The 288,358-nt window shown below is 44.8% G+C and overlaps 2 protein-coding genes, 2 long non-coding RNA genes and 1 pseudogene across 5 annotated transcripts; 3 read left to right on the forward strand and 2 right to left on the reverse strand.

Annotated features, from left to right (window-relative positions):
• The first annotated feature begins 1,591 nt into the window (after positions 1-1,591).
• LOC143818214 (uncharacterized) lies at positions 1,592-2,798 on the forward strand. Its single transcript, XR_013224385.1, has 3 exons — positions 1,592-2,041; positions 2,328-2,447; positions 2,532-2,798. It is a non-coding gene; the product is annotated as an uncharacterized LOC143818214 (long non-coding RNA).
• A 43,544-nt stretch (positions 2,799-46,342) lies between these two features.
• On the reverse strand, positions 46,343-48,484 carry LOC143818215 (uncharacterized). Its single transcript, XM_077299597.1, has 6 exons — positions 48,420-48,484; positions 48,290-48,348; positions 48,133-48,207; positions 47,923-48,009; positions 47,409-47,837; positions 46,343-47,285 (listed from the first exon to the last, which is right to left on the reverse strand). Exons 1-5 carry the CDS (start codon positions 48,480-48,482, stop codon positions 47,591-47,593), a joined length of 531 nt encoding a protein of 176 aa, XP_077155712.1. The 5' UTR covers positions 48,483-48,484; the 3' UTR covers positions 46,343-47,285; positions 47,409-47,590.
• Positions 48,485-54,225: 5,741 nt separating this feature from the next.
• LOC143815968 (uncharacterized) lies at positions 54,226-57,355 on the forward strand. The gene is made up of 3 exons (XR_013223856.1): positions 54,226-54,310; positions 54,704-54,809; positions 57,226-57,355. It is a non-coding gene; the product is annotated as an uncharacterized LOC143815968 (long non-coding RNA).
• Positions 57,356-58,575: 1,220 nt separating this feature from the next.
• CLSPN (claspin) lies at positions 58,576-186,551 on the reverse strand. 2 transcript variants are annotated; one of them, XM_077295813.1, is made up of 25 exons: positions 186,209-186,551; positions 154,186-154,318; positions 142,150-142,538; positions 140,872-141,027; positions 138,976-139,047; positions 138,586-138,658; positions 138,389-138,497; positions 137,585-138,117; positions 132,457-132,648; positions 132,147-132,352; positions 130,887-131,044; positions 128,299-128,357; positions 127,983-128,176; positions 127,680-127,840; positions 98,987-99,219; positions 89,495-89,603; positions 88,687-88,762; positions 85,705-85,826; positions 85,409-85,573; positions 85,211-85,332; positions 84,748-84,884; positions 84,550-84,649; positions 83,638-83,717; positions 83,381-83,542; positions 58,576-59,291 (listed from the first exon to the last, which is right to left on the reverse strand). In XM_077295813.1, the coding sequence occupies exons 1-25, from the start codon at positions 186,230-186,232 to the stop codon at positions 59,181-59,183; spliced, it is 3,876 nt and encodes a 1,291-aa protein (XP_077151928.1). In that variant the 5' UTR covers positions 186,233-186,551; the 3' UTR covers positions 58,576-59,180. The 2 variants fall into 2 exon arrangements, with proteins under 2 accessions (XP_077151928.1, XP_077151927.1); XM_077295812.1 differs by having other exon boundaries at positions 128,299-128,360.
• LOC143815967 (protein YIPF5 pseudogene) lies at positions 135,064-135,817 on the forward strand (annotated as a pseudogene).
• Positions 186,552-288,358: the final 101,807 nt, after the last annotated feature.

Below are 288,358 nucleotides of genomic sequence, written 5' to 3' on the forward strand. Positions count from 1 at the left end.
CGGTGGCCGGAACACCGAGGGAGTAATTGTCTCTACGCTTTACTTCAGAGACCGGCAGGACAGTCAATTCCAAGTTGGCTGCCCGACCTTAATACCTAAGAAGACACAGTGGCAACTTGTGGGGGTCGGGGCGTCTCTAGGGTCCCTATAAACAAGCCTCAGGCCATCAGTCATATGGGTTTGTCCTATCCATACCATATGGGGGACAGAGAGGAAGAAATAACATCTAGAACATCTACAAGAGTTGTGAGGACCTTACCGGGAAGCTCAGCAGGGAGGTACTACAACACACAGGCGCTAGTAGGAAGGCTACTGATTTCCACCTGGATAAGGGGACTCTGGATTTGCCTTCAGACTGGCTGGACTCTGCCTACCCTGTACCCTATACCACAGATGGCGTCACGAACACTTCCCCTTTAAAGACCTTTCCCATATATAAACTCTTTTACTGGACACCCCTGAGGGCCACGGACCGGGTCAGCCACCGTGACATCCCCCAAACCGAAGGACCCGGTACCGAGTACCCCATTGCCCTACCCAGGGGTGCGATCCACTTACATGGTGTTATATATTTACTCATGAACAATTTCCACACCTAAACATGCCACATGTTTTTCTCTAAGCCAAGTTCCCTCATGTTTTGGTCTTTTATAATGGCTATGTACGAGCCGGTCCTTTAGGGAGCGTCATTTACGTAAAGTAATCTGAGGTTTATTGGGGATGATATCCGTGAGTACCCCATCTGCTTGTAGAATGCTCCAATGTTTTTAAGGATCTTAAAGACCTGATCCACCTGATTATCGTATGCACCAATAATCCTTGAGATGTCAGTACCATCCTCTTTCTTTTTAGGTTGCAGGAGAACCTGTTTATCCCTACCCAGGGCGTTCCTGAATGCTGGATCCAGAACCTCATCCGGGTAACCCCGTTCTCTAAATCTTTCCCTCAGATCATATGCCTGTGTCCTAAAGGTCCCCTGGTCAGAGCATTTTCTCCTTACCCTAAGATATTGAACTCGAGGAATGCCCCTCTTCAGAGGGATAGGATGATGACTCTCCGACCGAAGAAGGGCATTTGTGGCTGTAGGCTTACGAAATAGCCTGGTGTCTAACATACCATTGGGGTTTATAGTTATCTTAACATCTAGAGAGGCTAGTTTACACATGTCACGTTCTGATGTAAACCTCAAACCAATGGTATTCACATTAAGTTCCTGCACGAAACTGCGGAATTCAATTTCTGTCCCACTCCAAATGACGAAGACATCGTCTATATACCGGTACCAAGCCGATATATCATTAGACCACCATTCATCTGCTCCAGAAAAGACGATTGTTTCCTTCCACCAACCCAAGAGGAGATTTGCATATGATGGCGCACAAGAGCAGCCCATCGCGGTCCCCCTGAGCTGGTGGAAGTACTTAGAAAATAGTTATGACTTATGAGTCAGGATGAACTCCATCAACTCCACCACCAATTTATTATGCTTCTCAAAATATACAGCAATCATTCTCAAATAATATTCCAATGCCTTAAGACCCATTGTATGCGAGATGCTGCCATATAGGGCCTCAACATCAATTGAACCCAGAATGGTCCCTTTCTCCACCAGAACCCTATCGATTTTTCGAAAGCAAGTCTGATGTGTCTCGTACATAGTTTGTAGCTTCTACATTCCCCGTTTTTATTTATGTCACTAGACTTTAATTAACAGTAATTTACACCTATGGTACCGCAGTTATCTGGTTAATGTAACCCACATAACCGCTATTATGTAAAGAAAACCTATCAAAAACAGCATTTAACGCTCTGTTTCATGCTGCGCATGCCCCTGTCTTTTCTATTATGTAGCTATGACATGGAGGAGGACGCTGGCAGGTCATGTGATCGCGATTACACGATCCGACCGAGTGACAGGAAGTCTCTGGCTCCTGCACTATGTAAAGCGGCATAATATGCCTCACACACAGCGCAACTTACCACGCGACTCCTGTCACTCTCCATGTGCGCGAATACTCTCAGGATTCCTCTTCGCATCCAGGTAATCGCTCCAGCAGCACAAGCTGCATAATACCTAGCATCCGTCAGTGTTTTCCCTCCAGCTGAGGGCTCCCCTCACATGACAGTACATAGATGTTAGCAACTACGTAGGCAATTATATGCATAGTTACAATAACCCTTTACTACCCTCCCTGATAGGTGTTTAACAGTAACTATATATGTTGTTAATGGCAAAATATACAGTTCTCTTCCTCCCAACAGTCCCATAGTGGGTTACTCAGCTTCTAAACCAAAACTTTAATTGTTTTATTCCTCCAATTCCCCAGGCTTTTTGAAAACTCTGTTGGAACCAGTTTTTGACAGGATATACGTATTTCCCAGTGTACCAGGTCTCTTTGGATATCTTCCTTATCTCACAGGCACCTACAGTATATGATGCAATACCAGTATCCTTTTTACACCTATGCACTTATCTCTTTTTGTCGCGGGTATATTTTAATTATTACTTTCAGTCCTTAACCTAAATTCAGGTCTAGCCTTCAGAGCACTATGAACTTTTTGTTCTCCGTTACCTTTGGGAACTATTTTCAGGACTATCGTCACCCATCATTTCTCGCATGACGTACCATTTTCATTTGTTAATATAATACAACTAGATGTTTCCAGCCAGCTAACGCTCGGCACACTCATTGCTGTCTAATTAACGCTGCTGGTGATTAAACTAAAGTAAATAATGACAACATTCCATAGCGCTTACGCAGGTGGTAAATTAACTTAAAATGAAGTTAATAACAATAGTGTGGTGATGTGTTGGGGGCGGGATTATGTGTGGTGATGTGTTGGGGGCGGGATTATGTGTGGTGATGTGGTGGAGGGGCGGGATTATGTGTGGTAATGGGGTGGGGGGTGGGATTATGTGTGGTAATGGGGTGGGGGGGCGGGATTATGTGTGATGTGTTGGGGGGCGGGATTATGTGTGGTGATGTGGTGGCGATTATGTGTGGTAATGGAGTGGGGGGGCGCGATTATGTGTGGTGATGTAGTGGGGGGCGGGATTATGTGTGGTGATGTGGTGGGGGCGGGATTATGTGTGGTAATGTGGTGGGTCGGGATTATGTGTGATAATGTGGTGGAGGTGGGATTATCTGTGGTAATGTGGTGGGGGTGGGATTATGTGCGGTAATGTGGTGGGGGCGGGATTATGTGTGGTATTGTGGTGGGGGCGGGATTATGTGTAGTCATGTGTTGGGGGTGCGGGATTATGTGTGGTGATATGTTGGGGGCGTGGGATTATGTGTGGTGATATTGTGGGGGCGGGATTATGTGTGGTAATGTGGGGGGGCGGGATTATGTGTGGTAACGTGGTGGGAGGCGGGATTATGTGTGGTAATGTGGTGGGGGGCGGGATTATGTGTGGTAATGTGGTGGGGGGGCGGGATTATGTGTGGTAACGTGGTGGGAGGCGGGATTATGTGTGGTGATGTGGTGGGGGGCGGGATTATGTGTGGTGATGTGGGGATGGGATTATCTGTGGTAATGTGGTGGGGGGCGGGATTATGTGTGGTGTGGTGGGGGGCGGGATTATGTGTGGTAATGTGGTGGGGGGAGGGATTATGTGTGGTAATGTGGTGGGGGTGGGATTATCTGTGGTAATGTGGTGGGGGGTGGGATTATGTGTGGTAATGGGGTGGGGGCCGGGACTATGTATGGTGATGTGGTGGGGGGCGGAATTATGTGTGGTGATGTGGTGGGGGGGCGGGATTATGTGTGGTGATGTGTTGGGGGGCGGGATTATGTGTGGTGATGTGGTGGGGGATTATGTGTGGTAATGGGGTGGGGGAGCGGGATTATGTGTGGTGATGTAGTGGGGTGCGGGATTATGTGTGGTTATGTGGTGGGGGCGGGATTATGTGTGGTAATGTGGTGGGGGCGGGATTGTGTGTGGTAATGTGGTGGGGGGCGGGATTATGTGTGGTGATGTGGTGGGGGGCGGGATTATGTGTGGTGATGTGGTGGGGGAGGGATTATGTGTGGTAATGTGGTGGGGGCGAGATTATCTGTGGTAATGTGGTGGGGGGTGGGATTATGTGTGGTAGTGGGGTGGGGGGCGGGACTATGTATGGTGATGTGGTGGGGGACGGAATTATGTGTGATGATGTGGTGGGGGGGCGGGATTATGTGTGGTGATGTGTTGGGGGGCGGGATTATGTGTGGTGATGTGGTGGGGGGATTATGTGTGGTAATGGGGTGGGGGGGCGGGATTATGTGTGGTGATATAGTGGGGGTGGGATTATGTGTGGTGATGTAGTGGGGGTGGGATTATGTGTGGTGATATAGTGGGGGGCGGGATTATGTGTGGTGATGTGGTGGGGGCGGGATTATGTGTTGTAATGTGGTGGGGGCGGGATTATGTGTGGTAATGTGGTGGGGGGGATTATGTGTGGTGATGTGGTGGGGGGGCGGGATTATGTGTGGTGATGTGGTGGGGGCGGGATTATGTGTGGTAATGGGGTGGGGGGCCAGATTATGTGTGGTAATGGGGTGGGATTATGTGTGGTGATGTGGTGGGGGGGGCGGGGTTGTGTGTGGTAATGTGGTGGGGGGTGAGATTATGTGTGGTAATGTGATGGGGGTGGGATTATGTGTGGTAATGTGGTGGGGGGGCGGGATTATGTGTGGTAATGTGGTGGGTGTCAGGATTATGTGTGGTAATGTGGTGGGGGCGGGATTATGTGTGGTAATGTGGTGGGGGGTGGGATTATGTGTGGTGATGTGGTGGGGGCGGGATTATGTGTGGCAATGTGGTGGGGGGTGGGATTATGTGTGGTAATGTGGTGGTCGGGATTATGTGTGGTAATGTTGTGAGGGTGGGATTATCTGTGGTAATGTAGTGGTGGTCGGGATTATGTGTGGTAATGTTGTGAGGGTGGGATTATCTGTGGTAATGTAGTGGGGGGCGGGATTATGTGTGGTAATATGGTGGGGGCGGGATTATGTGTGGTAATATGGTGGGGGCGGGATTATGTGTCGTGATGTTGTGGGGGGGTGGGATTATGTGTGGTAATGTGGTGGGGGCAGTATTATGTGTGGTGATGTGTTGGGGGTGCGGGCTTATGTGTGGTGATGTGGTGGGGGCGGGATTATGTGTCGTGATGTTGTGGGGGGGTGGGATTATGTGTGGTAATGTGGTGGGGGCAGTATTATGTGTGGTGATGTGGTGGGGGGCGGGATTGTGTGTGGTAATGTGTTGGGGGCGCGGGATTATGTGTGGTAATGGGGTGGGGGCGCGGGATTATGTGTGTTGATGTTTTGGGGGCGGGATTATGTGTGGTAATGTGGTGGGGGGCAGGATTATGTGTGGTGATGTGGTGGGGGGCGGGATTGTGTGTGGTGATGTGGTGCGGGGGCGGGATTATGTGTGGTGTGGTGGGGGGCGGGATTATGTGTGGTAATGTGGTGGGGGGAGGGATTATGTGTGGTAATGTGGTGGGGGTGGGATTATCTGTGGTAATGTGGTGGGGGGTGGGATTATGTGTGGTAATGGGGTGGGGGCCGGGACTATGTATGGTGATGTGGTGGGGGGCGGAATTATGTGTGGTGATGTGGTGGGGGGGCGGGATTATGTGTGGTGATGTGTTGGGGGGCGGGATTATGTGTGGTGATGTGGTGGGGGATTATGTGTGGTAATGGGGTGGGGGAGCGGGATTATGTGTGGTGATGTAGTGGGGTGCGGGATTATGTGTGGTTATGTGGTGGGGGCGGGATTATGTGTGGTAATGTGGTGGGGGCGGGATTGTGTGTGGTAATGTGGTGGGGGGCGGGATTATGTGTGGTGATGTGGTGGGGGGCGGGATTATGTGTGGTGATGTGGTGGGGGAGGGATTATGTGTGGTAATGTGGTGGGGGCGAGATTATCTGTGGTAATGTGGTGGGGGGTGGGATTATGTGTGGTAGTGGGGTGGGGGGCGGGACTATGTATGGTGATGTGGTGGGGGACGGAATTATGTGTGATGATGTGGTGGGGGGGCGGGATTATGTGTGGTGATGTGTTGGGGGGCGGGATTATGTGTGGTGATGTGGTGGGGGGATTATGTGTGGTAATGGGGTGGGGGGGCGGGATTATGTGTGGTGATATAGTGGGGGTGGGATTATGTGTGGTGATGTAGTGGGGGTGGGATTATGTGTGGTGATATAGTGGGGGGCGGGATTATGTGTGGTGATGTGGTGGGGGCGGGATTATGTGTTGTAATGTGGTGGGGGCGGGATTATGTGTGGTAATGTGGTGGGGGGGATTATGTGTGGTGATGTGGTGGGGGGGCGGGATTATGTGTGGTGATGTGGTGGGGGCGGGATTATGTGTGGTAATGGGGTGGGGGGCCAGATTATGTGTGGTAATGGGGTGGGATTATGTGTGGTGATGTGGTGGGGGGGCGGGGTTGTGTGTGGTAATGTGGTGGGGGGTGAGATTATGTGTGGTAATGTGATGGGGGTGGGATTATGTGTGGTAATGTGGTGGGGGGGCGGGATTATGTGTGGTAATGTGGTGGGTGTCAGGATTATGTGTGGTAATGTGGTGGGGGCGGGATTATGTGTGGTAATGTGGTGGGGGGTGGGATTATGTGTGGTGATGTGGTGGGGGCGGGATTATGTGTGGCAATGTGGTGGGGGGTGGGATTATGTGTGGTAATGTGGTGGTCGGGATTATGTGTGGTAATGTTGTGAGGGTGGGATTATCTGTGGTAATGTAGTGGTGGTCGGGATTATGTGTGGTAATGTTGTGAGGGTGGGATTATCTGTGGTAATGTAGTGGGGGGCGGGATTATGTGTGGTAATATGGTGGGGGCGGGATTATGTGTGGTAATATGGTGGGGGCGGGATTATGTGTCGTGATGTTGTGGGGGGGTGGGATTATGTGTGGTAATGTGGTGGGGGCAGTATTATGTGTGGTGATGTGTTGGGGGTGCGGGCTTATGTGTGGTGATGTGGTGGGGGCGGGATTATGTGTCGTGATGTTGTGGGGGGGTGGGATTATGTGTGGTAATGTGGTGGGGGCAGTATTATGTGTGGTGATGTGGTGGGGGGCGGGATTGTGTGTGGTAATGTGTTGGGGGCGCGGGATTATGTGTGGTAATGGGGTGGGGGCGCGGGATTATGTGTGTTGATGTTTTGGGGGCGGGATTATGTGTGGTAATGTGGTGGGGGGCAGGATTATGTGTGGTGATGTGGTGGGGGGCGGGATTGTGTGTGGTGATGTGGTGCGGGGGCGGGATTATGTGTGGTGTGGTGGGGGGCGGGATTATGTGTGGTAATGTGGTGGGGGGAGGGATTATGTGTGGTAATGTGGTGGGGGTGGGATTATCTGTGGTAATGTGGTGGGGGGTGGGATTATGTGTGGTAATGGGGTGGGGGCCGGGACTATGTATGGTGATGTGGTGGGGGGCGGAATTATGTGTGGTGATGTGGTGGGGGGGCGGGATTATGTGTGGTGATGTGTTGGGGGGCGGGATTATGTGTGGTGATGTGGTGGGGGATTATGTGTGGTAATGGGGTGGGGGAGCGGGATTATGTGTGGTGATGTAGTGGGGTGCGGGATTATGTGTGGTTATGTGGTGGGGGCGGGATTATGTGTGGTAATGTGGTGGGGGCGGGATTGTGTGTGGTAATGTGGTGGGGGGCGGGATTATGTGTGGTGATGTGGTGGGGGGCGGGATTATGTGTGGTGATGTGGTGGGGGAGGGATTATGTGTGGTAATGTGGTGGGGGCGAGATTATCTGTGGTAATGTGGTGGGGGGTGGGATTATGTGTGGTAGTGGGGTGGGGGGCGGGACTATGTATGGTGATGTGGTGGGGGACGGAATTATGTGTGATGATGTGGTGGGGGGGCGGGATTATGTGTGGTGATGTGTTGGGGGGCGGGATTATGTGTGGTGATGTGGTGGGGGGATTATGTGTGGTAATGGGGTGGGGGGGCGGGATTATGTGTGGTGATATAGTGTGGGGTGGGATTATGTGTGGTGATGTAGTGGGGGTGGGATTATGTGTGGTGATATAGTGGGGGGCGGGATTATGTGTGGTGATGTGGTGGGGGCGGGATTATGTGTTGTAATGTGGTGGGGGCGGGATTATGTGTGGTAATGTGGTGGGGGGGATTATGTGTGGTGATGTGGTGGGGGGGCGGGATTATGTGTGGTGATGTGGTGGGGGCGGGATTATGTGTGGTAATGGGGTGGGGGGCCAGATTATGTGTGGTAATGGGGTGGGATTATGTGTGGTGATGTGGTGGGGGGGCGGGGTTGTGTGTGGTAATGTGGTGGGGGGTGAGATTATGTGTGGTAATGTGATGGGGGTGGGATTATGTGTGGTAATGTGGTGGGGGGGCGGGATTATGTGTGGTAATGTGGTGGGTGTCAGGATTATGTGTGGTAATGTGGTGGGGGCGGGATTATGTGTGGTAATGTGGTGGGGGGTGGGATTATGTGTGGTGATGTGGTGGGGGCGGGATTATGTGTGGCAATGTGGTGGGGGGTGGGATTATGTGTGGTAATGTGGTGGTCGGGATTATGTGTGGTAATGTTGTGAGGGTGGGATTATCTGTGGTAATGTAGTGGGGGGCGGGATTATGTGTGGTAATATGGTGGGGGCGGGATTATGTGTGGTAATATGGTGGGGGCGGGATTATGTGTCGTGATGTTGTGGGGGGGTGGGATTATGTGTGGTAATGTGGTGGGGGCAGTATTATGTGTGGTGATGTGTTGGGGGTGCGGGCTTATGTGTGGTGATGTGGTGGGGGCGGGATTATGTGTCGTGATGTTGTGGGGGGGTGGGATTATGTGTGGTAATGTGGTGGGGGCAGTATTATGTGTGGTGATGTGGTGGGGGGCGGGATTGTGTGTGGTAATGTGTTGGGGGCGCGGGATTATGTGTGGTAATGGGGTGGGGGCGCGGGATTATGTGTGTTGATGTTTTGGGGGCGGGATTATGTGTGGTAATGTGGTGGGGGGCAGGATTATGTGTGGTGATGTGGTGGGGGGCGGGATTGTGTGTGGTGATGTGGGGGGCGGAGCTACCGTGCAGGGGGCGGGATTAGCGAGTAATCACGATGCCTCTTATATATATAGATATGTGTCATGATAATGTCAATTTTCTTTTTCTTTTTATGGTTTTCTCTTTGAATATGTTTATTCTCATATATACACTCACCGGCCACTTTATTAGGTACACCATGCTAGTAACGGGTTGGACCCCCTTTTGCCTTCAGAACTGCCTCAATTCTTCGTGGCATAGATTCAACAAGGTGCTGGAAGCATTCCTCAGAGATTTTGGTCCATATTGACATGATGGCATCACACAGTTGCCGCAAATTTGTCGGCTGCACATCCCAAAGATGCTCCATACAAGGCAGGATGGATCCATGCTTTCATGTTGTTTACGAAAAATTCTGACCCTACCATCCGAATGTCGCAGCAGAAATCGAGACTCATCAGACCAAGCAACGTTTTTCCAATCTTCTACTGTCCAATTTCGATGAGCTTGTGCAAATTGTAGCCTCAGTTTCCTGTTCTTAGCTGAAAGGAGTGGTACCCGGTGTGGTCTTCTGCTGCTGTAGCCCATCTGCCTCAAAGTTCGACGCACTGTGCGTTCAGAGATGCTCTTAGGCCTACCTTGGTTGTAACGGGTGGCGATTTGAGTCACTGTTGCCTTTCTATCAGCTCGAACCAGTCTGCCCATTCTCCTCTGACCTCTGGCATCAACAAGGCATTTCCGCCCACAGAACTGCCGCTCACTGGATTTTTTTTCTTTTTCGGACCATTCTCTGTAAACCCTAGAGATGGTTGTGCGTGAAAATCCCAGTAGATCAGCAGTTTCTGAAATACTCAGACCAGCCCTTCTGGCACCAACAACCATGCCACGTTCAAAGGCACTCAAATCACCTTTCTTCCCCATACTGATGCTCGGTTTGAACTGCAGGAGATTGTCTTGACCATGTCTACATGCCTAAATGCACTGAGTTGCCGCCATGTGATTGGCTGATTAGAAATTAAGTGTTAACAAGAAGTTGGACAGGTGTACCTAATAAAGTGGCCATTGAGTGTATATCTTATCACTTTTTTGTTTTATTAGTGTAATTGTTCTGATTAAGGTCCGGATGTGGACCGAAAATGTTCATCTTTTGTGTCTATGGATGCACATTGAATAAATATCTATCCACGCCAAAGTTCTTTTTGAGTGCCAAGTTTCTCTGTCGTACATAGGAGGGCAAAGACGTTACAAATGGACGCAACACATTATCAATATATATACCCACGTTCTGACTTAAAGAGCACACCCCTGACACTATAGGATGCCCCCTAAGAGGGGAAAGCCCCTTATGAACCTTAGGGAGGGCATAGAATGTGGGGATCATAGGGAAATGGGGGGACAGAAATTTATACTCATTTGCAGAAATAAGTCTCTCGTTCGGGCCTGTATCTAAGGTTTCCAGTAGAGACACAGACACAGTATATTCACCAGTAGGATCATTCTCAAATCTACCATATGTATCCTTATCTTCAAGGATCAGTTTGAACATTCCCACATATTTCTGGTGGTCGAGGATGACCAAATTGCCTCCTTTATTTGATGGTTTTAACCCCTTTACCCCCAAGGGTGGTTTGCACGTTAATGACCGGGCCAATTTTTACAATTCTGACCACTGTCCCTTTATGAGGTTATAACTCTGGAACGCTTCAATGGATCCTGATGACATTGTTTTCCCATGACATATTGTACTTCATGATAGTGGTAAAATTTCTTTGATATTACCTGCGTTTAATTGTGAAAAAAACGGAAATTTGGCGAAAATTTTGAAAATTTCGCAATTTTCCAACTTTGAATTTGTATGCCCTTAAAGGGAACCTGTCACCACGTTTTTGGAAGATGGGATAAAAATAGCGTTAAATAGGGGCAGAGGTGGGCGTTACATTAGTGTGTTTGTTATGCGTTTATTACCCACCTAAGTTGCCGAAATACCTTTGCAAAGTCTCCGTTTTCGCCTGTCAATCAGGCTGGTCTGGTCAAAAGGGCGTGTTGTCTTCCCCCAGATTTTGCGTAGTTTTCCGTTGGTGGCGTAGTGGTGTGCGCATGCCCAAGGTCCCGAATCCTCTGCCAGGGGATTTAAAAGAGCGCGCTGTTCGCTATTTCATTGGTGATCGGTGGGCGCGGCCAAAGGAAGATGAAGAAGCGGCGCTCTGCTGGCCGCGGCTTCAGGAAAATGGCCGCGGGATGCCGCGCGTGCGCAGATGGATATCGCGGCGGCCATTTTCCTGAAGCCGCGGCCAGCAGAGCGCCGCTTCTGCGCACGCGCGGCCAAAGGAAGATGGCCGCGCCCACCGATCACCAATGAAATAACGAACAGCGCGCTCTTTTAAATCCCCTGGCAGAGGATTCGGGACCTTGGGCATGCGCACACCACTACGCCACCAACGGAAAACTACGCAAAATCTGGGGGAAGACAACACGCCCTTTTGACCAGACCAGCCTGATTGACAGGCGAAAACGACTACTTTGGTAACGTATTTCGGCAGCATAGGTGGGGAATCGGGGTACACAAACTACACTATTGTAATGCTCAGCTCAGGCCCTATTTAACAGTATTTTTATCTCATACCGAAAAAACGGGGTGACGGGTTCCCTTTAAATCACAGAGATATGTCACACAAAATACTTAATAAGTAACATTTCCCACATGTCTGCTTTACATCAGCACAACTTTGGAACCAATATTTTTTTTTGTTAGGGAGTTATAAGGGTTAAAAGTTGACCAGCAATTTCTCATTTTTACAACACCATTTTTTTTAGGGACCACATCACATTTGAAGTCACTTTGAGGAGTCTATATGATAGAAAATACCCAAGTGTGACACCATTCTAAAAACTGCACATCTCACGGTACTCAAAACAACATTCAAGAAGTTTATTAACCCTTCAAGTGTTTCACAGGAATTTTTGGAATGTTTAAAAAAAAATGAACATTTCACTTTTTTTCACAAAAAATTTATTTCAGCTCCAATTTGTTTTATTTTACCAAGGGTAACAGGAAAAATTGGACCGCACAAGTTGTTGTCCAATTTGTCCTGAGTACGCTGATACCCTAAATGTGGGGGTAAACCACTGTTTGGGCGCATGGCAGAGCTCGGAAGGTAAGGAGTGCCATTTGACTTTTCAATGCAAAATTGACCGGAATTGAGATGGGATGCCATGTCGCGTTTGGAGAGCCCCTGATGTGCCTAAACATTGAAACCCCCCACAATTGGCACCATTTTGGAAAGTAGACCCCTGAAGGAACTTATCTAGATGTGTGGTGAGCACTTTGACCCACCAAGTGCTTCACAGAAGTTTATATTGTAGAGCAGTAAAAATAAAAAATCAAATTTTTTCACAAAGATTATATTTTCACCCCCATTTTTTTATTTTCCCAAGGGTAACAAAAGAAACTGGACCCCAAAAGTTGTTGTGCAATTTGTCCTGAGTACGCTGATACCCCATATGTGGGGGTAGACCACTGTTTAGCTCGGAAGGGAAGGAGCGCCATTTGACTTTTCAATGCAAAATTGACTGGAATTGAGATGGGACGCCATGTCGCGTTTGGAGAGCCCCTGCTGTGCCTAAACATTGAAACCCAGTACAACTGTCTAACCAGTAAAAGTAGGGGAGTATAAAGCAAAAACCCAACAACTAAGAAAGCAATCCTACCCCTTAAAACCATTAGTCTTTATTAATAATCCAGTATAAAAATACAATAATTTAGCAATTTCCGATACACAACATCCCAATTAGGGGGCCACACTATCCTGGGAATGAGGGACTCCGCTTATCTATATCTCATTTACAGACAAAAAATAACACAATAGAAAAAATGAACAAAACGTGAAAAATAACAATAAAAAACCAGAAAAATGAAAAAAACATAAAAAATGAAAAAATTGATATAGTATGCCTATATTGACCCTAATGAGCCCTAAGGTCTGATATCCTTCCTTGCAGCGGAGGTTGGCACCCTACATAGTCGACATGGCGCCCCCGCTCAACGGCGGCTGTCCCTTATTTCCCTAGGTGACCCCTAACAAATCTATTACCCATAAATATCAAAACCCCACACAGATATGGATCAGAAAAGATCCATAGTAACACACATTTAAAAATACTGATGCACCCGATATCTGACCTGTAGTTAATCTATATGGTAGATATGCAATAATCCATTTAGGCATGAGACTGCCCCTAGCTTTTGTATATATGTGCTAACAATAGTTGACCACCATACTTTTAGTAACCCAGAATATACAAATAAATTCTCAATCAATCCTCATATATGTGTTTAGAGGAAAAGGCATAGTCATATAGCTGTCATCTGTCACAAAAATCTGTTATAGTTGCTAGCTAGAGTTCTGATAAAAAACGCTCAAAGGACTGGTTATCACCATATGTTATATTAAATATAAGTAATTCACATAAATACTCGCAGTTCACTCTTTTGCAAATAACGGGCAATATATAAGTATTTTATGCTTCCCTCTTTTGGCCAGGTCAAGTGTTCAGTATACCAGCAATTGCATCATAATATCAAGATTAATGCAGTTATCCACTTAGCTCCTTATTCCTCAGATATTCCCTCATGGCCGCTCTACAGATCCATCGGCTCATGTACACGCTGTCCCGACGCGTTTCTCCCCCGTTCTATTCATTCCGGGGGTTCATCAGGGGACCTTGAATTAGTGGACCATAATAGGTTCTAGAGCCACTCGCAGGAATCACGATATTAGGTTCCACAGTCTGTGCTAACTAATGTCTAATCCAATCCTTTATATAACATAATAGTAGACGCTCCACCCACCCATTCATGGCAGCGGCGTCCTCCTATGCCCGGCACCATCATCCACGTGTTTCGTTACAACCGGAAGTGAAATCCCGACCAGCCTTTCGTTGCAGCGCTCATGTGCTGCTACTAATGACGTCTTTGGACCGCATATGCGCATACTGATGACGGATCTACTATGCTCTGAAACGCACAGCCATGCCTAGATCCATTGCGCAACCGCACAGGACCTCATTTCTCACGGCGCTATAATGACACCGCATTAAACTTCTGTATTCAATTTCATATCCAGCTATTTAAAAGATAATCGCAGCTGCAAACATAACTCCTGTTCGCTGGTCCCCATCATATTCTAAACAAATAATATGTCCTATAAATCATATATTACTTGATCGGCCACATCACTAGTGTGCCAGTATATCCACGCATTCAAATTAATCACACTATCACATAAGATGGTTATTAAATTCTTCTATTAGCCAGGTCTTGTCATATTTTATCGAAAGGATCACCTGTGTAGGTTAACTGACATGATATTGAAGTATCTATGATTACCTATAAGTATTTATTTTCCACATACAAGCCTAATACTTATCGTTATCGGATGTTTAAGCCAGGGGAATTACCCACCTGGTTCATTAACCCACTAACAGTGTATCTAAATAGGCTATATTGTTTCTTGTCATAGGAAATCTATCAACCATTATGTCTTAGATAAAGCTCGAGAAGGTCAACTGTTCATTCAGACCATTCGGATGGACTGTATCCATCCAGAAGATCCATCTCGTTTCTCTTTGTAGGATCTTCTTGTCCCAGTCTCCTTGACGGACAGAAGATTCAACCACCTCTATCACCCTAAACGCAATAGACCCTAGGTCCCCCTCATGATGCATGTTTACGTGTCGCGCCAAAGGTGTATCTCTCTTGTTACGTATGTCACCAAGATGCTCCCCGATCCGAATTTTAAATTGTCTCTTCGTTTTTCCAATATAATTTAACGGACAGGAGCACGTACACAGGTAAACAACACCCACTGTTTTACAGTTTGCAAACTGTCTGTTGTTATATGTTCTCTTTTTTTTTTTTTTCCCTCTAGTTCTGAGTGTGCTCTTAATTGAATCACTTGCTAGTCTGCCTATACTGCAGCCTTCCTCTCTTCCTCTCCTTCTAATCCTTGAATGGCTCTGTGTTCACCTGTTTCAAATGGATCTTCAGAGTGTAGCTACAGGTTTGAATAATCTCGCCACAAAGGTACAAAATTTGCAAGATTTTGTTGTTCATGCACCTATTTCTGAGCCTAGAATTCCTTTGCCTGAATTCTTCTCGGGGAATAGATCTCACTTTCAAAATTTTAAAAATAATTGCAAATTGTTTTTGTCCCTGAAGTCTCGCTCTGCCGGAGACCCTGCACAGCAGGTCAGGATTGTAATTTCCTTGCTCCGGGGCGACCCTCAAGACTGGGCTTTTGCATTGGCACCAGGGGATCCTGCGTTGCTCAATGTGGATGCGTTTTTTCTGGCCTTGGGGTTGCTTTATGAGGAACCTCATTTAGAGCTTCAGGCGGAAAAGGCCTTGATGTCCTTGTCTCAGGGGCAAGATGAAGCTGAAATATACTGCCAAAAATTCCGCAAATGGTCTGTGCTTACTCAGTGGAATGAGTACGCCCTGGCGGCGATTTTCAGAGAAGGTCTCTCTGATGCCATTAAGGATGTTATGGTGGGGTTCCCTGTGCCTGCGAGTCTGAATGAGTCCATGACGATGGCTATTCAGATCGATAGGCGTCTGCGGGAGCGCAAACCTGTGCACCATTTGGCGGTGTCTACTGAGAAAACGCCAGAAAATATGCAATGTGATAGAATTCTGTCCAGAAGCGAGCGGCAGAATTTTAGACGAAAAAATGGGTTGTGCTTCTATTGTGGTGATTCAACTCATGTTATATCAGCATGCTTTAAGCGTACTAAGAAGCCTGACAAGTCTGTTTCAATTAGCACTTTACAGTCTAAGTTTATTCTATCTGTGACCCTGATTTGTTCTTTGTCATCTATTACCGCGAACGCCTATGTCGACTCTGGCGCTGCTTTGAGTCTTATGGATTGGTCCTTTGCCAAACGCTGTGGGTATGATTTGGAGCCATTGGAGGCTCCGATACCTCTGAAAGGGATTGACTCCACCCCATTGGCTAGTAATAAACCACAATACTGGACACAAGTGACTATGCGTGTTAATCCGGATCACCAGGAGGTTATTCGCTTTCTGGTGCTGTATAATCTACATGATGTTTTGGTGCTGGGATTGCCATGGCTGCAATCTCATAACCCAGTCCTCGACTGGAGAGCTATGTCTGTGTTAAGCTGGGGATGTAAAGGAACTCATGGGGACGTACCTTTGGTTTCCATTTCATCATCTATTCCCTCTGAGATTCCTGAATTCTTGTCTGACTTTCGTGACGTTTTTGAAGAACCCAAGGTTGGTTCACTACCTCCGCACCGGGAGTGCGATTGTGCCATAGACTTGATCCCGGGTAGTAAATACCCTAAGGGTCGTTTATTTAATCTGTCTGTGCCTGAACACGCTGCTATGCGAGAATATATAAAGGAGTCCTTGGAAAAGGGACATATTCGTCCTTCGTCATCTCCCTTAGGAGCCGGTTTTTTCTTTGTGTCTAAGAAAGACGGCTCTTTGAGGCCGTGTATTGATTATCGACTTTTGAATAAAATCACGGTTAAATATCAATATCCGTTACCACTGCTTACTGATTTGTTTGCTCGTATAAAGGGGGCCAAGTGGTTCTCTAAGATTGATCTCCGTGGGGCGTATAATTTGGTGCGAATCAAGCAGGGGGATGAGTGGAAAACCGCATTTAATACGCCCGAGGGCCATTTTGAGTATTTGGTGATGCCTTTTGGTCTTTCAAATGCCCCTTCAGTCTTCCAGTCCTTTATGCATGACATTTTCCGCGATTATTTGGATAAATTTATGATTGTGTATCTGGATGATATTCTGATTTTTTCGGATGACTGGGACTCTCATGTCCAGCAGGTCAGGAGGGTTTTTCAGGTTTTGCGGTCTAATTCCTTGTGTGTGAAGGGTTCTAAGTGTGTTTTTGGGGTTCAGAAGATTTCCTTCTTGGGATACATTTTTTCCCCCTCTTCCATCGAGATGGATCCTGTCAAGGTTCAGGCTATTGGTGATTGGACGCAACCCTCTTCTCTTAAGAGTCTTCAGAAATTTTTGGGCTTTGCTAACTTTTATCGTCGATTTATTGCTGGTTTTTCTGATGTTGTAAAACCATTGACTGATTTGACTAAGAAGGGTGCTGATGTTGCTGATTGGTCCCCTGATGCTGTGGAGGCCTTTCGGGAGCTCAAGCGCCGCTTTTCTTCCGCCCCAGTGTTGCGTCAGCCTGATGTTGCTCTTCCTTTTCAGGTTGAGGTCGACGCTTCTGAAATCGGAGCTGGGGCGGTGTTGTCGCAGAGAAGTTCCGACTGCTCCGTGATGAGACCTTGTGCTTTTTTTTCCCGTAAATTTTCGCCCGCCGAGCGGAATTATGATATTGGGAATCGGGAGCTTTTGGCCATGAAGTGGGCTTTTGAGGAGTGGCGTCACTGGCTTGAGGGGGCCAGACATCAGGTGGTGGTATTGACTGACCACAAAAATTTAATTTACCTTGAGTCTGCCAGGCGCCTGAATCCTAGACAAGCGCGCTGGTCGTTGTTTTTCTCTCGGTTTAATTTTGTGGTGTCTTACCTACCGGGTTCTAAGAATGTTAAGGCGGATGCCCTTTCTAGGAGTTTTGAGCCTGACTCCCCTGGTAATTCTGAGCCCACAGGTATCCTTAAAGATGGAGTGATATTGTCTGCCGTTTCTCCAGACCTGCGGCGGGCCTTGCAGGAGTTTCAGGCGGATAGACCTGATCGTTGCCCACCTGGTAGACTGTTTGTTCCTGATGATTGGACCAGTAGAGTCATCTCTGAGGTTCATTCTTCTGCATTGGCAGGTCATCCTGGAATCTTTGGTACCAGGGATTTGGTGGCAAGGTCCTTCTGGTGGCCTTCCCTGTCACGAGATGTGCGAGGCTTTGTGCAGTCTTGTGACGTTTGTGCTCGGGCCAAGCCTTGTTGTTCTCGGGCTAGTGGATTGTTGTTACCCTTGCCTATCCCGAAGAGGCCTTGGACGCACATTTCGATGGATTTTATTTCGGATCTGCCTGTTTCTCAGAAGATGTCTGTCATCTGGGTGGTGTGTGACCGTTTCTCTAAGATGGTCCATCTGGTTCCCTTGCCTAAGTTGCCTTCTTCTTCCGAGTTGGTTCCTCTGTTTTTTCAAAATGTTGTTCGTTTGCATGGTATTCCGGAGAATATCGTTTCTGACAGAGGGACCCAATTCGTGTCTAGATTTTGGCGGGCATTCTGTGCTAGGATGGGCATAGATTTGTCTTTTTCGTCTGCTTTCCATCCTCAGACTAATGGCCAGACCGAGCGGACTAATCAGACCTTGGAGACATATTTGAGGTGTTTTGTGTCTGCGGATCAGGATGATTGGGTTGCTTTTTTGCCTTTGGCGGAGTTCGCCCTCAATAATCGGGCCAGCTCTGCCACCTTGGTGTCCCCGTTTTTCTGTAATTCGGGGTTTCATCCTCGATTTTCCTCCGGTCAAGTGGAATCTTCGGATTGTCCTGGAGTGGATGCTGTGGTGGAGAGGTTGCATCAGATTTGGGGGCAGGTGGTGGACAATTTGAAGTTGTCCCAGGAGAAGACTCAGCTTTTTGCCAACCGCCGTCGTCGTGTTGGTCCTCGGCTTTGTGTTGGGGACTTGGTGTGGTTGTCTTCTCGTTTTGTCCCTATGAGGGTTTCTTCTCCTAAGTTTAAGCCTCGGTTCATCGGCCCGTACAAGATATTGGAGATTCTTAACCCTGTGTCCTTCCGTTTGGACCTCCCTGCATCCTTTTCGTTTCATAATGTTTTTCATCGGTCATTGTTGCGCAGGTATGAGGTACCAGCTGTGCCTTCCGTTGAGCCTCCTGCTCCGGTGTTGGTTGAGGGTGAGTTGGAGTACGTTGTGGAAAAGATCTTGGACTCTCGTGTTTCCAGACGGAAACTCCAGTATCTGGTCAAATGGAAGGGATACGGTCAGGAGGATAATTCTTGGGTCACTGCCTCTGATGTTCATGCCTCCGATCTTGTCCGTGCCTTTCATAGGGCTCATCCTGATCGCCCTGGTGGTTCTGGTGAGGGTTCGGTGCCCCCTCCTTGAGGGGGGGGTACTGTTGTGAAATTGGATTCTGGGCTCCCCCGGTGGCCACTTGTGGAATTTTACTTGTGTGCATCATCCCCTCTGTTCACCTGCTCCTATCAGGATGTGGGAGTCGCTATATAACCTTGCTCCTCTGTCAGTTTCATGCCGGTCAACAATGTAATCAGTAGCCTTTCTGTGCATGTTCCTGCTACTAGACAACTCCCAGCTAAGTTGGACTTTTGTCCTTGTGTGTTTTTGCATTTTGTTCCTGTTCACAGCTGCTGTTTCGTTACTGTGTCTGGAAAGCTCTTGTGAGCGGAAATTGCCACTCTGGTGTTATGAGTTAATGCTAGAGTCTTAAAGTAATTTCTGGATGGTGTTTTGATAGGGTTTTCTGCTGACCATGAAAGTGCCCTTTCTGTCTTCATGCTATCTAGTAAGCGGACCTCGATTTTGCTAAACCTATTTTCATACTACGTTTGTCATTTCATCTTAAATCACCGCCAATATATGTGGGGGCCTCTGTCTGCCTTTTGGGAAAATTTCTCTAGAGGTGAGCCAGGACTGTCTTTTCCTCTGCTAGGATTAGGTAGTTCTCCGGCTGGCGCTGGGCATCTAGGGATAAAAAAACGTAGGCATGCTACCCGGCCACTTCTAGTTGTGCGGCAGGTTTAGTTCATGGTCAGTATAGTTTCCATCTTCCAAGAGCTAGTTCTCATATATGCTGGGCTATGTTCTCTCGCCATTGAGAATCATGACACAGAGGGTCTTGGTGTGATCCATTTGGCAATATCCGCATCAGTCCTCAGCACATCCCAGTGTTTTCTGAGGATCTGCATAACTTTAGGATTTTGATCATCATACGTGCCTATCAGTCTCGTAAGTGTCTCTGGGTCTTGCTCCTTCTTGATAGTCAGGAGAGATGCCCTGTCCGTCCTAAGTGCATTGTCATATGCTCTCCTTATCACCGGCCCTGGGTAACCTCGGTCTCTAAACCTTTTTGTGAGGTCACGTGCTTTATTGCAAAAGTCTGCTGTCCCCGAGCAGTTTCTTCTAAGACGAAGAAACTGACCCTTTGGGATGCCCTGTTTTTGAGGGACAGGGTGATGACTTTCCCACCTCAATAGGCTGTTTGTAGCTGTTGGCTTCCTAAAGATCGAGGTTCTTAAAGAGCCATCTGATTGTATATTGATTGCCACATCCAGGAAAGCAATCTTATTGCCTCCAACCTCAAAGGTAAATTTGAGGCCCAAATCATTGCTATTAAGCTGTTGGACAAAGGTGGCAAATTCTTGCACAGTACCTGTCCAAAGGACGAGGATGTCGTCTATATATCGGCCCCAGAATTGAATCTTGGGGCTCCAGACGACATCCCCGTCCCGGAACACCACAGTATCTTCCCACCAGCCCAGGAGCAAGTTGGCATACGTGGGGGCACAAGGGCTCCCCATCGCAGTGCCCCTGAGCTGGTGGTAATACTTCCCCCCAAAGAGGAAGAAGTTATGTCTGAGTACAAATTGTAGTAAAGTCAATATAAACTCATTATGTGCTGTTAAATCTCTCCCTCTCGTACTCAAAAAATACCTCACTGCCATCATGCCCTGTTCATGAGGTATACTTGAATACAGTGACTCCACATCAATTGATGCTAGGATGGTACCTGATTCAACACTGATACCATCCAGTTTGTTTAGAAGATCCGTGGTGTCCCTTAGGTATGATGGCAATGCCGTCACAAAGCTCCTCAGGACTTTATCCAGGTACACACTACTATTCTGACATAATGCATCAATTCCGGACACTATGGGTCTCCCTTTGAGGGGGGGGTACCCTTTATGTATCTTTGGGTTTGCGTAGAATGTCGCAATTAATGGGTATTTTGGCAAAAGAAAATCCATTTCGCTTGGAGAAATAAGGCAGTTCTGTTTGGCTTGAGATATTATCTCTTTCAGGGCTTTATGATAGTCTGGACTGGGATCGCGCAGCAGAATCTCATACGCTGTCCTATCAGCCAACAATTCTAAACACATCTCTTGGTATTGTTCACTATTCATCAGCACTTAACATTGAAACCCCCCACAAGTGACACCATTTTGGAAAGAAGACCCCCTAAGGAACTTATCTAGATGTGTTGTGAAAACTTTGAACCTCCAAGTGTTTCACTACAGTTTATAACGCAGAGCCGTGAAAATAAAAATTCTTTTTTTTCCCACAAAAATAATTTTTTAGCCCCCAGTTTTGTATTTTCCCAAGGGTAACAGGAGAAATTGGACCCCAAAAGTTGTCCAATTCGTCCTGAGTACGTTGATACCCCATATGTGGGTTAAACCACCATTTGGTCACATGGCAGAGCTCGGAAGGGAAGGCGCGCCGTTTGGAATGCAGACTTAGATTGATTGGTCTGCAGGCGTCACGTTGCATTTGCAGAGCCCCTGATGTACCTAAACAGTAGAAACTCTGCACAAGTTACCCTGTATTGGAAACTAGACCCCCCAAGGAACTTATCTAGATGTGTTGTGAGAACTTTGAACCCCCAAGTGTTTCACTACAGTTTATAACACAGAGCCGTGAAAAAAAAAAATCTTTTTTTTTCCACAAAAAATTATTTTTTAGCCCCCAGTTTTGTATTTTCCCAAGGGTAACAGGAGAAATTGGACCCCAAAAGTTGTTGTCCAATATGTCCAGAGTACGCTGACACCCCATATGTTGGGTAAACCCCTGTTTGGGCTCACGGAAGAGCTCAGAAGGGAAGGAGCACTGTTTTACTTTTTTAACACAGAATTGGCTGGAATTGAGATCGGACGCCATGTCGCATTTGGAGAGCCTCTGATGTGCCTAAACAGTGGAAACCCCCCAATTCTAACTGAAACCCTAACCCAAACACAACCCTAACCCTAATCCCAATCATAACCCTAAGCACACCCCTAACCCTAATCCCAACCGTAAATGTAGCCCCAACCCTAACCCTAACTTTACCCCCGACTATAACCCTAAATTTAGCCCCAACCCTAACCCTAACTTTAGCCCCAACCCTAACTTTAGCCTCAACCCTAACACTAACCCTAACTTTAGCTTCAACCCTAACCCTAACTCTAGCCCCAACCCTAACCCTAACTTTAGCCCCAACCCTAACCCTAATGGGAAAATGGAAATACATTTTTTAACATTTTATTATTTTTCCCTAACTAAGGGGGTGATGAAGGGGGGTTTGATTTACTTTTAGAGCATTTTTTTGGAGGATTTTTATGATCGGCAACCGTCACACACTAAAAGACGCTTTTTATTGCAAAAAATAGTTTTTGCGTCTCCACATTTTGAGAGCTATAATTTTTCTATATTTTGGTTCACAGAGTCATGTGAGGTCTTGGTTTTTGCGGGACGAGTTGATGTTTTTATTGGTACCATTTTCGGGCACGTGACATTTTTTGATCGCTTTTTATTCCGATTTTTGTGAGGTAGAATGAACAAAAACCAGCTATTCACGAATTTCTTTTGGGGGGGCGCTTATACCGTTCCACGTTTTGTAAAATTGATCAAGCAGTTTTGTTCTTTGGGTCAGTACGATTACAGTAATACCTCATTTGTATTTTTTTTATGTTTTGGCGCTTTTATACGATATAAACTATTTTATATATAAAATAATTATTTTTGCATCGCTTTATTCTGAGGACTATAACTTTTTTATTTTTTCATTGATGACACTGTATGGCAGCTCGTTTTTTACAGGACAAGATGACGTTTTCAGCGGTACCATGGTTATTTATATCCGTCTTTTTGATCGTGTGTTATTCCACTTTTTGTTTGGCGGTATGATAATAAAGCGTCGTTTTTTGCCTCGGGTTTTTTTTTTTTACTGTGATCACTGAAGGGGTTAACTAGGGGGACAGTTTTATAGGTCGGGTCGTTACGGATGCGGTGATACTAAATATATGTATTTTTATTGTTTTTTTTATTTAGATAAAGAAATGTATTTATTGGAACAATATATCTTTTTTTCTTTATTTAGGATTTTTTTTTTTTTGCTTACACATGTAAATATTTTTTTTTTCTTTTTTTACTTTGTCCCAGGGGGGGACATGACTATATAGGGTCAGATCGCTGATCTGACACTTTGCTGTGCACTGTGTCAGATCAGCGATCTGACAGGCACAGCAGGGAGGCTTCCCGGGGCCTGCTCTGAGCAGGCGCTTGGAAGCCACCTCCCTGCAGGACCCGGAAGGCCCCCCCGCGGCCATTTTAGATCCAGGCCTGCAGGGAGGAGGAGGTAAGAAACCCTCGGAGCAACGCGATCGCGTGGCTCCGAGGGTCTCAGGGAAGCACGCAGGGAGCTCCCTCCCTGCGCGATGCTTCCCTGTACCACCGGAACGCTGCAATCATGTTTGATCGCAGTGTGTCGGGGGTTAATGTGCCAGGAGCAGTCACGGACCGGATGTCAGCTGCGATAGTCAGCTGACACCCGACCCTGATCGGCCACGCTCTCCCCGTGAGCGCGGCTGATCGGTGATGACGTACTATCCCGTCGGTGGTCATACGGGCCCATACCACCTCGACGGGATAGTACGTCCGATGTCAGAAAGGGGTTAATATGATGTCATTATTTATCTCTAACTTTTCAAGGGCCTTCCACTCCCCTCTACTCAAAATCGGTAGTAGGTTAGGGTTATTGCAACCAATCTGTTGTGAATTCTGCTCTTGGGCTCCCTCCGGTGGTTGTAAGTGGTAGCGCTGCTGTCTCTGAATCGCAGCATTTGTCAGGTGTGTTCACTTTTTGCAATTTTGACTGGGCTATTTAGTCTTGCTTCATCCTTTAGTCAGTGCCAGTTGTCCATTGTTCCTGGAGGATTCACATCCCTGCTTGGTCTCTTCTGCTTTGCAGTTCATTTCAACAAGATAAGTTCTGGCCTTGATTTTGCTGTCCACATGCTGTGGCCTTATTGTTCAGTTCTTTTCTATGTTTTGTCTTGTCCAGCTTGGTCTGTATAAGGATTTGTTTAGCCAAGCTGGTATCTCTGGAGATGCAGATATACCCTCCATATCTTTAGTTAGCTGTGGAGATTTTGTATTTTCTGTGGTGGATATTTTCTAGTGTTTTAATACTGACCGCATAGTACTCTGTCCTATCCTTTCTATTTAGCTAGAAGTGGCCTCCTTGCTTAATTCTCATTTCAGTCTGTGTATGTTTTTTCCCTCTCCTCTCACAGTCAATATTTATGGGGGGCTGTCTATCCTTTGGGAATTTTCTCTGAGGCAAGATAGTTTTCCCTTTTCTATCTCTAGGGGTAATTAGTCCTCCGGCTGTGTCGAGATGTCTAGGGAGCGCTAGGTACATTCCACGGCTACTTCTAGTTGCGGTGTTAAGTTCAGGGTTTGCGGTCAGTACAGGTACCACCTTCTCCAGAGTATGTCTCATGCTGCTCTTAGGCCACCAGATCATAACACCAATCCTTTGTAGGTCATCCTCGACCACTTTAAGAAAGATATCAATATTTGCATAGTCTCCCGGGCGGGGGCATCTTATTACTCTTTAATTTAAGGTCTGTATGTGGACCTTGCCCCCTATTTCTCTCATTATCTTCCATCAAATCCACTAGGGCATTTACCCTTTCAAAGTCATCTTCTGAAATCCCAACTTCAAGGCATTTTTCTTTATTATTTTGGGCAAAGAATTTTTTCCACCTAATTTACGACAAAAAAGGTTTATGTCTTTAACCCATGAAAAAGTATTAAACTGTGTCGTTGGAACAAAAGATAGTCCTTTTTTCAAAACACCAATTTCTCCAGGTGACAGGATGTGCTCACTTAGATTTATGATCTGATTGTCATCACATACAGTTCCTAAGTCCGTTTTCTCAGGTCATACCCCATAGGGGCCCTCTGATCTAAAAAAAAGAGGACGATGAGGCAGATGAACAGGCCAGGGCAGATGAGCCAGTGGTCTGGTCTCCCGTTGTATGACTTGGGAAACCGTGATCTTGTCCTCTGCCTCCTTGATATCTTCCCGTATTCCCCCTCTGATTTCACCTTCTGCCTCTATATGAAGGGGTACCACCTCTCCTTCTCTGTCTTCAAGGGCCCCCTCCCACTGTTCTCTCTGTATCAGAACCTTCTGCCTCAGAAGACGACAACTCTGACCCTATTTCTGTTGATCATGTAAAATTATAAGCTATGTTGGTTTTAAACTCATTCGAGTCTCTCATAAACTGCGTGTGTTTATGATTTTTTGGTCAGTTTGAAAATGGTCTTTATCTAAAACACAGACCTAAAAGATGGTTTGTGGTATGCACATTAAATTAACCCCTGTTTATATGTAGGAGTCTTACTGTTGAATATTAACTAGATCATCGTAACTAAACATATGGTTTTGAGAGTGGGGTGTGATCACCATCACTTGTATGTATATGAGTAGCTATTACTGACAAAGGGGTATATACGCAATTATTACTGATAAAGTGGAATAGCCATGAACATGTGGGTGTAATTCCTAAGGAATGCATCACTTTGAGTATGGAATCTTAATAATTGTGATAGTATCAAGGAATAGAGAGACACAAGTAAATAATACTCTAATTTGTCATATACCTGTTTTGCATGATGAATTTGTCAGTTTGCCAATAAGGGCATAATGTACAAGTGAGCGAATGTAGATCCATGGCTGAGAATACATGGGCATTATTGCTTGCTGGTCGTACCTTTGTAGATATGATGTCATTAGTCCTGTCACCATCAACCTGGGGGAATATGTGGAACACTAAGGTGTGTATCCGAGAATATGATGGGGTAGGTGTTATGATATGACACCCATGGTGTGCAGGCGCCGCAGTTTTGGCGTTTGGTTATGCCTGCGTAGTTACACCACTGTTGAGCCCCGCAGGGTTTGATGGGCTAGGTGCTAGAATACGGGTTTGTGTACAGACGCTGACGTCTTTGACTGCACCTGCACTGCTTTGCCGCTGTTGAATCCAGGTGAGTTTTGATTATGAACCTGGGTGCATGACGCATGCTCTGTGTGGCATTGCTTGTAATGTCATGAGTAGTGTTGAGCATTCCGATACCGCAAGTATCGGGTATCGACCGATATTTGCTGTATCGGAATTCCGATACCGAGATCCGATACTTTTGTTATATCCGAATATCCGATATATGCCGGTTACATCGGTAAGGTCCAGGCTGCGTCGGAGAGGTGAGTATATCAATATTTTTTATTTTTATTCTTTATTTTACACATTAATATGGATCCCAGGGCCTGAAGGAGAGTTTCTTCTCCTTCAGACCCTGGGAACCATACAGGATACCTTCCGATACTTGGTGTCCCATTGACTTGTATTGGTATCGGGTATCGGTATCGGCGATATCCGATACTTTTCGGGTATCGGCCGATACTATCCGATACCGATACTTTCAAGTATCAGACGGTATCGCTCAACACTAGTCATGAGTGGGGGCAAACTGCGGGCGCATGCACTGTTGAGGATCTAAAGGAACCTCTACTGTCTAGAATATGGACATACGCAGTGTGGGAACGCCATACCGCAGGCGCACGCTTCCTTGATGAATAATAAAGAGGATCTCTTGTGTTTAGCACGTGGACATGCGCAGTTTGAGAATGGGGACAAATTGATAGTGAGTAACCCTATGATTCTTCTTGTGTGAGTTTCCCCTGGAGTCAAATGATCGGCTGCTTAGATAATTAAAGACACCTCGGCCATGGAGGTATCTACACCTGCAACCAGGCGCTGCATTTATCTCTGATGTTATAGATATACACAGATTATGCCGTATGCCTCCTGAGGAACTGTATCATGGGAGGGAAATGTGTTGAGGCAAAGTGAGGTTGATGCTATCAAGATATAAGTACAGATAAGTCTGTCAGTATTGAATAGGTTTTATTATTATATTTGTTGACCTACTTTTGGGCATAGTGCAAAAGAGTTTATGGATTTAGGATATTTTCTCTGTCAAGGGCATGTTGTAATACTTATTCATCTTGGATGTGCTTCAATAAGGTTGCAATTGTATAGGCATGCTGTTAAACCTTAATTGATTATATTCTGTTTTTGGAGCTCACAACTGGAGACCTCTCTGAGATAATCACATTTTGTCTGAATGTGTTGCACTATGATTTAATAAATTTTCTAATCGCCCGTGTTTCATAGTCCCCTAATTGCTGGTATTTTTCTGAGTATCTATTGTTTGTGGCTGAGTTGTTAAGGGATTTTTAGGGCTAGCCGCTGAGGAGCGGGGGCACCATATTATTTCTCTTGGGATTTATGAGGGTGTGCAAATGCTATCAAAATATGATTGCCCCATTAACCCTTTAGGAGCGCCAATCTATAAAGATTTATTATTTGCACCTGGCAGTGATTTTTGGTGGTGGCGGATACTGATAACAATTGGCCAATCGTCCAAGTTTATAGTCCCATAATTGTTGAACGGCTCCTTAGACTGGTTTACATATACTTGCTGAGTAGAGTTGATTTCTGTAGAGGTATTGGTTTGAGATTGAGTTCAATAACTATGAATAAGTAAGGGATTCTGGGGCCATCAGGATGAGCCGCCGAGGAGCGGGGGCGCCATATATACTGATAACCCACAGTGTCCTGGAATGAAACAAGTCCTTGAAACATATACAGCAAATCTGCAGAGTTCTTAAGGCAGAGTCCTCAGCAAGGTGAGCAAAAGGTGAGTGTGACAGGTGACGTCAGGGCCGGACTGGGACTAAAATTCAGCCCTGGCATTTGAAGTTACACAGGCCCACTTGTCACATGGTGACTGTATAATATCTTTGTACACTTGTAGGCAGGGCCGGTTTTAGGCAAAGTGGGGCCCTAGGTAAAGTTTAAAATGGGGCCCCAAATGCTAACATATTGCACATCACACAAAAGCATTTCTGTTGTTGAGTTCAGGCCGCTAAATGAGTTTGATCGACAATACGGAAGTTGTTCAACGCTTGTTTCCCGGCCTCTTTCCACCAACTGAGGAATAATGATGGGACAGAACGATCACTAATAGATCACTAACAGATCAAAATACAGTATCATGTTATCAGCAGCACATCTACAGTTTACGCTGGCGATGTGCTGCTGAGAACAATGATTTTTGTTCCAGCAAGAACAATCTGAATATGCAGCATTTTACTTGTTTAGTAAAATACACCCCATAGTCCTCCATATATTACAATGTGCCCCACAGTCCTCCATATAGTATAATACACTCCCTATAGTCCTCCATATTAAAATACACTGCTCAGTCCTCCACATAGTATAATACCTCCTCACAGTGCTCCATATAGTATAATGCACCGCCATAGTCATCCATGTACTACAATTCACTTCCCATAGTATAATGCACCCCATAGTTCTTCATATAGTATAACGTATTTCCCATAGTCCTCGATACAGTATAATGCAGCCCACATATAGTATAATGCAGCCACCCCACAGAGTATAATGTAAAGCCCCATAGAATATAATACAGCCCACCTCCCCATAACATATAATGTAGCCCCCCATAGAATATAATGCAGCCCCCCATAGTATATAACACAGCCTCCCCCATAGTATATAACACAGCCTCCCCCATAGTATATCATATACCCCCACAATAGTATATAACACAGCCTCATAGTACATAACATGGCCTCCCCCATAGAATATAATATACTCCCCATAGTATATAGCAAAGCCCGCATAGTATATAGCACAAACCGTATAGTATATAGCACAGCCTGCATAATATAGCACAGCGTGTGTAGTATATAACACAGCCCACGCAGTAGTATACAGCACAGCCCAAACAATAGTATACAGCACAGCCCAGAGTACTATATACAGCACAGCCCACAGAGTACTATATACAGCACAGCCCACAGAGCACTATATACAGCACAGCCCACAGAGCACTATATACAGCACAGCCCACAGAGCACTATATACAGCACAGCCCACAGAGCACTATATACAGCACAGCCCACAGAGCACTATATACAGCACAGCCCACAGAGCACTATATACAGCACAGCCCACAGAGCACTATATACAGCACAGCCCACAGAGCACTATATACAGCACAGCCCACAGAGCACTATATACAGCACAGCCCACAGAGCACTATATACAGCACAGCCCACAGAGCACTATATACAGCACAGCCCACAGAGCACTATATACAGCACAGCCCACAGAGCACTATATACAGCACAGCCCACAGAGCACTATATACAGCACAGCCCACAGAGCACTATATACAGCACAGCCCACAGAGCACTATATACAGCACAGCCCACAGAGCACTATATACAGCACAGCCCACAGAGCACTATATACAGCACAGCCCACAGAGCACTATATACAGCACAGCCCACAGAGCACTATATACAGCACAGCCCACAGAGTACTATATACAGCACAGCCCACAGAGCACTATATACAGCACAGCCCACAGAGCACTATATACAGCACAGCCCACAGAGTAATATATACAGCACAGCCCACAGAGCAATATATACAGCACAGCCCACAGAGCAATATATACAGCACAGCCCACAGAGTACTATATACAGCACAGCCCACAGAGTACTATATATAGCACAGCCCAGAGTACTATATACAGCACAGCCCAGAGTACTATATACAGCACAGCCCACAGAGTACTATATACAGCACAGCCCACAGAGTAATATATACAGCACAGCCCACAGAGCACTATATACAGCACAGCCCACAGAGCACTATATACAGCACAGCCCACAGAGTAATATATACAGCACAGCCCACAGAGTAATATATACAGCACAGCCCACAGAGTAATATATACAGCACAGCCCACAGAGTAATATATACAGCACAGCCCACAGAGCACTATATACAGCACAGCCCACAGAGCACTATATACAGCACAGCCCACAGAGCACTATATACAGCACAGCCCACAGAGTAATATATACAGCACAGCCCACAGAGCAATATATAGCACAGCCCACAGAGCACTATACAGCACAGCCCACAGAGTAATATATATAGCACAGCCCACAGAGTACTATATACAGCACAGCCCACAGAGCACTATATACAGCACAGCCCACAGAGTAATATATACAGCACAGCCCACAGAGCAATATATACAGCACAGCCCACAGAGTACTATATACAGCACAGCCCACAGAGTACTATATATAGCACAGCCCACAGAGCAATATATACAGCACAGCCCACAGAGCACTATATACAGTACAGCCCACAGAGCACTATATACAGCACAGCCCACAGAGCACTATATACAGCACGGCCCACAGAGCACTATATACAGCACAGCCCACAGAGCACTATATACAGCACAGCCCACAGAGCACTATATACAGCACAGCCCACAGAGCACTATATACAGCACAGCCCACAGAGCAATATATACAGCACAGCCCACAGAGCAATATATACAGCACAGCCCACAGAGTAATATTTATAGCACAGCCCACAGAGTACTATATATAGCACAGGCCACACAGGAGTATACAGCACAGAGCACAGCCCGCATCTCTTCTCTTCCCCCACCCCCCCGAGAATGGTCCCACACAGTCCAGTAAAAAAAAAAAAAAAAAACTCTCCTCACCTCTCCTCGTGCCCCGCGTTGCTTCCTGGTTCCTGCTCCTGTCTCAGCAGCTGCAGTCTGCCCGGGGGACACAGCAGGTGCGCGATGATATGACGTCATCGCGCACCCGCAGTGTCAGAGGAAGAGCGAGGAATGATCGAGAGGGAGCGACAGCGGACGCTCTCTCCTCCATCATTGCGTTCAACTGTACCGGCGTCTATACGCCGGTATAGTTGAATGCGACGGCAGGGGTGGGGGGAGGTGGATCGAGCAGCCCACTACTGGCACCGGCCCTTCTGGCATTTGCCAGAAGTGCCCGATGGCCAGTCCGGCCCTGGGTGATGTGGTGCAGATCCAAACACTGTCGGTGCAGAAAGAGTCAAATCCAGGTATGAAGTAAACACAGGGAAGTCCAGAACAAGTCCACAAGTTCATCCCAGGTGTGGCATGAACACGGGTAAGTCCAGAAACTACTTCACAAGTTGATCCCAGATTTGGCATAAACACAGGTAAGTTCAGAAACAGGTTCACATAAGTATTTTACTGGTGTTGTTTCCAACAGCTCCCACCGGGGGGAGTAAATGAAGGATTACGTAGCAACTCACAGTCTAGAAACAAGTCCATAAACAAAGTTCCAAATACACAGTTCTTACCAGAAGGAATGAACCAAGAGTTAAGTTCCAAGTCAGCAGACTAATGATAACATAGAGAGTGTAGCTTACATATGCAGGGAATGTCCAGAGCCAGAGGTAGATTCAACTAGCGGCGGATACCGCGTTGAGGCATACCAGCGACACACCACATACGGGCAGCCGGTTTTTTAATCCTAGCGCGCCTCTCACCAGACTACTTTGTACTACAAATAGTAGATACCTACAATTTAACCTAATCTTCTGGCACCTGAGGCCACAATTCATGGTTCTCAGCTCTCTATTATGCTGGTTATTATCAACATTTTCTATGATACCACAGTGGATTTAAAACCATATACGGAGCTTACAACAAGCTACCTATATTTGTTGCAGTGTTTTTTCTATACCTGGATCACCAGGCCCATATACTATCCACCTCTCTGGTATCTTATTCGGGCTGTTACCATACCCAGACAGGTCCACACGAAACCATAATCTGGGACCCACTCCACGTTTAGAGACATCCTCCATTCCTGTTACATAAGCAGTTGGTTTACTGAAGAAGGTCTAATGTTTGACCGAAACGTTTATTTTGGACTGCCATCTGAATAAAAAATCATCACCATTCTCCAAAGTTGAGTGCCAAGTTACTTATTTATTATTTATCTACCAGAGCCAGAGGTAGAGACACACTCAGAACCAGCAGCTGAGCTGAAGGAGAACAGAATCAGAATACTCCAGCAAAGAGGCTGACACATGACCCGGGTTTTAAACAAACGAACAGGAAGTAGGGCAGACAAAAACAGCAAACTCCATCTTAACAAAGGGCAAAAACATTAACAAGGTGACTTAGAAAACCCAGAATACTGACATTACTCCCCCCCCTAGAAACGGCCTCAGGACGAACCTGGACCAGGCTTGTCTGGGTATCTATGATGAAATTAAGCGTTTTCAGGAGAGTAACCCTGCCATCTAACTAGATACTGAGGCCGGTTCCTATGAAGTCTTGAATCGATAATGTCCTGTACCACAAATTGTTCTTCGCCATCAACCAACACTGGTGGAGGAGGAGGTACGATACGTCCCTGAAATGTGTTAAGAGAGACCGGTTTTAATAAGGAAACATGAAATACTGGGTGTACCTTTAGAGTTCGTGGTAGCTTCAGTCGACAAGCAACAGAGCTCACAATCCCGGTGATCTTGAATGGACCGATGAACTTCTGCCCAAGTTTCTGCGAAGGAACACCCAATCTTAGATTCTTGGTGGACAACCAAACCGAGTCTCCTACCTTATACATGAGTGCTGGTTTCCAGAATCTATCGGCCGACTTCTTGTAACGCTCCTGTGCTGCGGTCAGGTAATCTTTCAAAACTTCAAGATTACATTGCAACACCGCCACTCTGTCTTGAACTGCCGGTACCGAAGTAGCAACCGGAGACCTAGGCAAAATATTTGGATGATATCCCAGATTGGAGAAAAAAGGCGTTACCTTCGTGGAACTGCTCTGTGAGTTGTTATACGAAAATTCCGCTAGTGGAAGTAGCTTCAGCCAATCATCCTGCAAATGACTGACGTAACAGCGTAGATATTGCTCCAAGGTTTGATTGGTCCGTTCAGTCTGCCCGTTGGTCTGAGGGTGGTATGCAGAAGACAAGCAAACATTAATGTGGAGCGCAGAACAAAATCCTTTCCAAAACCTAGAGGTAAATTGTATTCCCCGGTCAGAGATGATCTCATCTGGTACCCCATGCAGCTGGAAAACGTTGTGATTAACCAGATCCACTGTCTCTGTAGCTGAGGGAAGACCGGTGCAAGGAATGAAATGAGCAGCCTTCGTTAAACGATCCACTACCACCAAAATAGTATTTTTACCGCCAGAGGTGGGTAACTCCACAATAAAGTCCATCGAAATAGACCCCCAAGGGTGAGATGGTACGGGTAGTGGCTTAAGAAGGCCAGTAGGTAAAACACGAGGAACTTTTTACTGGGCACAAACCTCACAAGAGCAGACATAGTCATTCACATCCTTCAAGCAGGTAGGCCACCAGAAAAAACGACTTAAAAATTCCTGCGTCTTCTGTACCCCCCGATGACCAGCCAATACGGAGTCATGGACCAATTTGAGAATTCAAAGTCTCACAGCCTCAGGGACATAAATACAGTGATCTCTAAGCCATACACCATTCTGAAAGACAAGATTCACATTGTCAGGTGGGGCAGCAAGAAATACATCACCATCATAGGCCAGCTTGATCTCCTCCCACAAGTCCCGGTCCTGGAGCACTCCTATGAAATTGGCATCAGACAAGATGGTCTTAGACGGGGTCCCAGGCACGGAGTCCATCGTGTGGATTCGGGAAAGTGCATCGGCTTTCCCATTACGTGAACCTGGGCGGTACGAGATGATAAAATCAAACTGGTTCAAGAACAAACTCCACCTAGCTTGTCGAGGAGAAAGACATCTGGTGGACTTAAGGAATTCCAAATTACGGTGATCTGTGAGCACTACTACCTGTTGAGTTGCTCCCTGCAAATGGTGTCTCCATTCCTTAAAGGGCCACTGTCACCCCCTCCAGCCGTTATAAACTAAAAGAGCCACCTTGTGCAGCAGTAATGCTGCATTCTAACAAGGTGGCTCTTTTAGTTTTTGCTTCTGTTATTCCCTCAATAAAGCGTTTTATAATTTTCCCTAAATACCTGTCTTTGTACCTGGAGGCAGGTCTGAAGCCTCCTCTGTGAAGCGCCCAACTGCCATCATTCATCTCTTCTGGGGCGATGGTCGCGGGGCTGGGATTCCTGGGCATGCGCACTGTGCTTGTCAGACGCTCCCCCAGGTTCCCCACCTTCCAGCGTTGGTCTGTGCAGGAACCTGCCCAGGAATCCCAGCCCGCACTGTGCATAATGCATAACACAGTGCGGGGTGGGGATTCAGTAACAGGGTGGCCGCACTGCCCGCACAGGCGCAGTCAGGCACCCGGCATCTGAGCTATGACGGCCAATGAACACTGCGCCTGCCCCAGGCAGGCACGCACAGCGCAGGCGCCGGATTTAAGAAGAACAGCGCACAGGGGGCGGCGACCATCGCCCCAGAAGAGATGAGTGACGGCAGTTGGGCGCTTCACAGAGGAGGCTTCAGACCTGCCTCCAGGTACAAAGACAGGTATTTAGGGAAAATTATAAAACGCTTTATTGAGCGAATAACAGAAGCAAAAACTAAGAGAGCCACCTTGTTAGAATGCATCATTACTGCTGCAAAAGGTGGCTCTTTTAGTTTATAACAGCTGGAGGGGGTGACAGTGGCCCTTTAAAGGTGGAAATGATTGCCAAAAGTTCCTTATCTGCAATATCATAGTTCAGTTCAGCAGATGATAACCTGCGAGAAAAGAAGGCACACGGGTGCAGCAAACCTTTGTCTCCAGTTCGTTGTGAGAGGATTGCTCCCAGTGCACAGTCAGAAGCATCCACCTCCACGACAAAAGGCAGTGCAGGATCCGGGTGCGTCAATATCAGAGCCGTGGTAAAATAAACCTTGAGGCGATCAAGGGCTTCCTGGGCTTGCGAAGACCATACAAACTTCTTCCCCTTCTTAGTGAGGAGAGTGATGGGACGGACAATTTCTGAAAAATTCCGGATAAAACCTCTATAAAAGTTAGCAAAACCAATGAATCGTTGTACCTCTTTGATGTTTCCTGGTACCGGCCAATCTATGATCGCCTGGATCTTGCTGGACTCCATATTCAATCCCTGGGGAGAAATAACATAGCCTAAAAATTGAATCTTGGAGCAATGAAATTCACACTTTTTGAGTTTGATGTACAAATGATTATGTCTCAAACGTCTGAGCACGGTCTTGACATGTTCCTGATGTTCCTGTAATGAATCAGAGAAAATCAAGATGCCATCCAGGTACATTACTACATAATGATCCAGTAAATCATTGAAGATATCGTTGGCTAAGTGTTGGAAAGCAGCATTACAGAGTCCGAATGGCATCACCAAATATTCAAAATGTCCATACCGACATCTGAAAGCTGTCTTCCATTCGTCTCCGGGACGTATACGGAGTAAATTATATGCCCCGCGAAGATCTAATTTGGTAAATATTTTAGCTTGGTGAACTCTCTCCAACAATTCAGGAATTAATGGCAAAGGGTACCTGTTACAAATGGTTACCTTGTTTAGCTCCCGGTAGTCAATACAAGGTCTTAGAGTGTCTTCTTTACAAAGAATATGGGGGCTCCCGCTGGTGAAGAGGATGGTCGGATAAACCCCTTGGCTAAATTCTCATCTATGTATTCTCGCAATGTCTTTAATTCTGGAGCTGACAATGGGTAAACATGGCCGAAAGGAATCGCTGCCCCAGGAAGCAGCTCTATGGGGCAGTCATAAGGTCTATGTGGAGGGAGTGGGTCTGCCTTCCTTTTGTGACAAATGTCTGAGAATTCCTGGTAAACCAGAGGGAGAGTAGATACCTGTTTTGTTTCCTCCAAATTCTGGGTAACTGCAGCCATTACCGGTGGACTGATGGTAGGGCTACACTTCGGAAGGAAGGATATCTCCTTGGTTTCCCAATTGATGCTTGGATTCTGTGACCGTAACCAGGGAATTCCTAAAATTACAGGAAAATGAGAAGATATTAACATAAAGGAAAGTGTTTCCTGATGGTCTGGTTCCATCTTACACTTCAGAAGCACCATCTCCCGGTCTACTGGTCCGGAAAATAATGGAGAACTATCCACCGTTTCCATGGTGACTGGTAAAGCTCTTAGTTGTGTCTTAATACCATGTTCCCTGGCAAAAGAAGAATCCATGAAATTTCCACCTGCTCCAGAGTCTATCGTAGCAGAACTTGGTATCCATTGTCCCTCCCACAGAATCTGAATAGGAAGAGAACAATGTGAGTATTTCTCCCCTTGATCTTTAGGGGAAGTTGGCATCACTGTTAGGGGAACCACAGCATCTATATGTAAACTGGTCTCCGAAACTTCTGACTCAGTGTCCGCATTGTCATAATCCCCTACTGCCGCCAACACTTTGTTAGATCGCCTGGGACATTTAGGACAATTAATGAGGAAATGATCTGATTGACCGCAGTAAAAACATAAGCGCTTATGAAACCGATATTCACGGCGTTCGTTACTCTCATGTTTTTGTAGTGAGTCCACTTGCATAGGCACCTCCTCATATTCCCGCGGGTTCTTGCTGGTAGTTTCCCTAGACGGAAGAGTAAAATTAGAGATGCGATTTAAAGCCGCCCATTTCTCTTGTCTGCTTTCAGTTAGGCGGTTATCAATACGCACAGTGTTGTAAAAATACCTCAAACTCCTGTCTAGACTCTGAGCGAGCTAGCTCATCCTTGATTGTACTTTACAACCCTTTCCTAAAAATTGGCAATAAAGCATTGTTATCCCAGTTGGTATCCACTACTAACCTCTTAAATTCAGTAATATATTCTATGACTGAACGTTTCCCCTGGCGTAAGGAAAGCAAGGATTTTTCAGCGGAGGCATGGCGGTTGGGATCATCAAACATTTGTGCCATAGCTGCCAGAAAATCATCCAAATTATTTAGACGCACATCACGACTTTCAACCATAGGATTTGCCCAAGCCAGTGCCCGTGATTTCAACAACATAATAATACATAGTACCTTAGTTCTATCAGACTGAATCAGAATACTCCAGCAAAGAGGCTGACACCTGACCCGGGTTTTAAACAAACGAACAGGAAGTAGGGCAGACAAAAACAGCAAACTCCATCTTAACAAAGGGCAAAATCATTCACAAGGTGACTTAGAAAACCCAGAATACTGACACTAAGGTCAAAAAACAGCCCAGAACTACACGAGAGGACCTGGTCAATGACCTGAAGAGAACTGGGACCACAGTCTCAAATTTTACTGTAACACACTATGCGGTCATGGATTAAAAACCTGTGGGGCAGGCAAGGCTGACTGCTCACGCCAGCACATGGCCATGCTCATTTGATGTTTGCCAATATCCATCTGGATGATCCAGAGGAGGCATGGGAGAAGGTCATGTGTTCAGTTGAGACCCAAAATAGAACCTTTTTGGCATTAACTCCACTCATCGTGTTTGTAGGAAGAAAAAGGATGAGTACAATCCCAAGAACATCATCAAAACCGTCAAGCATGGTGAGGGAAACATCATACTTTGGGGGTGCTTTTCTGCAAAGAGGACAGAATGACTGCATCGTAATGAAGGGAGGATGGATGAGGTCATCTATGGAGAGATTTTGGCCAACAACCTCCTTTCATCAGTAAGACCATTGAAGATGGAACATGGCTGGCTCTTCCAGCATGATAATGACCTGAAACACACAGCCAGGACAAATAAGGAGTGGCTCCTTAAGAAGCATTTCAAGGTCTTGGAGTGGACTAACAAGTCTTCTGACCAGAACATAATAGAAAATCTTTGGAGGGAGCTGAAAAATCAATGTTGCCCTGAAAGATCTGCAGTGTGTGCAAACTTCAAGAACTTGGTCAAAAACTACAGGAAACGTCTGACTTCTGTACTTGCAAACAAATGTTTCTGTACCAAATATTAAGTTCTGTTTTCCTAGTGCCTCAAATACTCATTTCATGCAATAAAATGCAAATTAATTATGTAAGAATCATACAATGTGATTTTCAGAATTTTTTTAAAGATTCTGTCTCTCGCAGTTGAAGTGAACTTACGATAAAAATTACATACTTTGCCTCTCAATTCATTGTAAGTGGAAAAACTTGTAGAATTGACAGTCTATCAAATACTTATTGTATATACCATATTTTTCGCTTTATAAGATGCTCCAGATTATAAGACAAACCCCAAATTTTGAGGAGAAAAATAAGATTTTTTTTTTAAAAATAAAATGGTGGTGCTTCTTATAAGCCATGCGTCTTATTGCTTACCGGGGGTAGTGGCTGCGGTGAAGCGGGGACCCAGGGTCGCTGCTGGAGGAGGCAGGAGTAGGGTGATGCTGCAGGCCACAGCCTGGGATGAATGGGTGTCAGGCAGTGCTGCTGGTGTCTGGCGCTGCTGCCCAGTGCTCTGTGCGGGTCTCCAGTGCCCGGCAGCACTGTGGGGGTGTCCGGCGGTCCTTCTGCAGGTGTCCGCTGCTGCTGCCTGGTGCTCTGCTGGTGTTTCCGGTGCTGCAGGTGCCCGGACGGCGCTGCCTGGTGCTTCTGCGGCAGTCTCCGGTGCCGCCAGGGCTCTGCCGACATTTTGTGAGAGGCCAGAGCCCCAGCAGTCCCATGATTTCCAGTGCGGTGGACTCTGGCAATATGGCCGCCGGGGGGGCGGCGCATGCGCAGATGGAGATCTCGACACCAAGATTTCGGGAGATGATATTTCAGCGCTGAAATCTCATCTCCCGAGATCTCACTGCCGAGATCTCCATCTGCCCTTGCACCGCCCCGCCCATCAGCCATTTTCCAGGAGTCCACTGCACAGGAAACCATGGGACTGCTGGGGTGGGCACCAGCAGGACCGGGGACTGCCGCAGCAGCGCCACCGTGCACCCGCAGCATTGGAGACACCAGCAGAGCACTGGGCAGCAGTGCCGGACACCCGCAGTAGCACCACTGGACACCCCTGCAGCACCGCCGGGCACCGGAGACACCCGCAGAGAACTGGGTAGCAGCGCTGGACACCCGCAGCACCGCAGGAGACACCCCTTCATCCCAGCCTGCATCCTGCAGCAACGGTACCGGTAAGGTACATTTGCATTATAAGATGCACCCCCATTTTCCCTTCAACTTTGGGGGGAAGAAGTGCATCTTATAATACAAAAAAAATGGTATATATAGTAAGGTGACTACCGGACACAAAGTTGATGGGAGATATATATCACAGAGGTGGTTGTCATCTGTGATGTAAACCTGGAGTATTTGTCTAGTCCACATAGTACTAAGTGGCTTGTTTGGTGCATCTAGGCCAGGTTTTATGGGTAGCCTGAGAGATGGGTGGGTCTGGCAGCCCACAGCCCAAATACCCCACCTCTGGGTTTTGCTCAGATGTTAAAATGGAGTCTGGAGATTGACACATGGTCTGTGTGTGTGGAGGCAGAAGGTCTCCTGTGTGTTATATCCAGCGTGAGCCAGTATATTGGATGCCATCCAGCCTGTGTGATCTGGACTGGCTCCAAATGGACTGTTTATTTTGCCTTTGCTAGTGGCTGGTTTATGAAGTACTAATAAACCAGCATGGACCTTTAAATGGAAATGCTTCCTGTGCTGCCTCATGACGCGCCTAAGTGAGTGGCAATCCCACAATATACAGGTGATTCTCACAAAATTAGGATATCATCAAAAAGTTAATTTATTTCAGTTTTTCAATACAAAAAGTGAATCTCGTATATTATATAGTCATTAAAAACAGAGTGATCTATTCCAAGTGTTTATTTCTGTTAATGTTGATGATTATGGCTTATAGCCAATGAAAACCCCCAAAAAGTCATTATCTCAGTAAGTTAGAATGCGTTATAAAACCAGCTTGAAAAATGATTTCAAAATCCGAAATGTTGGCCTACTGAAATGGATGTTCAGTAAATGCACTCAATACTTGGTCGGGGCTCCTTTTGCATCAATTACTGCATCAATGTGGTGCGGCATGGAGGTGATCAGCCTGTGACACTGCTGAGCTGTTATGGAAGCCGAGGTTGCTTTGACAGTAGCCTTCAGCTCGTCTGCATTGTGGGTTCTGGTGTCTTTCATTTTCCTCTTGACAATACTCCATAGATTCTCTATGGGGTTAAGGTCAAGCGAGTTTGCTGGCCAATCAAGGACTGATACTGTTGTTTTTAAACCAAGTATTGGTACTTTTGGCAGTGTGAACAGGTGCCAAGTCCTGCTGGAGAATGAACTTTCCACCTTCAAAAAGCTTGTCTGCAGAGAGAAGCATGAAGTGCTCTAAAATTTCCTGGTAGACGGCTGTGCTGACTTTGGTCTTGATAAAACACATTGGACCTACAACAGCAGATGACTTGGCTCCCCAACCCATCACCGATTGTGGAAACTTCACACTAGACCTCAAGCACCTTGGATTGTGTGCCTCTCCACTCTTCCTCCAGAGTCTGTGACAGTCCAGTTCTTTTTCTCCTTGGCCCAGGTCAGACGCTTCTGGCATTGTCTATTGGTTATGAGTGGCATGACACAAGGAATGCGACACTTGTAGCCCATGTCCTGGATACGTTTGTGTGTGGTGGCTCTTGAAGCAATGACTCCAGCAGCAGTCCACTCCTTATGAATCTCCCCCAAATTTTTTAATGGCCTCTTCCTAACAATTTTTTCAAGGCTGCGGTTATTCCGGTTGCTTGTGCACCTTTTTTTACCACACTTTTTCCTTCCACTTAACTTTCCATTAATATGCTTGGATACAGCAGTTTGTGAACAGCCAGATTCTTTAGCAATGACCTTTTGTGGCGAAGTCATCACTGGAACTATCTGCACATCTGCATCAGGTTACCAGAGTGAAGTCAAGGCCCAAAGTCCTTCCTGATGGTCCTCTACCATCTTCCTTCTCTCGGCATACCACTGCTCAACACTTCTGAGGAATTCACAGCAGCTTATTTGGGTTGAAAATTGGGCACAATGTAATAGTTGCAGGCTTGCGTCCGGCCTTACTTGACGGAATGCAGTTGAGGCTTGCATTACTTGTGCAGTGGGCTCCGCCTCTTCTTGCTAATTTGGAGTACCAGTGGTGTACATTGAGTATCTGCCTTCAGGCTGAACCACATTAACTGGTGATGGTGGCATCTCCGTAACTTCTTGATCATGGCAATCGGGCCCCCAGGGTGGGCAAAAGACTCCAAATCCCTGCCAGTACTCATACACTGCATACTGGCGTGTGCACACAGCCTTAGGCCAGTCTCACACGTCCAGATAATTCCGGCACCGGAAAAAATCGGTACCGGAGTTATCCGTGTCCGTGAGCTCACGTAGGCCATCCGTGTGGCACACGTGCGGCAGCCGTGTGCCGCCTGGGTACCACACGGACCGTGCAGGAGAGACAGAGCTAAAGTTTAGCGCTGTCCCCTGCATCGTGCTGAAGCCGCGATTCATATCTTCTGTGCAGCAGCGTTTGCTGTAAAGAAGATATGAATAATTCATTTTTTTTTGTGGTATTTCGTGTTCAAAATAAAGCTTTATGTCCCCACCCCCTGTGCGCCCCCCCCGCTGTTCTGAAAATACTCACCCGCCTCCCTCGCAGTGTCTTGTCCTGGCCGCAGCTTCTCCTGTATGCGGTCACGTGGGGCCACTCATTTACAGTAATGAATATGCGGCTCCACCCCTATGGGAGGTGGAGCCGCATATTCATTACTAATCGGCGGCCCCACGTGACCGCATACAGTAGAAGGTGCGGCCAGGACAGGAAGCAGCGACAGCCAACGAGGGAGCCGGGTGAGTATTTTCAGAACAGCGGGGGGGCGCACAGGGGGAGGGGACATGGAGCTTTATTTAAAACACGAAATACCACTAAAAAAATGGATTATTCATATCTTCTCTACAGCAAACGCTGCTGCACAGAAGATATGAATCGCGGCTTCAGCACCATGTGGGAGGGTCAGCGCTTACTGGAGTGCTGTCTCCTGCACGGCACACGGAGAACGTCCGTGTGTGGTACGTGTTTTACACGGACCAATTGACTTTAATGGGTCCGTGTAATACGTGCGCTCCCACGAACACTGACATGTCTCCGTGTTTGGCACACGGAGACACGGTCCGCAAAAAATCAATGACATCTGCACAGATGCATTGATTTTAATGTGTCTACGTGTGTCAGTGGCTCCGGTACGTGAGGAAACTGTCACCTCACGTACCGGAGCCACTGACGTGTGAAACCGGCCTTAAGGTTGAACAATTAGTTAGGACAAGTATCAATGATACGGATAAACCATAGAGATAGAATAAGCTGGCAACATATTGATACAAAGTACACAGACATCTAAAAGTACACCAGAATAAGCAAACACTACACGGTGTGGACACCTTCACATGGCTGAAACTCTGCCCGACATGAGGACCTGTGCTGGCACTTATTGGACTGCCCACCACAATAGCGATAGACTGCACAATTGTGAAATAAAATCGTGTACCCATTAGCCACTGTAGGTGGACAATATTCGACCATAGACATAGCGTAGTACCTGAAGAACCTTGAGCCCATCAGAGAAAATAATTATTGGGGCCCTCTATGTTGCTACATATACCACCAATACCATTGACCCAATGCCAAGTAGACAAAAAAAATCATATTTATCACATAAGAATTGTAAAAAAAAAAAAAGTAAAAAATGAGTCAGGAAACGGTGAGGCTGATGGTGCGAACACCTACAGTACATTTCTTCCATCCATTGGCCATTACTTTTTCTTTTCCTGCCAGCACCACACATCTTTACCCTACATGTATGCACATAATGTTTTTTATGTACAGTACAGACCAAAAGTTTGGACACACCTTCTCATTTAAAGATTTTTCTGTATTTTCATGACTATGAAAATTGTACATTCACACTGAAGGCATCAAAACTATGAATTAACACATGGCATTCTCTTGATGAGCTTCAAGAGGTAGTCACAGGGAATGATTTTCACTTCACAGGTGTGCACTAACAGGTTTAATAAGTGGGATTTCTTGCCTTATAAATGGGGTTGGGACCATCAGTTGTGTTGTGCAGAAGTCTGGTGGATACACAGCTGATAGTCCTACTGAATAGACTTAGAATTTGTATTATGGCAAGAAAAAAGCAGCTAAGTAAAGAAAAACGAGTGGCCATCATTACTTTAAGAAATGAAGGTCAGTCAGTCCGAAAAATTGGGCAGACTTTGAAAGTGTCCCCAAGCGCAGTGGCAAAAACCATCAAGCGCTACAAAGAAACTGGCTCACATGAGGACCGCACCAGGAAAGGAAGACCAAGAGTCACCTCTGCTTCTGAGGATAAGTTTATCCGAGTCAACAGCCTCAGAAATCGCAGGTTAACAGCAGCTCAGATTAGAGACCAGGTCAATGCCACACAGAGTTTAAGCAGCAGACACATCTCTACAACAACTGTTAAGAGGAGACTTTGTGCAGCAGGCCTTCATGGTAAAATAGTTGCTAGGAAACCACTGCTAAGGACAGGCAACAAGCAGAAGAGACATGTTTGGGCTAAAGAACACAAGGAATGGACATTAGACCAGTGGAAATCTGTGCTTTGGTCTGATGAGTCCAAATTTGATATCTTTGGTTCCAACCACGAGTCTTTGTGCGACGCAGAAAAGGTGAACGGATGGACTCTACATGGCTGGTTCCCACCGTGAAGCATGGAGGTGGTGTGATGGTGTGGGGGTGCTTTGCTGGTGACACTGTTCGGGATTTATTAAAAATTGAATGCATACTGAAACAGCATGGCTACCACAGCATCTTGCAGCAGCATGCTATTCCATCCAGTTTGCGTTTAGTTGGACCATCATTTATTTTTCAACAGGACAATGACCCCAAACACACCTCCAGGCTGTGTAAGGGCTCTTTGACCAAGGAGAGTGATGGGGTGCTACGCCAGATGACCTGGCCTCCAAAGACCAGACCTGAATCCAATCGAGATGGTTTGGGGTGAGCTGGACCACAGAGTGAAGGCAAAAGGGCCAACAAGTGCTAAGCATCTCTGGGAACTCCTTCAAGATTGTTGGAAGACCAATCCCGGTGACCTCTTGAAGCTCATCAAGAGAATGCCAAGAGTGTGCAAAGCAGTCATCAAAGCAAAAGGTGGTTACTTTGAAGAACCTAGAATATAAGACATAATTTCAGTTGTTTCACTTTTTTGTTAAGTATAATATTCCACATGTGTTAATTCATAGTTTTGATGCGTTCAATATGAATGTTCAATTTTCATAGTCATGAAAATACAGAAAAATCTTTAAATGAGGTGTGTCCAAACTTTTGGTCTGTACTGTACATATTTTGCAAAGGGGCAGTGTGTGTGTATACATAATTTGCAGAGGGGCAGTCTGTATATACACTGCTCAAAAAAAATAAAGGGAACACAAACAACAGAATATAACTCCAAGTAAATCAAACTTCTGTGAAATCAAACCGTCCACTTAGGCCTCTCACACTTCCGTCTTCTGGGGTCAGTCATAATCCGTCGAGACAGAGCGACAGATCCACCAAAAATAGTGGAAAACGGATGCAACTAATCCAGTTTTTTGACGGATCCGTCGGAAAACAGGATCCGCTGCATCCGTTTTTTCCATCCGTTTCTTTGGCGGATCCGTTTTTCATACCTCCAAATGGGAGGCTCCTAAATGTGATTAGCTACCGGAAAAAAATGGAAACCTATATATTGAGTGTTTTAACACCCCATCTTTGAGAGGTTTTAGAGCAAGTGGCAGAAATGGAAGGAGTTCAAGCAAATATTGTGAGCATCTATGTGGATTTTGCTTTTGAGGCCAATAGGTTGGCAGTGATTGTTCGGGAAAATGAAACAAGACAGCGCATCCTTCGTCAGCAACGTCGCCGACACCTTTGGATCCATCTGATCACTGCACAGCGATTGACCCGTGGTGTCTATTCAACACTGTACATGGAATTGAGGCAAAACCCGAAGAAGTTCTTCAATTATGTATGCATGAGACCTGAAAACTTTGATGTTTTGATGGAACAGGTTGGAGAACTAATCCGGAGAAAGGACACCTATTTGCACTTTTCAATATAACCGGCGGAGCGTCTGATGGTGACACTTCGGTAAGCCTTTATTTATTTTTTTATGGTTTCTCATTCATCGGACTAACTGTAATGTTGTTGCAGGTAGTTTGTAATAATCATTTTCTGTGTTTTGTTTGTTTGTTTTTTATACAGATTCCTTGCAACTGGTGAATCCCTTTCCTCCCTCCATTATCAATTTTGGCTTGGGATTTTGACAAAATCAGGGATAGTAAAACAGACCTGCCGGGCATTGTGGGATTGTTTACAGGAGGAGTACATCCCGAATCCAACAACGGAGAGGTGGCTGGAGATGGCCGCAAATTTTGAACAGATTTGCAATTTTCCAAATTGCTTGGGTGCCGTCGATGGCAAGCACATAAGGATTGTTAAACCTGCAGGATCGGGCTCAGAATATTTCAATTATAAAAAATATTTTTCTATTGTGTTGATGGCCATTGCAGACACCGAATGCAAATTCATAGCGGTGGATATTGGTGCCTATGGCCGCTCCAATGATTCGCAGGTTTTTGAAATGTCTGCAATGGAGCGTTGTTTATATGGAGACACATCATTTTCCACCTCCAAGACCACTCCCTGGAACTTCTGGCCCACCAATGCCATTTGTGTGTTGGTGATGAAGCCTTCCAGCTTTCACCACACCTGCTCAAACCATATGCAAGTAGTGGATTAGTAGTAGTGGATTAGTAGTGGATTAACACAAAGGAAAATAGTATTTATCGGTTAACACGAGCGAGACGAGTGGTGGAGTATGCCTTCAGGATTTTAACTGCAAAATCGCGAGTTCTATTGCCACTATCAAACTGAAAACTGAGACTGTGGATGAGGTGGTGAAGGCTTGTGTGGTGCTGCACAATTTTGTCCTATCCAAGGAACCGGTCGCCATGGAGGAAAATGAGTCTGAAACCACCTTGTGTGACTATCAAAATATAACATTTCGGAGTGCTGTTGCAGTTTCCAGAATGAGGGACAAATTTGCCGATTACTTTATGTCACCTCAAGGCAGAGTTGAATGGCTGGATAACATGGTTTTATATGTTTTGTGTTTTTATATAATGTATATTTGGATTAGCAAACTTATTGCTGAAGTCACACTTCTGATTTTATACCTGCTGAAATTACACTTGTGATTAGACCAAGTTTTATACCTTTCAGTAAAGTCGTGCATGTTTTTTTGTAAAACAACCTTTTTTTTACCTTTACAACTAGTGTTTTATGTATTGTACCTTTTATACCCAATCTTATATAAATACAATTGACAATAAATGCTTTTTGAAGCCAAAAATTGTTTTTATTAACAAATATTTACAAATTTGTAAACTGTTGGGTGAAGATAGTATCGGAGGGGCTGGCAGGGTGGGCCACGTCGATAGTGGGGGAAAGGCGACCGGGTTGGGGTTGATCAGAAGTGGAAGGGGGGGAGAAAACATGAGGTTGAGCAGGGAGGACAGGTTGGGCGGGGGGGGGGTTAGGTTGTTGTAGGTGGGAAATTATAAGGTACAGGAAGCTGGGCCGGGGAAGGAATATGTAAAGGGGAAGGAAACTGTGGGGAAGGCATTTGGAACAGGGACGGATTTTGGAACTGGGACGGATTTTGGAAACAGCAAGGGTTTGTGTACTGGGAAGGATTTTGGTACTGGAAAGGATCGGTTGGAGAGGCAGTGGCTGGTGGGGGAGATGTGGGAGCAACTACTGGGGAATGTGGAGGGGTTTGGGAGGTGGCCTGCGCTAGAGCAGCATGGCAGCCTTGCACTACATGCATCTGCTGGTCAAGAGTTAGATTTTCCATGCGCGCGAGTACTGACTGAAAAAAAACATTATTAGGTGACCTACTTGCATCCGAATGCATCCTATCCAGACGACTGCTGAATTCAAGGATGCTTTTATTCAACATGTTGAACCCAGCAGTTATTTGCTTGGCCAAAAGCTTAATAGAGCTCTGTAAGGCTGCATTCAGGTGCAAGAACTCGGGCTCATAGATCCTTTCCTGACCCCTCTGGCACTGCCGTCCAGAACCTAAAGGTGTTCTAGAGGTGGCAGCATCAGAGGGGTGGGGTAAAGGGAAAGCTAACTCGTCACCAGCAGCTTCATGTGATGAAGTCTGAGATGATGCTCCAGTGCAGGTGGATGGGGCCGAGGGACCAGAAGTGAGGGAAGGGTCAGACGAAGGGTCAGAGGGGTGGGGTCTATCGACGTGGTTCCTGGTGGCGGACTCCTGTGGGATCGCTCCAGAGGGGTCCAAGGCAGCAGCAGGCTCCCGAGTGCTGCAGATGGTGCTGTGAAAGAAAATAAAAAATTAAATTATTATATATTGATATTACATAGCCCTGGCTGAAACAAAAAAATAAGGTTAGACAGGTAAACATTGTGACTTCATAAATGGGCAGTGGAATATTTACCTTCTACTAACCATCGTCGACCGGAGGAACGACAGGGTCCTGCAGTACTTGTATTGGCTCCTGCGTCCTCCCGATCCACTCAGGGCTTGCATCTCCTTGTTGAACTCCCTCTTGAAGCGATCTCTGAGTAACCGCCACCGCTTCATTACCCTTTTACCTATAAAGTGAAAAAAACCTTTTGTTTACAACACATTCCGTCCTGCAACTGAAATTACTGAAATGTGGATACTTATGCGCTTGAGTCTGCTGCCTAGGTTTGAGGTTCTCCCAGTTGTCCACAACGATGAAGCATACTTGTTCCCAGAGCCGACGGGAGATAAATTGGTCAGCCATGTTCCACAGCGGCTCCCTCTCGCGTACCTCTTCGATGAGGCGGTCCACATCAATACCACCCTCCTCACCATCCGAGTCAGGAGCACGCTGTGAAGACTGTTAAAAAATAAACCAAAAAAAATAATTAAACTGAAATCCACATCTAATATAAATTTTTTTTTTTTTTTAAATGTGTACTTACTGGAGGCTGACCGCTGCGGCGATCACGACGCCGACCTTGGGAGCTGCTGGGAGGACCTTGATGGCGTTGGCCAGAACGTGCAGCAGACTAGAAAAAAAAATGATGTTGGATGTAGGCATATGTTTTGTGTGTACTGTGATGTATGATGATCTGTTTTTTATGTGTTGGGTGCACTGTGATGTCTGTTGGAACTGTTTCTGCGCAACTTACACTCTGCGCAGCCGCTGCGGGCATTTCTTCACCCACCCGTTCTCCTTCTGGGAGGCCCTCTGCTGCTTCAGCTTCCTGTGAAAACATAATTAATGCATATAGTGTTAACCCAAAATTTTAACAAGAACAAAAAGAAAAAAATTAATTTTTAAATTACCTCAATACGCCGACGCTGTGAAGGAGGGCTCCCAGAAGAAGACATGCTTTCTTTTGGATCTGCAAGTATAAAGACACTTGTTAGCTACTATACAAATTATATGCAAAGCTTTGTGTTCTTTAATACTTACATCAGTAAATCGGCTTGCTGGCCTGGTTGGTCCCTGCTGGATTGTTGGTCCCTTATTTTTCATATGGCCTGGTACTGTAAGTATAAATACAATTGTTAGATACTACACAAATTATATGCAAAGCTTTGTGTTCTTTAATACTTACATCAGGAAATCGGTTTGTTGGCCTGGTTGGTCCCTGCTGGCTTGTTGGTCCCTTATTTTTCGTATGGCCTGGTACTGCAAGTATAAAGACAATTATAAAATTATGTGTAGGCAGCTGAATTAGAACATAAAAAAAGTTGCTAAACAGCTTGTAGGATTTAAAAACCTCCCCCCTAAAATAGTCCCCATAGGACCCACAACCCAAAAAAATGCTACGTAATTTAATAGGTTTATAAACCACCCTGCTCAAATTTTATATCTGAGCAATGCGCAAGCAGGCAAAAAAATTACCGTTCTATAACCCCAAAAAATATACCAAAGGCACACAAGTCTGAGCTTCATATTCTCCTTCCATAATATGCGCAAGCTGGCAAACCCTTACCCCCCCCCCCAAAAAAAAAAAAAAAAAAACCATAAACCTTGCAAAAAATACCCTCCTTCAAAGTTTAAATGCCTAAACCACAGTTGAAAATCTATAGAGCACATATGCTATTTTTAAAAAAACATTTAAAAAATTTAAAAAAATCAAATTCTGCTATCCACATTTTCATGCACCTTTTATTTAAACAAATATACCCTCAACCTACTCTGTATTGCATGTTGTGTGTTCCAGTTTTACATAAACCACTGTAAAATTTAACATCACAAGTAGGAGCTACAATGCTCTTTATTTTAAATACAAGTACATTAAAAGCAAACTTTGTAACCAAAAAAAGGAACACACTACGCGCACACGCACCACACACACCGCAGAATTTTGCTTAAAATACATGTAAATTTGTAAAAAAAATTAAAAATTAAAAAAAGCATGGACAGACGCAGCACACACACACACCGCCATTACACACACACGGCACACACACGCCGCATTTTACACACACATGCCACACACGCCGCACTCACACGCCACGCCACACTTCTTTGGAAATACAGTACAGACCAAAAGTTTGGACACACCTTCTCATTTAAAGATTTTTCTGTATTTTCATGACTATGAAAATTGTACATTCACACTGAAGGCATCAAAACTATGAATTAACACATGTAGAATTATATACTTAACAAAAAAGTGTGAAACAACTGAAATTATGTCTTATATTCTAGGTTCTTCAAAGTAGCCACTTTTTAATTTGATGACTGCATTGCACACTCTTGGCATTCTCTTGATGAGCTTCAAGAGGTAGTCACCAGGAATGGTTTTCAATTCACAGGTGTGCCCTGTCAGGTTTAATATAAGTGGGATTTCTTGCCTTATAAATGGGGTTGGAACCATCAGTTGTGTTGTGCAGAAGTTTGGTGGATACACAGCTGATAGTCCTACTGAATAGACTGTTAGAATTTGTATTATGGCAAGAAAAAAGCAGATAAGTAAAGAAAAACGAGTGGCCATCATTACTTTAAGAAATGAAGGTCAGTCCGAAAAATTGGGCAAACTTTGAAAGTGTTCCCAAGTGCAGTGGCAAAAACCATCAAGTGCTACAAAGAAACTGGCTCACATGAGGACCACCCCAAGAAAGGAAGACCAAGAGTCACCTCTGCTTCTGAGGATAAGTTTATCCGAGTCACCAGCCTCAGAAATCGCAGGTTAACAGCAGCTCAGATTAGAGACCAGGTCAATGCCACACAGAGTTCTAGCAGCAGACACATCTCTACAACAACTGTTAAGAGGAGACTTTGTGCAGCAGGCCTTCATGGTAAAATAGCTGCTAGGAAACCACTGTTAAAGACAGGCAACAAGCAGAAGAGACATGATTGGGCTAAAGAACACAAGGAATGGACATTAGACCAGTGGAAATCTGTGCTTTGGTCTGATGAGTCCAAATTTGAGATCTTTGGTTCCAACCACCGTGCCTTTGTGCGACGCAGAAAAGGTGAACGGATGGACTCTACATGCCTTGTTCCCACCGTGAAGCATGGAGGTGTGATGGTGTGGGGGTGCTTTGCTGGTGACACTGTTGGGGATTTATTCAAAATTGAAGGCATACTGAACCAGCATGGCTACCACAGCATCTTGCAGCGGCATGCTATTCCATCCAGTTTGCGTTTAGTTGGACCATCATTTATTTTTCAACAGGACAATGACCCCAAACACACCTCCAGGCTGTGTAAGGGCTATTTGACCAAGAAGGAGAGTGATGGGGTGCTACGCCAGATGACCTGGCCTCGTCACCAGACCTGAACCCAATCGAGATGGTTTGGGGTGAGCTGGACCGCAGAGTGAAGGCAAAAGAGCCAACAAGTGTTAAGCATCTCTGGGAACTCCTTCAAGATTGTTGGAAGACCATTCCCGGTGACTACCTCTTGAAGCTCATCAAGAGAATGCCAAGAGTGTGCAAAGCAGTCTTCAAAGCAAAAGGTGGCTACTTTGAAGAACCTAGAATATAAGACATAATTTCAGTTGTTTCACACTTTTTTAAGTATATAATTCCACATGTGTTGATTCATAGTTTTGATGCCTTCAGTGTTAATGTATAATTTTCATAGTCATGAAAATACATTAAAATCTTTAAATGAGGTGTGTCCAAACTTTTGGTCTGTACTGTATATATACTCAAAAAAATAGTGAACACTAAAATACCACATCCTAGATGTATCTGAATTAAATATTCCAGTTGCAAATTTTTATTCATTGCATAGTGGAATGTGTTCAGAACAATAAAACATAACAATTATCAATGTAAATCAAAATGAATTGAAGTCTGGACTTGGAATGATATTCAAAATGGAAAATCAAATTACATGCTGATCCAACTTAAGTGGAAATGCCTCATGACAAGGAAAAGATGCTCAGTAATGTATGTGGCCTCCACATGCCTGCATGACCTCCCTACTATACAACGCCTGGGCATGCTCCTGATGAGGCGGCGGATGGTCTTCTCAGGGATCTCCTCCCAGACCCGGACTAAAGCATCCGCCAACTCCTGGACATTCTGTGGTGCAACGTGACGGTGGATGGAGTGATACATGATGTCCCAGATGTGCTCAATCGGATTCAGGTCTGGGGAATGGGCGGGCCAGTCCATAGCTCCAATGCCTTCATCTTGCAGGAACTGGTGACAATCCAGCCACATGAGGTCTGGCATTGTCCTGCATTAGGAGGAACCCAGGGCCAACCGCACCAGCATATGGTCTTACAAGGGGTCTGAGGATCTCATCTCGGTACCTAATGGCAGTCAGGCTACCTCTGGCGAGCACATGGAGGGCTGAGATAACTGTCCTGCTGCTGGGTTGTTGCCCTCCTATGGCCCCCTCCACGTCTCCTGGTAGTGCCTCCAGCCTATGGACACTATGCTGACAGACACAGCAAACCTTCTTGCCAAAGCTCGCATTGATGACATAGCCATCACCAAATCACAGGCCGGTAAGTAATGTCGGTGCCGATGTGGTGGTGCACCATCTTGGGTGTCAGGTCTAAGCATTCCTACATGAACAGTTTCCTGGAAAATGGATTGGTCGTCGTGGGTCAGTTGAATGGCCACCCGAGCAGACCCCCTTAGACTTTTATCTTTGGGGTCATCTGAAGGCAATTGTCTACGCTGTGAAAATACAAGATGTGCAGAATCTGAAACAACGGATACTAGAAGCCAGTGCTATCATTTCTTCTGTGGTGTTACTATCAGTGTGTCAAGAGTGGGAGAAGAGGGTTGCATTGACAATCCAACACAATGGGCAGCACTTTGAACACATTTTATAAGTGGTCATAAACTTGTAAATAACTCATGAAAAAATAGTTACATTAAAACCAAGCACACCATTGTTTTTCTTGTGAAATTCTCAATAAGTTTGATGTGCCACATGACCCTCTTCCCATTGAAAAAACTGAAGTTGGATCCAAAATGGCCACCATGGCCACCACCCATCTGGAAAAGTTTTCCCCCTCCCATATACTAAATGTGCCACAAACAGGAAGTTGATATCACCAACCATTCCCATTTTATTTAGGTGTATCCATATAAATGGCCCACCCTGTAGATTGATAGAGTGATAGATTGCAAGCTTGCGAGCAGGGCCCTCATTCCTCTTGGTATCTGTTTTGATCTGTGTGTTCATTGTTATGCTGCAATGTCTATTTTCTGTACAAGTCCCCTCTAAAATGTAAAGTGCTACGGAATATGTTGGCGCCATAGAAATAAAATTATTATTATTTTGATAGTCTGTGCTAGATGAAGACAAAAAGCAAAGATGAGGGACTTCAACTAGAAACGTCACTGGTGAGTCAGTCCTGTACACTAACACTATACGTTGCATACTATATACAGAGCTCCTGTGTATAATGTCACTGGTGATCACTGTATTACCTGTACATTGACACTATATACAGAGCTTCTGTGTATGTCACTGGTGATCACTATTACCTGTACACGGACATTATACACTGTATATTTGGAAAGAAAAAGTAGAAATTAGCTCACCACGCTGTTGGAATTGTAGGTCTCGGTTGGCGATATCTGGAGCATATGCCGATACTGCTGGTGATTAAAGCCAAACAAAGGATTGGAGGGGGGAATGAGTGAAATCCAGGACTGCGTTCCAGATGATTCAAAGTTCAGCTTATTGAAATTTTAATTTAGAAAGACCCCATTAAGTAGATCACTCTGTGTGTAATGACACTATGAGTTTCACTTTTTGTATTGAAGAACTGAAATTAACTTTTTGATATTCTAACTTAGTGATAAGCACTTATATATCACATCATAGTGCCCAAATAACACCACATAAAAGAGAGAAATACTGCCACACCATGACCAGATCACATATTACCACCAACAAAAATACTACAATACTGATCATTAATAATAAAAAACAAAAACAAAACAATACTAATAGTACCATAAGTACCATTATACACAGGAGCGCTGTACATGGTATACAGTGTATATAGGATTGGAGGGAGGAAGGAGTGAAGTCCAGCACTGCTGTCTAGATGATTAAAAGTTCAGTTTATTGAAAATTTCCTTTAAAAAGACCATGTTAAATGTTTGTTTGTTTTATTTTTTTTTTATTATATTGATTGTAATATCACAGCAATTGTTCTGCGTAATATTGATCATGTTACTATTATGTTTCGTTTCCTTTCCTTGTTGCATCATTGAAGTCAATGGTAAAAAATGGCTCTGAAACCACACAGCTTTTCTCTGCGTAATGCAATCAAGTTTGATCAACAGTGATTGGTTTCTTCCATGTATATAATGAGCTCTTTACTTTTGTAATACATCCTATGACTAAAGGTACCTTCACACTAAACGACTTTGCAACGAGAACGACAGCGATCCGTGACGTTGCAGCGTCCTGGATAGCGATATCGTTGTGTTTGACACGCAGCAGCGATCTGGATCCTGCTGTGATATCGCTGGTCGTTGCTGAAAGTCCAGAACTTTATTTGGTCGTCAGATCGGCGTATATCGTCGTATATCGTCGTGTTTGACAGCAAAAGCAACGATGCCAGCAATGTTTTACAATGGTAACCAGGGTAAATATCGGGTTACTAAGCGCAGGGCCGCTCTTAGTAACCCGATATTTACCCTGGTTACCATTGTAAAAGTAAAAAAAAAAAAACACTACATACTCACCCGCTGATGTCTGTCACGTCCCCCGGCGTCCGCGCTGCTGCTCAGAGCTTCCTGCACTGAATGTGTCAGTGCCGGCCGTAAAGCAAAGCACAGCGGTGACATCATCGCTGTGCTTTAGGGCCGGCGCTTACACAGTGCAGGGAAGCTGAAGGCGAGGGACGCGACAGACACGGCAATGTAAGTATGTAGTGTTTTTTTTTTTTACATTTACACTGGTAACCAGGGTAAACATCGGGTTACTAAGCGCGGCCCTGCGCTTAGTAACCCGATGTTTACCCTGGTTACCCGGGGACTTCGGCATCGTTGGTCGCTGGAGAGCTGTCTGTGTGACAGCTCTCCAGCGACCACACAGCGACGCTGCAGCGATCGGCATCGTTGTCGATATCGCTGCAGCGTCGCTAAATGTGACGGTACCTTAATGGCACCGCTTGTGCCTGAAACTCGTCAGGTGATTGTTTTAAACATGTCTTTATGGTAATTTTCCTGATGAAGGGGTCAGATAGACCTTGAAACGCGTTGAATATACCACGAGAATTCTTCAATATATCTGAATTTGTATCATTGTGGCAGCGTGGATTTAATCCACAAATTATCCTTTACAAACGTCTCGGAGGTCACGCTGGCGGCCCGTGGATCTGCAGCAGCCGATACACATGCTTTTGCCTTATGCCATCAGGTGAGCAGCTCCTTGTTAAAAACTACAATTAATCCGAAGGATAACACCCTATTTGTGCTTTTTTATCTCCTTAATTTACTTGCTCAGTTAATTAGACTACTTTATAACACCAGCTTGAAAAGTGATTTTAACCCCTTCCTGACGTCGGACGGGACAGTACGTCGGACGTCAGGTCCCCTGCTTTGATGCAGGGCTCCGCGGTGAGCCCGCATCAAAGCCGGGACATGTCAGCTGTTTTGAACAGCTGACATGTGCCCGCAATAGCGGCGGGTGAAATCGCGATTCACCCGCCGCTATTAACTAGTTAAATGCCGCTGTCAAACGCAGACAGCGGCATTTAACCACCGCATCCGGCCGGGCGGCCGGAAACGACGTCATCGCCGACCCCCGTCACATGATCGGGGGTCGGCGATGCTTCAGTATTGTAACCATAGAGGTCCTTGAGACCTCTATGGTTACTGATCGCCGGTAGCTGTGAGCGCCACCCTGTGGTCGGCGCTCACAGCACACCTGATTTTCTGCTGCATAGCAGCGATCTGATGATCGCTGTTATGTAGCAGAGGCGATCGAGTTGTGCCTGCTTCTAGCTTCCCATGGAGGCTATTGAAGCATGGCAAAAGTAAAAAAAAAAAGTAAAAAAAAATGTGAAAAAAAATAAAAAAAACCATAAGTTTAAATCACCCCCCTTTCGCCCCAATCAAAATAAATCAATAAAAAAAATCAAACCTACACATATTTGGTATCGCCGCGTTCAGAATCGCCCGATCAATAAAAAAAAAGCATTAACCTGATCGCTAAACGGTGTAATGAGAAAAAAAATTCGAAACGCCAGAATTACGTTTTTTTGGTCGCCGTGACATTGCATTAAAATGCAATAACGGGCGATCAAAAGAACGTATCTGCACCAAAATGGTATCATTAAAAACGCCAGCTCGGCACGCAAAAAATAAGACCTCAACCGACCCCAGATCATGAAAAATGGAGACGCTACGAGTATCGGAAAATGGCGCTATTTTTTTTTTTTTTTAGCAAAGTTTGGAATTTTTTTTCACCACTTAGGTAAAAAATAACCTAGTCATGTTAGGTGTCTATGAACTCGTAATGACCTGGAGAATCATAATGGCAGGTCAGTTTTAGTGAACCTAGCAAAAAAGCCAAGCAAAAAACAAGTGTGGGATTGCACTTTTTTGCAATTTCACCGCACTTGGAATTTTTTTCCCGTTTTCTAGTACACGACATGGTAAAACCAATGATGTTGTTCAAAAGTACAACTCGTCCCGCAAAAAATAAGCCCTCACATGGCCAAATTGACGGAAAAATAAAAAAGTTATGGCTCTGGGAAGGAGGGGAGTGAAAAGCGAATACGAAAAAACGGAAAATCCCACGGTCATGAAGGGGTTAAAATCCGAAATGTTGGCCTACTGAAACGTATGTTCAGTAAATGCAGTCAATACTTGGTCGGGGCTCCTTTTGCATCAATTACTGCATCAATGCGGTGTGGCATGGAGGTGATCAGCCTGTGGCACTGCGGAGCTGTTATTATTGCATCACATAGTTTGGATGGGTATAGTATTGTGCAGTTTGTGTAGAGTTGGGAAAAAAATAGACTGAAATGTTGAAATATCCTCCAAAAGTATTGTGGTAGATTGGCTCACTCAAGTGTGCACGGAGTTAAACGCGGGAACACTGTCTCTAAGATCATCACTGGTTTATTATATATTCAACATAAACCATGGTGAATTAAAAGTAAACACAGCCCTTTGGGCTAAAACAGGAAAACAAAACCAAGTGGTAACACAAAGCACAGTCCTTGTGGTAGCAGGGATCCGCCCGCTCAGGTTTAGCAAAAACATACGGTTCAGGTTTGCACAAGACGAACACTTGTCTGAAGTTAGCCACTCCAGAAACTCTGAACAACTCAGGAGGCTGACTATTTAAACGCCAGACCATAAACTGGGGTGGAGATAAGGTGGACAACCTCCCACCCGCTGAATGGTTGTCCACAAAAACGCAGCCATTAAAATTGTTGATTAACCCCTCAACACAGTGTGCTGGAGAAACCTTCTGGGTTTCAAATCACTGAACCCAATAGTCTCAGAGATACATATCTCCCCTCCAGCACTTTGCCAGTGACTGTTACATAACCCCCACCTCTGCCCAAACTGAGGGTTTTGGCACCTTTACTCACTAAGCAGGGAAGTCTGGCCTATGCTCCACATGGAAGATGTAGTCCTGGAGCGCCAGAAACCACCTTGTCACTCGGGCATTCTTCCCGTTCCTTTTCCTCATCCATCTCAGAGGCACATGGTTTGATACTAATCTGAACTTTTGGCCTAACAGGTAGTATCTCAGCATGTCAACTGCTCATTTGATGGCTAAGCACTCTTTTTCCATGATGGCGTTGTTTTTCTCACAGGCAGTGAATTTTCTGTTTAAGTACAGAGTGGAATGTTCCTCAACCGTCTACTTTCTGGGACAACACAACCCCCCAACCTCACCTCTGAGGAGTCCGTCTGAACAAGGAAATCCCTACTGATTGAGGATAAAAACTGAGTGAGTGCTTCTTTTATGTACACATTAACATGTATATAATCATGTAGTTTACTTACCACTCTGTTACATTTGAGCCAAACCTAACCTTTCTTTGTAATTACTTCTTAAAATATATATATATATATATATATATATATATATATATATATATATATATATACACACATATATATATATATATATATATATACACATATACATACACACACATACTCAAAAAAAGAGGCAGCACTCCATTTCTTCTGTGAAAATGTGGAACATTTAATCAACCCACTTCTCTGGGCGACGTTTCGGCTCCATCTGAGCCTCTCTCAAGCAGTGGGTATCTCTACTTAGTGCTTATTTATACGTGTCTCAACAATCAATAATTAGTCCCAATTACAATTTACATTCAATAAAGTGCGTTTGAAAAATAGTGCATTATACAGTACTCAGTTCTAGCAGCCTAGAGTGCTCATATATAAAGTGCTCAGTGCTTATATATATTAAAAATCTCATCTCCTTGCCTCTCAGATCTTATAAACTTATTACTTCATGCGATCGCTGTATTAACAATTTATTTACATTAATTATATTGATCATATTTCCACTTACCACTTGGAGACATGTGGGCTCATGGAGCCTGGAGGACACCATGTACACTCAACGGCGTTCATTGCGTTCCACTGCGCATGACACAAACGCATCATGGAATGCAAACCTAACCAATAGGAAACTTTGTGTGGCAATTTAAGATCTGAGAGGCAAGGAGATGATATATTTTTAATATATATAAGCACTGAATATATGAGCACCCTAGGCTGCTATAACTGAGTACACGTATAAATAAGCACCAAGTAGAGATACTCACTGCTTGAGAAAGGCTCAGATGGAGCCGAAACGTCGCCCAGAGAAGTGGGTTGATTAAATCTTCCACATTTTCACAGAAGAAATGCTGCCTCTTATTTTGAGCTTTTATAAACTTGGTGCAATCGTTGGACTGGTTGCCTGGGGCCTTGCACCCGAAGATAAATATAAATAGAAGTGTTGTGCTGAGTGTTGTGCTGTTCCCTTTTTTTGCTATATATCTATCTCTATCTATCTATCTATCTATCTATCTATCTATCTCTCTATCTATCTATCTATCTATCTATCTATATGTATATGTATGTATCAGCAATTTAAGTCCACTGACCTGCCTAGAGCTCCCAGAAGAACTGGAATCAGGTCTTGCTCAACTTAGAAAGACAATTTTATTTATAAAAACACAGCTCTTTGTGGCAAAAAAAATGTACATTTATAACAATTTACATAAATATTTTACAAAGCAAACAAGTACATACAAACAATATACATTATTAAAACTGATACACGTATATTATAAAATGCTCAGAGAAGCACATTTTATTCCTAATAACTCTGATAGTGTTCTGTATTTTCAATATATGCAGGAAGACTATAGCCTGTTATGCATTTCAAGTACCGTAAATAATGTGCAGCAGATAAGACACTTGAAAACTGGCACTCCTTCTCAAATATGTAGACAAGGCTCTAATAAATTGACTAAAACTTATGACCACATTTAAAATCTGTGTCTGTATCTCGAGGTATCTCATTTCTAATGAATATCTCTCACCAGAACATTATTGAGTGAATTTATTAAGCATAAAACAAAGAAACATTTTACACAAGAAAAATCTTTACATTGCAAAAAGTGATTTTTCAGACAACAGTTCTAATATGGAAGCAAGTAACACAACCAGGTAACATTTAGTGCATGTGTCCACGCATCCAAAAGCTTGCTCTTAGTTCACAGATTTACTGAACATGTAACAAGGCTTAGTTTTCAAGGAAAGGGAAGATACTCCGATTTTTGCTGCTAGTAGTCCTAAAACAGTCTGTCTTAAAACGTTTGGGTGAAGGGGTTGCAACATTGATGCTTCTTCTGACCTGCACACAGGAAGAAGTAAAAACATTTTAGGCTAGAAAAAATAAACTTTCATAGGATATACAGTAATTGATCCCATTACTCAAGGAATTTTTTTTTTGCAGTTACATTCTCTTAAAACTATACCCCATTTGTCCTGCAAGTCTGCGAACAACCATCTGAAAAGCCAATTTCAAAGAACTTCTGGACATCTCATAGATCACATCAGTGGGGACCCATGAACTGTGATCTTTGCAGTCATAGGACAAAAATAATGCCTCATGCAATGCACCATGCCTCTTGAGCTTGGAGACAGGACAGAAGTGGAGGCAGTGCTTCTCTAATAAACATGTAAGAGGGTGAGATGCTGTTAAGGGAGATATTTTCCTATTTGGACACTTTCCCAGATATTCCAACAATAATAAGTAAATTATCAGAGGCTTATACATAAATGAGATGAGTGAAAGAAAATACAAATCAAGGGAACTAATACAAAAATTGCAAGAGGAGGTTATCCACTCTGAGGACACAATTCATTGCAGACCCCTCCATTTATAAAGCCAGGGAGCTGGAGAAGGCTCAAACAATGTTGAAAGATCACCTATTTGACTTGGGTACACAAAAAGAATTTTTATTAAACAGGCATTCTTTGCGGAGGGAGAAAGTGCCGGACATATTGTGAAAATCCAAAGTGGACCATCATATATACCTAGACTAACCTCTGTGTCAGGGATACAATATTAGGACTTTCTTAATCCCACAAATCCCGGATATCACAGGCCGGGAAGGTCACGAGTACCACCCGCTGTGATCTTTGGAGCGAACCGCTCTCTGCTGCCCCCTATCGTAAGGACAATTACACGATTGGCCGACGGTCAACGGAGAAGGCCACACGGAAAATTAACGGTGAGGGTACGGCATATACACCTCCGGATTCCAACACATGGAATATGTGCACACACCCTGGTACGGTCACAACCAACTCTCAGATAACCCCAGACTACTCGCCGCCACCACTAATCTGTTTCGGTCGATTAGACACGTAACAGTAGCTATCACTTTGAGGCGTAGTTTACAGAAGGAACGGAACTATTAAATTTTATATTTAATCCCAAGGGAGGCAGCGTTTATGAAAAAATATAAACATATATAAAATATACAAAAGATTTTACAAGGGGGACAAAACAATCCAGCATAAAGTTACATATGCCGAATGCCCGAATCGACTTCTTAGCCTCACAAATGCAACAGTTTCACGGTTGGGAACAACCAAGCACTATGGAATATCGGGTCAATTACTTAGAGAAGGAACTAAATGGAAACTGCCAATGTCAGTATTAGACATGAGTGCTCCTCGAGAGTGTGTCCCAAACTGCCAAACATTAAACCTGATGTATAAAGTGTGGGATAGAGGCAACAATATGCGGGGAATTGGTAAATTCACAAACTACACTCCTCTATTATAACTACAACATGCCAGAGATATACAAGCTGGAAGGCTTCAACAATTGGATAAAAAGGGTCATTTTTCTTTTGTCACAACTCCTAAATAAGGGAATATTTAAAAACTTTAAACAAGTAAGAGCAGGATACGATCTTGCTCACAAAATGTTTTATCAATTTTTGCAAATACGTCATTGATACAATTGCTTCTGCAATAGGCACAGAGTTTAATTTCCTATCTATCTATATAATTGGCTAAGGGTCACTTCGGTCTGTTTGTCTAACTTCCGTAACGGAAATCCCGCGTCGCTGATCAGAGACAGGCTTAGTCCGGCCGCGAATTGGCCCCTCCCTACTCTCCTCCAGTCAGTGCCAGTGTGTCGCCCCATCCCGGACCAACTTTTTACTATTGATGCTGCCTATGCAGCATCAATAGTAAAAAGATATAATGTTAAAAATAATAATTAAAAAAAAAACGTGCTATTCTCACCTTCCGACGTCCACCGATGCGCGCGATGTGGCCGCCAGCTTCCGTTCCCAGTGATGCATTGCGAAATTACCCGGGGACCGCTAAGTCATCTGCGTAATTTTGCAATGCATCTCTGGGAATGGAAGATGGCGGCCGCATCGCGCGTGTCGGGACAGCTTCGGTGGACGACGGAGGGTGAGTATATAGCTTTTTTTATTTTAATTCATTTTTTTTTTTTTTTTTTTTTAACAGGGATATGGTGTCCACACTGCTATATACTACATGGGCAGTGCTGTATACTACGTGGGCAGTGCTATATACTACGTGGGCTGTGCTGTATACTACGTGGGCTGTGCTGTATACTACGTGGGCTGTGCTGTATACTACGTGGGCTGTGCTATATACTACGTGGGCTGTGCTATATACTACGTGGGCTGTGCTATATACTACGTGGGCTGTGCTATATACTACGTGGGCTGTGCTATATACTACGTGGGCTGTGCTATATACTACGTGGCTGTGCTATATACTACGTGGCTGTGCTATATACTACGTGGCTGTGCTATATACTACGTGGCTGTGCTATATACTACGTGGCTGTGCTATATACTACGTGGCTGTGCTATATACTACGTGGCTGTGCTATATATATATATATATATACACACACACACATACACACAGCATATACACACACCTATATATCTATATATATGTGTATATATTATACACTGCTCAAAAAATAAAGGGAACACAAATACCACATCCTAGATATCTCTGAATGAAATATTCCAGTTGCATTTTTATTCAGTGCATAGTGGAATGTGTTCAGAACAATGAAGCATAACAATAATCAATGTAAATCAAAATGAATATCCCATGGAGGTCTGGATTTACATAGTAACAGTTATTAAGGTTGAAGGAAGACTTTAAGGCCATCTAGTTCAACCCATAGCCTAACGTAACATGCCCTAACATGTTGATCCAGAGGAAGGCAAAAAAAAAACCCATGTGGCAAAGAGTAAGCTCCACATTGGGGAAAAAAATTCCTTCCCAACTCCACATACGGCATTCAGACTAGTTCCCTGGATCAACGCCCTATCAAGGAATCTAGTACGGTATATATAACCTGTAACATTATACTTTTCAAGAAAGGCATCCAGTCCCCTCTTAAATTTTAGTAATGAATCACTCATTACAACATCATACGGCAGAGAGTTCCATAGTCTCACTGCTCTTACAGTAAAGAATCTGCGTATGTTATTATGCTTAAACCTTCTTTCCTCCAGACGTAGAGGATGCCCCCTTGTCCCTGTCTCAGGTCTATGAGTAAAAAGATCATTAGAAAGGTCTTTGTACTGTCCCCATATATTTATACATTAAAATAAGATCACCCCTTAGCCTTTGTTATACCAAACTAAATAGCCCCAAGTGTAATAACCTATCTTGGTATTGCAGACCCCCCAGTCCTCTAATAACCTTGGTCGCTCTTCTCTGCACCGCTCTAGTTCAGCTATGTCTTTCTTATACACCGGAGACCAGAACTGTGCACAGTATTCTAAGTGTGGTCGAACTAGTGACTTGTATAGAGGTAAAATTATGTTCTCCTCATGAGCATCTGTACGTCTTAATGCATCCCATTATTTTATTTGCCTTTGTAGCATCTGCCTGACACTGGCCACTAAATGTGAGTTTGTTACCCACCCATACACCCAGGTATTTTTCATTGACAGTTTTGCCCAGAGTTTTAGAATTAAGCACATAGTTATACATCTTATTACTTCTACCCAAGTGCATGACCTTACATTTACTCCTATTAAAGCTCATTTGCCATTTATCAGCCCAAGCTTCTAGTTTACATAAATCATCCTGTAATATAAAATTGTCCTCCTCTGTATTGATTACCCTGCAGAGTTTAGTGTAATCTGCAAATATTGAAATTCTGCTCTGTATGACCCCTACAAGGTCATTAATATGTTAAAAAGAGGGCCCAATACTGACCCCTGTGGTACCCCACTGCTAACCGCGACCCAGTCCGAGTGTGCTCCATTAATAACCACCCTTTGTTTCCTATCCCTGAGCCAGCTCTTAACCCACTTACACATATTTTCCCCTGTCCCAATTATTCTCATTTTATGTATCAACCTTTTGTGTGGCACCGTATCCTTGGTCCAGTCCGGAACTTACCTCTTCATAGAAAATGATCAGATTAGTCTGACAGGAACGGCCCCTAGTAAACCTATACTGATATTGGGTCATGAGGTTATTCCTCTTCAGATACTCCAGTATAGCATCTCTTAGAAAACCCCCCCAGGATTTTACCCACAGTAGAGGTTAAGCTTACTGGCCTATAATTTCCGAGTTCAGTTTTTGTCCCCTTTTTGAATATTGGCACCACATTTGCTATATGCCAGTCCTGTGGTACAGACCCTGTTATTATGGAGTCTTTAAAGATTAAACATAATGGTCTATCAATGACTGTACTTAATTCCTGTAGTACTGGGGGGTGTATCCCATCCGGGTCTGGGAATTTGTCAATTTTAGTGATTTTTAGACGCCGCCGTACTTCCTGCTGGGTTAAGCAGGTGACATTTAATGGGGATTTTTTGTTATCACTGATCATATTGTCTGCCATGGAATTTTCTTGTGTAAATACTGATGAAAAAAAAAGTAATTTAGCATCTTGGCTTTTTCCTCATCCACCATTTCACCCAGACTATTTTTAACCCCTTTCTGACATTAGACATACTATCCCGTCGAGGTGGTATGGGCCCGTATGACCACCGACGGGATAGTACGTCTAACGCAATCAGCCGCGCTCACGGGGGGGGATCGGGGGGGGGAGCGTGGCCAAGTGTCAGATGACTATCACAGCTTACATCCGGCACTATGTGCCAGGAGTGGTCACAGACCGCTCCTGCCACATTAACCCCCGAAACACTGCGATCAAACATGATTGCAGCGTTCCGGCGGCATAGGGAATCATCGCGCAGGGAGGGGGCTCCCTGCAGGCCCCGGATCCAAGATTGCAGCGGGGCTCCTTCCGGGTCCTGAAGGTAGGAGGCTTGCAAGCGCCTGCTCAGAGCAGCCTGCAGCACTGCCTGTCAGATCGCTGATCTGACACAGTGCATTGCAAAGTGTCAGATAAGCGATCTGACACTTTACCATGATGTCCCACACTGAGACAAAGTAAAAAAAAATAAAAAAAAAAGTTAAAAAAAAACCCATTTACTTGTATAAAAAAAAAAAAAAAGTCCTAAATAAAAAAAATTATTCCAAAATCCTAAATAAAACAATAAAAGTACACATATTTAGTATCGCCGCGTCCGTAACGACCCGACCTATAAAACTGTCCCACTAGTTAACCCCTTCAGTGTACACCGTAAAAAAATAAAAATAAAATAAACTAGGCAAAAAACAATGCTTTATCATCAATACCGCCGAACAAAAAGTGGAATAACACGCGATCAAGAAGACGGATATAAATAAACATTGTACCGCCGAAAACTTCATCTTGACCATATAGTGTCATCAGCGAAAAAATAAAAAAGTTATAGCTCTCAGAATAAAGCGATGCAAAAATAATTATTTTTTCAATAAAATAGTTTTTATTGTATAAAAGCGCCAAAACATTAAAAAATATGATAAAAATGAGGTATCGCTGTAATCGTACTGACCCGAAGAATAAAACTGCTTTTTCAATTTTACCAAACGCGGAACTCATCCAGGAGATCACGTCTATTCCAAATCCTTAGATGTCTAACCCCAAGAAGGGTTATATATTATTGAAACTAAGGAATACACCATCCGGCAGGTAATATCTCCTGCCATTACCAACGTCGGGCTTCTCATTAGAAGCGCTGAAAGAGAAACGTGGATCATCACTCCTGTTTTACTTGATGTTAGACACAGGGTGTCCGGGCTCTGAATCAATGAAGGTGGTGGTGGTGGTGGTAGTGCTAGTCAAAATCTTCCGACACTTGAAATTATTTGGAACTGCATTTATACGAGTCATTAGTCCAGACATTATAAGTATGTCAACTTATTTGTCCATATATGCATATTACGCACATACATATCCCAAGAGGCAATCTTCTCAGGAATCTTTATACACCCAGACTGCCATTGTGGGAGTAACCATACTCCATGGCCAGAGAAAAAGTAGGTTTCTTCCTCATTACGGATGGAGATTATCTACTGTGAGGCAGTGAGACTATGGGGTCTTAACAGTAAGAGCCCTGGATAGTTTCATTTATCTTAGGAGCCGTGACTGCTGTAAGAGCCGCGAGTATGGGATCCTCTGCCACACGACACAGTGCTGCTGCTTCACCACAAGGTACAAGGCAGTGCTGCTGTCCCTGGAAAACAAACCGCAACAGACTTAGGGCACCGTCTCACAGTGGCACTTTTGTCGCTACGACGGTACGATCCGTGACGTTCCAGCGATATCCATATGATATCGCTGTGTCTGACACGCAGCAGCGATCAGGGACCCTGCTGAGAATCGTACGTCGTAGCAGATCGTTTGGAACTTTCTTTCGTCGCTGGATCTCCCGCTGTCATCGCTGGATCGTTGTGTGTGACAGCGATCCAGCGATGTGTTCGCTTGTAACCAGGGTAAACATCGGGTTACTAAGCGCAGGGCCACGCTTAGTAACCCGATGTTTACGGTGGTTACCAGCGTAAAAGTAAAAAAAAAAAAAAACAGTACATACTTACATTCCGGTGTCTGTCCCCCGGCGTTCTGCTTCTCTGCACTGTGAGCGCCGGCCGGCCGGAAAGCGAGCACAGCGGTGACGTCACCGCTGTGCTTTCCGGTTGGCACAGACACAGTGGAGAGAAGCAGAACGCCGGGGGACAGACACCGGAATGTAAGTATGTACTGTTTGTTTTTTTTAACTTTTACGCTGGTAACCACGGTAAACATCGGGTTACTAAGCGCGGCCCTGCGCTTAGTAACCCGATGTTTACCCTGGTTACCCGGGGACTTCGGCATCGTTGGTCGCTGGAGAGCTGACTGTGTGACAGCTCCCCAGCGACCACACAACCACTTACCAACGATCACGGCCAGGTCGTATCGCTGGTCGTGATCGTTGGTAAATCGTTATGTGAGACGGTACCCTTATGGGACAAGAAACTGTCTGTCTATCTGATTGCCGAATGTGGTGTTTGGGAAGGATTAATAACAACAATAATAATAAACTTCCATCCATATAGTGTCCACATATTCCGCAGCGCTTTACAGTTTGACAGTCTCAAACACAACAGTCATAAGTAACAACCATATAATAATTAAAGCAAAATAAACCCACCTTGCTCCTGAGAGCTTACACTCTACAATGAGGCAGGGAAGATACAAAGTACAGGTGTGTATCAACAATGTTTTATTTACAATGATTGCAAAGCCATCTTCAGGGGGTGGGGATAGATGGAGATAGTGAATGGGCTACACACACACACACAAACATAAAATGACTGATTAGGGAACGTGATAGGCCGCTCTGAACAAATGTGCCCTGAGGGTGCCCCCAAAACTATGCAAATTGTAGATAGTCCTAATATCTTTAAGGCAAAGCATTCCAAGGCTGAAGGAGTCCCTTCTTTCAACTCGTGGGATTTTCTGCTCCCAGGACAGTAGTATGTCCTTTTATAGGATGTACCAAAATGACGTATGTCATCTTTTAAAGCTAATTATGTAATAGACTTGCCTTTAGCACTCAAAGTAGAAGCTACCTGAGAGATCTGTTCCAAACAAAAGAAATGCAGATTTTACTAAGCCAATTCAAGCCTGTTTGCTTGACTAAGCCCTGTTGTACAGAATGAAGTAGCAGAAGCTGGATCTGGGTCCAAAACACAAGGACTCCATATCCGATGATACAATGTGCAGCCACACGACAAGGCACCAGACCGAAGGTCTGATCCAGTGGCAAAAAAGGCACCAAGCCCGACTCACTAATAATACCCCCTGAGGCAAAGGGCACCGAAACCCTATGATGCAATATGATGCATATAGGAACTATGAAGCAATATAATGCAATATGATGTCCAAAGGCACTATTAGTCTGATTCAATATGATGCAATATGATGCACATAGGAATAATAAAGCAGTATGATGCAATATGATGCATGAAGTAACTATGAAGCGCTATGGTGCATATAGGAACAATGAAGCACTCTGATGCATATAGGAGCTATGAAGCAATATGCTGTAATATAATGCACAAAGGCAATATGAAGCACTATTATGCATATATGAACCTTGAAGCAATATGATGCATAAAGGCAATATGAGCACTATGATGCATATAGGAACCATGAAGCAATATGATGTAATATGATACATGAAGTCACTATGAAGCGCTATGATGCATATAGGAACCATGAAGCATTCTGATGCAATAAGATGCAGAAAGGCCATATGAAGCACTCGATGTATAAAGGAACCATGATGCAATATGATGCACAAAGGCAATATGAAGCACTGATGCATATAGGAATAATGAAGCACTATGATGCATATAGGAACGATGAAGCAATACAATGCAATATGATACATGAAGCAACTTATGAAGCGCTATGATGCATATAGGAACTATGAAGCAATCTGATGCACAAAGGCAATATGAAACAGTATGATGCCAGAGGCACTCAATATGATGCATAGAGGTACAATGATGCAGTATCATGCACAGAGGCACTCAATATGATGCATGAAGGTACTATGATGCAGTATGATGCACAGAGGCACGCAATATAATGTATAGAGGCACTTATCGTCCCAGTTAATTGCACCAATATCATCTCTCATCCGTTGGAAATTTGCCCTCCTGAAGTTTAGTGTCCTTGCAACCCCTCTACTACACATCTTATTAAAGGATACATGAAAACTTATTATTTTGTGATCACTATTACCCAAGTGACCCCCAACCCTTATATTTGCTATGCGGTCTGGCCTGTTGGTTAATATTAGCTCTAGCAGTGCCCCCCTTCTTGTTGGGTCCTGAATTAGTTGTGAGAGGTAATTGTCTCTCATAGTTGTCAAAAAACGATTACCTTTGCTGGAACAGCAGGTTTCTGTTCCCCAATCTATTTCAGGGTAGTTGAAGTCTCCCATAATAATGACTTCTCCTTGAGTGGCAGCTTCATCTATTTGCTTTACGAGGATATTCTCCGTTGCTTCCATTATTTTTGGAGACTTATAACTAACCCCTATCAGTAATTTATTATTTTTCTCCACCCACAGGGACTCTACATTTTCATTAAATTCACCTATATCACGCAGGATGGGTTTTAAGGATGATTTTACATATAGACACACACCTCCCCCTCGCTTATCCTATCGGTCATTTCTGTACAGACTATAGCCCTACAAGTTAACAGCCCAGTCATGGCTCTGATCCGTCAGATATCCCCACCATGTCATAATTATGTTCCAACAACATTAATTCTAATACCTCCATTTTGTTGGCGAGGCTACTGGCATTAGTATACATGCAATTTATGTATCTTTCTGTACCTCTCTTCTTTCTTAACCCCTTCATGACCCAGCCTATTTTGACCTTAATGACCTGGCCGTTTCTTGCAATTCTTATGTGTGTCCCTTTATGAGGTAATAACTCTGAGATTGTTTTTTCGTGACATTTTTTTGCTAGGAAGTTATAAGGGTTAAAATTTGACCAGCGATTTCTCATTTTTACAACGACATTTACAAAACCATTTTTTTTAGGGACCACCTCACATTTGAAGTCAGTTTGAGGGGTCTACATGATTGAAAATACCCAAAAGTGACACCATTCTAAAAACTGCACCCCTCAAGGTGCTCAAAACCACATTCAAGAAGCTTATTAACCCTTCAGGTGCTTCACAGCAGCAGAAACAACATGGAAGGAAAAAATGAACATTTAACTTTTTACTCACAAAAATGATCTTTTAGCAACAATTTTTTTATTTTCCCAAGGGTAAAAAGAGAAACTGGACCCCAAAAGTTATTGTACAATTTGTCCTGAGTACACCGATACCCCATATGGGGGGCGGGAGCCACTGGGCGCACAACAGGGCTTGGAAGGAGCGCCATTTGACTTTTTCTATGAAAAATTGGCTCCAATCTTTAGCGGACACCATGTCGTGTTTAGAGAGCCCCTGTGTGCCTAAACATTGGAGCTCCCCCACAAGTGACCCCATTTTGGAAACTAGACCCCCCCAAGGAGCTTATCTAGATGCATAGTGAGCACTTTGAACCCCGAGGTGCTTCACAAATTGATCCGTAAAAATGAAAAAGTACTTTTTTTTCACAAAAAATTTCTTTTAGCCTCAATTTTTTCATTTTCACATGGGCAACAGGATAATCTGGATCCTAAAATGTGTTGGGCAATTTCTCCAGAGTACACTGATATCTCACATGTGGGGATAAACCACTGTTTGGGCACACGGCAGGGCTCGGAAGGGAAGGAGCGCCATTTGACTTTTTGAATGAAAAATTAGCTCCAATCGTTGGCGGACACCATGTCGCATTTGGAGAGCCCCTGTGTGCCTAAACATTGGAGCTCCCCCACATGTGACCCCATTTTGGAAACTAGACCTCCCATGGAACTAATTTAGAAGTGCGGTGACCACTTTAAACCCCCAAGTGCTTCACAGAAGTTTAGAACGCAGAGTCGTGAAAATAAAAAAAATCATTTTTCTTTCCTCAAAAATTATGTTTTAGCAAGCAATTTTTTATTTTCCCAAGGGTAAGTCGAGAAATTGGACCCCAATAGTTGTTGCCCAGTTTGTCCTGAGTATACTGGTACCCCATATGTGGGGATAAACCACTGTTTGGGCGCACGTTAGGGCTCGGAAGGGAGGGAGCTCCATTTGACTTTTTGAACGCAAGATTGGCTAGAATCAATGGTGGCGCCATGTTGCTTTTGGAGACCCCTGATGTGCCTAAACAGTGGAAACCCCTCAATTCTAACTCCAACACTAACCCCAACACACCCCTAACCCTAATCCCAACTCTAGCCAAAACCCTAACCACAACCCTAACCCCGACACACCCCTAACCCTAACCCTATTTCCAACCCTAGCCCTAATTCCAACCCTAACCCTAAGACTATGTGCCCACGTTGCGGATTTGTGCGAGATTTTTCAGCACCATTTTAAAAAAATCTGCAGGTAAAAGGCACTGTGTTTTACCTGCGGATTTACCGCGGATTCCTATTGAGGAACAGGTGTAAAACGCTGCAGAATCCGCACAAAGAATTTACATGCTGCGGAAAATACAATGCAGCGTTTCCGCGCTGTATTTTCTGCACCATGGGCACAGCGGATTTGGTTTTCCATAGGTTTACAAGGTACTGTAAACGTGATGGAAAACTGCTACGAATCCGCAGCGGCCAATCCGCTGCGGATCCGAAACCAAATCCGCACCGTGTGCACATAGCCTAACCCTAGCCCTAACCCTAATTCTAACCCTAACCCTAGTGGAAAAATAAAATAAATATATTTTCTTTATTTTATTATTGTCCCTACCTATGGGGGTGATAAAGGGGGGGGTTCATTTACTATTTTTTATTTTATTTTGATCACTGTGATAAAACCTACCCGGAACGAATCTGCAGACCGGCTGATTCGGCGGGTGCACTACGCATGCGCCCGCTATTTTGGAAGATGGTGGCGTGCATGGAGCAGGCGGATGGACACAGGGAGGCCCGGTATGTATGAGGGGGGGATCGGAGCACGGGGGGGGGGGGATCGGAGCACGGGGGTGGGATCGGAGCACGGGGGGAGCAGACAGGAGGACGGGGGGGACGAGTACGGGACAGAACGGAGGACTGGGGAGGAGATCAGTGGCGGGGGGAAGATCAGGGTTTCCAGCCATGGCCGATGATATTGCAGCATCGGCCATGGCTGGATTGTAATATTTCACCAGTTTTCGTAGGTGAAATATTACAAATCGCTGATTGGCTGTTGAAAGTGAAACAGCCAATCAGAGCGATAGTAGCCATAGGGGGGTGAAGCCACCCCCCCCCCCCCCGGGCTGAAGTACCACTCCCCCTGTCCCTGCAGATCGGGTGAAATTGGGAGTTAACCCTTTCACCCGATCTGCAGGGACGCGATCCCTCCATGACGCATACGCTGCATCACAGGTAGGATTGGCACTGACTTTCATGACGCAGCGTATGCGTCATAGGTCAGGAAGGGATTAAAGGGAACCTGTCACCCCCAAAATCGACGATGAGCTAAGCCCCACCGGCATCATGGGCTTATCTACAACATTCTGGAATGCTGTAGATAAGCCCCCGATGTATCCTGTAAGATGAGAACAAGAGGTTAGATTATACTCACCCAGTCGCAGTACCGCTGCGGTCCGGTCCGATAGGCGTCACGGTCCGGTCCGGGGCCTCCCATCTTCTTAAGATGACGTCCTCTTCTTGTCTTCACGCTGCGGCTCTGGCGCAGGCGTACTTTGCTTGCCCTGTTGAGGGCAGAGCAAAGTACTGCAGTGCATAGGCGCCGGGAAAGGTCAGAGAGGCCAGACGCCTGCGCACTGCAGTACTTTGCTTTGCCCTCAACAGGGCAGACAAAGTAAGCCTGCGCCGGAGCTGCAGCGTGAAGACAAGAAGAGGACGTCATCGTAAGAAGATGGGAGGCCCCGGACCGGACGCCCATCGGACCGGACCGCGACGCCCATCGGACCGGACCGCAGCGGGAACGCCCCTGGGTAAGTATAATCTAACCTCTTTTTCTCATCTTTCAGGATACATCGGGGGCTTATTTACAGCATTACAGAATGCTATAGATAAGCCCCTGATGCTGGTGGGCTTAGCTCATCGTCGATTTTGGGGGGACAGGTTCCCTTTAAATTATTATGCTATAACCCCACCCCCATTTCTTTATTTGTGCCCAGGTCACTATCTTACCCTCCTATAAAATGAATACCCTCCCCCTCCAATCCCTAGTTTAAACACTCCTCCAACCTTCTAGCCATTTTCTCCCCCAGCACAGCTGCACCTTCCCCATTGAGGTGCAGCCCGTCCCTAGCGTAGAACCTGTAGCCAACTGAGAAGTCGGCCCAGTTCTCCAGGAACCCAAACCCCTCCTTCCTACACCAATTCTTGAGCCACTTATTAACCTCCCTAATCTCCCGTTGCCTCTCTGGCGTGGCACAGGCAGTATTTCGGAAAATACCACCTTGGAGGACCTTGCTTTCAGCTTGCAGCCTAATTCCTTGAAATCATCTTAAAGGACCTTCCACCTACCTCTAACTTTGTCATTTGTGCCAATGTGCACCATGACTACTGGGTCCTCACCAGCCCCTCCCAGTAATCTGTCAACCCGATCAGCGATGTGTCGGACTCCAGCGCCAGGTAGGCAAGCACACCGTTCGACGATCCCTGCCTTTGTGACAGATTGCTCTATCTGTTCCCCTAATAATTGAATCCTCCACTACCAGCACCTGTCTGGCCTGCCCTGCTCTCCTATTTCCCCCCTTACTGGAGCAGACACTCCTCCGTCTTTCAGAGGACATGCCTTGCTGCAGCAGTGCTACCCCCGTACTGGCACCTCCCTCATCTGCCAACTAAGCAAACTTATTGGGGTGGGCCAGATCAGGAATAGCCTCCCTGGCACTCTTCCCTCTACCTGCAGCTCCATCCGACCACCCCTCGTCATCTATCCCATTGTGCGTCTGCTCAGAGAGCAGAAGACTCCTTTCCACATTGTCAATGGATCTCAGTGTTGCCAGCTGCACATTTAGATCCAGTATCTGCGCTTCCAAATGCACAACGTGCTCACATCTCGCACAGCAGTATGCACCCTCGACCGGCTGCTCAAAGTTTGCATACATGTGGCAAGATGTACACTGGATGGCATTAACAATAGTGAAGCACATTTCCTAATGGGGATTGCACCAGACAGAAAAGTTAAATAAAAATAAATACAAAGTATTAATAAAATACAGACACCAATTCAATAATTCCTCCCTTGGAAACTCCCTGAATCCAAAGTCACTGAATCACAAGTCACACACTTACCGCCGTTCACACTTACGCTCAGGTCACACACAGCTAGTTCACACTCGCTAAGCTGAAGATTTAAAGAATTTTTTTCCCCCCTCAGCAGCAATCCACCCTGCTGTTCAGTGCACTTCCAAAAGGACTTGAGCCCCAACCAGCTGCCCCTTATAAACCCTTAATTATGAGCCCCCACCCTAAATTAACCCCTTGTGAATATAGCTATTCCCAATTCAGCAACTCACACCAATTCACACAGGTATTTGTTAAAGGTTTTCCAAATACCTCTTCACTGAATCACAAGTCACACACTTACCGCCGTTCGCACTTACGCTCAGGTCACACACAGCTTGTTCACACTCGCTAAGCTGAAGATTTAAAGACATTTTTTTTCCCCTCAGCAGTAATCCACCTTGCTGTTCAATGCACTTCCAAAGGGAATGATACTCAAAATCAAAGTGGAAACTCAAATTACAGGCTGATCCAACTTCAGGGGAAATGCTTCATGACAAGGAAAAGATGCTCAGTATTGTGTGTGGCCTCCATGTGCCCGTATGACCTCCCTACTGTACAACGCCTGGGCATGCTCCTGATGAGGTGGCGGATGGTCTCCTGAGGGATCTCCTCCCAGACCTGAACTAAAGCATCCGCCAACTCCTGGACAGTCTGTGGTGCAACGTGACATTGGTGGATGGAGCGAGACATGATGTCCCAGATGTGCTCAATCGGATTCAGGTCTGGGGAACGGGCGAACCAGTCCATAGCTTCAATGTCTTCATCTTGCAGGACCTGCTGACACACTCCAGCCGCATGAGGTCTGGCATTGTACTGCATTAGGAGGAACCCAGGACCAACCGCACCAGCATATGGTCTCATTAGGTGTCTGAGGATCACATCTCGGTACTTAATGGCACTCAGGCTACCTCTGGTGAGCACATGGAGGGCTGTGCGGCCCTCCAACGAAATGCCACCCCAAACCATTACTGACACACTGCCAAACCGGCCATGCTGAAAGATGTTGCAGGCAGATCACTCCCCACGGCATCTCTAGACTCTGTCACGTCTGGCACATGTGCTCAGTGTGAACCTGCTTTCATCTGTGAAGAGCACAGGGCGCCAGTGGTGAATTTGCCAATCATGGTGTTCTGCGAGAAATGCCAAGCGTCCTGCACGGTGTTGGGCTGTGAGCACAACCCCTATCTGTGGACGTCGGGCACTCAGACCAAACCATCCTCATGGAGTCAGTTTCTAACCATTTGTGTAGACACATGCACATTTGTGGCCTGCTGGAGGTCATTTTGCAGGCTCTGGCAGTGCTCCTCTTGTTACTCCTTGCACAAGGGCTGAGGTAGCGGTCCTGCTGCTGGGTTGTTGACCTCTTTGAATCACAAAGACGGTCCCAAATTTTTCTTATTCATAGAATATATAAGACCCTGAGTATCCTATTTAAAATTGGTATAAGAGTGGACAACATGTGTCCAAGATGCTGGAAAAACTATGCTCACCTAATTCACATGATGTGGGAGTGTGTGAACATTGGGAACTATTGGGAGGGGATAGTTGACTTGATAAACTCTGTTTTTGGAATCCATATATCGTTGGAACACAGATCTGCTTACTTAACCATTTGGGGGAGGTGGGGGGGAGACTGGATTCGGATTTCCCTATAGCTATCCCCCCAACAATGGTAGAATTGAAATCCAAACTAAATAATGTCTCATGTATGTAAAGGGCAACACAATAAAAGAAACTCCCTCAAAAAGATTATAAAGACCTGGGAACAGTGGTTAGCTACTCCTGGGATTGCATCGGAAAGCCTTCCCAGAAACACAATGATAGACCATCTGTACATTTCCTTGTCATAAACCTGTAAAATCTCCAAGATCACATACCCAAAGTTGGATTTTGTTTCTATGAAACAAAGGGGTCCTAGATAACTATATGTAAATGCTATAATTCTCCGTATTTTGTTGCAATACACGAGCAGTCAGATGGTATTCATTTATATTTGTATTCATGTATGTAAATAGTAGTAAGTAAATGATAATACCTACAATAAACGCTAATATGTACCAGTTTTTATTTGTTTTGTAATTACGTATTTGTTTATTTGTGTGTTTGTTCTATTTAGTTTTGTTTCTAAAGGTACCTTCACACTAAACGATATCGCTAGCGATCCGTGACGTTGCAGCGTCCTCGCTAGCGATATTGTTAAGTTTGACACGCAGCAGCGATCAGGATCCTGCTGTGATGTCGCTGGTCGCTGAACAAAGTTCAGAACTTTATTTGGTCGTCAGACCAGCGTGTATCGTCGTGTTTGACACCAAAAGCAACGATACCAGCGATGTTTTACACTGGTAACCAGGGTAAACATTGGGTTACTAAGCGCAGGGCCGCGCTTAGTAACTTGATGTTTACCCTGGTTACCAGTGTAAAATGTAAAAAAAACAAACAGTACATACTCACCTTCACGTCCCCCGGCGTCCGCTTCCCACACTGACTGAGCGCCGTAAAGTGAAAGTGAAAGTACAGCACAGCGGTGACGTCACCGCTCTGCTGTTAGGGCCGGCGCTCAGTCAGTGCAGGAAGCGGACGCCGGGGGACGCGAATGTAAGTATGTACTGTTTGTTTTTTTAACATTTTACGCTGGTAACCAGGGTAAACATCGGGTTACTAAGCGCGGCCCTGCGCTTAGTAACCCGATGTTTACTCTGGTTACCCGGGGACCTCGGCATCGTTGGTCGCTGGAGAGCAGTCTGTGTGACAGCTCTCCAGCGACCAAACAGCGACGCTGCAGCGATCGGCATCGTTATCGCTATCGCTGCAGCGTCGCTTAATGTGAAGGTACCTTAAAAGCAAAATCAAAATGTGAATATCTTGATATTTTTCCACAACAAAAAATGATCTGAATGAAAACAAAAAACGAACAAGATGCACTGCAGGTTCACTTTTTTTTTTTTTTACACAATATTTGATCATGCAAATAAAGTCTGAAAAACTGAGCTCATGTCAGATTATATCTGAATCAAATACACATTTTATAGAAATAGGGTTTTTGTGTACTCACCGTAAAATCCTTTTCTCCGAGCCACTCACTGGGGGACAAAGGACCATGGGGTGTATGCTGTTACCACGAGGAGGCTGACACGAAGTTAATACAAAGAAAGTTAGCTCCTCCCCTGCAGTATGCTCCCTCCTGCTTGCTCCCAGAGGACCAGTTCAGGGCAAAAGCAGTAGAACATTAACAATACATAAGAGTACAACATGTCTATCTAAAGAACAAGCACAAGCCATTAGGCTAACAGGGTGGGTGCTGTGTCCCCCAATGAGTGGCTTGGAGAAAAGGATTTTACGGTGAGTACACAAAAATTACTATTTCTCCTTCGCCTCATTGGGGGACACAGAACCATGGAACGTCCCAAAGCAGTCCCTGGGTGGGAAAAACAACCGAAAACATCAGGCTTCACGCAACAACTGCCTAGATGTGTGCCACCGCAGCCTGCAGAATTTTTCTGCCTAGCCCAGCATCAGCCGAAGCTTGAGTATGAACATTATAGTGCTTCAGAAAGTATGTAGGCTGGACCAAGTCGCGGCTTTACAGACCTGCTCGGCAGATGCCGAAAGGCCCAGGAAGCACCCACTGACCCGCTGGGATAGGCTTACCTCTGATGCAGTAGGACTCCGAAATGGTGGGACGAATATAGCTAGCAATTGTGGCCTTTGAAGCGGCTAGACCCTTGATGTGACCCTCAGTAAGCATGAACAAAGAAACCGACCTTCGGAAGAACGCCGTCCTCGAGACGTACCTTCTCAGAGCTCTGACTGCATTTAGAGTATGGAGAGCCCTTTCCACCCTGGAAACTGGAGGACAAAATGAAGGAAGAACAATGTCCTCGTTAAAGGTGAAAAGATGAGACAGCCTGGGGCAAAAAGGATGTGGACGGCCTAAGGACAACCTTGTCCTGGTGGAAAATAAGGAAAGGCGCCCGACAGGACAGAGCAGCCAGCTCTGAAACCCGCTTAATTGATGTGATTGCAACGAGAAAGTCAACTTTCCAGGGCAGAAAGGTAAGCGAAATGTCCTGAAGCGGTTCAAAGGGAGCTTCAAGTAAGACTCCCAGGACCAAGTTAAGGTCCCAAGGGTCTAAAGGCATGTGATGGGGGGGGGGAGCACACGTGTAACCCCCTGAATGAACATCTTCACCTGAGGTTTTGTCGCAATCCTACGTTGGAATAAGAACGATAAGGCAGATATCTGGCCCTTGAGCTAGCTGGGCACAAGGCCTGAGTCCAGGCCGGTCTGTAGGAACTCTAGAATGGTGGGACTAGAGAAGACAAGGTGAAGACGTCCACGATCCTTGCACCAAGCAAACCAGACCCGTTGTGAAAAACCAGCCTGGGTCAGAATCCCAGATTCAACGGCCAAGCCTTTAAACAGAGGGCCGCTGAGTTCTGTTGGTAAATTGGTCCCTGGGAGAGCAGATCTGGAAATCGCCAGGGTGCGTCGGCGACAAGGCGCACCAACTCTGCGAACCATGCCATGGCCAATCCGGAGGGACCAGGATCACTGGAACCCCTTCCACCTTGATCTTCCTGATGACTCTCGGAAGAAGCGGCAACGGGGGGAAAATGTACGGAAGACGGAACTGGTGCCACAGAAGAACCAGGGCATCCACTCCTATGGCTCTTGGATCTCGAGACAGAGTTATGAATCTGGAGACTTTGGCATTCAGTCTGGACACCATCAGATCCACATCTGGGGTCCCCCAACAAAGACAGATCTGTTGGAAAACTTCCGGATGAAGTTCCCACTCCCCCGAGGCGAGACCCTGACAGCCGAGGATGTCTGCCGCCCAGTTTTCCATGCCTGGTATGTGCACTGCTGAGATTACTGAGTGGTTCCTCTCTGCCCATCGAAGAATGCGAGTTACCTCGCACATGGCCGCCCTGCCCCGGGTACCCCTTGATGGTTGTGCATCTGTGTGAAAGGAACCGCTTCCATTGCTGCCACCATTTTCCCCAGTACCTTCATCGCAAAGCGGATAGAATGAATGAAGGGATGACTGAGAAAGTGTGCGGGCTCCTTGCTGAACGGCTAGAACCTTGTCTCGAGGGACAATCACCAACCCTCCAGAGGTGTCCAGGGTCATGCCTAAAAAGGATCTGTGCTGGGCTGGAACGGGGGAAGACTTGGCTAAGTTTATCAGCCAACCCAGACGAGAAAGTATCGCAAGTGATACGAACAGACTCCGCGCAGTCGTGGAAAGACGAACTCTTGACTAGGAGGTCATCCAGGTAGGACAGGACGACCACGCCCCGAGAGTGCAAAATGGACATGATGGCCGCCATGACCTTTGTGAACACCCTGGGAGCGGTAGCGAGACCGAAGGGCAAGGCCGTGAATTGAAAATGATGGTTGCGAATGGCGAAACGCAGGAATCTTTGGTGGTGGTGGTGGGGGGGTCGGGATGTGCAGGTAAACATCTTGAATATCGATGGATGCTAGAAACTCCCCCTTCTCCATTGAGCTAATGAACGAACGCAGAGACTGACCGAACGCAGAGACGTACCGAAGTGACGGACTTTGACAAACCTGTTTAAAGTTTGAGGTCTAGTATGGGTCTCACTTTTCTGTCCTTTTTTTGGACAACAAATAGGTTGGAGTAGAAATCCTCGAACCTTTCGTTTTCTGGAACCGGGACAATGACGCCATCGCGGCTCAAATAAACTATGGCTCAGGAAAGAGCTTTTGCCCTTGTCCTTGACGCTGGAAGCCGGGAAGGAGAGAAATGAGCTGGAGGACGCGATGAAAAATCGATTTTGTGTCTGGAAGACAGCAGGTCTCTGACCCATTCGTCGTGAACAACTGAGAGCCAGACCTGGTGAAAAAGAAGCAGGCGACTGCCTACCCTGCTGGTGTTGACCGGATAACCCCATGAGTCATTAGGTGGAAAATCTCTGGGACCTAGATCCTTTAGATCCAGACTGTTTGGGCCAACCCTTCCATTACTGACTGGACCTATAGGATGTCTGGGTACCTCTGTTCCTGCATTGAGAACGTCCTGATCCTAAAGAGGCAGTGGACCAAACCGAATTGGTGCGAAAGGATCGAAAAAGGATTTGTTGTTGACACCGAAAAGGATGCCTAAGCCTCTGCTGAGGAAGAAATTTGCTCTTTCCTCCCGTAGCATCTGAGATAAGCTGATCCAGCTTCTCTCCAAATAAACACCCACTCTGGTAAGGAAGAGATGTCAGACTTTTTTGACGCCGAATCGCCTTCAATTCTCTGAGCCATTAAGATCTTCTGATCGTGATGGCATTTGCCGCTGACAGAGCAGCACAGTTAGCCACATCCAAAGAAGCGTGTACCAGGTAATCTCCTGCCTGAGACATTTGGCTAGCCAGCTGTGCTGCCACTGGAGGAAGATTACTGCTCTAAATGGAATTATCCAAGGTCTCAGAGTAGGTAACCATTGCTTTAGCTACCCATGCTGCAGCGAAGTAAGGATATAGAGCCACACCTGATGCCTCGAAGACAGATCAAGCCAAATTTTCTATCTGGCGGTTTGTGGGATTTTTAATAGATAATCCATCCGGCAGGGATAGAAGGGTTTTGGATGCCAGGCGAGACACTGGCGGGTCTACTACATGGGACTCGGCCCAATCTTTTCTCAGATTGGCCGAGAAAGGTTACATCGCCTCAAGCGGTTTTTGTCCTGTAAAGCGCTTATCTGGTCATTCCCTGTGCCGATTAACTATATCCCAAAACTCTGGATCAATGGCTAATGTACTATGATGACGCTTAGCTTTTTTTTTTTAAGCACACAGAGTGATCCGGTAAAGAGCCGGAGCCTTCATCAACCTTCAGAGTTTGGTTGACGGCCTCAATCAGAGAATCGACTGGATTTAAGGGGATATCCAATTCATACTCAGAATAGAGTTCGCTATCAACGACTGGAGAGGAAGAGCGAGAGGCAGGGCTCAAGGACGCCAGGGCACGTGACTGTACAGGAGAAGTACTACGTATTCGTTTCATGGACGCTTGTACGTTTCTAGATTGTGTGCGGCCCCTGCTAGCCGACTGTTCCCATGTAGGGGAGGGTCCATCTGCGTCAGACGTGCGAACACTACGATCCCCAGAAGAAACACTGAGGGATTCAAGCGCTTTGGCCAGAGAAGTCACAGATTGCAACAGAGACGAGACCCACTCAGGGGGACTAAGGACACTGGGTTCAGTGTCACCGGGGGGCTCCTGAGCGCATTTGGCGTCACAGGCTTTGCAGAGCGGCAAACTCAGCTTTTGGAAACGCAGACTGGCAGGAGTTACATGAAGTGAAAAAGACTAAGAGTCTTATGGGGCTTTTTAGGTGCCGGAGGCTGGGACATGATGTACTCCTATGTGCTCCCTTAATCAGGGTTCCCACAGAGGAAAGGATACTGAAAGGGGGAGAGCCACTGCAGCGTTCCTTACCCAGGTCCTGTGCCCCAGCCAGGAGAATCACACTCTGCGTCGCTATCCGGGCAAGCAGGAGGCTTCCTGAGCATCCGGAGGCCCTGAGCCCCCCCCCCCCCCCTTCTCGGCGCTTACCCGGAGAGGCAGATGTCCTTCGGACGATGCAGCAGGTACCTTCGCTGTAGTGCAGGTACCTCTGTTGTGCTGCTGTTCCTGGTGATCTTCTTGGACGGTGCAGGGATAAGGTTAAAAACCCTCAATCCACTCTCCCTTTCATAGGAAGATGGAGAGGAACCTTAAGCCTCCTTGCTTTATCCGCTAGACAGTACAGTGTTGGAGCAGTGGGGGCTGCAAAACGGTGGGTGCCTCTGTGCATCATAGGGGTTTAATCCTGGTGGACAGGGCTGGTTGTCCGCCATTAGGCCTGGCTGCAGAAGAGGGTACATAGAGGTGACACTCCATGTGCTCGTCTGTTGATGGTGCGGGGAGATTGGTGCCCTTTAAGAGACCAGTCGCCCCTTAAAATCAGCCCAGGCATGGCATACCACGTCTCAGGAGAGGATACGTGGAGGCGACACTCAACGTGCTCGCCTGTTGTTGGTTCGGGGAGAGCGAAGCCTTGAAAGAATCCGTCGCCTTTTCATCCAGGCAAAAAAATCTTAATTAAAAATTGAAAATTAAAAGTTACAATATACACTGTGTTCCAAATTATTATGCAAATTGGATTTAAGTGTGATAAAGATTTAATGGTTTTGTTTTTCAAATAAACTCATGGATGGTATTGTGTCTCAGGGCTCAATGGATCACTGAAATCAATCTTAAACACATGGGATAATTAGTTTTCCAGGTGATTCTAATTAAACGAAAACTACTTAAAAATGATGTTCCACATTATTAAGCAGGTCACAGTTTTCAAGTAACATGGGAAAGAAAAAGGATCTCTCTACTGCTGAAAAGCATCAAATAGTGCAATGCCTTGGTGAAGGGATGAAAACATTAGAAATTTCCCGAAAACTTAAGTGTGATCATCGTACTGTTAAGAGATTTGTGGCTGTATCTGAGCACAGATGTGTTTGTGCTGATAAAGGCATGAGGAAGATTTCTGCCAGGCAAGTTCATTGGATTAAGAGAGCAGCTGCTAAAAAGCCATTACAAAGCAGCAAACAGATATTTGAAGCTGCTGGTGCCTCTGGAGTCCCTCGAACCTCAAGGTGTAGGCTCCTTCAAAGGCTTGCTGTGGTGCATAAACCTACTATTCGGCCACCCTTAAACAGTGTTCACAAGCAGAAATGGTTGCATTGGGCCCACACATACATGAAGACTAATTTCAAAACATTCTTGTTTACTGATAAGTGTTGAGCAACCCTGGATGGTCCAAATGGATGGAGTAGTGGATGGTTGGTGTATGGCCACCATGTCCCAACAAGGCTGCAACAACAGCAAGGAGGTGGAGGAGTCATGTTTTGGGCCGGAATCATGGAGAAACAGCTGGTAGGGCCCTTTAAGGTTCCTGAAGGTGTGAAAATGACCTCTGCAAAGTATATAGAGTTTCTGACTGACAACTTTCCTTCATGGTATGAAAAGCAGAAATGTGCCTTCAGGAGCAAAATCATCTTCATGCATGACAATGCACCATCTCATGCTGCAAAGAAAACCTTTGAGTCATTGGCTGCTATGGGCATAAAAGGAGATAAACTCATGGTGTGGCCACCATCTTCCCCTGACCTCAACCCTATAGAAAACCTTTGGAGTATCATCAAGCAAAAGATCTATGAGGGTGGGAGGCCGTTCACATCAAAACAGCAGCTCTGGGAGGCTATTCTGACTTCATGCAAAGAAATACAAGCAGAAACTCAATGGATGCAGGAATTGTGAAGGTGATATCAAAGAAGGGTTCCTATGGTAACATGTAACTTGGCCTGTTAGGATGTTTTGGAGTTAAATAGCTTTTTGGTCAGTGAATGTGACCTCCTAATGCTGCAAATTCCACAAATGAGCATTTTCAGTTCTTTAAAACATATCAAATGTTTTGAAATTCTACTGTGCCTAATAATTTGGAACAGTGCATTTTGAGTTTTTATTCATTTTGGAGATTATACTGTTATCATTGGGAGGTTTCTTCAATAAAATTCGATGTATACTCTAATGGGTGATTACTTTTATTAGACTGACTGTCATTTGCACCAACCATTTAGGAAAATCCGATAAAAATGTCATTTGCATAATAATTTGGAACATCGTGTAAATGAGTTTTTGGTCTGAATAGCAGACCCATGTGCCTCCTACGGACACTAAGCAAGAACAGGTTCTCTGGAAGCCAGCAGGAGGGTGTATACGGCAGGAGAGGAGCTAACTTTCTTTGTATTAACTTAGTGTTAGCCTCCTAGTGGCAACAGCATACACCCCATGGTCCTGTGTCCCCCAGTGAGGCTAAGGAGAAAAACATTGACTACTTTACCACAAAACTAACTTATACAACAAAAAGAACCATCCAGACGATATTTTGTGTTTAGAAAATTAGCAGCATAAAGAAAGTATAGTAATACTACTAGGTGAAAATAAGCAAGGATTCTGACAGTAGAAACTACTGACCCAAGGGAGTGCCATAAAGCGAGCACATAAATAGGACAGAGCAGGAATACTCCTCCCCACACCCTGACACAAAGCTCCTGGAAATGTACGCATGAAGCACCCAAGAATTGTAACTGCACTGCACTCCTATAGTATTGTTTGCTGCAACTAGAGCATATTACCTTTGGTTTTGATTTATCTGCAGATTCTTCTTTCTTTTGGGGTGACAGAGTGTGAAAGACAAATTTCCGTGTGTTTCTTGGAGCTTTGGGGTTTAGGTCGGACATTGCAGCCAGTTTCTGAAGAACTTCTTTTGGCTTGTTTAATAAGGAGCCTGTTTTCATCTGATGCAGAGTAAATTGTAATATGTAAGAAAGTTGAACCATATTTTTTTTTTTAGAACAGATCATATACATTTTTTATTTTTAGGAAAACTTACCTTTGGGAGACTAAAGGGTAGGTGCATTTCAAATGAATTTTTAATAACTTGCTTTTTGGGCTCCGTAGTTTCTATGGTTGCTGTAAAAAAGTTAAAAGCTGGATTAAAGAATGTATGCTCACACACGCATTACCTATCAGTGGCATGCCTATTAATCTCTTAACTTTAAAGGGTTTATCCAGGATTAAATTATTTTTTTAGTATTAGCCAAAAACTAACAAGCAGGTAGTTGCTAACTAATTAGCAATTTACCTGCCTGTTCAATTCGGAGACCACTCCTGTTGGTGATTTAGATGCTCCAAGTCAACAGAGCAGCTCTTTTCTTGGCTGCTCTGTTGTCATGGCGTGACTGCCAATATGATACTGATTGCCTAACTCTAGGAAGATGGCTGTTAATCAGGATATTAGCAATCACACCACCTCCACAGAGCAGAGTGGAAGAGGAGCCACAGAATCGCAGGCAGGACCATTCTATGTTGGCAGAGATCTACGCTGGGCAGAACAGGCAGTTAGGTAGCAACTACCTGCCGGTTAGTTCTTAGGGCCACAGTAAATAAAAAAATATAGTCCTTATTTTCATATTTTACTACCTCTGTGTCATCGCTCTTTATTTCAATGTTGCCACATGTGAGCTTAATTTTTGCAGGACAATTTTTTTTTATGGAACCATTTAGCAGTACATACATTATGGATTAACTTATTTTTGTTGTTCAGGATGCAGTAAAGAACAAAAATTCAGTAGTTATAGTGTGCGTTTATTTTTTTAAGGATCTTCACCATGGGGATTAAATGACAAGTTAACTTCAATATTCAGATAGTTATAATTGTCAATGTCATTTGTGTTTTGTTGTTTAAGCTATTTTATTTAGTCTGATCACTTTCAAAGTGTTTGACTTAAAATCGATTCATCACCTCTCCTCTGTAAAACTTTTTCTGTAACTTTTTTCGCAAGCTTCATAAACTGACTGTTTTCTCCAATCTCCTCCTCTTCTTCCTTCTTGCCATTTTCAGACTAAAGTATAGAAGTTCAGGTTTTGCATTGGTCAATATACAAGCAATGAACTATGACATTTAGTAGTAGTCATACAAAACAAACAACTATCCTTTTACCTGTTCACGTAACCACTGCTCTCGCTCAAATCGTTCCTTCCTTCTTTTAGCTTCTGCTTCATCCAAATCCTCATTCTCTGCCTCATGATCTTCCAGTTCCGAATATCTGTGGAACATGTCCATCTGAGAGGCATCATCTAAAGACACCCAAGAAATAAATTGTTACACAAATCAGTAAAAGTGAAATACCCAGTATTTTCTCTGTAGCAGTGTCAAAAGAACCTAGAAATTTAGTACTGCGTGTGGATGAGTTTGGACATGCACCATTTAAATGAATGGGATGCTTCTTGGTATTAACATTTGTTGTCAAATCAAAATGATGGTGAAAGGGGTCTTAAAAACTGATGGTAGTGATAATTACCCAAAAGTAGTATAAAAAGTTTCACATTACAAAAGTGTCACTTCTAATTGTTCAAACAATCAAGGATTAACTTCTGGGCTGGTGTTACATTACCAAACATACCAATGTTCTTCCATCTGAATTTTCTCATTCTTCCTGGACCATCACTGTGAAGGTCACCATCAGCCAAGTAGCGCTCCTGGTATAATCGCAAGCGTCGTTTGTCTTCATCCATAGTTACTTTCCTATAAATAAAAAGCCAAGTCAAAGTGACTGCATGCCTTAACGATTGACTTTTGAACTTCAGGAACAGATACATACATATGGATTTTGTTGACTTGGTCCTGAAGCTCTTCATCTGAAGGCAGCTCTTCGTCAATGGCATCATCTTCATAGTCATCCTCCTCCTCTCCTTCATCCTCATCCCCACTCCCAATATCACTCCCAGAAAGTTCTGCCTCATCTTCCATGAAATCCTGGAGCTTGCTGCAATTTATAAACCAATTTCAATGTTCATTTCAGTTATTTGATAAGCAGATGACATGGTTCAGTAACTGCTAACACCAGATTTTTATCTACTTGTTGTAGTTTCTTTTTATAATGTGAAAACGACTTACAGCTTTCTTTTTCTCCCTTTTTTTCTCAAAATCTCCTCTTCAACATCAAAAAAGTCTTCATTTTCTTTTTCGTCATCATCATCGTTCTCCTCTCCTTCACTTTCTTCTTCCTCCTCTCCATCCTAGATTAGAAGAAATTACTCATGAAAACATTTTTAGTTGAGACTCTCTCTTGGCTATCCAAAACTACTAGTATGTGTCACAGTTGTATTGCATTATTGTTTTAATCAACCAAACAAAAGGTAGTACATAAACTCTTAATACTCATAATTATAAGGGAGAAACTCTACAACGAATAAATAAATATAAAAATAAATATATGGAGTAACAAACCCACAAATGTATAAATAAAAATAGGAGTCAATCTTATTATATAGCAAATAGATCCAAAATGCATAAAAAAGTTTAATACAATGATTAAAAGATGAGGTCAAAGGTGAAGGATCAAACAAAAAGGAGACAGTATCAAAAATACATGGGCAGCAGTTCATACCATCAAGTAAAATCAGATTAGCGCAGAGGTGAGTGATATCTGTAGTCAGGCGCAGAGAATGCCCATAGATCACATAAAAGAGCAAAGCCAAAAAGTAGAACTACGTATAAAGTCATTATTGTGACAAACTGGTCTTGCTAAGCAATGAACGTCATAGAGGCATAAACCTGTTAAGACCCGAAAAGTACAAAACCACTAGTAAATTCAAAAGCTGCTAATGGGTACCAATGATCTGAAGTGCCCCTATACATGCCCTCAATCTCAATGCGCATTTCTCTCCATCATGCGAAATGAACATTGGGGTTGAGGGCACACATAGGGGCACTTCAGATCATGGTTAAGCATTAGTACATTTGAAATTACTAGTATTTTGGTACTTTCGGGTGCTTGAGAAATTATGCGTTTATGACGCTTATTACTTAACCGGACCAGTTTGACACAGAAATTTTACATTTATATATGTGACCTATGGGCATTCTCTTTGGACTACAGATAAAACTCACATCCGTACTAAAATTATTTTACTTGATGCCATGACCTGCTACCCATTTTTGCTCCTGTGTGTCCTTTTTGTTTTGAGCCTTCACCTTGGGCCTAATATAAAAATAAGTCTGCAGTCACTCTGTGTGACTGCAGCCTTTTGATTCTCCCCAAAGCATGCACAGTGTACTACAGGGATTCGCTGGTTTCTGAGCCGGGAACAGCAGTGATGAACGCGATATGCCAGCTCAGAAACCGGCAAATCGTAGCAGAGAACAGTGTGTGCGTTGGGTAGAGTCTAAAGGCTTTTGATGTTTTTGACACTTCATTTTAGACTAGACAATCCATATAAACATTCCAATTTTGCATTAAAATTTTAGGCATTTTGGACCTATTTGATATTTATTAAAAGAAAAAAAAAAAAAATTATATATATATATATATATATATATATATATATATATATATATATATATATATACACATACACACACATATACACACACATACATATATATATATACATACACACACACACTATAGATGGTAGCCCGATTCTAACGCGTCGGGCATTCTAGAATATGTATCTAGTTTATTTATGAAGATTTTAGAATAATGCAATTTATACACAGGATTCAGCCGGCCGCGACCAATTAGCGAAGCGTGGTTCAAATCAAGCGCCAATTCGCGGTCGGACTGCGCCTGTCACTGATTGTTCGCGGCCGGCCACGTAGTAAATAGCACAGCCCACGGAGTGTATAACAGCCCACGTAGCATATAACACAGCTCACGTAGTATATAACAGCCCACGCACGCAGTATATAACACTGCCCACGTAGCACATCGCACAGCCCACGTAGCACATCGCACAGCCCACGTAGCACATCGCACAGCCCACGTAGCACATCGCACAGCCCACGTAGCACATCGCACAGCCCACGTAGCACATCGCACAGCCCACGTAGCACATCGCACAGCCCACGTAGCACATCGCACAGCCCACGTAGCACAGCCCATGTAGCACATCGCACAGCCCACGTAGCACATCGCACAGCCCACGTAGCACATCGCACAGCCCACGTAGCACATCGCACAGCCCACGTAGCACAGCCCACGTAGCACATTGCACAGCCCACGTAGCACATTGCACAGCCCACGTAGCACATCGCACAGCGCGCGTAGTATACAGCAATGTGGGCATCATATCCCTGTAAAAAAAAAAAAAGAATTAAAATAAAAAAATAGTTATATACTCACCTTCCGTTGGCCCCCGGATCCAGGCGAAGCGTTTAGCGATGCTCCTCGCGCTCTCCGGTCCCAAGAGTGCATTGCGGTCTCATGAGATGACGTAGCGGTCTCGCGAGACCACTACGTCATTATCTCACGAGATCGCAGTGCATGGAGCGGTCACCGGAGCGTCGCGAGGAGCGGGAAAGGCCTGTTCTGGATCCGAGGGGCAGACAGACGGTGAGTATATAACTATTTTTAATTTTTTTTTAATTATTTTTAACATTAGATCTTTTTACTATTGATGCTGCATAGGCAGCATCAATAGTAAAAGGTTGGTCACACAGGGTTAATAGCAGCGTTAACGGAGTGCGTTACACCGCGGCATAACGCGGTCCGTTAACGCTGCCATTAACCCTGTGTGAGTGCTGACTGGAGGGGAGTATGGAGCGGGCACTGACTGCGGGGAGTAAGGAGCGGCCATTTTGCCGCCGGACTGTGCCCATCGCTGATTGGTCGTGCCTGTTTTGCCGCGACCAATCAGCGACTTGGGATTTCCGTTACAGACAGACAGGCGGAAGTGACCCTTAGACAATTATATAGTAGACATATTTGTGGGTTCATGACTTAAAATAAATTTATAGGATCTTGGAATTTCATTATTTTCATCCAGAGTAAACCACATTTCTCTGTAGCTGTGCCTTCCTGTGCACATTTTTACAGCACTGTACTGTAAAGTCATTAATAAAACAGCACATTTAAAAATAAAGCATTTCACCAACCTTTTCACTGCTTGATTCACAACATGGAAGCAGCTGAAAATCGCCAAACTCTTCTTCCTCTTCATCATTATTCTCCCTGTAAATATTTGCAATGAATACCAACATAACAATGCCAGAGTAAATAAGTGATTAGAATACAGCAATGCTTCAAGTTCACACCCTCAAATTTCAAACTTCACTGCCAACTTAGGGTACTGTCACACAGTGGCACTTTGGTCGCTACGACGGCACGATCCATGACGTTGCAGCGTCGTTTGATTATCGCTCCAGCGTCGTAGACTGCGGTCACACTTTGCAATGCACGACGCTGGAGCGATAATTTCATGACGTATTTGCGATGTAGAAGCCATTGGTTATTATGCGCACATCGTATACAATATCGTGCACACCTTTGTCACACGATGCAATCATGCCGCCACAGCGGGACACTAGACGACGAAAGAAAGTTTCAAACGATCTGCTACGACGTACGATTCTCAGCGGGGTCCCTGATCGCAGTAGCGTGTCAGACACAGCGATATCGTATGGATATCGCTGGAACGTCACGGATCGTGCCGTCGTAGCGACCAAAGTGCCACTGTGTGACAGTACCCTTACACTGTCATAGAATTTGGAGTAAGGTAAAGAAAAGAGAAAAATACCTGTGTTATAATAAGATAGTACAAATCTTAGAGGGTAAAAAAGAAAAGCACATAAAGCATGTCAACAAACTGAGCTAAACTATGCAGAAAATAATATTATGTTCTGATACAACCTGCTTGAATAAATTGCTTCCTAGATTTAGTTAAATGTTCTCTTAGTTAATTACCGTTCTACGGGGAAGGAAGCCATGTCTGCTTCTTCAGACAACTGGTCCTCTTTTTTTGCCTGGGAGTCCACTTTGACCAAACCTGATGACTTCTGTGTTAAGGAAGCAGCTGAACAAAAGAAGACCGGACACAGTTATGTGTGTGTAAAGTCTGGGATTGGTAATATCACATAAAAGAGCTATTAAAAAAAAAAAAGAGTCTCTGCAGCAGGTAATTTTACTTGTAATCCCTTCAGGTCATGGCTATTTCTAGTTTGTCCTCCCCTTTATCCAGAACTTTTTTATTATTATTTTCCATCAATATAGCTGTATGAGGGCTTGTTTTTTGCAGGACAAGTTGCACTTTTGAATGACACTATTCATACTACCACATATTGTACGGGAAAACAAATTTCAAGTCCGCTGAAATCGCAAAAATAACTGTTTATTTACCATGTTCTCCAGGTCCGTACAAGTATGCAGATACCAAACATGTATACATATCTTTTTTTTTATTTAAGTGGTAAACAATGTTGGGAAAATTTGTAAGAAAAAAAAAATAATTCGCTTATGTCATCTTACAAAACCTGTAACGTTTTAATTTTGGGGGGCTGTGTGAGAGATTATTTTTTGCACCCTGCGCTGACGTTATTTCTGATACTATTTTGAGGAAGATGAGATGTTTTTATTGCCTCTTATTGCATTTTATTGCAATGTTGTGGCAGCCTAAAAAATTTAATTCTTGCATTTTCTTTTCTTTTCCATTACGCCATTTATTGATTGGATTTAATTGATTTTATATTTTGATAGATTTTACTTTTCTGAATGCAGCAATAGCAAATGTGTATCTTTATTTTTTATTGTTTTATTTTTAATGCGGCAAAAGGGGGTGATTTGAATGTTTTTTTAAAAACCTTTTTTTCCTTAACTTTTGGCTGGATTTAAATAGTCTCCTTAGATGAATTGACTGATTGTCTGATAGCTTGTGCCATACATAGCAGTGCAATAGTACTAATATGTATAGCGAAAATCAACATCTCCTATGAACAGAGTCCACGAGCTCACCTTCACATGAGTATCGCAGTAACAGGGACGGGGGTCTGTCAGGACAACCCATTGGCACCCCACACATCACGTCACATGGGGTTCCGATGGGAGCGTGTAACAATGTGTGCCTATGCTGGCATGTGTTGAATGCTGCTGTCAGAGACTGACAGTAGGATTATATAGGTTAACAGCCACAAGCGGAGCTACGATCCACCAGCGGCTGTTTAAGGCTGATTTAATCAGCTGTTGTGCAGGGAAAGATGCGGTCTCGGCATGTGAGCCATCATCAAAGGCACGGACACGACATGTGGCATAAGTTTATGTCTTATGTTGTGAAGGAGTTAATATTAATCAGTCAGTAGTTAAACAATGGTTTTACGTGACCTTAGTCCCCAGGCTCATGTAGTCACTAACTGGGTTTCCTACTAATACAATTTTCAGCAGAAGTTAATCATATTAGATTGTACTAGACCATCATTGAAGAACTTCATATCAGGTCAGTATCAAAACATTCTTGCACAGCTTTAATTGGGTGAAACCCTCACAAGATCTGATCACTAGTGATGAGAGTATACTCGTTTCTCGGGTTTCTCCAAGCATTCTCATGTGGTCTTCGAGTATTTTGACGTGCTCGGAGATTTATTTTGTCGTCGCAGCTGCATGATTTGCGACTGCTGGACAACTTGAACATATGCAGAGACTGCCTGTTTGTTAGGGAATTCCCACATGTATTCAGGCTGTCTAGCAGCCGCAAATCATGCAGCTGCGGCGACAGACAATCTCCGAGCGCGTCAAAATACTCGAAGACCACATGAGAATGCTTGGAGAAACCCGAGAAACGAGTATACTCGCTCATCACTACTGATCTCCCAGAGTTTGTGCAGTAGAGTTGGATACAGACTGCACTATTAATTAGAATCAAACCGGTGCACAAGCTTGGCCAGATATCGTACATTTGTGTTGGAAACCATAGCACCCAGAGTGTCTGCCCATGCCCAATGTCAGATCAAGGAGGAGAAAACGCTGAAGGTACACTTTAAAGGAGGTGTTCGAACATCAAAAATTCAATACAGCGCTAAAAAGTCAATGATTGGCATTGGTGGTCATGTTGGTAGACAGCATGTGGCAGGTGCAAAGAAGTAAAAAGACCTGAGAGAAGCACCCAGAGACAGCACTGAAGAAACAGGGTATGCATCAAGTAATGATTTTGTTTATTATATAAAATTTACTGCCTTTAGCCTAATTTTTGTTGTTCTCAAAAAAAAAAGGTTTTCATCTGTTTGATGTCAGAGGGTCAACGAGTGTTCTCATTAGGTGTAAGGAAAGGATTGTGTTAAATTATAAAAAGACTTCCCAAAATGTAACAGAGTATGAGAAGATTAAAGTGGTATGCCCATCTCTAAGATCCTGTCCCAATATGTAGTAGGTGTAGTAATAATAATATTAGCAAATACCTCCAATAAGAAATATTGTTTAGTTCTTCTGATAAGCTGTGTCACTTATCCCATATGCAGAGCATTGCAATAGCTTAGGTATCCATGGTTATGACCAATAACAACTGTCACAATACAATAAATGGTCATAAGCATGGATACGAAGGCCTCTCTCACACTTCCGTCTTTAAGCTCCCGTCATAATCCGTCAATTTTTGAAAAAACATTGAATTTTTCTGCAGGATCCTGTTTTTTTTCCCATAGACTTGTATTAGCGACAGATTGTGACGGATGGCCATCCGTTGTGCACTGGATCCGTCGGAAAATTATTATTATTTATTTATATAGCACCATTAATTCCATGGTGCTGTACATGAGAAGGGGGTTACATACAGGGTTATAGATATCGTTAACAGTAAACAAATTTACAATGACAGACTGGTACAGAGGGGAGAGGACCCTGTCCTTGCGGACTTACATTCTTCAGGATAGGGAAGGTAGGGAAGAGACAGGAGGTTGGTGTGCTGCAGCACTGGTGGTGGTGAGGCGGCAGCTCGGTTAGTCGTGGCGGCAGCTATGGTGGTCGGTGACGTGGCGGCAACTCGGGTGGTCAGTGACATGGCGGCAGCTCGGGTGGTCAGTGACGTGGCGGGTGGTCGGTGACGTGGCGGCAGCTCGGGTGGTCGGAAAATAACTGTCCGTCGGGCAGAGAAAACGTTCAGAGGAACGTTTTTTCTGCACGTTGGAAAATTGCTCATTGACGGGTCCTGCGCTGCCCGTCGGCGACTATAATGGAAGCCTATGGACGCAGGATCCGTTGCTGACGACCAAAAACAGGAATCCAGTGACGTATCCCGTTTTTCTCTTCAGAGCATGCCTGAAAAGGATTTTTTAGTCAGGTCTCTCTCTCATATTACACATTGGGATAGGATATAGAAGATGAGAATACTCCTTTAAAAATATCTGCTTGATGTACATACATTTGGCTGACTAGTGTTTATGGCAACCTCTACAATGTAAACAAACCTTTAACCCCTTAATCCCATATGACGTACTATCCCGTCGAGGTGACCTGGGACTCAATTCCCAATGACGGGATAGTAAGTCATATGCAATCGGCCGCGCTCACGGGGGGGAGCGCGGCCGGGTGTCAGCTGACTGTCGCAGCTGACATCCGGCACTATGTGCCAGGAGCGGTCAACTTTTGCACACAGACTTTCCTCTGCTCCTAGCATTCACATGGTATGTTCATGCACCCAGCTCTCCTGCCTTGTCTGTCTATGAAGTGCACATAGTACATCACCCAACTTTTGCACACTGACTTTTCTCTGCTCCTAGCATTCACATGGTATGCCTTTCACCTAACCCCAGCTAACCCCAGTGTTATTTATGACGTTGTTTACTCTGGCTTGATTGTATGCATCTGGTCCACCCTTAATTCTCTGACCAAGATGAGCAGAGACCACTCCTCTCTGCTTCACACCTGAATGCACTTAGTTGTATATATATTGACTAGCACAAGTCTGCAATGACTTTAGTCTGCTGTGTGATTCCTATAAGTGTGTCCTAGAAGTGTGAAGATTAATTTTAGAATTAAAACCAGAATTGAACCAGAAGTGAACTGAAAGTAACTGGCCAGTCACTGTAAACAATGTTTCTGTTTGTTTTCACTTTCACCCCTATAATCCTTCACTTTCTGCTAATTCCCCTAATCCCCACACCAAGTAAGGAACTGTTCATCTCTTCTTCAATCCTCCCCATTCATCTCACCTCCTCCTCAGAACTGTTCCTCAACATACAATCCTCTGTCGCCAAGCACAGACAGCCGCCTCATGCCCTCTCCTGCTCCCACCTTCTAACACTTTCTCTGCTCCTTCTCACTGCTGGTGATATCTCTCCAAATTCTGGTCCTCCTCACCACATCCCCAGTGTCAGTTCTACCTCCCATCCACGCTCTATCACAAATTTCCGTAACCTCTCTAACCTTATACCCATTCGCCCGGCCCCCGCTTCCCCAGTCCCACTAACAGGAACTCTGTGGAACGCTCGCTCTGACTGCAACAAGCTTTCTTACATCCATGATCTTTTTATTACTCACAAACTTTCCTTCCTCGCCATCACCGAGACCTGGCTCACCCCTTCTGACACAGCCTCTCATGCTGCACTCTCGTATGGTGGCTTCCACCTTTCTCACACACCCCGCCCCAGCAGCAAGCATGGCAGAGGAGTTGGTTTTCTCCTGTCTGATAACTGCTCCTTCCCCCTAATCCCACTGCCACCCTCTGTTACCCTCCCTTCCTTTGAGGTGCACTCTGTGCGCATCTACTCCCCCTCCAACTGACTGTCATTTACTGCCCCCCAGGGCCAGCCACCACCTTCTTTGACCACTTCACCACCTGGCTACTTCATTTCCTTTCTGCGGACATCCCCACTATCATTATGGGCGACTTCAACATCCCCATTGACACTTCCCTCTCAGCTGCCACTAAACTTTATCTCTCACTTCCTCCTTCGGCCTCACTCAATGTTCTTCTGCAGCCACCCACAAAGATGGCTACACATTGGACCTCATCTTCACCCACCTTTTCTCCCTGTCTAACCTAACTCACCTCTTCCTCTTTCTGACCACAATCTACTCACATTCTCTCCCCTCCTTGTCTACAATCCCCACCCCAGAAACTTGCACACCCTTGCAGAAATCTTAAAACACCTCGATCTACACTCACCCTCTGAATCCCTCCTCCCTCTCACAGACATAAGTTCCCTACACAATGCGGATGACGCTGCCGCTCTATATAACACCACAATAGCTGCAGCTTTGGAATCTCTTGCCCCTCTCACACATACCAAAACTCACGAAATCAACAGACAGCCCTGGCACACCAGCCTGACCAAAGAACTGAGGCGAGCTTCCAGGGCTGCTGAGCGGAGATGGAAAAGATCCCACTCCAAAGAGCACTTCATCGCATTCAAACAGTCCCTCACTACTTTCAAGACCACACTCGCCACAGCAAAACAAACCTACTTCTCATCTCTCATATCCTCCCTGTCTCAAAACCCTAAACAGTTATTCAACACCTTCAACTCTCTCCTCCGTCCCCCAGCACCTCCTCCCTCCCCACTCATCTCAGCTGAAGACTTTGCCTCATTTTTCAAGCAGAAGATTGAGAACATCAGAGACAGTTTTAGTCAACAACCCCCAGAGCCCTTCCTCCCAACTATCCAGCCCTCCACCTCCAAAACCAACTTCTCCATTACAGCAGATCGACTCTACACTCTACTCTCAAGATCGCATCTCACCACCTGTGCACTTGACCCGATCCCTTCCCACTTCATCCCAACTCTAACCCATCTCTTCAACCTATCACTAACAACTGGTGTTTTCCCCTCAAGCTTTAATCATGCCTCAATCACACCGATCCTCAAAAAGCCCTCTTTTGACCGATCCTCTGTATCTAGCTATCGCCCTATATCACTTCTCCCCTATGCCTCAAAACTACTGGAACAACACGTCTACCTTGAACTGTCCTCCCATCTATCTTCCTGCATCCTCTTCAACTGCTTACAATCAGGCTTCCGGTCACACCACTCCATTGAATCTGCCCTAACTAAGGTCACCAATGACCTATTAACCACCAAGAGCAAGCAACACTACTCTATCCTCCTCCTCCTGGACCTGTCCGCTGCCTTGGACACAGTGGACCATTCCCTATTACTACAGACCCTCTCATCCCTTGGCATCACAGACTTGGCCCTATCCTGGATCTCATCATACCTAACTGACCGAACATTCAGCGTCTCCCATTCACACACCACCTCCTCACCTCGCCCCCTATCTGTCGGAGTCCCACAAGGTTCAGTTCTAGGGCCCCTGCTCTTCTCCATTTACCCTTTTGGCCTGGGACAGCTCATAGAATTTCACGGTTTTCAGTATCATCTCTATGCTGATGACACACAGATCTACATCTCTGGACCAGATATCACCTCCCTACTAACCAGAATCCCTCAATGTCTATCTGCTATTTTATCCTTCTTCTCCGCTAGATTTCTAAAACTTAACATGGACAAAACAGAATTCATTGTCTTTCCCCCCCATCTCATGCAACCCCCCCAACGAACCTATCCATTACAGTAAACGGCTGCCCACTCTCCCCAGTCCCACAAGCTCGCTGCCTCGGGGTAATCCTTGACACTGATCTCTCCTTCAAACCGCATATCCAAGCCCTTTCCATTTCCTGCCGCCTTCAACTCAAAAATATTTCACGGATCCGTACATTCCTAAATCAAGAATCTGCAAAAACCCTAGTCCATGCCCTCATCATCTCCCGCCTCGACTACTGTAACCTCCTGCTCTGTGGCCTCCCCTCTAACACTCTCGCACCCCTCCAATCTATTCTAAACTCAGCTGCCCGACTAATCCACCTGTCCCCCGCTACTCCCCGGCCTCTCCACTCTGTCAATCCCTTCACTGGCTCCCCATTGCCCAGAGACTCCAGTACAAAAGCCTAACCATGACATACAAGGCCATCCACAATCTGTCTCCTCCATACATCTGTGACCTCGTCTCCTGGTACTTTCCTGCACGCAACCTCCGATCCTCACAAGATCTCCTTCTCTACTCCCCCTCTTATCTCCTCTTCCCACAATCGCATACACGATTTCTCTCGTGCATCACCCCTACTCTGTAACGCTCAACCACAACATATCAGACGTTTACCTACCATCGAAACCTTCAAAAAGAACCAGAAGACCTCCCTCTTCTGGCAAGCCTACAACCGGCAGTAACCACCAATCAACCAAACCACTGCACGACCAGCTCTTTCCTCACCCATCCCTTGTAGATTGTGAGCCCTCGCGGGCAGGGTCCTCTCTCATTCTGTACCAGCTGTGACTTGTGGTGTTCAAGATTATTGTACTTGTTTTTATTATGCATACCCCTCCTCACATGTAAAGCGCCATGGAATAAATGGCGCTATAATAATAATAAATAATAATAATAATAATAATTAACCCCCGAAACACTGCTTTCAAACATGCCGGGGGCATAGGGAAGCATCGCGCAGGGAGGGGGTTCCCTGCGTGCTTTCCTGAGACCCTCGGTACAAGACGATGTGCTCACCTTGTACCGAGCGTCTCCTCCCTGCAGGCCCCGGATCCAAAATGGCTGCTCAGAGCAGGCTCTGGTAAGCCTGCAGTGCTGCTTGTCAGATCGCTGATCTGACACAGTGCTCTGCAAAGTGTCGGTTCAGCGATCTGACCCTATAGTGTGATGCCTGGCTAAAGTTAGGGTTGGGGCTAAAGTTAGGGTTGGGGCTAAAGTTAGGGTTGGGGCTAAAGTTAGGGTTGGGGCTAAAGTTAGGGTTGGGGCTAAAGTTAGGGTTGGGGCTAAAGTTAGGGTTGGGGCTAAAGTTAGGGTTGGGGCTAAAGTTAGGGTTTGGATTACATTTACAGTTGGGATTAGGGTTAGGGGTGTGTCAGGGTTATGGTTGGGATTAGGGTTAAAGGTGTGTTGGAGGTAGGGGTGTGGTTAGGGTTGGGATTAGGGGTGTGCTGGGGTTAAGGGTGCGGTTAGGGTCAGGGGTGTGGTTGGGGTTAGGGTTTCAGTTAGAATTGGGGGTTTCCACTGTTTAAGCACATCAGGGCTCTCCAAACATGACATGGCGTCTGATATCAATTCAAGCCAATTCCGCGTGTGCCCAAACAGGGGTTTACCCCAACATATGGGGTATCAGCGTACTCAGGACAAATTGGACAACAACTTTTTGGGTACAATTCCTCCTGTTACCCTTTGGAAAATACAAAGCTGGGGGCTAAAAATTAATTTTTGTGGAAAAAAAATGATTTTTTTATTTTTACGGCTCTGCATTATAAACTTTTGTGAAGCACTTGGTGGGTCAACGTGCTCACCACACATCTAGATAATTTCCTTAGGGGGTCTACTTTCCAAAATGGTGTCACTTGTGGGGTTTCAATGTTTAGGCACATCAGTGGCTCTCCAAACGCAACATGGCGTCCCATCTCAATTCCAGTCAATTTTGCATTGAAGAGTCAAATGACGCTCCTTCCCTTCCGAGCTCTGCCATGCGCCCAAATAGTGGTTTACCCCCACATATGGGGTATCAGTGTACTCAGGACAAATTGTACGACAACTTTTGGGGTCCATTTTCTCCTGTTAGCCTTGGTAAAATAAAACAAATTGGAGCTGAAGTAAATTTTTGGTGAAAAAAAGTGTTAAATGTTCATTTTGGTTTTTTTAAACATTCCCAAAATTCCTGTGAATCGCCTGAAGGGTTAATAAACTTCTTGAATGCGGCTTTGAGCAGTTTTTAGAATGGTGTCACACTTATTTCCTATCATATAGACCCCTCAAAATGACTTCAAATGTGATGTGGTCCTTAAAAAAAAAATGGTGTTGTAAAAATGAGAAATTTCTGGTCAACTTTTAACCCTTATAACTCCTAACAAAAAAAAATTTTGGTTCCAAAATTGGGCTGATGTAAAGTAGACATGTGGCAAATTGGGAAATGTTACCTATTAAGTATTTTGTGTGACATATCTCTATGATTTAAGGGCATAAAAATTCAAAGTTGGAAAATTGCGAAATTTTTTTCACAAATAAACGCAGGTAATATGGAAGAAATTTTACCACTATCATGAAGTACAATATGTCACGAGAAAACAATGTCAGAATCATCAGGATCCGTTGACGTGTTCCAGAGTTATAACCTCATAAAGGAACAGTGGTCAGAATTGTAAAAATTGGCCTGGTCATTAACGTGCAAACCACCCTTTGGGGCTTAAGGGGATAAGGTAACCTCTTGAAAGTTAACATGCAACCCATCCCTCTTCTTCTGGGCTCTCATCCCCCACATATGATATGGTGGGGCAATATATTTACCATTTATGTTTAAGTGACAATCTAAACAAAATAATCTAGCAATTCGACCAAAATACGAGACCTAACCTAAATGATAGATTTAAACATAAGCATTTAATACAATAGATGCCGTATATTTGTAGCAGCTTGCCTTACCTTGTGACACAAATTTTCCAGAGCATAACCCCAGCAGCTCATCCATGGCATCTTTCTTGGACACTTCGTCATCACGCTGACTGGAGTCGGAGAGGGAGCCCCTGAAGTTCCCGGAGCACAGGTCCAGCAACTCTCCCATGTTAGCATCCATAGCATTCTCATCCATTGTATCCAATACTAGCCTTTGCTTAGCAGAGCTGTATTTAGTCCTGTTGTGCCCTACGTTTAGAAACCTTTAAAAAGCAAAAATAGACATTAAATACACCACCACAGTAAAATGATTCTTATAGAAGCCATTTTTGTTTCTGGAGCTTTGGGGGTTTTTTTAATATCCTTTTTCAAGGAGTGAATTTATTTTTCAGTTGATATCGACACTTGCTCGCTTGTAGTTTTAGTATAGTAATTAATGTTACTATTTATTTTACCATTATAAAAATACTAGTAAACAGGATAAAAAAAATCAATTATGCCAGGTTTTGTTTTTATGGTGTTTATTACGCAGGGGGGAAAAACTAATTGGCAAAATGATTCTCTCCATTTCAGTAATATTATGGTCATGCCAATTATATTTTTTTTTCAAAGGGATATTCTTAAATTGTGTCTCTTTAGCAGCACAAAACTCTGTAGTGTCGTTAGTTTCCTTTCTTCCTGGTTTTTAGCACAGTGGTCTCTCCTCCTTGAGTGACAGCTCTGGTAAGTAGTAGAGCACAAGTTCTGCCATAAACACATTCAGCTATCAGTGGTTTGTTCTGAGTGTGCACTGTTCTCACTGAATTTACAGAGATAATAGGGGATTTGAACAAGCACACAGCTTCAGATAGGAGCCCAGAGCCGTAATTAGGAGACGTGCGGTGAAATATGCGGGGCTGGCGATTTATAACATCACCTCTTCAGAAGATGAGATGAGAGCGAGGAGAGCTAACTGCTGTACAAAAATCAATGGGGAAAGAGCTGACTGGGATGTTATGAGCTACATTCCAGGAGAGAGACTAACTACTATATATATGCAATGCTGCCTTTTTAAAAAAAAACAACAAAAAAAACTACTTTGGTCTATGGCCAAGGACTACCGTCCCCACTGTTGCAAGCAGATGATAGGCATATGAGAACAGCTCTTGAGCCCGTTCCATATAGAGGATTCAACGTAAAGTGTACAATTAAGTTTTAAGTCTGGAAGGGGAATGGGATAAAAATTTTAAGATAGAAAAACAACAGACTTTTTCAGACCACAGTCAGGGTATACAAATGTATACCAACTGGTATGTTAAGAAGCCCAGAAAAAAAGTCGGAGGCTGTCACCTATAGTTCTGTGCAAAAGTTTTAGGCAGGTGTGGAAAAAAAAGTGATGCAAAGTAAGAATGCTATAAAGTTTTAAGTGTTAATAGTTTATTTTTTATTAACTAACAAAACGCAAAGTGAATGAACAAGAGAGAAAATCCAATGTAGGCTGGTGCAAATTATTCTGTCTTCTCAGGTTATCCCTGACAGACATGATGATGTTGAAATCAAGGCTTTTGTAGAGGGTATATCACTTGTGCTTCTTACGCAGACGATCGTTCTTAATGAATGGCGGTATAATTGAGGTAATTGTCCTACTGCAGAATAAGTTTGGAGCCAGTCAGATGCTTCCCTGATGATATTGTATGATGGTTAAGTATCTTGCTATATTTCTCAGCATTGAAACCCCCATTATCCTGACCAAACCACCAACTCAACTTGCTGAAATGCAGTACCAAACTTGCAAGGAATCTCCACCATGATTCACTGTTGTCTACAGACACACCCTATTGTACTGCTCTTCAGCCTGTCTGTGAAATACACCAAGGTTACTTACCGGTAGCCGTTTTTTCCGGGACCCATGACGGCACACCTGAGAGAGGGGATCCGCCCAGTCAGGACAGGAAACCCTACTGAAAATAAAAGGGCAGTACCTCTCTGTCGCTTCAGTTGGTTTTCAGAGCATGAGAGGCCCCCCTGGTTAGTATACATGGCAAATCCATCACCACATCATATGAACTAAAAACACCCAAAACTATAGTGCACACCCAAAAGGTGATAAAGGGGGGGAATATACAGGTGCCGTCATGGGTTCCAGAAAAACCGCCTACCGGTAGTAACCTTGGTTTTTTCCCATCCCCCATGACGGCACACCTGAGAGACTTTTGTAGAACGAAACCTTAGGGAGAGACCACTGCTTGCAGTATCCTTCTACCAAAGGTTAGGTCAGCAGAGGAAGAAAGATCCAGCCAGTAGTGTTTGAAAAAAGTTGAGGGTGAGGACCAGGTAGCGGCCTTGCAAATTTGGTCAATCGATACCTCAGCTTTCTCTGCCCAGGAGGTTGCCACGGCTCTGGTTGAGTGAGCCTTGATGCCATCAGGAACCGGAGTGCCACTCGCAGAATAGGATAGACTAATGGCCTCCCTGATCCATCTAGCAATGGTACTTTTAGCTACCCCACACCCTTTTTTACTACCCTGAAAGGCTACAAATAGGGTTTGGTCTTTCCTCCACTGACTAGTCATGGTCATGTATTGTAACATAGATCTTCTTACATCTAACATATGGAACTTTTGTTCCCCAGGATTTTTAGGATTATTACAAAGCGATGGTAATCTCCTGACTCCTATGGAATTTTAGGACCACCTTGAGGAGATACGCCGGGTCTGGTCTTAGAATTATCCTGTCGTCAAAAACCTGAGTATAAGGAGGGCATATCGACAGAGCTTGTAAATCACCTACCCTACGGGCCGATGTTAGGGCTACCAGTAGGACTGTTTTCAGGGTGACTAATTTAGGTGACAACTCCTGCAAAGGCTCAAAAGGGTCTTTTGTTAAAGTTTCTAAGACTAAATTTAGATCCCAAGGAGGGATTTTTGGGATAATAACTGGCCTAGACCTGCCACAGGATTTTATGAATCGTGAAACCCATCTGTTTGATGCTAGGTTGCAGTTGTATAGGGCCCCCAAGGCTGAAACTTGAACCTTAAGGGTGCTAGTTGCTAATCCGAGTTGCAACCCTGCCTGCAGGAACTCTAGGATGGGTCCCACTAGAGCTACATCCCCCAACGGTTCACCCAGGAAGTCAAGAAACTTTCCACATCCTACCGTAGATTCTAGATGTTATAGGCTTTCTGCTTTTCAAAAGGGTGGAGACTAACCCTGGTGAGAATCCTTGGCGACTCAGTAACGCCCTCTCAAATTCCAGGCTGCCAGATTAAAGCCCACCTGAGAGTGGGTCACTGGTCCCTGGGTTAACAGGTCCGGAACTTCTGGCAGAATCCATGGGTCTGTGAATGACATCTGCCTTAGAAGGGAGAACCATGGCCTTCTTGGCCAGAATGGAGCTATGAGTTATTTTTGCTCGGTCTTTTCTGATCTTCCGGACTACTGTTGGAATCATCACTATCGGGAGGAATGTGTAGGCCAGAGGTTCTCCATGGTATTACCAAAGGCATCTACTGCAAAAGGATGTTCTCTTGGGTTTAGGGAGCAACATTTTTTGACTTTTTTGCTGTGTGAGATGGCAAATAAGTCTATTTCTGGTGTACCCCAGGCTTGTATTATTTGTTGGAACACCTCGGGGTTCAAGGACCATTCCCCCCGTCTCAGACCTCTGCGACTCAGGAAGTCTGCCTGTGTGTTTTCTACACCCCTTATGTGTAGTGCTGTGAGGGATGACAGGTGTTGTTCTGCCAACTGGAAAAGTAGATTTGACACCTCCATGAGGCCCCGGGACCTCGTCCCCCCTTGGCGATTGATATAAGCCACCACTGCTCGATTGTCAGTCATGATTCGAGTATGGCGGCCCTGGAGCAAAAGGAGAAAATGTTTCAAGGCCTTTTCCACTGCCCATAGTTCTTTTTCGTTTGAGCCATGATTCCTTTCTTTGAAGGACCAGGTTCCTTGTACTGAATGAGACCTCAGATGAGCCCCCCCAACCTATACCGCTTGCGTTGGTCGTGATGTCTTCAACCGGTTTCTGCCACTGGACCCCCATTGTGAGATGTTCCCTCACAGTCCACCAAATTAGGGAATCTCTTACGCCCCGAGAAATTCAGATTTCCTTCCAAATGCCCTCTTAACAGTTTCGGAGCTGACAGAACTTCCCACTGCAGTTGTCTCAGGTGAAATTGTGCCCATCCTACAGCCGGAATGCAAGACATTAATGAGCCTAGTAGGGACATTGCTTATCTTAGGGTCATCGCTGGCTGAAGAATTGCTGTACTGGTCAAGTTGATTATTTTGGCTACTTTGTTCTCCGGAAGGAGGCAGAGCTGACGCTTGGAGTTCAGTATTAATCCTAGGAAGGACTGCACTTTTACTGGAACTAACTTTGATTTGGGAATTTTTATTATCCATCCCAGCTCTATTAGAGTTGATGTTACAACTAACTTGATGAAAGCAATGGGTCTCCGTCCTCCCTACCACAAGGAAGTCGTCCAGGTATGGGACAATCACTACATCCCGGGATCGGAGGTATGACATCACCTCTACCATCACCTTGGTGAATACCCTGGGAGCTGTAGACAGGCCGAATGGAATGGCTGTATATTGGTAATGCTTCACTTGGTTTTGTATGTAGAGAGCTACTCAAGTATTACCGATATTCCTGATGTATTGGGATATGATAATATGCATCTTTTAAGTGTATTATTGCCATGAAGCAGTGAGTGAACAGAAGTTTTGTGGTTGTGTTGATGGACTCCATCTTGAAGGAGTAGTTCTCTACTGATTGAGCTTTCTTAGATTGACTATTGTTCTTCAGGAGTCATCTGGTTTTTGTATCAGAAAGAGGGGGGAGTAAAACCCCCCTTCCTTCCTCCCGAGCCGGGACTTCCTGCAAGACATTTTTGTGAACAAGTCCGAGGACTTCTGTTTCCAGAGCAGATTGCTCCTGCTGGGACTTCCTCCGGGGAGTTATTACAAAATTGTGTCTAGGTGGACGGATGAATTTTATTTTTAGGCCGTCTTTGATAATGTTTAACCCCTTCATGCCGCGGCCCTTTTTTGTTTTTGTGTTTTCGTTTTTCGCTCCCCTCCTTCCCAGAGCCATAACTTTTTTATTTTTCTGTCAATATGGCCATGTGAGGGCTTGTTTTTTGCAGGACGAGTTGTACTTTTGAATGTCATCATTGGTTTTAACATGTCTTGTACTAGAAAATGGGAAAAAAATTCCAAGTGTGGTGAAATTGCAAAAAAAGTGCAATCCCACACTTGTTTTTTGTTTGGCTTTTTTGCTAAGTTCACTAAATGCTAAAACTGACCTGATATTATGATTCTCCAGGTCATTATGAGTTCATAGACACCAAACATGTCTAGGATATTTTTTATCTAAGTGGTGAAAAAAAATTCCAAACTTTGCTTAAAAAAAAAAGAAGCGCCATTTTCTGATACCCGTAGCGTCTCCATTTTTCGTGATCTGGGGTCGATTGAGGGCTTATTTTTTGCGTGCCGAACTGAAGTTTTTAATGATACCACTTTTGTGCAGATACGTTCTTTTGATCGCCCGTTATTGTATTTTAATGCAATGTCGCGGCGACAAAAAAAACGTAATTTTGGCGTTTCAAATTTTTTTCTTGCTACGCTGTTTAGCGAACAGGTTAATGCTTTTTTTTATTGATAGATCGGGCGATTCTGAACGCGGCGATACCAAATATGCGTAGATTTGTTATTTTTTTATTTTATTTTGGATGGGGCGAAAGGGGGGTGATTTAAACTTTCATATTTTTTTTATTTTTTTCATATTTTTAAAAACTTTTTTTTTTTTTTACTTTTGCCATGCTTCAATAGCCTCCATAGTTGGCTAGGAGCTGGCACAACACGATCGGCTCTGCTACATAGCAGCGATCTGATGTTCGCTGCTATGTAGCAGAAATGCAGGTGTGCTGTGAGCGCCGACCACAGGGGGGCGCTCACAGCAGGCCGGCATTAGTAACCATAGAGGTCTCAAGGACCTCTATGGTTACCATCCTGATGCATCGCTGACCCCTCTGATCATACGACGGGGGTCGGCGATGAGGTCAATTCCGGCCGCCCGGCCGGAAGCGCCGGTTAAATGCCGCTGTCTGCGTTTGACAGTGGCATATAACGGGTTAATAGCGGCGGGTGAATCGCGAATTCATCCGGCGCTATTGCGCGCACATGTCAGCTGTACAAAACAGCTGACATGTCGCGACTTTGATGTGGGCTCACCGCCGGAGCCCGCATCAAAGGGGAGACACGACATGCGCAGTAATAGTACGGCGCATGTCGTGAAGGGGTTAAAACCCAGGTGCTCGGGGAGATGTTTATCCAGGCCGGAAAGAAGAGGGAGAGCCTTCGTCCATCCTCTAATGTAATGTCATTGGGGGGGGATTTTTTTGCTGATGTAGAGGGCCCATTGAACATATAGCCCGATCCCCTTTTATCTTTAAAGTTCCAATTTCTCCTATCTCCTGGGGGACGACCTCTGTTAAGCATTTATGGCACAATAAAGAAGATTTTTTCACCTTGACTGGATGCTGTCCTTCACTTCAACCTATGGTATGTACTCTTCCACTTGGGTCCAGTGGATATAGGACGGGCATCCGCCTTTTTCTGCTCTTTTTGTCAGATGTGCTGTCAGCCAGCAATCTTTGTTCTTGGACCTCTGTTAAATCTTCTCCTCCGAAAGAAAGGTTTTTTGGGATCTCTAGTGAAACTTGGAAAGGCTTTCTTTTTATCTCCTGCATGTTCCAAGATCTCTTCTAGCTTTTTTTCCCAAAAAAGAGGAATTAACCGTTGCATGGGATGGAGCACAGTTTATGTTTAGACGGCAAATCCCCAGGACAAACTTTAAGCCATAGGGCTCTCCTTGCCGCATTGGACAAGCCCGCTGCTCTAGCTGTTAATCTTGCAGAATCCGCAGAGGAATCTGCCAAAAAAGCTGCTGCTCCTTGCACCAAAAATATATTCGCAAGGATATCACTTCTAGGAACTTTATCCTTTAGCTGATCTTCTATCTGCTGTAGCCAGACCATGAGAGCACGAGCCGTACGTGTCCCAGCTATTGCTGGTTTCAAGCCCCCAGCCGAAGCTTCCCAGATGTGTCTCAAAAAAACTATCAGCTTTTTTGTCAAGCAGGTCTTTTATGACACCTGAATCTTCTGACGGAAGGGACGTCAATTTTACGAATTTTCTCCCAGGATTCGGAGTCTTTTTCCTCAAAAGATGAAGAAGGCAAGGTACCCATTTTCTCGGGTTTTTTCCATTCTTTTTCGATCAATGCTTTGATTTTTGCATTGACCGAAAACGTACGTTTCCTTTTTTCTTCTAACGCGCCAAACATGGCATCCTCAAGAGACCTAGGTGCCTTTTCCTCTTTAAGACCCATTGCAGACCTGACAGCTATGACTAGTTTTTCTACATCCTCAGTTGGAAAACATGGTCGACCCCCTGTATCACTGTCTGAGGAGGAATCTGAGGACTGGATAGAAGCGGAGGAGGTAGAGGGAGACTGGGATGATTTATGACTGATTCTGAGAGGCATCCAAATACGAAGACTCCTTGCGGCTTTTCCTCCCTGTTTTTTTAAGGGCCAGTTTTAACCCCTTCATGACCCAGCCTATTTTGGCCTTAATGACCTGGCCGTTTTTTGCAATTCTGACCAGTGTCCCTTTATGAGGTAACTCAGGAACGCTTCAACGGATCCTAGCGATTCTGAGATTGTTTTTTCGTGACATATTGGGCTTCATGTTAGAGGTAAATTTAGGTCGATAATTTCTGAGTTTATTTGTGAAAAAAAACGGAAATTTGGCGAAAATTTCGCAATTTTCACATTTTGAATTTTTATTCTGTTAAACCAGAGAGTTATGTGACACAAAATATTTAATAAATAACATTTCCCACATGTCTACTTTACATCAGCACAATTTTGGAAACAAATTTTTTTTTTTTGCTAGGAAGTTATAAGGGTTAAAATTTGACCAGTGATTTCTCATTTTTACAACAAAATTTACAAAACCATTTTTTTTAGGGACCACCTCACATTTGAAGTCAGTTTGAGGGTTCTATATGGCTGAAAATACCCAAAAGTGACACCATTCTAAAAACTGCACCCCTCAAGGTGCTCAAAACCACATTCAAGAAGTTTATTAACCCTTCAGGTGTTTCACAGCAGCAGAAGCAACATGGAAGTAAAAAATGAACATTTAACTTTTTAGTCACAAAAATGATCTTTTAGCAACAATTTTTTTTATTTTCCCAAGGGTAAAAGGAGAAACTGGACCACGAACGTTGTTGCCCAATTTGTCCTGAGTACGCTGATACCTCATATGTGGAGGTAAACCACTGTTTGGGCGCACGGCAGGGCTCGGAAGGGAAGGAGCGCCATTTGACTTTTTGAATGAAAAATTGGCTCCAATCTTTAGCGGACACCATGTCGCGTTTGGAGAGCCCCCGTGTGCCTAAACATTGGAGCTCCCCCACAAGTGACCCCATTTTGGAAACTAGACCCCCCAAGGAACTTATCTAGATGCATAGTGAGCACTTTAAACCCCCAGGTGCTTCACAAATTGATCCGTAAAAATGAAAGTACTTTTTTTTCCCCAAAAAATTATTTTAGCCTCAATTTTTTCATTTTCACATGGGCAACAGGATAAAATGGATCCTAAAATTTGTTGGACAATTTCTCCTGAGTATACCGATACCTCACATGTGGGGGTAAACCACTGTTTGGGCACATGGTAAAGCTCGGAAGGGAAGGATCGCCATTTGACTTTTTGAATGAAAAATTATCTCCATCGCTAGCGGACACCATGTCACGTTTGGAGAGCCCCTGTGTGCCTAAACATTGGAGCTCCCCCACAAGTGACCCCATTTTGGAAACTAGACCCCCCAAGGAACTTATCTAGAAGCATAGTGAGCACTTTAAACCCTCAGTTGCTTCACAAATTGATCCATAAAAATGAAAAAGTACTTTTTTTTCACACAAAATTTCCTTTAGCCTCAATTTTTTCATTTTCACATGGGCAACAGGATAAAATGGATCCTAAAATTTGTTGGGCAATTTCTCCTGAGTACGCCGATACCTCATATGTGGGGGTAAACCACTGTTTGGGTGCACGGCAAGGCTCGGAAGGGGAGGCGCGCCATTTGACTTTTTGAATGGAAAATTAGCTCCAATCGTTAGCGGACACCATGACGCGTTTGGAGAGCCCCTGTGTGCCTAAACATTGGAGCTCCCCTACAAGTGACCCCATTTTGGAAACTAGACCCCCAAGGGAACTTATCTAGATGCATAGTGAGCACTTAAAACCCCCAGGTGCTTCACAGAAGTTTACAACGCAGAGCCGTGAAAATAAAAAATAATTTTTCTTTCCTCAAAAATGATTTTTGGCCCGGAATTTTTTATTTTCCCAAGGGTAATAGGAGAAATTGGACCCCAAATGTTGTTGTCCAGTTTGTCCTGAGTACGATGATACCCCTTATGTGGGGGTAAACCACTGTTTGGGCGCACGGCAGGGCTCGGAAGGGAAGGCACGCCATTTGGCTTTTTGAATGGAAAATTAGCTCCAATCATTAGCGGACACCATGTCGCGTTTGGAGAGCCCCTGTGTGCCTAAACATTGGAGCTCCCCCACAAGTGACCCCCATTTTGGAAACTAGACCCCCAAGGGAACTTATCTAGATGTGTGGTGAGCACTTTGAACCCCCAAGTGCTTCACAGAAGTTTATAACGCAGAGCCGTGAAAATAATAAATGTGTTTCCTTTCCTCAAAAATATTTTTTTAGCCCAGAATTTTTTAATTTTCCCAAGGGTAACAGGAGAAATTTGACCCCAAAAGTTGTTGACCAGTTTCTCCTGAGTATGCTGATACCCCATTTGTGGGCTCGGAAGGGAAGTAGTGACGTTTTGGAATGCAGACTTTGATGGATTGGTCTGCAGGCATCATGTTACGTTTGCAGAGCCCCTGATGTGCCTAAACAGAAGAAACCCCCCACAAGTGACCCCATTTTGGAAACTAGCCCCCCAAGGAACTTATCTAGATGTGTGGTGAGCACGTTCAACCCCCAAGTGCTTCACAGAAGTTTACAACGCAGAGCCGTGAAAATAAAAAATCATTTTTCTTTCCTCAAAAAAGATGTTTTAGCAAGCAATTTTTTATTTTCACAAGAATAACAGGAGAAATTGGACCCCAATATTTGTTGCCCAGTTTGTTGTGAGTATGCTGGTACCCCATATGTGGGGGTAAACCACTGTTTGGGAGCACGTCAGGGCTCAGAAGGGAAGTAGTGACATTTGAAATGCAGACTTTGATGGAATGGTCTGCGGGCATCACGTTGCATTTGCAGAGCCCCTGATGTGCCTAAACAGTAGAAACACCCCACAAGTGACCCCATTTTGGAAACTAGACCCCCCCAAGGAACTTATCTAGATGTGTGGTGAGCACTTTGAACCCCCAAGTGCTTCACAGAAGTTTATAACGCAGAGCCGTGAAAATAAAAAATAATTGTTCTTTCCTCCAAAAATTATGTTTTAGCAAGTAATTTTTTATTTTTGCAAGGGTAACAGGGGAAATTGGACCCCAATAGTTGTTGCCCAGTTTGTCCTGAGTACGCTGGTACCCCATATGTGGGGGTAAACCACTGTTTGGGCGCACGTTGGGGCTTGGAAGGGAGGGAGCACCATTTGACTTTTTGAACGCAAGATTGGCTGGAATCAATGGTGGTGCCATGTTGCGTTTGGAGACCCCTGATGTGCCCAAACAGTGGAAACCCCTCAATTCTAACTTCAACACTAACCCCAACACACCCCTAACCCTAATCCCAACTGTAGCCATAACCCTAATCACAACCCTAACCCCAACACACCCCTAACCACAACCCTAACCCCAACACACCCGTAACCCTAATCCCAACCCTAACCCTAATCCCAACCCTAACCCTAATCCCAACCCTAACCACAACTGTAACCCCAACACACTCCTAACCCTATCCGTAACCCTAACCACAAGCCTAATCTTAACCCTATTTCCCACCCTAGCCCTAATTCCAACCCTAACCCTAAGGCTATGTGCCCACGTTGCGGATTCGTGTGAGATTTTGCCGCACGATTTTTGAAAAATCTGCAGGTAAAAGGCACTGCGTTTTACCTGCAGATTTACAGCGGATTTCCAGTGTTTTTTTGAGCGGATTTCACCTGCAGATTCCTATTGAGGAACAGGTGTAAAACGCTGCGGAATCCGCACAAAGAATTGACATACTGCGGAAAATACAACGCAGCATTTCCGCACGGAATTTTCCGCACCATGGGCACAGCGGATTTGGTTTTCCATAGGTGTGCATGGTACTGTAAACCGGATGGAAAACTGCTACGAATTCGCAGCGGCCAATCCGCTGCGGATCCACGGCCAATCCGGCCAATCCGCTGCGGATCCGTGGCCAATCCGCACTGTGTGCACATGCCCCAACCCTAACCCTACCCCTAGTTCTAACCCTAACCCTAGTGGAAAAAGAAAAAAAAATATTTTCTTTTTTTTATTATTGTCCCTACCTATGGGGGTGATAGAGGGGGGGTCATTTACTTTTTTTTTTTATTTTGATCACTGTGATAGGTTTTATCACAGTGACCAAATTATATCTGGAACGAATCTGCCGGCTGGCAGATCCGGCGGGCGCACTGCGCATGCGCCCGCCATTTTGGAAGATGGCGGCGCCCATGGAGAAGACGGATGGACACCAGGAGCCTCGGTAAGTATAAGGGGGTGGAGATCGGGGCCTGGGGGGGCGTCGGAGAACGGGGGGTGGCATAGGAGCACGGGGGGAGCGGATAGGAGGACGGGTGAGCGGAGCACAATACGGAGGGGAGCGGAGCACAATACGGAGGGGAGCGGACCACAGATCGGTGGCTTGGGGGAGCGGACCACAGATCGGTGGCTTGGGGGGGCGATCGGTGGCGTGGGGTGGGGGTCACATCAGTGTTTCCAGCCATGGCCGATGATATTGCAGCATCGGCCATGGCTGGATTGTAATATTTCACCAGTTTTTTAGGTGAAATATTACAAATCGCTCTGATTGGCAGTTTCACTTTCAACAGCCAGTCAGAGCGATCGTAGCCACGGGGGGGGGTGAAGCCACCCCCCCCCCTGGGCTGAAGTACCACTCCCCCTGTCCCTGCAGGTCGGGTGAAATGGGAGTTAATCCTTTCACCCGATCAGCAGGGACGCGATCATTCCATGACGCCACATAGGCGTCATGGGTCGGATTGGCACGGGTTTTCATGACGCCTACGTGGCGTCAAAGGTCGGGAAGGGGTTAAGGAGTCTTTTATCTCTGCCTAGATTATGGCTTTAAGGCTAGTGGCGAAATTAGGGGTCTCATCCTGTATAGTTTTATTAATGAAGTCAGCGGAGAGGTCCTTCTGCCACTGAACTGCAAGCGGAACTTTACAAAGGGCACATTCTCGGTTCTTTGTTTTGCCGCTAGATTTCCTCGACCCCTAGTGATCAAACAGAAAAAATGGACCCTGTTACCATAAGGGTGACATTCACGTAGATCACTCACCACCGCTGACAGTCAACGGTACCGGTTTCGGAGGCTGGACAGATGCACGTGCAGCGTCCCTTCTGGACGCAGACGAGTCTTGCTGGACAGGACGACTCCTGCTCCTACCATTTGAGCGGCTGCTCCTGGTATGCTGGAGCAAGGCATCTGGCGATAGCTCCTGATGCGGCTGCTGCTGCTCCTGTTGCCCCACTTCCATGATGAAGCTTTTGGGCATGAGCACGTCTTCTGTGGTCATCCCCCCTCCTGGGATGTATACTGCAGAGATCACCGAATGCTAGATCTCGGCCCATCAGAGAATGTGAGGTACCTCAGCCATGGCGCATGACCGTGGTACCTGCTAGATGATTGACATATGGCACAGCTGTGACCGTATCCGATTGAATTCGGATGTGGTGACTCGCCAGAAGGCAGTGGACCTGCTGAAGGACTAGCCGTACCGTTCGGATCCCCAGAACAATGATCAGGAGAAAAAGACTGGCATTGGTAGTCCCTAATAACCATTGAACCGGTAGAAAGGATCTCCCCTGGATGGGAGAAGAGCTCAGAGACTACCCTCTGAAAGCCTGTTTGACCTGCAGAAATCAAGCGGAGCGAAGGAAACTGCTTCCATTGCAGTCACCATTCTTCCTCAAAACCCTCCTAGCAAATCAAATGGAATGAGGGGATGAGTGATCAAGTGCGCGAGCTCCCTGTTGAAGGGCCACAGCCTTGTCTCAAGGGAGAATTACCAACCTTCTGGAAGTGTCCAGGATCATCCTCAAGAAGGATATATGCTGGGCTGGAAATGAGGAAAACTTGCCTAAGTTTAGCTGCCAGCCCAGGTGAGAGAGGGTATCGTAAGTGACATAGATGACTCAGCAGTCCTGGAATAGCGGCTAGACAGTCGACCAAACAGGGCAGGACGACCACGCCTCTAGGGTGCAAGAGGAACATGACAGCCGCCATGACCCTTGCGAACACACTGAGTGCGTTAGCAAGGCCGAAGGGCAAGGTCGTGACTTAAAAATACCGTTTGCGAATAGAAAGGCGAAGGAATTTTTGAAGAGGGTAAAAATAGGAATGTGAAGGTAAGCATGCCGAATGTCGATGGATGCCAGAAACTCCAGCTTTTTCCGTTGAAGTAGTGGCTGAGCGGAGGAACTCCATACGAAGGAGGACCTTGTCAAGCTTGTTGCACAGGATCGGTCTTACATTTCGGTCCCCTTTTTGGAACCAAGATCCCTTAGATCTAGACTGTCCTGGACAACGCTTCCACTGCTGGATGGGTCTATAAGAAACATGTGATCCTTTGTTCCTGCGTGGGAAACGCTTCCAACTTCTCACTGAGTAACCGACCACTCTGTTAAGGGAGTGATATCAGAGGCTTTTTGAACGCAGAGTACGCTTCCATTCTCTGAGCTATAATGCCCTTCTGAGTGTAATGGCATTTGCTGCTGCCCGCGCCGTGCAACTAGCCGCATCCAAGAGGCGTGAACCACAGTCTCCCGCTCAAGAGATTTGATTGGCCAGCTGTACTGTCTATGGGAAAAGGTTACTGTTGTGAATCAAAGTAGTTAAGGTGTAAATGGATGCCTCATAACTGTCTCCCTAACTCTGAAAGTCACCTGGTTTGTTCTGCTGGTGCTAAATGTCCGTTGGGTCTTCTGGAATCAGAAAAAATAAACGCTCCCCGCTTGTTACCCATGCTCCGATTGGCGCGATCAACTTGGAGACAAATTAAAAAAGTTATTGGGTTTGGGGATATTATTGCCGAAATGCCTTTATGGGATAATGGTTATTTCCCGATGTTGGTGGATCACCCATCTGCAGGTTTTTGGGTTTCCTACGGGGTTCTCTTGGTGGGAGATTTAAATGATCAGGGGGTCTTTATGTCTTTTGAACAGCTGCAAGCTAGATATGCTTTTCCAAGATCTCAATTTTTTCGTTACCTGCAACTCAGATCAGCCATTCAGTCATATATTAGAAATGTGGGAGCAAACCGCAACATTTCATCTTTGCCCCCGATAGGTATTCTTAAATCACAGGGACCTCAGGGTCTTATTTCATCTCTGTACACATCTGTGGGAGGGACTTATCCCTGATACGTAAAAGGAAGAATGGGAAGAAATTCTAGACTCCCCCCTTAAAGTATCCCTGTCAATTAATAATAAGATGACCCAGTTGTACATAATTCATCAGTCATATTTGACTCCAATGAGACTTTTTCGGATGGGTCGATATTCGACATCGGAATGTTTGCGTTGCCATTCGTTAGACGCCGATTTCATACATATGATATGGCAGTGCCCCATTATTTTTCAATATTGGAGGGAGGTAACGTCGTTATTGACTTCTCTGCTGTCAATCCCGGTTCCTCTTGAACCCTTGGTTTGTCTGTTCGGAATGAGGGACGAGGAGGCTTGGGAACATTATGTTGGGATTTTTCTACGAGAAACGCTATTTCTAGCACGGAAGATGTTGCCGTTGCGGTGGATGGGAAACTCACCCCCCTCCCTTGGGTCCTGGATCGAGTTGGTGAATACGATTGTCCCATATAAGCGTACACTTTATCAGAATAGGGGTTGCACGGGCAAATTTAATAAAATCTGGGCTAGATGGAATACCTCCCATCTCACTCTGTGACTTAACCAATTGATAAAGATATAGTTTATTTGATCTCTTGTTCTGCAGACACTGCGCAATGGAAAGCATAATGTTACTGTTAAATGGCGGCGTAGTACTAGTTCTAGAGGCTTAGTTTAGTTGTAGTGGCTTAGTTTAGTTGTAGTTTAGGAACTTTACGTACTGACAGTTCCATAATTTCACATATATGTTTTTTTATATGTAAATGATTAGTGTATGTATGCTCTGTCTTTTTTGTTTCTTGCAAATGTAACCATGCAAGCCAATAACAAAGACTAATATGTATACTGTATTTTATTTGTGATTAATAAATTAATGAATTTAAAAAAAAAGTAGTTAAGGTCTCCGACCAGGAGACCATTGCTCTAGCAACCCATGCGGCGGTGGCTAAGGAAGGGTAGAGCGCTGAACCCGAGGCCGCAAGACGGAACAAACCAGATTTGCTGACAGTCAGTGGTATTTTTAATTGATGACCCATCGGGCAGGGATACTGGTAGGTATACCACAGGAGATTCTACCCGGTTAATCTGCCACATGGCAAGGAAAAAGCCGTCTCTTGCTATCGCCGCTCTCTTTTGATGGTGCAGAGTTAAAATGATCAACCCTCGATCCACCATCCTCTTAACAGGGAAGTGAAGAGGGATGTCCGCCTTCTTGCATCATCTGCTAAATAGTGGTGATGCAGAGGGGGGGGGGGGGGGGTGTGTGCTCAGATGCCCAAAAAGGGTGCCTCTGTACATCCAGAGTTCAGATCCCCGGGTGGATAGGGCTGGTTATCCGGCATTAGGCCTGGCTGCAGAAGAGGATACTTGGTGGGAACACTCCATGTGCTCGTCAGTTGATGGTGTGGGGAGATCGGTGCCCTTTAAAGGACCCGTCGCCCCTAAAAATCAGACCAGGTATGGCATCCCTCGTTGTAGGGGGCTATACGTGGAGGGGACACCCCACGTGTTTGCATATTGGCTGAAAAAGGATACCGTGCTTGAAGAGGCTTCTGTCCAGTGGATCGCTTATCTGGACGCTCCCTGTCCGGGTGAAAGGCAAATGCTCTACGCGGGAGTTTAGTCTCCTTATGAGGGACACTGCGTGATCTAGAGCAGAACCGGAGTCCTCGTCAATCTACAGAGATTGGTTGACGATATAAATAGGCAAATCCATCCTTTTCTGAAGCTCTGGCCGAGACCAGATCCAAGGCAATATCCGATCCATACTCAGTCTTGTTCTCAGCAAATCATTGGTGAGGGAGATCAGGAAATGAAGCTTCCGTTTTCTAGACACCCGTACGTTCCTAGAATATTTGCAGCCCCTGCTAGTCGACGGCTCCCATGTAGGAGAGGGACCATCTATATTGGTCCTGCGAGCACTCCGAGCCACAGAGGGTTCACAGAGGGAATCAATCTCTTGGTCCAAGAAGCCATGGATTGCGGTCTCTGGGATAAGCTGGTATCAGCAGCGGAGGCTCCTGAATACTGGTCATGTGCCTCCGAGTATTTATGACTGCTCGGAGATTTAGTTTTCATTGCGGCAGCTGAATGATTTAGAGCTACTAGCCAGGCTGAGTACATGTGGGGGGGTTGCCTGGTTGCTAGGGAATCCCCACATGTAATCAAGCAGGTTAGTAGCTGTAAATCATTCAGCTGCTGCAATGAAAACTAAATCTCCGAGCAGTCATAAATACTCGGGAGGTCACCCGAGCGTGCTCGGGAAAACCCGAGCAATGAGTATACTCGCTCATCACTAGTCATGCGTCTTTAAGACCAGGGGGGGTCATGTGCCTTTAAGTACAGGTGAAAAATGCAGGGGGAGAGAGCAGTACTTCCTTACCCGGGTATCTGATACTGCAGTCGTTGTACTCCTTTAATGCAAAACCGTTGCCCCTGTGTGAGCCGACCGGGTGGACCAAGATGGCCACCGGGAGTTGCAGAGGTGGTAAAGTCTAGCAGAGAGCGAGAGGAGCCAATTCGGGGAGGGGGCGGAGCCACAGACGCGATGTGGACGGAGCTTCGTGACTTCCATGAATAGGCCCAAGCCAGGGCCTAAATTTCTGCAGCCGACGGGTAGAAGCGAGGGGCGTTGGAGTGGCCGAGAAAAGCAAGCGCTCCCATGCCAAGCAAGGAGCGCCAGAAGAGTGGGCGGAGCCGCCTTAGCGCGCCATAGTGTGGGCGCGGCTTCCGGGATACGGCCTACACATCGGCCCAAGCCAGGGGCTTAATTTTTGCAGCTGGCTGGAGCGTTACCTCAGGGAGGTGGGCCACAGGGAAGCCATGGCTGAAGCTGCCTGACAGCATGAGAATATCCCACTGCTGAGGCCACTGCCGACTGGATCCACTCACCATCGGTGTGTGTCCCGGCATGGAGCCGCCGCGGATGACTGGGTTTAAGCGCCGAGGAAAGAGCGCGCACTCTACTGTTCTGCTGCAGGTCAGGAATTGCAGCGTGGACAGTGCTGGGATAAACCTCAATCCACCATCCCTTTGTTAGGGAGGTGGAGATTCTAACGCCCGATTCTAACGCATCGGGTATCCTAGAATATGTATGTAGTTTATTTATGAAGATTTCAGAATAATGCAATAAACACAGGATTCGGCTGCCCGGGCGCGACCAATTAGCGAAGCATGGTTCAAATCCCGCGCCAATTCACGGTCGGACTGCGTCTGTCGCTGATTGGTCGCACCCGGCCGGCCGCGAACAATCAGTGAAGCCAGGGCAAGCTCCACGTTTTTGAGGGGCCCGGGCGAAAGAGTCTCACAGCCCACGTAGCATATAGCACAGCCCACGTAGCATATAGCACAGCCCACGCAGCATATATAACACAGCCCACGCAGCATATATAACACAGCCCACGCAGCATATATAACACAGCCCACGCAGCATATATAACACAGCCCACGCAGCATATATAACACAGCCCACGCAGCATATATAACACAGCCCACGCAGCATACATAACACAGCCCACGCAGCATATATAACACAGCCCACGCAGCATATATAACACAGCCCACGCAGCATATATAACACAGCCCACGCAGCATATATAACACAGCCCACGCAGCATATATAACACAGCCCACGCAGTATATATAACACAGCCCACGCAGTATATATAACACAGCCCACGCAGTATATATAACAGCCCACGCAGCATATATAACAGCATATATAACACAGCCCACGCAGCATATATAACACAGCCCACGCAGCATATATAACACAGCCCACGCAGCATATATAACACAGCCCACGCAGCATATATAACACAGCCCACGCAGCATATATAACACAGCCCACGCAGCATATATAACACAGCCCACGCAGCATATATAACACAGCCCACGCAGCATATATAACACAGCCCACGCAGCATATATAACACAGCCCACGCAGCATATATAACACAGCCCACGCAGCATATATAACACAGCCCACGCAGTATATATAACAGCCCACGCAGCATATATAACACAGCCCACGCAGCATATATAACACAGCCCACGCAGCATATATAACACAGCCCACGCAGCATATATAACACAGCCCACGCAGCATATATAACACAGCATATATAACACAGCCCACGCAGCATATATAACACAGCCCACGCAGCATATATAACACAGCCCACGCAGCATATATAACACAGCCCACGCAGCATATATAACACAGCCCACGCAGCATATATAACACAGCCCACGCAGCATATATAACACAGCCCACGCAGCATATATAACACAGCCCACGCAGCATATATAACACAGCCCACGCAGCATATATAACACAGCCCACACAGTATATAAACACAGCCAACGTAGTATATAGCAATGTGGGCACCATATCCCTGTTAAAAAAGGAATTAAAATAAAAATAGTTGTATACTCACCTTCCGGCAGCCCCCGGATCCAGCCCAGGCCTTCAGCGATGCTCCTCGCGACGCTCCGTTCCCAGTAATGCCTTGCGGCAATAACCCGTGATGATGTAGCAGTCTCGCGAGACCGCTACGTCATCCGAGGTCATTGCCGCGATGCATTCTTGGGACCGGAGCGTGGCGAGGAGCAGGAAAGGCTGCCTCCGGAAGGTGAGAATATAATGATTTTTTTTATTATTATTATTTTTAACATTATAGGTTTTTACTATTAATGCTGCATAGGCAGCATCAATAGTAAAAAGTTTGTCACACTTAAAGGGTTAATGGCAGCGTTAACGGACTGCGTTACACAGCGTTATCCCACGGTGTAATGCAGTCTGTTTAACGGACTGCTAAAACGCTATGTGGGAGCTGACTGGAGGGGAGTAAGGAGGGGGCACTGACTGGAGGGGAGTAGGTAGGGGCCAATTCGCAGCAGGACTATGCCTGTCGCTGATTGGTCGCGCCCTGCCGGCCGCGACCAATCAGCGACGCAGAATTTCCGTGACAGAGACAAAAAGACGGAAGTAGACGTTAGACAGTTATATCTAATATATAATTGCCTAGAATACTACTTCCTGCAATTTGTGCCAACTTCCGTGGCTTTGTCCGGAGCTATTGTCCGGAGCTATTGTCCGGAGCTATTGTCCGGAGATAAGTGACGTCACCAGTGTCCTACACCCAGGCAGAGCACAGTGGCCCCAGGCAGAGCACAGTGGCCCCAGGCAGAGCACAGGGGCCCCAGGCAGAGCACAGGGGCCCCAGGCAGAGCACAGGGGCCCCAGGCAGAGCACAGGGGCCCCAGGCAGAGCACAGGGGCCCCAGGCAGCATATGGGGCCCCAGGCAGAGCACAGGGGCCCCAGGCAGAGCACAGGGGCCCCAGGCAGAGCACAGGGGCCCCAGGCAGAGCACAGGGGCCCCAGGCAGAGCACAGGGGCCCCAGGCAGCATATGGGGCCCCAGGCAGCATATGGGGCCCCAGGCAGAGCACAGTGGCCCCAGGCAGAGCACACACCAAATCGAAGGCCGAGGAGCCCCGCCCACCAAATCGAAGGCCGAGCGGCCCCGCCCACCAAAGCGGAGGCCGAGGGGCCCGGCCCCGACCACCAAAGCGGAGGCCGAGGGTCCCCGCCCACCAAATCGGAGGCCGAGGGTCCCCGCCCACCAAATCGGAGGCCGAGGGTCCCCGCCCACCAAATCGGAGGCCGAGGGTCCCCGCCCACCAAATCGGAGGCCGAGGGTCCCCGCCCACCAAATCGGAGGCCGAGGGTCCCCGCCCACCAAAATCGGAGGCCGAGGGTCCCCGCCCACCAAATCGGAGGCCGAGGGTCCCCGCCCACCAAATCGGAGGCCGAGGGTCCCCGCCCACCAAATCGGAGGCCGAGGGTCCCCGCCCACCAAATCGGAGGCCGAGGAGCCCCGCCCACCACATCGGAGGCCGAGGAGCCCCGCCCACCACATCGGAGGCCGAGGGTCCCCGCCCACCAAATCGGAGGCCGAGGGTCCCCGCCCACCAAATCGGAGGCCGAGGGTCCCCGCCCACCAAATCGGAGGCCGAGGGTCCCCGCCCACCAAATCGGAGGCCGAGGGTCCCCGCCCACCAAATCGGAGGCCGAGGGTCCCCGCCCACCAAATCGGAGGCCTAGGGTCCCCGCCCACCAAATCGGAGGCCGAGGGGCCCCGCCCACCAAATCGGAGGCCGAGGGTCCCTGCCCACCAAATCGGAGGCTGAGGGGCCCCGCCCACCAAATCGGAGGCCGGTCCCCGCCCACCAAATCGGAGGCCGAGGGTCCCCACCCACCAAATCGGAGGACGAGGGGCCCCACCAACCAAATCGGAGGCCGAGGAGCCCCGCCCACCAAAAGTAAGTGCGGCCCCAAAAGTAAGTGCGCCCCCGGGTGCAAAAGTAAGTGCGCCCCCGGGTGCAAAAGTAAGTGCGCCCCCGGGTGCAAAAGTAAGTGCGCCCCCGGGTGCAAAAGTAAGTGCGCCTCCGGGTGCAAAAGTAAGTGCGCCCCCGGGTGCAAAAGTAAGCGCGCCCCCGGCCCCGGGTGCAAAAGTAAGCGCGCCCCCCCAGTCCCGTGTGTGAAAAGTGCTGCTGTAAAGCTGGTAGCGCTGTTCAAGCACCATGTATTTCCTTCAGGAAATGCCCATCTAATATATAATTGCCTAGAATACTACTTCCTGCAATTTGTGCCAACTTCCGTGGCTTTGTCCGGAGCTAATGTCCGGAGCTAATGTCCGGAGCTAATGTCCGGAGCTAATGTCCGGAGCTAATGTCCGGAGCTAATGTCCGGAGATAAGTGACGTCACCAGTGTCCTACACCCAGGCAGAGCACAGGGGCCCCAGGCAGCATATGGGGCCCCAGGCAGAGCACAGTGGCCCCAGGCAGAGCACAGGGGCCCCAGGCAGCATATGGGGCCCCAGGCAGAGCACAGTGGTCCCAGGCAGAGCACAGGGGCCCCAGGCAGAGCACAGTGGCCCCAGGCAGAGCACAGGGGCCCCAGGCAGAGCACAGGGGCCCCAGGCAGAGCACAGGGGCCCCAGGCAGAGCACAGGGGCCCCAGGCAGAGCACAGTGGTCCCAGGTAGAGCACAGGGGCCTCAGGCAGCCTATGGGGCCCCAGGCAGAGCACAGGGGCCCCAGGCAGCATATGGGGCCCCAGGCAGCATATGGAACCCCAGGCAGAGCACAGTGGCCCCAGGCAGAGCACAGTGGCCCCAGGCAGAGCACAGGGGCCCCAGGCAGAACACAGGGGCCCCAGGCAGAGCACAGGGGCCCCAGGCAGAGCACAGGGGCCCCAGGCAGAGCACAGGGGCCCCAGGCAGAGCACAGGGGCCCCAGGCAGCATATGGGGCCCCAGGCAGAGCACAGGGGCCCCAGGCAGCATATGGGGCCCCAGGCAGAGCACAGCGATATTTTGGACCACTGTGCGGTGTTTCAGACCCCCTGTGTGATGTCTGGGGCCCTGTTCTTAAGTATATTAAAGATTAAAGTAACGTATATTAAAGTATATTATAGATCAAATTTGACACGTTTATGAGCACCATTGAGTGATATACTCAAGAATGACATAATCTTTCAACATTTTATGGTTTCAAACTGTAAACACTCAGAGTTTTTTTTACTTCAACCAGAAAAAGGAGATTTTTGTGTACTCACCGTAAAATCTTTTTCTCCGAGTCATCATTGGGGGACACAGGACGAATGGGTGTTATGCTGCTGCCACCAGGAGGACACTAAGTTAAACACACACAAAAGATTAACTCCTCCCCTGCAGTATACACCCACAGACTGGACAATCCAGAGCCAGTTCGGTAACAAAGCAGTAGGAGTAAACCAGTTATCAAACAGAAAACATGTCAAAGTCAACAAACACAGACTGAAAAAAACAATTGAGCCAACTAGGCTAACAGGGAGGGTGCTGTGTCCCCCAATGATGACTCGGAGAAAAAGATTTTACGGTGAGTACACAAAAATCTCCTTTTCTCCTACGTATCATTGGGGGACACAGGACGAATGGGACGTCCTAAAGCAGTCCCTGGGCGGGTCACCAGAAGTTATGAGTGCTGTGCGAGCCTACAAACTACATATGAGACACAGCCGCTTGTAGAATTCGCCTACCGACGGAAGCATCTGCCGAGGCCTGAAAGTGCACATGGTAGTGTTTCGTGAATGTATGGAGACTGGACCATGTAGCAGCCTTGCAGACCTGTGCTGCCGATGCCTGGTGCCGGATGGCCCAGGACGCGCCGACTGACCGGGTAGAATGAGCCTTGATCCCCGGAGGTGCAGCGTGACCCTTGACACGGTAGGACTCTTGGATGGCGGAGCGAATCCACTTGGCAATGGAGGCCTTGGAAGCGGGTAGTCCCTTCCGTGGCCCCTCCGGAAGAACAAACAAGGCATCTGATCTACGGAAAGACGCAGTCCTGGAGACATAACGTCTGAGACCCCTCACTAAGTCCAGAGTGTGGAGCGCCCTTTCCGTGGGGTGGGAAGGCGCAGGGCACAGTGAGGGAAGAACAATTTCCTCATTAAGATGGAAGGAGGAAACGACCTTCGGAAGAAAAGTCGGACAGGTCCGCAGAACTACCTTATCCTGGTGGAACACGAGGAAAGGAGGTCGGCACGACAGAGCTGCCAGCTCAGAGACACGTCGAATAGACGTGACAGCCACGAGGAAGACAATCTTCCAAGACAAGAACAGCAAAGACACCTCGTGCAAGGGCTCAAAAGGTGGCTCTTGAAGAGCACAGAGAACTAAGTTCAGGTCCCATGGTTCCAAAGGCATCTTGTAAGGCGGAACCATATGAGAAACCCCCTGGATAAAGGTCCTGACCTGCAATCTGTTTGCGATCCTTCTCTGAAAAAGGACCGAGAGAGCAGAAATTTGGCCCTTAAGAGAGCTGAGTGCAAGACCCAAGTCTACGCCTGTTTGGAGGAATTCCAAAATGTGAGGAATAGAAAAACGGAGGGGGGAACGCCTCCGATCCCTGCACCAGGCGAAGTATGCCTTCCAAGCGCGGTGGTAGATGCGCATAGAAGAAGACTTGCGTGCACGGAGCATGGTAGATATCACCGTCTGAGACAACCCCTTCTGCCTCAGAACCCAGGACTCAACGGCCACGCCGTTAAACACAGGGCCTCTGAGTTCGGGTGGTAAATGGGCCCTTGAGACAGGAGGTCTGCGCGATTCGGCAGCCTCCAAGGTACGTCTGAGACCAGTTGAACCATCTCGGCATACCATGTCCTGCGTGGCCAATCCGGAGCGATGAGGATTACTGGAATCCGTTCTGCCTTGATCTTCCTGATAACCTTCCCCAGAAGGGGAATTGGGGGAAAGATGTATGGGAGACTGAAGCCCTGCCATGAGAGGACGAGAGCGTCGGCTCCGAAGGCTGAGGGGTCGTGAGACCTGGCCATGAAGACGGGAACCTGACAATTGAGGCGGGATGCCATTAGATCCACGTCCGGGGTCCCCCAACGAGAGCAGATCTGGTGAAAGACTGCGGGATGAAGAGACCACTCTCCGGGATCGAGGCTGTGGCGACTTAGAAAGTCCGCTTCCCAGTTTTCCACGCCTGGTATGAAAACTGCTGAGAGTATGGAATGATGTGCCTCGGCCCAACGGAGAATTAGCGTCACCTCGACCATGGCCGCCTTGCTGCGAGTGCCCCCTTGGCGGTTGACGTAGGCTACTGCAGTAGCGTTGTCGGACTGGACTCTTACCGCACGTCCGGAGAGGAACTGCTGAAAATGATGGAGGGCTAGTCTGATTGCCCGAATCTCTAAGATATTGATGGGTAGCTGGGACTCCTGCGGCGACCAGCGACCCTGGGTCGAGTGGCGCTGGAACACTGCACCCCAGCCGAAGAGACTGGCGTCCGTTGTGACAACCAGCCAGTGCACCGGAAGGAAAGACTTCCCCCGAGTCAGGGAGGACCTCTCGGTCCACCACCTGAGGGATTGTCTGATTTGGCGAGAGAGAAGGAGACGGCGGTCGAGCGAGGCGGGATTCCTGTCCCATACTGCCAGAATGGCGTGTTGTAAGGGCCGGAGGTGAAAAACCGCAAAGGGCACTGCCTCCATTGCCGCCACCATCCTGCCGAGTACCCTCATGGAGAAGCGTAGGGAGTGAGAGCGAGGTTGAGCAAGCTTCCGGACTTCTCTCTGTAGAGTAGATACCTTTTCCGGAGGCAAGAGTACTAGACCCTGAGAGGAGTCTAAGATCATGCCCAGGTAGGGTATGGTTTGGGCCGGGACTGGGGAAGATTTTTTGAAATTGAGTTTCCAGCCCAGGCGTGAAAGAGTATTTATAGTGACATCTACCGCCTCTGAACAGGACCGGAAAGAGGGTCCCTTTATAAGAATGTCGTCCAGGTAGGGCAACACCACTATGCCTCGAGCATGGAGAATGGCCACGGCAGCCGCCATGACCTTGGTGAACACCCGAGGAGCGGTGGCCAGCCCGAACGGTAGGGCGACAAACTGAAAATGGTGGCCCTGGACCGCGAAGCGGAGAAAACGCTGATGAGACGGCAGAATGGGAATGTGCAGGTAAGCGTCTTGAACATCTAGAGATGCAAGAAACTCGCCCTCTTCCAGAGAGGCAATTACCGAGCGGAGGGACTCCATTCGGAATTGACGTACACGGACGTACCTGTTGAGGAGTTTGAGGTCCAATATCGGACGTACGGAGCCGTCCTTCTTTGGTACAATGAAAAGATTGGAATAAAAACCTTGGTACCTTTCGTCCTGAGGTACCGGGATGATGACCCCGTCGTCCCATAGCGATTTTATGGCCTGGAAATACTGACGGACCCTTGCTCTGGGAGGAGGGGACTGAAAGAAACGAGATGGGGGAAGAGAGACAAACTATCTTGTAACCGACGGATACCAGATCGCGGACCCATCGGTCGGGAACTACCGAGAGCCACGCGTCCCGAAAGAAGAGTAGGCGGCCGCCAACTCTGTCGGTGTCCTTTGGCGTCTGCCAAGAGTCATTGAGGAGGAGACCTGTTAGATCTGGACCCCCTGGACCCCTGTTGTCTGGGTCTGCCTCTCCAAGAGGGAGAAGGTTTGTAAGATGGCTGGGAGGTTCTGTCCTTGCGCTGACCTCTCCCGACGCCAGGTGGCGCGGAGGAAGGATTGGACCAGTTGGAACCGAAACGGAAATATCGGCCTCGGCCCTGTTGGTTGCGAAAGGGACGAAAGGTCCGTTGCTGGGGAAGGAATTTGCTCTTTCCCCCTGTGGAGTCTGCGATCATTTTATCTAGTTTGTCCCCAAACAGACGTTCACCCTGGTATGGAAGGGACGTGAGAGATTTTTTGGATCCTGAGTCCGCTTTCCAGTCCCTGAGCCAAAGGGATCTGCGGACCGTGACAGCATTGGCCGCTGCCTGTGAGGCACAGTTGGCCGCGTCTAAGGATGCGGAAACTACAAAGTCCCCCGCTCTGGCAATCTGAGTGGCCAGGTGAGAAACCTCAGGGGGTAAGTCGGCATGAAGTGCAGTAGAGGCTAAAGACTCGGCCCAATGAGTCATGGCTTTTGCAACCCATGTGGCGGCAAAAGAAGGAAAGAGAGAAGCCGAGGAAGCTTCAAAAGCCGAGCGAGCCATCTGATCAATTTGTCTATCCGTGGGATGCTTGATGGACGCGCCCTCGGAGGAAGATAGAACCGCCTTTGTGGCTAGCCGCAACACTGGCGGGTCCACGGAGGGTGACTGAGACCACTCCTTAGCAAGGTCCTGAGCAAACGGATACTTCAATTGCATGGCCTTCTGACCTGAGAAGCGTTTATCCGGACGGACTCTATGGAGATCGACAATGTCCTTGAATTGAGGATGCGTGGGAAAAAACCTATGAGCCTTTGTAGTCCGCCCAAATGACACGGGATGAGCCGCCTTAGACGGGGCTTCCTCCTCTAACTGTAGAGTCTGACTTACAGAGTCTATGAGAGAATCAAGGGTCTCTTGGTCATGACGGTACTCTGGGGAACAGGACACGCTGGAAGCGTCGTCCAGAAAAGATTCCCTGCTATGATCTGGGGATGAGTGACGAGAGACTTCGCTCTCTGAACCAGAAGGCTCATCACGGACCGGAGATATTACCCTGGACTTCTTTCTATATGAGTGAGGGCTTCTGGAAACGGTACGACCTCTGGGCCGTGAGGGGTTCTTAGACCGCGTTACATCATCCTTGGAAGTACCCTGGGTAAGGGACGGCTCACGGAGGGACTGTATCGTCCTTTCCAAGGATGCCACAGATCGAGCAAGGGAGGACGCCCATGCGGGGGTACTAGGCTCACTACATTCCGGGTCAGAGGCCGGATTATCCTGTGCCGCGGGCATTTCACAGGCAGAGCACAGCGGGGTGGTGTGACCTCGGGGCAGAGAAATCTTGCAGGAGGTGCACACAGCAAAAATAACAGAGTGGGTCTTTCCAGTCCGTTTTTGCCTAGACTGTGACATATTTGCTGTGGAGTGAGCGTACTGGCAGGGGGGGGAGGCAATCCTATTGGGTGCGTCTCACCTAGGATCCGCGGTGGCTTGGCAGGGAGATCCTGAAGCTTTCCTCCTGTCCTGAGCGCTGCGGTGCTGCAGAGCCGCCAGCGCACTTCCTGGTCCAAGATGGCCGCCGAGAAGTGAGAAGGGCGCTTCTCGGGAGCGAGAAGCGCCCAGGGAGGGGGCGTGTCGTGGGCGGGCGGCGGCATGCTTGTAGGCGGGCGCTGTAGTCCGACCCAGGCCTGGGAGCCGCCGAGCCCTCTCAGAGAGTAAACGCTGCCCAGCGGCTATAGAGCCGCACGCTGCCCCGCGGCTGCAGAGCCACCCGCTGCCCCGCGGCTGCAGAACCGCACGTTGCCCCGCGGCTGCAGAGCCGCACGCTGCCCCGCGGCTGCAGAGCCGCACATTGTCCCGCGGCTGCAGGGCCGCATTTAGAAGAGAGTAAGGGGGGCCCCCTGCTGCCAGCTGGTCGGTCCCCGCACTTACCTTGTGCGATGGGACCGATGCTCCATCCACCTTCACCATGATAGGGAGAGGGTGGAGAGCTACTGCCGCCATGTATCAGCCACTATATTCAGTGGTGGTGCAGTGGGCGGCTGCGCGGACGCCCTGTCAATTTGTCCGGCTGTGCCCTGGCTCCAGGAGACTTAGGTGGATGATTAGTCCCCATGGTCGCCTGAGAAGGATGGAAGGAGATCGGGACGCTAGGGAACCGTCGCCACACTGAAAGGTGAGCCAGGGCTGGCATCCATCGTTGCGGGAAAGGATACAGGAGGAACGCTCCGTGTACTTGCCCGTTGTTGGTGCGGGAGAGATCAGAGCTAAAAAATTTGCCTGTCGCTCCCTTCTTTCCGTTAAATCAAAAAAATTGGTGGGGTCCTGAGGACCCAAGTGCCTCCTGAGACACTAAGTAAGAACTGGCTCTGGATTGTCCAGTCTGTGGGTGTATACTGCAGGGGAGGAGTTAATCTTTTGTGTGTGTTTAACTTAGTGTCCTCCTGGTGGCAGCAGCATAACACCCATTCGTCCTGTGTCCCCCAATGATACGTAGGAGAAACCTTAACGGTTCATAAAAAACTTGACTGTTCAGGATATGATAAAAGTCATAGTATTCTGAATCTTTAACTTAGAAAGATACCTTTACATGGGGTGATTATTGGTTCCAGAGAGGCTTTCGGCCGATAATCGTACACATGGCTGGTGACAGGACAATACAATATAAACGTTCAAAGGTAAACACTGATAACATTAAAATCTAATATATAATTGCCTAGAATACTACTTCCAGCAATTTGTGCCAACTTCCGTGGCTTTGTCCGGAGATAATGTCCGGAGATAAGTGACGTCACCAGCGTCCTACACCCGCTCAGGGTGGACAAAGATATATGCCTTCGTGGTGCGCGGCACTTTTCTGATTGGTTGCCGCCTGCCGCGAGCGACCAATCAGAAATGTGCCGTACTGTCAAGAATTGTCAAGAGCTGGTGAGTGCAGCCATTTTTTGTTCTTTCTTACTATTATTTATTAATTGTATTATTCTTACATTTGAATAAATAAAGTATATATGGATTCTAGACTCCCGATTCTTTAGAATCGGGCTGCCATCTAGTATATATATATATAGATATGGTAGTTCTTACCCATCAGCATCCAGTAACTGGCTTTGCGTGTCATCCAAAGAAAACTGGAATTGAGAGTCAACACCAGCACAGGCAAAAGACTCTTTAGGCTCCGGTGAGGCATTGTACAGATCCTGGGAATCTTCCACAGGAAGCGATGGTTCTGACATCTTCCCTGAACTCTATATTCATAAATAAAATCCATTAAGTCACTATTAAAGTCTTATAAGTATGTAAAAGCAAGAACAGAATCCACTAACACATCAATTAAAAAAAAAAAAAAAAAAATGAAATTCAGAAGTCATGCAGCAACAAGTAAATTACCTTTGATGCAGAGCTGAGGAAGTTTGCTTTGAAGGTAACAGGGGACGGTGATCGGAATCCCCCTATGCCAGGAAGAAAAGAGCTTCGCCCGTTCTTATTAACAGGCTGGTATGAAGGAATCATCGACCCAATAAGTTCAAAACTGCTGTTGTGGCTGCTGTCTTTTGTCGTGGGTAAAAGGAAATCATCGTCCTCTGAACAAATTTTATGAGAGATGTGAAGGCAAAAATTAGAATGAATGATAGAAGCCACTAGTTTCAGTGAAATGCTTTCTCTTTAGTGATTTTTTTTTTTAAAAAAAGGTACTTGTAATTACCGAGTTTATCGTCATTGCCTTTACACTCGTCATGCTCCATTTTATCAGGTATGGAATCACTACTTGAAAAAAGACAAATCCATATTAACATATGCCTCTGTAGCTGCGATAATACAACAATCCAAAGGGTTATTATTCTCTATATATATATATATATATATATATATATATATATATATAATTGTTATTCAGTAGTGCATAATACGCATTCATTCAAAGAGAACCTGTCAGCATGATTTTTAAAGTTAAAGTCAAATGCTGATTGAAGAACAAAGCAAAATCAACTTAAATCAGCATAAGGGTATGTTCCCACAATCAGGAAATAGCAGCACTTTGGATGTAGCGTATTTCAGCTGCGTCCAAAACGCGGCGTTCAATCACGTAGTTAAATCCGCATGTGTTGATTGAACAATGTGGATTTGCCGCATCCAATACATATCTAATGTGAAAATTTCTGTTGATGCAACAAACATCTCAGCAACAGAAATTGACATGTTGCATCTCGTAAGCCCGCTTCATGGGTGAGTTTACCATGTGTCAAACAGAAGCACAATGGGCATGTGATTTCTATACATCCCATCCACTGTGCTTGTATCGCAGAATACAGTGTTTTGGACGCAGCGCACATGAGCAGCGTCCAAAGCGCTGCTTTTCCTAACTGTGGGCACGTATCCCAACAGCTCTAACACGGACATGTTTTTACATTAACTTGCAAAATCGTGTTAATAGGTTCTCTAACATGCAAGAAAATGTTAAATATTAATGATAATACAATCAGAGACGTTAATAGAGAGTTGGGCCCCCCTTCAGCAATTGCAGCAGCCTGCACTCTTCTGAGAAGCATTTTTAGCAAGATTTTGCAGTGCTTTTAAGAATATTTTGTTCATCGCTTGTTCCCACTTGCAGGAGGACACTAAGGGACTCGTACCTAAAAATGTTTACCCCACAAAACTGGGACCATACACTTTTGAATAGCTGCAAAGTTTTTGCGCAATTCAAGAGTTGCAGTAGGAGAAGCAGAGAAACCTCAATGGCCACCACAAGCTGTAATCAACAGAAAATCTGAGATCTAATGGGAACAACTCTACTCTAAAGGAAAATCAAGACAGCACCTTACAGCTAAAAGAAAAAAACTAAATGGATGTTAGCCCCCTCAAACTTGAGAACGAGAAATGGATTTAATGTTATGGAACGGAAAAAAAAAAAAAAAAATCAAACATTTCTCATTTGTGGACACAAACCATGGAACGCTCAAAAGCAGTCTCTTGAGATAGGAAGGGAATGAAAACTTAATGATCACAGCGCTGTCACCGACCCATGCAATCTGGAAATACATAACAGAACGTGCATCTATGCACCCTATGGAACTGTGAAGTGTACTGGATAACATTTGTACAGGAAAAGCTCCATTTAAGTTGATTAGAAAAATAACTTGTACTACACTGGAGCAGGCCATTCTGAACAGGAACCAGTCTACACTGCAAAATAAGCCTATAATGCCATATGCCACTGTGGAGGGAACAAGCCTGACCGAAGGAAAGAAGATCGTTGTCCCAATTACACAGAAGGCTAAAAACCTACTTATGGAGTAGGGAAACAAGGTTAGAATCACCTTGTCCTGGTGATCACCTCCAAAAATAATAATGAATCAAAGATCAGATTAACCTTTTCCTCTTCAATGATGTATCTCACTCACATGTTATGGCAAGAATGTCAACTCAGTAGCTGCTAATATGCCATATTTCAATCAGCTGAGACCAGCAACGCTGCTGTAGTTGTGACCCAGGTCAAGTTATCTGGGGTTAAATTGAGAACTGCAGGTGTGTGGCAATTAGCACTCCTGAGTCTCCCTGAGGCCGGAGACACACTGGTGCGAGATACGGCCGAGTCTCGCTGGTTAAAAGCAAGCTGTGGCACCGGCACTCCGGAGCGGAGCGTGCAGCTGCATATCAATACATGGAGCTGCACGCTCCGCTCCGGAGTGCCGGTGCCACAGCTTGCTTTTAACCAGCGAGACTCGGCCGTATCTCGCATTAGTGTGTCTCCGGCCTAACCCATGATATTGCGGGCATAACTTCAACTACAACTGTGATTCTGCCCTCATTTTAATGCTGACAATTATTAAAAATGAGCTCTGAACACTTGCGGCACTCACTCATACACACATAGTGAAATATTTCAAGTGCAACTTTCTCAGCGCAATATTTTTAGCACAAAAATAATTTCACATTGAGGAGCTGCTTTAAAACTGTTCTGTGCTACTCTACGAGAGAAGACGAGCTGCAAGTAAGCGACATCATGAAGAACGTTTCCAAGAAGTAGGTCTTATGCATCTCAGACACTACTTGCATAAAAGCAGCTATGCCTGCAAGTGCTGGCTGGCATCTACACACTGCAACATCTACTTTCAGAAAGAATATGGATACATGGGCTATAATACGATTTCATTTTAGAACTTAGTTAATTGTGTGTCAAAGGATAAAAAATGTCCAGCCAGAAAAGACATTAGTACAACACAAATCAACTAGAAAGACAACTAGAGAAAATAAGGACAGATGCTACAACCAACTACAAACCCTTACACTTACCCAAGTTTAGTTGAACTGTCTTTAAACAGCATCAAAGTCGATTCTGTTCGAACAGGCCTTGGAACGGAGATTGTCACTTTACTTATACCACTTTCCTCCAGACCTTCATCTTTAGACTCCTCTTCTGTGCCATCTTCTCCAAGGAGATACTCTAAAGTCTTTGGAGGCAGAATTGAAACAGGGAACATTTGATTATATTAGGTATATATTTATTCATTGCATCAACTAATTTTAGAAGAGAAAAAAATATATTTGTGTCTACAGTTTTACAACTTCAGTCTTACATTGATGGAGCTGGGTAAGGGCTTTTTTTTGTGCTGTACGCTGCCATTTTTATTGATAACCATTTTGGGGTATATGTCATTGCGATAGATTTTTATTGCATTTTTTTTTAATTTTTTTTAGAAGTGCTGTGACCAAAAAATGGTACTTCTGGAGTTCGGATTTTTGGTTTCAGTATCCAACATATGGTTAAATTATTTTTAGAGTGCACACGTTGTGGATTAGCCTTCGGAATTTCTGGTGTGGATTCTGCCTCTCCTTGCAGAAAACGCAGCTGCGGATTTTGTGCGGATCCGCAGGGTTTTTTGTGCGTTTTTTTTTTGCGGATTTGCTGCGTTTTTTACCCCTGCGGATTTCTATAATGGAATGGGTACAAAAACGCTGCAGATTCGCAAAAAAGAAGTGACATGCTACTTCTTTTAAACCGCAGCGTCTCCGCAGTGGATTGTCCGCAAAGTGTGCACAGCGTTTTTTTTTCTCATTGATTTACATTGTACTGTAAATCAATTGCGGATCTGCAGCTTTTCTGCACCGCAAAAAAACGCTGCGGATCCGCAGAGTATCCGCAACATGTGCACATAGCCTTACATATACCCAAAATTTTGGGGGTACACAAAACCATTTTTTTTTAATGAAAATATATATTACTTTTAAACATTTTTATGTTATTTTTAGTTTTTCTTGAACCTTTGAACTTGTAATGGCTGAAAATCACAGGAGGAATAAGATAGCAGTTGCAGGGGGGCCTCATCAGGTCCCTGACTGATATAGTACACATCTGTTTCCCACAAATTCAAATGGTTAAACTGCAGTGATCAGAACAAGCTAGTGATTTCTGCATTTGCAGGCAGATATCGACCACTTTAATACAGCCAGATCTGACCGCTTCATACTTACATTTTTTTTATAGGTCATAAAGCAAAGTCATAGATCATTAAGGAGCAACCTAGGATACAACCCTTTTAAATTAACAATTACCTCTGCATTGCCCTCTTCTTCATAACCTTGTTCCTCCTCTACATCAGACTCATCTGTCATTTCTTCCTCCTCCTCCTCCTCCTCTTCATCTTCATATCCATTTTCATTGTCAAGATTAAACAGCGCTATTCGTTTCTGACGCTCTTCAAATCGTCTTTGTTTCATTGCCACCTGAAGCTTTGCCTTAAGAGTTTGAAGTTTCTCACCTGGTCAAAAAAAAAAACAAATAAAAAATCACATTGTAATAATAATAAATTACAATACAATATGACAATTTATGTAGAAAAAAAAGTTGTAAAATAAACACTACCTGGCTTGCCATGTACTTTGTCTTCAGGTTTTTCACCATCTATACTGACAGGCACAACATCTGCTTTTAGCTCTTCTTTACCATCAGCAGTTGTCTCTTTTCGAACAATATTCAGAATAACTTTCTTCTCAGCCATAGCCTTTACTTTGCGCAAGCTGTGTTTCAGAAATCGCTCCTTTAATGCTTCAAGATCTAAGAAAGCATAGGAAAGGGATTATGGAGAAAAAATAGTTACAGAATGAAATATCGAAAAAACATCTATTCAAATAAAATTTGAATAGACGTTAAAAAAAAAAAAAAAAGTTATAGGTCGGCAGACACAGGAACATTTTTACATGTTTCAGGTGTAAAACATGCTGTAACTGTCCAGGCCATGGAAGCACAATCATATGTAGTACAAGGGCCACAATAAAACAAATGAATGTCGTATCGAGACTATTATTGGATACCAAAAATACATGTCAAATGTTTGATGGTGGGTGTCCTTGAAATGAAACCAACACATTTAGTACTTTAGAGATGAGAAAACTACAAATGCATGTAGTTTTTTTTTTTTTTTTTTTTTACAGATTAGGCCGGGGTCACACTTGCAAGTGTGACGCGAGTCTCTCGCATCAATACCTGGCACTTGGACCAGAGAATGCAGCTGCATGTATTTCTATGCAGCCGCCCACTCCGGTTTTGAGTGTCGGCGGCCGTGCTGGGTATTGATGCGCGAGTTTCTCGCATAACACTCGCAAGTGTAACCCCGGCCTTATGGAGCAGATTCAAAGTTTTTAAGTCACTGAGCTTTCTCAACACTTTGGCAAAATGGGCGTAGCCGGAGGAGCCAGAACAGGGTGTTTTTACACCTGAAATGCTACTGGACTAGCATTTCTGACAGAGCATATTGCGTTGGATGCCACAAACTAGAGGTGCCCAAATGAATTTTGCGTCATGTACTGTGTCAAGCCTGGGGTAGCACAAGCTTGTGCTAAGTTAGTCTTGATGACTCGAGCCCTATGGGTGCCTGGCATTTCACAACTCCCATAAACTACAATGGAGAAAAAAGCGCACATGTGCAGCCACCACTCTCAGTAATATCTGTTTGTATGCACAGCAGTGTCATTGTTCGATTGTTGTCCCTACACATTTCTCCCTCCGCCACGTTTTAATAGCTGTGAATAAAGGATTGCATCAGAAACGGTGAATGCTGCCCATTCTTTTTTTCGTGTAATGTAATAAACACAAACCGTATTTACCGGCGTATAAGATGACTTTTTAACCCCTGAAAATCATCTCTAAAGTCGGGGGTCGTCTTATACGCCGGGTACGACGTGTGCAGGGAGCGGCGTGTGCACTCTCCTCCAGACACTGGGAACCATCCGGACCGCACATGCCGTATAAGATGACCCCCGTCTTATACGGCAAGTATATCCCAAACTCCATATTTTATATGGCATTCTGAATGCATTACAGCATTCTGTAATGCTTTAGATAAGCCCCCCGATGTAACCTGAAAGATAAGAAAAACAAGATTAGACTAGATTATACTCACCCAGGGGCGGTCCCGGTTCGGTCAGGTCCGATGAAGTCACGGTCCGGGGCCTCCCATCTTCATGTGATAACGTCCTCTTCTTTGCTTGTCGCGGCTCTGGCGCAGGCGTACTTTATCTGCCCTGTTGAGGACAGAGCACAGTACTGCAGTGCACAGGCGCCGGGAAAGGTCAGAGAGGCCCTGCGCACTGCAGTACTTTTCTTTGTCCTTAACAAGGCAAATCTTTCAGGCTACATCATTGGGTTATCTACAGCATTACAGAATGCTGTAGATAAGCCCCTAATGGCGATGGCCGCAGCTTATATGCGAAAAATGAGCTGACAGGTTCCCTTTAAAGAAACTTACAGGGGTTTTCCAGTTTTTGAAACCCGTGACCCCTGCTGCATTTTGATTTTTAAAAAACTAAAATAAAACACTGCTTTATCTATCCTTCTTGGGTCCAGAGTCCGGTGTGTATTTATTGTCTGCATAGTCATGTGGACAACACTACAGCTTATCAGCGAGCTCATTGCATCTGACTGAGTAGATGGCATGAACCGCTAAGCTCAGTTACTGGCTGCAGTGCTGTCGACGTGACATGAGCATTGCAAACAAGACTGCGGGAGCAGTGGCAAGACTGGACTCTGGGAGGGAGAGTACAGCCATTTGTTTTGCTTGTTTGTTTTTTTTTTTAAATACTTACACCACAAGCTGCAGCCGGGAGACAGGAGTTTTCTGAAACCAGAAAACCTTTTAAAACCAAGTACCTTCAAAACTATTTTTCATTGCACTCTTTAGCAACAGTTCTCAGCACAGAGCATAATGTGCCATAATGTTATTACTAAAAATGAATGCATAAATCATATATACAATAAGCATAAAAAGCAAACATGACAAACTCAAGTCAGAATTTTCTTGTGCTCAAAAAGGCACTGATCGTTAGCAGTGTGGTGGATATTTATCCGTTTAGAACAATGGTTTCTCAAGATCCTCCTCAGTCACTAACAAGTGAAACACGGAAAATATGTGAATGGCATCCATGTAGCAAACAGGACCAAGCTTAGGAAACTGCTCCAATGGTCAAAGTAGTAACGGGAGTGTGCTGCGGCAAAAGCAGCCGGGGAGAGCTGCTGCCATGTCAAACTTTGTTAACTTCAATCAAGACTTCTATCAAACAAGCTATAGTATTGATGATCACTCTCAGGGTTACAACTACAATGGACAAAGTGGAGCACAGTATGACAAACAATACCAATATGACTATAGCCAACAAGGTGGCTTTATTCCTTCAGACATGATGGCTCAACAGCAGCCTTACACAGGACAGATCTACCAACCAACGCACACATACACTCCGACTTCGCCAGATTCTGTGTATGGAAGCAGTTTTGATGATGAGCCACCTTTTAGAAGAGCTTGGAATCAATTTTGACCACATTTGGCAGAAGACGTTAACTGTGCTATACCCTCTGAAGACAGCCGATGGCAGCATCATTAACGAAACAGATCTGACTAGACCAATGATTTTCTGTCTTGCATTTGGTGCCACGTTGTTGCTGGCTGGGAAAAATCAGTTTGGATATGTCTATGGGATCAGTGCAATCGGCTGTCTAGGAATGTTCTGCCTTCTTAATTTGATGAGTATGACCGGAGTTTCATTTGGCTGCGTCTCCAATGGTCAAAGGCAAAAAAAAAAAGGGACGCAAGAGGGGTCACAGACTAATATGTGTTCCTGTGTTATCCGTTTAAAAAAAAAAAATCCTTAGCTCACATATAACAAAATCAAATGTAAATGAGGCCAGAGTTGAGGGTCATTCACGCAATACAAACTATTCCATACACTACTCAATACCTGCTACCATTAAGTGTGTAAACTATGCTGTATGTCACAATGCAGTTCTTATCTATTGCTTCGGTCCAGAATACTTTTAAACAGGACCAGTCAGCAGATCCAAAGTGTCCAGCCTTTGCTCTTGTTTTACTACTACTGCTCAGGAATATTCCATTTTGTTTTGTTGAATCTGACATAAGGTTCCAGAGATCTGTTTTTGTTTTGTTTTTTTTAATCTAGTGCTAATTTTATGACTGTTACAATGGGCCATACTGTCAGGGTAATACTGCAAAGCAGCCAAAATATACACCCCTTTGGTAAATTTTGGTAAAGACCATAAAAATTAGCATTCAAAAAGATCCATAACTAGGACTGTATGGTGTTTGTTTGTTTTTTTAAAGAACTTGTATAATCAGGGAACAGTGGAAATAAATTAAGAGACACTATTTAATGGTCAACAAATGTTGTCAATCACACCAAAATTAATCCACCCGCCAGGCACAGTACATCAAGTTGTGCCTTCTACGTGTAGTACAATATTGAAACCCACCCGCTGCACAATGCTGTCTCCAGCACCAGTGTAATACATAATAAATGCCACCTTCCACACATGTTATTGGGGGTTCGCTTTCCAAGAATACTTAAGGTCATTCTCATTAAAATCAATGCATGGAAACAGTCTCATTTAGCCCCCCATTCACATGTATGGTTTCCATGTTTTTCACGGGTTGAACAAGTACCTGTTCTAGTCTGCGCAAATGTTTACATGTTTGGGGATTTTTACACACCAATTGTTCCAGTGAAAAAAAAAAACAAAACTGTTTTTATTTGACTTACAAATGAAACTAGCTCATTGATAAGAATGGGTCTGTAAAACAAAATAAATAATGGTCAACACTGTTGCCATTTGTGTCTTATCCAAGTACCGTCCATTTTTTACTAATCAATGTGTAGAAACCTGTAAATTAATATTCTATTGAACAGTCAACACAGATCTAGAAAATATTTTAAGGGTATGTGCACACGTTCAGGTTTTTTCTCGTTTTTTTTCACGTTTTTTCGCGATACAAACGCTATAAAAACTCATTAGAAACGCATACATTATGCATCCTATCATTTAGAATGCATTCTGCATGTTTTGTGCACATGTTGCGTTTTTTTCTGCGAAAAAACATTGCGGTAAAAAAAGCAGCAAGTTCATTAATTTTGCGGATTTTCCGTGTTTTTCCCGCAATTCTATGCATTTGGGAAAAAACGCACAAAAAACACACGCATAAAAAACGTGGTAAAAACGCATGCGGATTTCTGGCAGAAATGTCCGGTTTTTGTCAGGAATATTTCAGCCAGAAATCCTGACGTGTGCATATAGCCTAATAGTTTCATAGTTGTTAAAAGGATAGGTCATCAATAGGAGATTGGTCTGACACGGTTTTCAGGTCCAGCTGGATACAAATAGTGAATTGAGTTGACCATCACAGCTCCATATAATGTGTAGTAGCCATGCCCATGTATTGCAGGTCCACTCTTATCTGCTTCAAGAGCTATTGCAGCCACCATACACAATGGCAGAATTGCCACCATACACAAAAAAGGACCTGTGCTGTTTGATTCAAAGCAACTACAGTACTCCACATGTTGGATAGACATTTGCACTGGGATTTTTTTTCTTAATCTAATTTAAAAAATAAACAAATAATGTAAGATGATTAGAAGAGGGCAAGGACCGCTCCGAGCTCATTTACACCTTCCTGATAACCCTCATTCTTAAAGCAATTAAGTACCTTTGTTCGGTTTTGGCTCATCCAAGTTTACAAAAGACCCATCATCTGGACAGAGGCGAGGTTTTATTGACAGGTCGATTCCAAGGGCACGTAGTTTTTCCAGTTTTGAAATCTTGGGCTTCTCTTGAGCCACAGTAACATTTGAGCAGCTGTTCTCTGTTTCATCACCATGGTCATGTGTTGTACTCTTGAGTTCTGGCTCGGAAACATCCTGTAACACTTCAGTGGTCTTTTCTTCACTGCAACATTTACTTTCCTGATTATTAAATGCATCAACAGTAGCAGAAAATAAAGTTGATTTTTCTGAATTGTCAACATCGACTGCTTTGCCTTCCAAGTTGCCCACAGACTGACATTCACCATGTGAAGCAGTATCTGTCACAGCTTCTTCTAGAACAGCTGCTTGTGAATTCTGGAGAGGCAATTCAGAGTTTACATCATGTTCTGGTGCAGGTTCAAAGCTAGCATGCACTGCAAGCTTTGGGTCAGTCTCCATTTTATCTTCAGCAGTTAATAGATGGTAGGTTGAGGACCTACAAGATACAAAGTGTTACAATAAGTGACAAGTACAAAATACAGTAGTTCTCCACAGGGATTTATCAGAAGAACTTCCCTTTAAGTACAGGTTATTAAAAAAAAAAAAAAAAAAAAGTTTCTGCACTGGATCCCTCCCAGATGCAATCTCAGTATATTTTGCACACTGGTGCTCTACTTTCACACCCATGAGAGGGAATGAACAGGTCAGGCACTATATAATAACCTGTAACAAAAGCAATTCTCGTTCTTTCATAGATATGTTCTTACTTGATTAGTTGCATTGCATTTCCTTGACAAAGAGGTCTTGATCGACGCTTGAAAAAGTCATGAATGCTTTTAGGTTGAGGTAGGTGATATGGAAGAGACACTGCAGACTCTAAGAATAACAGTTGTACAGTTTTATTTTGGGGCTAGTCCTAGACTAGACAGTGCAACCATCCACACAAACAATAGCAAAACCTTACCTCTAAGGATTCGTTGTGTCTCACTGTGCAACTGCTTTATGGCTTCCTTACTTACTCGGGCAGCTTTTCTCTCCTAAATATGAAACACTTTAGTTAGATGATCAACTGTATTTAGTGGAAAGAAGATTAGAATTATGTGACCCATGGTTGTAATTATTTGAAAAATGTATAATAAAAAGAATCTGATTTAAAAAAAAAGAAACAATTGTGACCATTTGTACATTTCTATCATTACCATAGAAAAGCTGTATGCCAACCAGGCAAAAAGAAAGCCGCAAAAGGGTTATACTTATAACAGATTTGAGGATGGATGCCCACTGGTCATACATCAGTGAAGCCCAATTGTGTGAAATCTTGGAAGACGCTTGTAAATAGAGTAAAAGACCTAACCTTCCTTTTTGCAGAGTCTGTTACTTTTTCCTTAAACACATCTTCCTCCTCTGCTCCATCAGATAAATGAGACTGTGAAGCATAAAAATGATCAACTTGTTAATAAGTAATGGAGTTATAGAATTCTTAAAGCACCCTCAACCCTTGGGGTGAAATGTGACTAATGCTATACATTTCTCATATACAGTCATTACATGTATTCCCTGGTGCCCTCCATTTACCTCCTGCTGCCTCCTCTGCTCAGACAGTTGGTCCGCTCCGCTTTTTACAAGATGGCAATCGCAGTGTTAAGAAATCACACCTTTCCTACCTTTCCAGTGCTGCGGGATAGGAAGTCACGGGACGTGTGGTTTAGAGTTACCACTGCATCTGCCATCTTGAAAGCAAGAGTTATAGAAGGCCGAACTCAGAAGACAGTGGGAAGCAAATAGAGGGCCCCAGGTAGGGTAACTTTAGAGGAGAACCACCACTTCGTTGGTCTTCATGCAAGCCACATACCGTACATAAAAATCTGCCTGTAGTGTATGAGCAGCTTGCCCACTGACTGGCAATGAAGAGATGTTTGTGTGTAAACAGCATGCAGCTCCTCTCTGTACCCACTTTCTTCATAGAAAATGACCAAAAATTTAAGAAAATGAAAATGTCACATTCAGATAATGCTGTGGATTTTCAGCACAAATTGCTGCAAATTAAATCTGCTGTGTGATGCAGTCTTGAAACTCCATGTAGATCATTATTTGTGCAGAAAAATTACACAAATGTCAGACCCCTAAGTAACCTGTGGGATGTAAGGGTACTGTCACACAGTGGCATTTTCATCGCTACGACGGTACGATTCGTGACGTTCTAGCGATATCGTTACGATATCGCAGTGTCTGACACGCAGCAGCGATCAGGGATCCTGCTGAGAATCGTACGTCGTAGCAGATCGTTTGGAACTTTCTTTCGTCGCTGGATCTCCCTCTGTCATCGCTGGATCGTTGTGTGTGACAGCGATCCAGCGATGCGTTCGCTGGTAACCAGGGTAAACATCGGGTAACTAAGCGCAGGGCCGCGCTTAGTAACCCGATGTTTACCGTGGTTACCAGCGTAAAAGTAAAAAAAAAAAAAACCGTACATGCTCACCATCTGATGTCCGTCAGGTCCCTTGCAGTCTGCTTCCCGCTCTGACTGTGAGCGCCGGCCGGAAAGTGAGAGCAGATCACAGCGGTGACGTCACCGCTGCGCTCTGCTCTCACTGTACGGCTGCACTCAGTCAGAGAGGGAAGCAGACTGCAAGGGACCCTGACGGACATCAGATGGTGAGCATGTACGGTTTGTTTTTTTTTACTTTTACGCTGGTAACCACGGTAAACATCGGGTTACTAAGCGCGGCCCTGCGCTTAGTAACCCGATGTTTACCCTGGTTACCAGCGAACCTCGGCATCGCTCCAGCGCCGTGATTGCAAAGTGTGACCGCAGTCTACGACGCTGGAGCGATACTCATACGACGCTGCGACGTCACGGATCGTGCCGTCGTAGCGACGAAAATTGCACGGTGTGACAGTACCCTAAATTAAAAGAGTTTGTAATCATAAAAGACACGCAGATTTAACATTGCAGTAAAACCAATCACAAAGTGATTTCTCCCCTGCATTGTGCAAATCGGCTTTGATAGAATGCCATTCACTATAGAGTAACATTTGGGTTGCTGCATAAAGCAGAGGCTCAAAGGTCCAGAGTATGGGTAAGTACCCATAGAACCCAATATGTGCATTAAGCCTAGGTCTCAGTTTTAATGAGGCATAAAAAACATCATACACCATTTATCAGACCAAACTATCCTGAATTAATTGCTTCAAAGGTGGCAACAGGTCTCAGAAACTTTCCATCATTTGACTCTTCAGTAATACTTACAGAACGACTCTTTAGCCTGCCTTTTACACTGGCTCGTATAGCATCTAGCGATTCCTCTTCAGGATTATCACTTTCCTCATCTTTATCGAAAAGATCACTATCGGCTAAAAGACAGCCGCTGTCATTTAAAGGAGGCTGATTCTCTTCCCTTTGTGGCTGAGAAAATACAATATTCACAGTTGAAATGGGAAAAACACTCTTTAGTGCATTTTGATAGGACAATGCAAGGGAAGTTGAAAATGTAACAGTGGCAAAAGCACTAATACAATATAAGGGACAATATGTTAGATATAATGTCATGACCAAAGTGATTGAAAAAAAGATGCACACAAGGTCAAACATCTAGCAAAAACTGAAAAATAATTGACCTTTCCAAATTTTATCTCTCTCTTTTTTAATTACCGTATTTTCCGGCGTAGAAGACGACTTTTAACCCCTGAAAATCTTCTCAAAAGTCAGGGGCCGGGTACGGTGTGTGCAGGGAGCGATCCTGGATGGTTCTCAGAGTCTGGAGGAGAGGAGACTCTCCTTCAGGCCCTGAGATCCATATTCATGTTAAAAAAAAAAAAAATATGGATATACTTACCTTCTGACGGCCCCCGGCGGCTTCTGTTCCCAAGGATGCATTGCACAAAGGAACGGAGATGACGTCGCGGTCACGCGACCGCGATGTCTTCTCCGGTCCTTCGCGCAATGCATCCTTGGGAACGGAAGCCGCTGCGTGCACCGCTGAGAGCTGGGAGAACTCCGGGGGCCGTCGGAAGGTAAGTATATCCCTATTTTTTATTTTTATACTTTTTTTCACATGAATATGGATCCCAGGGTCTTTAGGAGAGTCTCCTCTCCTCCAGACTTTGTGAACCATCCGGACCGCACACACCATATAAGACAACACCCGGCGTATAAGATGACCCCCGTCTTATACGGCGAGCATATCCCAAACTCTAGATTTTATATGGAAAGGTTGGGAGTCGTCTTATATGCCGGAAAATACAGTACATAAAACATTTAGACCATGGTTACTAGGGTTAATAGGATTTCTGTAGAAGCAGTTCTGAAAATACTTCCTAGAACTGCTTCTCTATGACAATCCCACAGACATACTGACAGGGAATCTAGGTTGTGAGCACCAATGGGGACAGTGGCAATTATGTCTGTAAAGCGCTGTGGAATTAATAGCGCTATATAAACAATGCATAAATATATAACCTGATGGTGATTTCAGATGAGTGAGTCTTGTGGCTCCAGTACCCCATTACCCATCATTTTATTACTTACATATGTATTCTGCTTCTTATACTTGTTAATATTTTCAATAGCTGCCATTTTCTTTCTCTCCTTCTCTGATCTTCGCTTTGATTTGCTCTTTTCTTTCATTTCTAGACCAGTTGAAGTGTCTTTTTGTTGACTGCCTTTATCACTGGTTGCCCCAACATCAATTAGTTCATCATTTGCAACAAGGTCTCCATCACTATCATCACTGTCAAGAAGAGCTGCTCGGATCCTCCGAGGCTTTACCCTATCTGTGGGTTTGTTCTCTTCATCACTTTCAAGACTCGGCTCAGTGTTGGTAATAACATTGGTGTCACATTCAGGATCACTGTCACTTTCTTCAAGCACTTTCTTATTTTTAGATTTCTTATGTACTAGGATTTCATCATCTGAATCTTCAGAGAAAAAATAAAAAATTTTATTATAAAGCTAAAATTACACAATGTTATGAAGCAGTGGTTCTGCAGCCAAATATTGTTATAGTAAAGTATATAGTAAATTAGGCTCAGTTAGCATCATATTTTATGTTTGTCACGAGCACGAGAAAATCTCTTGGCATTCACAAATCTTACAATCTACAGTCTCATTCAGAAGTCCATGTAACAGTCTGTGATGCACGGACTGGCCGAGAGTCTCCTGACACAAACTTGACAGCATAATAGGAACATATGAGACTGTGTACAGTATGTGATGCACATACTGAATTTAATAGACATTTGAATGAAGCTCTAAACAGGTTCACTAATACCTGATGAAATCTGCAAAGCTGCATAAATTGGCATTGAAAAACCTTAAACCCCCTCCCCCTCATGGTCACATAGGCAAATCAGATGAATAGTGTCATTAAATTACTTTATATATAAAAAAAAAAAAAAAAAACACACAACAAAAGATCCCTGCTAGGGAAGAAGAAAAAAAAAAAAAAAAGCAGAAACAGAAACCAGTGCTGGAGTGATGAGGAGCGAGTACTATTTTACATCACAGGAATCGATTTGGGTATACCTTTAGAAAAGTGAAAAACCCCTTTAAAAGGGACTAGATTACAATTTTGGAACCATACAGCTCACAACTATATACAAGCAAACCTAAACTTAAATGTTCGGGGTTCGTACGGGACAGTTAGTGTCTGATGCTAAACACAGAACACTGACATCTCCGCAAGGCTGTTGCAATGTTCGGAGTTCCAGGGTAAGTCGGAGAGGAGAGAGAGAAAATTCCAGATAAAAAGTTTGTGTTACCATTGTTTTCTATGGGCTTTAAGTTCTGGTTCAAGTTTGGGTACCCGAACTAAACTTCCTACTTACAACTTGAGGCATAATAGGGTTAAAAAAAAAAACAAAAAAAAAAACTTTTTGCTTGAGGAATTCAGAACTACATTTAAAAACCTGCCAACTTTTCTAAGTGGTTTGTTGTGATAAATACTTGTATTGCCAACAAAACAGGGATTTTTGTGTACTGACCATAAAATCCTTTTCTCTGAGCCAATCATTGGAGGGACACAGGACCATGGGTGTTATGCTGCTGCCACTAGGACGACACTAAGCAAATACACAAAGTTAACTCCTCCGCAGTATACACCTTCTTCTGGCTCGCTCGTGAACCAGTTCGGTGCCAAATCAGTAGGAGCTCACAAACAGAATTGCAATATGTAAAAACCAACAATGACTACAAGCCAACGGGCTAGGAGGGCAGGTGCTGTTTCCCCCAATGATTGGCTTGGAGAAAAGGATTTTACGTTGAGTACACAAAAATCCCTGTTTCTTCTTCGCCTCATTGGGGGACACAGGACCATGGGACGTCCTAAAGCAGTCCCTGGGTGGGAACACGTCACAACAGGTGAAACCTCACGCACCCAATGCTTAAAGAATTAAGTGATTAAATGAAGCCTACAGATGCGAAACTGCCAATTGCAGAATCTGTCTGCAGTCAGCCGCATCTGAAGAGGCTTGAGCATGAATGTTGTAATGTTTAGCGAACGTGTGAAGACTGGACCAAGACGCAGCCTTACACACTTGCTATGCGGAAGCCTGGTGCCAAATGGCCCAGGAGGCCCCCACTGACCGAGTGGAGTGTGCCTTAATCCCAGCGGAGATAGGCTGGCCTTTGACACGGTAAGCTTCTTGGATCGCTGAACGAAGCCATTTGGCTATCGTGGCCTTCGAGGAAGGCAAACCCTTTCTGTGTCCCTCCGGAAGCACAAAAAGGGCATCAGCTTTGCGAAAAGATGCCGTTCTGGGAATGTACTTTCTGAGAGTCCTCACCAAGTCCAAAGTGTGAAGGGCCTACTCAGTACGATGGACTGGAGCCGGACAAAACGAGGGCAGGACAATGTCTTCATTCAGATGAAAAGCCAAGACGACTTTAGGTAAGAAGGACAGAGACGTCCTGAGCACCACCTTGTCCTGGTGGAAAATCAAAAATGGAGGTTTGCACGACAAAGCTGCCAGTTCCGAGACCCGTCTGATGGATATTATTGCCACCAGAAAGGCAACTTTCCAAGAAAGGAGAGAGAGAGAGGAACATCCTGTAATGGCTCGAAGGGAGTCTCTTGTAAAGCACTGAGGACCAAGTTAAGGTCCCAAGGTTCTAAAGGCATCTTGTACGGAGGGACAAGATGTGAAACTCCCTTGAGAGAGGCCAGCGCTAGGCCTGAATTCAGACCCGCTTGGAGAAACTCCAGAATGGAGGGGATGGAAAACACCAACGGGGAAAGACCCTTATCTTCACACCACGAGGAAAACATTTTCCAAACGCGATGGTAAATACGCATGGAAACAGGCTTCCTAGCGTTGATCATGGTAGATGCCACTTGACGGGAGAACCCAGCCTGGGCTAGGATCCAGGATTCAATGGCCAGGCCGTTAAACTCAGAACTCTCGAGTTCTGGTGGAAAATGGGTCCCTCGGAGAGAAGGTCCGGATGATCCAGTAACCTCCAGGGAATGTCGGCAACGAGATGCATAAGCTCCGCATACCAAGCTCGGCGAGGCCAATCCAGAGCAACTAGGATCACCGGAACGCCTTCTGCTTTGATTTTCCGGCTGACCCTTGGCATCAGCGGAAGAGGCGGAAAAATGTAAGGGAGACGAAATTGGCTCCAAGGGAGTACTAGAGCATCCGAGACGATGGCGAACGGATCGCAGGAACGAGCTACAAATGCCACAACTTTGGTGTTCAGCCTGGAGGCCATGAGGTCCACATCGTGAGTGCCCCATCGCTGGCAAATCCCATGAAAGACTTACGGATGAAGAGACCATTCTCCTGAAGCTATGCCCTGGCGGCTGAGAAAGTCCGCTGCCCAATTCTCTACCCCCGGAATATGAACTGCAGAGATGAGAGATTGATTTACCTCGACCCACTGTAGAATGTGTGAAACCTCGATCATCTCTCTTCTGCTTAACGTGCCTCCCTGGCGATTGATGTACGCCACCGCCGTGGCGTTGTCTGATTGGATCCGGATGGGACGTCCGGCCAAGAGGTGAAGGAACTGATGAACAGCCAGCGTTATCGCTCGGATCTCGAGGATGTTGTTGATCTGAAGGTTGGCTTCCTGAGCCGACCAACGTCCCTGAGCCGTGTGATGAAAAATCGCGCCCCATCCGAGGAGACTGGCGTCGGTGGTCACTACCAACCAGTGAACAGGGAGGACCGACCTTCCCTGATCCAAGGACGACGTTGCAGTCCACCACCTCAGAGATAGCCTGTGGGTGCCAGGTGAAAGCGGCGACCCAGGGAGGCAGGATTCTTGTCCCATGCGGAGATCAAAGATTGCTGCAGGGGACGGAAGTGAAATTGGGCAAACTGCACTGCTTCGATAGATACCACCATTTTCCCGAGGACCAGCATGGCAAACCGCAGGGAGTGAGAGTGGCCCAGATATAGCAACTGGGCTCCCCGGATTAGAGAGGAAATTTTTTCCGGAGGGAGAATTACCAACCCTAGGGAAGTGTCCAAGATCATCCCCAAAAAGGAGACTGGCTGAGATGGAACTGGGAAAGATTTCTCCATGTTCACCAGCCAACCTAGACGAGACAGTGTCGATGGTGACAGTGACGCTCTCTTCACAAGCCCGATAAGACGGACCTTTGACGAGAAGATCGTCCAGATATGGAAGAATCACCACGCCCCGGGAGTGTAGAATAGACATGACTGCTGCCATGACTTTTGTGAATACCCTGGGGGCGGTGGTGAGCCCGAAGGGCAGCGAATTGAAAATGATCGTCCCCGACCGCAAAGCGTACAAATCTTTGATGACTTTCGAAGATTGGGATGTGAAGATATGCGTCTGATGTTGATTGACGCCAGGTATTCCCCTTTTTCCAAAGAGGCGACGACAGAGCATAGGGATTCCATCCTGAATTGGCGCACTAAGAGGAATTTGTTCAGCTTCAGGTCCAAAATGGGATGGATGGTTCAGTCTTTCTTGGGGACCACGAACAGGTTCGAGTAGAAGCCCTTGAACCTTTCCGTGGGAGGAACCGGAACGATGACTGCGCTGTTGCGGAGGGCTTGTAAGGCCTGGTAAAAGGGGACTGCGTGCGCCTTGGACTTTGGAAGACGAGACTGGAAGAAGTGCATCAGAGGGGGAGAAATGAATTCGATCCTGTATCCGGAAGACACGAGATCTCGACCCACTGGTCATGAACGACAGATAACCATACTTGGCGAAACAAAAGTAGACGGCCACCTACCCTGCCTGCGTCCTCTGGACACGGCCAAAAGTCGTTGAGAAGAAAATTTTTCGGGAAGGGGCACTTTTGGGTCTGGATCGGGGAGATCTGTTTCTCCAGAAATTAGAAGGTCTGAAGGAATGTTGCGACCCCCTGCCTCTGCGTGGGGGGCGAGACGAGCTAGCGGGAGCGGCTGTGGATGACCAGCCTGTGGTACCACGAAAGGGTCGGAAGCGAGCCTGGGATTGGTTCTGAAAGGGGCGAATGGGCCTACGCTGAGGGAGGAATTTGCTATTTTCGCCCTTAGCATGTGAGATAATCTGATCGAGCTTATCTCCGAACAAGCACCTGTGCTGGTACAGCAGGGAAGTCGAGGATTTCCTTGAAGCGGAGTCTGCTCACCATTCTCGGAGCCACAATGCTCTCCTGATGGAAACAGCGTTCGCGGCCGCAAGTGTGGCACAATTAGCCGCATCTAGGGAGGCATGAATTACGTAATCCCCTGCTCGGGCAATCTGATAGGCGAGATTGAGAACATCAGGAGGCAAGGCCGCGGCGGAGGGGACAGATGTTCCGGCGAACAAACGGCGGCGGCAATGACGTGTAGGGACCGTGTACTTATCCCCTCTGGGATCCAGACCTCCACACAGGACCCCTGGAGGGGGGAGGGAACGAGCCTTCCTCACCCCTGCCGATGGAGTGCATTTGTCCGCAATCTCCAGCCAGGTACTCACGAGTTCTGTAGGGAAGGGTCTGTGGCACTTATTCTTCCTCAATCCACCATCCCTTTGATAGGGAGGTGGAGAGGGTCCGTTTGCCTCCTGGCATGAGCTTTCTGACAGTGGTGGTGAAGGGGCACATAGCTGCTGCAACGTGGGCCTCTGCTGCAGGGAACAGCTTTTCGGTGAAGGCCTGGCTCCGGAAGGGGGTACGTGAGGGTGACACCTCATGTTCCCGTCTGTTGTTGGTGTGGGGAGAGCGAACCTATTAAAGGATCCGTCGCCCCTATGAGAGCTCAGGAAGTTGCAGTAGGGGGAGGCCCCGTCGCCCGTCCAATCCGTGAAAAAAAAATTGAAAAAAACTGAAAAATAAAATGAAGTCTGAGTCTGAAATCAGACCCTAGTGCCTCCGAAAGACACTAAGCAAGAACTGGTTCACGAGAGAGCCAGCAGAGGGTGTATACTGTGGAGGAGGAGTAGGAGTTAACTTTTTTGTGTATTTGCCTAGTGTCCTCCTAGTGGCAGCAGCATAACACCCATGGTCCTGTGTCACCCAATGAGGCAAAGGAGAAACTAGGAGTTAGTCATACCGGTAACGGTATTTCCAAAAGTCCATCATGACAGCACCACAAGGAGGTTGCTCTTCATATCCTTGACAGGGACAGGAACACAGAAGAGGTTAAATAGCCCCTCCCCACCTCCACCCTTCAGTGATTTTACAAAGTACCACACCAGGATAGATACAACACAATTTTATTGAATTTCCTCTCTATACATGTTTATGTCACACATCAGACAGGAGTTCAAGGGAGGGAAAATAATGGGTGCTGTCATGATGGACTCCTGGAAATACCGTTACCGGTATGACTAACTCCTAGTTTCCAGGTCGTCCCTCATGACAGCACCACAAGGAGAAATACCAAACAACTCCTATTTAGGGCGGGATTACAGCTTGGAGGACTTTCCTCCCAAAGCCGGTCTGTTGATTTGACAGAACGTCCAGCATGTAGTGTTTGCAAAAGGTATTTGAGCTAGACCAAGTTGCCGCCCGGCAAATTTGATCCATGGATGCACCCGCACTCTCTGCCCATGAAGCAGATATTGCTCTCAGAGAGTGGGCTTTTAGATGTTCTGGAGGGGATTCACCGGCTGAAGTATACGCAGCGCAAATGGTAGATTTAATCCATCTGGCTAGAGTCGCTTTTGAGGCTTTTTTGCCTCTATTCTTCCCAGACATCTGGATAAAGAGGTTTGAATCAATTCTCCAGCCGTCTGTAAGTTTTAGATACTGCAATACTGTTCTCTTAACATCCAGGGAATGGAGAGAACGTTCTTTATCATTGTTGTAGTTCTGACAGAACGTAGGCAAAATTATTTCCTGGTTTCTGTGAAAGTCCGTCACAACTTTTGGAAGAAACGAAGGATCCAACTTTAGAACGATGCAATCTTCTTGTATCTTTAAGTATGGATCTGTTATGGACAGGGCTTGAATTTCGCCTATTCGCCTTGCTGACGTTATTGCGACCAGGAAGACAGTCTTGAATGTTACAGACTTTAGGTCTGCCTGATCAAGTGGCTCATATGGAGCTTTCCGTAATTCATTTAGTACCAAGGTGAGGTTCCATGAGGGTACTGAACTTCGTATTGTTGGTCTGATACGTTGCGTAGCTTTGATGTATCTCAATATCCAGGGATGATTCGCTAGTGGATAATCATAAAAGGCACTTAAAGCTGAGATTTGTACTTTTAGCGTACTAGGCCTCAAGCCCATATCAAAGCCTGTTTGGAGGAAATTTAAGATTTGAGGAATATCTGGTTCTTGGAGAACGGATATTGGAGTATTGCTCTGTGCACAAAATTTCTTCCAAATTTTTTGGTATATAGCCGAGGTCACCGGCTTTCTGCTTTTTTTCATGGTTGAGATGACCGACTCCGACAGTCCTTTTGATCTCAAGATCTCCTTTTCAAGATCCACGCTGAGAGTTTTAGCATCTTTAGATTTTGATGGACCAGCAGTCCCTGCGTTAGAAGATCCCGCCTCAGTGGTAGTAGCACTGGGTTTTCCACCGCCATCCACTTCAGCAGAGGAAACCAGCTCCTCTTGGGCCAATATGGCACTATTAGGATCACTACTGCTAGACTTTCCTGAATGTTCCTCAAAACTCTGGGAATTAGGGCTAGTGGAGGGAACGCGTATGCAAGTTCCATGTCCCAATGTTGAGCCAAGGCATCTATGCCAGTTGGATTGTCTCCTGGATTTAATGAAAAGAATTCTTTCGTTTTTGTATTGTCCTTTGAGGCGAATAAATCTATTGGCGGAGTGCCCCATTGTTGAATTAGCTGAGTAAAGACTTCTCCGTTTAGAGACCACTCTGACGGCTGCACTTTCTCTCTGCTGAGAAAGTCCGAAATTTGGTTCTGTGAACCTTTTAGATGTACTGCTGTGATGGACTTCACGGTATCCTCCACCCAGGAGAATATTGCTTCTGCTAGTGCTTGAAGTGGACGGTGCCTCGGTCCTCCCTGATGTAGGAGAAAAGCTACCGTGGTCGAGTTGTCTAAGAAGACTCGGATGTGGTGTCGCTGCATCTCGTGTTGGCACCTCTTTAGTGCTTCCCAGACCGCTCTGAGTTCCCAGTAATTGCAGGAACTGTAGAGTACCGATGGTGGCCATGTCCCCTGAAGGTATCGTCCTTCTATGTGGGCTCCCCAGCCCCTTGAGCTTGCATCGGTGGTTATATTTACACGCATGGAGATATTCTCCATGGTTTTCCTCTTTTGAGGTTTTTTATGTCGATCCACCATGAGAGGGACTGTTTTACCTCGCTGGGTAACCACATCCTGTTGTCTAATGAATTTTCCTTTCCGTTCCATACCAAAAGAACTTCCCTTTGAAGCGTTCCGGAGTGAAACTGGCTCCACTGTACACTGAGAATGCATGAGGTCATCAGTCCTAGAATCCTCATAGCTTTCCTGATGGAAATGTATTTCTGTTTTTTTATCGTTTGAAGTTCTTTTTTGATTGACCGTTGTTTTTGGTCTGGTAGGAAGGAGTATTCCAGTTCGGAATCTAGTAGTACTCCCAGAAATATTTTCTGTGTTTCTGGTTCGAGACTCGACTTTTTTGAATTTATTATCCACCCCAGACGCTTCAGGAGTGACATGGTAATTTTTAAGGATTCTTCCATCTGTTGAGATGAATCTGCTATCAGCAACAGATCGTCCAGGTATGGTGCGATGAGAACTTCTTTTTCTCTTAAATGGGCCATGACCTCCGTCATGAGTTTTGTGAGTATCCTTGGGGCAAAGGAGAGACCGAATGGTAGACACTGAAACTGGAAATGAAGTATCCTCCTGCGGTTTCTTATTGCAAATCTGAGGAATTTTTGATGTGAGGGATGGATGGGAACATGATAGTATGCATGTTTGAGATCTAGCGTGCACATTACCGAGTTCTTTTTTATTAACGGTATAATTGATTTGAGAGATTCCATCTTGAAGCGTTTGTACGCCACCCATTTGTTTAATGGTTTTAAGTTTATTATTGTACGGTATTCTCCGTTTGTTTTTTTTATGGAGAACAGACTGGAGTAATGCCCCTGAAAATGTTGATGGGGTACCGGTATTATGACCTGTAACTCTAAGAGTTCCTGTATGTCTGTTAGCAGCCTTTGATGTACTGCTGATGACTCCGTCTGTGTCAAACAGAATCTCTTGGGGGGGGGTAGATGAGTAAATGCTATCTTGTACCCCTGTGCAACTGTCTGTAGAATCCACTGATTCTGAGTAATGTTCTGCCATCCTTCTAGGAAGTATTGTAGTCTTCCTCCTATATTGTTGGCGTCATTGTTTGCTGGGTCCTGCTGACTGGTCTCGAAAGGAACCTCTTCCTCTGCCCCCTTTAGGGTAGCTCCATCTGCCGGACTTCCCTTTCCCTCTGTGGTCCTGTCTTGGGTGGGAGCGAGTTTTCCGAAAGAATTGTGTTTTCTTTGGCTTCTCCTCAGGGAAGCCTTTTTTCTTATCGGACACCCTCTTGAGTAGCTCGTCAAGGACTGGACCAAAGACTTGAGATCTTGAGAATGGAATCGAACACAGCTTGTTTTTTGATTGGGTATCTCCCGTCCACGATCTCAGCCATAAGGCCCTTCTTGCTGCGTTTGACAGTGCATTATTTCTGGCAGCAAAACGCACTGATTCCACTGAAGCATCCGCCATGAAATCGGTCGCCATTTTCAGAACTGAAAGAGATTTTAGGATTTCTTCCCTTGGAGTTCTCTCTTTAATATGACTTTCCAGCTCTTCTACCCAAAGACTCATGGACCTTGCTACAGAGGTAGCCGCTATGTTCGTCTTCATAATGGCAGCTGACGACTCCCAGGCTTTTTTGAGTAGATCTTCTGACCTTTTATCCATTGGGTCCTTTAACCCTGACGAGTCCTCACAGGGAATAGCTGTTTTCCTTCTGACCTTGGCACAGGAATATCAATTTTTGGAACAGATTCCCAGACCTTAGTTTCTTCTGGATCAAAGGGAAGACGGTACTTGAAGTCTCTCGGGACTACTAGCTTTTTTCCCACGTCTTCCCACTCTTCCATTATCATCGCTGTTATGTGGTTGTTGACTGGAAAAAATCTATTTCGGCGAGTTCTTAGGCCCCCGAACATTTCGTCTTGAACCGATAGTGGCTCAGACGAGTCCTCTATTTTCATAGTGCTCCTAACTGCTTTTAGCAGCACATCCGTATTTTCGTTCTTCTGTTAACACAGCCGATGGATTACCCTCTTCATCTGAGCCCGGATCGGAGTACCCTGAGACCTCTCCTTCCTCAGAACTTAGGTGCATATCCCATCTAGGCCTTTTAGGTCACGGAGACTGGGGTGGCACCATTGTAGACACCGTAGCTTGGACTTCGTCTCTAATCATGGTTATGATATTATCTAATAACGAAGCCTGTTCGTTCTTTAGAAGTTTAGCGATGCATTTTTCGCATAACTTCTTTTTATAGCCATCTGGGAGCTTGGTGGTGCACAAAGGACATCTGATAGTCCTTTTCTTAACAGTTGACCTCCCGGGAATGTCCTTATCCTGTAAATGTAAAGGAGATCCCTGTAGCTACGGATCTAAAGTCCTGTAATGTATCCCATACCACATACTACTCACATGGTCCGTGGGTAGCTCTAAGGATTGGACGTCTGGACGACTAGCACCTTCCATCTTACTGTGTCAAGTGTGCTGTCAGTTGTCCGTCATTAAATAGTCAGTCTTACCCAGCTTCAAGACATCTGATTCGTCCTCCTTCCGAGCTCAGCTGCTGGCCTCCACGGTGATTTCAGGTCCCCAGCTGTACTGCGCATGCATCATCTGGAACGCAAGCCGACCAGCCTGGGACCTAGATCCTGGCACATAATCCGGTCTCTTGTTTTCAACCGCAGCTTCCCGGCGTACCCGGAAATGCATCGGCGACGCCGACTCCGGGAATGCGGCCACGCCCCCTGGAAGTCGTGACTTCCAACCGGAGCGCCGGACCGGAAGTCCGGGGAACGACGCCAGCACCGGCCGCATGTGGAGCCCGAGGGAGCGCCGGACACCGCAGCCGCTGTCTCAGAGCCCCTTTTGTGAGGGGATGAGGCAGCCCATGGGAGCACACAGCTCTACCTAGTTGCGGAGGGACCTCCATCGGTATCCTGCGACTTGGGGTGTCTCCAGACTCTCGCGACCAGAGCCCCCTCCAGGAGGATGGGACAGCACTCAGGAGCTCCTGCTCTACCGAGACCCGACTTCGAATCAGGTAAAATCCAATCTTCTAGAGATCTCTCTCCTGTGTCTGTCCCTGATACGGACAGGAAAAACACTGAAGGGTGGAGGTGGGGAGGGGCTATTTAACCTCTTCTGTGTTCCTGTCCCTATCAAGGATATGAAGAGCAACCTCCTTGTGGTGCTGTCATGAGGGACGACCTGGAAATAGCAGTTCTAGATCATCTTTCCTTAGATATCTGCCTTAAGTAGTTCCTCTTATCTTCCTGGAAACGCATGAATAAAGTGAGCAAATAAGGTGTGTCTTTATACAGTCTGACTGTCCAATCAATACTCAGTGTGTTATATGGAAGAGGAAGAGAACACTCATGTATCAATTTGTTACATTCCCAATGACAGGAATGGCTAAGTGCAGAATTCTAAGGCTAGGTTCACATTGCGTTAGGGCAATCCGTTTAGCGCTAGCGGATTGCGCTAACGCAATGTATTTTTATGGATCGCGTTTGGGGGTCGCGTTAACGTCCCCGCTCTCGCAGATCCCCGATCTGCGAGAGCGGGGAACGGACCTCGGGCGCGCCGCGGACGCTGCAAGCAGCGTCCGAGGCGCGTCACAGAAGAACGGCACATCACTAGCGCGAGCCGAAAAAGGGATGATGATGATGGTGATGCGCTGCTGGCAAAATTAACATTGCTGTCAATGGGTGCGCTAACGGACCCGTTGCACGGCGTTAATTGCGACATTTTCGCCGTGCAACGCTGTCCGTTAGCGATCACCCATTAACGCAATGTGAACCCAGCCTAAGAAAATATCAAGTATTGTCATTTCATAGGGAAAACAAGTATTTATTAAATCACATGTCACAAGAGCATGCAGGTCTGCTCTAAATCTATGTAAAGTACCTTCATTCTCCAATAAGTCCATACTTTCTTGCTGGTCTCCAGGAGAACCCATTCTGCAGCTCCCTTGGCCACTATCTGAATCGCTCTCCAAGACTTTTGGTCCAATAATGTTATCTTCTGAGGGCAGATATACCTAATGTTGACATAATAAAGCAATTCAGTAAAAATAAAAGGAATCGGATCAGCCATAAAGTATTTATTAGTTTAGCCATGCAAAGGTCCACTGTTCAAGGGTGAAGTCACACACGCTAGTTTTGTGGTATTTTTATACTGGAATTCTCAAACTCATGAGGAAAAATATTTTTGTAAAACTGCAGCATAGTGAGTTTTGTTTTATTACATTATACTCTTTTTTGCAGCTCTGTGAAACTTTATTTGGGGTGTACATTTTGTCATAGAGCCAAAGCATAGTAAAAAATGTTTGTTTATTTAAAGTAGGGTCTCAGTTAGTGCTTAAGGCTACTTTCACACTAGCGTCGGGCTCGGCCCGTCGCTGTGCGTCGGGCCGACGTTCCCGACGCTAGCGTTGTCTCCGCCGCACAACGGGGGCAGCGGATGCATTTTTCCAGCGCATCCGCTGCCCCATTGTGAGGTGCGGGGAAGTGCGGGGAGGTGGGGGCGGAGTTCCGGCCGCGCATGCGCGGTCGGAAAAAGCGGACCGTCGTGAGCAAAAAACGTTACATGTAGCGTTTTTTGCTCCCGACGGTCCACCACTGCACGACGCATCCGTCGCACGACGGGTGGCAATCCGTCACAATGCGTCGCTTCATGTTAATCAATGGTGAAAAAACGCATCCTGCAAACACTTTTGCAGGATGCGTTTTTTCGGCAAAACGACGCATTGTGACGGAATGCAGTTAACGCTAGTGTGAAAGTAGCCTAAGACCCACAGACAAATGCATTATTTACTGTATTTTTAACAGTTCAAGGAATGTGTAAATTAAAGCACTGAGCTGGACACAAAGTGGCTAAGATGTTCTGTGCGTGCAGAGCCAAGGTATCCATTCTAAGTATACACCAGAGGTTCTCAACATTTTATGGACAAGACCCCATTATCATTATAAACCACATTCAATAATAATAATAGACCATTCCACAATAAACCTTCTGCTGCAGTCACACATCCGTGTGTCACAGCCTATGATTCACTAACAGGCTGTGAGTAAGGCTGTCAACAACGTGTCAGGAGACCCGCAACCTATCGGTTAGTCAATGGTAAAAAGATGTAATGTTAAAAATAATTAAAAAAAATTAAAAAAAACCCTGCTATTCTCACCCTCCGTAGCCCACCCAGGCGCGCGTGGCTGCCGCCATCTTCCGTTCCCAGAGATGCATTGCGAAATTACCCAGAAGACTTAGCGGTCTCACGAGACCGCTAAGTCATGTGGGTAATTTCGCAATGCATCCTGGGAACGGAAGATAGCGGCAGCCGCGCGTGCATCGCCAGAGCTTCACTGGATCCCGGCGGGTGAGTATATAACTATTTTTTATTTTAATTATTTTTTTTAAACAGGGATATGGTGCCCACACTGCTGTATACTACATGGGCTGTGTTATATACCGCGTGGCTGCTATACACTACGTGGCCAGTGTTACATACTATGTGGGCTGTGTTTTGTACTGAGTGGGCTGTGCTATATACTGCGTGGCTGCTATATACTGCGTGGGCTGTGTTATATAGTACGTGGGCTGTTATATACTGTTTGGGCTGTGTTATATACAGCGTGGCCACTGTCATATATTGCGTGGACTGTATTCTACAATATGTATGTATATAGCAGTCACATAGTATATAGCACAGGCCACGTACTATTTGTCTGCTATATACTACATGGCTCCTACAGTATATACTATGTGGCTGCTATATACATACATAGATATTCTAGAATACCCGATGCATTAGAATCGGGCCACCATCTAGTGTGAACAGGGTGGATAAAAATCAATGGTTTTTTTTAAAAAAAATAAAAAAATCGGATTTTTTTTTATTTAAATCGGATTTTTTTGATTTAAATCGGATTTTTTTCAATAAACTGCTTTTTGAGGAAAATATTTTACCATCCAAAGGTTCTTCCATCATGAGATAAAGCTGAGTTGTTTAACTCAGTAGAATAAAGGCTGTATATGTGTAACATTCACAATGCCATGCTCTTCCAGAGGTTTCTGTAGGATTAGTGGGCAGTTTCTTTCCTATATTATCACAGACGCTCGCTTTACTTACGCAGTTCTCAAAACTGAATTTGACTCCGCAGAGGTCCCAGCCTCTTCTTCACGGCAAAAATGTTACAACAAGAACAGAGTTGAGAAAAATACCTTAATCCTATTGTTCTACAAACCTATGAATACAGAATCAACCCCTTCAGTGCCAAGTCCAAGAAGTTAGACAATATGTTTCTGATTGCTTGGAGTGGAATAGATCTGCACAACACAAGAAGAATGTGAATCTAAGTGTGAGGAGGAGGAAGGGCAAGCAGACAAGAAAATGAAAGTGAAACTTTGAGCACAATACTGCAGCATAGCCACAGACAGACAAGTCTGGATCTGTTTGTGTGTACGATACAATCTGAGGTTTATTACATTCTTTCCTTATAATGGCAGCAGGCCGTAAAAGAGACCCAGTTTGGGAATATTTTAATGAAGCTCCTTCGCCTATCGGTAAGGCAGGCATGCGTGCAAAATGCAAACGATGCAACAAAGATGCAAGGCCTGGTGGCGCGAATGAGGCAACATCATGAGAAGTGCGGTGATGAAGATGACCAAAGAAACACTTCTGAACAGGCAGGATCTTCAGGTTGGTAAACATTTTTATTGAATCCTATTTCTAAAGACTGAACTGTCATGTGTGAGAAAAATTATATTTCTTATTATTACTGCATGTTACTGTCATTTGGTACAGTTATGAAGAAAAACAAATATTCCTTTTGGGGCAGGGGCAGTGATGTGTTGTGTACAATAAGCAGAAATTGTATAAACAATAAAATAACAGCATTGACTTTTTTTGTTTAGGGGAATTCATGGATTCTGGAAACTATCCACCTCCAAGATCACCATCATCCTGTTCTACAGTTTCAGAGTTATCCATCCAGGATAGTGCTTCATTAGCAGCAGCATCATCAGACACCCACAGCCACATATCACCATCACCCAAAAGGAAGAAAAAACCTTTACCTCCTGGAACCACCATAGATAGGTTTGTGATAAGAACTAGCAGATTAGAAAAAGAGTTGATTGATGAAAAAATTGCCCAGTTTATTTATGCAACGAACTCTTCTTTCCGTCTGACTGAGAACCCACATTTCATTAATATGGTTCAGTCACTGAGACCAGGATACAGTCCACCCAGCAGAGCTGATGTTGCAGGGAAACTGCTGGATCAAGTGTATGACAGAGAAATGGAGCAATGTGCAACAGCTCTGGAGGGTAAAATTGTTAACCTAAGTATTGATGGGTGGAGTAATGTCCACAATGATCCTATTGTATGTGCTTGTATAACAACAGAAGAAGGTAAAGTCTTCCTTGCACAAACAACTGATACGTCAGGAAATGCACACACAGCAGAATACTTACAAGAAGTGGCAGTAAAAGCTATAACGACATGTGAACCAAAAACAGTAATTAGACTTACTGGTAATTGTATTTCCAGGAATCCATCCTGACAGCACACTGGAGGACGTCCTTCTTATTCATGATGGGACAGGAAACACGAGAGGTTAAAAGGACCCTCCCCCTACCACCCTTCAGTGTTTTTCCAAAGTAACACATCTGGATGGATGCAAAAAACAAGTTTTATTCCAACAAAATAATCAATCATACAAATATTACATCACATAAGTATAAAGATCAAACAATAGGGAGGGAACTAACAGTGCTGTCAGGATGGATTCCTGGAAATACAATTACCAGTAAGTCTAAATACTGTTTTCCAGGTCACCACCTGACAGCACACTGGAGAAATACCAAAGGAGAATGGTATTTAGGGTGGGACCACTGCTTGAAGTACCTTTCTACCAAAGGCCAACTGAGGCGAAACTACATCTAACTTATAGTGCTTAGAAAAGGTACTAAGATTAGACCATGATGCAGCTCTACAGATCTGGTCTGCCGTAGCCCCCCCTTTCTCCACCCATGATGTGGCCATGGCCCTAGATGAGTGGGCTTTAAGATTAACTGGGGAATTCAGACCTTTAGCTTTGTAGGCTAAATTAATTGTAGATTTTATCCACCGTGCGATAGTCGCTTTAGACGCTTTTTTCCCCTTATGTGGACCCCTGAACTGAACGAACAAGTTATTGTCCCGTCTCCAGGGTCTAGATAAATCAAGGTACCTGAGTACTGACTCTCTTACGTCAAGGTTATGGTAAAATCTTTCTTTTTGGATTTTAGGGAATTGGCAAAATGACGGTAAAACAATCTCCTGATTCATATTAGTATCTGAGACGACCTTAGGGAGAAAGGCCGGATCAAGCCTTAGTACTATTTTATCCTCAAAGATCTGTAAATACGGGTTCTGTACCGAAAGAGCCTGTAGTTCCCCCAATCTTTTTGCCGATGTGATCGCAACTAAAAACGCGGTTTTAAGAGAGAGTTTGTTAATATCTATGTCTCCAGTTATATCCCAGGACTGATCGCACAGAAAATTCAGGACCAGATTAAAATCCCACGGTGGGACTGATTTCCTAATTAATGGCCTTAGCCTCTGGACCACTCTAGAGAATCGACTAATCCAGGGGTGGGTAGATAGAGAAAAATCAAAAAATACACTCAGGGCCGCTATCTGGACTCTTAATGTACTTGGTCTAAGACCTTTTTGAAATCCTGACTGCAAGAAGTCAAGAATTTTCGGGATATCTGGATGGTCAGTATCAACTGTCATCTCCCCGCAGAATCCACAAAATGTTTTCCATATTTTTGTGTAGATAGCAGATGTCACCGGCTTTCTGCTGGCTTGAAGGGTAGAAATGACGTCATCTGAAAGACCTTTTGCCCTCAAGACCTTCCTTCAGGATCCAGGCTGCCAACTGAAGTGCTCCTGGGTTCTGGTGTAGAACTGGACCCTGTAGAAGAAGATCCTCTCTTTCTGGTAACAGGAGGGGTTCTTCCACTGACAATTTTTTTAACAACGGAAACCAACTTCGTTTCGGCCAATGAGGCGCTATGAGAATGACTTTGGCCCCGTCCTCGCAGATTTTCCTGAGTGTTCTTGGAATCATTGCCAGAGGCGGAAACGCATACAGAAGACCGTTGTTCCAGGGTTGTGACAGGGCATCGATCGCAGCTGGGCTTTCCCAGGGGTTTAGGGAGTAAAAGGTTTTGACCTTTGCGTTTTGCTTTGTAGCAAATAGATCCACAGTCGGCTTCCCCCAACGATGACAAAGACCCCTGAATACTTCGCTGTTCAGTTCCCACTCTGTAGGGGATACACTTTTCCTGCTCAGGAAATCCGCCAACTGGTTCTTGGATCCCTCCAGATGTACAGCCGAGATTGACAGTACCGACTTCTCTGCCCACCTGAAGATCTGTTCCGCCAGATCTTGTAATGCCAAATGTCTTGGGCCCCCCTGATGTCGAAGGAAGGCTACAGTCGTCGTATTGTCCGAGAAGACTTTTACATGCTTGTTCTTCAGCAAATGTTGTGCCGCCGTTAAGACCTTCCAAACCGCATGCAACTCTCTGTGGTTTGATGACTTCTTGCTGTCCTTTCTTTCCCAACGACCTTGGAAATATCTTCCTAGGACATGACCTCCCCAACCTTGCTGACTTGCGTCTGTCGTGACTGACACACTCGGGGTTTGAAGCCATGGTACCCCCAGCCGGAGATTTTTGGAGAGAGTCCACCACACCAGAGATCTCTTGATCTGAAATGAAAGATTCAGTCTTTGATTTAGAGAGTTCTGTCTTCTGTTCCAGCTCCTCAGAACTCCCTGCTGAAGCTGCCGGGAATGAAACTGGCTCCATCTCACGCAAGGGATGCAGGCCGTCATTAACCCCAGTATTATCATCCCGTCTCTGATCGTATTTCGGGCTCGGGAGAAGTGATGGACCTTTTTTACTATACCCTTTAGCCTGTCTTCCGGAAGGTAGGACATTCTTGTTTCTGAATCGAGCATGACTCCTAGGAATTTTATTCTGGATTTCGGTATTAGATCTGATTTCTTCCAATTTATAATCCATCCGAGACTCTCTAGTGTGGAAATGAGGGATTGACAGTTGATCCTGAGCTGGTCTACTGACTCTGCCGCTACTAAAAAGTCGTCTAAATAAGGGATTACCATCAAATCCTGATCTCTCAGATATGCGACCACCTCTACCATAAGTTTTGTAAAAACCCTGGGAGCCGACGCCAGGCCGAAGGGGAGACAGCGAAATTGAAAGTGGTAGATCTTCCCTTCCATGTTTACCGCGAACCGCAGTAACTTTTGGTGGTTTAAGTAAATGGGAACATGGTAATATGCACTCTTTAGATCTAGAGTGCACATCACCATACCCCTTCCCAACAGAGGAATGGTAGACCGAATTGACTCCATTTTGAATCTTTTGTATACCACCCAATTGTTTAGGTGCTTCAGATTTATTATTGTTCTCGATTCTCCCGATGGTTTTGTTATCGAGAAGAGATTCGAGTAATGACCTCTGTACTCTTCTTGAGAGGGGACCGGAACAATTGCCGCCATTTTTAGGAGGTCCTGTATATCCGACCACATGGGGGATGATGATTTTAGATGTGAGCTGGACACCAGAAACCTTTCGGGCGGAAGGGAGGTAAATTCGATTTTGTATCCTTGGGACACCACCTGTAACACCCAAGGACTTGTTGTTATTTCCTTCCAACCTTCTAGGAATCCGGCTAGACGACCCCCTACTCTGATGGCGTCATTTTCTATGGTAGCTAGACCTCGGACCTGAGTAACTCGAGTCTTTGGTTTTGGGTCTACTATCCCCCCCTTTCTGGTAGCTCCATCTACCTTGTTTTCCTTTACCCCTGTAATCTGGTTTTTGATTATAGCGGGGTCTCCGAAAGGGCTGGAATTTTTTTAGGCTTTTCTTCTGGGAACCCCTTTTTTACATCTGAGGCCTTCTCTAAGATATCGTCGAGGACCGGTCCGAAGACCCTGCCCCCAGAAAAGGGTATGGAACACAATTTATTTTTGGAGTGCATATCACCCGACCAGCTTTTGAGCCAGATAGCTCTTCGGGCTGCATTAGATAGAGATTGACCTCTAGCCGCAAACCTAACAGTCTCTGCGGACGCGTCTGCCAAAAAGGTGGTCGCCAATTTTAACAGAGGCAGGGATTTCAGGATAGTATCCCTAGGAGTTTTGGCTATTAATTGATTCTGAAGATCATTTAGCCACAGGTCCATGGAGCGAGCCACTGATGTCACTGCAATATTTGCTCCAATAACTGCCGAAGAACTCTCCAAGGCCCTTTTTAAAAGGCCATCTGCTTTCCTATCCATGGGCTCTTTCAGATTGGAAGAGTCCTCAAAAGGGATTGAGGTTCTTCTGGATACTTTAGCCAATGGAATGTCTATTTTAGGAATATCGACCCATTCTTTAACTTCATCCGGGTCAAACGGCAAGCGGAGTCGGAAATCTTTAGGGATAGTCAATTTCTTCTCCGCCTCCTCCCATTCATCCAGAATCATGGATCTGATATGGGAATTTACCGGAAACACCTTCGCAGTTTGTGAGCGCAAGCCACCAACATTTCATCCTGAACCGAACAAGATGGTTGTGGTTCCTCAATTTGCTTAGTGTGCCGAACAGCCTCCAACAGTTCTCCTGTGTCCGCCGCGGAGAATAAGTATCTTCTCCCTTTCTCCGGAGGGTCTCTGCTCTCCTCTTCCTCCTCTATATCCGACATAGAAGATGACGAGCCTGAAGAATAATCGACCCTCTGCCTTTTGCTCGGTCTCTCCGAAGGTGAGGCTTGAGGTAGTACCAGACCTGACACGGAAGCCTGAACCTCCTCTCTTATCATGGCTCTCATATTTGACATAAGAGAAGCCTGCTCCTCTCCTATGATTCTGCAGGTGCACGCTTCACATAGGGGTTTCTGCCAGGTATCTTTCAGCTTGGCTGCACAAATAGGACACTTTTTGCTTTTGCCAGGCTTCTTTAACGGTTTTTCAGGTAATGAGGCCGCCTATAGGAAATAACAAACTCTAGCATAATGCCCCATTTTTCTTTTAAAGATATCCATAATATAGGGCCCCTGCTCTACTTACTAGCGCCGTGGACTCCTGCCCCTCTGCTCTAGCTGCGTCCTCCATGATGCACTGGAGATCGCTTACTGCCCCTGCACATACCTTTATATTTCTGTTCCTCTGTTCATCTGTACAGCGCTCCTGCGCTCACTACCGCTTCCTGTTGCAGAGACGCCGCCCGCCCCCCTCAGCCGCAAACCGGAAGCGACGCGCGGCCGGAAAGAGAGGATGGTGCAGCGAGGATTTGCTTCCCCATGCCGGCCGCATGGAGACGCCGACATCAGCAGAGGCCGCCGCTGGGATCGCATGCACCAGGGGGCGCGACGGAAGGATCGAGAGCCCCCGACAGGGAGAAGCGATCCTCATACCAGGAGCAGCGCTACACTGTAGGCAGAGGGACCCTCGGGCGGGTGTCGGCCAGCGGGTGCCTCATGGAGGGAAGGGTGAGGCAAAGCCCCCCCGATCCACATCCCCCCGCACAGAACGGTAGCTTCCTCTCGTCCGTTCCTATCCATAATGGGACAGGAAAAACACTGAAGGGTGGTAGGGGGAGGGTCCTTTTAACCTCTCGTGTTTCCTGTCCCATCATGGATAAGAAGGACGTCCTCCAGTGTGCTGTCAGGTGGTGACCTGGAAATTCAAATGTCTAGTATGCAGTTTGGTCACTGACAATGCTGCAAACGTATCCAAGATGAGAAGAGATTTAGAAGAGCAGAGAGGGAATACAAAGCTGCTAATAACATATGGTTGCAGTGCTCATTTGCTGCACCTCTTAGCCAAAGACTTAAGTGTTCCAGAAATAAAGGCTAATGTTGTTGAAATTGCTAAATACTTCCGTAATAATCATTTTGCTGCAGCAGCTCTGAAAAGGATGGGTGGAAGCAAGCTAACGCTCCCACAAGATGTTAGATGAAACTCTGTGGTGGACTGTTTTGAGCAGTATATCAAAAACTGGCCTATTCTGATGACACTTTGTGAAGAAAATCAAGATAAAATAGATGGCACTGTCACGGCCAAAATCCTCAACATTGGGCTTAAGAGAAATGTTGAACATATGCTGAGCTTCCTGAAACCCATCTCTCAAGCTTTAAACAAAATACAGAAAAATAGCTGTTTTATTGCGGATGCTGTTGAAATTTGGAAGGAACTGAGTGAACACTTAAAAACAGAACTACACATGGACAGAATTAAATTACAAGCAGTAAACAAACGAATGGGACAAGCACTGACTCCAGCTCATTTTTTGGCAAATATTGTCAATATCCAATATCAGGGTCAAAACCTAAGTGCTGAGGAAGAGGAGTTAGCTATGACATGGGTATCCAGCAATCATCCATCTTTAATGCCAACTATAATAAACTTCAGAGCTAAGGGGGAACCATTCAAGAAATATATGTTTGCTGAAGATATTTTAAGGAAGGTCACACCAGTAAACTGGTGGAAGTCACTTAAGCGCTTGGATTTAGAGACTGTTCAAGTAATGATTTCACTTTTAACAGCAGTAGCTTCTTCTGCAGGCGTTGAAAGAATATTCTCTTCCTTTGGACTCATTCATTCTAAATTGAGAAATCGGTTGGGACCCAATAAAGCAGGAAAGCTTGTTTTTCTTTTCCAGATTATGAATAGGAACAAAGAAGAAGATGATGATGAAGATGACGACAAGTGAGCTACAGAGGACAGCAGGGACAGTAGTATTTAAGTTTTTCATGTGTCGGCTGGGCTGACAGTCTAAGTATCTTAAAATATATATATACTAGCTGTACTACCCGGCTTCGCCCGGGTTAATGACTGCTGTTAGCAAAATAGAATGTGTTAACAAAAATTTATTCTGCACACAAAAACCACAAAACAAATAGATAGAAATGTAATTATTAAAAGGCAAAAACTAAGCAAATAGAAGCATTTCACAACATATATTAGCTTTGTTATACTGAGAATGTCTTTGTTGCCTATATTAACCAATCAGAGCTCAGGTTAATTAACTGTAGCAAAATAGAAGCTGAGCTGTGATTGGTTGCTATTGGCAGCCTGATAAATCCCCAGCCAACAGGAAGCCCTCCCCCCTGGCAGTATATATTAGCTCACACATACACATAATAGACAGGTCATGTGACTGACAGCTGCCGTATTTCCTATATGGTACATTTGTTGCTCTTGTAGTTTGCTTATTAATCAGATTTTTATTTTTGAAGGACAATACCAGACTTGTGTGTGTTTTAGGGCGAGTTTTATGTGTCAAGTTGTGTGTGTTGAGTTGCGTGTGGCGACATGCATGTAGCGACTTTTGTGAGATGAGTTTTGTGTGGCGACATGCGTGTAGCAACATTTTGTGTGTTGAGTTGCATGTGACAGGTTAGTGTAGCAAGTTGTGTGCAGCAAGATTTGTGCATGGCGAGTTTTGCGCGTGGCGAGTTTTATGTGTGGTGCATTTTGAGTATGTGCAAGTTTTGTGTGAGGCAACTTTTGCATGTGGTGCAACTTTTGTACATGTGGCAATTTTTCTGTGTGTGCAAGTTTTGCATGAGGTGAGTTTTCCATGAGGTGAGTTTTGCACGTGTGGCGAGTTTTGCGTGAGCCTAGTTTTGCATATGGCGAGTTTTGAGTGGTGACTTTTGTGTTTCGACTTTTATGTGGCGAGGTTGGTGTGTGTGTGTGGTGAAATGTGTGCTGAGGGTGGTATATGTGTTCAAGCACGTGGTAGTGTGTGGCGCATTTTGTGTTTGTGTTCATATCCCCGTGTGTGGTGAGTATCCCATGTCGGGGCCCCACCTTAGCAACTGTACGGTATATACTCTTTGTCGCCATCGCTCTCATTCTTTAAGTCCTCATTGTTCACATCTGGCAGCTGTCAATTTTCCTCCAACACTTTTCCCTTCACTTTTTCCCCATTATGTAGATAGGAGCAAAATTGTTTGGTGAATTGGAACGCGCGGGGTTAAAATTTCACCTCACAACATAGCCTATGACGCTCTCGGGGTCCAGACGTGTGACTGTGCAAAATTTTGTGGCTGTAGCTGCGACGGTACAGATGCCAATCCCGGACATACACACATACATACATACACACATTCAGCTTTATATATTAGATATACCTGTATGTAATCTCCTGTATATAGTATATACCTGTGTGTCATCTCACCTATATATAGTATATATCTGTGTGTCATCTCCTGTATATAGTATATACCTGTATGTCATCTCCTCCTATACATAGCATATACCTGTGTCATCTCCTCCTGTATATACTATATACCTGTAGGTAATCTGCTCCTGTATATAGTATATACCTGTGTGTCATCTCCTCCTGTATATAGTATATACCTGTATGTCATCTCCTCCTGTATGTAGTATGTACCTGTATGTCATCTCCTCCTCTATATAGTATATACCTGTGTGTCATCTCTCCTGTATATAGTATATATCTGTGTGTCATCTCCTCCTGTATATAGTATATACCTGTGTGTCATCTCCCCTGTAAATAGTATATACCTGTGTGTCATCTCCTGTATATAGTATATAGCTGTATGCCATCTCCTCCTGTATTAGCCCTCGTTCACACGTTATTTGGTCAGTATTTTTACCTCAGTATTTGTAAGCTAAAATGGCAGCCTGATAAATCCCCAGCCAACAGTAAGCCCACCCCCTGGCAGTATATATTAGCTCACACATACACATAATAGACTGGTCATGTGACTGACAGCTGCCGGATTCCTATATGGTACATTTGTTGCTCTTGTAGTTTGTCTGCTTATTAATCAGATTTTTATTTTTGAAGGATACCAGACTTGTGTGTGTTTTAGGGCGAGTTTCGTGTGTCAAGTTGTGTGTGTTGAGTTGCGTGTGGCGACATGCATGTAGGGACTTTTGTGAGATGAGTTTTGTGTGGCGACATGCGTGTAGCAACTTTTTGTGTGTCGAGTTGCATGTGACAGGTTAGTGTAGCAAGTTGTGTGCAGCAAGTTTTGCGCATGGCGAGTTTTGCGCGTGGCGAGTTTTATGTGTGGTGCCTTTTGAGTATGTGCAAGTTTTGTGTGAGGCAACTTTTGCATGTGTTGCAACTTTTGTGCATGTGGCAATTTTTCTGCGTGTGGCAATTTTTCTGCGTGTGCAAGTTTTGCGTGTGGCGAGTTTTGCATGTGGAGAGTTTTGCGCGTGGCGAGTTTTGAGCGGCGACTTTTGTGTTTCTACTTTTATGTGGCGAGGTTGGTGTATGTGTGGTGAAATGTGCACTGAGGGTGGTATATGTGTTCGAGCACGTGGTAGTGTGTGGCGCATTTTGTGTGTGTGTTCATATCCCCGTGGTGGTGTGATTATCCCATGTTGGGGCCCCACCTTAGCAACTGTACAGTATATACTCTTTGGTGCCATCGCTGTCATTCTTTAAGTCCCCCTTGTTCACTTCTGGCAGCTGTTAATTTGCCTCCAACACTTTTCCTTTCATTTTTTCCCCATTATGTAGATAGGGGCAAAATTGTTTGGTGACTTGGAAAGCGCGGGGTTAAAATTTCACCTCACAATATAGCTTTGACGCTCTCAGGGTCCAGACGTGTGACTGTGCAAAATTTTGTGCCTGTAGCTGCGACGCCTCCAACACTTTTCCTTTCACTTTTTCCCCATTATGTAGATAGGGGCAAAATTGTTTGGTGAATTGGAAAGCGCGGGGTTAAAATTTCACCTCACAACATAGCCTATGACGCTCTCGGGGTCCAGACGTGTGACTGTGCAAAATTTTGTGGCTGTAGCTGCTACGGTTCAGATGCCAATCCCGGACATACATACATACATACATACATACACACACACACACATTCAGCTTTATATATTAGATATTTTGTCAAATTAGTTAACAAACATGGATGTTTGTTTAAGCAAATAACTTATGCTGTAATGTTGTTATTGTTTCAGTTGAATAAATCTATTTAAATTGTTAAGGTCAGGGTTATTTTTCTCCTTTTTAAGTACAACAGAACAGTGGTGTCCAAATATGAATGATTAACCCATTAAACTGGGGAGAAAAAAGTAATATAAAAAGTGATTCTAAAAATCTTCATCTACTTGCATGTTAAAGTAGCAAGAACTAGTTTAGGTAGAAACTTTGATTTAAATCACTGATTTAAATCAAGCCTTACTGACTAGTGATTTAAATCGTGATTTAAATCGTGATTTAAATCAGTTAGATTTAAATCAAATCCACCCTGAGTGTGAATATAAATATATAATATAAATATGAGCCATAAATATCTGATAGGCAGTGCTGAAAGCTGAACCTGCAAATACCACTCCACAGGGGAGACTATGCATACTATCGGCTTTCCATATTAAAGATCCTGGGATGTACAGTAGCAATTTCGAATGTCACACCTCCCAAACTGAAAAGGCCTCACTAGGTATTCCCATTGTTTTTGCGGCGGCTGCCCCACCAGCAACCGTTTTTTATATAAACTATAACTAATAAGCAGTTTCCTAACAGAAGCCAAAGGAAAGATAAACATGCTACTAATTTTAACAGCTTCACGGCAAAGCAGTTAAAGGGAGCCTGTCAGCAGGATTGAGCATAGTAACCTACAGACAGTGTCAGGTTGGCGACGTTATACTGATTACAATGATACCTGGGTTGATGAAATCCGTCTCGTGGTTGTTGTGTAATTTCTATTTTCAGTTATGAGTTAATGATATGCTCGTGCTCTGGGCCGGCCTGTGGGGCTCTTCATGTGGCGCTCTGATTAGGTATTCATAACGCAGACTGGTCACTGTTTTACATAATGAATATATGTATATATATTGCAAAAAAAAAAAAAAAAAAGCTTCAGCGCCAGGCAGGCACCTTGATCTGCAGCATTATCGCATGTTTAATGTGTTAATAAATGTGCTTTATATTTTCCTGAGGAGTATATAAAAAAAAAAATAATTTTAAAATGGCGCTTGCGGTGTATATAGAGGTGATTGGATAGCTGCGAAAGATGGAGCCATCCGCGCCTGCTCAGTAGCAGCTATCAGCGATCACAAATAGCTTCTACTTCTCAAGCATGGGCGGCGCCATCTTTGAGGATTTTTTTTTTCTTCTCTAGCAAGATGGTGCCGCCTGTGCAATAGCAGCTATCGGATCACCTCTATATACACTGATAGCTGCTACTGGGCAGGCGCCATCTTAAAGTTGATTTTTTTTTATACTCCTCAGGAAAACATAAAGCACATTTATTAACAAGTAAACATGCGATTATGCCGCAGATCAGGTGCCTGCCTGCAGAAGGGTTTTTTTTTCAGTATGTACATTTATTAATTATGTGAACTAGGGGGCAGGTCAGTGAGGGATCAGAGACCTGTCAGCAGGCTGCATTATGCATACCTTAGCAGAGCACCACATGAAGACCCCCACAGACGAGCATATCATTAGCTAAAAACTGAAAATACAGGTTACACAACAACAACAAGACGTATTTCATCAACCAAGGTGTCATTTTAATCAGTATAATGGCGCCGACCTGAAATTGTCTGTAGGTTACTGTGCACAATCCTGCCGACAGGTTTCCTTTAACCCCTTCCCGACCTGTGACACAGCGTATGCGTCATGAAAGTCGGTGCCAATCCAACCTGTGACGCATATGCTGTGTCACAGAATGATCGCGTCCCTGCAGATCGGGTGAAAGGGTTAACTCCAATTTCACCCGATCTGCAGGGACAGGGGGAGTGGTACTTCAGCCCAGTGGGGGTGGCTTCACCCCCCCCCCTCCCCCGTGGCTACGATCGCTCTGATTGGCTGTTGAAAGTGAAACAGCCAATCAGAGCGATTTGTAATATTTCACCTATGAAAACGGGTGAAATATTACAATCCAGCCATGGCCGATGCTGCAATATCATCGGCCATGGCTGGAAACCCTGATCTGCCCCCCCCCCCACCGATCTCCTCCCCAGTCCTCCGTCCTGTGCTCCACTCCCCTCCGTCCGCCTGTCCGCTCCCCCGTCCTCCGCTCCCCCCCCACGTGCTCCGATCCCCCCCCCCATACTTACCGAGCCTCCCGGCGTCCGTCCGTCTGCTACATGGGCGCCGCCATCTTCCAAAATGGCGGGCGCATGCGCAGTGCGCCAGCCGATCTGCCGGCTGGCAGATTGGTTCCAGATAGGTTTTATCACAGTGATCAAAATAAAATAAAAAATAGTAAATGAACCCCTCCCTTTATCACCCCCATAGGTAGAGACAATAATAAAATAAAGAAAATATATTTCCATTTATTTTTGAACTAGGCTTAGGGTTAGAACTAGGCTTAGGGTTAGAACTAGGCTTAGGGTTAGAACTAGGCTTAGGGTTAGAACTAGGCTTAGGGTTAGAACTAGGCTTAGGGTTAGAACTAGGCTTAGGGTTAGAACTAGGCTTAGGGTTAGAACTAGGCTTAGGGTTAGAACTAGGCTTAGGGTTAGAACTAGGCTTAGGGTTAGAACTAGGCTTAGGGTTAGAACTAGGCTTAGGGTTAGAACTAGGCTTAGGGTTAGAACTAGGCTTAGGGTTAGAACTAGGCTTAGGGTTAGAACTAGGCTTAGGGTTAGAACTAGGCTTAGGGTTAGAACTAGGCTTAGGGTTAGAACTAGGCTTAGGGTTAGAACTAGGCTTAGGGTTAGAACTAGGCTTAGGGTTAGAACTAGGCTTAGGGTTAGAACTAGGCTTAGGGTTAGAACTAGGCTTAGGGTTAGAACTAGGCTTAGGGTTAGAACTAGGCTTAGGGTTAGAACTAGGCTTAGGGTTAGAACTAGGCTTAGGGTTAGAACTAGGCTTAGGGTTAGAACTAGGCTTAGGGTTAGAACTAGGCTTAGGGTTAGAACTAGGCTTAGGGTTAGAACTAGGCTTAGGGTTAGAACTAGGCTTAGGGTTAGAACTAGGCTTAGGGTTAGAACTAGGCTTAGGGTTAGAACTAGGCTTAGGGTTAGAACTAGGCTTAGGGTTAGAACTAGGCTTAGGGTTAGAACTAGGCTTAGGGTTAGAACTAGGCTTAGGGTTAGAACTAGGCTTAGGGTTAGAACTAGGCTTAGGGTTAGAACTAGGCTTAGGGTTAGAACTAGGCTTAGGGTTAGAACTAGGCTTAGGGTTAGAACTAGGCTTAGGGTTAGAACTAGGCTTAGGGTTAGAACTAGGCTTAGGGTTAGAACTAGGCTTAGGGTTAGAACTAGGCTTAGGGTTAGAACTAGGCTTAGGGTTAGAACTAGGCTTAGGGTTAGAACTAGGCTTAGGGTTAGAACTAGGCTTAGGGTTAGAACTAGGCTTAGGGTTAGAACTAGGCTTAGGGTTAGAACTAGGCTTAGGGTTAGAACTAGGCTTAGGGTTAGAACTAGGCTTAGGGTTAGAACTAGGCTTAGGGTTAGAACTAGGCTTAGGGTTAGAACTAGGCTTAGGGTTAGAACTAGGCTTAGGGTTAGAACTAGGCTTAGGGTTAGAACTAGGCTTAGGGTTAGAACTAGGCTTAGGGTTAGAACTAGGCTTAGGGTTAGAACTAGGCTTAGGGTTAGAACTAGGCTTAGGGTTAGAACTAGGCTTAGGGTTAGAACTAGGCTTAGGGTTAGAACTAGGCTTAGGGTTAGAACTAGGCTTAGGGTTAGAACTAGGCTTAGGGTTAGAACTAGGCTTAGGGTTAGAACTAGGCTTAGGGTTAGAACTAGGCTTAGGGTTAGAACTAGGCTTAGGGTTAGAACTAGGCTTAGGGTTAGAACTAGGCTTAGGGTTAGAACTAGGCTTAGGGTTAGAACTAGGCTTAGGGTTAGAACTAGGCTTAGGGTTAGAACTAGGCTTAGGGTTAGAACTAGGCTTAGGGTTAGAACTAGGCTTAGGGTTAGAACTAGGCTTAGGGTTAGAACTAGGCTTAGGGTTAGAACTAGGCTTAGGGTTAGAACTAGGCTTAGGGTTAGAACTAGGCTTAGGGTTAGAACTAGGCTTAGGGTTAGAACTAGGCTTAGGGTTAGAACTAGGCTTAGGGTTAGAACTAGGCTTAGGGTTAGAACTAGGCTTAGGGTTAGAACTAGGCTTAGGGTTAGAACTAGGCTTAGGGTTAGAACTAGGCTTAGGGTTAGAACTAGGCTTAGGGTTAGAACTAGGCTTAGGGTTAGAACTAGGCTTAGGGTTAGAACTAGGCTTAGGGTTAGAACTAGGCTTAGGGTTAGAACTAGGCTTAGGGTTAGAACTAGGCTTAGGGTTAGAACTAGGCTTAGGGTTAGAACTAGGCTTAGGGTTAGAACTAGGCTTAGGGTTAGAACTAGGCTTAGGGTTAGAACTAGGCTTAGGGTTAGAACTAGGCTTAGGGTTAGAACTAGGCTTAGGGTTAGAACTAGGCTTAGGGTTAGAACTAGGCTTAGGGTTAGAACTAGGCTTAGGGTTAGAACTAGGCTTAGGGTTAGAACTAGGCTTAGGGTTAGAACTAGGCTTAGGGTTAGAACTAGGCTTAGGGTTAGAACTAGGCTTAGGGTTAGAACTAGGCTTAGGGTTAGAACTAGGCTTAGGGTTAGAACTAGGCTTAGGGTTAGAACTAGGCTTAGGGTTAGAACTAGGCTTAGGGTTAGAACTAGGCTTAGGGTTAGAACTAGGCTTAGGGTTAGAACTAGGCTTAGGGTTAGAACTAGGCTTAGGGTTAGAACTAGGCTATGTGCACACGGTGCAGATTTGGCTGCGGATCCGCGGCTCATTGGCCACTGCGGATTCGTAGCAGTTATCCATCACGTTTACAGTAACATGTAAACCTATGGAAAACCAAATACGCTGTGCCCATGGTGCGGAAAATAAAGCGCGGCAACGCTGCATTGTATTTTCCGCAGCATGTAAAGTCTTTGTGCGGATTCCGCAGCGTTTTACATCTGTTCCTCAATAGGAATCCGCAGGTGAAATCCGCACAAAAAAACACTAGAAATCCGCGGTAAATCCGCAGGTAAAACGCAGTGCATTTTACCTGCGGATTGTTCAAAAATGGTGCAGAAAAATCTCACACGAATCCGCAACGTGGGCACATAGCTTTAGGGCTAGGGGTGAAGTCGGGGCTAGGGGTGAAGTCGGGGCTAGGGGTGAAGTCGGGGCTAGGGGTGAAGTCGGGGCTAGGGGTGAAGTCGGGGCTAGGGGTGAAGTCGGGGCTAGGGGTGAAGTCGGGGCTAGGGGTGAAGTCGGGGCTAGGGGTGAAGTCGGGGCTAGGGGTGAAGTCGGGGCTAGGGGTGAAGTCGGGGCTAGGGGTGAAGTCGGGGCTAGGGGTGAAGTCGGGGCTAGGGGTGAAGTCGGGGCTAGTGTTGGAGTTAGAATTGAGGGGTTTTCACTGTTTAGGCACATCAGGGGTCTCCAAACGCAACATGGCGCCACCATTGATTCCAGCCAATCTTGCGTTGAAAAAGTCAAATGGTGCTCTCTCCCTTCCGAGCCCCGATGTGCACCCAAACAGTGGTTTACCCCCACATATGGGGTACCAGCATTCTCAGGACAAACTGGGCAACAATTATTGGGGTCCAATTTCTCCTGTTACCCTTGCGAAAATAAAAAATTGCTTGCTAAAACAATTTTTGAGGAAAGAAAAATGATTTTTTATTTTCACGGCTCTGCGTTATAAACTTCTGTGAAGCATTTGGGGGTTCAAAGTGCTCACCACACATCTAGATAAGTTCCTTGGGGGTCTAGTTTCCAAAATGGTGTCACTTGTGGGGGGTTTCTACTGTTTAGGCACATCAGGGGCTCTGCAAACGCAACGTGACGCCCGCAGACCATTCCATCAAAGTCTGCATTCCAAAACGTCACTACTTCCCTTCCGAGCCCCAACGTGTGCCCAAACAGTGGTTCACCCCCCACATATGGGCTATCAGCGTACTCAGGACAAACTGGACAGCAACTTTTGGGGTCCAATTTCTCCTGTTACTCTTGTGAAAATAAAAAATTGAGGGCTAAAAAATAATTTTTGAGGAAAGAAAAATGATTTTTTTATTTTCACGGCTCTGCGTTATAAACTTCTGTGAAGCACTTGGGGGTTTAAAGTGGTCACCACACATCTACATTAGTTCCATGGGAGGTCTAGTTTCCAAAATGGGGTCACATGTGGGGGAGCTCCAATGTTTAGGCACACAGGGGCTCTCCAAACGCGACATGGTGTCCGCTAAAGATTGGAGCCAATTTTTCATAGAAAAAGTGAAATGGCGCTCCTTCCCTTCCGAGCCCTGTCGTGCGCCCAAACAGTGGTTCCCCCCCCATATGGGGTATCGGCGTGCTCAGGACAAATTGTACAATAACCTTTGGGGTCCAGTTTCTCTTTTTACCCTTGGGAAAATAAAAAATTGTTGCAAAAAGATCATTTTTGTGACTAAAAAGTTAAATGTTCATTTTTTCCTTCCATGTTTCTTCTGCTGCTGTGAAACACCTGAAGGGTTAATAAACTTCTTGAATGTGGTTTTGAGCACCTTGAGGGGTGCAGTTTTTAGAATGGTGTCACTTTTGGGTATTTTCAGCCATATAGACCCCTCAAACTGACTTCAAATGTGAGGTGGTCCTTAAAAAAATGGTTTTGTAAATTTTGTTGTAAAAATGAGAAATCGCTGGTCAAATTTTAAGCCTTATAACTTCCTAACAAAAAAAAATTTGTTTCCAAAATTGTGCTGATGTAAAGTAGACATGTGGGAAATGTTATTTATTAACTATTTTGTGTCACATATCTCTCTCGTTTAACAGAATAAAAATAAAAAATTTGAAAATTGCGAAATTTTCAAAATTTTCGCCAAATTTCCATTTTTTTCACAAATAAACGCAAAAATTATCGAACTAAATTTACCACTAACATGAAGCCCAATATGTCACAAAAAAAGTCTCAGAACCGCTAGGATCCGTTGAAGCGTTCCTGAGTTATTACCTCATAAAGGGACACTGTTCAGAATTGCAAAAAACGGCCAGGTCATTAAGGTCAAAATAGGCTGGGTCATGAAGGGGTTAAAAGTAGTAACAAAAGACTGAAGGTGTGCACAGAAATGTTGTTTTTATGGTGGATTTGAATAAGACATTATATGGACATACCCTTACTCAGTCACTCGCGCCAAACAGATGAAGACTCCAAATGTATAGAGGCCCAGAGATGGCTACTCAGTGCACCACTAATACCTGCCAGTACCTGTTACTTGGGACCACCAATCCTAACAGAAACTTCAGGCGAGCAGCCACACACAGACATGAATTTCTGTGTCACAATGGTTGGGGCTGCATAGAATGGCTTGGGTGGGGGGATGTATGTGGCCCCTGGTTATGAACCCTTCTATCTCACAATAGCTTGGAGGTTGCATAGAATGGCATAGGGGGCTACATATAACAGCATGAGGGGGGCCTGCATGTGGCCCCCAATTATAAACCTTTCTTTGTCATAATGATTTGGGCAGCATAGAATGGCATCTGGGGAACTGGACGTGAAAGCCCGAACAAGTCTCTTCTGCTTGTTGCCTGTCCCTAGCAGTGGTTTCCTAGCTGCTATTTTACCATGAAGGCCTGCTGCACAAAGTCTCCTCTTAACAGTTGTTGTAGAGATGTGTCTGCTGCTAGAACTCTGTGTCGCATTGACCTGGTCTCTAATCTGAGCTGCTGTTAACCTGTGATTTCTGAGGCTGGTGACTCGGAAAAACGTATCCTCAGAAGCAGAGGTGACTCTTGGTCCTCCTTTCCTGGGGCGGTCCTCATGTGAGCCAGTTTCTTTGTAGCGCTTGATGGTTTTTGCCACTGCACTTGGGGACACTTTCAAAGTTTTCCCAATTTTTCGGACTGACTGACCTTCATTTCTTAAAGTAATGGTGGACACTCGTTTTTCTTTACTTAGCTGCTTTTTTCTTGCCATAATACAAATTCTAACAGTCTATTCAGTAGGACTATCAGCTGTGTATCCACCAGACTTCTGCACAACACAAGTGATGGTCCCAACCCCATTTATAAGGCAAACAATCCCACTTATTAAACCTGACAGGGCACACCTGTGAAGTGAAAACCATTCCCGGTGACTACCTCTTGGAGCTCATCAAGAGAATGCCAAGAGTGTGCAAAGCAGTCATCAAAGCAAAAGGTGGCTACTTTGAAGAACCTAGAATATAAGACAATTTCAGTTGTTTCACAATTTTTTGTTAAGTTTATAATTCCACATGTGTTAATTCTTAGTTTTGATGCTTTCAGTGTGAATGTACAATTTTCAGTCATGAAAATACAGAAAAATCTTTAATTGAGGTGTGTCCAAACTTTTGGTCTGTACTGTATATGTAGGTAGGTATGTATATATGCGTGTGTATATATAGTGTGTGACCGATGTATATGTAGGTAGGTATGTATATATAGTATGTGACCAATGCGTTTGTAGGTATATATGTGTGTATATAGTATGTGACCGATGTATATTTAGGTATATATGCATGTGTGTATATTATGTGACCAATGTATATGTAGGTATATATGCGTGTGTGTATATAGTATGTGACCAATGTATATGTAGGTTATATATTAATGTGTGTATATAGTATGTGACTGATGTATATGTAGGTATATATTAATGTGTGTATATAGTATGTGACCTATGTATACGTAGGTATATATGCGTGTGTATATAGTATGTGACTGATGTATACGTAGGTATATATTAATGTGTGTATATAGTATGTGACTGATGTATACGTAGGTATATATGTGTGTATATAGTATGTGACCGATGTATATGTAGGTATATATGCGTGTGTATATAGTATGTGACTGATGTATACGTAGGTATATATTAATGTGTGTATATAGTATGTGACTGATGTATACGTAGGTATATATGTGTGTATATAGTATGTGACCGATGTATATGTAGGTATATATGCGTGTGTATATAGTATGTGACTGATGTATACGTAGGTATATATTAATGTGTGTATATAGTATGTGACTGATGTATACGTAGGTATATATGTGTGTATATAGTATGTGACCAGTGTGTTTGTAGGTATATATGCCTGTGTATATAGTGTGTGACTGATGTATACGTAGGTATATATGCGTGTGTATATAGTATGTGCCTGATGTATACGTAGGTATATATGCGTGTGTATATACGTAGGTATATATGCGTGTGTATATAGTATGTGACTGATGTATACGTAGGTATATATGCGTGTGTATATAGTATGTGCCTGATGTATACGTAGGTATTTACGCGTGTGTATATAGTATGTGCCTGATGTATACGTAGGTATATATGCATATGTATATAGTATGTGACTGATGTATACGTAGGTATATACGCGTGTGTATATAGTATGTGCCTGATGTATACGTAGGTATATACGCGTGTGTATATAGTATGTGCCTGATGTATACGTAGGTATATACGCGTGTGTATATAGTATGTGCCTGATGTATACGTAGGTATATACGCATATGTATATAGTATGTGCCTGATGTATACGTAGGTATATACGCGTGTGTATATAGTATGTGCCTGATGTATACGTAGGTATATATGCGTGTGTATATAGTATGTGACTGATGTATACGTAGGTATATATGCGTGTGTATATAGTATGTGCCTGATGTATACGTAGGTATATATGCGTGTGTATATAGTATGTGACTGATGTATACGTAGGTATATATGCGTGTGTATATAGTATGTGACTGATGTATACGTAGGTATATATGCGTGTGTATATAGTATGTGACTGATGTATACGTAGGTATATATGCGTGTGTATATAGTATGTGACCGATGTATACGTAGGTATATATGCGTGTGTATATAGTATGTGACCGATGTATACGTAGGTATATATGCGTGTGTATATAGTATGTGACCGATGTATACGTAGGTATATATGCGTGTGTATATAGCATGTGACCGATGTATACGTAGGTATATATGCGTGTGTATATAGTATGTGACCGATGTATACGTAGGTATATATGCGTGTGTATATAGCATGTGACCGATGTATACGTAGGTATATATGCGTGTGTATATAGCATGTGACCGATGTATACGTAGGTATATATGCGTGTGTATATAGCATGTGACCGATGTATACGTAGGTATATATGCGTGTGTATATAGCATGTGACCGATGTATACGTAGGTATATATGCGTGTGTATATAGTATGTGACCGATGTATACGTAGGTATATATGCGTGTGTATATAGCATGTGACCGATGTATACGTAGGTATATATGCGTGTGTATATAGTATGTGACCGATGTATACGTAGGTATATATGGGTGTGTATATAGTATGTGACCGATGTATACGTAGGTATATATGTGTGTATATATAGTATGTGACCGATGTATACGTAGGTATATATGCGTGTGTATATAGTATGTGCCTGATGTATACGTAGGTATATATGCGTGTGTATATAGTATGTGACTGATGTATACGTAGGTATATATGCGTGTGTATATAGCATGTGACCGATGTATACGTAGGTATATATGCGTGTGTATATATAGTATGTGACCGATGTATACGTAGGTATATATGCGTGTGTATATAGTATGTGCCTGATGTATACGTAGGTATATATGCGTGTGTATATAGTATGTGCCTGATGTATACGTAGGTATATATGCGTGTGTATATAGTATGTGACTGATGTATACGTAGGTATATATGCGTGTGTATATAGCATGTGACCGATGTATACGTAGGTATATATGCGTGTGTATATATAGTATGTGACCGATGTATACGTAGGTATATATGCGTGTGTATATAGTATGTGCCTGATGTATACGTAGGTATATATGCGTGTGTATATAGTATGTGCCTGATGTATACGTAGGTATATATGCGTGTGTATATAGTATGTGACTGATGTATACGTAGGTATATATGCGTGTGTGTATATAGTATGTGCCTGATGTATACGTAGGTATATATGCGTGTGTATATAGTATGTGACTGATGTATACGTAGGTATATATGCGTGTGTATATAGTATGTGCCTGATGTATACGTAGGTATATATGCGTGTGTATATAGTATGTGCCTGATGTATACGTAGGTATATATGCGTGTGTATATACGTAGGTATATATGCGTGTGTATATAGTATGTGACTGATGTATACGTAGGTATATATGCGTGTGTATATAGCATGTGACCGATGTATACGTAGGTATATATGCGTGTGTATATAGTATGTGACTGATGTATACGTAGGTATATATGTGTGTGTATATATAGTATGTGACTGATGTATACATAGGTATATATGTGTGTATATATAGTATGTGACCGATGTATACGTAGGTATATATGCGTGTGTGTATATAGTATGTGCCTGATGTATACGTAGGTATATATGCGTGTGTATATAGTATGTGACCGATGTATACGTAGGTATATATGCGTGTGTATATAGTATGTGACTGATGTATACGTAGGTATATATGTGTGTGTATATATAGTATGTGACTGATGTATACGTAGGTATATATGTGTGTGTATATATAGTATGTGACTGATGTATACATAGGTATATATGTGTGTATATATAGTATGTGACCGATGTATACGTAGGTATATATGCGTGTGTGTATATAGTATGTGCCTGATGTATACGTAGGTATATATGCGTGTGTATATAGTATGTGACCGATGTATACGTAGGTATATATGCGTGTGTATATAGTATGTGACTGATGTATACGTAGGTATATATGTGTGTGTATATATAGTATGTGACTGATGTATACATAGGTATATATGTGTGTATATATAGTATGTGACCGATGTATACGTAGGTATATATGCGTGTGTGTATATAGTATGTGCCTGATGTATACGTAGGTATATATGCGTGTGTATATAGTATGTGACTGATGTATACGTAGGTATATATGCGTGTGTATATAGTATGTGCCTGATGTATACGTAGGTATATATGCGTGTGTATATAGTATGTGACTGATGTATACGTAGGTATATATGCGTGTGTATATAGTATGTGCCTGATGTATACGTAGGTATATATGCGTGTGTATATAGTATGTGACTGATGTATACGTAGGTATATATGCGTGTGTATATAGTATGTGCCTGATGTATACGTAGGTATATATGCGTGTGTATATAGTATGTGCCTGATGTATACGTAGGTATATATGCGTGTGTATATACGTAGGTATATATGCGTGTGTATATAGTATGTGACTGATGTATACGTAGGTATATATGCGTGTGTATATAGCATGTGACCGATGTATACGTAGGTATATATGCGTGTGTATATAGTATGTGACTGATGTATACGTAGGTATATATGTGTGTGTATATATAGTATGTGACTGATGTATACATAGGTATATATGTGTGTATATATAGTATGTGACCGATGTATACGTAGGTATATATGCGTGTGTGTATATAGTATGTGCCTGATGTATACGTAGGTATATATGCGTGTGTATATAGTATGTGACCGATGTATACGTAGGTATATATGCGTGTGTATATAGTATGTGACTGATGTATACGTAGGTATATATGTGTGTGTATATATAGTATGTGACTGATGTATACGTAGGTATATATGTGTGTGTATATATAGTATGTGACTGATGTATACATAGGTATATATGTGTGTATATATAGTATGTGACCGATGTATACGTAGGTATATATGCGTGTGTGTATATAGTATGTGCCTGATGTATACGTAGGTATATATGCGTGTGTATATAGTATGTGACCGATGTATACGTAGGTATATATGCGTGTGTATATAGTATGTGACTGATGTATACGTAGGTATATATGTGTGTGTATATATAGTATGTGACTGATGTATACATAGGTATATATGTGTGTATATATAGTATGTGACCGATGTATACGTAGGTATATATGCGTGTGTGTATATAGTATGTGCCTGATGTATACGTAGGTATATATGCGTGTGTATATAGTATGTGACTGATGTATACGTAGGTATATATGCGTGTGTATATAGTATGTGCCTGATGTATACGTAGGTATATATGCGTGTGTATATAGTATGTGCCTGATGTATACGTAGGTATATATGCGTGTGTATATACGTAGGTATATATGCGTGTGTATATAGTATGTGACTGATGTATACGTAGGTATATATGCGTGTGTATATAGCATGTGACCGATGTATACGTAGGTATATATGCGTGTGTATATAGTATGTGACCGATGTATACGTAGGTATATATGCGTGTGTATATAGTATGTGACCGATGTATATGTAGGTATATATGCGTGTGTATATAGTATGTGACTGATGTATACGTAGGTATATATGTGTGTGTATATATAGTATGTGACTGATGTATACATAGGTATATATGTGTGTATATATAGTATGTGACCGATGTATACGTAGGTATATATGCGTGTGTGTATATAGTATGTGCCTGATGTATACGTAGGTATATATGCGTGTGTATATAGTATGTGACCGATGTATACGTAGGTATATATGCGTGTGTATATAGTATGTGACTGATGTATACGTAGGTATATATGTGTGTGTATATATAGTATGTGACTGATGTATACATAGGTATATATGTGTGTATATATAGTATGTGACCGATGTATACGTAGGTATATATGCGTGTGTGTATATAGTATGTGCCTGATGTATACGTAGGTATATATGCGTGTGTATATAGTATGTGACCGATGTATACGTAGGTATATATGCGTGTGTATATAGTATGTGACTGATGTATACGTAGGTATATATGTGTGTGTATATATAGTATGTGACTGATGTATACGTAGGCATATATGTGTGTGTATATATAGTATGTGACTGATGTATACATAGGTATATATGTGTGTATATATAGTATGTGACCGATGTATACGTAGGTATATATGCGTGTGTATATAGTATGTGCCTGATGTATACGTAGGTATATATGCGTGTGTATATAGTATGTGACCGATGTATACGTAGGTATATATGCGTGTGTATATAGTATGTGACTGATGTATACGTAGGTATATATGTGTGTGTATATATAGTATGTGACTGATGTATACATAGGTATATATGTGTGTATATATAGTATGTGACCGATGTATACGTAGGTATATATGCGTGTGTGTATATAGTATGTGCCTGATGTATACGTAGGTATATATGCGTGTGTATATAGCATGTGACCGATGTATACGTAGGTATATATGCGTGTGTATATAGTATGTGACCGATGTATACGTAGGTATATATGCGTGTGTATATAGTATGTGACTGATGTATACGTAGGTATATATGTGTGTGTATATATAGTATGTGACTGATGTATACATAGGTATATATGTGTGTATATATAGTATGTGACCGATGTATACGTAGGTATATATGCGTGTGTGTATATAGTATGTGCCTGATGTATACGTAGGTATATATGCGTGTGTATATAGTATGTGACTGATGTATACGTAGGTATATATGCGTGTGTATATAGTATGTGCCTGATGTATACGTAGGTATATATGCGTGTGTATATAGTATGTGCCTGATGTATACGTAGGTATATATGCGTGTGTATATACGTAGGTATATATGCGTGTGTATATAGTATGTGACTGATGTATACGTAGGTATATATGCGTGTGTATATAGCATGTGACCGATGTATACGTAGGTATATATGCGTGTGTATATAGTATGTGACCGATGTATACGTAGGTATATATGCGTGTGTATATAGTATGTGACCGATGTATACGTAGGTATATATGCGTGTGTATATAGTATGTGACTGATGTATACGTAGGTATATATGTGTGTGTATATATAGTATGTGACTGATGTATACATAGGTATATATGTGTGTATATATAGTATGTGACCGATGTATACGTAGGTATATATGCGTGTGTGTATATAGTATGTGCCTGATGTATACGTAGGTATATATGCGTGTGTATATAGTATGTGACCGATGTATACGTAGGTATATATGCGTGTGTATATAGTATGTGACTGATGTATACGTAGGTATATATGTGTGTGTATATATAGTATGTGACTGATGTATACATAGGTATATATGTGTGTATATATAGTATGTGACCGATGTATACGTAGGTATACAGGTCCTTCTCAAAAAATTAGCATATAGTGTTAAATTTCATTATTTACCATAATGTAATGATTACAATTAAACTTTCATATATTATAGATTCATTATCCACCAACTGAAATTTGTCAGGTCTTTTATTGTTTTAATACTGATGATTTTGGCATACAACTCCTGATAACCCAAAAAACCTGTCTCAATAAATTAGCATATTTCACCCGTCCAATCAAATAAAAGTGTTTTTTAATAACAAACAAAAAAACCATCAAATAATAATGTTCAGTTATGCACTCAATACTTGGTCGGGAATCCTTTGGCAGAAATGACTGCTTCAATGCGGCGTGGCATGGAGGCAATCAGCCTGTGACACTGCTGAGATGTTATGGAGGCCCAGGATGCTTCAATAGCGGCCTTAAGCTCATCCAGAGTGTTGGGTCTTGCGTCTCTCAACTTTCTCTTCACAATATCCCACAGATTCTCTATGGGGTTCAGGTCAGGAGAGTTGGCAGGCCAATTGAGCACAGTAATACCATGGTCAGTAAACCATTTACCAGTGGTTTTGGCACTGTGAGCAGGTGCCAGGAAGCATGAAGTGCTCCAAAATCTCCTGATAGCTAGCTGCATTGACCCTGCCCTTGATGAAACACAGTGGACCAACACCAGCAGCTGACATGGCACCCCACACCACTGACTGTGGGTACTTGACACTGGACTTCAGGCATTTTGGCATTTCCTTCTCCCCAGTCTTCCTCCAGACTCTGGCACCTTGATTTCCGAATGACATGCAAAATTTGCTTTCATCAGAAAAAAGTACTTGGGACCACTTAGCAACAGTCCAGTGCTGCTTCTCTGTAGCCCAGGTCAGGCGCTTCTGCCGCTGTTTATGGTTCAAAAGTGGCTTTACCTGGGGAATGCGGCACCTGTAGCCCATTTCCTGCACACGCCTGTGCACGGTGGCTCTGGATGTTTCCACACCAGACTCAGTCCACTGCTTCCTCAGGTTCCCCAAGGTCTGGAATCGGTCCTTCTCCACAATCTTCCTCAGGGTCCGGTCACCTCTTCTCGTTGTACAGCGTTTTCTGCCACATTGTTTCCTTCCAACAGACTTACCATTGAGGTGCCTTGATACAGCACTCTGTGAACAGCCTATTTGTTGAGAAATTTCTTTCTGGGTCTTACCCTCTTGCTTGTTGGTGTCAATGATGGCCTTCTTGACATCTGTCAGGTCGCTAGTCTTACCCATGATGGGGGTTTTGAGTAATGAACCAGGCAGGGAGTTTTTAAAAGCCTCAGGTATCTTTTGCATGTGTTTAGAGTTAATTAGTTGATTCAGAAGATTAGGGTAATAGGTCGTTTAGAGAACCTTTTCTTGATATGCTAATTTATTGAGACAGGTTTTTTGGGTTATCAGGAGTTGTATGCCAAAATCATCAGTATTAAAACAATAAAAGACCTGACAAATTTCAGTTGGTGGATAATGAATCTATAATATATGAAAGTTTAATTGTAATCATTACATTATGGTAAATAATGAAATTTAACACTATATGCTAATTTTTTGAGAAGGACCTGTATATGCGTGTGTATATATAGTATGTGCCTGATGTATACGTAGGTATATATGCGTGTGTATATAGTATGTGACTGATGTATACGTAGGTATATATGTGTGTGTATATATAGTATGTGACTGATGTATACATAGGTATATATGTGTGTATATATAGTATGTGACCGATGTATACGTAGGTATATATGCGTGTGTGTATATAGTATGTGCCTGATGTATACGTAGGTATATATGCGTGTGTATATAGTATGTGACCGATGTATACGTAGGTATATATGCGTGTGTATATAGTATGTGACTGATGTATACGTAGGTATATATGTGTGTGTATATATAGTATGTGACTGATGTATACATAGGTATATATGTGTGTATATATAGTATGTGACCGATGTATACGTAGGTATATATGCGTGTGTATATAGTATGTGCCTGATGTATACGTAGGTATATATGCGTGTGTATATAGTATGTGACTGATGTATACGTAGGTATATATGCGTGTGTATATAGTATGTGCCTGATGTATACGTAGGTATATATGCGTGTGTATATAGTATGTGCCTGATGTATACGTAGGTATATATGCGTGTGTATATACGTAGGTATATATGCGTGTGTATATAGTATGTGACTGATGTATACATAGGTATATATGTGTGTATATATAGTATGTGACCGATGTATACGTAGGTATATATGCGTGTGTATATAGCATGTGACCGATGTATACGTAGGTATATATGCGTGTGTATATAGTATGTGACCGATGTATACGTAGGTATATATGCGTGTGTATATAGTATGTGACCGATGTATACGTAGGTATATATGCGTGTGTATATAGTATGTGACTGATGTATACGTAGGTATATATGTGTGTGTATATATAGTATGTGACTGATGTATACATAGGTATATATGTGTGTATATATAGTATGTGACCGATGTATACGTAGGTATATATGCGTGTGTGTATATAGTATGTGACTGATGTATACGTAGGTATATGTGTGTGTATATAGTATGTGACCGATGTATACGTAGGTATATATGTGTGTGTATATAGTATGTGACTGATGTATACGTAGGTATATATGTGTGTGTATATAGTATGTGACTGATGTATACGTAGGTATATATGCGTGTGTATATACGTAGGTATATACGCGTGTGTATATAGTATGTGACTGATGTATACGTAGGTATATATGCGTGTGTATATAGTATGTGACTGATGTATACGTAGGTATATATGTGTGTGTATATATAGTATGTGACTGATGTATACGTAGGTATATATGCGTGTGTATATAGTATGTGACTGATGTATACGTAGGTATATACGCGTGTGTATATAGTATGTGACTGATGTATACGTAGGTATATATGCCTGTGTATATATAGTATGTGACTGATGTATACGTAGGTATATATGCGTGTGTATATAGTATGTGACTGATGTATACGTAGGTATATATGTGTGTGTATATATAGTATGTGACTGATGTATACGTAGGTATATATGTGTGTGTATATATAGTATGTGACTGATGTATACGTAGGTATATACGCGTGTGTATATAGTATGTGACTGATGTATACGTAGGTATATATGCCTGTGTATATATAGTATGTGACTGATGTATACGTAGGTATATATGCGTGTGTATATAGTATGTGACTGATGTATACGTAGGTATATATGTGTGTGTATATATAGTATGTGACTGATGTATACGTAGGTATATATGTGTGTGTATATATAGTATGTGACTGATGTATACATAGGTATATATGTGTGTATATATAGTATGTGACCGATGTATACGTAGGTATATATGCGTGTGTATATATAGTATGTGACCGATGTATACGTAGGTATATATGCGTGTGTATATAGTATGTGACCGATGTATACGTAGGTATATACGCGTGTGTATATAGTATGTGACCGATGTATACGTAGGTAGGTATGTAAGGATACGGGACTGTATTACACATACATATATAGTGTGTGACTCATATCTACACACAAACGCAATTATTTATCCTATTGAGCTTCAGACCCTGCGCTCCACAATGCTGTGTATACGGCCGTGCACACATCTGAGCACAGTCGCCCTTGTCCGGTGCATGATAATGAACGGCGGCAAGAGAAAGCACGGCTCTAACTCACCTGAGGCTCCGAGCTGGCGGCCATCGCGCTCTCCGGTGACAGCTCCCGCCAATACAGCCTACAGCCGCCTCGGAATTCGCGCCCCGAGTGCTGGGCGGAGCATAGCACTGATCCGCCAATGCGCTCAGGGCTGCAGGCTGACGTAGCAGCTGTGTGACTGCGCCTACCCCAGGACGGAAGGGAGCTGCTGACGTCATCAGTTGTGACCAGAAAGGCGACAGATGTTCCTGAGGTGTGACGCGTATGGGCAGCGACACGCTAGTCTCCCAATATGGTTGTACAGTGGAGTAGATTTTTGGGAATCTCCCAGGAGCCTCCTCTCTAGACAGCTCAGTGCTGATGTGACCGGAGCTGCTGGAGCGAGGACATCAAAAATTCTACACCAATGTAGACCATTCAAACCACTAGAATGGAGCAGATACCAGGCTTCTCACAGACTCCATTTTAGTGGCCTCATCTGGCTTTTTTAATGCTTTTTTAGGGAATTGCACACGTTTTTGATGAAGCAAACAACCAAAGTCAGACATGGCCTTTTTTAGGCTGTTACATTTCTGTGTAGTTCTCTGGGCAAAATTCTTTTTTTTCCTGATTAATAAAACATTTCTATTATCGCTTTTTGTTATATAAACAATGATGCTTAGCTCTGATTGTTCAGTTTTGCCAGAATGTGACTTTTTCTATATGTCCACCAGTTCTGTCCACAGCAGTGACATTTTTGAAGAGTAGGCGGAGCTATGTGGGGAGAGGCGTAAAAGAGCGCAATCGACAGCCATCATAAAAGAGTGCAACCGTCCGTCATCATAAAAGAGCGCAACCCACAGATATAAAAGAGCGCAACCGACCGTCATCATAAAAGAGCGCAACCTGCAGTCATCATAAAGTAGCGCAACCCGCAGACATTATAAAAGAGCACAACCACAATCCTCATAAAAGAGCGCAACCCACAGTCATCATAAAAGAGCGCAACCTACAATCATAGAAGAGCGCAACCGTCCGTCATCATAAAAGAGCGCAAACGACAGTCAACATAAAAGAGCACACCCCACAGTCATCATAAAAGAGTGCAACTGACAAGAAGAGCGCAACCGTCCGTCATCATAAAAGAGCGCAAACGACAGTCAACATAAAAGAGCACAACCCACAGTCATAAAAGAGCGCAACCAACAATCATAAAAGAGCGCAACCGACCGTCATCATAAAAGAGTGCGCTCATCTTCATCATTAAAGATCGCAAGCCACAGTCATAAAAGAGCGCAACCAAAATTACTAACGACCTACTTACAGCCAAAGCTAATGGACAATACTCTGTACTCCTCCTTCTAGACCTGTCCTCTGCTTTCGACACAGTTGACCACTGCCTCCTACTACAGATCCTTTCTTCCTTTGGCATCAAAGACCTCGCCCTATCCTGGATCTCCTCATACCTTTCCAACTGCACATTCAGCGTCTCCCACTCCCACACTACTTCCTCATCCCACCCTCTCTCTGTTGGAGTCCCCCAAGGCTCTGTTCTAGGACCCCTACTCTTCTCAATCTATACACTTGGCCTGGGACAGCTCATAAAGTCCCATGGATTCCAGTACCACCTGGTACACTCAGATCTACCTCTCTGGCCCAGACATCACCTCTCTGCTGTCCAGAATCCCGGAGTGTCTATCAGCCATATCCTCACTTCCTCAAACTCAATGCGGACAAGTCTGAACTCATCATCTTTCCTCCATCTCACAGATCTTCCTTACCTGATCTATCACAATAAATGACATCATGCTTTCCCCCGTACTGGAAGTCCGCTGCCTCGGAGTAACCCTTGACTCTGCCATTTGCTTCAAACCACACATCCAAGCTCTTTCCACCTCCTGTCGCCTCCACCTCAAAAATACTTCCAGAATCCGTCCTTTCCTCAACCCTCAAGCTACTAAAATGCTTGTGCATGCCCTCATCATCTCCCGCCTCGACTACAAACATCCGTTTCTGTGACCTCCCTGCTAACACTTTCGCACCTCTCCAGTCCATCCTTGATTCTGCTGCCCGACTAATTCATCTTGCTACTCCTCTGGTTCTCCCCTCTGCAAATCTCTTCACTGGCTCCCATTCCCTCAGCGTATCCAGTTCAAATGACTAATACTGAACTAGATCCAAGAAGTATCGTTTCTACTTGTGGAGAGTGACATGTTAAAAATGTCGAGGTGAGGAGACTTAAAGCCACAATGCTCCTCTGGGAAATATGCAAATTGTTCCAATAGGTGGCACTAAAGTTCTAGTCCTCTTCCTCTCTGACTGTGAAGGAACAAATTATGAAAGGTTCTCCATTTTGTGCTTTTCGACTCCATTTTCTTGTTGCTTAAAGATAAATTCTGTTATTTAATTAGGTAAAAGGTTACAGCTGCCATGAAGTAACTTTATCTTGTTGTTCACAAGCCTGTTATTCAACTAGGCTATGGTTCATAATTGGTATAAAGACCTTGAGTCTTCTGACTCGAGCCAGATAATAGATTCGGGGGTGTATCGCTATACAAGACTGAGGCACCTGTTAGAAAAACACATACTATGCCAAGAAGATATGACCATATATGTAGTTTCCGGTTTTTCTGTATACTCATGGGTTAAGTTTTTCCTGTATTCTTATAGGTTAAGAACTGTGAGCGTGTTCTTATGCTGATTGGTTGAAGTATAATTTCTATGATTATGAAAAGCGATACACAATAAAACGGGGGCCAGAGATCTGCTCGATCCCCCATACAGAGACACACGTCTCCGTCTGGTCATTTTCAGTTGCCGGCAACGCCCTGTAGATTAATTTGGAAATCACTGAGTTAACCGTGAAGGATCAATTTAGATCCTCCCTCAACAGTTGGCGCCCGAAAACGTGGGGCCCCAAACAGGAACGCCTCTGCCCCCCGGAGGACAACAAGACAAAGGACCCTCGGACCGGACACAGGCACTGGAAAATTGGGACTGATCATCCCCCAAAACAACCACGGTAAGTTGGCAGTTATACTGTCCAGACTGACCGTTTGGTGTGGTTTTCCTGTGTTTGTTGCTGCAAAGAGGATCTGAGGTTTGTCCCCGATGGTGGGGTGATTTTTGGGTGGAATCATATAGAGGTGTAGTTCCGTTGGGAGCCCAGTGCTTGAACCGTACCTCATAAGGGACGGACACCCCGGATTGACCAGTGATGTAATTCTCTTTATAGTCAAAATATCCTGAATTCCTGATCACTGTTAGAATCAGGCGCGGTGAGGTGATCGAAGATTGGGTAGGATGCGTAACTCAGGAATTATATATTTATATATGTCCAGAGGTGTCCGGAGGGAAAGTCTAAGACACCCTCCTCCTTTCACTGAGTACCGCGTTTTTGGGTTGTCCCAGAGGGGGACAGGTAGACCCAGTGGAATAGACTATACGGCCGCTCTAGTACTATGCACGACTAAGTAAGGATATTTAGCTCTAAAGGAGAATCAGTTTCCGTGGAAGAAGAAGAAGACTTTGAATTTGTGTGATGAATCTGATATTGTTAGCCCAAAGACGGGGAAATAAATCTGTCAGGAATGCAGGAAAAATATTCTCAATTATGGGTTTTTCTAAGGTGTTCTGGTATGTGAATTGTGTGATGAAGGTTTCGTAGAAATTAATTAAGTCTGAGAACTGCTGTATTCCGTTTCTGTGTTTATCTCTAAGATACCCGATGGGAGGGGGGAGTCAAACAGCTGCGTTATTGCTTTCTCTGTGTTGAGGAATGCTGTGATTTTTCTTATCTCGACTGTGTGTCTGGTATGGAGGGGGCACATACCTGCGTTCTAAGTTTCTCTATATTTTCTGTCGCGCTGGGAGATTTGTGTTTAAACAATAGTTGAAATATGGTACCTAGTTTTAGAAGGAAATTTGTAAGAGATTGTTTGATTATCAGTGTAATTGAAAGATTGGTAAAAGATTCACCTGCTTCAAGTTGAGTGGTTGATATATAGCAAATTGAGGATCAACAGAGGAAGTGAATTACGTTGAAAAAAGGAAAGTTGTCTATTACTATGACAAAAAGCTGGATGTTTTGTGGTGCAAGAAGGAACTGAGAAAGTGACTGAGATTAATGTGTCGGTAAAGCAATTAAAAATGATGATCTGGAACAGGGGGTCTCCCTGCTAGATAATATGGTCCCTCCCCAGGAAATTAAGCCTCTACTCCCGACTGTAAGCCCTATGCTCCTTAACCCCAAGGCACCAATATATCCTGGACTGCTGAGAAGTTCTATGCCCGTCTTATGGTAGTATTTAAAGATCAGGGATTCTCACTGTATAATAAAGCCAGTTCACACATTTTTGTGGCAGCTTTGATGTCCGGCCTTAAATCTGAATTGAAAGAGGCAATAATGTCAGTCAGACCTGATATCGAGACTTCCACTCCGGATGATGCATTGAAAATAGTAAAGAGTTTTCAAAAGAACTTAGCCCATTCTGCATCACCAGGGAAATTAAAGGTTAAATCAGTGGCCGCAGTGATTCATACTCCAATCTCAGCCCCCCCCCCCCCCCACAGCTGCAAGGACGCAGCTCTGTTCCTTATCAGTGGCCCACATAACAGACTTCAGCTCCTGTCCTCCCCACCTTACACAAATACAATATCCTTTTTAACCCTGTCTGGGAATCTCACTCCCCAGCCCCGTCATGTCAATTCTCAGACCAAGAGCTTGTTTTAATCGGTGTAGATGGCAGACTTAATAAATATCTAATATATAAAGCTGTATGTGTGTATGTATGTATGTGTGTATTTCCGGAATTGGCATCTGAACCGTCGCAGCTACAGGCACAAAATTTTGCACAGTCACATGTCTGGACTCCGAGAGCGTCAAAGCTATGTTGTGAGGTGAAATTTTAACCCCGCGCTTTCCAATTCACCAAACAATTTTGCCCCTATCTACATAATGGGGAAAAAATGAAAGGAAAAGTGTTGGAGGCAAATTAACAGCTGCCAGATGTGAACAAGGGGGACTTAAAGAATGAGAGCGATGGCGCCAAAGAGTATATACTGTACAGTTGCTAAGGTGGGGCCCCAACATGGGATAATCACCACACCACCACGGGGATATGAACACACACACAAAATGCGCCACACACTACCACGTGCTCGAACACATATACCACCCTCAGCGCACATTTCACCACACATACACCAACCTCGCCACATAAAAGTCGAAACACAAAAGTCACCGCTCAAAACTCGCCACGCGCAAAACTCTCCACATGCAAAACTCGCCACACGTGCAAAACTCGCCACATGGAAAACTCGCCACACGCAAAACTTGCACACGCGGAAAAATTGCCACATGCACAAAAGTTGCAACACATGCAAAAGTTGCCTCACACAAAACTTGCACATACTCAAAAGGCACCACACATAAAACTCGCCACGCGCAAAACTCGCCATGCGCAAAACTTGCTGCACACAACTTGCTACACTAACTTGTCACATGCAACTCGACACACAAAAAGTTGCTACACGCATGTCGCCACACAAAACTCATCTCACAAAAGTCGCTACATGCATGTCGCCACACGCAACTCAACACACACAACTTGACACACGAAACTCGCCCTAATACACACACAAGTCTGGTATTATCCTTCAAAAATAAAAATCTGATTAATAAGCAGACAAACTACAAGAGCAACAAATGTACCATATAGGAATCCGGCAGCTGTCAGTCACATGACCAGTATATTATGTGTATGTGTGAGCTAATATATACTGCCAGGGGGTGGGCTTCCTGTAGGCTGGGGATTTATCAGGCTGCCAATTTAGCTTACAAATACTGAGGTAAAAATACTGACCAAATAACGTGTGAATGAGGTCTAATACAGGAGGAGATGACATACAGATATATACTATATACAGGAGGAGATGACATACAGATATATACTATATACAGGAGGAGATGACACACAGGTATATACTATATACAGGAGGAGATGACACAGATATATACTATATACAGGGGAGATGACACACAGGCATATACTATATACAGGAGAGATGACACACAGGTATAAAGAATATACAGGAGGAGATGACATACAGGTATATACTATATACAGGAGGAGATGACACAGGTATATACTATTTACAGGGGAGATGACACACAGGTATCTATCTATATATATAATTGTCTAAGGGTTTTTCCGTCTGTCTGTCTGTCTGTCTGTCTGTCTGTCCTGGAAATCCTGCGTCTCTGAGTGGTCGAGGCCGCCAGGCGACGATGATGTCATAAAGGTTGCCTCGACCAATCAGCGACGGGCACAGTCTGCCGCCAGGCCTCGACCAATCAGCGACGGGCACAGTATCGACGTAGATGTCATAATGGTTGCCATGGCGACGATGATGTCATAAAGGTTGCCTCGACCAATCAGCGACAGGCACAGTCTGCCGCGAATTCTGGAATCATCATTGTCCATATACTACGGGGACATGATGCATATTCTAGAATACCCGATGCGTTAGAATCGGGCCACAATCTAGTATACTATATACAGGAGGAGATGACACACAGATATATACTATCTATAGGAGAGAGGACACACAGGTATATACTATATAGAGGAGGAGATGACATACAGGTACATACTACATACAGGAGGAGATGACATACAGGTATATACTATATACAGGAGGAGATGACACAGAGGTATATACTATATACAGGAACAGATTACCTACAGGTATATAGTATATACAGGAGGAGATGACATACAGGTATATGCTATGTATAGGAGGAGATGACATACAGGTATATACTATATGCAGGAGGAGATGACACACAGATATATACTATATATAGGCGAGATGACACACAGGTATATACTATATACAGGAGATTACATACAGGTATATCTAATATATAAAGCTAAATGTGTGTATGTATGTATGTGTGTATGTCCGGGATTGGCATCTGCACCGTCGCAGCTACAGCCACAAAATTTTGCACAGTCACACGTCTGGACCCCGAGAGCGTCATAGGCTATGTTGTGAGGTGAAATTTTAACCCCGCGCGTTCCAATTCACCAAACAATTTTGCCCCTATCTACATAATGGGGAAAAAGTGAAGGGAAAAGTGTTGGAGGAAAATTGACAGCTGCCAGATGTGAACAATGGGGACTTAAAGAATGAGAGCGATGGCGCCAAAGAGTATATACCGTACAGTTGCTAAGGTGGGGCCCCGACATGGGATACTCACCACACACGGGGATATGAACACACACACAAAATGCGCCACACACTACCACGTGCTTGAACACATATACCACCCTCAGCACACATTTCACCACACACACACCAACCTCGCCACATAAAAGTAGAAACACAAAAGTCACCACTCAAAACTCGCCACGCGCAAAACTCGCTACATGCAAAACTCGCCATATGCAAAACTAGGCTCACGCAAAACTCGCCACATGTGCAAAACTCACCTCATGGAAAACTCACCTCATGCAAAACTTGCACACATAGAAAAATTGCCACATGTACAAAATTTGCACCACATGCAAAAGTTGCCTCACACAAAACTTGCACATACTCAAAACGCACCACACATAAAACTCGCCACGCGCAAAACTCGCCATGCACAAATCTTGCTGCACACAACTTGCTACACTAACCTGTCACATGCAACTCGACACACAAAAAGTTGCTACACGCATGTCACCACACAAAACTCATCTCACAAAAGTCGCCACACGCAACTCAACACACACAACTTGACACATGAAACTCGCCCTAAAACACACAGAACTCTGGTATTATCCTTCAAAAATAAAAATCTGATTAATAAGCAGACAAACTACAAGAGCAACAATTGTACCATATAGGAAATACGGCAGCTGTCAGTCACATGACCTGTCTATTATGTGTGTGTGTGAGCTAATATATACTGCCAGGGGGGAGGGCTTCCTGTTGGCTGGGGATTTATCAGCTGCCAATAGCAACCAATCACAGCTCAGCTTCTATTTTGCTACAGTTAATTAATCTGAGCTCTGATTGGTTAATATAGGCAACAAAGACATTCTCAGTATAACAAAGCTAATATAAGTTAAGAAATGCTTCTATTAGCTTAGTTTTTGCCTTTTAATAATTACATTTCTATCTATTTGTTTTGTGGTTTTTGTGTGCAGAATAAATTTTTGTTAACACATTCTATTTTGCTAACAGCAGTCATTAACCCGGGCGAAGCCGGGTAGTACAGCTAGTACTCTTATAAAACCCATCCCATTGGGACCTTTCCCTGAAGTCACGGCTCAGTTCGTAATGTCTCCTATATGTCCGGTAAATTTACTGGGGGCAGATTTATTATCACAGTTCCGCTCCAGAATACAATTCCAAGATGATGGTCAGATGGTCCTTACATTATATAACCCCTATGCAGATGAACACAATGAGATCTGTATCCTACACGCCCTTCCCACGGTTATGATGGCCCTGATAGGCCCAGATCCACCCCCAATAATGCCTGTGGAACCAGTAAAAGTGTTTCTGAAACCTTGTGCCCCTTTTCCCAAAGTCTATCAGTACCCTTTGAAACATGATCAGGAGCGGTGCCTCAAGGGGCAAATACAAAAGTTACTCGATAATGGTGCCCTGGTACCCTGTGTTTCCCCATGTAACACGCCCTTGTTTCCCGTTAAGAAAAAGACTCCACCTGGCCAACCCCCTGTGTACCGGTTGGTACAAGATCTACGGGCAGTTAATGCAGCTACTGTTCTGGAAACTCCAGAGGTGCCTAAGCCACATATTCTTTTGTCCCAGATACCTCAGGATGCTGCTTGGTTCACAGTTATCGACCTTGCCAATGCCTTCTTCAGCATTCCATTACACCCAGATTGCCAGTTCTGTTTGTATTCACTTATCAGGGATGACAATTGACGTGGACAGTTATGCCACAAGGGGCCCAAAATAGTCCCAATCAGTTTGCAAAAAATATGGGCGAGTGTCTTTTTCCCTGGCAGTTAGATCACCGCTATGTCATGCTGCTTCAGTATGTGGCTGATCTTTTGTTGTGTGCACGAACAGAGCAGGAAGCCATTGTTGCCACTGTTAGCCTCCTCAAGTATCTGGCAGATCTGGACTGTCGGGTTTCGGCCTCGAAATTTCGGTTCTGCCTTGGTCAAGTGATATTTTTGGGTCACTGTCTCCTTCAGGATGCCAGACACCTCACAGAAGAAAGAAAAATAGCCGTCAGCTCCCTTCCTTTTCCAAAAGATGAGACTGAACTCCAGCGTTTTCTTGGACTATGTACTTATTGTCGTCAGTGGATACCAGACGCATCCCGCATAATGCAACCTCTCTACAATGCCCTGAACGACGGTTCAAGATATGCTGATGAGTTTGGCAGACTTCACACCGGATACGCTGTTACTACAGAAAATACTGTAGTGCACGGAGCTGCACTCCCTCCCTCACTGTCAGCACAAGAAGTAGAACTTCAGGCTCTGTCTACTGCATGTGTTCTGGTCAAAGACAGGCGGGCTAATATATACACGGACTCACAGTATAAATATGGTATTGCTCATGATTTCGGAACCCTATGGGCCAATTGAGGGTTTATTACCACCGCCGAGACTCCAGTGAAGAATGCTGAAGCTGTTAAGACCCTCATGGACTCAATCAAATTACCTACGCAGGTGGCCTTTATCAAAATTAAGGCGCACAGTCCTAGGAAAAGTCCACACACTGTTGGTAACGCCTTTGTGGATATGCAAGCAAAAGCTGCTGCTCTCCTACCCGTTGACCTGACCATACCAACTATGGTGACCACACGCTCTCAGCGTAAACAGTTACAAGAAACACTGACTCTACAGGAACCTGATGATCTACGCCAGACTGAGGTTTTCTGTCGGACCCCACGAGACCGCTTAATGACGATGCAGAGAATGTCCCCAAAGGAAGAAGTGAAGCAGTGGAAGGCTGATAGAGCACGTATGGACAATTGTCTCTGGAAAAAGGACCAACTTGTGTGTCTCCCTAAGCAGATGTACCCTGCTATTGCCACGTGGGCACATGGGCCCACATATATCGAGGAAAAAAAAAAATGTACAAAAATTCTACTGGGCTCCAGGTATTTCTACAGTCCTGACAGCACACAACCGTGCATGTAATATCTGTCAGACCTGCAATCCCGGTCAACTTCAACGTGTACCCCCAAAGTAACTTGCTAAGCCCGACTATCCTTTCCAAAGGCTCCAGGTGGACCATATCACGTTGCCTAAGTCTGGAAGGTATGAATATTGTCTGGTGGTTGTCGACATGTTCTCCACTTGGCCAGAAACATTCACCGTTACCAACATTACTGCAAAGATTACAGCGAAGAAACTGGTGATGGAAGTTATATGCAGATATGGTGCTCCAGAAGTCGTCGAAAGTGACCAAGGCCCGGCCTTTTCTTCTCATGTGTATCAGGAGGTTTTGACAATGTTTGGATCGACTGTAGCCCTCCATACTCCGTACCATCCACAATCCAGTGGGAAAGTTGAGAGGCTGAACGGCACACTGAAGGGACAATTGACCAAAATGATGCAGGAGACTATGGCTCCATGGCCAGAGCTCCTACCCATTGTACTGTACCATATTCGTACTACCCCTAAGGCAAAATATGGCCTGTCCCCATATGAGATATTGTTTGGTGCTAGGCCCCCAGTTGCAAACTTCCAGCCTCAGTAGTTATCAGAGGAAACTGACCGTGCTGTTCAATGTTATTCAGCTTAGTAAAAATCTTGCTAACATCTATGTTTTAGTTTCTTCTTCCCTTCCAGATTCAGCAGAAACCGACACTTGTCACAACTTAAAGTCTGGTGGTTTCGTGCTCGTGAAAAGGCATGTCAGAAAACACGGACTAGAACCCTTGTATGACGGTCCCTACCAAGTCCTCCTTATCACTCCTATGTCAGTAAAGCTGGAAGGAAGGCCGACGTGGATCCACGTATCGCACTGCAAGCTGGTCAAACAGACTAGTAGCAAATAAGGGGACATAATGTTTTGGTTTTTCGCATTTTTTATATTATTATTGGTAACCGCATGAGAAAGCCTAAATTCCCCAATATCCTTGAGTAATAAGTTTGTACAATATCATGAAAGATTAATAGTACAGATGGGTATAGCCACTAAAATTGTCAGTTCTATTTTCATTTACCCTATGATTACACAAATGTGGGATAAATTGGTTAGGGCAACAGACTATCTAGATGATCAAATTTGGGATATATTGGATATACTTAATACTACTGTTGTTGTCCAAAACCAGCTTATTATAGTCACTAATCAATATACTGTAGTACTGGATTACTTAACAGCAGCACAGGGTGGTATGTGTCAGGTTATTGGACCCGCTTGCTGTTATTATATAGATCCCAATAGCACTCTAAAGTTAAAGTTAGAGGATATTCAAAGACTCAGAGATTAATATGATAAAGACAATGACCGTAATAAAGACAGTTGGTGGGCAGACACCTTCTCCTTTCTTAATCCAGCCAATTGATTTGAGGGATTTGTGGGCTGGAGAGCTGAAATCTTTCAAAGTTTGTTATATATTGTTGCCTTTATCCTTGTCATGTATGTACTACTAAAACTTGTTCTTTGGTGTATTTCTGTATGTATTAGGAAATTCTGCACTAAGACAACTAATGATGATACCAAAAGCGTTGCCACTCCTGCTTTTCTCTACACTGATTTCACAAAGTTACCTGATGAAGATGTTGAAGCCAAGTGTATGGCTATTTTCAAAAGATCCCCACTACTGTTATCAATAATTGTTATTCGTAAATTCTAGTATACAGGGGGGACGGGTACGCCGCAACAGCCATGGCTGGTAACATGGCACCAGTCATGTGAAGACCAGTACCCCTCGAGCTTAGAGCTTGGGATAGTACCTCTGATGCTGGACATAAATTAACAAAATTTATCTAGGGGGGAATGTGAAGGAACAAATTATGAAAGGTTCTCCATTTTGTGCTTTTCGACTCCATTTTCTTGTTGCTTAAAGATAAATTCTGTTATTTAATTAGGTAAAAGGTTACAGCTGCCATGAAGTAACTTTATCTTGTTGTTCACAAGCCTGTTATTCAACTAGGCTATGGTTCATAATTGGTATAAAGACCTTGAGTCTTCTGACTCGAGCCAGATAATAGATTCGGGGGTGTATCGCTATACAAGACTGAGGCACCTGTTAGAAAAACACATACTATGCCAAGAAGATATGACCATATATGTAGTTTCCGGTTTTTCTGTATACTCATGGGTTAAGTTTTTCCTGTATTCTTATAGGTTAAGAACTGTGAGCGTGTTCTTATGCTGATTGGTTGAAGTATAATTTCTATGATTATGAAAAGCGATACACAATAAAACGGGGGCCAGAGATCTGCTCGATCCCCCATACAGAGACACACGTCTCCGTCTGGTCATTTTCAGTTGCCGGCAACGCCCTGTAGATTAATTTGGAAATCACTGAGTTAACCGTGAAGGATCAATTTAGATCCTCCCTCAACAAGACAATTTGCATAATACTGACCTACAAAGCCATCCATAAATTATCTCCTCCATATATCTCTGAACTAATCTCCCGATATCTTCCCTCACGTAACCTCCGGTCCTCCCAAGACCTCCTTCTCTCCTCCATACTTATTCGCTCCTCACCCAACCGCCTCCAAGACTTCTCCCGGATATCCCCCACCCTCTGGAATTCTGTGCCCCAACTTGCCTATCAACCACATTCGGACCCTTCAGATGGAACCTAAAAACCCACCTCTTCAAGAAAGCCTACAACCTGCAATGACCTCGCTACCTCCTCACCACTACCGGAGCTACTGCCTCACCAACACCAGAGCTGCTGCAATCCCCCAACCTACTGTCTCCTTCCCCACCATCCTGTAGAATGTAAGCCCGTAAGGGCAGAGTCCTCACCCCTCTGTATCAGTCTGTCATTGTTAGTTTATTTACTGTAAGTGATATCTGTAACTTGTATCTAACCCCTTCTCATGTACAGCACCATGGAATCAATGGTGCTATATAAATAAATAATAATAACCGACAGTCATCATAAAAGAGCGCAACCCACAGTCATCATAAAATAGCACAACTCACAGTCATCATAAAAGAGCGCAACCGACAGTCATCATAAAAGAGCACAACCAACAGTCATAAAAGAGTGCAACCGACAGTCGTCATAAAAGAGCGCAACTCACAGTCATCGTAGAAGAGCTTGACGGACAGAGTCATCAAAATGTACAACACACAAGTGACATACATTATTACAGAGATGTCCGGGAGCACTGGAGAACATTTCTGTTGTCGTTTACGCCACTTTTGTGATGTAAATTATGAAGATTCTGTCGACTGCGCTCCGTCACTGTCACGACCATGTCCACAAATTTCCACCCACTCTTCAAAATGGTGGTGCTGGCTGAGATTTGTGTACATACATGAAAAGTTAAATTCTATTAAAACTGAACAATCAGAGCTATGTGTAATTTTTTTTATATTACGAAATACGCAATAATAAAAAATCAATTGTATTCATTAAAAAAAAATGCACAAAGTGGCTTTCTCCCTCTCACCCTTCATTAACCCCATTTCCCCCAAAGGTGGTTTGCACGTTAGTGACCAGGCCAATTATTTGCAATTCTGACCACTGTGCCTTTATGAGGTAATAACTCTGACATGCTTCAAAGATTCCCGGTGATTCTGAGACTGTTTTCACGTTACATATTGTACTTCATGATAGTGGTAAAATTTCTTTGATATGACTTGCATTTATTTGTGAAAAAAAAACGGAAATTGGGCGAAAATTTTGAAAATTAAATCACAGAGATATGTCACACAAAATACTAAGTAACATTTTCCACATGTCTACTTTACATCAGCACAATTTTGGAACCAACATTTTTTTTTGTTACGTTATAAGGGTATGTGCACACGTTGCGGATTAGCCTAAGGGTATGTTTGCATGTTCAGGAAACGCTGCGTGATTGACGCTGCGTAGAGCCGCAGCGTCAAACACGCAGCATCCAGATGTTACAGCATAGTGGAGGGGATTTCATGAAATTTCGTCTCCACTTTGCATTAAAAGACGCATGCGGCAGACCCGCGGAAACGGACATGCGGCGCGTCTTAAGAAAGCAGCATGTCCTTGAATTGCTGAATCAACGTAAGGACAACGCAGGTGACCTCCCAGTGACCTCAGGTGCAGATTTGGTCAGGATTTTACCTGCATAAAATCCTGACCAAATCCTGATGCAATCCTGAACGTGGACACATACCCTTAGGAATTTCTGCTGCAGATTCTTCCCTCTCTTGCCAGAAAACGCATGTGCGGTTTTGCTGCGTTTTTTCCATGCGGATTTATATGCGTTTTTGAAAGCTAAATAAAGATCTATTATTGACAAAAAAAAAAAAAGATTTGTGATGTAATTTCTTGTCCAACCTCCTCTTTTACATTTGTCCAACCCACACTCCATTACACACAGATAGAAGGAATGAGATAGATACATAGCTCCCAACCGTCCCTCATTGTGCGGGACTGTCCCGGATTTAATGCTTTGCCCCGCAGTCCCGCACGGGACGCTCTGATCCCGCAGACAGCAGGAAAAGCGAACCGACACGCCCCCTTGTGTTAAGCCACGCCCCTGTGTTAAGCCAAGTCCTGGTTCACCTCCCGACTGACCAACCCCCCCCCCCCGCGCCCCCCCCCCCCGGCCGCCCGCCCGCCCATGCGCGGTTGGAAATGGCGGATGCGACGTATGAAAAAACTTTCCCTTGAACGTTTTTTCGTGAAGACAGTCCGCCAAAACACGACGCATCCAGTGCACGACGGACAATACAAGTCTATGGGGAAAAAACGCATCCTGCGGGCACATTTGCAGGACGCGTTTTTTCCCCAAAACTACCTAAGGCTACTTTCACACATCAGTTTTGTTTCCATCAGGCAGGATCCGGCGAATTTTTGAAAAAACGGATGCGTTACAAAAAGTGAAAAACTGATGCAACTGATCCATTGGTTTTTTTTTTTGAAGAGAGAGCGAATGGAAAATGTGCATGATTTGAATGGAAACATGCATGATAAAAGGGATTTGGAGGCGGATTCATCATTTAACATCCCCGTTTCATACGTTTTTTGCCGGATCCGTCGCTGTGCGTTTTTTCGCCAGACAGAAAAAAACGTTCCTCTGTATGTGTTTTCCGTCCGGCGGAAACAACTTTTTTGACGGATCCGGCAAAAAAACGATGAAACATGTGGCCATCAAGCGCAATCCGACGCCTAATACAACTCTATGAGAAAAAACGGATCCAGCAGAAAAAAAACGGATCGTTTTTTTTTTCAAAACTCGCCGGATTGTGCCTGACGGTAAAAACCTGATGTGTGAAATTAGCCAGATAGATATATGGATAGAAACATCTATGTATCTATAGCTATATCTATAGACAGATATATGTTATGATCTGGTGGCCTAAGAGCAGCATGAGACGTACTCTGGAGAAGGTGGTACCTGTACTGACCGCAGACCCTGAACTTAACACCGCAACTAGAAGTAGCCGTGGAATGTACCTAGCACTCCCTGGACATCTCGACACAGCCGGAGGACTAATTACCCCTAGAGATAGAAAAGGGATAACTATCTTGCCTCAGAGAAAATTCCCAAAGGATAGACAGCCCCCCACAAATATTGATTGTGAGAGGAGAGGGAAAAAACATACACAGACTGAAATCAGAATTTAGCAAAGGAGGCCACTTCTAGCTAAATAGAAAGGATAGGACAGAGTACTATGCGGTCAGTATTAAAACACTAGAAAATATCCACCACAGAAAATACAAAAACTACACAGCTAACTAAAGATATGGAGGGTATATCTGCATCTCCAGAGATACCAGCTTGGCTAAACAAATCCTTATACAGACCAAGCTGGACAAGACAAAAACATGGAAAAGAACTAAACAATAAGGCCACAGCATGTGGACAGCAAAAAATCAAGGCCAGAACTTATCTTTGTTGAAAAGAACTGCAAAGCAGGAGAGACCAGGCAGAGATGTGAATCCTCCAGGAACAATGGACAACTGGCACTGACTAAAGGGCGAAGCAAGACTAAATAGCCCAGTCAGATTTGCAAAAAGTGAACACCTGATAAATGCTGCGATTCAGAGACAGCAGCGCTACCACTTACAACCACCGGAGGGAGCCCAAGAGCAGAATTCACAACAGTACCCCCCCCCTTGAGGAGGGGTCACCGAACCCTCATCAGAGCCCCCAGGCCGATCCGGACGAGCCAAATGAAAGGCACAAACCAAATCATCAGCATGAACATCAGAGGCAACAACCCAAGAATTATCCTCCTGGCCATAACCCTTCCATTTGACAAGATACTGAAGCTTCCGCCTCGAAAAACGAGAATCCAAAATCTTCTCAACCACATACTCCAACTCCCCATCAATCAACACCGGGGCAGGAGGATCAACAGAGGGAACAACGGGCACCACATATTTCCGCAACAAAGATCTATGAAAAACATTATGGATGGAAAAAGAGGCTGGAAGGGCCAAACGAAAAGACACTGGATTGATAATCTCAGAAATCCTATAAGGGCCAATAAACCGAGGCTTAAACTTAGGGGAAGAAACCTTCATAGGGACATGACGGGAAGACAACCAGACCAAATCCGCAACCCGAAGCCGGGAACCAACACACCGACTGTTGTGAATTCCGTTCTTGAACTCCCTCCTGTGGTCATGAATGATACTTTGGCGAGTTCTGTCCGTGGATTCCCTCTGATGGCTGTGAGTGGAACTGCTGGTTCTGAGGTTGCTTCCTCAGCTGCCTTCGTTTGCGGCTGGGCTGGCTTCTCTATTTAACTCCACTCAGATCGTTACTCCATGCCAGCTGTCAATGTATCAGTACTGGTTCAGATCTCTCTCGGATCTTTCTGATGACCTGTCTACTCCAGCAGAAGCTAAGTCCCTGCTAGTTCATTTGTAGTTCATTGTGTACTGAATATATTTCTTAGTACTTGCTAAGTTCTAGTCCAGCTTGCTAACATGATATTGCCTTGCTAGCTGGAAGCTCTCGGTTGCAGAGTGGCACCTCCGCACCGTGAGTCGGTGCGGGGGTCTTTTTGCACACTCTGCGTGGCTTTTTGTAGTTTTTTGTGCTGACCGCATAGATCTCTTTCCTATCCTCAGTCTATCTAGTAAGTCTGGCCTCCTTTGCTGAAACCTGTTTCATCCCTGTGTTTGTGACTTTCCTCTTAACTCACAGTTAATATATGTGGGGGGCTGCCTTTACCTTTGGGGAAATTTCTCTGAGGCAAGGTAAGGCTTATTTTCCTATCTTTAGGGGTAGTGTTGTGGATTCTGTTTTTGGGCTCCCTCTGGTGGTTACGGCTGGTACTGGGTGACTTTGGTGGGTTGCGGTCTCTGGTTTCCACCTGTCCATCAGAGGCTGGGTGTTTCCTATTTAACCTGGCTTTCCTGTCATTCCCTTGCCGGCTATCAATGTACTCAGATGTGCTCAGTTTGGTTCCTGACTACCTGCTCCCAGATCTCTCAGGATAAGCTAAGTTTTGTTTTTCAGTTGTTTGTTTTTTTTGTCCAGCTTGCTAATTATGACTCTATGCTAGCTGGTAGCTCTAGTGGGCTGAGGTTCTCCCCATGTGCCATGAGTTGGCACATGGGTTCTTGTAATCTCAGGATGGTTTTTGATTAGGGTTTTTTGCTGACCGCTCAGACCCCTTTTGTATCATTCTGCTTTCTAGTTATAGCGGGCCTCATTTTGCTAAATCTATTTTCATCTCTATGTGCGTGCCTTCCTCTCATTTCACCGTCAATACATGTGGGGGGCAACTATACCTTTTGGGGTTCATTCCTCTGGAGGCAAGCTAGGTCTTTATTTCCTCTGCAGTGCTAGTTAGCTCTTAGGCTGGCGCGTGGCGTCTAGAATCAACGTAGGCACGCTCCCTGGCTATTTCTAGTTGTGTTTGTCAGGAGTAGGGCAGCGGTCAGCCCAGGTTCCATCACCCTAGAACTCGTCCGTTATTTATGTTATTTTGCTTGTCCAGTGCGATCCCCAGCCATTGGGATCCATGACAGTATAGCCGGCCCACTAAGTGTTAATTGTTTGGGCTGAAGCAGGAGAAAAAGAAGTGTTTAAGGGAATTTTTTTTTTTTTTTTTCCCCCTCAGAGTTTTGCTGCCTAGCCCTTAATTGCTGTCTAGCTGCTTATTACCTCCTCTTAACCCTTGAATGGCTCTGACCTTAGCTGTTTAACATGGATGTCCAGAGTTTGGCTTCCAGCCTGAGTAATCTTGCTGCAAAAGTTCAAAACATACAGGATTTTGTTGTTCACACTCCCATGTCTGAACCTAGAATTCCTATTCCAGAGTTTTTTTCTGGAGATAGATCTACCTTCCTGAATTTCAGGAACAATTGCAAATTGTTTCTTTCTTTGAAATCTCGCTCCTCTGGAGACCCTGCTCAGCAGGTTAAGATTGTAATATCTTTCCTGCGGGGCGACCCTCAGAATTGGGCATTTGCATTGGCACCAGGGGATCCTGCATTGCTCAGTGTGGATGCGTTTTTTCTGGCACTGGGATTGCTCTATGAGGAACCTAACCTGGAGATTCAGGCTGAAAAGGCTTTATTAGCCCTCTCTCAGGGGCATGATGAAGCGGAAGTATATTGTCAAAAATTTCGGAAATGGTCGGTGCTTACTCAGTGGAATGAGTGCGCCCTGGCTGCAAACTTCAGAGATGGTCTTTCTGAGGCCATTAAGGATATTATGGTGGGGTTCCCTGCGCCTACAGGTCTGAATGAGTCTATGGCTATGGCCATTTAGATTGATCGGCGTTTACGGGAGCGCAAACCTGTGCACCAGTTGGCGGTGTCTTCTGAACAGGCACCTGAGACTATGCAATGTGATAGAATTCAGTCCAGAAGTGAACGGCAAAATTATAGGCGGAAAAATGGATTGTGTTTTTATTGTGGTGATTCAGCTCATGTTATATCAGCATGCTCTAAACGCACAAAAAAGGTTGATAAATCTTTTGCCATTAGTACTCTGCAGTCTAAGTTCATTTTGTCTGTAACTCTGATTTGTTCACTGTCTTCCATTTCCGTCGATGCCTATGTGGATTCGGGCGCTGCCCTGAGTCTTATGGATTGGTCATTTGCCAAACGCTGCGGTTTTAGTCTGGAGCCTCTGGAAGTTCCTATTCCTTTGAAGGGAATTGACTCTACACTATTGGCTATGAATAAACCGCAGTACTGGACACAAGTGACCATGCGCATGACTCCCGTTCATCAGGAGGTGATTCGCTTCCTTGTACTGTATAATTTACATGATGTACTAGTGCTTGGTCTGCCATGGTTACAAACTCATAATCCTGTCCTGGATTGGAAAACAATGTCTGTGTTAAGCTGGGGATGTCAGGGGGTTCATGATGATGCACCTCTGATTTCAATAGCTTCATCTACTCCTTCTGAGGTCCCTGCGTTTTTGTCTATCGGGATGTTTTTGAGGAGCCTAAGCTCAATTCGCTCCCTCCTCATAGGGATTGTGACTGTGCTATAGAATTAATTCCTGGCAGTAAGTTCCCTAAGGGTCGTTTATTTAATCTGTCAGTGCCAGAGCATACTGCTATGCGGAATTATATTAAGGAGTCCTTGGAAAAGGGACATATTCGTCCATCTTCGTCCCCTCTGGGAGCAGGGTTTTTTTTCGTGGCAAAAAAAGATGGTTCCCTGAGGCCTTGTATAGATTATCGCCTTCTGAATAAGATTACAGTCAAATATCAGTATCCATTGCCATTATTGACTGATTTGTTTGCTCGCATTAAGGGGGCTAGGTGGTTCACTAAGATAGATCTTCGCGGTGCGTATAATCTTGTGCGGATAAAACAGGGTGATGAGTGGAAAACCGCATTTAATACGCCTGAGGGCCATTTTGAGTATTTGGTAATGCCTTTTGGACTTTCTAATGCTCCTTCAGTCTTTCAGTCCTTTATGCACAATATTTTCCGTGAATATCTGGATAAGTTTATGATTGTGTATTTGGATGATATTTTGGTGTTTTCTGATGACTGGGAGTCTCATGTCCTACAGGTCAGGAAGGTGTTTCAAGTCCTGCGGGCCAATTCTCTGTTTGTGAAGGGCTCAAAATGTCTCTTCGGAGTCCAGAAAATTTCTTTTTTTGGGGTACATTTTTTCTCCTTCTACTATTGAGATGGATCCCGTCAAGGTTCAGGCGATTTGTGACTGGACACAACCTACATCTGTTAAGAGTCTTCAGAAGTTCTTGGGTTTTGCTAATTTTTATCGTCGGTTCATTACTAATTTTTCCAGTGTTGTTAAACCTTTGACTGATTTGACTAAAAAGGGTGCTGATGTTGCTAATTGGTCTCCTACGGCTGTGGAGGCCTTTCAGGAACTTAAGCACCGGTTTTCTTCTGCTCCTGTGTTATGTCAACCAGATGTTTCACTTCCTTTTCAGGTTGAGGTTGATGCTTCCGAGATTGGAGCGGGGGCGGTTTTGTCACAGAGAAGTTCCAATGGCTCGGTGATGAAGCCATGTGCGTTCTTTTCTAGAAAATTCTCGCCCGCCGAGCGCAATTATGATGTGGGTAATCGGGAGCTTTTGGCCATGAAGTGGGCATTTGAGGAGTGGCGTCATTGGCTTGAGGGTGCTAGACATCGTGTGGTGGTCTTGACTGATCACAAAAATCTGATTTACCTTGAGTCTGCCAGGCGTCTGAATCCTAGACAGGCTCGTTGGTTGTTGTTTTTTTCTCGTTTCAATTTTGTGGTTTCATACCTGCCAGGTTCAAAGAATGTGAAGGCAGATGCTCTTTCCAGGAGTTTTGTGCCTGACTCTCCTGGAGACTCTGGGCCTACTGGTATCCTTAGGGATGGGGTAATATTGTCCGCCGTCTCCCCAGACTTGCGACGTGCATTGCAGGAGTTTCAGGCGGATAAACCTGATCGTTGTCCACCAGAAAGACTGTTTGTTCCGGATGATTGGACCAGTAGAGTCATCTCCGAGGTCCATTCTTCTGTGTTGGCTGGTCATCCTGGAATATTTGGTACTAGAGACTTGGTGGCCAGGTCTTTTTGGTGGCCTTCCTTGTCAAGGGATGTGCGCACCTTTGTGCAGTCTTGTGAAGTGTGTGCTCGGGCTAAGCCTTGCTGTTCTCGGGCCAGTGGGTTGTTGTTATCCTTGCCTATCCCGAAGAGGCCTTGGACGCACATTTCCATGGATTTTATTTCAGATCTCCCTGTCTCACAGAAAATGTCCGTTATCTGGGTTGTGTGTGACCGCTTTTCTAAGATGGTTCATTTGGTACCCTTGCCTAAGTTGCCTTCCTCCTCTGAGTTGGTCCCTTTATTTTTTCAGAACGTGGTTCGTTTGCATGGGATTCCGGAGAATATCGTTTCTGACAGGGGATCCCAGTTTGTGTCTAGATTTTGGCGGACGTTTTGTGCTAAGATGGGCATTGATTTGTCTTTCTCGTCTGCATTCCATTCTCAGACGAATGGCCAGACGGAGCGAACTAATCAGACCTTGGAAACTTATTTAAGGTGTTTTGTTTCTGCTGATCAAGATGACTGGGTTGCCTTTTTGCCACTGGCCGAATTTGCCCTTAATAATCGGGCTAGTTCTGCTACTTTGGTCTCTCCTTTCTTTTGTAATTCGGGGTTTCATCCTCGTTTTTTCTCTGGTCAGGTGGAGCCTTCGGATTGTCCTGGAGTGGACGTGGTGGTGGACAGGCTGCATCGGATTTGGAATCAGGTGGTGGACAATTTGAAGTTGTCTCAGGAGAAGACTCAGCAGTTTGCTAATCGCCGTCGCCGCATGGGTCCCCGACTTCTTGTTGGGGACTTGGTGTGGTTGTCTTCTCGTTTTGTCCCTATGAAGGTCTCTTCTCCTAAGTTCAAGCCTCGGTTCATCGGTCCTTATAAGATCTTGGAGATTCTTAACCCTGTGTCTTTTCGTTTGGATCTCCCAGCATCGTTTGCTATTCATAATGTGTTCCATCGGTCGTTATTGCGGAGGTATGAGGTGCCCGTTGTTCCTTCGGTTGAGCCTCCTGCTCCGGTGCTGGTGGAGGGAGAATTGGAGTATGTTGTTGAGAAGATCTTGGATTCTCGTGTTTCCAGACGTAAACTCCAGTATTTGGTTAAGTGGAAGGGTTATGGTCAGGAGGATAATTCCTGGGTGGTCGCCTCTGATGTTCATGCGACTGATTTGGTCCGCGCCTTCCATAGAGCTCATCCTGATCGCCCTGGGGGTTCTCGTGAGGGTTCGGTGACCCCTCCTCAAGGGGGGGGTACTGTTGTGGATTCTGTTTTTGGGCTCCCTCTGGTGGTTACGGCTGGTACTGGGTGACTTTGGTGGGTTGCGGTCTCTGGTTTCCACCTGTCCATCAGAGGCTGGGTGTTTCCTATTTAACCTGGCTTTCCTGTCATTCCCTTGCCGGCTATCAATGTACTCAGATGTGCTCAGTTTGGTTCCTGACTACCTGCTCCCAGATCTCTCAGGATAAGCTAAGTTTTGTTTTTCAGTTGTTTGGTTTTTTTGTCCAGCTTGCTAATTATGACTCTATGCTAGCTGGTAGCTCTAGTGGGCTGAGGTTCTCCCCATGTGCCATGAGTTGGCACATGGGTTCTTGTAATCTCAGGATGGTTTTTGATTAGGGTTTTTTGCTGACCGCTCAGACCCCTTTTGTATCATTCTGCTTTCTAGTTATAGCGGGCCTCATTTTGCTAAATCTATTTTCATCTCTATGTGCGTGCCTTCCTCTCATTTCACCGTCAATACATTTGGGGGGCAACTATACCTTTTGGGGTTCATTCCTCTGGAGGCAAGCTAGGTCTTTATTTCCTCTGCAGTGCTAGTTAGCTCTTAGGCTGGCGCGTGGCGTCTAGAATCAACGTAGGCACGCTCCCTGGCTATTTCTAGTTGTGTTTGTCAGGAGTAGGGCAGCGGTCAGCCCAGGTTCCATCACCCTAGAGCTCGTCCGTTATTTATGTTATTTTGCTTGTCCAGTGCGATCCCCAGCCATTGGGATCCATGACAGGGTAGTTAGCTCTTAGGCTGTGAAGAGGCGTCTAGGGAGAGTTAGGTACGCTCCACAGCTATTTCTTGTGTGTGTGATATAGGATTAGGATTTGCGGTCAGCAGAGTTCCCACTTCCCAGAGCTTGTCCTGTCTTCTAGTTTAACCATCAGGTCATTCCAGGTGCACCTAACCACCAGGTCAATAACAGTACAGCTGGCCCACAAAGTGTTAATGCATCTCAATAGAGGGATAAGAGAAGTTCTGAGACCATTTTTTTTTCTCTGCAGTGTGTTTTGTCTTTTTTTTCCCCTTAACCTCTGGGTGGTTCAGGACTCAGGTGTAGATAGGGACATTCAAGGTCTGTCCTCTTGTGTTGATCACCTCACTGCGAGGGTACAAAGCATTCAAGATTTTGTAGTTCAGAATCCTATCTTAGAGCCTAGAATTCCAATTCCTGATTTGTTTTTTGGAGATAGATCTAAATTTCTGAATTTCAAAAATAATTGTAAACTGTTTCTTGCTTTGAAACCCCGCTCCTCTGGTGACCCCATTCAGCAAGTAAAAATCATTATTTCTTTGTTACGTGGCGACCCACAAGACTGGGCATTCTCCTTTGCGCCAGGAGATCCTGCATTGCTTAATGTAGATGCGTTTTTTCTGGCACTTGGATTGCTTTATGACGAACCTATCTCTGTGGATCAGGCAGAGAAAATCTTGCTAGCCTTGTGTCAAGGTCAGGATGAAGCGGAGGTATATTGCCAGAAGTTTAGAAAGTGGTCTGTGCTTACTCTATGGAATGAGTGTGCCCTTGCAGCAATTTTCAGAAAAGGTCTTTCTGAAGCCCTTAAGGATGTTATGGTGGGGTTTCCCACGCCTGCTGGTCTGAATGAATCAATGTCCTTGGCCATTCAGATCGATCGGCGCTTGCGTGAACGCAAGGTTGTGCGCCATTTGGCGGTGTCCTCTGAGCAGAGGCCTGAGCCTATGCAATGTGATAGGACTTTGACCAGAACTGAACGGCAAGAACACAGACATCAGAATGGGCTGTGTTTTTACTGTGGTGACCCTACTCATGCTATCTCTGATTGTCCTAAGCGCACTAAGCGGTTCGCTAGGTCCGTCACCATTGGTACTGTACAGCCTAAATTTCTTTTGTCTGTTACTCTGATTTGCTCTTTGTCGTCCTACTCTGTTATGGCATTTGTAGACTCAGGCGCTGCCCTGAATTTGATGGACTTGGAGTTTGCCAGGCGCTGTGTTTTTTTCTTGGAGCCCTTGCAGTATCCTATTCCATTAAGGGGAATTGATGCTACGCCTTTGGCCAAGAATAAGCCTCAGTACTGGACTCAGTTGACCATGTGCATGGCTCCTGCACATCAGGAAGATGTTCGCTTTTTGGTGTTGCATAATTTGCATGATGTGGTCGTGTTGGGTTTGCCATGGCTACAGGTCCATAATCCAGTATTGGATTGGAAATCAATGTCTGTGTCCAGTTGGGGTTGTCAGGGGGTACATGGTGACGTTCCGTTGTTGTCAATTTCTCCTTCTACTCCTTCTGAAGTCCCTGAGTTTTTGTCGGATTACCGAGATGTATTCGATGAGCCCAAATCCAGTGCCCTACCTCCTCATAGGGATTGTGATTGTGCTATTAATTTGATTCCTGGTAGTAAATTTCCTAAGGGACGACTTTTCAATTTATCTGTGCCGGAACACGCCGCTATGCGGAGTTATATAAAGGAGTCCTTGGAGAAAGGGCATATTCGCCCGTCGTCGTCACCGTTGGGAGCAGGGTTCTTTTTTGTGGCCAAGAAGGATGGTTCTCTGAGACCTTGTATAGATTACCGCCTTCTCAATAAAATCACGGTCAAATTTCAGTACCCTTTGCCTCTACTGTCTGATTTGTTTGCTCGGATTAAGGGAGCTAGCTGGTTCACCAAGATAGATCTTCGAGGGGCGTATAATCTTGTGCGTATTAAACAGGGCGATGAATGGAAAACAGCATTTAATACGCCCGAGGGCCATTTTGAGTACCTGGTGATGCCATTCGGGCTTTCTAATGCTCCATCTGTGTTTCAGTCCTTTATGCATGACATCTTCCGAAAGTATTTGGATAGATTCATTATTGTATATTTGGATGATATTTTGGTCTTTTCGGATGATTGGGAGTCTCATGTGAAGCAGGTCAGAATGGTGTTCCAGGTTCTTCGTGCTAACTCTTTGTTTGTGAAGGGGTCTAAATGTCTCTTCGGAGTTCAGAAGGTTTCCTTTTTGGGTTTCATTTTTTCCCCTTCTACTATCGAGATGGATCCTGTTAAAGTTCAGGCCATTTATGATTGGACCCAGCCTACATCTGTGAAGAGCCTTCAGAAATTCTTGGGCTTTGCTAATTTTTACCGTCGATTCATCGCTAATTTTTCTAGTGTTGTTAAACCGTTGACTGATTTGACCAAGAAAGGTGCTGATGTGGTGAATTGGTCCTCTGCGGCCGTTGAGGCTTTTCGGGAGTTGAAACGTCGTTTCTCTTCGGCCCCTGTGTTGTGTCAGCCAGATGTTTCGCTCCCTTTTCAGGTCGAGGTTGATGCTTCCGAGATTGGAGCAGGGGCTGTTTTGTCTCAAAGATCTTCTGATGGCTCTGTGATGAAGCCATGTGCTTTCTTTTCTAGAAAGTTTTCGCCTGCTGAGCGTAATTATAATGTTGGCAATCGGGAGTTGTTGGCTATGAAGTGGGCGTTCGAGTAGTGGCGACATATGCTTGAGGGAGCCAAGCATCGCGCAGTGGTCTTAACGGATCACAAAAATCTGACTTATCTCGATTCTGCCAAGCGGTTGAATCCTAGACAGGCTCGATGGTCGCTGTTTTTCTCCCGTTTCAATTTTGTGGTTTCATACCTTCCGGGTTCTAAGAATGTGAAGGCCGATGCCCTTTCAAGGAGTTTTGTGCCTGATTCCCCGGGAGTTCCTGAGCCGGCTGGTATTCTCAAAGAGGGGGTAATTCTGTCTGCCATCTCACCTGATTTGCGGCGGGCGCTGCAGGAGTTTCAGGCTGATAGACCTGACCGTTGTCCAGCAGAAAAACTGTTTGTCCCTGATAGATGGACTAGTAGAGTTATCTCTGAGGTTCATTGTTCGGTGTTGGCTGGTCATCCTGGGATTTTTGGTACCAGAGATTTGGTGGCTAGGTCCTTTTGGTGGCCTTCCTTGTCACGGGATGTGCGTTCTTTTGTGCAGTCTTGTGGGACTTGTGCTCGGGCCAAGCCCTGCTGTTCTCGTGCCAGTGGGTTACTTTTGCTCTTGCCAGTCCCGAAAAGGCCTTGGACGCATGTTTCCATGGATTTTATTTCAGATCTCCCTGTCTCTCAAAGGATGTCGGTCATCTGGGTGGTTTGTGATCTCTTCTCTAAGATGGTCCATTTGGTACCCTTGCCTAAATTACCTTCCTCCTCTGATTTGGTTCCACTATTTTTCCAGCATGTGGTTCGTTTGCATGGCATTCCGGAGAACATCGTGTCGGACAGAGGTTCCCAGTTTGTTTCAAGGTTTTGGCGGTCCTTTTGTGCTAAGATGGGCATTGATTTGTCTTTCTCTTCAGCTTTCCATCCTCAGACAAATGGCCAAACCGAATGAACTAATCAGACTTTGGAGACCTATCTGAGATGCTTTGTTTCTGCTGATCAGGATGATTGGGTGACCTTCTTGCCATTGGCTGGGTTCGCCCTTAATAATCGGGCCAGTTCGGCTACTTTGGTTTCGCCTTTTTTTTGTAATTCTGGTTTTCATCCTCGTTTTTCTTCAGGGCAGGTTGAGCCTTCGGACTGTCCTGGTGTGGATTCTGTGGTGGACAGGTTGCAGCAAATTTGGACTCATGTAGTGGACAATTTGACATTGTCCCATGAGAAGGCTCAACGTTTCGCCAACCGCCGTCGCTGTGTTGGTCCCCGACTTCGTGTTGGGGATTTGGTTTGGTTGTCGTCTCGTCATGTCCCTATGAAGGTTTCTTCTCCTAAGTTTAAGCCTCGTTTCATTGGTCCTTATAAGATTTCTGAAATTCTCAATCCTGTGTCATTTCGTTTGGCCCTTCCAGCTTCTTTTGCCATCCATAATGTGTTCCATAGGTCGTTGTTGCGGAGATATGTGGCGCCTATGGTTCCCTCCGTTGACCCTCCTGCTCCGGTGTGGGTCGAGGGGGAGTTGGAGTATGTGGTGGAGAAGATTTTAGATTCTCGGATTTTGAGACGGAAACTTCAGTACCTGGTCAAATGGAAGGGCTATGGTCAGGAGGATAATTCCTGGGTTTTTGCCTCCGATGTCCATGCGGCCGAGTTGGTTCGTGCCTTTCATTTGGCTCGTCCTGATCGGCCTGGTGGCTCTGGTGAGGGTTCGGTGACCCCTCCTCAAGGGGGGGGTTGTTGTGAATTCCGTTCTTGAACTCCCTCCTGTGGTCATGAATGATACTTTGGCGAGTTCTGTCCGTGGACTCCCTCTGATGGCTGTGAGTGGAACTGCTGGTTCTGAGGCTGCTTCCTCAGCTGCCCTCGTTTGCGGCTGGGCTGGCTTCTCTATTTAACTCCACTCAGATCGTTACTCCATGCCAGCTGTCAATGTATCAGTACTGGTTCAGATCTCTCTCGGATCTTTCTGATGACCTGTCTACTCCAGCAGAAGCTAAGTCCCTGCTAGTTCATTTGTAGTTCATTGTGTACTGAATATATTTCTTAGTACTTGCTAAGTTCTAGTCCAGCTTGCTAACATGATATTGCCTTGCTTGCTGGAAGCTCTGGGTTGCAGAGTGGCACCTCCGCACCGTGAGTCGGTGCGGGGGTCTTTTTGCACACACTGCGTGGCTTTTTGTAGTTTTTTGTGCTGACCACATAGATCCCTTTCCTATCCTCAGTCTATCTAGTAAGTCTGGCCTCCTTTGCTGAAACCTGTTTCATCCCTGTGTTTGTGACTTTCCTCTTAACTCACAGTTAATATATGTGGGGGGCTGCCTTTACCTTTGGGGAAATTTCTCTGAGGCAAGGTAAGGCTTATTTTTCTATCTTTAGGGGTAGTTAGCTCTTAGGCTGTGAAGAGGCGTCTAGGGAGAGTTAGGTACGCTCCACAGCTATTTCTAGTGTGTGTGTTATAGGATTAGGATTTGCGGTCAGCAGAGTTCCCACTTCCCAGAGCTTGTCCTGTCTTCTAGTTTAACCATCAGGTCATTCCAGGTGCACCTAACCACCAGGTCCATAACAATCGACGACGGTTAGCAAAACGCTGAGCCCCCTCCTGAGGCAACACCAAATTGTCAACAACATTAGCCCAAATTTGCTGCAACCTGTCAACCACAGAGTCCACCCCAGGACAATCAGAAGGCTCAACCTGCCCCGAAGAAAAACGAGGATGAAAACCAGAGTTACAAAAGAAGGGTGAAACCAAGGTAGCAGAACTAGCCCGAATATTAAGGGCAAACTCGGCCAATGGCAAGAAAGCCACCCAATCATCCTGATCAGCAGACACAAAGCATCTCAAATAAGTTTCCAAAGTCTGATTAGTTCGCTCGGTTTGGCCATTTGTCTGAGGATGAAATACGGAAGAAAAAGACAAATCAATGCCCAGCCTAGCACAAAAGGCCCGCCAAAAGCTAGAAACAAACTGGGAACCTCTATCGGACACAATATTCTACGGAATGCCATGGAAACGAACCACATGCTGAAAAAACAACGGAACCAAATCAGAAGAGGAAGGCAACTTAGGCAAAGGTACCAAATGAACCATCTTAGAAAACCGGTCACAAACCACCCAGATAACTGAAATCCTCTGGGAAACCGGAAGATCTGAAATAAAATCCATAGAAATATGCGTCCAAGGCCTCTCAGGGACCGGCAAAGGCAAAAGCAACCCACTAGCGCGGGAACAGCAAAGCTTGGCCCGCGCACAAGTCCCACAGGACTGCACAAAAGAACGCACATCCCGTGACAAAGAAGGCCACCAAAAGGACCTACCAACCAAATCTCTGGTACCAAAAATCCACGGATGACCAGCTAACACAGAACAATGAACCTCCGAAATCACTTTACTAGTCCATCTGTCAGGAACAAACAATTTCCCCACTGGACAGCGGTAAGGTTTATCAGCCTGAAATTCCTGAAGAACCCGTCGTAAATCAGGGGAGATAGCAGAAAGAATCACCCCTTCCTTCAGAATACCGACCGGCTCAAGGACCCCAGGAGAATCAGGCAAAAAGCTCCTAGAGAGGGCATCAGCCTTAACATTCTTAGAACCCGGAAGATACGAGACCACAATATCAAAACGGGAGAAAAACAGGGACCATCGGGCCTGTCTAGGATTCAGCCGTTTGGCGGACTCGAGATAAATCAGATTCTTATGATCGGTCAAGACCACAATACGACAATGTCGCCACTCCTCAAATGCCCACTTCTGTTGTGAACTCTGTTTTCAGGCTCCCTCTTGTGGTCACTGGTGGTATGGTGTGACTTTTGCTTTGGGCTCCCCCTGGTGGCTTTGTTTGTTATCCTGCTGGTCTCTGGCTATCAGCTGGTTCGTTATCCTCTGGGAGGTTCCTATATAGCTCTGTTTCACTTTCACTTGTTGCCGGCTGTCGATGTAATCAGTGCTACTCAGATTCTTTCTGACTACCTCGCTCCCAGTCCATCCAGGACAAGCTAAGTTTTGTTTGCTCATTTTTTGATCAGCAGTGTTTATCATGTTTTCTTGTCCAGCTTGCTAAAATGTGATTCCCTCGCTTGCTGGATGCTCTACTGGACTGAGTTTCTCCCCACACACCATTAGTTGGTGCCTGGGTTCTTGAAATCTCAGGATGGATATTTTGTAAGGGTTTTTTATTGATCGCATAGACCACTGCTCTATTTTCTGCTTTCTAGTACTAGTGGGCCTCTTTTGCTGAATCTGATTTCATCCCTACGTATGTGCCTTCTTCTTACTTCACCGTTAATATTTGTTGGGGGCTTCTATATCTTTGGGGATTATTTCTCTGGAGGCAAGCGAGGTCTTTCTTTCTCTTTAGGGGTAGCTAGTTCCTCAGGCTGGCTCGAGACGTCTAGGAATTTTTTAGGCACGTTCACTGGCTACCTCTAGTTGTGTTGGATAGGTTCAGATTTGCGATCAGTCCAGTTACCATCTCCCTAGAGCTTGTCCTTAGTTTATTCACCTGCTGGTCTATTCGTGATCCTCAGCCACTAAGGATCATAACAGTACAGCCGGCCATTAAAGTGTTAACTGCATGGCAGAAGCAGGAGAAAAGAAGCCTTGAGAATTTTTTTTTTTTTTTTTTTTTTTGCAGTGTGTCTAGCTGCTGTGGCTAGCTTCTCTCCTCCTCTTAATCTTGGTGTGGCTCTGAGTTCAGCTGCTGACATGGATGTCCAGAGCTTGGCTTCCAGTCTGGATCATCTTGCTGCTAGTGTTCAAAGTATTCAGGATTTTGTTGTTCACAGTCCTATGTCAGAGCCTAGAATACCTATTCCGGAGTTGTTTTCTGGAGATAGATGTAGGTTCCTGAATTTTAGGAACAATTGTAAGTTGTTTCTTTCTTTGAAACCTCGTTCCTCTGGTGATGCCGTTCAGCAAGTTAAGATTATCATTTCCTTTTTGCGTGGTGACCCTCAAGATTGGGCCTTCGCATTGGCACCAGGGGATCCTGCATTGCTTAGTGTTGATGCGTTTTTTCTAGCCCTTGGATTGCTCTATGAGGAACCTAATCTTGAGAACCAGGCTGAAAAAAACGTTATTGGCCCTCTCGCAGGGGCAAGATAAAGCAGAGGTTTACTGCCAGAAATTTCGGAAATGGTCGGTGCTTACTCAGTGGAATGAGTGTGCCCTGGCTGCAAATTTCAGAGAAGGTCTTTCTGAAGCCATTAAGAATGTCATGGTGGGGTTCCCTACGCCTGCAGGTCTGAATGAGTCAATGACTCTGGCCATTCAGATTGATCGGCGTTTGCGGGAGCGCAAACCTGTGCACCATTTGGCGGTGTCTTCTGAACAGACACCTGAATCTATGCAATGTGACAGAATTCTGACCAGAAGTGAACGGCAAAATGGGTTGTGCTTTTACTGTGGTGACTCAGCTCATGTTATCTCAGCATGCTCTAAGCGCAAAAAAAAGGTTGATAAAGCGGTCACCATTGGTACTTTACAGCCTAAGTTCATTTTGTCTGTTACCCTGATTTGTTCCCTGTCATCTTACCCGGTTAATGCTTTTGTAGATTCAGGTGCCGCCCTGAGTCTGATGGATTGGTCATTTGCCAGGCGCTGTGGTTTTGATTTGGAGCCTTTAAAATTCCCTATTCCACTAAGGGGAATTGATTCTACACCATTGGCTACGAATAGACCTCAGTACTGGACACAAGTGACCATGTGCATGACTCCTGTTCATCAGGAGGTAATTCGCTTTCTTGTACTGCATAATTTGCATGATGTCGTCGTGTTGGGTCTACCATGGTTGCACACTCATAATCCAGTCCTGGATTGGAAAGCTATGTCGGTGTCAAGTTGGGGTTGTCAGGGAATTCATGGTGACGCTCCTGTGGTGTCAATTGCTTCGTCCACTCCTTCTGAAGTCCCTACGTTTTTGTCAGACTACCAGGATGTATTTGAGAAGCCCAAACTCAATTCTCTACCTCCTCATAGGGACTGTGATTGTGCTATAAATTTGATTCCTGGTAGTAAGTTTCCTAAGGGACGACTTTTCAATTTATCTGTGCCGGAGCATGCTGCCATGCGGAGTTATATAAAGGAGTCTTTAGAGAAGGGACATATTCGCCCGTCCTCATCCCCTCTTGGTGCAGGATTCTTTTTTGTGGCTAAAAAGGATGGTTCCCTGAGACCCTATATTGATTATCGCCTTTTGAATAAAATCACGGTCAAATTTCAGTATCCTTTGCCATTGTTAACTGATTTGTTTGCTCGCATTAGGGGGTCTAGTTGGTTCACCAAGATAGATCTTCGTGGTGCGTATAACCTTGTGCGTATAAAACAGGGTGATGAATGGAAAACTGCATTTAATACGCCTGAAGGCCATTTTGAGTACTTGGTGATGCCTTTTGGACTTTCTAATGCTCCTTCAGTCTTTCAGTCCTTTATGCATGACATCTTCCGTGAATATCTGGATAAGTTTATGATTGTGTATCTGGATGATATTCTGTTTTTTTTCGGATGATTGGGAGTCTCATGTTAAGCAGGTCAGGATGGTCTTTCAGGTCCTGCGTGACAATGCTTTATTTGTGAAGGGCTCAAAATGTCTTTTTGGAGTCCAGAAGATTTCTTTTTTGGGTTTCATTTTTTCTCCTTCTACTATTGAGATGGACCCAGTCAAGGTTCAGGCTATCCATGACTGGACGCAGCCTACATCTGTTAAGAGTCTTCAGAAGTTCTTGGGTTTTGCTAATTTTTACCGTCGCTTCATAGCTAATTTTTCAGGCGTTGTTAAGCCTTTGACGGATTTGACCAAGAAGGGTTCTGATGTGACTAATTGAGGCCTTTCGGGAGCTGAAGCGTCGGTTTTCTTCGGCTCCGGTCTTATGTCAGCCAGATGTCTCACTCCCCTTCCAGGTGGAGGTTGATGCTTCCGAGATTGGAGCGGGGGCTGTTTTGTCGCAGAGAAGCCCCGATGGCTCTGTGATGAAGCCATGTGCTTTCTTTTCAAGAAAGTTTTCGCCTGCCGAGCGGAATTATGTCGTCGGTAATTGGGAGCTGTTGGCTATGAAGTGGGCATTTGAGGAGTGGCGACATTGGCTCGAGGGAGCTAAACATCGTGTGGTGGTCTTGACTGATCACAAGAATTTGATTTATTTCGAGTCGGCCAAGCGGCTGAATCCCAGACAGGCTCGTTGGTCGTTGTTTTTCTCTCGTTTTGATTTCATGGTCTCGTACCTGCCGGGTTCGAAGAATGTGAAGGCTGATGCTCTTTCTAGGAGTTTTGTGCCTGACTCTCCTGGAGATTCAGAGCCGGCTGGTATCCTTAGAGAAGGGGTGATTTTGTCTGCCATCTCCCCAGATTTGCGACGTGTGCTGCAAGAGTTTCAGGCGGATAGACCTGACCGCTGTCCACCGGAGAGACTGTTTGTCCCGGATAGATGGACCAACAGAGTCATCTCCGAGGTTCATTCTTCGGTGTTGGCGGGCCATCCTGGAATATTTGGTACCAGAGACTTGGTGGCCAGGTCTTTTTGGTGGCCTTCCTTGTCGCAGGATGTGCGTTCCTTTGTGCAGTCTTGTGGAATTTGTGCTCGGGCTAAGCCTTGCTGTTCTCGTGCCAGTGGTTTGCTGTTACCTTTGCCTGTCCCGAAGAGGCCTTGGACGCACATTTCCATGGATTTTATTTCAGATCTCCCTGTCTCTCAGAGAATGTCTGTCATCTGGGTGGTGTGTGATCGTTTTTCTAAGATGGTCCATTTGGTGCCCTTGCCTAAGTTGCCTTCCTCCTCCGAGTTGGTTCCACTGTTTTTTCAAAATGTGGTTCGTTTGCACGGGATTCCTGAGAACATTGTTTCTGACAGAGGATCCCAGTTTGTGTCTAGATTTTGGCGGACCTTTTGTGCTAAGTTGGGCATTGAATTGCCTTTTTCGTCGGCCTTCCATCCTCAGACGAATGGCCAAACCGAACGAACTAATCAGACCTTGGAGACTTATTTAAGATGTTTTGTTTCTGCTGACCAGGACGACTGGGTTACTTTTTTGCCGTTGGCCGAGTTTGCCCTTAATAATCGGGCTAGTTCTGCTACTTTGGTTTCTCCTTTTTTTTGTAATTCGGGGTTTCTTCCTCGTTGTTCCTCGGGTCAGGTGGAGCCTTCTGACTGTCCTGGAGTGGATGTTGTGGTGGATAGGTTGCATCAGATTTGGAATCATGTGGTGGACAATTTAAAGCTGTCACAAGAGAAGGCTCAGCTCTTTGCCAACCGCCGTCGCTGTGTGGGTCCCCGACTTCGCGTTGGGGACTTGGTGTGGTTGTCTTCTCGCTTCGTTCCTATGAAGGTCTCCTCTCCTAAGTTCAAGCCTCGGTTTATCGGTCCTTATAAGATTCTGGAAGTCCTTGGCCCTGTGTCATTCCGTCTGGACCTCCCGGCATCATTTGCTATTCATAATGTGTTCCATCGCTCGTTGTTGCGGAGGTATGTGGTACCTGTGGTTCCTCCGGTTGAGCCTCCTGCCCCGGTGCTGGTTGAGGGAGAATTGGAATACGTGGTGGAGAAGATCTTGGATTCTCGTATTTCTAGACGGAGGCTCCAGTATTTGGTCAAGTGGAAGGGCTATGGTCAGGAGGATAATTCTTGGGTTGTCTCCTCTGATGTACACGCGGCCGATTTGGTTCGTGCCTTCCATGTGGCTCATCCTGATCGCCCTGGGGGTTTTCATGAGGGTTCGGTGACCCCTCCTTAAGGGGGGGTACTGTTGTGAACTCTGTTTTCAGGCTCCCTCTTGTGGTCACTGGAGGTATGGTGTGACTTTTGCTTTGGGCTCCCCCTGGTGGCTTTGTTTGTTATCCTGCTGGTCTCTGGCTATCAGCTGGTTCGTTATCCTCTGGGAGGTTCCTATATAGCTCTGTTTTACTTCCACTTGTTGCCGGCTGTCGATGTAATCAGTGCTACTCCGATTCCTTCTGACTACCTCGCTCCCAGTCCATCCAGGATAAGCTAAGTTTTGTTTGCTCATTTTTTGATCAGCAGTGTTTATCATGTTTTCTTGTCCAGCTTGCTAAAATGTGATTCCCTCACTTGCTGGATGCTCTAGTGGACTGAGTTTCTCCCCACACACCATTAGTTGGTGCGTGGGTTCTTGAAATCTCAGGATGGATATTTTGTAATGGTTTTTTATTGATCGCAAAGACCCCTGCTCTATTTTCTGCTTTCTAGTACTAGTGGGCCTCTTTTGCTGAATCTGATTTCATCCCTACGTATGTGCCTTCTTCTTACTTCACCGTTAATATTTGTTGGGGGCTTCTATATCTTTGGGGATTATTTCTCTAGAGGCAAGCGAGGTCTTTCTTTCTCTTTAGGGGTAGCTAGTTCCTCAGGCTGGCTCGAGACGTCTAGGAATTTTTTAGGCACGTTCACCGGCTACCTCTAGTTGTGTTGGATAGGTTCAGATTTGCGATCAGTCCAGTTACCATCTCCCTAGAGCTTGTCCTTAGTTTATTCACTTGCTGGTCTATCCGTGATCCTCAGCCACTAAGGATCATAACAGGTCGCCACGCAGCAGGGAGATGACAATTTTAACCTGCTGAATGGGATCACCAGAGGAACGAGGCTTCAAAGCAAAAAACAGTTTACAGTTGTTTTTAAAACTCAAAAATTTGGACCTGTCCCAAAAAACAAATCAGGAGTAGGAATCGAAGGCTCTAAAAGCGGAGTCTGAACAATATAATCAGAAATACCCTGAACCCTAGCAGCCAGCTGGTCTACACGAGAAACTAATCCCTGAACATCCATGCTAGCACAAGACTCCTCAGTCACCCAGAGGAAAAGAGGGAAGAAAAGACAAAGCAGGCTACAGAAAAAAAATGGCTCTTTCTTCCCTTCTTCTGAGATGCATTTAACTCATTGTTGGCCAGTTGTACTGTTATGATCCGGTGACCTTGGAGCCGCATGAGAGACTCTCTCAGGAGTAGGTGGTACTGACCGCAAACCCTAAACTAACACCGCAACTAGAAGTAGCCGTGGGATGTACCTAACACGTCCTAGACACCTCGACACAGCCGGAGGTGTTGTGAAATTGGATTTTGGGCTCCCCCGGTGGCCACTGGTGGAATTGAACTGGTGTGCATCATCCTCTCTGTTCACCTGTTTCCATTAGGATGTGGGAGTCGCTATTTAGCCTTGCTCCTCTGTCACTTCCATGCCGGTCAACATTGTAATCAGAAGCCTTTCTGTGCATGTTCCTGCTGCTAGACAACTCCCAGCTAAGTTGGACTTTAGTCCTTGTTTGTTTTTGCATTTTGTTCCAGTTCACAGCTGTAGTTTCGTTTCTGTGTCTGGAAAGCTCTTGTGATCTGAAATTGCCACTCTGATGTTATGAGTTAATACTAGAGTCTTAAAGTAATTTCAGGATGGTATTTTGATAGGGTTTTCAGCTGACCATGAAAGTGCCCTTTCTGTCTTCCTGCTATCTAGTAAGCGGACCTCAATTTTGCTAAACCTATTTTCATACTACGTTTGTCATTTCATCTAAAATCACCGCCAATATTTGTGGGGGCCTCTGTCTGCCTTTCGGGGAAATTTCTCTAGAGGTGAGCCAGGACTATATTTTCCTCTGCCAGGATTAGTTAGTCCTCCGGCCGGCGCTGGGCGTCTAGGGATAAAACGCAGGCTACGCTACCCGGCTACTGTTAGTTGTGCGGCAGGTTTAGTTCATGGTCAGTTTAGTTTCCATCCTTCCAAGAGCTAGTTCTTATGTTTGCTGGGCTATGTTCTCTTGCCATTGAGAACCATAACAGTTTGACCGGCCCAAAAAGGGTTAAATTAATTGACAGAGAAAGGAGAGAAAAGAGAAGTCTGCTGAAGATTTTTTTTTTTTTTTTCAGTTCTGAGTGTGCTTGTAATTGAATCTCTTGCAAGTCTGCCTATATTGCAGCCTTTCTCTCTCTCTCTCCTTCTAATCCTGGAATGGCTCTGTGTTCACCTGTTTAAAATGGATATTCAGAGTTTAGCTGCAGGTTTGAATAATCTCACCACGAAAGTTCAAAATTTACAAGATTTTGTTGTTCATGTTCCTATATCTGAACCTAGAATTCCTTTGCCTGAATTTTTCTCGGGGAATAGATCTTGCTTTCAAAATTTCAAAAATAATTGCAAGTTGTTTTTGTCCCTGAAATCTCGCTCTGCTGGAGATCCTGCTCAGCAGGTCAGGATTGTGATTTCCTTGCTCCGGGGCGACCCTCAGGATTGGGCTTTTGCATTGGCTCCAGGGGATCCTGCGTTGCTCAATGTGGATGCGTTTTTTCTGGCCTTGGGGTTGCTTTATGAGGAACCTCAGTTAGAACTTCAGGCGGAAAAGGCCTTGATGTCCCTATCTCAGGGGCAAGACGAAGCTGAAATATACTGCCAGAAATTCCGTAAATGGGCTGTGCTTACTCAGTGGAATGAGTGCGCCCTGGCGGCGAATTTCAGAGAGGGTCTCTCTGATGCCATTAAGGATGTTATGGTGGGGTTCCCTGTGCCTGCGGGTCTGAATGAGTCCATGACCATGGCTATCCAGATCGATAGGCGTCTGCGGGAGCGCAAACCTGTGCACCATTTGGCGGTGTCTACTGAGAAGACGCCAGAGAATATGCGATGTGATAGAATTCTGTCCAGAAGTGAACGGCAGAATTTTAGACGAAAAAATGGGTTGTGCTTCTATTGCGGTGATTCAACTCATGTTATATCAGCATGCTCTAAGCGTACTAAGAAGCTTGATAAGTCTGTTTCAATTGGCACTTTACAGTCTAAGTTTATTCTATCTGTGACCCTGATTTGTTCTTTATCATCTATTACCGCGGATGCCTATGTCGACTCTGGCGCCGCTTTGAGTCTTATGGATTGGTCCTTTGCCAAACGCTGTGGGTATGATTTGGAGCCTCTTGAAACTCCTATACCCCTGAAGGGGATTGATTCCACCCCATTGGCTAGCAATAAACCACAATACTGGACACAAGTAACTATGCGGATTAATCCGGATCACCAGGAGATTATTCGCTTTCTTGTGCTGTATAACCTACATGATGTGTTGGTGCTTGGATTGCCATGGCTGCAATCTCATAATCCAGTCCTTGACTGGAAAGCTATGTCTGTGTTAAGCTGGGGATGTAAGGGGACGCATGGGGGCGTACCTGTGGTTTCCATTTCATCATCTATTCCCTCTGAGATTCCTGAATTCTTGACTGAATATCGTGACGTTTTTGAAGAACCTAAGCTTGGTTCATTACCTCCGCACCGGGAGTGCGATTGTGCCATAGATTTGATTCCGGGTAGTAAATACCCTAAGGGTCGTTTATTTAATCTGTCTGTGCCTGAACATGCTGCTATGCGAGAATATATAAAGGAGTCCTTGGAAAAGGGACATATTCGTCCTTCGTTATCTCCCTTAGGAGCCGGTTTTTTCTTTGTGGCTAAGAAAGATGGCTCTTTGAGGCCGTGCATTGATTATCGGCTTTTGAATAAAATCACGGTTAAATATCAATATCCGTTGCCACTGCTGACTGATTTGTTTGCTCGTATAATGGGGGCCAAGTGGTTCTCTAAGATAGATCTCCGTGGGGCGTATAATTTGGTGCGAATTAAGCAGGGGGATGAGTGGAAAACCGCATTTAATACGCCCGAGGGCCACTTTGAGTATTTGGTGATGCCTTTTGGTCTTTCAAATGCCCCTTCAGTCTTTCAGTCCTTTATGCATGACATTTTCCGTGATTATTTGGATAAATTTATGATTGTGTATCTGGATGATATTTTGATTTTTTCGGATGACTGGGACTCTCATGTCCAGCAGGTCAGGAGGGTTTTTCAGGTTTTGCGGTCTAATTCCTTGTGTGTGAAGGGTTCTAAGTGCGTTTTTGGGGTTCAAAAGATTTCCTTTTTGGGATATATTTTTTCCCCCTCTTCCATCGAGATGGATCCTGTCAAGGTTCAGGCTATTTGTGATTGGACGCAACCCTCTTCTCTTAAGAGTCTTCAGAAATTTTTGGGCTTTGCTAACTTTTATCGTCGATTTATTGCTGGTTTTTCTGATGTTGTTAAACCATTGACTGATTTGACTAAGAAGGGTGCTGATGTTGCTGATTGGTCCCCTGCTGCTGTGGAGGCCTTTCGGGAGCTTAAGCGCCGCTTTTCTTCCGCCCCTGTGTTGCGTCAGCCTGATGTTGCTCTTCCTTTTCAGGTTGAGGTCGACGCTTCTGAAATCGGAGCTGGGGCGGTTTTGTCGCAGAGAAGTTCCGATTGCTCCGTGATGAGACCTTGTGCTTTTTTCTCGTGTAAATTTTCGCCCGCCGAGCGGAATTATGATGTTGGGAATCGGGAGCTTTTGGCCATGAAGTGGGCTTTTGAGGAGTGGCGTCATTGGCTTGAGGGGGCTAGACATCAGGTGGTGGTATTGACTGACCACAAAAATCTAATTTATCTTGAGTCCGCCAGACGCCTGAATCCTAGACAGGCGCGCTGGTCGTTGTTTTTCTCTCGGTTTAATTTTGTGGTGTCCTACCTGCCGGGTTCTAAGAATGTTAAGGCGGATGCCCTTTCTAGGAGTTTTGAGCCTGACTCCCCTGGTAATTCTGAACCTACAGGTATCCTTAAGGATGGAGTGATATTGTCTGCCGTTTCTCCAGACCTGCGGCGGGCCTTGCAGGAGTTTCAGGCGGATAGACCTGATCGTTGCCCACCTGGTAGACTGTTTGTTCCTGATGATTGGACCAGTAAAGTCATTTCTGAGGTTCATTCTTCTGCGTTGGCAGGTCATCCTGGAATCTTTGGTACCAGGGATTTGGTGGCAAGGTCCTTCTGGTGGCCTTCCCTGTCTCGAGATGTGCGAGGCTTTGTGCAGTCTTGTGACGTTTGTGCTCGGGCCAAGCCTTGTTGTTCTCGGGCTAGTGGATTGTTGTTGCCCTTGCCTATTCCGAAGAGGCCCTGGACGCACATCTCGATGGATTTTATTTCGGATCTTCCTGTTTCTCAGAAGATGTCTGTCATCTGGGTGGTGTGTGATCGTTTCTCTAAGATGGTCCATTTGGTTCCCCTGCCTAAGTTGCCTTCTTCTTCCGAGTTGGTTCCTCTGTTTTTTCAAAATGTGGTCCGTTTGCATGGTATTCCGGAGAATATCGTTTCTGACAGAGGTACCCAATTCGTGTCTAGATTTTGGCGAGCATTCTGTGCTAGGATGGGCATAGATTTGTCTTTCTCGTCTGCTTTCCATCCTCAGACTAATGGCCAGACCGAGCGGACGAATCAGACCTTGGAGACATATTTGAGGTGTTTTGTGTCTGCAGATCAGGATGATTGGGTTGCTTTTTTGCCTTTAGCGGAGTTTGCCCTCAATAATCGGGCCAGCTCTGCCACCTTGGTGTCTCCCTTTTTCTGTAATTCGGGGTTTCATCCTCGATTTTCTTCTGGTCAGGTGGAATCTTCGGATTGTCCTGGAGTGGATGCTGTGGTGGAGAGGTTGCATCAGATTTGGGGGCAGGTAGTGGACAATTTGAAGTTGTCCCAGGAGAAGACTCAGCTTTTTGCCAACCGCCGGCGTCGGGTTGGTCCTCGGCTTTGTGTTGGGGACTTGGTGTGGTTGTCTTCTCGTTTTGTCCCTATGAGGGTTTCTTCTCCCAAGTTTAAGCCTCGGTTCATCGGCCCGTACAAGATATTGGAGATTCTTAACCCTGTGTCCTTCCGTTTGGACCTCCCTGCATCTTTTTCTATTCATAATGTTTTTCATCGGTCATTATTGCGCAGGTATGAGGTACCGGTTGTGCCTTCCGTTGAGCCTCCTGCTCCGGTGTTGGTTGAGGGCGAGTTGGAGTACGTTGTGGAAAAAATCTTGGACTCCCGTGTTTCCAGACGGAAACTCCAGTATCTGGTCAAATGGAAGGGATACGGTCAGGAGGATAATTCTTGGGTGACTGCCTCTGATGTTCATGCCTCAGATTTGGTCCGTGCCTTTCATAGGGCTCGTCCTGGTCGCCCTGGTGGTTCTGGTGAGGGTTCGGTGCCCCCTCCTTGAGGGGGGGGTACTGTTGTGAAATTGGATTTTGGGCTCCCCCGGTGGCCACTGGTGGAATTGAACTGGTGTGCATCATCCTCTCTGTTCACCTGTTTCCATTAGGATGTGGGAGTCGCTATTTAGCCTTGCTCCTCTGTCACTTCCATGCCGGTCAACATTGTAATCAGAAGCCTTTCTGTGCATGTTCCTGCTGCTAGACAACTCCCAGCTAAGTTGGACTTTAGTCCTTGTTTGTTTTTGCATTTTGTTCCAGTTCACAGCTGTAGTTTCGTTTCTGTGTCTGGAAAGCTCTTGTGATCTGAAATTGCCACTCTGATGTTATGAGTTAATACTAGAGTCTTAAAGTAATTTCAGGATGGTATTTTGATAGGGTTTTCAGCTGACCATGAAAGTGCCCTTTCTGTCTTCCTGCTATCTAGTAAGCGGACCTCAATTTTGCTAAACCTATTTTCATACTACGTTTGTCATTTCATCTAAAATCACCGCCAATATTTGTGGGGGCCTCTGTCTGCCTTTCGGGGAAATTTCTCTAGAGGTGAGCCAGGACTATATTTTCCTCTGCCAGGATTAGTTAGTCCTCCGGCCGGCGCTGGGCGTCTAGGGATAAAACGCAGGCTACGCTACCCGGCTACTGTTAGTTGTGCGGCAGGTTTAGTTCATGGTCAGTTTAGTTTCCATCCTTCCAAGAGCTAGTTCTTATGTTTGCTGGGCTATGTTCTCTTGCCATTGAGAACCATAACACGGAGGACTAAATACCCCTATAGATGGAAATGGGAATTCTATCTTGCCTCAGAGCAGAACCCCAAAGGATAGGCAGCCCCCCACAAATATTGACTGTGAGTATAAGAGGAAAGACACACGCAGGCAGAAAAACAGGATTTAGCAAAAGAGGCACTTCTAGCTAAATAGAAAAGGATAGGACAGAATTCTAAGCGGTCAGTATGAAAATCCTAAAAATATCCACAGCAGATAATACAAATATTCTACATCTAACTAAAGACATATAAAGTATATCTGCATCTCCTGAGAATCCAGCATGACTGAAAAATCCAAACAAAGTCTAAGCTGGACAAAAACACAATAAATTGCACTAACTTGCAAAGCACACTGCAAGAGTGCACAGAGACAAAAAACCAGACACTTATCTTAGCTGAATTGGCAGCAGGGCATGAGGAACCAGAGAGAGATGCAATCCCTCCAACAACAATGGACAACTGGCAAGGAGTCATGGATCCTGCACACCCAAATACCCAGTAGAGCTGCAATCAGCAGAAACACCTGCCCTGGATTACAACCCCAAGACAACTGCACTACCACCAACAACCACCGGAGGGAGCCAAGAGCAGAATTCACAACAGAGATGTCACTGGTGAGTCAGTGTTATCTATATACTGACACAATACACTGTATACTATATACAGGGGTCCTGTGTATAATTTCACCAGTGATCGCTGTATAACCTCTACACAGACACTGCATACTAAGGCCATGTTCACACGCTGCGGGTTCCTCTGCGGGTTAATCCCGCAGCGGAATTGAAAATCTGCAGGGCAAAACCGCTGTGGTTATCCCTGCAGATTTATCGCGGCTTGTTCCGCGGTTTCCGCTGCGGGATTACTGCTGTACTATTGATGCTGCATATGCAGCAATATGCAGCATCAATAGTAATGTAAAAAATAATAAAAATTGGCTATACTCACCCTCTGACGTCGCGATCTCCCCGGCGCTGCAAGCGGCTGTGCCGACAAGGACCTTCGTGACGTCACGGTCATGTGACCGCGGCGTCATCACGGTCATGTGACCGCGACGTCACCACAGGTCCTGTTCGGCACAGCAACTGAGACCGGACGGCCGCGGGCAGCGCTGATAGGTGAGTATAGCTTCATTTTTTATTTTAATTCTTTTTTTTACACTATTTTATGGTTCCCAGGGCCTGGAGGAGAGTCTCCTCTCCTCCACCCCGGGTACCACCCGCACATTATCCGCTTACTTCCCGCAACGTGGGCACAGCCCCATGCGGGAAGTAAGCGGTTCAATGCATTTCTATGGGTGCAGAATCGCAGCGATTCTGCACAAAGAAGTGACATGCTGCGGGTTGTAAACCGCTGCGTTTCTGCGCGGTTTTTCCCGCAGCATGTGCACTGCGGTTTGCGGTTTCCATAGGGTTTACATGTTAATGTAAACGCTATGGAAACTGCTGCGGACCCGCAGCATCAAAATCGCGGCGGTTCCGCGGTAAAAACCGCAGCGTGTGAACATGGCCTAAGTACAGATCTCCTGTGAATACTGGCACTTATGGTGATAGTATTGTGGTTTTTTTTTTTTTATTACTGATCAGTATTGTAGTATTCAGTCACTACGTGGTGGTAATATGTGGTCTGGAAATGGTGTTGCGGTATTTGTCCCTTGTATGTGCTATTTGGTCACCAAGTGGTGGTAATATGTGGTCTTGACATGGTGTAGCGGTATTTGTTCCTTGTATGTGATATTATTCGATCACTGTGGTTGTAATATGTGGTCTGGTCAGTGTGCGGTGGTATTTGTTCCTTGTATGTGATATTGGTCATTTTAAAAATTGAAAAATAAATCATAATATACCTAAATTGTATTGCATATTTTAACAAATATTTAATAGGTTACAGTAGAGTAGGGCCCGGGGAAAAGTGTCTACCGTGTTATGATGGCGGCTTACAAAATCTTTGTAACCTGACAAACATGACCCCGTCGCATGACCCCATCAGATGACCCGACCCCGTCACATGACCGGGGGGCCCACAGTGTCTGAACAGCCCGGTGCCCTGGCTAACCTTAACCCTTTCATGACCTTGGGATTTTTCGTTTTTCCGTGTTCGTTTTTCGCTCCCCTCCTTCCTAGAGCCATATCTTTTTTATTTTTCCGTCAATTTGGCCATGTGAGGGCTTATTTTTTGCAGGACGAGTTGTACTTTTGAACGACATCATTGGTTTTACCATGTCATGTACTAGAAAACGGGAAAAAAATTTCAAGTGCGGTGAAATTGCAAAAAAAGTGCAATCCCACACTTGTTTTTTGCTTGGCTTTTCTGCTAGGTTCACTAAATGCTCAAACTGACCTGCCATTATGATTATCCAGGTCACTACGAGTTCATAGACACCTAACATGACTAGGTTGTTTTTTACCTAAGTGGTGGAAAAAAATTCCAAACTTTGCTATACAAAAAAAAAAAATTGCGCCATTTTCCGATACTCGTAGCGTCTCCATTTTTCATGATCTGGGGTCGGTTGAGGGCTTATTTTTGGCGTGCCGAGCTGGCGTTTTTAATGATTCCAATTCGGTGCAGATACGTTCTTTTGATCACCCGTTATTGCATTTTAATGCAATGTCGCTGCGACCAAAAAAACGTAATTCTGGCGTTTCAATTTTTTTTCTCGTTACGCCGTTTAGCGATCAGGTTAATGCTTTTTTTTATTGATAGATCGGGCGATTCTGAACGTGGCGATACCAAATATGTGTAGGTTTGATTTTTTTTTTATTGATTTATTTTGATTGGGGCGAAAGGGGGGTGATTTAAACTTTTATATTTTTTTTATTTTTTTCACATTTTTTTTAACTTTTTTTTTTAACTTTTGCCATGCTTCAATAGCCTCCATGGGAGGCTAGAAGCAGGCACAGCACGATCGGCTCTGCTACATAGCAGCGATCTGCTGTTCGCTGCTATGTAGCAGAAAATCAGGTGTGCTGTGAGCGCCGACCACAGGGTGGCGCTCACAGCTGCCGGGGATATGTAACCATAGAGGTCTCAAGGACCTCTATGGTTACAATGGAGAAGCATCGCCGACCTCCGATCATGTGACGGGGGTTGGCGATGCGCTCATATCCGGCCGCCCGGCCGGATGTGGTAGTTAAATGCCGCTGTCTGCGTTTGACAGCGGCATTTAACTAGTTAATATCAGCGGGTGAATAGCGATTTCACCCGCCGCTATTGCGGGCACATGTCAGCTGTTCAAAACAGCTGACATGTCCCGGCTTTGATGCGGGCTCACCGCGGAGCCCTGCATCAAAGCAGGGGAGCTGACCTCGGACGTACTATCCCGTCCGAGGTCAGTAAGGGGTTAATCCACCCCTGAGTGAGACTGAAATTCCTGAAGTGGGGGTTTCTGGTGGGAATTTTGGGACTGCCCAAATGCAGGACATGACATTGAAAAATGTACAGGAAAATGTGACTGTGACAAATGGGGTTGCACAATAGCCAGGGGGCCAAAACCAGGTTCCCGTACTTTGCCGTCAATGGGGAGTTGCTATATTGAGTCACTAAACAGAGAGGGGAGGTATTAGATCAGCTATTAGTCCCGGGACCCTATAGACGTAGGGTACTAGATCTGGTCCATGCTCATGTCTTGGGGGGCACCTAGGTGTAGATAAGATCAGAGTCCTTCAGAGGTTTTACTGGCCTGGATGTCACAGGGACATTGTTAATTTATGCCGCTCCTACCCTGTCAGCTAACTGCCCCCGTATCCCACTTCCGCAGTCCCCTAGTACCGTTACCAATTTTCGAAGTCCCATTTGAACGGATTGCCATGGACCTGGTCGGGCCCTTAGTTAAGTCCTCAGGGGTCATCAATACCACCTCATGGTAATGGACTACACTACGCGGTACCCAGAAGTGGTACCCCTGAGAAACTCCTCCGTCCGGACTATAGCACAAGAGCTAGTCCATAGGTTTTCTCCCAGACGGGCCAGCCAAAGAAGATCCTGAAGTACCAGGGCACACCGATTATGTCAAAGGTAATGAGGGAGTTGTTCAAGGCCTTCCAGATTACCCAACTTAGGACGTCGGTGTACCATCCGCAGACAGACGGCCTGGTGGAGAGGTTCAATAAGACCTTGAAGTCCATGCTAAAGAAGGTCATGGAGAAGGATGGCTGGGATTGGGATTGCCTCCTACCATACCTTCTGTTCTCCATTAGGGAAGTCCCACAGGCCTATACGGGGTTCTCACCGTTCAAGCTGTTATACAAGCGGCACCCCAGGGGACTTCTAGATGTTGCAAAGGAGACTTGGGAAGCAGAAGTTACACCCCACCGAATTCTCATCGAGCATATGGCCCAAATGCAGGAACAAATCACAAGGGTGATTACGATTGTGAAGGAGTGTCTCCTTTAAGCAGAAGAAGCCCAGGCGAGGGTCTACAACCGGGCCGCAAGGCTGAGACAGTTTGGCAGAGACACTCATCGGCCCTGAAACAACAGTGCCATGAGCTGCTTCAGCGGAGCCGAGACCTGTTTTTGGAGTTAACAGGATGTACGCAGGTTGTGGAGCATGAGATCCTGACTGAACCACATGTGAGGGTGAATCAAAGGCCGTATCAGATTCCTGAAGCTCACCGCGAGGTGATCTCCCAGGAGGTGAAGAGAATGTTGAGCCTGGGTATTATCAAGGAGTCAAAGAGCGGCTGGTCCAGCCCTATTGTCCTGGTGTCAAAACCAAGTGGAAAGTGGCGCTTCTGTAACAATTACAGGAAACTCAATGAGGTGTCTGTGCTGTTGAGAACCTGGAGAGAAAGACCCCAGGACAGTCATTGGGGACATCGTGCTTGTGTAAGGATATTGTTAACTCTGAGTGGGCTCACCCCCACTAGTGCAAGGACTGCACAAAGTGCTACCGTTTTGTTTTGCTGTTTTGCCCAGAGGGCCGTATTTATTTGGGGGCTTAAAAACCTTGGTTTATGCTGTAGTAATAAACCAAGTGCATCCTTAGAAGAGCAGTGTTCCATTGACTACCTCCGTGTGCAGACTAGTGAGCCGATCTACCACAGAACATTTCACATAACATTTGGGATCCCATTTATCCGGGGCTTCAAGCTGAGTACTTACTTTGCAGTTTCCATCTACTTCTCTGAGTGACGTGATTCAGATGAAACCCCCAAGGGATCCATTCACTATCATGAAGCAGCAGAGTTACTCTGGACTCAGTCTGGCCTCTGTTCAGCAGTGTCCTTTTCAGAAGTGCACAAAACTGTGGCTGATGGCACTTTTATGCAATCCCAAAAAGACGAACACTGCTGGATCACAGGTCAGACGTCGTCCACAGTGCCTTCATCTGCCTCATTATAGTGAATCTTCTGTCAGAGGTTCCGTCTGAATCACGTATTTCAGAGATTTAAACGAAAATCCTAGTGCAAGCGCTCAGAACAGAGCACAGGATAAATATGCGCTGTGCCTTACTGCGATCTTTGGGAGGCAGAATGAAAAAACAGCAGGTGAAGAATTGGTTTTATTTATTTATTTTTTTACGCCATTCATAGTGCGGTACAAGTGAACAGGCAACTTTAATCTTCGGGTCTGTGCGATTACAGCGGCACCAGCAATTAAGGAATTTTTTATTTTTTTTGCAATGGGGGGTTATGCTGTAACACGTGTGGTAAAGTTGATGAAGCAGTTTTGTTCTTCAGGTCAATACGATTACAGCGATACCTCATTTATATCTTTTTTTATGTTTTGGCGCTTTTACACAATAAAAACTATTTTAAAGAAAAAATAGTTATTTTTGCATCGCTTTAGTCTAAGAGCTATACCTTTTTATTTTTCCGCTGATGTAGCTGTATAATGGCTTGTTTTTTGTGTGACAAGATGACGTTTTCAGCGGCACCATGTTTATATCAGTCTTTTTGATTGTGTTTTATTCTATTTTTTGTTCGGCGGTATGATGATAAAACATTGGTTTTTGCCTTGTTTTTTTTTTTTTTTTTTTTTTAAATGATGTTCACTAACAGGGTTAACTAGTGTGACAGTGTTATAGGTCGGGTCATTCCGGAAGCGGCGATACCATATATGTGTACTTTTATTGTTTACACATTTTTTCATGCAAATATTTATTTGTAGATACGATATCTTTAGATTTTTTTTATGATTATTTTTGATTTTTTATATATATATATATATATATATATATATATATATATATATATATATATATATATATATATATATATATATATATTTAAAAAAAAAAAAAATTTGGTTTTACTTTCCCACTATGGAACTATCATTTCTTGCAGGCTGATCTCTCGTACAGCATGGGGATGCAGCAGCATCCCAATGCTGTAGAAGCTGTCAGCTGTGCACTGACAGAGAAAGTTGCTGATCATGCACTGTGCATGATCAGCAAGCTTCCTAGCTCTAGTGGCACGGATGTCGTCATAACGACATCGAGTCACCAGGGCAACGATCGGGACCCCGTGTTATGCCACGGGGTCTCTGATCCAAAGGCAGAGGAGCTGTCAGCCCTCTACGAGCTTCCAGAATGCTGCGATCGCATTTGATAGCAGCATTTCGGTGGTTAAAATGCCGGCAGTGGTGTGTGACTGCTCCAGGCACTTAGTGTCAGTTATCAGAATCAACTGACACTAAGGCCTAGGGCACATGGAAGGATTATTACATCTAATGTCAGAAAGGGGTTAAAAGGGATTTCTGGAACTTTATGAAAAAAATAAATAATTTGTATCTGAGCACTAACAGGCAGGTAATGCTGCCTACCTGCCTGTTGTGCACGGCGCCATTCTTCCCCAGCACAGACCGCTCCTGCCAGCATTCAGCTGCCTCTGCTGACGTTATGTCGACAGAACAGAGGCTTGTTTTCCGCTCTGCTCTGTTGACAGGATGGGACTGCCAACGTAATTCTAATTGACAGCCGTATTCCAGCTGCCTAACTGAGGGAGCCGGCTGTCAATCAGAATGACTTCGGGAGTCCCACCCATCGCTTCAGCAGAGGCAGCTGAATCCCCGGCATGAACGGTCGCTGACTGCCGGGCACAACAGGTAAGTAGGTAGAAACTACCTGCCTGTTAGTGCTTAGGGACATTTTTTGTTTTTCCATAAAGTTTCGGATATACCATTTAAGACTGGCATACAAAATTCTGTTTTTGATGAAATGGGGCTGTAATCTTGTGTAACTGTCTGCTAAGAAATAATGAAACTCCCTGCAGCAACTCAATTTCTGCTGTCTCACTACAGAGATTACTAGATCAGTGCATGTCTCAGCTGTTGGACACCACTGATCACCTTGGATCAGAGGCGTAGCTAGTGTTTTGGTTCAGGGGGGGGCGAAACTTCTGAGTGGGCCCCTAACCAGGTAACCTTGATTACAACTGGGTGATGCACCCTAATAGTGGAGGAGAACCTCGGCAGATGACCGCACTGTTACTGAAGATAATCTCTATATAAAGACTTACATAGATATTACCGCCATATGGTCAGTGGTAAATACCAGCCCTACAGAACATACAAGAGATCACAGCAAAGTTACACATGGTGACTTACCGCTGACGTTTTTTCTGATGGAATCATTCACTTTTCCATCTGGCCCAGACCCACATGACAACTTATTCCAGCCACGACTCGGCTGCAGAGAATATAACAGAGACACGTTTCACTTCTCATATTCCAGCCCCATCACCATCTATCTCCAACCTGCACAAACTCCTCATCCTGCTGATACCCAAATACTGAACCGCTACTGCCGTATGTGACCCTATTACTGCACCTGCTGTGTGGTTCTCTGCGCCTTCTAAATTCTAAAGCACCCCTCTATAATATAGTAATGACAGTAGCAAGTGCCCTAGAAAACAGTGCCCACATTTTGCCCCCTAGAAAGTAATAATGCGCTGTGTGTGTGCCCCTTTGACAGTCACTGTAACCTGAGTTCCCTTATAACAATAAGTGCCCACTTTACATTTAATAATGTCCCGAGTCTCCCCCTGTACAGCTCCCCTATACACAGTATGATGCTCTCTTATACACAGTATAATGCCCCCTCACTGTATAGTACAACCCACACAGTATACTGACCTCTTAGTAGCCCCCAAACTGTTTGATGGCTCCAACACTGTATAATGGCCCCCTCACTGTAATCCCCACACTGTACGATGGCCCTCTAGATAGCCTTCATTTAGTACAATGCGCCAGATCATCCTAAGTATAGTATAATGCACTCCCCATAGGCATTATATTGGCAGCACCCCTATAGGCAGACCCTGCAGTATAAGGCAGCACCTTCAAAGGCAGACCCTGTATGATAAGGCAGCACCCCCATAGGCAGACGTTGTAGTATAAGGCAACCCCCCATAGGCAGACCCTGTAGTATAAGGCAGCACACCCATAGGCAGACCCTGTAGTATAAGGCAGCTCATCCATAGGCAGATTTTGTAGTATAAGGCAGCACCCCCATAGGCAGATTCTGTAGTATAAGGCAGCACCCCTATAGGCAGACCCTGCAGTATAAGGCAGCACCCCCATAGACAGACCCTGTAGTATAAGGCAGCACCCCCATAGGCAGACCCTTTAGTATAAAGCAACCCCCCCAAAGGCAGACCCTGTATTATAAGGCACCATCCCATAGGCAGACCCTGTAGTATAACGCAACATCCCCATAGGCAGACCCTGTAGTATAAGGAAGCACACCCATAGGCAGACCCTGTAGTATAAGGCAGCACCCCCATAGGCAGATTCTGTAGTATTAGGCAGCAATGAAATAAAGAAAAGGAGGTAGCCAGCTCACCAGTAATCACCGCAGGTGCACGGAACTCCGCTGCAGGCAGACGTAATGTTCATTGAAGAGAAAAAAAAAAAGGTTGAGTTCCAGCTCCTTAAAACAATTCTTTTATTGAATCCAAATATAAAATCCAAATGTCCATGGTGTATGACTCCCACCAATAAGTATTAGGCAGCACCCCCATTAGCAAACCCTGTATTATAAGGCAGCACTCCCATAGGCAGACCCTGTAGTATAAGGCAGCAGTCCCATAGGCAGACCCTGTAGTATAAGGCAGCACCCCCATAGGCAGACCCTGTACTATAAGGCAGCCCCCATAAAAAATAACTGTGAATAAATACTCACCTCTCTTCCTCCTTGTTCCCGCAGTGCTCCGAGCTCCCGCTCATCTCCTGACAGTGGGCGCCGGGTAGTGATGTCATCACGTAGCGCTTCTTCTCTTATCAAAGCGGTCAGCTGTATCGGCTAAATGCCGAAACAGCTCACCTTGCGATGATGGGCAGGGGGCCCACTGCTGGCACCGGGCCCCCACGCCTGCTCACGGGCCCCATAGCGGCAGAGCAGGGAGATTGATTCTCCCTGCTCTGCCGCAGAATGTAACTATCGGCGCGCTGTATTGCACACCCCACTTTTCAGTTTTTGAATTTTCACAAAAATTTAAAATAACCAATAATTTTCGTTCAACTTCACAATTGTGTTCCACTTGTTGATTCTTCACCAAAAATTTACATTTGGTATCTTTATGTTTGAAGCATGATATGTGGGAAAAGGTTGAAAAGTTCCAAGGTGCCGAATACTTTTGCAAGGCACTGTATGAGGCCCCCACAGTTCCCAAACATAATTTGATGCCCCAATACAGAAAATATGATGGCCACACAATATGATGGATCTCACACCCCAACACACATGGTTTGATGGTCATCACAGACCCTACACAGAGTAATGGCACCAGGTACGGACTGGGGCTGAAATTCAGTCCTGGCATTTGAAATCAGACAGGCCCATGTTGTCCCTGTCCCGATGAATCAGATGGGATATATTACTAATATTAAACTGGATGGAGGAAAGGAAGATTTTCTAGATTTTCTACAAGACCAATATTTCTAATGATACCCGTGGCCTGCTGGGGTAAGTGACGGAGTCATCAACTTATGCTCAATCACAACTCTTAACAGTATGGGTGTCTTGAGAACACCGATTCTGTTAACAACATAGCAGAAAAGGCAGCCCATGACCAGACAGGCCCTTCTGGCATTTTCCAGATGGCCAGTCGGGCCCTGAATGGCACCCATATCACCCCAAAGACAGTAATGATGGTCCTCACAGCCAGCCACACATGGTATGACTGTCCTCACAGCGCCCCACACATGGTGTAATGGTTTTCAGAGAATCCTAAACATAGCATGATCCCCCACAACACCCCAAACAGTATAATGTTCACCACAGCCACCCTATACAGTATGAACCCCCACACATAGCCCCTTATATACAGTATGAGCCACCACACACAGCCCCCCTTGTAAAAACCAATGAGACCCCACACATTCACACACAAAAACTCACCTTGCGTCAATTCCCCCAGCGCTCTGCTCCTGTCATTCCTGTGTGCACTAACATTCTGCACAGAAAACACAAATGTAGTGACATCATCACATCTGCTGTCACAGCTGCTTGCGCCAAATAGTGGGAGGAGCCAATGGCTCCCTTCTCCAATATATTCACATTGTCAGGGTTGCCTCCTCCACTATTTATTGGGATGCCAGTAGAATAGCCAACTTGACTTTTTATTTTTTTGACAGCTTATAAAAAAAATCAGACAGGCCAAAGAAATTTATAGACATTGTGGTGCAGTGACCCCTGTTACAGGTAGGGGGCGCTGTATGGTCTCCCCAGAATATGCATGGAGGCGTATTGAGGCCATAGGAATGCATGGCAGTCACAGGCATAGCTGTGGTGATAAGACAAAGTCCGGCGTTATTGTGAATGGCTGGTATGTGTGTCACAGAGGAAGACACTCTGCACTGTCAGCCTGAAGTAAGGATGTTCTGGGACCTGTAGTCCTACAAGTAAATTGTGTTGTTTAACAAGGGAGGCTGGCAGGGCTAGTTCTGAGAGATGGGCGGGTCAAACTAGCCACACAAACACCTCCCACCTATGGGAGTGGTTACAAGTATGTAATGTGACCAGGGTGTGGGTCACATGGTTGAGAGTGTTTGGACCTGAATGGTATGTGCTGTAGGTCCTGGAAAAGCCTATGTGTTGGGAGTGCTATCTCCCTGAATAGCACATGGTGGGACTTTGGACCTGGTGGCCTGGGTGTTGGATGAGCGTCCTGAATAGCACCTGGACAGGCTACATGTGTGTATAGAGCCTGGGATGGCCCTACGCTGAGAGAGATGCCGTCCTGTTGAGGACCTTGGACTGACGAGGAGTCAGCCTATGGAGCAGGAGCTCCTGGATGGTAACCCTGGACAAGGGGATTGTAATATGCCTAAAAGAAGTTTATCCACTACATGAACAGACTGGGGGTCATGACATGTTTGGGGATGTATTGAAATGAACTTTACGTTATGTGGTTTATGATGGTTAAAAAACCTAACAAACTGATTTATATGAGGAAACCGTGCCTGAGTGCTTGAATCCCGTGCCAAGCGAGTGTCCCCCAAGACACGTAGTAGGCGAAATGCTACAACATGTTGAAAAATTATGATCAATCATTATGACTGTAAATGATACATATCTATAGACCACACTTCTGATATGAAGACAATAGCTGCATTTAGTGTAAAAATGATGAGGATTAAAGTAAAAATTATCTGCATAAGCTTCTTCTAAAAAATTTACAGTGGGGAAAAAAAGTATTTAGTCAGCCACCAATTGTGCAAGTTCTCCCACTTAATAAGGAGATGCCTGTAATTGACATCATAGGTAGACCACAGCTATGAGAATCAAAATAAGAAAACAAATCCAGAAAATCACCTTGTCTGATTTGGCAAGATTTATTTTGCAAATTATGGTGGAAAATAAGTATTTGGTCATTAACAAAAGTTCATCTCAAGATTTTGTTATATATCCTTTGTTGGCAAAAACAGAGGTCAAACGTTTTCTATAAGTCTTCACAAGGCTGGCACACACTTGGTGGCATGTTGGCCCATTCCTCCATGCAGATCTCCTCTAGAGCAGTGATGTTTTGGACCTGTCGCTGGGCAACACGGACTTTCAACTCCCTACAAAGGTTTTCTATGGGGTTGAGACCTGGAGACTGGCTAGGCCGCTCCAGGACCTTCATATGCTTGTTATGAAGCCACTCCTTCGTTGCCCTGGCGGTGTGCTTGGGATCATTATCATGCTGAAAGACCCATCCACGTTTCATCTTCAATGCCCTTGCTGATGGAAGGAGGGTTGCACTCAAAATCTCACGATACATGGCCCCATTCATTCTTTCATGTACACGGATCAGTCATCCTGGTCCCTTTGCAGAGAAACAGCCCCAAAGCATGATGTTGCCAACCGCGATCCTTCATAGTAGGTATGGTGTTCTTTGGATGCAACTCAGCATTCTGTCTCCTCCAAACGCAACGAGTTTTGTTTCTACCAAACAGTTCTACTTTGGTTTCATCAGACCAGATGACATTCTCCCAATACTTTTCTGGATAATCCATATGCTCTGTAGCAAACTTCAGACGGGCCCAGACATGTACTGGCTTAAGCAGGGGGGACATGTTCTGGCATTGTAGGATCTGAGTCCCTGGCGGCATAGTGTGTTACTGATGGTAGACTTTGTTATGGTGGTCCCAGCTCTATGCAGGTTATTCACTAGGTCCCCCGTGTGGTTCTGGGATTTTGCTCACTGTTCTTGTGATCATTTTGACCCCACGGGGTGAGATCTTGCGTGGAGCCCCAGATCAAGGGAAATTATCAGTGGTCTTGCATGTCTTCCATTTTGTTATTATTGCTCCCACAGTTGATTTCATCACAGCAAGCTGCTTGCCTATTGCAGATTCAGTCTTCCCAGCCTGGTGCAGGGTTACAATTTTGTTTGTGGTGTCCTGCGATAGCTCTTTGGTCTTCACCATAGTGGAGTTTGGAGAGTGACTGTTTGAGGTTGTGGACATGTGTCTTTTATACTGATAACAAGTTCAAACAGGTGCCATAACTACAGGTAATGAGTGGAGGACAGAGGAGCCTCTTAAAGAACAAGTTACAGGTCTTTGAGAGCCAGAAATCTTGCATGTTTTTAGGTGACCAAATATTTATTTTCCACCATAATTAGCAAAATAAATCTTGCCAAATACAGGTCCTTCTCAAAAAATTTGCATATAGTGTTAAATTTCATTATTTACCATAATGTAATGATTACAATTAAACTTTCATATATTATAGATTCATTATCCACCAACTGAAATTTGTCAGGTCTTTTATTGTTTTAATACTGATGATTTTGGCATACAACTCCTGATAACCCAAAAAACCTGTCTCAATAAATTAGCATATTTCACCCGTCCAATCAAATAAAAGTGTTTTTTAATAACAAACAAAAAAACCATCAAATAATAATGTTCAGTTATGCACTCAATACTTGGTCGGGAATCCTTTGGCAGAAATGACTGCTTCAATGCGGCGTGGCATGGAGGCAATCAGCCTGTGACACTGCTGAGATGTTATGGAGGCCCAGGATGCTTCAATAGCGGCCTTAAGCTCATCCAGAGTGTTGGGTCTTGCGTCTCTCAACTTTCTCTTCACAATATCCCACAGATTCTCTATGGGGTTCAGGTCAGGAGAGTTGGCAGGCCAATTGAGCACAGTAATACCATGGTCAGTAAACCATTTACCAGTGGTTTTGGCACTGTGAGCAGGTGCCAGGTCGTGCTGAAAAATGAAATCTTCATCTCCATAAAGCATTTCAGCCGATGGAAGCATGAAGTGCTCCAAAATCTCCTGATAGCTAGCTGCATTGACCCTGCCCTTGATGAAACACAGTGGACCAACACCAGCAGCTGACATGGCACCACACACCATCACTGACTGTGGGTACTTGACACTGGACTTCAGGCATTTTGGCATTTCCTTCTCCCCAGTCTTCCTCCAGACTCTGGCACCTTGATTTCCGAATGACATGCAAAATTTGCTTTCATCAGAAAAAAGTACTTGGGACCACTTAGCAACAGTCCAGTGCTGCTTCTCTGTAGCCCAGGTCAGGCGCTTCTGCCGCTGTTTATGGTTCAAAAGTGGCTTTACCTGGGGAATGCGGCACCTGTAGCCCATTTCCTGCACACGCCTGTGCACGGTGGCTCTGGATGTTTCCACACCAGACTCAGTCCACTGCTTCCTCAGGTTCCCCAAGGTCTGGAATCGGTCCTTCTCCACAATCTTCCTCAGGGTCCGGTCACCTCTTCTCGTTGTACAGCGTTTTCTGCCACATTTTTGCCTTCCAACAGACTTACCATTGAGGTGCCTTGATACAGCACTCTGGGAACAGCCTATTTGTTGAGAAATTTCTTTCTGGGTCTTACCCTCTTGCTTGAGGGTGTCAATGATGGCCTTCTTGACATCTGTCAGGTCGCTAGTCTTACCCATGATGGGGGTTTTGAGTAATGAACCAGGCAGGGAGTTTTTAAAAGCCTCAGGTATCTTTTGCATGTGTTTAGAGTTAATTAGTTGATTCAGAAGATTAGGGTAATAGGTCATTTAGAGAACCTTTTCTTGATATGCTAATTTATTGAGACAGGTTTTTTGGGTTATCAGGAGTTGTATGCCAAAATCATCAGTATTAAAACAATAAAAGACCTGACAAATTTCAGTTGGTGGATAATGAATCTATAATATATGAAAGTTTAATTGTAATCATTACATTATGGTAAATAATGAAATTTAACACTATATGCTAATTTTTTTAGAAGGACCTGTAAGACAAGGAGATTTTCTGGATTTGTTTTCTTATTTTGATTCTCATAGCTGTGGTCTACCTATGATGTCAATTACAGGCCTCTCCTTTTTAAGTGGGAGAACCTGCACAATTGGTGGCTGACTAAATACTTTTTTTCTCCACTGTATATAGGGGCAGTGCTGACCATCATACTATATATAGAGGCCAGTGGGTTCCTTCATACTATAAATAGGGGACAGTGGGGACATCATATTGTATATATAGGCTATATATCCATTTTACTATAGGGAGCTTTTGGGTCCTCAATTTATAATAAAAGACTTTGGGGACCATCATATTGTGTATTGGGGCTGTAGGACCATCATTCTGTATATACAGAGCTGTGTGGGCACTCAGAGGACATTATTTATTATAAATGGGGACATTATTAGTTTTGATAGGGGCACTCATGTTCCATTTTTTGGGGGGAGGGGACATTGTTAACTTGAAGTTGACACTCAAGGGTATTTGTTGCTGGAAGGTGGCACTTAGGATATTATATCTGTCAAAGGAGCATACAGGTCTTTGCATAGTAGAGGCAGGGCCGGGTCCAGGTTTTCATGGGCCCTGGGAGAAAGAGTCCCGGTGGGCCCCTTTAACACATACCACAATTCATAATGCACCGATACGGCAGAGAAATATAGGTATAGTACAATGCCAAAGATTTCACTTACTTCTTACATTAGATGAGTGATATCTATTGTACATTCTACATTAGCTCAGAAACCTGACAGTATAGTCCTCTATACAGAATAATGAGCCCCATATATTGCTCCAAACAGAATAATGAGCCCCATATATTGCCCCATACAGTATAATGGCCCCATATAGTGCTCCATACAGTATAATTGGCACCACATAGACCTCTATACAGAATAATGAGCCCCATACATGGCTCCAAACAGAATAATGAGTCCAATATTATGCTCCATACAGAATAATGAGCCTCATATAATGCTCCATACAGTATAATGGGCACCACAGAGTGCTCCATACAGAATGAGCCGCATATATTGCTCCATACGTAATTGACCCCATATAATGCTCCATACAGTATAGTGAGCCACATATAATTCTCCATACAGTATATGATGGGCCCCATCTATTGCTCCATATATAATGGGCCTCATATAATGCTCCATACAGTATATGATTGGCCCCATACAGTATACTGAGTCCCATATATTGCTCCATACAGAATGGGCCCCATATGATGCTCCATACAGAATGGGCCCCATATAATACTCCTTACAGAATAGGTCCCATATAATGCTCCAAAAATAATTGGCCCCATAAGATGCTCCATGTATAATGGGCCCCATATAATGCTCCATATATAATTGGCCATATAAAATGCTCCATATATAATTAGTCCCATATGATGCTTCATATATTATTGTCCCCATATACTGCTCCATATTGAATTGGCCCCATAAGATGCTCCATATTAAATTGGCTCCATATAATGCTCCCTATAGAATTGGATTCATAAGATGCTCCCTATATTATTGGCCCCATAAGATACTCCATATAGAATTAGCCCCATATAATGCTCCATATATGGGCCCCTTCTGATGGTCCCCATATATTGCTCCAAATATTAAAAAAAAAAAAAATAAATAAATACTCACCTCTCGTTGCTTGACGCTGCTCCGCTTCTTGACTCCTCAGAGTCTTCCTGCTCTCTGTACTGCGACGGCTCAGGCAGAGGGCACGCACTGGTGACGTCATCGCGCCCTCTGACCTGAACGTCACAGTCAGAGGATGGAAGACGCTGCAGTGCTGGAACCGGGAGAGGTAAGTATCGCAAGTGTCGGGGCCCGGAGCACTCCGGTCACGTGGGTATAGCAATAGAAGCATAAAACGAGGCTATGCTCGGGCTAAAAACCAGAGAAGATGTGATCTCTTGTCACAGCCACTTAAAATAAAAAAGAATGAGGATGAAAAAATTAGATACATCTCCACATTTAATCACCAGTGGGGGACAATGAGGAGCTTCCTGAGGAGACACTGGCCCATTTTAAAAACAGAACCCACTTTGGCCAAATATCTCTCAGATGAAACTCTCATGACAGCAAGAAGATCTAAAAATCTGAGAGATATGTTGGTGAATAGCCATTACGTAACTTAAAATCCAACCATATTTGGTGCTGGGAAGAGGTGGGGTTTCTTCCCATGTGGTGACTGCTTGGCTTGTCGGAACCATGTGAGGACAATATACTTTGCTTCCGCTGATAGTAAAAAAGAATTTAAAATTACAGACTACATTTCCTGTAGTACCACGTTCGTGATCTATATGGCTAAGTGTACATGTGGCCTGTCCTATGTTGGACTGACCTCACGTGAGTTGAGGATCAGGACTCGAGAACACATTAGGGACATTATGGCGGCGAAAGAAGCAACGGATTTTGTATCTCTAAAGACGATACCAAGACATTTCAAGCAGCACCACGGATGTAACCCTAAAGACCTGAAAATTTTTGGTATAGATCATGTTAGGAGTGGGATAAGAGGTGGTGACCTTAAGAAAAAACTTGCACAACTAGAATGTCGATGGATAGCGGTATTGAGTACTATGGCTCCATATGGCCTTAATGAACAGCTTAGTTTTGCGCCTTTTCTATAAATCTAGAGCGTCGGGTCCGGTCCGGTTTTTTGTTTCTGGATTTTAATTTTGTGTGCTTTTATTTGTAGTACCTGTATTGCACGTATCCATTTCATCATTGTTTGTTTTCCTGGGCATCTATGAGACATCTGGACATCCTGACAGCAGCGTCTTCTGATGGATGAAAATATTGGAATAGAACCCAATTAGCTGTTTATTATGTTATGTGACATTTATTATATCTAGTCATAAAAAAAGACAGATTTTCTACCTATCTAGCAGGAGTAACATATTTGCTGTATTTGTTTGTTTTGTGTTGATACTATACACTATGTATAATCTTTGCTGTACACTTATTGTATAATTGTTTTGCACGTATGTATCCCCTTATGTGCACTACTTGCACTTTACTAACAAAGATTTGTTAGTCACAATATACACTTCACTTTATATTACGGATGGAGTCTTGTTGGGGAGCTATACTCCTTCCGTATTTCGGACACCTATTTATCCTTGTATATACATATATCATTTGTTTTTAGTTCACCGCAACTTCTACTCACTGCCCTTAGGTCTTCCCTCATGTAAGATGGCGGCTACGGCGTGCGCGCATGCGCGCCACAGCGGGGTTCGCGGATCATCTTCCCTGGCATCCATAAGCGACGGAGCAGGAAATGACGTCTTGAGGGGTTTTCCCTCTGCCTGCTCTGAGCGCTAGGAGAGCCGGAGATGATGCTCATAGCGTCCCCAGTGATGGCGGTGCGCATGCGCCAATTACAGAGCTATGTAGCTGCTACAGCTGTCAGTTTGCCCTTAAATAAAGCCCAGGACACACACACAATTACGACCCCCCGAGGAAGCCTACGCGAAACGCGCGTCAGGGCCGCCGGACAGACACTGGCACCGATCCTTCTTGGGTAAGACAGGCATAGCTTTACTTCTATTTTAGCCTATTTCAGGTTTGAAAAGTAGTTACCCATATGGCTCCTCTAGGCACATGTGTTATTTTATTGCACTATGCACCTTTAAGGTATACTTTATATTGATTGGTAGTCTGACATGTCCCTAGTGGCCATTGGCTCTTGTCTTTTCTGTGCCCTGGGTGTTACTTTCAGTGGTTTTTGTCCGCCGTACATGAGTTATACGTGTACCTTGTATGTCAAGTCTGTATTTATGTGTATTTAATATCTATAATAAAAGTTGTTACTCTTTTTAGTAAATGATGCCTTTGGGTTTATTCATACTCCGTGGTTCTTTGTAGGATATGATTAATAGTGGAGTTTTTGCCCTATATTTCTCTATGTCCATTATAAGGGTATACCCCTGTGATAAGTCTTGATTGATATGCATCAGTGGTATTTGTATTTAGGATCTCTGTGTGTTCACAGCTCTTTGCACTGGTGAAATGGACTTTAAAGCACGTGAAAAAATGTGGCTTTTACAGCTTGACAAGGTGTTTAACGATAGCACATGTACAGTTTTAGATTCCAGATCCAAGGATCTGACGGACCTGACGAACAAATTTAAGGAGCTATTACAGAAAAAAACCCGCCTTTGGTGGAATAAATCTTTTTTGGAACGCTATATTTCTTGTGGACTGATCCCAAGAGGGTTACGCATCCAAGTATTCCCTTCCTTCAACATAGACAATGAATCTTTTAAGAATGATTGGGAGGAGGTCGCAGCAACATGCTCTAAAGGCTTTATGGCCCTTCTGATTAAAAACAATGAGATGACCATCAATGAACTAGATAAAGAACTAGAAGGTATTCAGGAAGAAATTAATAAGACTATTACTCCTGAAACTAATATCACCTTTAAAAATGAGCTTGATATAGGTATCCAGAAATGGGAAAAAGAAATTGTAGCCCTGAAAACCAAAAAATATCAACGAGATGTTTCAGATGCCAAAAATAACAGTGTATAGGTGGAGGAGTAATCAGTTTAATAGGAGATCAGTATCAAGGGCAAGATCTGTATCCTTCTCATCAATGTCATCTATTGATGAGAAAAGGGAAGAAAAGGGAAGTTCGGTACCAGAGAGAAATGATGTACATAAAGATCGATGGCAGAAGGTAACCAGACATGGCAATAAAAGAAAAACTCCCATATCCCCTCAGAAAGACAAGAGACCCAAGAACGCCACACTTGAGGTAATAAATTTATCACAACACACTCTTACTGAGACCAAATGTGAGGTTCTGGGTCTCGGTCTCTCGTTCTCCCCATGCAATAACTATGATTACTTTACAGCATTAAAGGATTTGAACCTATTTTCACGAAAACTTGTTCGGAAAAAACTCCATTCCCGACCTTCCTCAGAGGGAATATTGGTATCTGAACAAGAGGCTATCGCCATTTTGGAAGAATTGGAAAATGAATCTGCTAACCCTCCCACATGTAAGCCTCCCCCACCCATTTTTGCCAAGTCCACCACGTTCCCCCCTCTATCACTATGCCCTCAGGTGGAAATTTTCACCAACCTAGTAGCTGCTGATTTAAAGACTATCAGCAATAAAAACAAGAGGGATAATCTTACATGGTGTCAGAGAAAAGCCCTGCGGGAAATTCGTGATCTGAAGGATGTGGTTATAAAACCATCAGATAAGGGGGGGAACGTGGTTGTTTGGCCTACAGATAAATATGAAAGGGAGGCATTTAAACAACTACGTAACAAGGAGACCTATACTTTGCTCCCTCATAACCCATTACCAAAATTGATGAGGGAACTTATGGAAATTTTGGAAGAGTCCCTATATCAGGGAACTATAAGTAAAAAAACATTTGATGGCTTAGTAGTGGAATGCCCTGTTATGCCCACGTTTTATCTTCTCCCCAAGGTCCATAAGAACTCTGTAAATCCCCCGGGGCGTCCGATTGTCTCTGGCATGGGAGGGCTTTGTGATCCAATTTGCAAATATATAGATTATTTGAGATCGTAGGTGGAGGCTTTGCCCTCTTATGTCAGAGACACTACGGACGTCCTGAGGAGACTGGATGGTTTGACCTTGGAGCCTGATATGTTATTAGCCACAGCAGATGTTGAAACACTCTATACCTCCATCCATCATGATGATGGTATGGAGGCTGCATCTTTTTTTCTGGAATCTAGCAGCATTGATTCAGATGTAGTGGGCCTGGTGCTGAGGCTCTTGCGGTTCATTCTCACACATAATTGTTTTACTTTTAGGGACCGATACTACCTCCAGAGTCGCGGTACTGCGATGGGGGCGGCGTGTGCGCCTTCGTATGCTAATTTATTTTTGGGGTACTGGGAGAGAACCCTGTTCCATGGGGGCGCACACTCCGCCCCCCAAGTGCTGGGGTGGTATCGGTATATTGATGATATTCTATTTGGCAAGGGCCTGTTGAAAAACTTCATTTATTTATGCAAGAATTGAACCGTAACAGCCTCAACATCAGGCTCACATATAATTACAGCAGTGTGAGCATTTTCTTTCTTGATATCATGCTGCAGATCCAGGCTGACGGCTCCATAAATACGGACGTATTTAGGAAAGAAACCTCAGTCAATGCACTCCTCCATGCCTCCTCATCCCATAATAGCTCCACAATTGAAGCTATTCCCATTGGGCAGTTTTTAAAGATGAGGAGGATTTGTTCTACAGAAGAGGCATTCACAAGACAATCTGTGGACCTTGGGGAGAGATTCCGGTCACGTGGGTATAGCAATAGAAGCATAAAATGAGGCTATGCTCGGGCTAAAAACCAGAGAAGATGTGATCTCGTCACAGCCACTTAAAATAAAAAAGAATGAGGACGAAAAAATTAGATACATCTCCACATTTAATCACCAGTGGGGGACAATGAGGAGCATCCTGAGGAGACACTGGCCCATTTTAAAAACAGAACCCACTTTGGCCAAATATCTCTCAGATGAACCTCTCATGACAGCAAGAAGATCTAAAAATCTGAGAGATATGTTGGTGAATAGCCATTACGTAACTAAAACTCCAACCATATTTGGTGCTGGGAAAAGGAGGTGGGGTTTCTTCCCATGTGGTGACTGCTTGGCTTGTCGGAACCATGTGAGGACATTATCCTTTGCTTCCGCTGATGGTACAAAAGAATTTAAAATTACAGACTACATTTCCTGTAGTACCACATTCGTGATTTATATGGCTAAGTGTACATGTGGCCTGTCCTATGTTGGACTGACCTCACGTGAGTTGAGGATCAGGACTCGAGAACACATTAGGGACATTATGGCGGCAAAAGAAGCAACGGATTTTGTATCTCTAAAGACGATACCAAGACATTTCAAGCAGCACCACGGATGTAACCCTAGAGACCTGAACATTTTTGGTATAGATCATGTTAGGAGTGGGATAAGAGGTGGTGACCTTAAGAAAAAACTTGCACAACTAGAATGTCGATGGACAGCGGTATTGGGTACTATGGCTCAATATGGCCTTAATGAACAGCTTAGTTTTGCGCCTTTCTATAGATCTAGAGCGTCGGGTCCGGTCCGGTTTTTTGTTTCTAGATTTTAATTTTGTGTGTTTTTATTTGTAGTACCTGTATTGCACGTATCCATTTCATCATTGTTTGTTTTCCTGGGCATCTATGAGACATCTGGACATCCTGACAGCAGCGTCTTCTGATGGATGAAAATATTGGAAAAGAACCCAATTAGCTGTTTATTATGTTATGTGACATTTATTATATCTAGTCATAAAAAAAGACAGATTTTCTACCTATCTAGCAGGAGTAACATATTTGCTGTATTTGTTTGTTTTGTGTTGATTTGTGTTGATACTATACACTATGTATAATCTTTGCTGTACACTTATTGTATAATTGTTTTGCACGTATGTATCCCCTTATGTGCACTACTTGCACTTTACTAACAAAGATTTGTTAGTCACAATATACACTTCACTTTATATTACGGATGGAGTCTTGTTGGGGAGCTATACTCCTTCCGTATTTCGGACACCTATTTATCCTTGTATATACATATATCATTTGTTTTTAGTTCACCGCAACTTATACTCACTGCCCTTAGGTCTTCCCTCATGTAAGATGGCGGCTACGGCGTGCGCGCATGCGCGCCACAGCGGGGTTCACGGATCATCTTCCCTGGCATCCATAAGCGACGGAGCAGGAAATGACGTCTTGAGGGGTTTTCCCTCTGCCTGCTCTGAGCGCTAGGAGAGCCGGAGATGATGCTCATAGCGTCCCCAGTGATGGCGGTGCGCATGCGCCAATTACAGAGCTATGTAGCTGCTACAGCTGTCAGTTTGCCCTTAAATAAAGCCCAGGACACACACAATTACGACCCCCCGAGGAAGCCTACGCAAAACGCGCGTCGGGGCCGCCGGACAGACACTGGCACCGATCCTTCTTGGGTAAGACAGGCATAGCTTTACTTCTATTTTAGCCTATTTCAGGTTTGAAAAGTAGTTACCCATATGGCTCCTCTAGGCACATGTGTTATTTTATTGCACTATGCACCTTTAAGGTATACTTTATATTGATTGGTAGTCTGACATGTCCCTAGTGGCCATTGGCTCTTGTCTTTTCTTTGCCCTGGGTGTTACTTTCAGTGGTTTTTGTCCGCCGTACATGAGTTATACGTGTACCTTGTATGTCAAGTCTGTATTTATGTGTATTTAATATCTATAATAAAAGTTGTTACTCTTTTTAGTAAATGATGCCTTTGGGTTTATTCGTACTCCGTGGTTCTTTGTAGGATATGGTATTTCAGTCATTATGTAGTAGAAGGTGTATGGTGGTATCAATGGTCTTTGTATAGTGTTTTTTTATGTAAAGGTGATATTACATTATGTATTCGCTGTGTAGTGATGATGGTATTGGACATTGTGTAGCCGTATTGTTTTGGTCTTTCATAGTAGTAATTTTGATAATATTGGTAGTCGCATTGTTTGTTTTTGGTTAGCAACAGTGGTATACTGTAATTATATATGGATAGATGCTATTTTAAATGGCTATGGTTATATGGGGGGACATGGACTTTGGGGCTTGGGTCCCTGATATTTTATGACCCTAGCAACACCTCTGCTCTACTGTGTGTTTACATGTCTGTGTTTCTAGAGTTGTATGTATGTTTGTAAGGGAGCTCAGTTATGGTACCATATCTATGCAGAAAGCTTGGTTCTGGTACTGGATCAACAATCTAGTTTCTAGATTCTGGTACCATATGTATGCCATAAGCTTAGTTCTGCTTACGTATATATGTAGTAGACTTTCTACGCTCTGCTCGGCTCACTTATCTCTGTATTAAGCTCGGTTCTGCTCCCTTATCTCTGTAATAAGACTGTTTCTGCTCCCTTATCTCTGTCGTAAGCTCGGTTCTGCCCCATATCTTTGTAGTAAGCACGGTTCTGCTCCTATATCTCTGTAGTAAGCTTGGTTCTGCTCCCTTATCTCTGTAGTAAGCTCGGTTCTGCTCCTTTATCTCTGTAAGAAGTGTCACGACTCCCGGGTATTACTGCTGTGTGGAGACCTGTGGGCCACAGCAAGGGAGCTGAGAGCAGAGCGTCGGGGAACTCACCAGGTAGCAAACAGGACCTGAACCACGTGACAGGGAAAGAGGTGGTCGAGGGCGGCGCCAGACGCCGGGGTGCAGAGGAGACAATGTACACTGGAGAGTAGTTAAATGTGCCAAGATCAAACCAGGAGGTAACGAGGTAACCAAGGGTGAGGCGGAGGGATAGTCAGAAAGGGAGCTAAAGGTCAGAAAACCAGCAGAACAAACAAGCAGAGTAACGCACTGAGCCCAAAGCAAACCAAGCACACACTCAAGGGGTCAGACACACAGACTAAATGAAAGTATAGCTGACAGGGCATCCTAGTCCGGAGTGTGTATAAATACCCCTCTCAGATCCAAAGAGAGGCCAGCAACATTAACCCCGAGAGAGCAGGACATGAACCACGTCCTATACCATGACAGTAAGCTCGGTTCTGCTCCCTTATCTGTGTTGTAAGCTCGGCTCTACTCCTATATCTTTGTAGTAAGCTCTGTTCTTTGTAGTAAGCGTGGTTCTGCTCCCATATCTCTGTAGTAAGTTCAGTTCTGCTCCCATATCTCTGTAGTAAGTGCAGTTCTGCTCTTATCTCTGTAGTAAGCTCAGTTCTGCCCCTATGGCTCTGTAGTAAGTTCGGTTCTGCTCCCTTATCTCTGTAGTAAGCGCTGTTCTGCTCCCATATCTCTGTGGTAAGCTCAGTTCTGCCCCATATCTCTGTAGTAAGCTCCTTTCAGTTCCCTTATCTACGTAATCTCGGTTCCATTCTTGTGCCTAAGTAGTAAGCTCGGTCCTGCTCCCTTATCTTTGTATAAAGCTGTGTTCTGCTCCCATGTCTCTGTAGTAAGCTCGGTTCTGCTCCCATATCTCTCTAAGAGAAGAAGCACACTGAATCAAATTTAAAGATTTTTCTGTATTTTCATGACTATGAAAATTGTACATTCACACTGAGGGCATCAAAAACTATGAATTAACACATGTGGAATTATATACTTAACAAAAAAGTGTGAAACAACTGAAAATATGTCTTATATTCTAGGTTCTTCAAAGTAGCCACCTTTTGCTTTGATGACTGCTTTGCACACTCTTGCCATTCTCTTGATAAGCTTCAAGAGGTAGTTACCGGGAATGGTTTTCACTTCACAGGTGTGCCCTGTCAGGTTTAATAAGTGGGATTTCTTGCCTTATAAATGCAGTTGGGACCATCAGTTGTGTTGTGCAGAAGTATGGTGGATACACAGCTGATAGTCCAACTGAATAGACTGTTAGAATTTGTATTATGGCAAGAAAAAACAGCTAAGTAAAGAAAAACGAGTGGCCATCATTACTTTAACAAATAAATGTCAGTCAGTCCGAAAAATTGGGAAAACTTTGAAAGTGTCCCCAAGTGCAGTGGCAAAAACCATCAAGCGCTACAAAGAAACTGGCTCACATGAGGACCGCCCCAGGAAAGGAAGACCAAGAGTCACCTCTGCTTCTGAGAATAAGTTTATCCGAGTCACCAGCCTCAGAAATCACGGGTTAACAGCAGCTCAGATTAGAGACCAGGTCAATGCCACACAGAGTTCTAGCAGCAGACAAATCTCTACAACAACTGTTAAGAGAAGACTTTGTGCAGCAGGCCTTCATGGTAAAATAGCTGCTAGGAAACCACTGCTAAAGGCAGGCAACAAGCAGAAGAGACTTGTTTGGGCTAAAGAACACAAGAAATGGACATTAGACCAGTGGAAATCTGTGCTTTGGTCTCATGAGTCCAAATTTGAGATCTTTGGTTCCAACCACCGTGTCTTTGTGCGACGCAGAAAAGGTGAACGGATGGACTCTACATGCCTGGTTCCCACTATGGAGCATGGAGGAGGAGGTGTGATGGTGTGGGGGTGCTTTGCTGGTGACACTGTTGGGGATTTATTCAAAATTGAAGGCATACTGAACCAGCGAGCCTACCACAGCATCTTGCAGCGGCATGCTATTCCATCCGGTTTGTGTTTAGTTGGACCATCATTTATTTTTCAACAGGACAATGACCCGAAACACACCTCCAGGCTGTGTAAGGGCTATTTGACCAAGAAGGAGAGTGATGGGGTACTATGCCAGGTGACCTGGCCTCCACAGTCACCAGACCTGAACCCAATCGAGATGGTTTGGGGTGAGCTGGACCGCAGAGTGAAGGCAAAAGGGCCAACAAGTGCTAAGCATCTCTGGGAACTCCTTCGAGATTGTTGGAAGACCATTCCCGGTGACTACCTCTTGAAGCTCATCAAGAGAATGGCAAGAGTGTGTAAAGCAGTCAAAGCAAAAGGTGGCTACTTTGAAGAACCTAGAATATAAGACATATTTTCAGTTGTTTCACACTTTTTTGTTAAGTACGGTATATAATTCCACATGTGTTAATTCTTAGTTTTGATGCCTACAGTGTGACTGTACAATTTTCATAGTCATGAAAATACAGAACAATTTTTAAATAAGAAGGTGTGTCCAAACTTTTGGTCTGTACTGTACACTGTGGTCTAATTACTATGAACTAGATGAAATGTTATATTTAAGTATATGCTTGCTTAAAGGATTGAATGACAGACCATTTGGATAAACAACTAGTGATAAAGATGAAAAAACGAACAAAAAGGTCATGACAAATGGTAGGACAAAAATTGAAGGTATAAAAATATATAACGTTTATTGAGACAAACAATAAAGAAAAAGGTAAGCTAATAATTGCACTATCAACACATAGAAGTATCTGCAACCACAAGAAGAAACCACAATTGTAAAAAGGAAAGTGATCACAAAGGAAAATTCATAAATGAGTGGTACAAGGTCGGCATATATACAGTGGGTACGGAAAGTATTCAGACCTCTTTAAATTTTTCACTCTTAGTTTCATTGCAGCCATTTAGTAAATTCAAAAAAGTTTTTTTTTTTTCACATTAATGTACACTCTGCACCCCATCTTTTTTTTTAAACTCTTTTTATTAAAAGATTTTACAGGATAAAAGTTACAAGCATATAATATCATAGCATAATGTCAGAATGATTCAAACATTTACTTTTATCCATTCAATACAATAAAATGAACGTAACATCACACTCTCAACAATAGAGTGAACAAATACAGAAAAACGGACAGGTTGGAACATAGTATATTAGAACAAGTTCCGTCATGAAGCATTGCACTCTGACCTAAATTAGCTAGTTTCTCATCAAAATTTAGAACACGTACCAATGCGGGCCATATCAAAAGTACACTCTTTTAGTTTATGCATATCATATATCACAGTCCATATGTTTGAAGGAACACACATCAGGGCTCTTAATGTGAAATTGAAAAAGTCATGGCATAAATGTGTTAAGGGCGAGTCACACCATCTCTCCCAAATCCTGTGAAACTTCTGGGGACATCCTCTATTTCTATAACGCTGGGAGCGTCACTCTGTCCGAAGCCTTTATAGACTGCGCAAGCGCAAGCGCCGGCGCAGTCTGGACCCCACAGAGTGACGCTCCCAACGGAGAAGCAGGGACGTGCCAGGAGGGTGAGTATATGCTATATTTACCTGTCCCCGTTCCAGTGATGCGCGCTGCTCCATCCTCCGCCTGCGACTGTTCAGTCTGAGGGCGGCGCGCATTAACGCGTCATCGTGCCCTCTGAACCGTTCAGTTCAGAGGGCGCGATGACGCGCTTAATTCGCGCCGCCCTCTGACTGAACAGTCACAGGCAGAGGACCCGGAAGATGGAGCGGAGCGCAGCAGTGGAACAGGGGACAGGTAAATATAGCAAGTGCCGGGGGCCTGAGCTAGCGGCGACTCCGGCACCTGACTCCCCCAGCGCGCCGGTGTCCCTGCCTGCTCAGGCCGCCAGCACTCGGCGCCCAGCACAGCCGCCCGCACTCACCACCGCCACGCTCAACCGCCATGCACAGCCGCCCGCACTCAGCACAGCCGCCCGCACTCAGCACAGCCGCCCGCACTCAGCACAGCCGCCCGCACTCAGCACAGCCGCCCGCACTCAGCACAGCCGCCCGCACTCAGCACAGCCGCCCGCACTCAGCGCGCAGGATGGGAGCACATGACAGGATGGGGACGCAGGATGGATCAGCACATGATAGGATGGGGGCGCAGGATGGAACAGCACGACAGGATGGGGATGCAGGATGGAACAGCACATACCAGGATGGACACCATATACCAATATAAATGCTCGCCACCCGGGCGTAGAACGGATTTAATAGCTAGTATAATATATTCTCATATGGTATTATATTATTAACTAATTTTTTCCACTGGTTGATAGTGGGAGGCTTCCCCCCATCCACCTTAGTGCTATTGTTTTCCTAGCAATAAATATAACCTCCTGGAGAAATATCCTATCATAATGCGACGACAATTCTTCATCCACAATACCCAAGATACATATCTCTTGGACACACTCAATTGGTATCCCATCTATCCGTTCCAATGTAGCTATCACTTCACTAAAGTATCTTCGTATTACCCCTGCACTCCATCTTTACTGAAAAAAAACAGAAATGTAGAAATTTTTGCAAGTTTAATAAAAAGAAAAACTGAAATATCACATGGTCATAAGTATTCAGACCCTTTGCTCAGACACTCATATTTAAGTCACATGCTGTCCATTTCCTTGTGATCCTCCTTGAGACGGTTCGACTCCTTCATTGGAATCCTGCTGTGTTTAACTAAACTGATAGGACTTGATTTGGAAAGGCGCACACCTTTCTATATAAGGGTACCGTCACACAGTACCATTTACATCGCTACGACGGCACGATTCGTGACGTCGCAGCGATCGTATGATTATCGCTCCAGCGTCGTAGACTGCGGTCACACGTTGCAATCACGGCGCTGGAGCGATGCCGAAGTCCCCGGGTAACCAGGGTAAACATCGGGTAACTAAGCGCAGGGCCGCGCTTAGTAACCCGATGTTTACCGTGGTTACCAGCGTAAAAGTAAAAAAAAACAAACCGTACATGCTCACCATCTGATGCCCGTCAGGTCCCTTGCTGTCTGCTTTCTGCTCTGACTGTCTGCCGGCCGGAAAGTGAGAGCAGATCACAGCGGTGACGTCGCCGCTGCACTCTGCTCTCACTGTACGGCCGGATTCAGTCAGAGCGGGAAGCAGACGCCAAGGCACCTGACGGACATCAGATGGTGAGTATGTACGGTTTTTTTTTTTTTACTTTTACGCTGGTAACCACGGTAAACATCGGGTTACTAAGCGCGGCCCTGCGCTTAGTTACCCGATGTTTACCCTGGTTACCAGCGAACGCGTCGCTGGATCGCTGTCACACACAACGATCCAGCGATGTCAGCGGGTGATCAAGCGACGAAAGAAAGTTTGAAACGATGTGCTACGACGTACGATTCTCAGCAGGGTGCCTGATCGCAGTAGCGTGTCAGACACTGCGAGATCGTAACGATATCGCTACAACGTCACGAATCGTGCCGTCGTAGCGATAAAAATGCCACTGTGTGACGGTACCCTAAGACCTCACAGATCAGTGCATGTCAGACCAAATGAGAATCATGAGGTCAAAGGAACTGGCCAAGGAGCTCAAAGACAGAATTGTGGCAAGGCACAGATCTGGTCAAGGTTATAACAGAAATTCTGCAGTACTCAAGGTTCCTAAGAGCACAGTGGCCTCCATAATCCTTAAATGGAAGAAGTTTGGGACCACCAGAAGTCTTCCTAGACCTGGCCTTCCATCCAAACTGAGCAATCGTGGTAAAAGCGCCATGGTGAGAGAGGTAAAGAAGAACCCCAAAATCACTGTGGCTGAGCTCCAGAGATGCAGTAGGGAGATAAGAGAAAGTTCCTCCACCAGTCGGGCCTTTATGGCAGAGTGGCCCAACAGAAGCCTCTCCTCCATGCAAGACATATGAAAGCCCGCACAGAGTTTACTAAAAAACACATGAAGGACTCCCAGTCTATGAGAAATAAGATTCTCTGTTCTGATGAGATGAAGATCTTTTTTGGTGATAATTCTAAATGGTATGTGTGGAGAAAACCAGGCACTGCTCATCACCTGCCCAATACAATCCCAACAGTAAAAATATTGGTGGAGGCAGCATCATGCTATGGGGGTGTTTTTCAGCTGCAGGGACAGGACGACTGGTTGGCATTGAAGGAAACATGAATGCGGCCAAGTATAGATAGATCCAGGATGAAAACATCACCCAGAGTGCTCTGGACCTCAGGCTTGGCTGAAGCTTCACCTTCCAACAAGACAATGACCCTAAGCACACAGCTAAAATAACAAGAGTGGCTTCAGAACAACTCTGTGACCATTCTTGACTGGCACAGCCAGAGCCCTGACCTAAACCTAAATGAGCATTTCTGGAGAGACCTGATAATGGCTGTCCACCAACGTTCACCATCCAACTTGACGGAACTGGAGAGGATCTGCAAGGAAGAATGGCAGAGGATCCCCAAATCCAGGTGTGAAAAACTTGTTGCATCATTCCTAAGAAGACTCATGGCTCTACTAGTTCAGCAGAGTGCTTTTACTCAGTACTGAGCAAAGGGTCTGAATACTTATGACCATGTGATATTTCAGTTTTTCTTTTTTAATAAATTTGCAAAAATTACTACAGATGTACTATTCCATCCATGTGACCTGGGACTTAATCCCCATGGACGGAACAGTACGTCGAGGCATATCGGCCGCGCACACAAGGGGTGTGTGGCCGATTGGGGTTGGGAGTCAGCTGATCCTCACAGCTGACACCCGGCACTAAGTGCCAGGAGTGGTCACAGACCGCTTCCGGCACTTTAACCCCCGAAACACTGTGATCAAACAAGATCACAGTGTTCCGGTGGCATAGAGAAGCATCGCGCAGGGAGGGGGCTCCCTGCATGCTTCCCTCAGAACAACGTGATGTGATCACGTTGCCCTGAGGGTCTCCATGGACACCCCTGGCACCAAAATGGCCACAGGGTCCTTCCGGGTCCTGCAGGGAGGTGGCTTCTCAGTGCCTGCTGAGAGCAGGCACCGGCAAGCCTCCTTCACTGCCTGTCAGATTGCTGATCTGATACAGTGCAGTGCAAAGTATCAGATCAGCAATCTGAATTTATATGGTGATGTCCTATTCTGGGACAATGTAAAAAAAATAAAAAAATAAAAATATATATATATATATATATATATATATATATATATATATATATATACATACATACATACATACATACATACATATACACATATACATATACATATATATACACACACACACACACACACACATATATATATTAGCATATGTAAAAATATACCGTATTTTCCGGCGTATAAGACGACTGGGCGTATAAGACGACCCCCCAACTTTACCAGTTAAAAAATAAAATCTTCTTAAAAGTCGGGGGTCTTCTTATACACCCTATGTCGTCTTATAGGGCCGGTGAATATGTGCCTTTTGGGGGGGGGGGGGAGTGATCCTGATGAGGACGAGGGGGCGTCTCACAGGAAAGTGAGTATCCCCCATTACCTTATCATAGCGCTGCAGCGTGGGGTCTCTGTGCTGGGAGCGGCGGCTGCTGTGCTGTGCTGTGCTGTGGCGGCTCCTCTTCTGCAGTGTGGGGCCTCTGGTGCTGTGGGGCGGTGGCGGGGGCGTATCTTCATACAGTCGGGGCTCCTCCGGCATCTCAAAGACTGGAAGCCCCGCCGGCAACTCCATGGGTACAATGCGGTCAGGTGGCCTCCGGGAAAATGGCCGCTGCTCAGATTCAGATCTCGTCCCGAGATCTCGGGAGACGAGATCTGAATCTGAGCAGTGGCCATTTTCCCGGAGGCAGCTCAATAGGTGCGATGCGGTGGCCCGGCCGCTGGGGGCTGCGCATGCTCAGATTCAGATCTCAACGAGATCTGAATCTAAGCAGCGGCCATTTTCCCGGAGGCCAGCGCATTGTACCGATGGAGTTGCCGGCGGGGCTTCCAGGCTGAGATGCCGGAGGAGCCCCGACTGCATGAAGATACGCCGCCGCCGCCACCGCCCCACAGGCCCCACACTGCAGAAGAGGAGCCGCCACAGCACAGCAGCCGCCGCCGCTCCCAGCACAGAGACCCCACGCTGCAGCGCTATGATAAGGTAATGGGGGATACTCACTTTTCTGTGAGACGCCCCCTCGTCGTCATCAGGATCACTCCCCCCCCCACCCACCATATACACCCGGCGTACAAGGCGATTCCCGGCGTACAAGACGACCCCCGACTTTTAAGAAGATTTTCAGGGGTTAAAAAGTCGTCTTGTACGCCGGAAAATACGGTATATTTTTTAATTCCTAAATAAAGAAAACAAAAATAAATATTTTTCCAATAAATACATTTCTTTATGTAAATAAAAACAAAAAACAATAAAAGTACACATATTTAGTATCGCCGCGTCCATAACGACCCGACCTATAAAACTGTCCCACTAGTTAACCCCTTTAGTGAACACCATTAAAAAAAACAAGGCAAAAAAACAATGCTTTATCATACCACCGAACAAAAAGTGGAATAACACGCGATCAAAAAGACAAATATAAATAAACATGGTACCGCTGAAAAGTCATCTTGTCCCGCAAAAAACGAGCCACAAAACAGCGTCATCAGCGAAAAAATAAAAAAGTTATAGCTCTCAGAATAAAGTGATGCAAAAATAATAATTTTTTATATAAGTTTATATTGTATAAAAGCTCCAAAACATTAAAAAAGATATAAATGAGGTATCGCTGTCATCATACTGACCCGAAGAATAAAACTGCCTTATCAATTTTACCACACGCGAAATGGTATAAAAGCCCCCCCAAAAAAGAAATTCATGAATTGCTGGTTTTTGTTCATTCTGCCTCCCAAAAATCGTAATAAAAAGTGATCAAATGTCATGTGGCTGAAAATGGTACCAATAAAAATGTAAACTTGTCCCACAGAAAACAAGACCTCACATGACTCTGTGGGCCAAAATATGGAAAAATTATAGCTCTCAAAATATGATGCATAAACTATTTTTTGCAATAAAAAGCGTCTTTTAGCGTGTGACAGATGCCAAACATAAAAACCCGCTATAAAAAGTAAATCAAACCCCACTTTATCACCTCCTTAGTTAGGGAAAAATAATAAAATAAAAAAATGTATTTATTTCCATTTTCCAATTAGGATTAAGGTTAGGGCTAGGGCTAAAGTTAGGGTTATGGTTGGGGCTAAAGTTGGGGTTAGGGTTGGGGCTAAAGTTAGGGTTGGGATTACACTTATGGTTGGGATTAGGGTTAGGGGTGTGTTGAGGTGAGGGTTGGAGTTAGAATTGGGGGGGGGTTCCATTATTTACACACATCAGGAGCTCTCCAAAGGCGACATGGCATCCGATCTCAATTCCAGCCATCTGGGGTATTAGCGAACTCAGGACAAATTGAACAACAACTTTTGTGGGAAAAAATGATTTATAAACTTTAGTGAAACACTTGGGGGTTTAAAGTTCTTACAACACATCTAGATAAGTTCCTTGGGGGGTCTAGTTTCCAAAATGATGTCAATTTTGGGGGGCTTCTACTGTTTAGGCACATCAGTGGCTCTGCAAACGCAACATGATGCCCGCAGACCATTCCATCAAAGTCTGCATTCCAAAACATCACTACTTCCCTTCCAAGCCCCAACGTGTGCTCAAACCGTAGTTTTCTCCCACATATAGGGTATTAGAGTGATCAGGACAAATTGCACAACAACTTTTGGGGTCCAATTTCTCCTGTTACCCTTGGGAAAATACAAAATTGGGGCTAAAAATACATTTTTGTGGCTCGCGTTATAAACTTTAGTGAAACACTTGGGGGTTCAAAGTTCTCAACACATCTAGATAATTTCCTTGGGGGGGGGTTAGGGTCTAGTTTCCAATATGCAGTCGCTTGTGGGGGGTTTCTACAGTTTAGGTACATCAGGGGCCCTACAAACAACATGACGCCCGCAGACCATTCCATCAAAGTCTGCATTCCAAAACGGTGCTCCTTCCCTTCCAAGCTTTGCCATGCGCCCAAACAGTGGTTTACTCCCACATATGGGGTATCATCATACTCAGGACAAATTGCACAACAACTTTTGGGGTCCAATTTCTCCTGTTACCCTTGGAAAAATTAACGATTGAGGGCGAAAAATCATTTTTGTGAAAGAAATATTTTTTTATTTTTACAGCTCTACATTATATACTTCTGTGAAGCACTTGGGGGTTCAAAGTGCTCACCACACATCTAGATAAGTTCCTTAGGGGGTCTACTTTCCAAAATGGTGTCACTTGTGGGGGGGGGGGCACTGTTCAGGTGCATCAGGAGCTCTCAAAAGGTGACATGGTGTCCAATCTCAATTCCAACCAATTTTGCATTGAAAAGTCAAACGGCGCTCCTTCCCTTCCGAGCTCTGCCATGCATCCAAACAGTGGTTTACCCCCACATATGGGGTATCAGCGTACTCAGGACAAATTGCACAACAACATTTAGTGTCCTATTTCTCCTCTTACCCTTGGTAAAATTAAACAAATTGGATCTGAAGTAAATTGTGTGTGAAAAAAAGTTAAATGTTCATTTTTTTTTTAAATATTCCAAAAATTCCTGTGAAGCACCTGAAGGGTTAATAAACTACATGAGTGTAATTTTAAGCACCTTGGGGGGTGCAGTCTTTAGAATGGTGTCACTTTTGGGTATTTTCTATCATATAGACCCCTCAAAGTGATTTCAAATGTGATGTGGTCCTTAAAAAAAAAAAAATGGTGTTGTAAAAATGAGAAATCGCTGGTCAACTTAACCCTTATAACTCCCTAAGAAATATTTTTGGTTCCAAAGTTGTGTTGATGTAAAGTAGACATGTGGGAAATGTTACTTATTAAGTATTTTGTGTGATATCGCTGTGATTTAAGGGCATGAAAATTCAAATATGGAAAATTGCAAAATTTTATCAAAATTTCCATTTTTTTCACAAATAATCGCAAGTTACATCAAATAAATTTTACCACTATCATGAATTACAATATATCATGAGCAAACAGTGTCAGAATCACCAAGATCCGTTGAAGAGTTCCAGAGGTAAACCTCATAAAAGGGACAGTGGTCAGAATTGTAAAAAATGGCCTGGTCATTAACATGCAAACCACCCTTGGGGGTAAAGGGGTATGAATACTTTCCATACCCACTGTAATTAGAAAATGATGTCAAAGAAGTGCTAGTAAAGACACAATCGTCCATGAAAAACCTGCTTCAAAGTGGTGTATAAAGACAACATGCTTGTAACAAAGAAGACAGGAACACGGCGACTGGTGGGGAGATAAGTGCATGTATATGATGGATCAACGCAAAACAAACAATAATGAGCCATTAACTATACTGGGATGACAGAAGAAATACAGTTGTGGCCAAAAGTATTGACACCCCTGCAATTCTGTCAGATAATTCTCAGTTTCTTCCTGAAAATGATTGCAAACACAAATTCTTTGGTATTATTATCTTCATTTAATTTGTCTTAAATGAAAAAACACAAAAGAGAATGAAGCAAAAAGCAAAACATTGATCATTTCACACAAAACTCCAAAAATGGGCCAGACAAAAGTATTGGCACCCTCAGCCTAATACTTGGTTGCACAACCTTTAGCCAAAATAACTGCGACCAACCGCTTCCGGTAACCATCAATGAGTTTCTTACAATGCTCTGCTGGAATTTTAGACCATTTTCTTTGGCAAACTGCTCCAGGTCCCTGATATTTGAAGGGTGCCTTCTCCAAACTGCCATTTTTAGATCTCTCCACAGGTGTTCTATGAGATTCAGGTCTGGACTCATTGCTGGCCACCTTAGAAGTCTCCAGTGCTGTCTCTCAAACCATTTTCTAGTGCTTTTTGAAGTGTGTTTTGGGTCATTGTCCTGCTGGAAGACCCATGACTTCTGAGGGAGACCCAGCTTTCTCACACTGGGCCCTACATTATGCTGCAAAATTTGTTGGTAGTCTTCAGACTTAATAATGCCATGCTCACGGTCAAGCAGTCCAGTGCCAGAGGCAGCAAAGCAACCCCAAAACATCAGGGAACCTCCGTCATATTTGACTGTAGGGACCGTGTTCTTTTCTTTGAATGCCTCTTTTTTTCTCCTGTAAACTATGTTGATGCCTTTGCCCAAAAAGCTCTACTTTTGTCTCATCTGACCAGAGAACATTCTTCCAAAAGGTTTTAGGCTTTTTCAGGTAAGTTTTGGTAAACTCCAGCCTGGCTTTTTTATGTCTCAGGGTAAGAACTGGGGTCTTCCTGGGTCTCCTACCATACAGTCCCTTTTCATTCAGATGCCGAAGGATAGTACTGTTATACCCTCGGACTGCAGGGCAGCTTGAACTTGTTTGGATGATAGTCAAGGTTCTTTATCCAACATCCGCACAATCTTGTGTTGAAATCTCTTGTCAATTTTCCTTTTCCATCCACATCTAGGGAGGTTAGCCACAGTGCCATGGGCTTTAAACTTCTTGATGACACTGCGCATGGTAGACACAGGAACATTCAGGTCTTTGTGAGAAAGCATGAGCAATCTCAAGGCTACAAGTCCATCTCCAATTTGGTTTCTCAAGTCCTCAGACAGTTCTTTGGTGTTCTTTCTTTTCTTCATGCTCAATGTGGTACACACAAGGACACAGGACAGAGGTTGAGTCAACTTTAATCCATTTCAACTGGCTGCAAGTGTGATTTAGTTATTGCCAACACCGGTGCCACAGGTAAGTTACAGGTGCTGTTAATTACACAAATTAGAGAAGCATCACATGATTTTTCGAACAGTGCCAATACTTTAGTCCACCCCCTTTTTTATGTTTGGTGTGGAATTGTATCCAATTTGGCTTTAGGACAATTCTTTTTGTGTTTTTTTTTTTCATTTAAGACAAATTAAATGAAGACAATAACAAATAATTTGTGTTTGCAATCATTTTCTGGAAGAAATGGAGTATTATCTGACAGAATTGCAGGGGTGTCAATACTTTTGGCCACAGCTGTATGATCAATTGTAATGCTGTGCAATATATAAAGCCACAATGGGTATAAACATTTGTTTAGTTAGATCATATTATAGCTGAAAAGTGTAAGAGTCCAATGCTCAGACATTTAGATACTGTCACAGTATGTCTTAAATAATTACAAGCAGTGAATGTTAGTATGTCATATTGAAACCAGGGATATTACCTGTACCCGCAGGTGGGTGGATGCAGGAACGCGCACCATCGCACGTATCGGAATAAATCCTTAGTCAGGGGGTGGTGTCCATGCAATACTGGAGTGAGTTTTAAAAGGGAGCTGACGCCACAATGCACGGAGACCGGAAGCGTGTCAGACACATGCACGATCAGGAGGACCAGAGTGCTTCGGGCGCCGGCGTCATGAGTCCAAACATGTGACCAGTCTCATGGCTGCATAGAGATGCTGGAACCCGCCAGCAAGCAGGCCGCAGAGCACGCATGCGTATAAGTTCCATCTTAGCATGGGCAAAAGTGGTAATGAATGTTACGGCGCTTCCTTATACTTACCTGTCCGGCCGGCGCGCTCCCGATGCTCCCTCCTCTCCGTCTTCCAGCTTCTCCGGCGCTCGGCCCTTCGGTGGTCCGCACATGCGCAGACGTGCTCCTTTCGTCGCTGGGGCTTCTGGGAGGTCGTGATCCAGCTGCTCTGCCTCCAATATGGCGGCACCCGTCGGGTACTTCTTCCCAGCGCCTGCCCTGCTCATATGCCTTTGTGTCTATTGCGTTCGCTGGCTTAGTGTCAGCATCACCTTAGGTTCCTAGGATCCGTTCCTTGCATATTAGCCTGTGACTGACTGTCTGTTTGCCGTCCCTGCCAGTCCTGTGTTCCTGCCGTACCCTGCCAGTCCTGTGTTCCTGCCGTGTCCTGCCTGTCCCGTGTTCCTGCCATACCAGCCAGTCCTGTGTTCCTGCCGTACCCTGCCAGTCCTGTGTTCCTGCCGTGTCCTGCCAGTCCTGTGTTCCTGCTGTATCCTGCCAGTCCTGTGTTCCTGCCGTGCCTTCCAGTCCGGTGTTCCTGCTGTATCCTGCCGGTCCTGTGTTCCTGCTGTGCCTTCCAGTCCTGTGTGCCTGCCGTTCCTGCCAGTCTAGAGTCTCCTTGTTTCCATCTTATGTGTGCTTCCATCCTACCGATCAGTACTTTGTCTTTGCTGCCTCCATCTGTCCAGTACCTCCGCCATTCCAGTCTCTTCAGTAGCTCCATCTTTCTCCCGTCTTCCATTGTCTCTTTGTTCTATCTTCAGTCGTCCCTTTGGCTCCGGCAGTTGCGGCTTCACCCTCCTTGTGCCTGTCCCTAACTCTCCCTGTATAGGGGGTGGCATCATCTGGTTCACTCATCCTCAGGGGCTCTGAAGCCGTGACCCAGAGGGTCCACTTCCTTAGTCCTGATAGTACGCAAAGGCCATGGACCCCGCTGGAGCTGCGGCCGCTCAGAAAGAGCTGGTTTTCCTGCGGGAAAAACAGTCTCGGATGATGTTCTTAATTAAGTCTATGGACTCCCGTCTTTCTGCTCTCCAGTCCTCTGATCCGGGGAATGCCTCTCAGCTGGCCAGTTTGCAACAAGAACTGGCACAGCAGCGCGACGCTCAGTCCCATATTCTGGGGTATATGGCTTCAGTTGATAGTCGTCTTCTTTCCTTCCGGTCAGCCGCGTCCATTCCTTCACCAGCTCTAGCTCCTCATCCCACTCCCTGTTTGGCCAAACCCCCTCGCTTTAATGGAGATCCCAAACAATGTCGGGGATTTCTCAATCAGTGCCATCTTCATTTTGAGCTCCTTCCTATGCAGTATCCCACGGATCAGGCCAAGGTGGCGTTTATTGTTTCTCATTTGGAGGGAGATGCTTTAGCATGGGTTAATCCTCTTTGGGAGCGGGATGATCCAGTGATTCTTCAGCTTACTCCATTTTTAGAGACCTTTCGTCGGGTATTTGACGAACCGGGTCTCTTGGCCTCAACCACTGAGGCTTTGTTTAATTTACTGCAGGGATCTTTAACGGTTGGGCAATACGCTATCCAGTTTCGGACCTTATCTTCTGACTTGGGTTGGAATAATGAGGCATTAGTAGGGGCTTTCTGGCAGGGGCTTTCTAGCCATATTAAAGATGAATTAGCAGGTCGAGATACTCCAACTAATTTGGAGGATTTAATTGCCTTGGCTACTCGCATAGACCTACGCTTTCAGGAGCGAGCTCGGGAGAAGAAATTTTCTCGTTCTTCTATGCCTTCTCGTAGACCCCTCAGTCCACGGCCCAGAGTCTCTGCTTCGGTTCCTGCCCGAGAGCCGATGCAAGTGGATCGTCTTAAACTCTCCGAACAACGTCAGAGGGAGAGATGCGCCCAAGGTCTCTGTTTCTACTGCGGAAGCTCCTCTCATCTTCTCCGAGCCTGCCCAGATCCTCCGGAAAACTCCTCCACCTAGGTCAAGTAAGAGAGGCCTCCCTAGGTGCATGTGAAACCTCTCTACCCCTCACTCTACCAGTTTTGTTGCACATTCATGATAAGCGTATTTCTCTTGAGGCTTATGTGGACTCCGGTGCAGCTGGAAATTTTATTAGGTTAGAGGAGGTTATTAAAGTTTTGTGTCCCTGTTAGGTCTTTAGAGAATCCTCTTCTCGCTTCCGTAGACGGGAGACCTCTGCAAGTGACTGTTACTCAAGTTACTCAATTGAGCTTCAGGTAGAGGCCCTTCATAGGGAGAGAATCTCGTTTTTTGTTTTAGCCAACATCTCTCATCCCATTCTTCTCGGTCTTCCGTGGTTACAGCTCCACGAACCCTTCTTAGATTGGCATAGGGGCAACATTCTTCGCTGGGGGGATTCCTGTCAGACTCGTTGTCTGCTGCCGGTGCATCCTGTTGGTGTTCCCTGTCCCTTCCGGGTTGCCCTCAGTTTATGCCTCTTTTGCGGTTGTTTTTGACAAAAAGGAGGCGGATACTCTTCCGCCACATCGACCCTACGACTGTCCTGTAGACCTTGTACCTGGTACCACTCCTCCTAGAGGACTAGAGGAAGAATTTATCCGCTCTCGCCTGCAGAGACTGAAGCTATGTCGGATTATATCCAAGAAAACCTTTCCAAAGGTTTTATTCTAAAATCTTCGTCTCCAGCTGGGGCAGGTTTCTTTTTTGTGAAAAAGGATGGTACCCTTCGTCCTTGTATTGACTACAGTGGGTTAAATAACATCACTGTGAAGAATAAATACCCATTGCCTCTCATTTCTGAACTCTTCGACCGCCTGAGGGGGGAACAAATTTTTACCAAGCTAGACTTCCAAGGAGCCTACAACTTGATTCGTATCCGTGCGGGGGACGAGTGCAAAACCGCATTCAACACTCGGGACGGTCACTACGAGTATTTGGTAATGCCTTTTGGACTTTGTAATGCTCCTGCAGTGTTCCAAGAGTTCGTCAACGATATCTTTCGAGATTGCCTCTATACCAGTGTCGTGGTCTACTTGGATGACTTCCTCGTCTTTTCTCCAGATTTGTCCACTCATCGACGTGATGTTCGTCGGGTCTTACTACGTTTAAGGCAGAATCATCTCTTCGCGAAGATTGAGAAATGTGTCTTTGAACAGTCCTCGGTACCCTTCCTGGGTTATATTGTCTCTGAGGATGGTCTGAAGATGGATCCTGAGAAAGTCTCGGCCGTTCTAAATTGACCACATCCTTCGGGAGAAAAGGCTATTCAGTGATTCCTTGGCTTCGCCAACTATTATAGACAGTTTATCCCTCATTTCTCTTCTTTGACCAAACCAATCTCTGCTCTGGTTCGCAAGGGGACAAACTCTAATCTCTGGCCTCCAGAGGCCAAAGCTGCTTTCCAAACTCTGAAGCAAGAGTTTGCTTCAGCACCAGTGCTTCTTCGACCAGATTCCAACAGACCATTCATTCTTGAAGTGGATGCTTCCTCTATTGGAGCTGGAGCGGTCCTACTCCAGAGGTCTAACTCGGGTCGATTAGTCACCTGCGGGTATTTCTCTAAGGCTTTCTCTCTTCCGGAGCGAAACTATTCCATTGGTGACAAGGAATTACTGGCCATAAAATTGGCCCTGGAGGAGTGGCGGTACCTCCTAGAAGGGGCTGTACATCCTTTCATTATTTTTACAGATCACAAGAATCTGTCCTATGTCCAGACCGCCCAAAGGCTAAACCCTCGACAAGCCAGATGGTCTTTGTTTTTTGGACGTTTTGACTTTGAGTTACATTTCCGACCCGGGAATAAGAACATTAAAGCTGACGCTCTGTCAAGATCTTTTCAACCTCTGGATGAAGAGGAGAGACCCGCGCATATCCTTGATCCTGCTAAAATTGTTTTGTTGGCTCCGCTAAAGGTGAGTGCTTTACCCCCGGGAAAAACCTTTGTGTCAAATCGTGACAAATTGAAAGTTTTACATTGGTCATTCTTGCCGCTTCGCTGAACATGTTGGGGGCAAGAAAACGCTCACCCTGATTTTTCGCCATTACTGGTGGCCTTCGCTTCGCCAAGATGTCCTGGATTTCTTTGCCTCTTGTTCTTCATGTGCTAGGAACAAAGTTCCTCGACAGCTTCCTTCTGGACCATTGCATCCTCTTCCTGTGCCCTCGGTTCCCTGGAGTCATATTGCAATGGATTTCATCACCAATTTACCGAAATCTAACTGCAAAGTAAATTTTAATGGTAGTAGATAGATTTTCCAAAATGGCTCACTTCATCTCTCTACCTGGTTTGCCTTCAGCTCCTGAACTAGCAAAGGTCTTTCTACATCAAGTATTTTGACTTCATGGATTCCCTCAGCATATTGTGTCCGACCTTGGAGTTCAGTTTACCTCTCGTTTCTGGAGAGCTCTTTGTAGATTTATGAAGGTATCGTTAAATTTTTCTTCTGCATACCATCCCCAGTAAAACTGACAAGTGGAGCGTGTGAATCAAATTCTCACACCTTATCTTCGTCATGTTACTAACGCTCATCACGATGACTGGGTGTCTCTTCTTCCTTGGGCTGAATTCGCTTATAATAACCATACTAGTGAATCATCATCTAAATCTCCTTTTTTTATTGTTTTTGGGCAACATCCCGGCATTCCTCTCCCTGTTTCCCCCACCTCAGGTGTACCGGCGGCGGATTCCTTGTCTTTGGAATGCTCCAAAATTTGGCAGGAGGCTAAGGAGGTGCTTCAGAGGGCTAGTCGCAGAATGAAAGAGCATGCTGACAAAAGGAGTTTAGATGCTCCCCCGTATCGTCTGGGTGACAAGGTCTGGTTATGCTCTTGCTACATTAGACTCAAGATTCCCTCTCAGAAATTGGGTCCATGTTACATCGGTCCTTTTGAAATTTCTAGTCAAATTAATGATGTATCAACCAATGCTGATAAGCAATATACAGAATATAGCATACATCTATCTGTGTCCACATAAGGGGATAATGTCACAAGAGAAACAAGGTAAATCCATGCAAACATCAATATATAAAACCTACAAAGAAGATTTATGCACAAGAAAAGGATTATAGTATCAAATAATCATCTTTATTGAATTACAAAATGTTAAAAAGAACATAGGAGGAATGCTATGAAGGTGACGCTGCACCATAGCCGCAGGGCAGAGGATATACTAATTAAGCTTAAACTCCCCCGGAAGAAGGCACGCACGCCGAAACGCGCGTAGGGGTGGCGCCGCAGGTCAGAGGTATCTATGCTTTATTTTTGTGAGTTATTTCTCTATATTTAACGTGTTTGTGCTGAACTGGATACTTTGTACCAGCCGAGTTCTTGATAAATCTCGTGTTACATCAGTACACATGGTTTTGTTTGTTATGGTTGCAATTATTTAAGCTTAATTAGTATATCCTCTGCCCTGCAGCTATGGTGCAGCGTCACCTTCATAGCATTCCTTCTATGTTCTTTTTAACATTTTGTAATTCAATAAAGATGATTATTTGATACTATAATCCTTTTCTTGTGCATAAATCTTCTTTGTAGGTTTTATAAATTAATGATGTAGCCTACAAGTTAAAGTTGCCCACCTCGTTACGCATTCCTAACTCTTTTCATGTGTCACTCCTCAAACCCGCAATTTTTAATCATTTTCATTCTGCTCCGTCGCATTCTCATTTACCTATTTCTTCAAAAGATTCTTTTGAGGTTAAGGCTATTCTCGCTAGGAAATTTGTTAAGAGTAAAGCTTTTTACTTAAAGGGACTCCAAATGCAATATTGGATTGAAGTTCATTCTCTGTCCTCCGTAGTACATGCCTTCACAAGGCAATCTTGCCTTACGCAGGCGTGTACTATGGAGGACAGAGAATGAACTTCCAATATTGCAGCCAGCATGCAGCCAGCGGGTAAGGAAAGGGTGAATCAAACACCCGAAAACCCCGCCCATATGACTGAAAATTGTTCCCTCCAAATTCAGGTGACAGAGTCCCTTTAATTGATGGGACCAAAGCCTTTCCAATCCCGATGCTCCCTCCTGCTCTCCGTCTTCCAGCTTCTCCGGCGCTCCGCGCATGCGCAGACGCGCTCCTTTCTTCGCTAGGGCTTCTAGGAGGTCGTGGCCCGGCGGCTCCGCCTCCAATATGGCGGCGCCCATCGGGTACTTCTTCCCAGCGCCTGCCCTGCTCAGACGCCTTTGCGTCCATTGCGTTCGCTGGCTTAGTGCCAGCGTCACCTTAGGTTCCTAGGCTCCGTTCCTTGCATATTAGCCTGTGACTCTGTCTGTTTGCCGTCTCCGCCAGTCCTGTGTTCCTGCCGTACCCTGACAGTCCTGTGTTCCTGCCGTGTCCTGCCTGTCCTGTGTTCCTGCCATACCTGCCAGTCCTGTGTTCCTGCCGTACCCTGCCAGTCCTGTGTTCCTGCCGTACCCTGCCAGTCCGGTGTTCCTGCCGTACCCTGCCAGTCCGGTGTTCCTGCTGTATCCTGCCGGTCCTGTGTTCCTGCTGTGCCTTCCAGTCCGGCGTGCCTGCCGTTCCTGCCAGTCTAGAGTCTCCTTGTTTCCATCTTACGTGTGCTTCCATCCTACCGGTTTGTCTTTGCTGCCTCCATCTGTCCAGTACCTCCGCCATTCCAGTCTCTTCAGTAGCTCTGTCTTTCTCCCGTCTTCCGTTGTCTCTTTGTTCTATCTTCAGTCATCCCTTTGGCTCCGGCAGTTGCGGCTTCACCATCCTTGGGCCTGTCCCTAACTCTCCCTGTATAGGGGGTTAGGGGGTGGCATCATCTGGTTCACTCGTCCTGGGGGGCTCTGAAGCCGTGACCCAGAGGGTCCACTTCCTTAGTCCTGATAATGAAACAATGCTGAAAGATTACAAAATAAATAGATGAACAAGGGGCTTAATGATGGTGAAAAAGATACATATATCAGAGAGTAATAGAGAATTGCCTAGAAAAAAAATAATAAAAGATGTATGATGTGAGGTGTATACAGTACAGACCAAAAGTTTAGACACACCTTCTCATTTAAAGATTTTTCTGTATTTTCGAGTATGAAAATTGTACATTCACACTGAAGGCATCAAAACTATGAATTAACACATGTGGAATTATATACTTAACCCCTTAAGCCCCGAGGGTGGTTTGCACGTTAATGACCAGGCCAATTTTTACAATTCTGACCACTGTCCCTTTATGAGGTTATAACTCTGGAACGCTTCAACGGATCTTGGCGATTCTGACATTGTTTTCTCGTGACATATTGTACTTCATGTTAGTGGTAAAATTTCTTCGATATAACTTGCGTTTATTTGTGAAAAAAACGAATATTTGGCGAAAATTTGGAAAATTTCGCAATTTTCCAACTTTGAATTTTTATGCCCTTAAATCACAGACATATGTCACACAAAATACTTAATAAATAACATTTCCCACATGTCTACTTTACATCAGCACAATTTTGGAACCAAAATTTTTTTTTGTGACGGAGTTATAAGGGTTAAAAGTTGACCAGCAATTTCTCATTTTTACAACACCATTTTTTTTTAGGGACCACATCTAATTTGAAGTCATTTTGACGGGTCTATATGATAGAAAATACCCAAGTGTGACACCATTCTAAAAACTGCACCCCTCAAGGTACTCAAAACCACTTTCAAGAAGTTTATTAACCCTTCAGGTGTTTCACAGGAATTTTTGGAATGTTTAAATAAAAATGAACATTTAACTTTTTTTCACACAAAATTTATTTCAGCTCCAATTTGTTTTATTTTACCAAGGGTAACAGGAGAAAATAGACCCCAAAAGTTGTTGTACAATTTGTCCTGAGTACGCTGATACCCCATATGTGGGGGTAAACCACAGTTTGGGCGCATGGCAGAGCTTGGAAGCAAAGGAGCGCCATTTGACTTTTCAATGCAAAATTGACTGGAATTGAGATGGGACGCCATGTTGCATTTGGAGAGCCCCTGATGTGCCTAAACATTGAAACCCCTAACAAGTGACACCATTTTGGAAAGTAGACCCCCTAAGGAACTTATCTAGATGTGTGGTGAGCACTTTGACCCAACAAGTGCTTTACAGAAGTTTATAATGCAGAGCCGTAAAAATAAAAAATCATATTTTTTCACAAAAATGATCTTTTCACCCCCATTTTTTTATTTCCCCAAGGGTAAGAGAAGAAATTAGACCACAAAAGTTGTTGTGCAATTTGTCCTGAGTACGACGATACCCCATATGTGGGTGTAAACCATTGTTTGGGCGCATAGCAGAGCTCAGAAGGGAAGAAGCGCTATTTTACTTTTCAATGCAAAATTGACTGGAATTAAGATGGGATGCCATGTTGCGTTTGGAGAGCCCCTGATGTGCCTAAACATTAAACCCCCCCACAAGTGACACCATTTTGGAAAGTAGACCCCCTAAGGAACTTATCTAGATGTGTTTTGAGAGCTTTGAACCCCCAAGTGTTTCACTACAGTTTATAACGCAGAGCCGTGAAAATAAAAATTATTTTTTTTTTTCACAAAAATGATTTTTTAGCCCCCAGTTTTGTATTTTCACAAGGGTATCAGGATAAATTGGACCCTAAAAGTTGTTGTCCAATTTGTCCTGAGTACGCTGATACCCCCTATGTGTGGGGGAACCACTGTTTGGGCGCATGACAGAGCTCGGAAGGGAAGGAGCGCCATTTGGAATGCAGACTTAAATGGATTGGTCTGCAGGCGTCACGTTGCATTTGCAGGGCCCCTGATGTACCCGAACAGTACAAACCCCCCACAAGTGACCCCATATTGGAAACTAGACCTCCCAAGGAACTTATCTAGATGTGTTGTGAGAACTTTGAACCCCCAAGTGTTTCACTACAGTTTACAACGCAGAGCCGTGAAAATAAAACATATTTTTTTTCCCACAAAAATGATTTTTAGCCCCCCAAATTTTTATTTTCCCAAGGATAACAAGAGAACTTGGACCCCAGAAGTTGTTGTTCAATTTGCCCCTAGTACGCTGATACCCCATATGTTGGGGTAAACCCCTTTTTGGACGCACGGGAGAGCTCGGAAGGGAAGGAGCACTGTTTTACTTTTTCAACGCAGAATTGGCTGGAATTGAGATTGGACGCCATGTCGCGTTTGGAGAGCCCCTGATGTGCCTGAACAGTGGAAACTCCCCAATTCTACCTGAAACCCTACCCCTAACCTCACCCCTAACCGTTTACTGAACATTTTCTGACAGTCATAAGTGCCACGTATATAAGTGCCACGTATATAAGTGCCACGTATTTAAGTGCCACGTATTTAAGTGCCACGATATTTCAGTGCCACGTATTTCAGTGCCACGTATTTCAGTGCCACGTATTTCAGTGCCACGTATTTCAGGCACTGAAAAATACGTGGCACGTAAATACGTGGCACTGAAATACGTGGCACTGAAATACGTGGCACTGAAGTATTTACGTGCCACGTATTTTTCAGTGCCTGAAATACTTAAATACGTGGCACTTAAATACGTGGCACTTAAATACGTGGCACTTAAATACGTGGCACTTAAATACGTGGCACTTAAATACGTGGCACTTAAATACGTGGCCCTTAAATACGTGGCCCTTAAATACGTGGCCCTTAAATACGTGGCCCTTAAATACGTGGCCCTTAAATACGTGGCCCTTAAATACGTGGCCACTGAAATATCGTGGCACTTATATACGTATATACGTATATAAACGTATATTTCAGTGCCACGTATTTCAGTGCCACGTATTTCAGGTTAGGGGTAGGGTTAGGGTTTTTTGTTTTTTTCTTGTTTTCTTGTGTTTTTCTATAAAAACGCATGCGTTTTACCGCGTTTACATGCATTTTTTCACACATGCGGTTTTTTTAAAAAACGCATGCAGATAAAAACGCAAGTGTGAAACCAGACTAAAAGACGCTTTTTATAGCAAAAAAGTTTTTGCGTCTCCACATTTTGAGACCTATAATTTTTCCACATTTTGGTCCACAGAGTCATGTGAGGTCTTGTTTTTTGCGGGACGAGTTGACGTTTTTATTGGTAACATTTTCGGACACGTGACCATTTTTTATCACTTTTTATTCCGATTTTTGTGAGGCAGAATAACCAAAAACCAGCTATTCATGAATTTCTTTTGGGAGAGGCGTTTATACCGTTCTGCGCTTGGTAAAATTGATAAAGCAGTTTTATTCGTCGGGTCAGTACGATTACAGCGATACCTCATTTATATCATTTTTTTATGTTTTGACGCTTTTATACGATAAAAACTATTTTATAGAAAAAATAATTATTTTGGCATCGCTTTATTCTGAGGACTATAACTTTTTTATTTTTTTGCTGATGATGCTGTATGGCGGCTCGTTTTTTGCGGGACAAGATGACGTTTTCAGCGGTAACATGGTTATTTATATCCGTCTTTTTGATCGCGTGTTATTCCACTTTTTGTTCGGCGGTATGGTAATAAAGCGTTGTTTTTTGCCTCGTTTTTTTTTTTTTTTCCTTACGGTGTTTACTGAAGGGGTTAACTAGTGGGCCAGTTTTATAGGTTGGGTCGTTACGGACGCGGCGATACTAAATATGTGTACTTTTATTGTTTTTGTTTTTTTTAGATAAAGAAATGTATTTATGGGAATAATATTTTTTTTTTTATTATTATTTATTTAGGATTTTTTTTTTTTTTTTTTTTTTTACACATGTGGAAATTTTTTTTTTTACTTTTTTACTTTGTCCCAGGGGGGGGACATCACAGATCGCAGATCTGATAGTGTGCACAGCACTCTATCAGATCCGCGATCATACTTTCATCGGAGCAGGCTGCAGCTTTCATCTGCAGCCTGCTCCGACCCGGAAGTGCTCCCTGCAGGACCCGGATACAGCCCCTCGGCCATTTTGGATCCGGGGCCTGCAGGGAGAAGACGTTCGGTACGAGGTGAGTACATCACCTTGTACCGATCGTCTCAGGGAAGCCCGCAGGGAGCCCCCTCCCTGCGCGATGCTTCCCTGTACCGCCGGTACACCGCGATCATGTTTGATCGCGGTGTGCCGGGGGTTAATGTGCCGGGGGCGGTCCGTGACCGCTCCTGGCACATAGTGCCGGATGTCAGCTGCGATATGCAGCCGACACCCGGCCGCGATCGGCCGCGCTCCCCCCGTGAGCGCGGCCGATCGCGTATGACGTACTATCCCGTCACCGGGAATTAAGGCCCACCCCACCTCGACGGTATAGTACGTCATACGGGCTTAAGGGGTTAATAAAAGTGTGAAACAACTGAAATAATGTCTTATATTCTAGGTTCTTCAAAGTGGCCACCTTTTGGATTTATGACTGCTTTGCACACTGTTGGCATTCTCTTGATGAGCTTCAAGAGGTAGTCACCGGGAATGGTCTTCCAACAATCTTGAAGGAGTTCCCAAAGATGCTTAGCACTTGTTGGCCCTTTTGCCTTCACTCTGCGGTCCAGCTTACCCCAAACCATCTCGATTGGGTTCAGGTCTGGTGACTGTGGAGGCCAGGTCATCTGGCGTAGCACCCCATCACTCTCCTTCTTGGTCAAATAGCCCATACACAGCCTGGAGGTGTGTTTGGGGTCATTGTCCTGTTGAAAAATAAATGATAGTCCAACTAAATGCAAACCGGATGGAATAGCATGCCGCTGCAAGATGCTGTGGTAGCCATGCTGGTTCAGTATGCCTTCAATTTTTAATAAATGCCCAACAGTGTCACCAGCAAAGCACCCCCACACCATCACACCTCCTCCTCCACGCTTCACGGTGGGAACCAGGCATGTAGAGTCCATCCGTTCACCTTTTCTGCGTCGCACAAAGACACGGTGGTTGGAACCAAAGATCTCAAATTTGGACTCATCAGACCAAAGCACAGATTTCCACTGGTCTAATGTCCATTCCTTGTGTTCTTTAGCCCAAACAAGTCTCTTCTGCTTGTTGCCTGTCCTTAGCAGTGGTTTCCTAGCAGCTATTTTACCATGAAGGCCCGCTGCACAAAGTCTCCTCTTAACAGTTGTTGTAGAGATGTGTCTGCTGCTAGAACTCTATGTGGCATTGACCTGGTCTCCAATCTGAGCTGCTGTTAACCTGCGATTTCTGCGGCTGGTGACTCTTGGTATTCGTTTCCTGTGGCGGTCCTCATGTGAGCCAGTTTCTTTGTAAAGCTTGATGGTTTTTGCCACTGCACTTGGGGACACTTTCAAAGTTTTCCCAATTTTTCGGACTGACTGACCTTCATTTGTTAAAGTAATGACAGACACTCGTTTTTCTTTGCTTAGCTGCTTTTTCTTGCCATAATACAAATTCTAACATGGTAAACATACTACCCCGACCCTTAAACCCAGACCGGGAATGGGCCACACTTCATCATACTATTCTCACATAATGACCTAATTTCAAAGGATCAAGAAGTGCCACCAAACACAGTTTTTGTAAAATATATAACAAATTCTTTATTCATATATAAATAGCAAGAAACATTAAAAACAGATGGTGCCTCCAACTCAGCAAAACCGGAGGCCAGGCAAAGAACATGAGTTTTTACTAGAAAAAGATTTTTTTGCAATATCCTATAGAATTTGTAGAGGCTTATAATTTACTTAGTTAAATGTATAACATATTACAAACTTTTTCCTTCAAATATAAATGATAAAATCACTATGTCAAGCATATTAACAGCAGAATCTTTGAAAGAACAAAGGGCAACAAGACCGAACAATATATCAACATTTTAAAGCAGGTGCTGAGGGCACAAATTACCCGATAGACCAAGCCGCCCTAATCAGTCTAATGCTATGTACCGTAATTCCTCCACCCTTGCACATAATATAAGGTACGCAGAGTCAAATCCTCCACATATTACTTGAACGTGAGTTCCACAAGAATTTCACTGCCAAATGGCAAGCCGTGCCTCCGGACCCCAACGCACGTTTCGCCGTTGCTTCTTCCTGGGGGTGTGTCTATGGACATGCGTCATATGAATTTATATAGTCCCACAGCCAATCAAATTGACCTGGGAGGAGATATACTAACAGAGAACCAATGTATGTACAGAAATAGAAATGTGGGCGGAGCTTAAGTGTTAATGCAGAAAAGCGGCCAATCATATCCGCTTGTAGGCGGAGTTTGAGTGTTAATGCCAACAAGCGGCCAGTCAAATCAGAGTAGGATGGAACCTCTAAAGACATGAGCCACCTCCCCATAACAACCGGTGATCATAGATGGATATCAGGCAGACTAAGTACCAGTGAAACAGCGTGTAGACCAAAATTGGGGGATCCTCTTACCGATACATACCGCCCGCATATAAGCGCATAGAAACCATAGATACAAAAATTGAAAGCCGTAACGCAGCCAATCGGTGGAGAGTGGAAAGGACTTTAGCCACACCCCCACAGCCTAACACAAGCAATCGTTATAGAATGGGGGGAACCTTAAACCACTAGCGATTATTGGTTATTAGCATTAAGGGACCCTCCTAACGGTGTATACCGCCCGCATGTAAGCGCATGGATTAACCCTAGATCCCAAAAGAAATTAAAAGCCGTAACGCAGCCAATAGGTGGAAAGTGGGAGGAGCCTTAGCCACACACCCACATGCTAGCACAACCAATCATTCCATAATGGGAGGAACCTTAGACTAATAACGCAACAAGTTACACTAGAGTGGAAGAGACCTTCAAGGCATCACAGCGCCACAATGCAGCCAATCATCCTAAAGTGGGAAGCACTTGAATATAGTTGAAAAAGCGCCGCACTGCCTTAAATCACTAGCCAGAGTGAAAAAAGTCTAAAGCCTTCTACCTGTGGAGGACATACACTATGGTAACCAATGCTTAGACTCAATGTGTAAACTAAACTAATATAACCTAAGTGATGTGTCAAATGGCATGTATGTCAAGTGCCCAAACAATTGAACACCTAATATACAACACAAATATTAAAATAGATACATCAATAAATAAATATGTAAATAAGTGAACCTATACCACAATCAAGTTAAAAGGTGAGAACCATCCACTATCCCCCCCGCAGGAAAGGGGACAGCAACAGGAGCACTACCCTACGAGATGTGGCAAGGCAGAGACACCTCAAAAGAGAAACCTATATTGTGAAATAATATAAACAATCAAACAATACTAATGTCAGTGAAACAGAAATCTTAAACAATTCTTTCACTATCCAAAATGGATAATGTTGGTGACAAAATCACCTAAAACTCCACCCCAATGAAATACAAATCCCATGTATGTAAAATATACACTGTATAGTCTTTCCTATACATCGCGTTACTCTATACAGTTATCTTCCTCCTTAAAACCAAAGTGATACGTGTGTCAATTGCCCACATAGTTGAACACATTAATATACAACACATACATATAATGACAGATAAATAAGTGAACCAATACCACAGTCAAGGTAAAAGTGAGGATGTTTGCTTTGTCTACAGTATGGTTAAGACCACATTCATACGATCAGTATTTGGTCAGTATTTCACATCAGTATGTGTAAGCCAAAACTAGGAGGGTGAGAAATACAGAAGTGGTGACGTGTTTCTCAGGGTATGTGCACATGCTGCGGATTTTGCTGTGGATCTGCAGCAGTTTTCCATGCGTTGTACAGCACTATGTAAACATACGGAAAACAAAATCCGCCGTACACATGCTGCGGAAAATACCACGCAGAAACGCTGCGTTGTATTTTCTGCAGCATGTCAATTCTTTGTGCAGATTCTGCAGCGTTTTACACCTGCTCCATAATAGGAATCCGCAGGTGTAAAAACAAGGTTGAAAACCGCACAAAAAAAACACGGTAATTCCGCCGTAAATCTGCAGGTAAAACGCAGGGCTGCCATTTCCGGATCCTCTGCACATACCCTAAAAAATGGGTGCTTTGAGAGCAGGTTTTGGCTGCAAAAAAAATACACCAAAAATGCTGATTCCTATGCACACCTGTACTATATATGTGTATGGTTTACCCTTATTATTTCATGTGGGAATATATTTATTTTTATATAATAAATACCCTGATTCAGCAGACAATATTCCTGTCTTGTGTCATCCAGACAGTAGTGACAGGAGGTCGCCCTGTCAGATTTCAAGCAATGATTTAGTGACTGGTCAGAGCCAATGCTGATCCCTGCAGTATGTGACTGTGAAACCTGATCCTACAGCAATCAGCATAGAGCTCAGGGACCACAGTGAGTAAATCACTGCACTGAGGGGGGTCTCAAGGGGGGTTTGGGAGACACGTTCTGGGACTACAGAGCAATGCACATCATTATTCACTGCTGAAAACCCTTTGGGCACTTCATACAGGGGTTGCAGATACAGGGGGCCCCCTTGTAGGTGGGGGCCCCAGGCGTCTGCCTGCTCTGCCTGTGCCAAATGCCGACCCTGCCTACAATGCCTAGGCATGCTCTTGATGAGGCGGCGGATGGTCTCCTGAGGGATCTCCTCCCAGACCTGGACTAAAGCATCCCCCAACTCCTGGTGCAATGCGACGCTGGTGGATGGTGCGAGACATGATGTCCCAGATGTGTTCAATCCGATTCAGGTCTGGGAAACGGGCGGGCCAGTCCATAGCTTCAATGCCTTCATCTTGCAGGAACTGCTGACACTCCAGCCACATGAGGTCTGGCATTGTCCTGCATTAGGAGGAACCCATGGCCAACTGCACCAGCATATGGTCTCACAAGGGTTCTGAGAATCTCATCTAGGTACCTAATGGCAGTCAGGCTACCTCTGGCGAGCACATGGAGGGCTGTGCGGCCTTCCAAAGAAATGCCACCCCACACCATTACTGACCCACTGCCAAACCAGTCATGCTGAAGGATGTTGCAGGCAGCAGATCGCTCTCCACGGCGTCTCCAGATTCTGTCATGTCTGTCACGTGTTCTGTGTGAACCTGCTTTCATCTGTGAAAAGCACAGGGCGCCAGTGGCGAATTTGCCAATCCTGGTGTTCTGTGGCAAATGCCAAGCATCCTGCACGGTGTTGAGCTGTGAGTACAACCCCCATCTGTGGACGTTGGGCATTCAGACTATCCTCATGGAGTCAGTTTCTAACAGTTTGTGCAGACATATGCACATTTGTGGCCTGCTGGAGGTCATTTTGCAGGGCTCTTGCAGTGCTCCTCCTGTTCCTCCTTGCACAAAGGCTGAAGTAGCGGTCCTGCTGCTGGGTTGTTGCCCTCCTACGGCCCCCTCCACATCTCCTGGTGTACTGGCCTGTGTCTCCTGGTAGCGCCTCCAGCCTCTGGACACTACGCTGACAGACACAGCAAACCTTCTGTGCCATCCTGGATGCGCTGCACTACCTGAGCCACCTGTGTGGGTTGTAGAGTCCGTCTCTTGCTACCACGAGTTTGAAATTACAATAGATAGGGTCGGAGTCCGTCTGTTATCTCCTATGACCATGGGGTGCCCTATTATGACACTGATAGTGTCATGCTGCTACTGTGAAACCTAGATGTCAGCCCCAGTGCCTTCTTTAAACTCCTATAACACATGAAATATGTTTAAAATGCAATCAAAACTTGGTTATAACAGCATGTTATGCTATATTACATTGATTTATTAATCCCTTCCCGCTGCGGCCCTTTTTCGTTTTTGTGTTTTCGTTTTTCGCTCCCCTCCTTCCCAGAGCCATAACTTTTTTATTTTTCCGTCAATATGGTCATGTGAGGGCTTATTTTTTGCAGGACTAGTTGTACTTTTGAACGACACCATTGATTTTACCATGTCTTGTACTAGAAAATGGGAAAAAAATTCCAAGTGCGGTGAACTTGCAAAAAAAGTGCAATCCCACTTTTGTTTTTTGTTTGGCTTTTTTTTGCTAGCCTATGCTAAAACTGACATTATGATTCTCCTGGTCATTACGAGTTCATAGACACCTAACATGTCTAGATTATTTTTTATGTAAGTGGTGAAAAAAAATTCAAAACTTTGCTAAAAAAAATAAAAAAAAGCGCCATTTTCCGATACCCGTAGCGTCTCCATTTTTCGTGATCTGGGGTCAGGTGAGGGCTTATTTTTTGCGTGCCGAGATGATGTTTTTAATGATAACACTTTTTTGCAGATACGTTTTTTTCATCGCCCGTTATTGCATTTTAATGCAATATCGCGGCAACCAAAAAAAACTTAAGTCTGGTGTTTTGAACGTTTTTCTCGCTACACCGTTTAGCGATCAGGTTAATGCTTTTCTTTTATTGATAGATTGGGCGATTCTGAACGCGGCGATACCAAATATATGTAGGTTTGATTTTTTTAATTGTTTTATTTTGGATGGGGCGAAAGGGGGGTGATTTAAACTTTTATATTTTTTTATTTTTTTCATATTTTTAAAAACATTTTTTTTTACTTCTTGCCATGCTTCAATAGCCTCCATGGGAGGCTAGAAGCTGGCACCACTTGATCGGCTCTGCTACAGAGCAGCGATCATCAGATCGCTATGTAGCTGAAATGCAGACTTGCTATGAGCGCCGACCACAGGGTGGCGCTCACAGCAGGCCTGCATAAGTAACCATAGAGGTCTCAAGGACCTCTATGGTTACCATCCTGATGCATCGCCGACTGTTATGACCCCAATGGCGAGGGTCTCAGAGGAACGTGGAAGTCTGCAGAATACAAAAATCCAGCTCATAGGGCAGTGGTAACTGGGTTGACCATATATCTACTCCTAACGCCAACACTAGCAGTAGCCGGGGATCATTCCTACGTTGATTCTAGATGACACGCGCCAGCCGGAGAATCTAGCTACCCCTAGTAGAGGAAAACAAAGACCTTTCTTGCCTCCAGAGAAGGGGACCCCAAAGCTGGATAGAAGCCCCCCACAAATAATAACGGTGAGGTAAGAGGAAATGACAAACACAGAAATGAACCAGGTTTAGCACAGAGAGGCCCGCTTACTGATAGCAGAATAAAGAAAGGTAACTTATATGGTCAACAAAAACCCTATCAAAATCCACACTGGAAATTCAAGAACCCCCGAACCGTCTAACGGTCCGGGGGGAGAACACCAGCCCCCTAGAGCTTCCAGCAAAGGTCAGGATATAGATTTGGAACAAGCTGGACAAAAATACAAAACCAAAACAAATAGCAAAAAGCAAAAGGCAGACTTAGCTGATATAACTGGAACCAGGATCAGTAGACAAGAGCACAGCAGACTAGCTCTGATAACTACGTTGCCAGGCATAGAACTGAAGGTCCAGGGAGCTTATATAGCTACACCCCTAACTAACGACCCAGGTGCGGATAAAAGGAATGACAGAAAAACCAGAGTCAAAAAACTAGTAACCACTAGAGGGAGCAAAAAGCAAATTCACAACAGCCGACCCCCGATCATGTGACGGGGGTCGGTGATGCGCTCATTTCCGGCCGCGTGGCCGCAAGCGGTAATTAAATGCCGCTGTCAGCGTTTGACAGCGGCATTTAACAGGTTAATAGCGGAGGGTGAATCGCGATTTCACCCGCCGCTACTTCGCGCACATGTCAGCTGTACAAAACAGCTGACATGTCGCGACTGATGTGGACTCACTGGCGCAGCACACATCAAAGGGGGAGACACGACATGCGTAGTACTAGTACGGCGCATGTCGTGAAGGGGTTAATGATCTACAAACGCAGTACCTTCCCTTTAAGAAAAATCAATGGAGGTGCTATCATAGTGATATGTTAGATGGATATTCAAATTGTTTTGGTTGAGAGAAGACATGAATGTATGAAGAGATTCGATGGACCCCCGCCAGAACCGGTACACATCATCTATATACCGCGTCCAAAAAAGACGCGTGTTGATCTGAATGGAAGAGGTCCCTCTCCTACAGCCCCAGGAACAGATTGGCGTATGCTGGTGCAAAAGACGCTCCCATGGCTGTTCCCTGGAGCTGCAGGAAAAAGGACCCCTTCAATAAAAAGAAATTATGTGTCAAGGTGAATTCAAGAAGATGGGCAATAAAATTAATCATGGCAGTTGTAGAAGAAGATGATTAATGAAAGTACTGAGTTGCCCTAAGTCCATCCGTGTGATGGATATTAGTATAGAGTGACTTCACATTACACGTGACAAGAAGGGTGTCCGCATCAATGTGGAGACCATCCAGTTTTTTAAGGAATTCATCTTTGTACTTGGCGTATGAGGGTAAGGATTCAACAAGAGGTTGTAACAGAGTCGATGAATTTGTTTACATTTTCAAGATAATTGCCCCTCCTCGAGATGATGGGTCTACCGATGGTTTCTGACAATTTTTTGTGGATTTTTGGCAAAAGATAAAGGGTGGAAATGGATGGCTCGCTGACTAGTAAAATGGACTGAACTTCTTTGGTAATAATTTTATTATCCTTAGCAGACTGAAGAATATGTTTAAGTTCCGTTTGGAATTTGGTCAGAGGATGAAAGGTCAGCTTCTTATAGCACTTAGGATCTTTTAATGGACTAAAGGCCTCTGCCTCATAGATTGTTTTAGGCCAGACCACCAGAGTAGCTAACGTCTCCTGTATTGTCGCTGTATGAAACAATTGGACAGCCTTATCATCATTAAAATAGCGCTTGAAGTGCAGTTTCCTGGCAAAAAGGTGAAGATCCTTAATAGCATTAAATCTATCAAATTGTGAAGTGGGACAAAACATCAAACCTTTGTTCAATAGTGAAATTTCTACAGATGAAAACTCATGAGAACCAAGGTTAATTACCTTAACAGAATTTCTATTCTCTGGTGAGTATCCATAAGATATGGAGGGCGTACAATCCCTGTCATTACCTACAGTCGGTTTAGTTCTCCATCTGTAGATCTGACCTAATGAGAGATCATGTTGATCTCTATTGAGTTTGGTAGTTTGATTTTGCTTGGATATCCTTAACCTATAGATCAAGCTTTTTGTTCATTTGATCATCAATGGACTGTATTTGTTCAGAAGTAAATTCAGACTTAGCATTAGTATAGGTATTATCCACAGTTTTATCAATATCATTGATTGATTGCTGATTAAGTTGAATGAGTAGTTCCATGAATATTTTAGAAGTGTCATTGCAGACACGTTCTCAATTTTTGATTAAGTCTTCATCCTCAACCACAAAAGAAGATATGACCTGTACACATAGTCCCCTGGGTATTAGATTTTTGAGGATATAATTTTCTAAAAAAGCTTTGTTCCACCATAGCTTTGTTCGTTTTAACAACAAATTTTTAATGGAGTTAGGAACAGAGTCATACTGTAAACTAACAGATACAGATACACTATTACCAAACACTTCTTTAATTTGTCCCCGCCAGGAAATTACCTTGGCTTTGAAATCCATAACAAAGGTGCAGGAGTCCTGTGCAGAACACGGTAAAATAATTTAAGAGAAGAAGCATACTGAATCAAAGCAATCGTATACACTGTGGTCGACATATATAAGAAAATGATGTCAAAGAAGTGATTGTAAAGACACTCACAATTGTCCATGAAAAACCTGCTTCATAGTGGTGTATAAAGACAACATGCTTGTAACAAAGAAGACAGGAACATGTTGACTGTTTGGTGGGGGTATAAGTGCGTCCTATCTCAATTCCAGCCAATTTTGCATTGAAAAGTCAAACGGAGCTCCTACCCTTACGAGCTCTGCCATGCATCCAAACAGTGGTTTACCCCCACATATGGGGTATCAGCGTACTCAGGACAAATTGCACAACAATTTTGGTGTCCTATTTCTCCTCTTACCCTTGGTAAAATTAAACAAATTGGATCTGAAGTAAATTTTTTGTGAAAAAAGTTAAATGTTCATTTTTTTTTTTAAATATTCCAAAAATTCCTGTGAAGCACCTGAAGGGTTAATAAACTACGTGAGTGTGGTTTTGAGCACCTTGGGGGGTGCAGTCTTTAGAAAGGTGTCACTTTTGGGTATTTTCTATCATATAGACCCCTCAAAGTGACTTCAAATGTGATGTGGTCCTTAAAAAAAAATGGTGTTGTAAAAATGAGAAATCGCTGGTCAACTTTTAGCCCTTATAACTCCCTAAGAGGTAACGTTTCTCCTTATGGAGAGTGACATACCAGCTGGCTTGTCAAGGTAAGGAGGCTTATTCGCCGTGCAATGCTCCTCTGGGAAATTAAATATGCAAATTGCCTCTTCTGAGAAAAAGAGGACTTAAACTCTATAGCGCCACCTGTTGGAAGTAGCGATCCTACAAGTCACAATCAACCCTTTAACAAGTCATGCAATATCACTTAGGATAAAAGCCAAATCAGTATCTCAATTCGCAGTTCGTGTTTCGGGCTGTTGGCCCTCGTCAGTGCAAAGCATGAGAACTGATTTGGCTAGGTGAGAGGCACTGGACTGGGGTCTAAGGGGTAACGTTAGAAGAGGCAATTTGTATATTTAATTTCCCAGAGGAGCATTGCACGGTGAATAAGCCTCCTTACCTTGATAAGCCAGCTGGTATGTCACTCTCCATAAGGAGAAACGTTACCCCTTAGACCCCACTCCAGAGCCTCTCACCTAGCCAAATCAGTTCTCATGCTTTGCACTGACGAGGGTACTGCAGTGCGCGGGCCTCTCTGACCTTTTTGGCACCTGTGCACTGCAGTACTTTGCTCTGCCCTCAACAGGGCAGACAAAGTACGCGTGCGCCGGAGCCACGGCGTGAAGACCAGAAGAGGACGTCTTGGAATGAAGATGGGAGGCGCTGTACCGGACCTGAGACACCCATCGGAGCGGGACCGCCCCTGGGTGAGCATAATCTAATGTCTTTTTCTCCTATTTCAGGTAACATCGGCGGCTTATCTACAGCATTACAGAATGCTGTAGATAAGCCCCTGATGACGGTGAGCTTACCTCACCATCGATTTTGGGGGTGACAGGTTCCCTTTAAAGGGTTGATTGCAACTTGTAGGATCGCTACTTCCAACAGGTGGCGCTATAGAGTTTAAGTCCTCTTTCTCAGAAGAGGCAATTTGCATATTTAATTTCCCAGAGGAGCATTGCACGGCGAATAAGCCTCCTTACCTTGACAAGCCAGCTGGTATGTCACTCTCCATAAGGAGAAACGTTACCCCTTAGACCCCAGTCCAGAGCCTCTCACCTAGCCAAATCAGTTCTCATGCTTCGCAGTGACGAGGGCCAACAGCCCGAAACACAGTGTCTGCGAATTGAGATACTGATTTGGCTTTTATCCTAAGTCATATTGCACGACTCGTTAAAGGGTTGATTGTGACTTGTAGGATCGCTACTTCCAACAGGTGGCGCTATAGAGTTCAAGTCCTCTTTTTCTCAGAGGAGGCAATTTTCATAACTCCCTAAGAAAAATTTTTGGTTCCTAAGTTGTGTTGATGTAAAGTAGACATGTGGGAAATGTTACTTATTAAGCATTTTGTGTGATATATCTGTGTGATTTAAGGGCATGAAAATTTAAATATGGAAAATTGCGAAATTAGCAAAATTTCCATTTTTTTCACAAATAATCGCAAGTTATATCAAATAAATTTTATGACTATCATGAAGTACAATATGTTACGAGCAAACATTGTCAGAATCACCAGGATCCGTTGAAGAGTTCCAGAGGTATAACCTCATAAAGGGACAGTGGTCAGAATTGTAAAAAATGGCCTGGTCATTAACATGCAAACCACCCTTGGGGGTAAAGGGGTATGAATACTTTCCATACCCACTGTAATTAGAAAATGATGTCAAAGAAGTGCTAGTAAAGACACAATCGTCCATGAAAATCCTGCTTCAAAGTGGTGTATAAAGACAACATGCTTGTAACAAAGAAGACAGGAACACGGCGACTGGTGGGGAGATAAGTGCATGTATATGATGGATCAATGCAAAACAAACAATAATGAGCTATTAACTATACTGGGATGACAGAAGAAATATGATCAATTGTAATGCTGTGCAATATATAAAGCCACAATGGGTATAAACAATCCTTTAGTTACCGTATATACTCGAGTATAAGCCGACCCGAGTATAAGCCGAGACTCCTAATTTTGCCACAAAAAACTGGGAGAACTTATAGACTCGAGTTTAAGCCTAGCGTTGGAAATACAGCAGCTACTGGTAAATACCCCCATTTGAGGAAGCCAGTCAGGCGAAACGGCGCTGTCGAGGTGCAGCTGAAGGACACAGGTGATCGGGACATACATTGATGTAAGTTTAGTATTAATTGGGGTTTGTGTCTTAGCCTCATAATATATGCACTGATGCACTTTTGTGATAAAAATAGGGGCTCACACTTGCTAACAATAGGAGGGATGTGTGTGTGTTAATGATGATGGCATGTCTGTAGGTATATTAGCACATTGCACTTTATTCTATTTATTATATGCCATTGTTATTGACACAATATCCCTCTTGATGAATATTAAAACCATTGCTGCTGTATATCATTGTCTGTAATCATTGCTGACC

This window comes from Ranitomeya variabilis, chromosome 3, assembly GCF_051348905.1.
Source record: "Ranitomeya variabilis isolate aRanVar5 chromosome 3, aRanVar5.hap1, whole genome shotgun sequence".
NCBI classification, from domain to species: domain Eukaryota; kingdom Metazoa; phylum Chordata; class Amphibia; order Anura; family Dendrobatidae; genus Ranitomeya; species Ranitomeya variabilis.

Coding starts and splice junctions, on each gene's coding strand:
- LOC143818215 (XM_077299597.1), bottom strand. CDS start 48,482: ATGAAAAATAAGGGACCAACAATCCAGCAGGGACCAACCAGGCCAGCA. Junction 48,349..48,419: donor CAGCAAGCCGATTTACTGAT/GTAAGTATTAAA, acceptor TTATACTTGCAG/ATCCAAAAGAAAGCATGTCT. Junction 47,838..47,922: donor GCCGCAGCGGTCAGCCTCCA/GTAAGTACACAT, acceptor ATTTTTTAACAG/TCTTCACAGCGTGCTCCTGA.
- CLSPN (XM_077295812.1), bottom strand. CDS start 186,232: ATGGCCGCCAGCTCGGAGCCTCAG. Junction 154,319..186,208: donor CCGCCAGCTCGGAGCCTCAG/GTGAGTTAGAGC, acceptor TGTCAACATTAG/GTATATCTGCCCTCAGAAGA. Junction 84,885..85,210: donor ATTCAGATGGAAGAACATTG/GTATGTTTGGTA, acceptor GGGTGTCTTTAG/ATGATGCCTCTCAGATGGAC.